The sequence below is a fragment of the Mugil cephalus genome, chromosome 2, assembly GCF_022458985.1.
Source record: "Mugil cephalus isolate CIBA_MC_2020 chromosome 2, CIBA_Mcephalus_1.1, whole genome shotgun sequence".
In the NCBI taxonomy this organism is placed as follows: domain Eukaryota; kingdom Metazoa; phylum Chordata; class Actinopteri; order Mugiliformes; family Mugilidae; genus Mugil; species Mugil cephalus.
In genome coordinates this window covers 24,711,920-24,998,175 of record NC_061771.1, presented here as the reverse complement: position 1 = coordinate 24,998,175, position 286,256 = coordinate 24,711,920, and the positions used below count along the sequence as shown (strand labels likewise).

Below are 286,256 nucleotides of genomic sequence, written 5' to 3'. Positions count from 1 at the left end.
GGTGAAGATGATGAAGAGGGAGATGGGAGGGGAGGGGGCACTTACGTGAAGGCGAAGGCCACCAGAGCACCACTAACCACTATAAAGTCCAGAATGTTCCACAAGTCGCGGAAGTAGGAGCCCTGGTGGAGAAACAAGCCCAGCACCACCATCTGGAAGACACGGAGTCCACTCAGTACAACATGTATTTACACATTTACATACAGTACATATGTATTATAACACAGACAACTGAGACACATCAGAGCACTTACAAGAGCACACATACACTAATGCTGTCCTAAGCACACTGAAAGGAACTGAAATACACATCACACAACTTCACAAAAAAACCGAAAGCAAAGAAAATAAAGTCAGTATATTCATTCACACGCATCCACGCGGTGATACTTTGTTACCTTGATCAACATTTCAAATGTGAAGACGCCTGTGAAAACGTAGTCAAAATAACGCAGCACCTGCAGATCAACACAACGCACAAGAGGAATGATTATCGTCATAGAGAGAAGGAGGAGCATAAAGACAAGCTGAGGGATGAATCAGAGTAAAGACGAGAGAAAAAGCAATCACACAAACAAACAACACTGTAATCCGGCTTTTAATCTTTATCCTATTTTTAAATGTTTTAACAATGCCTAATATTACTTATTCACCGTATGTTTGCCTTTTGATTTGTTTTCTGCTTTACCATTAATGCATTAAATCAAATGTTTAAGGTACTTAAATCTGTCCTGTGAAAAAGACAAAAGATTCCTAAAACACTTCTTTTAGAAGTCAAGACAGTTGATTTTTGAACTATCATGCAGCATGAAGCACAAGAAACCCAAAATGAGTCCAGTCGTGAAGCTATATATATATATCAAAACAAACAAACAAACAAAAAAACTACTGGTTATTTGGGGTTCCACAGGGTACCCATTGAGGTTCTCTGAAGATGCAGAAAATCCATTAATAACTGTACTACCATTGGTTTATATTTCATCTAAGTCGAATTTACGACAAGGCCAAAGTCTAATCCTAACTATTTGAATGTGTTAAACTTAAAATAGCCACGCTTTGGATGATTTTCCACATCTTAAATATCCCTGTTAGAGGTTTGATTTATACACGAGTGACGATGCTCAGACACGGTAATGTCTCACATTATTTTGTGGTGAGTCAGGCCAGACAGGATCCTCAGCAGCAAGGGCGATGCTGCTCATAGCGATGACAGACAGGATGCTGAACTCAAAATACTTCAGAGTCAGGATGTAGTGACAGCACTTCCGAAACCTGGCCCAAACACACAAACACATGCATTAAAGCTCTCTTTGCCCGGGAAGAAAAAAAACTTTCCTACTGTGTAACTTTTTATCAGTAAGGACATTGTATAATGTTTTGAGTTTGACCCAGATTTTAAAGAAACATGCATATATATATATACATATATATGTACTGACGGGTTGGTGGTAGACATGATAAAGCAGGAACTATAGGGAGGCATGGGCTTGGGGCCATCTTCATCTCCGCCCTCGTCCTCCTCCTCCTTCTTCTCCTCGCTCTTTTTCTGGTCGGTGTTGGCGTTCTTGTTCACTGAGGAAAGCAATAAAAGAAAAAAAAAGAGACGAAAATGAATCAACAGACAGACAGAAAGAGGTCATCTTCACCAGAGAACACACAAAACATGTCTGCCAGCATGGTTTCAAGGAACAGAACTGGCTGGATTCATACCAGTGCTAGCCAGTAAACCACTATGATGAAAGACACCAGCCACCAATTGTAGTATCCAGTTTTTGGAGCTTGACCCATAAAAGGCCACAACCTCCGTCACTTTTACTTTTAGGATCTGCCTATTGAGATGCCCCCCAAGTTTATGGTCTCTATGGAAAGTCTTTGGCACAGTTAAAGTTATATTTAGAATACTGTTGGCATTAAGTAGTTTCAAGGGTACTAAGTTTTTTAATATTTTGGAGAAATGTTTGATTAATATGTGCAGGTTTTTCCAAAAAACAGCATATATGAAGATTCAACACCACTCCTTTATGCCACTGACGGCTGAAACCAGTCAAGCTTATAGTGAATTGTAGTTGAAAGAAAAACCATGCTACTATAGTTATACCAACTGGTAACTAAATTTCACTTTCACTGTTGCCTACACTGGTCAGGCGTAACGTTATAGCCACCCTCCTGATATTGTGTAAACAGCTGTGACTCATTAGAGATGGACATGGGCCTACTGATTGTTCTGTTGTGTTGCTAGTGGGCACATTTGGGAAGGGTGGGGTACCGTGGATCATCCCACAGATACTTGACCAGTTTGGGATCTACTGAATTTGTCAGGTAAGGTTTTTAAGTAAATCTGTTTTGTGTGTGCCTATGACAGACTGCATCCTGGAGTTCCATCAAGGAGTGTCATTGCTATGGGGTGGAGGTGCCTGATCTGGTCTAAGTGGGTGGTACATGCCCGAGTAACATCTACACCAATGCGAGGTCCGAAAGTTTCCCAGCAGAACATTGCATTGTCACAAGACGGTCAATGATTTTTACTTATCCTAAATCCTCACCTTGCAAGATGGCGTTGGTCGAGGGGTAGGGGTAGACCGGAGGCATGTCTATGGTTGTGTAATCGGGTTTCGCCATGCTAGTGAGGATCAGGCTGTCCATGCTGTGCAGGAGGGTGTGGGTATCAGCGTCTCTGCAGTTCAGCAGGTTGTTGACGTGGTCGGGGTGATCTGGCGGGAGGGCGTAAGGGTGCTCCTGAGCGCTCGCCAGCTTGCTGTTGTTGCGGAAGTTGTCCAGGTCCTCGTTATACTGCTGTATGGGCCGGGTGGTGGAGAGACTGGGGCCGGCACTGTGGTGCTCTCTGATGAGATGAAGGAGGACGAAGGAAGGAAAGAGAGGAAGAATCATGAGCAGAAGAGAAGAAAAAGAAATGAGGCAAGGCAGATCGAAAACACCATATGTAGTGCCATATGTCACCATAAGTATTTCAAGTACCATTAGTACGAACACATGCACAGGAATATACTTTTTTTTTGGCTCCGACTAAATTATAAATAAGTTTTGCACCTTTCACATCTCAATTAACACCCTGTTTTGATCTCCATCTGACTGATGCAGGGTGAAATGATCCATGTGCATGATGTGAGTTTTGCTAAACCAGGCCCTGACAAGAAACGATAAGAAGCCCGCCAGAATTTTCCAGTTGTCTCTCGACTTTGTCAACCTCAGCGTTACGTGCCTTCACACACTGAATGCAACGACCTTTGACATTTCTCATCAGTACGGTCTGCCCTTTGCAGGTCATGCAAGCTTCAAGCCACAAAACGGCAGGGTACAATGATTTGCTTGACACAATTTTTGCCCTCACATACTGTTGCTTTACTAGTTTGCAGTGAGCTATCAAGAAGCAACACAGTGGTCATTATCTAAAAAAAGTTACTGGCCAGTGTGTCACGTCGGCTTCCTGAAGACAAAAACAAATTATACTGACTATTAATGTTTGTCAGGTTGTAATTGTGAGACTCAAGCGGCGAGAAAATAAACCCTTTCTTCACTCACTTCCTTGTGCGATGCCCTCTGCTCCTTTCCTGGTTGCCATGGCGATGCCGTCTCGTCTTCCGTCCTTCCCCTTCTTCCCCTTTCTCCCCCTCTCCCTCTGTCCCCCTAGATCGGTGTCTCCTGCCCTCCTCGCCCTCCCTGGCCGCCCTCCGGTGCTGCCGCGACCTCCTGTGCTCGTTGCTCCCCTCTCCCCTCTCGCCGTGGTGGGGGGAAGCGCTGCGAGCCTCCCTGCCTTCCCTGTTCCGGTGCCGATGGCCCCGGTGGCTCCGGTGGCTGTGCCTCTCCTCCGCCTGCCGGCCCTCCACGTTGCCCAAAGACGTGCAGCTCAAGCCGTGCTCCATGCGGGTCTCTGCCAGCTGTACGGTTTCTCCGGCCTCAGGCCCGACAGCTTTCTGATGCTGATTGTGACGGTAGCAATAGTAGTGGGCGGCACGACGGCAGTGATCTATGTCTTGGCGCCGGTACTCCTGATCCAGAGGCAGCTCACCAGGTTGGGTCTTGTTGGTGTTGTTGTTGCGGTTGTCCTGCGGGTTCACCACAAGTGGCCGGTCCAAGTGGGTCTTCATATCACCACGTGCTTTCTGTGGGTACGACACCTGAGTCAAGGTAGCAAATGTGATGAGCGGATGGTGTTGAAACCTCAGATACATGTCAAAGGGTCTCTGCTTACCCCTAGAAGTACCAAGCCAATGAATGACAATTTCATCTGAGCAAGTTTTGCAATAGATTTACGCGTGCCACATCACAACTACATTCACAAATGCGGCAACAAAAACAAGTTATTTTGGAGAATCCAGAAATTCAGTCATGACTTCCACTGGACTACGGCATGAGGACAAACCCTTGATTGATCATCTCAGCCATCGCAAATTTAATATGACTGTTGGTTATAGGAGTAAACTGAGCCAGATCATAGTTACAACGATTATGATGCCTTTAAACTTTGATGTGATATATTTCTTGGATGTTGAACCATGTCGTAGTATGACACAATCTAAGATTAGATCGGAAACAAAGTCTGTCTTACCTTTTTCTTCAGTATCGGTTCTGTATAAGTAAATCCTTTTCATACTGACCATGTCACGTATGACGTGAATAATTCAAGAAATAGACACACATATTAGCTGTTCTATTGGAAATATCGTTTCCTTGTTGACGCACAATGCTTGTCTAAACTTTCGAGATTACAGTTTCCAGTAGGGGTCAAGATAACGATAATAGCGGCATCTCTCTAGGGATAAAGACTGGGAAGAGGACACTGTAGTTTTCAAGATCCTCAGCTAAACACAGCAGTAAAAGCAGTAACAACCTGATTCAAAGCTGGCACAGCGAATGTCATCCAGGTAAATTTTAAGGAAAATTCACCCTTAAAATAACCCATTCACTTAGAATAAATCCAGAATTGACTCTACTCAGTATTTGCTCAAGCCCCAGCCCCCCAGTTCCCTCCCCTGAGCCACAGATATACACAGTTCGGCAAACAGTCCACCACTTCTGGCTGCTCATGAACAATTTGAAATTGTCATGAATTTTCTGAGCCACAACGCCAAAACTGCTGTGGGGTACAGTTTGCCGAGCCATATCCAGTCGACTCCTGATCAACATCTTCTTCTTTTTTTTCTTTTTTTTTTGAAGTATGTTGCACTTCACCCCGCTCCAGTTTTGAGTCCACTGCCTTCTTTAGGGTGCAGCTCTGGATTTCTCTGCATGCCCTACTTAAATAATGCATTGCTCCCAAGCACGCAGCAGCAGCAGCAGCTTGAAGCCGGCCCATATAGCAGAGGATAGTGCAATAATAAAACTCTTTCAAAGACTTAAAGGGATATTACACTCTGGAATTAAAACATCTGCAGAGTACAGCATGACCCAGAATAAAGAAGGGCTTTAAAATAATAAAAAAGAAAACAGGTCAAGAAGTGTTTCCACTGCTTGTCACCACACACAGATTGGCCCAAGAAGGTATTGCACCACTTGCTCTTACCAGCGCTGGTTTTCACAGAATTATGCATGGAGCTGTTGGGAGTGGCTAAAAGTTTTCTCTGCACCTGTAACCACGTCCAGCAAAGAAGTGGTAACATGGCCAACAACCAGTTTTTAATATATATAACTTCATTATGTAAAAAGCTTAAGTGCATTTCCTAAGTGCGACATTTTGGGAACATGGATTCAATTTTGCAACTGAGCAAAACGTTCTGCAACAACTTTAACTCTTGGAGAACAATGGGCAAATACCTTCTGGTCATTTTTTTATTTTAATAATTGCATCAATTTAATGATAAAATAGAAAGTCAGGTGGAATGAGCTTTCGAGTGATAACATCCCTTTAAGTGGTTAAAATAACCAATCACATCACAACAAATATTCACCATATATATCAGGAGTAGACTGCATATATATGTGTATATGTGTGTCTTTTGTTTCGGAGGGGGGACTCCTCACCTCCTCTCCCTCCCCTCCCACCTTCCAGTCCTCCTGCTCCAGCTCGTTGTAGAGCGCCTCTCGACTCGTCATCAGGTTCTGTTTGCGGATCTCGCTCGTTCTCTGCTCCCACACGGACTTGTTGCCCTTGATGTGGTTCTTCTGCTGCTCTTTCCTGTTGGCAGAGGTGGTGTTTGTTGGAGGAGAAGAGGAATGTTTGTAGGGGGAAGGTGGGCAGAGAAAATAAAAACAGGAGGGAACGGGAAGGTAGATAAAGGAAAATAGGGGTGTAGGGGAAGACATTGAGGGAAAATCACAAATTGAGGAAAAGGGGGATGTTTTAATGCATAAGATGTAGAGGGAAGAGTGGGTGAGGAATGAGGGGGGGAAAAAATAAATAAGGGATTAAAGATTTTTAGGACAACATCACAAGAATCCTGAGGGAAATTAGGAGCAACATTAACAGCAGATAGGTGCAACAGTGCAAATGTGAAAGAAAGAAAGAAAGAAAGAAAGAAAGAAAGAAAGAAAGAAAGAAAGAAAGAAAGAAAGAAAGAAAGAAAGAACAAATAAGAATTAAAGTAATGTGCTAAGAGAACTATTCACAATCACCAAATTAAATGTGAGAACCTTGTAACAGTGTATGTGTGAATGGCGGTCGTGTGAAAAACATTTGACAGTTTTATAAGTTGTGCAGAAAATTATACTTTTATATATTAGACCCCTATAGACGCCTTCACCGTGATGTCACAGCGTTAGCTGGAGACAAAACAGAGGGAAGCCATAGGCGAACACTGTCACTTTCAAACATGAAAATATCACCTTGCTGTATTTTCTGGTGCCAAAAACGATATATCAAAAACACTAACTTGAAGTTTTATCACATACCAGCCACTGACAGTTGTAGACAACTCTGTGTTTGCAGCGCACGTTTGATATCAGGTAAGATTAATATCTAATCATCAAATCATCATCATTTTCTGCCTGGATAACGTTATGGATTAGACTAAATGGCGACTGAAATTACATTTATTTGGGAGATTCTTGTTACATGCTAATGCTAATGCTAACCGCTGGGCTAGTGCGTTGTATGTTTCAGGGGTGTGTCCAAGCAGAAGTTACATTTACTACATTACTCTCCACAGTGGTTTCACTTACTTCTTGTAATATCTTTATTGGAGAGGCCTCACTTGATAAAGATAAAGACAGACCAGACTTCGTCCCCTCTATTTCCTCCTTTTGTTAAATTATCCATCCAGTGAGTGAGAGTGTGAGGGTTGGTGAATATAATCCCATCAGTCAGAGTCAAGTGTTTAAAATAACACTCGTGGTCTCGGAGTGAGTGTATGAGTATATTCTGTAAAATATGCGTTTTCCTCATCCATTATTTGCAAAACAGTCCGTTGAAATATGCTAACTGGCCATAGTGTTTGAGATGTTTTGCTTCCGGCTAAGCCCTGCCCCTCAAAAACAGTCACATCGTGAAGAAGTCTATACTGAGTGTTACTGTTTGAGGAAGTGTTGCATTTTGTGTTGTTTGCATTTTGTCACCTTGCAGCTGGCTATGGTGTACAGCTCATTTTCTTTCTTTCTTTCTTTCTTTCTTTCTTTCTTTCTTTCTTTCTTTCTTTCTTTCTTTCTTTCTTTCTTTCTTTCTTTTTTGGCCATTAATTTCACTTTCTATAATTCACTATACACTATTCAAATAAAACAAAAAAACAAAATCATTTGCTACAACATCCAAGTTCTCCTTTCCTTATAATCTTTAATCATCTTACATTTCAGGGCTTTTTTGAAAAAAACATTGAAATAGAACAACATAACTTCAGTTCATGACATAATCCACTGCTTATTTGCGTATATGAACTGAGTTTAAAAACAACTCATTTGAAAACTGCGCTGATGGAGACACAGCTGGAAATACTGAAGCGGAAACATGCTACTACGATGCGGACCGATGTAACCCAAAGTTATATTTCTGGGGTGTTGTTACAGTATTAGGGTCTGAGTCAAATTCACACGGAAACATAAACAGGGTATTAACCGTCTCTGTTCATGTCTCAAACCTTATCCTCCCCATCCTTCTCTTATGTTTTACTTCCATCTTTCATTACAGGAACCAGGTGGGGACCAGTAGTCAAAGCTTCCTGAGACGTGCCACCGCCCTGTGTCTCGCTCCCTGGGTTCCTCTCCCATAGTCTTGCTGCTCTGTTCCCTTCTCTCAGACCTCTCTTATCCCTCTCAACCCTTTATCTATTCACATAAACGACCTTGCATCAATTAAGGCTTGGTCTTTGTTAGTTAAAGCATGTCACTGGTCCAAAAAACCCACTGGTTCCAAGCACTAGAAAGCTTGTACATACAGTATATTATACACAGTATATAGTGCATTATATCACCATGTTGAGAGAATCCCTTGACTTTGAATTACCTAGTTAACACGCCACCGTAGCCGTCGCTGCTATTTATTCAAAAACGCTGTTGTGAAACCAAAATGTGAACTCACTGCACTCCAAAGTGATTTAATTCTATTTGATTTCCTACTAAATTATCTTCACCCATTTTTATATTAAACGACTGAGACATCAGTGTGTAATCGACAAGCATCACTGCGGTACAAACCCACCACTTTCTGCTGTTATCTGCCGGTCAAAAAGCGCTCGCTCGCCACAGCAAATCAAGAGCCTGGTGACTTCTAAAGGAGCAGTGGGTTTATTTGAGCATCGTTTTTTTTTATGTGTCCCATTGTCGGCGTTTCTGCTGAAAGGAGCAGATTCTACAGAGCGTCCGCCTCTCGCTCCTCGTCATTTCACAAAGCCCCGAATCTGTTCCTTTCACTCTCAGAACAATCGCTTAATCATGTTTTAGAGGACGGGAACAGGCAGAGCGCCACGGTGTGTGTATGTCTGTGTGTGTGTGTGTGTGTGTACAAGAATGCCTGCCAATCATAAATGTTAGGAAAGACAGCTTTGAGAGAAAAACAAGAGTGAATAGGATATGTGTACGCGGCTTTACTGAAAGGGTGATTAAGGTATGTGTGTGAAGATGTGAGGAAGCAATTTTGCGCGAGTGTGCATGTCAGTGTTTGTACTCACGCAGCAATGGACAGGTTTGCAGCAGACAGCGGGCTGACCTCTGCGACCTCCTTAGCCTTCTGCATCGCTGTCTTCTGATTGGCTGCCTCCTCCTGTTCCTCCTCGTCCTGTTGGAGAATAAAACTCTTAGATTAAATGTTTAACATCTGGCTTAGGATGCGGTTTCTCTGTGGGAAACTTTTATACCTTACACTAGAGGTCTTTAATGTTTTTCAGATCAAGGACCCCCAAACTGATTTGAGAGATTAAGTAGGGACCCCCTACCTATTATATGTGTTCTGTATTAAACTAGTGCTATTTATAAATATACATTATTATTATTATCATTTTGCATTCAATGGTTAACTATCAAAATACACAGGTTCAAGTACTTATATTTATTTTTTATTTTTTTAATCTGAATCTAAGCCCCCTGTACACAGAAGCCTCGTCTTTATCGCCCCTACATATTCTTGACAGTTTTAGCTTTAACCATAGCTAAATATTAATATACTAAAGTATGTTAGATTCTTGTTAATGTGTATTTCAAGAAATTTAAATTTGTGGGGGGAAATTTATTTAAAAAAATGTATAAAAAATGTCCAATCAACCAAAGAATTTGCACTACCTGCAGCAAATTCTTTGGTTGATTGGACATTTTTTTTATATATATATATATATATTTATAACGTATATCCTCTAGGGGTCACTAGGGCATAGGTCTTCAACAGGGACATTTTTCAGATAATTTTTTTTAAATTTTCCCTGAGAACCTATTCAGTCCCCGAGTGAAATCCTAATGCACACTGCAGAGAAGCTAAGAGTGCAGCTCGGTCTCATCAACCAACTGAGGCCAAAATGTTTTGATCCCTACTACATTTAGCTATGTTTAAAGATAAAGGTATGTATGTTTATGGCAGTTGCACAGCCACCCTACTGTTGCACATGTTTGAAATTTGCACATGTATTATTTGAACAGCTTAATATTGAATGCAAAATGATAATAATATAATGTATATTTATAAATAACACTCGGCTGAGTTTGATATAGAGCTCTCCATCAGCGTGGAGGTCCAAAAACACGATGAAGATCCCCGGCTTACACAAAGCCATTTGACGCTTAATATCAATTCAATTTTATTTATAATTTAAAAAATAATTGGTGCAGCTTCACAACAACAAATGCAACCGTCTTCTTGTGGAGTAATCCTGTACCTTGGTAAGCTCCTGGGCGTTGGCCAGATTGTCGACAGCGATGGCCAAGAAGACGTTCAGCAGAGTGTCTGTGGTCGCAGGAATTAGGGAGAAATATTGATGCAGAGAAAGCCAGAGAAAAAGCTTATGGTTTGTCGGGAAAGAATAGAGTGGAGAGGATAACAAAGAAAGAGATGTGCTGCAGACAAGACATCCTTGCACATGAGAAAAGGAGTCGAATCGGTACGTTTACATACATGCACGTGTTATATTTTGAGCATATGTAAAAGTGAAAGCAGGATACAGTTGCCGAAGAGTGTGAGTACAATGAAGAAGATGGAGAAGACCATCCCCTTGTCGTTCACTCCTCCCTGGGACGCAATGCCATCGTACATCACCATGTTCCAGTCTTCTCCCGTCAGGATCTACAGAGAGAAAGGGAGGCTCAGTTTTAACCCGTATGGAACATTTATGCATCATTTAAAATAATAACAACAATAATAAAAAAACAAAAGGGGGAACAAAACCATCTCGAACGGTTCCAGGTATGATTCACTGTTTGAGACGACGCATATTCCTAAGATGGCTTAACATCAAATTGAAAATGAGTTCAATCATTTATTTTATTTTTTGCTCATCACTCTGCCCGTTGCAAGTGGAGCCGTTTTAGTTAAGACTCACTCAGAGACAACAGAGCAGCACAAAAGCTGCTGTCTTTCCAACTCAAAAAACACACAAGTACAGAGAACATAGAAACAGAGACTGCTGTCAGCATAGAAGAGTCATCTCACCAAAAACAAAAAACAAACAAACAAAAAAAACATGATGACATGAGAACAATGGGCTTCATTAAATTTCACTCTTGTAAAGTGCTTCAGTTGTGGTGAGTACGTATGAGTGTTGTTACAGCTATGTTATGTTTCTACACTGTAAAAATGCATTCAGTTGAATATATTCTATCTATATTATGGCAGAGGGGTACTTCTGCCTTCTGCATGTAGGAAGATAATTACATTGTCTTTGTCCAGGTATTTGTTTTGCTCCATGTACTCAGCAAAGAACCTCAAACATTGTAACAGTTGGACGACGTAACTTTTAATGTCTGATGTTTATCTAAAGGTAACAATGGAAATTCTCTTTTTGCACAGTACCATTCATATAACTTTTATTTCAAATCTCTTCTCCCTACCTGAAAGACTGTCATGATAGCTGCTGCAAAAGTGTCAAAGTTAGTTGGTGGAGTTCCTGTTTCAAAGTTGAATCTGAAGGGGCAGAAAAGAAAATGGAAATATATTATTACGGGCTTTTACACAATTTCAACAAGATAGTGTACGAATAAGGATTAGGGCCACTGAAAAACAAAATGTAGTTAGAGCAAATTGTTATTATTATTTTTTTGAGTTCTGACTTTTTTCTTAGAATCTGAGAAAAAAAAAGACAGAATTCTGAGATTAAAGTCAGACTAAAAAGCAAAAAAACACAAAAAAAACACTTTTTTTTTTTCCATTGGACCTAATCCTTTTCCATTAGATAGACATAAGAAGTAACTAAAAATTTGTTAAGTTGGAGTTGATACTGACTGTCCTCCAAATAGCTGCATCCCCAACAAGGCAAAGACGACGATGAAGAGGAAGAGGAGGAACAGCAAACTGACAATAGACTTCATGGAGTTTAACAGAGAAACCACCAAGTTTCGAAGAGGTGCCCAGTACCTGAGGAGTGAGAGGAGAGCATGTGTAGTAACTAGCAGACAGCTGATATAGTCATAGTATAAACCTACTTAACACAAGTTAGTCCAAACCATACGCTGCATAAAGATGGACCCTATTACTACTCATCAAAAGTGACACTAAGGCAAGTAGAGCTCCCCCTAGTGTCTGGCTGCAGTACAGGTCATAAGCTCCACCCCCTGTATGTTAGTGGATGCAAATTTAAAAACTAAAATACATGTAAAATAAATGTTTTTTCAAAGATGGTTTCTGTTATTTCAGGTAGTTAATATAGTACTGATGCATGGTCAAGTGTCCAAGTGTTTTAGTTAATTGACGCTATAGAAAGGGGATGTGACCTTGAGAGTTAATAAATAAGTAAGCACAGTGTATAATACGACATTTCTTTGTAACTGGTGGAGGTAGAACAGATTAAACGAAAATGCTAGTGACTCTGCCGAAAGTGTGGACGGAGTCATCGATATTGTGGCTCCACATGACTCCACTCTTGGACTGTTCTGCACAGACTCTGACGCCAAAGTCGCAAGATGGTGCCGCCAGTATCCTCAGGAAAATAGTGTCAGTTTGCAAGAAAGTGGGGACGCATTGTTCATATTTATATACAGTCTGTGGTCCAAACACGTAAGCTAGTATACTGTATCTCGATTAATATACGACTGACCCAAGATGCAGTTGCTACACTTTAATCAAACAGAACTCAAACTGAGAACAAGAGGCTATATATTTATTCACACAAAACAAATGAAAGGTTTTAAGTGTGAGAAAACTGCTGCAGCCACAATAGGTGCCTCGAGCCAGAATACAATGCATTCAATGGAGAGAATAACAAACACGCGGAAAAATCTAATTGGATGTTTTACAAGGATATTTGGAAACCATTTAATGTTTTTTTAGATAAAGGAATAAAAACAAAATCTTTGCTGAAAAAAGAAGGTGTGCAGTTTGGACAACTATTACTTACATTTATTTTTTGGACAGAACCTTCCTCTAACATATTTTTAAGATAAAGTGGACTAACAGTGATGCTAATACATTGCCCTGTTACAACTATGTAGGGAATTGACCTTTAAACTTTTTTTTATTTTTATCCCTTTATTATAAAACTACATTACCGGAGGGCTCTGCAGAGAATTTAAATACCTTCTTAAATAACATCTGTACAAATAAACAAAAAAAAAATTAAAACCTCCTGTGAAGAGAGCGTCAAACAAATGGAAAAGCATTAAAACTGTTTAGATGTAACACCAGTGAAAAGAATGTTCAGTTTAAAACACACTCAAATCTATTTTCATATCAGCCTCAGTCTCTCATCACGGCCCTCGTTCTCAGCACCGTCTCCTCTCACGAAGAGGAAGTGTGTGCATAATAAACATAAGAAGGCATGTGTGTGTGTTTGTGTGAAAGACAGTCTTACTTTGTGACTTTGAAGATGCGGAGCAGTCGTAGAGCTCGTAACACACTGATCCCGAAGGATGTTCCTGGTTTTATGGTGGCCCACACCACCTCAAAGATACTGCCCACAATTACCTGAATGAACGCAACACAACACGGTCAACCCTTATGAAAACTTAAAGCAGTCATCAGATTCATTTTAATAGGTATTTACTAGGACAAAATAATAATAATAAAATAAAAATAAAAAAATGATGATCCTTGGTAAAATGTTGGACTATTTGATGAATCAGTATTATATATTTTTTAAGAAAGACCCCCTCACAGTTTGTAAAAAGTGTGATGTTTTTTGAGGGGTGGGGCTTAGCTGGAGGCAAAAGATCTCAAACACTGTAGCTTGTAAACGGCAGTTGCTATATTTCAACGGACTGTTTTGGCAAGAATGGACAAGGAAAATGCATGTTTTAGAGAATATACTAATACACACATTTCCTGGGACCGTGAGCGTTATATTAAAAAAGATATTACAAGAAGTAAGTGGAAACACTGCGGAGGGTAACGTAGCAAATGCAACGTCTGCTTGGACACCCCTGAAATTTACAACTAACCTTGGTTAACTAGCCGTTAGCATTAGCATTAATCTGTTACAGGAATCCCTGAAATAATTATAAACTTAATGTAATTTCAGTTACAATTTATTCTAATCCATAACATTATCCTGACTGAAACTGATGATGCATCACATATCTTACACCTAACATACATATCTTATCTGATAAGAAGGGTGCGCTTTATTGATTGTCTCACTCCAAACTTTTCTTTAAATCGCCAAAGCCAAACCAAAGTTGTATATGACCGTCAGTGGCTGGTATGTGATAAAACATCAACTTAATGCTTTAGATTTTTCAGTTTTGGCACCAAAAATCCAGAAAGACGACATTTTCCCTCTGTTTTGCCCCCAGCTAAGGCCGTGATGTCACAGTGACATGAAGGGGTCTATAGTGCTGAAGAACAAAGAGTCTCTGCTCCACCTGTAACCAGCCATCCATGATGTCCGGATGCCCTGCTACACTCTGCAATACATACTCGCTTTTTCTATTAATTTGGTGATGAGCAGCCATTAATTTAAAACTAAATAAGCTCATCACTAAGGTAATGTAAAAAATCTATGTTTTTCAGTATAGCATGGTGTTACTTTTTCATGTACTGTATGAAGGAGCAGGCCTGTAAGTCCAAGTAACACTTCCAGCGTGATAAATTAAAGCGTTGGTAGAAAGTGCTTTTGTGACAAAATCACTACTGAATCTGTTCTGTGTCATTGTTCTGCTGTAATAGGACGACATGGGGAAAATCTATTTCTCAAATCTGTTGATTAAATGGACTGTTGAGTTTGTCAAATAAACCCGATGTGTATGTGCGTGTGTGTGTGTGCACTCACCACACAGTCGAAGCAGTTGAATGAGGAGTGGAAGTAGGGCTGGATGCCCAGACCATACATCTTGATCAGCATCTCGGACATGAACAAACCGAGGAAGATAAACTCTGCATAGACTGGAGGCAGAAAAGAAGGGAGGAGGGAGGGAAGGTCAAGATATAGGAGGAAAAACGGCAAAAGATAAGGGGGATGACGGGAGAGAGAAGAGTCAGAGAAGAGGAGGTGGGAGCATAGAGGGACGAAAATATGTGGACACGGGAAAATGAAACGACATGAGGTCACAGGGAGAAAAAGACAGTGAGAAATGGAAGCAAGAGGAAAAACAAAAGCGGAGGACGGGGTGAAAGAGCAAGAGAAAGTAAGATGAGTGGAAGTCAATAGCGGTGCGAGCCCAGCGGTGTATGACAGTGTGGTGATGAATGGACTCCATCAGGAACTACAGCTTCATATGCTAATGACACTGGACACCAGCCAGCGGATTTTACCAAGGGCTTTGTGTATGCTGTGTGTGTGTGTGTGTGTGTGTGTGTGTGTGCGTGTGTGTAATGTAGCTGAACTAAACAAGAATGTGTATTTTATCACTGAAACTACAACTCTTTGCAAATCAGACCTGAAACAAGTTAACTTTGGATTACCGTAGTGATGCTAAAAGCCGAGACGTTGTGCTTTACTGCCAGTGTGGCATTGTTTCGCTAATTTTACTTGCGCTTTTCTCCCGGAGGGTTATCACGCTCTGATTCATTATAACCAACATGGAAAAAAGTCAGTCTAAAAGTATGTAATTTTAACATAAATCCCCCCAACCAACCAGCTCCACACAACAAGAAATGCGAGAAAGTGGGAGACTTGACTTTAAAGTTAACGTTTGTGATATAGCAAATTAGTGCAGTTTTTCAGGTTTCATGTTGTTGTAGAAATGAATAAGTAAAATAACTGGAGACTCTTGATGTAATTTGGAATTAACAATAGCAAGTGGCTTCAAAAGACCTGTTATGTGACACCAATGTTAGGAATTTGTTTGGACCTCTACATAACGTTAGCTTACAGAGCTAACACTGGTTAGCCATTAGCTAACACCGTTGGCAAGGGGTTTTATCTGTAAGTCGGCCATGCACTGATAAAAATACGGTGCTCCATCTACTTAAGAAAAGTCAGGCAACTCTTGGCACTATATCCTGTAGATCAAACAAAAAGTAGTCTTTGTTGGTACAACATTAATTCTGTAAGTAAAGTCAATTTGCAGATGGTGTCAGCAGATGCAGATGGTGTCAGCTTACTTTAACTTAGAGTACTTTTTTTAAGTACAGACTACTTTTGTTTAATCTACAGAATAAAATTATGCAAAAAGTTGCCTTACTTTTTTTTTTAAGCAGACGGAGGACCATATTTTTATCAGTGAACAGACATATTCCTCAGTCCACCTGCACTCCTTTACTTTACTGCTTTAAAATGCTGCTGTATTAGACCAGTTTACTGTTCTATACCACTTTTATTCACCACTCTGTCATTTGTGCCCTACTCTGTGCTTTTACTTGTATGCATATTTTTTACCAGATCATGACAATAAAACTAGTTATTCTTATTATCTAAATAATTGCCAGATATTGAAACTACTGGGTATTTAAGGAAAAACAAGGATCTAAAAGCACATACTAATAGGACATTTTCTGACATTTGTCTGGTAAAAATTAGTTAAAAAAAATCACTTGGACATGTTGAAGCTTAGGTGTTAATGGGTTAATAGTTGTAATATAGTTAATCAGCGAAAAGGACCTATAGGCCTGATGATGATTAAACCTCTACTACTACTATTTGTACTAATCCTTGTAATCAGAATAGTGTACACTGTGTGTATAACTTGAATCTAACGTGTGCGTTCCAAACTATTACGATGGAAACGACACGGTTCTGTTAAAAAGAGAAAGATCCCCATGTTGCATGTGTAGGAGGAAGCAGTAGATTTGAAGTGAGAAAAGATGATACAGGTTGCGGTGAAGTGAGAGTAGGCAGCGGATTAACATGATTAAAATGAGAATACCAAAAAAAAAAAAGGGAGCTACGTGGACAAAATGTCGTGAGGAACCTCTGCAAGTCCAGTTGATTTTCTTCAGCATTTTTGGATGCACCATGACCTGGATGACTAAGAACCTTCACACAATAAAATGAGAAGTGTTCTATTACACTGGTAAAATAGGTATCCAGTAGGGAAAGTCTTATTTGCCTTCAGTCCCACAAAACTACCTGCATAAACACCTGTTTTTTGCGACTTGTCGGGATCTGGTTATGATTGTCGGCAAATTTAAATTCCTACCCACGGTCCGAATATTGATGGCAGAGTCCTTCTCTGCAGTCATCTTGCTGTTAAGGATTGTGTTTGACCCATCAGAAACTGTTTGGGGGCCCGGAACTACAACTCAAACTAAATAAATGGAAGCGAGGCCCCTGTGGTCGTAAATTGCTCCCGGATCAGCTGATGGTATATTGGAGCGTGGTTGGGGTACTTGTGTGTATTCGGTGTGTTTACTCACAGAGGAAGTCGGAGAGCAGCTCAGGCTGGTTGTAATGCACCGCGGCCACGCAGATGGTGTTGAGGCCCACCAGGCACAGCACGGTCCAGTAGAAAGCCTGCGTCTTCACGATCTTGCGGATAAAGAACCGAAGCCGTCGCTCTGTCTTATTGTAATTGCCATCCTTGCCGTTCTTTATGCTGGAGCGTGCAAAACCTGAAGGGAAAGAGGGAGATAATTCAGAAAATGTGAAGGGAATGTAACTTTTTTTTCCGGATGAGCTGCGAGTCAATATGAGGATCTGTGTCAACGTTTTATTTTTTCTTATAACTGGGCCAGTGTTGTATCCTGGACGTCAGCCTGACTTCGACAACTCACAAAATATCTGTGGGGGAAAGGTCGTTCTGGGGTAACTCTGTCGGGGCCTGATTACGCTACTGCAAAAAATTGTCTCGGCCAATCAAATCCATTGGGCGAGACTTCAGGCACTGATGGATAGAAGAGTAACAGCGACCTAGTCACACAAGTCATCTGGGCTCTGTGGAGCTGAGCTTGTTTACGACACATTGGCTGTGATTTTTTGTAGGACTATCCACCGGCATGCAGAGGTCATTTGAAATCCAGACTCATATTCTGATAAGATTTACAATTAAACTACAACGGCTTTTTGGACATAAAAGACCATGCATCTTTGGCGCAGATTTCTGGAAAATAAACTTCTTAATGTTTGTCTTTAAGACTCATTGAAAGTACTGCAGCGTAACCTACGCGTCACCTATGCAAGTGTGAGACATTTGTACTTGCACACTCCGTTAAAACGCCACCCAAACCCTTGGTCGCAGCTGTCTTTTCTGCCAGCCGGGTTAATTTTCGTATCTACCTCCTGCAACAATGGCGACTGAAACTTTCACCGAAATTTTGCCGTAGACAAGTCATACATTTGTATCTCTGAACTTCCTCAGTTGACCTTCCCTGATCTAAAACAATCAACTGGAAAATTGCGTAAATGGAGAAGCAGCTGTAAACACTAAAGTGGAAACCCGCTAGCAAGCAGACCAATCATAGCTATTGCTGCAAAAGGTAGTTATAGAAGGTGCATGTAAGGCTACGACTTTAAGGTAGGGCTGGACAGTATACCAGTTCATACCGAATATGGGTGTTTTTTTTTCTCCATTATGATATAAGTTTTTGATATATGTTTGGAATTCTTCGCCGCGAGACACTGTTTCACTGTTTCAGATCATTTTCAGTGTAGAGCTTCAAAATACGCATGGTGCAACTGCGTCATCTGCGAGACGTGGTGAAGATGAAAAGGTACGGAAAATGAAGCTGCAGAAGACAAGACTTGTGCCGTGTCCGTTGTTTGGGTTTTTTAGGGTGATCAGACATCCTCGATTTCTGGGGACAGTCCATGTTTTGGATGACCTGTCCCCTGAGCAAAGCTGTCCCGAAAATGTCCCCAGTGTTGAATGAGAAAAAAATGTTGCGCGCAGACTACAGTTATTACAGTAGCCATCTATTGACATTACAGACATAGCAGTTTAAATATGTTTAAATATGAACAAATAAATGAAACCATGATTGTCCCAGTTCCTATATTTCATCTTGGTAACAGTTAATTGTTCTTCTTTTTTTTAAATCTCTGCTCTTCTCTGTAAATATCACCAGATTTCCACATCAGCAGGCAAACCTGTTTTACCACTAGTGTGGGATTATTCTCTCAACCAGTAGAAAAATGTTGTGAACACGTGATAATGCATTAAAAAAAAAAAAAATACCATCATTTACATTTCTGGTCATACCGCCCAAACCTACTTTAAGGTCTGCATAGGGTTTGCACTGTCACCATAGCAACGTCGACAAATTGAGACCCTTTTGTTTTTCTTACCTACTGCATCACCCATGTTGTCCTCTCCCTCCTCAGGATTCAGCAGCTCCGTCTTGTTGTTTTTGGTTTTGATGGTCGGCCTTCGCCTCGTACCTAGAGAGGGAAGAAGGGATTATGTCTTCATCTGCCAAATGTCGTTGTGTCACCCACTGAGTCTGACACTAGTGAGTGTACTGCTCTAAGAACCCACGTTTACACATTTAAAAGAGCAATTCAGAAATCGGGAAGGATACTTGAAAAATCTAATTCACTGCCACTGTAAAAACACTGTTATTCTTTAGCTCTCTTCTGTATAAGTGTCACCATATATGCAATAAAGAAATACACAAAGTGGTTCAGTTACCATCAAATTTCCCAGTGACGTCGTCCTCCGCCAGAATCACCTCTTCTGTGACAATGATAAGAAGACGTTAGCCTCCTTTGTCAGGATTTAGTCACATTTTCCACATGTCTATACAGGAAGTGGAGCAGCTTGTGTCAGAGTGGGTTTGTCGGTGTGCACTGACCTGCTTTGCAGATCCACTCCAGGTATCCGTTGAGCTCTCTCTCAATCTGCTGCTGTCGCCTCAGCTTGAGGAACTCACTCCTGTTCTCCACTCGCTCTCTCTCTTTGGCAAATTCACTGCGGGTGGGTGGGGGATATTTTTTTCATTTGTCTTTCCACTCGGCTTATTTTGATCACATCAAACGGGCGAGTGTATGGGAAGAGGAAGGGAAATGGAGAAGAAGAAGAAGAACATACCCTGAGAGTACACCCAGCACCAGGTTGAGCATGAAGAAAGAGCCGATGATGATGAGAGGGATGTAGTACATCCAGTTCCAGGCGCTGCCTTCCACATCATTACTCTGCAAGAGAACAACAGAGACAGAGAGATATGTTATAGCTACTCATGCAATATATAAAAAAGACTGATGGACTAATGGAGGTAAACAGCCACTTGGGACGTTTGCTTGACAGCAGAAAGAGTGACTTCTGTGACTTGTGGCTGTGGTTAAACATTTGTGGATTTGGCCCTCGCTGGTTTCTGCACTCAGTCTTCTCCACCATCTGTTTAAGATTTCTTCTTCTTTAACAGTTTGCCTTGAACTGTCCCTCAAGGAACAAATGCAGTATTTTTACATTGAAACTGATGACGTATCAAGTCAAGACTCCATACTACTAATATTTTACGCTCCTTTCTCCTTCTAATCCAGCCTCACTGACCTTTTTCTCAAAATAATTCCCTTGACCTCTGGTATCTTGAACTTCACTTACCCTGTGAAGGTTCATGTTACAGCTCGAGTCTTGTTTACTCACTAAAACACACCCTCGGGGTCTGACCAACGACTCTTGTAGTTGCAGAGTCCTTCTTCATGAGTTTCATTGCCAATTGAATGATAAAACCTAAATATTCATAACGATTTATACAATAGACGAGGTGAGAACCTGCTAATTTAAACATTTAAGAGTGAAACGGTCCTCGAAATGAAAGTTGAATATTACTCATTTTAGGTAGCCGGAGTTTTAGGTGTTGCATTTTGTGCACTATGATTTGGATATGCAATATTAATTCCATGTCCTCATATGGGGACATTAAGTTTTAGGCGTGTGACAGCTTATCCTGCTTCATTTAAACTTTTATCTTCATAACTAGACACTAGTTGGTGTAAAAACATGACAGCAACCATTTCAGCGGATTCAATCTGTAGCCGATCACATAGCAAAAGCGCAAAAAATGTGCAAAAGCTCATCAAATTTTACAGGTTAGAGTTCTTTTTATTTTTTTTTTTGATATTACAGGCAAAGCCAACAGTAACATTCTATAACGTCACTAATTAGCAGGTATTCAATTTAGGACATTGGGACATCATTATTTGCAATTCTGCTTTTGCACAGCCATGTTCAGACATGAACATATTTTGTTACTTATTGGTGACTTTTTTTTCCAAAAACTACCTTGCGTTCAAAGACAATGCTTAGTTTTTAAAGTTCTTAGGTCCTACTAATCTAAAATAAAGTGAAATGGAGAAATTAAAAATGCATACCAAACGAAAGCTCAGGTCTCAGGAGGTTAATTGAACCACTTTGTTTGTTAGTCAAACGAACAGCATGTTTACACCGATCAGGCATAACATTAGGACTAACTTCCTAATATTGTGAGCGTCCAGAACAGTTGTGACTAATCAAGAGACTGGACATGGGCCTTCTGAAGGTGTCTTGTGGTGTCAGGAAACGGGATGTTGATAGTGGGGGGGCCTTTTGATACCATGGGTTGAGGGGATGGGTCTTAGTGGATCATCTGGTCTGGTTGAGGTGTGCGGTCTAAGTGGGTCTAAGTAACACACAAATGAATGCCAGGTCCAAACGTTTCCCAGCAGAACACTGAATTTTTCCCAAGATTGTCGATGTTCTTCACTAAATCTGTCAGCGGTTTTAAGGTTCTGGCAGATCGATGTATCATGCAGGTTTAGATGCGACACACTTCCTCAACTTAAAGCCTGACCTGGATGCTAAAACTGCGCGCTCGCACTCAGAAACATGAAGACACGAAGACACGAGTCACGTGTGGTGTTACGTTACAGCCACTCCTGCTTTGGCAGACATCGATTGCACTGAGGTGTCTGGCTAGGAGGCAACAAAATAGTCTGACACTTTGTCATTTCCCTTTTCTATAAACAAACTCAGCTGACAATCAGCAGAATCAGGTTACCGGACAATATGATGCTTCCATGACCCGCTTTAACAAAACTCCCTGCTGATGATTACTGCTGCTGGAATGCTGTGGGCTTATATTCAGGTTTCGTACTGTGTGGTACAATGCAAGCTGCCCATTCTCTATTAAACTTTCATTGGTTTCCTCCTGACTGTCTGCGCGAGTGTGGAAGTCAGCCTTCATCCATCAGAAAAGGTGTTAAATATAGAGCAGGACGGACCAGAATAGAGAGCAGAAGAGAAGGAGGCGGAGAGGGAAGAGAAGCGACTCTGAAAGGACAGATGAGAAGAAGGATAAAAGGAAGTAGCACAGATAATGATGAAGAGGATGGAAAACGGCGTTTGGACGAATTAATGATTTTTCTGAATTAAATCTTTAATCTCTTTATGCGTCATCGAGATAAATGAAGCCAAACTCCAACCTCCACTCCCACCCGACCAAGCCTGTGATAGGAACCATGCAATAAACGACCGATATTAACAGATCCCGCCACAACATTACGACCACCGACAGGAGACGTAAATAACACGGACCATCTTGTGACAGTTCAATTTTCTGCTGGGAAACTTGTGGACCCAGAATTCGTGTTGATGTCACTTACACATGTAGCACCCGCCTAAACCAGACGAGGCACCCTTACCCCATAACAATGACACTCATTGGTGGCAGCAGCCATCCCCAGCAGGATGATGTATCTGTGGGACGATACATAGGACCCAAAGGTCCTAACAACATAATGTTGCCAAACACGACAGGACACCCCCAGAAAACCCATGTCAATTCACAACTGTTTTGGAGGCACAATATTAGGAAGGTGGTCATAATGTTATGCCTGGTCACACTAATGCACTGCAGTCTGCACTATTTAGTTGCATCCAAATTTTATTGATTTATTGGGCTTCCTTAAAACAAATCTGGGCTCTCTGAATTGACAGACACACATCACTGGTAAGAGTTCATAATATATGTTAATTTCTGTGTGAAACTAATGATTTCTACTATTAATATAAGACAGTGAAGACACAGGAGGAACAGGTCAGGTTACTTGATATTGTCGTAAAAGCGAGAAAAAAAACCTACATAGTACAGCATGTCCGTCCATCCCTCCATGGTGATGCACTGGAACACGGTGAGCACGGCGAACAGGATGTTGTCAAACTGGGTGATGCCGTAGTTGGGTCCAATCCAACCGCCTTTACACACCGTGCCATTGGGACACAACCGGGACGGCAGCTCTGTGCCACACGGCAGTTCGTCCACAATTTCCTCTGATGAGACCAAGACAGAAAAAAAGACTGAAACAACACAAACAAAAACTCCAAGATCGACACCTTGACTATGTGGATTTTAATAATGGCTGCATTCCATTGTGACATACTAGCAGCTAAAAGAAATTCAGCCATTACTAATCTTTTCACAGTATTTGTGCTTTTGCCACTTTTCCTCGTTTTCACTCTTACGTGTGACTTCATCATAGCAGGTGGTGTGGAACTTTCCCATGTAGAACTCCAGGCCGATGATGGCAAACATGAGGATGGCCACGAACAGCAGCAGGCCAATCTGCAGCAGGGGGATCATAGCCTTCATAATGGACTTGAGCACCACCTGCAGGCCTGGAGGACACAGTGCAAAACACACACTCAGAGGAGGAATGTTTTTCTTTAAGTGGAAACACACCATGCAGACTGGCGTCTAAATGTACACCAGTGAGGCTGCTGACTGCAAATGGTCCGTGTACTGTTTGGTTTTTCAAGTTTAGTATTGGACTTGGAAAAATCATTAAAAAACATTACTGTTTCTTCATGTTTGGCAAGTGGCAATGTCGACAAAATGACATTCCTTTAAGTTTTGGTTGCAGCTGAATGTAGAACAAATTTAAAAGCCTAGTGATACGTGACAAAATGTTCATCACATCACAAAAAAACATGACTTACTCGGAATTCCAGACACAAGTTTTAGCGGTCGCAGCACTCTGACGGCTCGTAGCGTCCTCAGATCGAGCTGAGACCCCACTGACGACAAAATACTGCAGAAATAGAGAAACACAGAATGGCATCAGTTTGACAGGGTTATGTCTAACTTCCTTCAAATAGTCTGGTTAATACGGTCGCCTTTGAAGCCTTTAGTTATTGCTCTGCTTCAATCTCACAGATTAGATTTTACACCTGGAAAATAAAATGTACCGATAGACAAAGAAATAACAAAGATGATAAGGGGGAAAAAAAGAAAAGAAAGAATTAACATAAAATAAGAACTTAATTTGTGAATCACTAATGCAATATGCTTTATAACACGTTGGCCACATTCGACTCAGGTTCAGCGTTGTGTGTGTCTCTCATGTGCAGATCTTCTGTGCATGTGTGCACATTTGTGTGTGTGTGTGTGTGTGCAATGCTCTGGATCGAAGACAGCCAGAGACAGGTTGGAAAATTCCACGCTCTGTCTTGTGCGGAGGCGGAAGGCAGGGTCTGTCCAACGGGAGGGAGGGAGGGAGGGAGGAGTGTGGGGGCGTAGAAAGGAGAGAGGGGATGCTCTGAGGAGGCGGAGAGATGCCAGAGCGGAGGGGAGGAGCATGGAGCTATCAGGTATCTGATGATGAGGATATATAACAGTTTCGGGTATTTCATCATCTTTGAAATGGAAGTAGTTTTTGAAAAAAAAATAAAAATATGTGGATTTACAATTTAAGTCACCAGTGTGTGATTCAGAATTGGAAATGAAAATGAAATCCCAATGTCCTCAAATGAGTACTTGTGAATTTGTTCTTATGTCACATCAAATTTTTATCTTATCTTCTTATTCTTCTCAATTCTTATGTCACATCAAACTAGAAAAGTTAATAAGCTTAAAAAACCAAGTGCATTCACCCTTAGCTACCAGTGCATGGAAGACAAAAGTGTCTCATTGTGAGGACAACAGGTCTAAATGGAGCAGAAAAAGATGCAACAAACCTAAAACATAATGTCCACATATGAGGACACCGGGTCTCAGGAGGTTACAGAGGTTCAAAAAGTTACTCCCTTTTTCCTCAGTCGGCCCCCCCACCCCCTCCCCCTCCTCCTCCTCCTCCTCCTCACATCTCACTCTCTGTCACTGTCTTTCTGTCTCTCCAGGTTGTGTTGCTAATTCCAGTAAGAGGTCATTTATTAACAGATATGGTACCAGCAGCCAAACCCCTCATTCCCTCAATGGCTTTTTAACTGCCACGGCAAAAAGGGCCGTGCTGCGGATCTAAAGAAGGCCGGACCTCAGCAGAAAAACAAAGCAAGCTGCCTCGGGTCTGACCTGGTCTCAGTGTAAATGAGAACACACAACGGGGATGGAACTAAAACTGCAAGACTGATATTTTACATATATATTAAGAGACACGGGCACATTTTACACTTCAAAGCCGTATTACATTTTAAACGTGTATCTTTTTTTTTTCTTTTTACAGCTACTTGCACTTTCTGTACTTTTATCATGAACTTTGTTCTTTTTCATGATTTAACACGTCTAATGTGGTTCTATTTTTAGTCCATTTTTTATCTTTCTTGCACCAACTGCTGCTGCTTCCCTACAATTTAAGCCTCAGGTAGATTTTCTGTTTCAGAGTGCAGGGTTTTATGCACGAATGAGTAAATGAAGGGTCTGTTCCAATATCTTGAATCTGAACTCCTGACTTTTCCACCCCTGTCATTTATTCTCCGCCTGTTTGTTTTTGTTCCACGTCATTGCATCTGCTCCGAGGCCGGAACTTGGGGAGCTTCGACGTTGGTCTGTGCGAAGAGGGCAGCCGCCAGCCTCTGTGAAGACAAACCCAAACCACCGGGTTTGCAGTCACCCCTGGCAACGGCTGAACCGGCCCACGGTGCACCGAGGTACGTGGCCAGTAGAGGGAGTAGCGACCGTGATGAGGGGGTGGTGATCAGGGAAGGAGGAGGAGGAGGAGGAGGAGGAGGAGTGGGGTGGAGGGGCATGGAGGATTGTTAGAAAAGTCGGGAACTGCCCAAGAATGTGGGCTAAACTTAAGGTGTCTACAGTCTACACCGATCAGACATAACATTATGACCACCTTCCTAATATTATACTTGTGCCTCCTCATCAGAGAGGGACATGGGCCTTCTGATGGTGTCACATGGTGTCTGGTAACAGAATGTTGTTAGTGGAGGCTTTTGGGTCCCATCGGTTGAGGTGACACATCAGAGAATGGACATGGGCCTTCTTAGAGAGTCCTGTGCCAGGTCCAACAATTTGATGCTATTTACCTCTCCTGTCAGTGGTTTTAATGTTGTGGCTGATCCGTGTAGCTTCAATGCCAGTAGCCCGCACCATTTTATTTTTTATTTTTTGTCATTCAGGCCTTGACTCGACACGTCTATGGTCCAAAATTCATTTGAACGATGGTAATTATAGAACAAACAGAAGAAATCATGGGGGACATCTGTCCTCATTAGACAACACCGGAGAGTCCCTGATGGAATACAGACTGGGAAGGGAGAGACCCGGCGTCCCTTAAGAGACGCCGAGTGAGAGAACGAGCGAGCAGATTGAAAAAGAGTGATAGTCCTGTGTGTCAAAAGTGTGAGATTGAACCTGAGAGAAAGAGAGAGTCGAGCCCAGAAGAGCGAGAGAAGCAGAATAAGACAAAGAGCGATAGAGGCTCCAGAGAGAAGGAGAGGGGGAGTTTTATCTGCAGAGGGAGAAGGTGTTTGGACAGTGATGACAGAGGCGCTCGCTGCTGGGAAACACCTTCTGCAACGATCGGCCGGTAAAGCTGCACACACGAGGTTTAAGCCGATGTGTGCTAACGGTATGTCAACCTTTCCTGTGTTGCACCTATACCACACCTCTAACACATGGACGAATGCACGGCAGGGCGCCACAACACATTCAAAGTAAAGGAGGGGTGAAGGATGCTTCTGCGTCGGGACATTCAGACGTCCCATACACAGGACACAAAAAATAAAAAGAAGCCACCATCATGTCTTCTCAGGTTTCCAAGAAGCTGTGTTACATATGAACGTGATAGAAAATATCCATCCACGACATGTGACTTCCTGTTTCTGCCATCGCTGCCTCTGCTGGAGAACAACAGTATGACGACCACGATGAGGATGATGATGATGATGATTGACGGCCCTGAGGAAGATCTCAGAGGGTCAGCCGCTACCTTTACATTTTTGCCTGGTCTCTCCCTCTCTGTGGCATTGCCATGGCAACCGGTGATTCTCCCTCTCTCTCTCTCTCTCTCCTCTCCGAGTCTCCACGGTTACCGACCCGCTCTCATTCATAAGCGTTGCCAGGGAAACGCAGCCCCGGCTCATTGATGGAATCTCGGCGCTGCCGCAGCAACGGGGATGGGAAGTGGGTCTCCTAGCGATTGATTTTTCAACCCCCTCCAAACCCAAACCCCCGCATCTCCAGCCCACACACACACACACACACACACACGCTATCCTTACCTACCCTCAATATCATACCCTGCTCTAACAGCAGCAGCTGCAGCAGCAGCAAGCGTACACGAACGCACCTTCCATTGCATGCACACAAAAACCAGCCAGTGCATTTTTTTCTTTTTGTTTTTTTTACCGCATACAGACAGACATATACACATGTCGAATGCATATGTGTGTGCATGTGGCACGTGGCGTGCATGACAGGGACGAATGCAGTGCAGCCCAGGTAGTTTAGTAGATGAACCCCATCTTCTCTGTTGCGGGTGAGACCGTGTTTTACATGTATGCAGTCCAATCCGATCGGGACCACTAGTGAGATCCATTTTATTATCCTTTTAAAAGCAGCCCATTAAACTGACAATCAGGAGACACAGTATTTGCAATTTTTGGCATTTTCATTCAGCTAGTACGGAGAGACCGTTCAAACTCACACCTACGGCCAATTTAGAATCACCAGTTAACCTGATGAGCAAGTCTTTGGAAACTCCACACAGAAAGGCCCCGTAGGTTCGAGCCCAGAAGCTTCTTGCTGTGAGGCGTCAGTGCTAACCACCACACCACTCTGCCGCCCCATTTGTGGCATTTTACACTGCAGTGTTAAAACCACAGATCGCCGTCTGTGATCATTGTGCAGAGAAATAAGCAAAAACTGCAACAAAAAATTTAGACATTTTTATGAAGTCGGCGCTGAAATTTCAGCCAAAGAATGATCCGCCCCGTCACACACTACTGTATGAACCTAGACCTCAAGTCTAATCATGACCAAGCTGTGTGTCCCATCACTTTAAATGTGTGTCATTAACTCATATAGACACACACCACGTGTCTGTGCAGAGACGGTGTTTAGTGTGTAACGGTAACACTGTGTGGTGGATTTGTCAAAAAATAGTACAAACACACGCTGACAACATGCAAGAGACCGGGACACGTTCCAGGCGGTGACAAGCGCATGAGCTGTTATCTGCTGCATGTGTGTGTGTGTGTGTGTGTGTGTGTGTGCGTGCGTGCGTGTGAATGCATGTGCTCACGGTTTATGTGTGTATCATGTGGAAATAAGAGTGGGAGTGCCATGTGTCGTCACAGTGTGAGCTCCTGTCCCCTTAGTGGATCCCACTGAGCCCTCAAACTCCCCCCGCTTGCGCACACGTGACGGACATCACACACACACACAGTTAAGGATTTGAACAATGTGTCCGGACATGGAGTCGCTGTGGTCCTTTTGCTTTCTGAACTGTGTGAACGCCCTTAGGCTGCAAAAACTAAAGTGGAGGTGTTCAAAAACAGCACCGTTCAGCTATTCTTCACTTTATGACAACTCTAGTAAACAGAAGAAAATACGTTCATATTAAGTATCAGATTAACATTTGTTGGGACCGCACACAGTCTGGTGTTTTCAGACGTACTTCAGAACTTTCTAAGCTTGTGTGCAGCTTTGTCTCTGCATCTCCTGTGTCTTCATGTAACCCCAGACTGACTCCAGACACTACTTTATATTAAATAAGGAAGAAAGAGGAGGAAGAACAAACCTTGGAGCAGGTCATGTGATCTGGATTCAACACACTTCCTTTAGAGGTGTCATATACGTGTTTGAAATGTGTAACTTAGCTGAAAGTGATTTCTCGGATACAATTAGTTATTTTCCATATAAAATTTGATATATTGCCAAAAAAGAAATATATTGTCCTGATTATCTCAGCTTAACAAAAAGAACATATCAAAATAAATGATGAATAATCTGGTTTTAGTGGTGCTAATTAGAAGGTGGTTATTTAGTTGACATTTTAGTGATATCTAGTCATTTTTTTTAATTAATAAATGATTGTTTCCATAATAAACAATTATGGATTGTAAAGACATGATCATAATGAACATAAAAAACATGCACCACACCACACGATGCACATGATGGAAGGACCGACGTATATTTTTACGTCGGTGCTCTCGCCCCGGCCCCCCTCATGCTAAGGTGCCGAGTCCCTCCTACTTGTAGTAGAGGGGAGGTCAGCGGGAGGGGCTGAGGGGACCACTGGGGGTGAAAGGACACACTGTAATTTCTCCATCACCCCTGGGGGGGTGGGGGACGGAGGGGTAGACCGTTCACCTCCCTCCCACTTCAGCAAAAACAAAGCTCTCCTTCTCTCTTTCCATTTCATCCCCCCAGCTCCTTTGTTTTTTCTTTTTTTTTTCTCTTCCCGTCTCCCGGTTGCTTTCAGTGGCACAAGCAGAACCACTCTCCTTCTGACCACACTCTCCATCCCCACCCCCCCACCTCCTACTCCCCCTCCCTTCTCCTCCTCTCCCTCTGTTCATTTGCTCGCTCTTGCATTATTGCTTATGTCAGCAGAGTGCTAACACTCAGCTGATGGACTCCCTCTCCCTACGCTCCCATTCCCACCGTCTTTCCTCTTTTCCCTTCATCTCTTTCTTAGTGCCCCCCCCCCCCCCCTTTTTTTTTTTAGCTTCTCTGATCTGCGTCCGTCCTCCATCCACGTCCTTTAATCACACATATGTTTTTGTTAACCTTTATTTATCTGAGGTGGGCTTGCTGAGAGCGCGCTCCTGGATTTTGTATCTTGGGTTTTATTCATTATTTATTATTTATTTATTTCCACAGGAACACTTGGTAATTTTCTGTATAATCGGTGGGAAGTTTCTCATGGGGAACATTTGTCTGAAATCACACTCTCTCGCATTGTACGAAAGTTGCCTCCTATTCAGAGATCGGCCTCCTTCTTCCTATAGACGTGACCTGCTGCGCGCGAGTCATGAATCAAACGTTTGTCGGCTTCGCTCTGACCTTCGATCCACTTCTGCGTCCTCTAATTATACTGACATGTGTTTCCTGTCTCCTTTCTCGCCAGCGTCACTCTTTCCCGTGTCCCATCATCTTCCCTCAGTTTTTTCCATCCAACTCTCTCTCTCTCTCTCTCTCTCTCTCTCTCTCTCTCTCTCTCTCTCACTCTGTCTCTGTCGGACCGGCTGATTGGTCCACCTGTCCCCCCGTCTCCTGCCAGCTTGACTCCTGGACGTCACGAGGACGCGGTGTCTGGACTTCTTTGTCCTTGCTGGTGTCCATCTTATCCCTTGGTGTGCTGAAGGGCGTTGCATGTGCGCCAGCAACATGTAGCTGAATGTGAGGTGTCCACAGTCTGCACGGATCAGGATCAATTGTAATGTTAAGCTGCAAACCAGCTATTTCACATTTTGCCATGAGACTGGGTTGTCTGCTGCCTGATGTCTGTGCTTGAGTGGAAAAGCAAGACGTTGCGGTAGCAGGTCACTCGTAGCAACTATCTGCAAGGGATATTAGTTGAGGTTTGTATAAAAAAGTCTACTAGAAAAAAAAACACAAACATGTGGGAACACGTGAAACGCTATGCATTCAAAAGCTGATGTGCTTCCTAGCTCTATGCTGCAGTTTTTCTCCATATGATCTAGGAGTGTCATTGCTATGGGGTGGGGGTGCCTGGTCTGGTCTCAGTGGGTGCTACATGTCCAGGTGACATCCATCCATGAGAGGTTCAAAAGTATCTCAGCAGAACGCTGAACTATCACAAGATGTTCAATGTCGTTGACTTCTCATGACAACGGTCATAATGTTGTGGCTGACTGGCGTAGTTGTCAGGGTGCCTGCAGTTGTTTTACGCTCTCCGTAACCTTCAACATCTGCACGTGCGACAGTCACTGAAAACTGACTGGCAACTACCCACAGCTAAGCTAAGCTAATCAATACATTAAAGCCACAGTGATCAATACGTTTTCATTCATACGACTAAACGCAATGTGAGGGGCATCACCAGAGACACGTCACCAGAGACGATTCAGAAAGGAGACGGCGCGCTTAACAGTCATTGACTGTGTCTGTGTCACACTGGTTTTGCCACAGTTTGTCCATTCCATCATCAGGAAACAAGAAGGAGGTCATGAGTCTTTTTTTTCTCTCTCTCAAAATGTAACTTTTCGGAGAAATCAGGACAAAATGAACTTTGGTGGAGACCTGATTGTGTTCCAGCAACACATTCTCACAAAATCGTGAGGAAGACTGATGTCGCTTCTGGAAGTAGCAGCAAAACTATGCGCAAAAATGTAAATAATAATGATAATACTAAAAAAAAAGAAATAGGCCATCAGTGTGTTGACATTAAATAAAGGTCCAAGCTTTGTGCAGGCTTTTCTTTTTGCAGAGGATGCAAGCACGTAATAAATGAGCTATTAATTTTAGCCACTGTTCCATTTCACTCCAGCTGCGTAGGCCTGAGCCTTGTTTGTTTTTTGGAACGTCCCCCTGTATCGCTGGATATTTCCTTTGAGGATTGTTCTAGCAAAAAAGGTGCAATGCAAGCGGACGCACTGCCAGTGCCCACTTAGGTGGCAGGACGTTCGCAGCTTTTCAAACCATTAGCACAGGAGCATCTTTGTGTTTGAACATCTTTGATTTCACCCAACCCTTCTTTTTAGCGCCTTTCAGCCTCATTGTCTCAGTTGCACGGCTTTGTCTCATACACACTAATCCACTATTTTAGACTGAAGTGATTCTGATAACCTCATTACTTGCAACATCCCATAACAGCTGGAAGAGAAAGTTAGCAACTATCTAGTGAAGATGGAAGTGGAATATCTAGCAGATAAATAGAGAAAAAACAAGAACATTTTAACAGCAGCACAACTATTCAACGTGAGCTTTAGTTCACGTGCAGCAAATTGATCAGATGCATCAGCTTTGCAATTATTACCACCTGAGTCGGAAAGGGTGAAGAAACTAGTGATTAGAGTAGAAAATAACTAGCTGTGAGGTCACGGACGCCACATGAAAGGTAAAAGGTATTTATCCAGTGAAAGAGACGACCCCTTCATGATATAACGAGAGGTCAGAGGTCAGAGACGGTCTCTTGTAAAAGGACACTTCACAACAGGGCAGATGCTTGGTAGGTAACGCCGTGGGCGTGATAAATACCTTCATCACCCAGCTCCCCGCACATCATGTGTCCGTGGGAGTGGGTTTCTGTCTGTGACTCTATTTCTGTTCACAAGGGTGTGTGGGTGAGCGCAAAGCACCACACGCCGAAGCAGGCTTTTACCAACAACAACAACAAAAAAAAAGATGTAAAGTGCCATGTCAACTACAGTTCAGATGGAAATCGCCCGGTACCACTATAGTGTTCATCTTGCATTAATCAAACGGTAAAACGAACTCACCTAAGTTGGTTTGGTAATTCCACCAGATACATGAGGTGGATATCAGAGAGGCGATACGAGAACACGCAGCCTGCGACGCTTTACGCGAACGCTCGCATGCAGCAGATAACCTGCAGGGCTCAGAGTTGGAGGGTATAGGAGGAGTATACTGTATAGGAGAGTGATGAGCCTGTAAATGTCTGCGGAGCAATAATGATAATGGAAGTGATGGCAAAAGGACAACTTTCATTCAAGTGCTCTCCCTCCCTCTACCTCTCTCGATGGCCTCATTTTTCTCTCCTTGCCAGACTTGATTTTCTTTCTCCGGTGCAATACAGCACTTTTTTCACTGGAGGCACTGCACTCACGGGGCATGCAGAGCCGTACATTAGAGAGGGAACTGAGCTGGCCACGTGTTTCATGGGCGCCATGTTTGCTACATCTAACCAATATTCACCCATACAGAAGTGGCACTAACAGAGAATAAACTTAAATTAACAGTTAAAATATGCCACAGTGCTCAGTCTACAGTTCCAGCATAGGATCAGGAAAACACAACAAAAATGGACAAATTATGGGAGGAGAAGATTAAAAGGAAGAACTGGATGTCAACTGATTTCTCCCTATTGTGTGTGGTAAAATGGCAATGCCTCTCTTTGGCGTTTGTTAAGTTTTTATAAATTAAAAAATGTAGTATTATCCGTCTGGTTGTTGTTTAAAATGCCGGTCTGCCGCATGAACGACTCTAGTTCATTATATCACCTAATCGGTCAACCCGGAAATCGGGCCGTATTAACGTGGTATTATCCCGCTGAAAAGACACATATCGCCACCTAGTGTGGAGGAGGACAAACAGCTATTCCATTTTCTTGCGCTGCATGTAAACTGGGACAAGGACTGTAGAGAGAAAGTCGAATTTTGCTTGATTAAGCTCTGCATGTAAACGCACTGACTGATGACCCGGTTACACGTCCACCAGATTCACTTGAGTTTTCGTTTAAGTCACATCCTGTTTCTATAGCATCAAATAACGTTTACATTAACTACCTAGAATGACAGAAACATTTTTGAAAAAAAAGCAAAACACATTTGACGTGTAATTTAGTGTTTCAGTTTGGCCCGAGTCCCATCCACTAACATGGAGGAGGCGGAGCTTATTACATACACTGCATCCAGCCACCAGGGGGAGCTCTACTTGCTTTGGCTTCACCTCTGAGTAGCAGCTCCACCATCCGTCTTTATAGAGTCTATGGTGTTAACTGATGCATGGCTGAATTTAGATTTGGATGGGGACTGACCTGATTCACACCAAAGTTAACAGATGTCCCTTTCATAGTCAGGAGCCTTCAAGTCTAAATGTGTTTTTTTTTTCTTAAGTTATTTATCAACCCAGATGTCACAAGTCAGGGGGTGTCAAACACATTTTAGTTTAGGGGCCCACATTCAGCCCAACTTCATCTCAAGCGGCCCAGACCAGTAACATATAAATAACAACAAGTCCAGATTTTTTTCACTTTGTTTTAGTGCAAAGAAGTACAAGTAAATCAAGAGGATTTTTACATTTAATGAACACAAATCCTTTTAAAAAACATGTGTATGTATATATGTAAGCGCTTAATGTTTAGTTTTGGGTCTCAGTGTTGTATTAGGGATAGGAATACTTGTTATTTTTATTGAAATATTAGTCTTCTATGAAATTTTTGCACTTTGCAAATTCATGCAAGAGGCCAGATTAGACCGGTTTTGGGCCATGTGTTTGACATCCATGTCCCAAATGGATGAAGCTGAAAAATATCTTTATGGGGATCAGTTGTTTTTTTTCTAGTGTGCTCAGTATCTGACGCAAAACTCAGCTGTGAGTTGTCCCTGCAGTGAGTCAGAGGTTCCTGTTTCCCCCTTGTCTTGGGTCCTGATGTCATTTGCTCTCTGTGCCAGATACACCAGTGACTCAGTGTGCCATCATTATGTTTTGCCCTAAGAGGGGAGAAATGCTTTTCTGAACCTCCTGGCGTTTTTGTCTCTTGTTCCTTCTCTGCGTTAAGAGAGAAAAAAAAAGTATAAAAGTACAGATGTAACAACATAATATTGTGTAGGTCTCCCTTGTGCCACCAAAACAGCTGTGACTCATCAGTGAATGGACATGGGTCTTCTGAGGGTGTCCTGTGGTGTCTAGAAACAGGATGTTGTTAGTGGGGGGTCTCTGGGTCCTAAGGGTTGAGGGGAGGGGCCTCTGAGGATCATCCCACAGACACTTGACCAGTTTGGGATCTAGTGAATTTGTAGTGTGGGTCGACACCTTGTGCTGCTTTTAATGCTTTGTTTGTTGTCACTGGTTTTAATGTTGTGGCTAATGATGGTGTATTCGATAAAATGTCTAATTCATACTGTAGAATGAGAGAGGTCTATTTTTGAACGCTGTCTCTGTGAAAATCCATTAAGAGAGTTATAGAGACGTCTATGGTGTCCTCTCATTGACTGACTGGCCCAGACTCTACTGTAAAGAATTAGATTACTGTGTGACGTCACAGCGTGGCACTGGAAATCAATGGACTGTCATCCCTGAATACTAAATACACTAGTCACTGTGTGTGTGTGTGTGTCCCCTCTCATCTTTTCCCTCCTCTCATTAATTCTCCTCCTCATCAAGTGTCTCTCTGTCGCCAGTGTATTTGCAAAGAGTGAAGTCAGGACACGTGCACGCAAAGACGCAGAATAAAAAATAAATAAATAAATAAAACTTACACACTTCACAGCCACGGTAGCAGAAGACTTCCTAGTCACGACGCTCGCGGCGCGAGCACGCGCTCTAACCCAGAAACCAGCAGATGAGATAAAAAAAAAAAAAAAGTGAGGAAAAGAGACGCTGACACTATTAGAAGTAAAAGTCCAAACTAAACCAAAAGTCTGCAACCTTGGTTTCCCAGGTGCTGCACTGTTTCTCACACGTCCCGCGGAAGTCTTGCATCTAAAACTATATTTTGCCCTGAAGGAGGTCGTCCATTCGGGAGCCTGAGTTTACCGAATGAACAATCTACCCTTAAGATTAGACGTTTTCTGGCGTGGGTGGTAGTGAAGAACGTCCTCTGGGTGCCATAAGAGACAAGAAATATCCCTGTAGAGAGCAGTGGTGCACATGGATGAATGACATAGGTGAGGTGACATAATGTGAAGTCTATCCCAAAATGCAAATGAAAGGCAACTGGACTGGGAAAGCAAGACGCTGTGGTGGCAGCGCAGCCGCAGCATCTATCTACAGTCTACTAGATTCATTTTTTAATTAAAAAAGACCCAACAACACTGGAATGGGTTTTGAAACGCAACATCGAGCTATAGAGGGTACGCACGTGATGTCACAGCAAGCGCACGTCTCAGTGGTTACGGCCACCGAGAGGCAAACAGTGACAGTTGAGCACGGAGGTTAGCAGCATTAGTTTGAGTCATAGGCTGTAATAGCGTCTAAACTGTAAAATTAATTTAAAAACACGTGAAGAGCTGTTGTGTGATTGACTGAACCAACAGATTTGAGAAGCACTCAGATATATTTTTACAGATATCTGCCAAAGAAAAGAAAAGTAAATGGATCGCTGCATTTGGAAGAAACAACTGGAAACCAGGCACAGAAACCTGGTGTTGTGCTTCACATTTAGTGTCAGGTAATATTAAATTATGCTGTATTTTTCTGATTAAGTCATACCTGAAGTTATTTCTTAAGTTACGTTCTGGAGGGCTGTCAGACAAGTTTGTGGATGTTGTTGTTATGTCTGACAGTAACTATTTCTGTTCCAACAATAAACAACAATAAAACAGTAAACGGAATATTTGCGATCACTCCTCGTCACCCTTTTAACGTCCAGTCAGATGCTACAGTATCGTACAGCTAACGTTACTTCTCAGTAAAGCTCTTAGAGTTAGCATCTTTTATTTAGCCACATTTATCATAACTAAAACTTAAACCAACTGAAGTGGAAGCTAATCCACTTTTCCAAATTCACACTAGTGTGTTGTCCTTAATTTGATCCGATAATCCACATTTTTTCCCAGTCTCGCTGTATTTACTGCTACATTTCACCATGTTTTTGCCACTCAAAGGGGGCGTGGCCTTGGTACGCTTCCCAGCTCTGTGCTGCAGTTTTGCTCCAAACAAGGCAATCGTGAGATCCGTTAAAGCGGTTTTCCAAGACTGCAAAAGAGGCAGGACCTCGAACTGAGGCTTAACGCTCAAAAATGTCTGAGTTGTCCAGGTTTTAAGTTATTATTATTACTATGACGACATATGATTATATATCGATACAAAGATCATGTTAAACGAAGAAAGCGCCTCTGTCTCTCACAGAAACACGCCCAGCAGGAAAACATGTTAAACATACGCTACGTGCTCAAACCAAGTCCTTGCCTTCAATTTAAAATGTTCTGTGTGAATATACATGGAGGCATGAAATACGATTGTAATTGGTAATATAGGCCACGGGCAGTGATTGTGTGCACACAATGACGGCGTCTAAATCCAGAAGTGGCGCGCGTGTGTTCGTATGCAGCATGCGGTAGCAGCAGAGTGTGTGTTATATAGGCTGTGCAGAGTGATTGATCACAGGGAGCAGGGAAAAGCAGGTTACTGCAGCGCTTACACATGCACATTCATTCCCTCTCTGAGCGCGCTCCTCTTGGCATTTCTCATTTCCCTCCCTCCCTCCCTCTTCCTCTCCCTCGCTCCCCTCCCCCCTTGTTTCATCTCCATCTTTGCCTTTTCGCCTCCTCCCACCCCTCCTCCGAACCTCTCTCTCTCATTCTCGATACATCACTCTCACCTCCCCCGTCCCCGCGGCCATCACTCTCCCCTCATTCCTGTGGTCTCCCTCCTTTAGCTCTCAGCTCCTCTCCGCTCTCCGTCCTCCTCTGGCCGCCTCCTTTAACGGCCCAACCCCTCCTTCCTCCCATCTCTCTCTTTTTCTTTCTGTCCTGTTATCCGGAGCCCAGGGGAATGGAGAGACACTGTCACGTGTCTTCTTCTTCTTCTTCTTCTTCTTCCACCTACTCCTCATTTTTTCCCCCTCCCACTGTTATCTAGCTGCAGTAGTACTATACTGCTACTCTGGCAAGGGGCTCCATCTCTCTCCGAGGGCTTCCTCTGCCTCTCTAGCTCATATCATCCATCCATCTACTCTATTCAACCGTCCGTCCATCCGTCTAGAAATGCTGCATGGAAAGGGGTTTCAGTGACACCCTTTTAAAGCTGTATTTGCAGTTGTGCGTCGGGGGGGTTACAGCGTACTGTTGATAGACTGTTAATCGTGAAGACAACCCCCCAAGGAAGCGGAAGAAAGACTCTTCCTTTTTCTTTTTTTTCTTGTTTTTTCTTCTGTTTGCCATGATCGCTTCTCTGTGACGGCGAATAAAAGAGTGTAAACCCGGCGGCTGCAGAGCTGATTCAGTGATGAGGTGAAGAGACACAGATGGTACCTGGATGTAAAAGCAATGATCCAGCAGGCAAAGGAAAGCAGGAACTCTTGAGAGCATAGCCGCTGATATCTGTAGTTGACGCTGCACTGTTGGTATCTGAGAAGGGAGTTCTATAATCCCTTCATGTGAAACATACACCGATCAGGCAAAACATTATGACCTGATGTCCTGATATCCCGTCGGTCTCCCTTGTCCCTCCAAAACAGTTGCGACTCTTCAGTGAATGGACGTGGGCCTTCTGAGGTGAACATAGATGAACTCTGTTCAAGTGCGTCCTACAGATATGTGACATCAGTTTGGGATGTGGTGAATTTGGAGGTCAGGTCAACACCTTGTGCTGTCTATTTTTGTCAGGCTGCATCCTGCTGAGGACGATGGCTGCTTCCATCAAAGAGTGTCATTGCTATGGGGTGGGGGGTGCCTGGTCTGGTCTGGTCTGCGTGTTTTTTTTTCTGACAATAACATGAATAGTGAGTTCTGCAGCAGGACGCGGCAGATGCGTTCTTCTTCTAAGCATAACGCGTGTGCAGCACAATTCCTCACGAGGTGCTTTTCCGGCTGGCGACGCTCAAGAGACACTTGAGGCACACAACAGAGGTGAAGAAACCGTCGCTACATATTAACACTCTCTCTGTCTCTGTGGGGACTGGCTGCATATTTTTCCCTCAACTCCTGGCGGTAGCAGTCGGTGTCTTGTGGTGATAAGCGACAAGAGGATGGGATTGAGTAGCGCAAGGGTGAGGCTGGCAAGAAGTTATAAGTCTCGGGAATTCAGGCGTTGCTGCGCATTTCTGGATCTGTAGCATAAAGCTGTGAAACAGCTGCTGTTGTGATCTGAGAGAGGATTTTTTTTTTTTAGTTTTGGTAGTCGTTTGATGTGTTGTTCTGATAATGCAGATTTAAATAGAACAAAATAAAAAAAAATAAAAAAACAAGAGGACGCGGGAGGAGAGGGGGTTGGAGGAAACTCTGCTACCCCTCTGTCAGCTATCGCCATAACGACGAACCCGCTTCCCCCCGTCTCTCCGAGAAGTGACATTTCCCTTTGCCCTGGTTGCTGCTCCCTGCAGGGATGCTCTGATCCAGCCTCTGTGTGTGTGTGTGTTTGTGTCCTCATTAAAGGAGGCTAGAGACTGAGGGGGAGTGGCCGTGATCACACACACACACCTTGTCAAACCAGACCTCCGCTGTGTCTGAGATCAGAGGAGTGACAAAGTCATGCTACTAGACACACACACACACACAGTGTGTAAATCTTATTTTTACACTTCTGTGTCAGTCTTATCAGTCAGTGTGTGTCTTCAGTTGTCCCCCTTTACAAAAACTATACCGTCTCTGACCACCCCCACTCCAGCCATATTTAGATCACACAGCTAATACACACTAGGGGATGCATGACTTCAGATTTTTTAAAGTCAGCAGATATGTAACCAAAGTCACCAGCTAGTCTCTGATGACGTCACTAATAGAAAGTAATACTTTGCAGCGATGAAATCTATGTTCTTGACCTGAATACATATGCTGAGAACGGACAGCTCATGCTGCACACTGCAGATATGTATAGCCTGTATAAAAACAGGCAGCAAGTCAGCACCATCAGTAGCATTTAATAGTACTCCACAGAGTGTCGTAGGATGGTATAGTGTAGCCAGGTATTGCTCTGAATCCTTCTCCTCGTACTGCACCTAAAGATCTAACGACTTCACCAAATTGTTGGTGAAGTTGTTAACCGACTGATGTCCAGATGGTTGGGACCGTTTGCTCTGCTAGCATTAGCGGATGTCTTTTGAGATGCATTACAGTAGTACTTTAGTTGTATTTCAGGACTGACATGTCACAATAGAATGGGCTTCATCTTTGGTGAAGTATTTTCACACATTTGACCAACTGCTGCTAGTTTGCTGCAATGTCCCACTGGGCTCCTCGCCTGTCTTCTTGGAGGCGTCCAACTTGTTACTAGCCGCGTTTCCGTTACAGTTTTTCACAAAGTATATTTATGACATTACGATAATTTCGCTTTGTATGTGTTTCCATTGAAAGGTATTTGGCATGTGTCCTCTGTTTGGTTTTTCTGTTGTTAGCTCGGCTATATAGTAAATGAGGCTGTTACCGCAATATACTTCAGAGTTTAAAATAAATAAATAAATTACTCTGATGTCTTGTATTCTATGATTTGAAATACACTACTTTGTTCTTTAGGTTTACCAGACACATTAGGGTGTATTTACATAAAGTATTGGTATGAGATCGGTATCACCGATACCAGCCTAAATTTTACTCAGCATCGGATCGGAAAGAAAATCTGTGGTATCGAACATCACTACTGTGAATGAGCTGTAATTCTCAGGATATCCCATAATTCTCTTAAATTCTCATCACACGAGACTTCGCTTTGAGGAAGATGGACTTCAAATGAACTGGTCACATAACCCAGTAGGTCATCTCCAGTGACACTGGTGACGGGTCAATGCCAATTTCCATTGCACTTTTGCGATACACTTTGAAAAACCACCTCATGATCAAAGCATAAAAAATGTTTCAACGACATTTGTAATGGAAACGCAGCAACCGTCACTTGCTCAAAGCTTCCCCTAAGACAAGCACAGTCACGACACCACTCTCACCACCTGCCTCCGCTTACAAACGGCTTAAAATGAAATGAAAATGAAGAACAAAGTGCATAAGCATATTAGCTGCAGTATCATTATTGCTTCCTTTCTCTCTGCTAAATACATCTTCTGTGTTATGAAGCCAGGGGTCATTATCAATCATGCAATACAGCAGACAAGGCCAGCTCTTAAGGAGAGAGAAGAAACTCTTCTAGTTCAGGAAAAATATCAATTTGAGCGCCTCAGAGTAATCCAAAAAGGGTTTTCCTTCGTCATGCTGTATTAACAACAATCTTTACTGTGAGTGCATTTAAATCATCTGTACACGGCTTGCCTTTGCCAGAAAACGTGACGTCAGAAATAGCCTCCACAAACTAGATATCTGGTGTCCACCATATTTGTTACACATATAAAGAACTAAAACAAACAAAAAAAAGCAACGGCTTTATGATGCCCCAAAATATCCTAAACTGTTCAGTCTAGAAACAGGAAATAATAATAAATAAATATATAAAAATAAAAAACTCAAGCTCACCCTGCACTAGAGTGGAACAGGTAGCCATGGAAACGCATCCTACACATTTTAGTGTCCAAAAGCAGGTACACATTGTACAATAAAACAAGTAAAAACACAAATGGAAATAAATCATTGGCCCACTATAAATGAAAAAAACAAAACAAATACTGTTTAATTAAACTGAATGGCAGTAAATGAATAAAAATCAGATAAATGAACCAGTGTGGAATACAATAACGTTACTGTGGACTCACCCGGTGAGCACGACCACAAAGTCCATGACGTTCCAGCCGTTCCTCAGGTAGGAGCCCTTGTGTAACGCAAAACCCAGAGCCAGGATCTTTATCCCCGACTCAAAACAGAAGATGGCTATGAAGTAGGGCTCCGTCTCCTCCTGCAGGGGAGGAAGCCGGGAGGCGAGAGGGGAGGGAGAGAATGGGGGCGCGTTAAAGGGCAGATGAGTTGAAAAGTTTTGAAGAGGAAAGGTGAGACAGTCAGGATCAGTTAATTGTTTAAAACTGATACAACCTTCAAAGCACAATCGTAACAATTAGAACTTCTTAAACTTTTGTGGTAATGTGTGTAGAGCCAAACATTGATAAGAGTTTATTTCTGTGAATGCATGTTGTTTAATGTACACTCACTCGCCAGTTCATTAGGTACACCTGTGACAGTCCTGCACTAAATCCTTCCAGTAAAAAAGGTGGTAAAATTTAACTGCATGTCAAAATAATAGGAACATGCGTCGGTGCAACGTAACACAAATTCAACACACAGTACTAGAAAACAGGGAGTTAGAGGGTTCGTTTCATTTAGAAGACTTAGTACAATTAGACTGTTTTCACCTAAAGAACTAGGAAGTGAGTGTTGCATACCATCCTGTCGCTACATGCATTGAATGTACGCGTGCATGTGTGCGTATGTGTGTGTGTTTAGTGAGTTTACCAGTCTTTCGGACAGAGGCGTCTTGTCTCCGTCTGGAAGATGCTGCTCCAGAGCCAGGACGATGCAGTTCGCAATGATGGTGGTGAGGATCATCCATTCAAACGGAGTACAGCTGGAGTTAAGGCCAACGTCGCCAACAGGCAGTAAATGCACATAATGTTCCGAACACTGGGATCACTCACAAGGTGAAGATCGGGCCACTGAAAGTGCCGTTTAAAATTGATCACATTGCATTTGCACTGAGAAGGAGACATTTCCCTGTCTTACTCTGTCTATTCATGTATTTTTTTTTCTAGTCAAACTTTGTAAATACATTTACCTTCCACTTGAACTTCCATCTGTGTCAATGTTGCCTACACCGATCAGACATAACATTATGACCACCTTCCTAATATTGTGTAGGTCTCCCTTGTGCCTCCAAAACAGTTGTGACTCAAGGAGTATCATTACTATGAGGTGGGTGGTGTCTGGTTTGGTCTAGGAAGGTGCTACATGTCTAAGTTACATCCACACAAACCAGGTCCAAAACTTTCCCAGAGAAACACTGTTTTGTCACAAGATGGTCAATGTGTTTCACTTCTCCTGCTAGGGGTCATAATGTTGTGGCTGATTGGTATGTGCAACTATTGGTTTGTTAAATTCACTCAGATAATCCCTTTTAGGACAAGCCGAGCTAGGAAGCAAAACCGATGATTACAGAAAAAAACAACACACCCAAATTATATAGTGTTTCACAAACCTCAGACAGAAAATGTGAACCAGTCTTGACCATTAACGATGCATCTAAAACTGAAAACGGTGAGTTTAGTTTGGCCAAGTGTGAGAATTAAATTCCCGAACACACGCAAACACACAGCGGCTGACTCACAGAGGTCGCCTGGTGGAGCGGCCGGCTTTTCACAGCGCTCCATCCAGTCAAGTGTGTTTGGATGTGTTGTGCTGTGCGCTACCCTTGTGTGTGTGTGTGTGTGTGTGTGTGTGTGTGTGTGTCCATGCCTGAGTAATGGCCGCTGGAGGGGCTACGATGACTGGATACATCCAGACAGATCAAGCCTGTGCCTAATTGGCCAGTCGTTATCCTGTTAGCCCCGTAATGTGTGTGTGTCCGTCTCTTTGCATGCGTGTGTGGTGGGAGTACGAGTCCATTGTCGTGTTTACCAGATGCAACGCTGACATTGACACTATGGCCGGAGGACGGCCTCTGTGTGTGTGTGTGTGTGTGTGTGTGTGTGGAGAGGGGGGGGGTAAGAGGCGGCTGGTTGACGTGAGAGGATCAGACAGGTCGGTCTGGGGAGTACACACTAACAAGACGACGCTGAACTACGTGGCTCATGCTGGCAGCTGGCAACACAAACTCTAAGTGGAAGACGCTGGAAGAAGCTGCAAATGAGAACCCCCCCCCCCACAAAAGGTATTGAGGTATTTAGCTTCTCTGTATTACTGGTAACACTGATGCAGTAGGTTCTTGAAGACACTCTAGACTTCTTTTACAGCCTTTAAAGTCAGAGAGAAGGTCTGGTAAGAGAGAGATCTAGCGTTCTGTCCAGGTCATCTATACGTTAATACTTGAGAAACTCAAGTCCTCATAGGCCCCTCCCCCTGCAGCATGCACCCACACACCGTATACTGACCTCTGCCCAGGAGAGATTAGCAAATATTAGCATCCGGGGGCTCACAGTGTGGATGCTAACATCTCCGCTTTTCCTCAACCTCAACTTCCTACCAGTCCCTTAGAACTGAAGAAGCTACTCAGATAAGTGTCAAAAAGCAACATCAAAACAAAAAAACTCTACAAGTCCAGTTGCCTTTCTTGAATGCTTATTGGGGATATTCAATTTTCCACATTAACCACGCCCACTTACAATTTCTGACAAACCACAGAATAGTTGTCGGACACGATGCAAGAAAAAAACGCCATTCAGTGTTATCTACCTACGCTGATACGGACATCGTAGAGTCCACTCAGGCAAAAGGCTGCACCGAAATAACAACAGCAAACAGTCAACGCTGCGTTTAAAAGAAGAGAAAAGTTTCCTGGAGGCAGCATCGAGGAGAACAATGTTCCAGAGAGGGTCTGGGAGTTTATGCCGTTGGATGACCAGAACATTACTGTATTATACAACACAGCCAAGGTAGGTCACAGCCAGGTCACAGTAATCCAAGAGGCGTTTAAGGAAGGCAACTGGACTTGCAGAATTTATTAACGTTTTAGTGAAGTTTGACGTTTTATCCGAGTAGCTCCTTCAGTTCTGAGACTGGTGGAAAGTTGATGTTTAAAAAGGAAACTCTGTGGGTAAAACCCACCAGAAACTTGCTGGACTTGTTTCTGTAATAACCAGAAGCTGGTGCCGCTACATGGAGCTGATACTGAATATTAAAAGATCAGTATTGGATCGGGGGGGGGGGAACATTTGATCAGGACTTCCCTAATGATAACGTAAGTGAACTCGGACATGTGACATTAATGTGAGCACTCATCGGTGGGGAGTTGTTAACTAATTTGGAAATACCTTCACTCGTCTTGCCTCCAAAAATCCCGCAATGTAGTAGTTAAGTCTCTTCTGTACTTCTTAATTCACTTCAACATCTTACTGTTCTGCACTAAAATGATCAGAAACAAATCTTCCTCTCATTCCTAAACAGGCATTTTGTCTGTAGTTTGTAAGATTTAAGAAAAAAAAGAAGAACAAAAAAATCCCGACATGACAGGACATGACAATCAGACTCATCTGCTAAATAATGAGCCATTTCTTACAGCTCTTTTTTTGTGAATGTTTTGTGGTTGTTTTCCTGCTGTATGTTGGACGGCATGTCAAATATTTCTTGTGTTTGATGTCACTTTCAAGTTGTTCTCAAATTGAACTCAGGTTAAGTTTTCTTTTTCATAATGTCATGCAGCGCACATATGCTGCGTTTGTGTGTGTGAAGGAGAGAGAGGAGATTATATGCCAGCTTGCCACAGCATCTATTATTCAGCAGACACACACTCTGCTGGCCTACCAACCTGCTGAAAGGAGGCGGTAACACTTTATGTGCCTCGCTGCCTCATTTCCTCTCATTCCTTTAGTCTCTATCTCTTGAGATGTTATCACTTTTCCACCACTTTTCTGTTTAAGTCTTGCTTCTGGTTCATTTTCTCCTACAAAGCTTCCTCAAGCTGACTGCAGAATCTTGTTTTCTTTCCGTCCGTCTATCACTCTCTCTGTCCGCCACATCGCCATCTTCCTCTTTTTTTTCTTTTTTTTTTTAGAGAGAGGAAAAAACACCGGGTGAATCGGAAGCAATTAGAGAGCAGAACATTTTGGCAACAGTATTATTGGTGAGCGCTGCAAAATTGCGTGTGTGTTCCTCTCTTGTTAATTAAAATGGCTTTCTGATGGCCACAAACAAGCCCCACTCTGCCAAATACACTGACCTCAAACACACACACACACACACACACACACACACACACACACACACACACACACACACACACACACACACTTCATTCCTTATCTCTTCCGCCCACTGCAGCCAGCTACTTGAAGTAAAACCCCACTGCTTGTATTTTTTATTTATTTTTTTGTTGTTGTTGTTTTGTTTTCTTTGCCCGAAGTCCGAATGATTCTTGTAAAAGTGTCCTTGGCATTTTGAAAAACTTACACAACCAATATTCAAAAATGTAGAATTGTTCACCTAACTCAGTGGGGCTGTAATGTTTTACAGCGTAGAAAGTAGCGTAGAAAGGCTTGTCAGTCAATCACGGGCCATCATTTACTCAAGTTCAAACTGCAGCTACACAAACAGAAAACGCAAGAGCAACAGACCCCTTCATGGGCTACGTCACTGTGACGTCACAACGTTAGCTGGAGACCAAACAGGGAGAAGCTTGAGGCGAACATTGTCACTGTCAACCGGGAAAATGTCATCTTGTTATATTTTTGGGGACCAAAGCTGAAAAAGCAAAAATGCTCACTAGAAGTTTTATCGCATACCAGCCACTGATAGTTGTACAAGACTTTGGCTGAACACGATTAAAAGAAAGGATTTGAGTGACACAATCATCAACAACTATCTCTTTGCAATGCACATATGATGTGAGGTAAGATTAATCATTATTTGGAGGATTCTTGATGCATGCTAATGCTAACCGTGAGCTAAAATTGCATTTGCTACATTACCCTCCACAGTGGTTCCACTTACTTCTTATAATATTTTTGTTGAGGCTTCATTTGATAAAGACAGACCGGACTACATCTCCTGTGTGTCCTCCTTTTGTCAAATTGTCCCTGCAGTGAGAGTGTAGGGGTAGGTGAATGTAGTCCCATCAGTGCTAACCGACATTTACAGGCTACAGTGTTTGAGATCTTCTGCCTCCAGTGAAGCCCCGCCCCTCAAAAAAGTGACACTCTTTACAACCTGTGAACTGTGAGCTATACTTCAGAGAATAAATATTAACTAACGATGGATCATGAATGCCTCCAGCACTGTACCCCCCTGGCTGCTTATTGGGACATTTGGATTTGTGGACACCTAGTTACTGTATTGTGATGCGGAGCATATATGATTTTAATTTCTGAGCAGACTCTTAGAGGCCTCAATGCTGCTTATTGAGCTTTCCCTGTCTTTAAATGTGACTTTACTGTTCTACCCCAACACTACATGAATAGAGGGTTCATCTTCAGAAAAATCGCTCCGCACCTTTACAAAATATCCCTCCCAGATCAGTGATCCACGTGTGCACCGGCCGTGACAAATAATTTTTATATCCGTGAAGATGATGAACTAGCTACCTGTTAAAAAATTCCTCCTCTGTCCACACACACCGTAGCCCCGAAACCTCCACAAAAACCACCCACACCACATTTAAATTCCTCCGTCTAAGTCATCCTATGAAAAATGTCCTCCTGTACCAGTTTGCTTGTCTGTGTGCGCGTGTGTGTGTGTGTGAGTGTGTTTGTGTGTGTATGTGTGTTCACTCAAGTGTGTTTGCGTGTGTGTTTTCAGCTGATGAGGCATTTTGGCGTGGCGCTGAGGCTGTGCTTTAGGGGAGCCGAGGCTGATGAGGGGGAGATTTTAAATCACACCAAATGAAGCTTTATCAAATAAATGAAACTGTGTAGCACTCGACTCAGCAAGAGTCTGTTCCTTTATGGGAGTGACGCAAGCTCTCTCTCTCTCTCTCTCTCTCTCTCTCCCTCTATCACTCGTTCTCCTTCACGAATATGCAGAGCTGAGAAATAACCAGAAAGAGGTTCACACAGTCAAACACTCTCCTCTATATTTTAACTCCAATTAGGGTTTAAAGGAGGCTAAAAGCATTCTGTGCACTCACTTTTAAAGTGTGTCGTGACTGAACACACATGAACGCACATACGCCGATCAGGCATAACATTATGACCAGCTTCCTAATATTGTGTAGGTCTCCTTTGTGCCTCCAAAACAGAGACTCATCAGAGAATGGACGTGGACCTTCTGAGTGTGTCCTGTGGTGTCTGGGAACTGGATGTTGTTAGTGGGGGGCATTTTGGTCCTATGGGCTCCTCAAACGTACAGTAGAATATAGATAAATTAAAACACAGAATTCTTTACCACTGTCAATGACTACACTGACAAAAAAAAAATTCAGAATAAAAAACAAAACAATGCCATGGAAGAACACATGTTTTTGTCGACATGTCTTTTCTTCTTTTTGCCTTAAGTTGGTGATCTTAGAATATTGTAAAGTTTATTTTAAGTTTTTGTAGTATTTGTTCATTATGTGTCTTTTTAATGCATCTGTTTTAACTGTCATGTGCTAATGGGGACCCCAGAAAGACTTGCAGTGCTCTAGGGCTTCCTTATGAAGCTAATCAGGCTACCTTATAAATAAATATATAAATAAATCCTGCAGATACTTGATCGGTTTGTGATCTAGTGAATTTGGTTGCAGGTCAAGACCTTGTGATATTTTTAAGTTTTTTTTTTTTTGAGTTCAGGCTGCATCCTGCAGTCATCAAGGAGTGTCATTGTCATGGGGTGGGGGTACCTGGTCTGGCCTAGGTAGGGGACTCTCCCATAGAGTAACGCTGGGCGCATTTGACCCAAGATGCTTCCTAAGTCCCAGAAAGGACGCCCCCGGGATGACAACGAGTCCACGATTTGTCATCAGCAAAGTTTCTGAGAGCTGATCTAATGGGAAATCTGAGAATCTGATTCAGATTCTTATGCTAACACTCCCCCAATATAGGATATCCTATCCCGTATAGAACATATAGGATCGTAAATACTAAATAAATCAACATATATTTACAGTCAGATCTTAGCTGCGGCTCTGAACCTGCTAGAGGTACGGTAACTTTCAATCACATTCTACCTGAGCTGATGCTGTGTTTCGTTTAGTTTCATTTCACTTTGCTGCTTTCATGCCGCACTCTGCAGCTTTGCTTCGAGTTTCATCTACACTTCGACCATTCAAATCTTCCCTCTATACTCCGTTTCTAGTTCAGCCATCTTGCCTTCCTCCTCTACCGCCACTTCCCGTCCCTCCCTCCCCATCTTGCTCCACTCTTCTCCTCCATGAACAGCTATATATAGACATGTGAAAGATAAAAGGATGCGTCTCTCTTCCTTTTTTTTCCCCCCCTGACCCCAACTCCTTTTTGATTTCTGGATGAAGCTTGTTTTTGTTGGCGGAATATCTGCTGTGCCACTTTCCAGGCTGCTAATGTGAAGCTGTACAGATTCTACACGGAGCTGCCCATCACTCTGTCTTTTTCCCCACTGGTTTTCTGCTGCAACGTTGCAACCACCATTTCCAAACCAAAACGGAAGCTGTGCACAGATTTAAAAAAAAAAAAAAAAAAAAGCCCTGCACATGTGAATACACACACACACGCAAACGCAACAAACAAACACAAGTACGCAATAGCACTTGCAGCAGCTCCCATGATGAAACTCAAGGAAAGAGTCTCAACTCTGGGGAGAAGCAGTTTGTATATATGCGCACACATACGAGGCGCTGTTAGAGACATTGTTCAGACCGTGCCCTCACATTCACATAAACTCACTCACATGCTACACTGAAAGTTCATATGAGAACTTTTCAATTCTTCATTGTGAAATTTGAGCATAATCCAGTGGAGTAAACAGTCATCTGGAATCGTTCCCTCCTCCTCTTAGTTTAGTTTTACTCAACCCTTTAGGCTGAGCCGGTACTTTTCAACTGTGCCCTCCTGGTAGCGGGAGTTTTCCCCTATCTGGGCGCACTGGGAAGCAGGTCACACCGTCCCCTGTCGATTCATAATGTCACTTGAACTGCAATACTCAGGGCCCACTAAAGCTTGGTTTATGCTCCTGGAACACGCGGCCTGCGGCAGAGAGGGAAGAACTTTCTGTCCTTGTCTGCCCGCTGAGTCACGTAAACAAGGAAAGGCATTCGGACCGCTCACTGCCGTTAACGGTCTTCGTCGCCGTAACACGAACTTCCATGTCTAGGGAGGTGCAGCTTTAGTGTCACTTGCCTGTTGCTGTACTTGCCGGCATCACACAGCACTGAATTCTGTTCTCTTGTAAACGTGATGTCACGTGGTGACTCATGCCGATTCAGAACAGATGAGTAAAGAGTACTCTTCCAAAGTGGTGTGCACACCGATCAGACATAACATTATGACCGTCTTCCTGATATTGTGTAGGTCTCCAAATCAGTTGTGACTCATCAGAGAATGGACATGGGTCTTCTAAGGGTGTCCTGTGGTGTCTGGTGACAGGATGTTGTTAGTGGGTCCTTTGGCCTGAACTGGTGCTTAAAGAATGGAATGTAAGGCATTTTGTGTATCATAATTCATAATTATCATGATAAAAAAAAAGTGGTGTGGGGTCTCGCAGCTATCAAAGACGATACATTGCTACGTCAGATGTTTAATCACATTTAAGGTGTTACCTCCTTTGCATTAGATCTCATTCTAGGACTTGTTGCAGGTTGCCAATACCGCATCTTTTGAGGTGAAGTCCGGCCAAACTTCTGACCATTTTAGCTTACCCTGGATTTGCACCGGGTGCGTCTGCTGTGTGTACTTCAGTTGAGTCTATGGAGGTTAAAAACCGACGTCACATGGAGTGTCGGCACAGCTCAGAGGGCAGTAATTAAAACTTCAGTGGCACTGAAATGAGTTGCTTTTTGGCACCGGTGCCGTTTTATGATACAGAGTATCAGTACCCATTGTTATTGAGGGGAGGGGTGCCTCTGGATCCTCTGAACAGATGCTTGATCAGTTTGGGATCTTCGTTTTTTTTTTTAATTTTTCTTTTTTAAAGTTGTCCCTAAACTGTTTTTTGCTGTGTATCTGTGTAAGGCTGCATCCTGCTGGGGAGGACTGCCGCCATCAAGGAGTGTCATTGCTATGAAGTTGGTGGCGCCTGGTCTGGTCTAGGTTGGTGCCTAAGTATCATTCACACAAATGCCAGGTCCTCAGAAGATGGTCAATGTTATTTACTTCTCCTGTCAGTGGTTCTAATGTTGTGGCTGATCGGTATATTGACTTTGAATGTGAACAAGGAAATTTATTTCCAACCAATCACATCTTCACACGCGTTTTCCGTCCTAAGATAAAATGCATTAAGCATCAAGACTTCAAAGATCTCCTAACTTCTTCCTTTCATTTTTTCTTTCGTCACATCTTAATCTTCCCTACTTCTCTGCCCTATCTGAGTTAAGGCCTCTTTCTCTTTCCTCTTAATCTGGATCACTAGCGCCGGAAGATGCTTTCCTATTTTCCGCCCTTTTCCATCCTCTTGTTTCCTCTTTCTTCCTCTCTGACTCCTGCCGCCAGGCAACCTTAACCGAGCCAGGCAGGCGGCTGCAGCATCAGCATCTCCTCACCAGGATGAAAAGAGTGGAATAGTGAAGAGAGTAAAAATATAAATATATAAAAGAAGAACATAAGTAGAAGTCAGGAAATAGGGGAATGGGGAAAGGAAAGATGGATGAAGAATTAAGTACAGAATGGAGGAAGGTCTGAATGATGAGGGAGTAGATGAAGTAAAGAGAGGGGATTAAGATGGAGGGGGAAAAAATGGGAGGATGAGAAGAGGTGCAGAGAGGAAAAGTGTAAATGTGAAGACGGAAGAGGAGCGGAGAGCGATGAGGTAGAGGAGGCGAGATGGAGGCAAAGATAGGCTGAGAGAAGGAGCAAGAGGAGGGAGAATTGCAGTATTTTTATCATTCTGAGTGAGTGGGCTCTATAAAAGTAGGTTACTGTCAGCAGACAAGGAGAAACACACACACACACACACACACACACACACACATACACACACACACTTGTACCATCTCCATTTTAGCTCTGCTGAAGCAGCTGCAGTATGTGTGCGTATATATGTGTGTGTGTGTGAGAGAGAGACAGAGAGATGAGCATGCTCAGTGAGCCACCAGCTCAACTCCTGGTTCCTGCATGCAAATACCAAGTTGACTGTCTAAATGGCAGTGGTGGATATTTCAGCAGAAATAAAAAAAAAAAAAAGGAAACCTAACGAGCAGAACACATCTGCCCTTAAGGCGTTCTAGTGATGATACACTGCTTAAACACAATGAATCAAAATGAGCACCGATGCTTATCCAACAGCAGGTGAGGAACTCTCCATATTACACAACCTAGTCCTGGATGGAACAATCCTCCTTTATAAACTTTCCACAGAAATTATTGTTCACGTTTTGCACAAGGCAATTTCGGCACCTAGTCTTAGGAGCATTTCACGCCCTGGTGTCTGGCTGAAGTATAGATGACAGTCGCAAATTAGGCCACGCCCCCATTTGGGTAAAAACCAACCACTAAATACAGCTCCCCCCGTAGTCTGTGCTTATTTTGTGTTGCTAGCATTCGTCGGCTGGAGAGCTGGCGAAACGGCTACCGTTACTCAGGCAGACACATATGTAATGTCGTTGCTGAGCGATGATCTACGACATTAAATGGAAAATTTAAAAAAGACCAACTGAGAAATGGGTGAATGTCGCCACTCGGTGGATGGAGGTGCCATACCAGAACATTTAATCTATGACCTCATTGAATCTCCGGGTAATATATGACATCAATTCATAATCATTCTATAATGTTAAATTAATGAATCACGACATAAATAAAGCATGAAGCTTGGCCAACGTTAACACTTTACGGTAACGTAACTCTGTAGCTCTGTAATTTGTCATTTCAGTTGAGGATCAACATTTACGACTTTCACTTTATAGCATTAATTTTGGATTTTTACCATTATAACTATCAACTGCGACGACTGACATTAGCTAATGTAGGCATCATAATTTAAAGTGCTTGAGCATTTGCCGCAAACATACACATATTGACTATCAGGGTCCTGCGGCTTTCCATCTTTGTCCACACGTTTTGTGGCCTGAAGCCATAAAGTTATTCGTTTTTGTGTCCATCTCTCTTGAGGGGAGAAGAGGAAATCTTCGTTTTATCTTTTAAATGGTTTGAAAAACTATGCACAACACAGGAACTTCTTCTTTGTTACAAATGAGGTCAGCAATTTGGTATTGTGTAATGTAGATGTTTGGCTAAGTTGGTTTTAAGAGGTCGTCATTCAATACTACCAACTTGATCCATGCGAAAAATGTTACACAGAGGATTGCAGCGTCAATCACACCTGATTTTTTGTGGTAGAGCACACAGATTTTCACTGTCTGTTGGAGCTTATAGAGTTAATATACGAGCTTCCCTCTTGACACTACTGTACATGTCAGCCACAGCTCTCCCAGAACTTTAAATTTCGTTTATCTACAATCGAACTGAAAGTCCGCCTGGATAATGTTCGATATTAAAAGGTCAGGATAGGATCTGGGGGCAAATAAAACTTGACTGGGACATCCCTTATGTCAACGTTTCTCAGCCACAACATTTTTCCTTGGTAATATGCTATCAGACAAGCTCCCAGTGACTTTTGTGAACGTGAAAGCAGAAAACACTGCTACCATGTTATGGACTGGGTTGCACCACGTATAGTTAGCAGCATTCAGATTTTTCAAACCATTGCACAGATGCAGCAGGTATTTATATGCGCCGCTTCTATGTTAAGTTGGCAAACATTTGTACCTAACATGGTGGTACATTATAGCTTTGCTCAGCCTTTGTGGCTGCAACTGCTGAGAGTGCATATCAGACGTTAAATGTAATTGATTTCCAGAAAAAAAAAAAATGTTGCTGCTGAGCACTACAGGAGGAAACTACAATGGTATAAAAAGTGCAATGAGACATGATGCTGACATTGCAATTGTGCGTTAATATATGGCATTTAAGTGTAGAGTATTCTGGCTTTATTGCACTCTGGCTTGGGGGGGCTACTGCAAGTAGAGACATTGTCCCTGGTCTCCTACACAGTTTATCCTTGAATGGCAATGAACAATCTTAACATGACGCCAACATTAAAATGGAAACTAGTGTTTTGGGGGGAGGGTGAAGCATAAACTTAAGGGGTTCACTTTCCTTTAGCTAGAGCTCCCTTGATGACCAAGGTAAGAATCAAAACATTATTAATTATATAATCAAGAATATAATCAAATGGTGCAGACACCCAAGACATACAGTACATAGGAACATGTTCAGGCCTACAGGCTGACCAGACAGGGTCAAAGTCAATGAGATCCAATGGGATGTCAATGGAGCTGCAGTTGGACGAATGAGGGACATAAAGTACTCATGAACACTCCCCCACACACACATGCACACGCACGGGTCTGATGTGTGAAGAGGTGGGCTAACTAACATCCCACAGCGTCCTGCTAGCTCAGCAGCCATAAAACTGTCAGGGCAGTCGATGACCGACGGGTCTGTTTTCACCTTTGCCACAAATCTTTAAGCAGCCCTCTTCCCCGCTGTCACTTGCTCATCGCAGGTGCACACTTCAGTAACTGCACAGTTCATGCTGTACATAACAACTACCACAGCTTCCACAATTGAATAACTACAACTACGACCATCACCTGTTCGAAGTTCAAACATTTTCTCTTAAGATAAAAGCATTGAAAACTTTATTATTTTAACGAATGATACTATTCATCACTAATGTTAACATTTACTTTGTGTGTGGTCCTAATTAGGAAAGGTATTGTTTACCAGATTCATTAAGTAGCATACTTCGCATTGAGCACGGTTTAATTCCCCTGGCTTGTACCGATAGCAAGTCGAAATGCATCTATACTATTTAGCTGCAAAAGGTACTGCTTACACACACTTACAGCGTAACACTAATGATGGTGTGTGTTTAGTTTTGTTGGTCTATATGTGCAAAAACAAACTGATGGAGAGATTAAGCAGGGACCCCCTACCTACTATTAAATTGGGCCTAGTGCTATTTATAAATATACATTAATATTATCGTTTTGCATTTACTATTAAGCTCTTCAAACAATACACAGGTTCAAATATTCATTTTTGTTCATTGAAACTTGTGCAACAGTGTTGCTCAGTGTAATTGACATATAAAGAAAATAAAACAGTGGGAGCGAGCTGCACTGTTAGCTTCTCTTCTGCTAATATTGCAGCGTGCGTCTGGGATTTCCCCTGGGGATTGTATAGGCTCTGGCCAATTGTGGGGAACCTGTGTAATACGTGGCCTTGTTGTTGGCTCAGCGGCGATAGGGGCGGGGCCTACTGTCTAAAGGAAGCTTAGATTGACAGGTCTCGGGTGGTGCGACACTGTGTGAAACGTTGAATGAGTGAAGTGTTGACTGATAGATAACGTCTTCTGCCTCCATTTATCCTTTTACTAAAATATATTGGATTCGTGCTAATATGTATTCAAAGAAATTTAAGTTTGTAGGGCTAAATTTGAAAAATATACAAAAAATGTCTAATCAACCAAAGATTTTGCGAAGATTTATTATTAAGTTGGTAGGAATTAGTTTCAGCTCTGCAGAGAATGCACGGCTTCCATGCTATAGGATCTGGTCTTTGCAGAATCATCCAATATCAACAGACTTTTTGAGGGGGATGGTTGTTAAAATGTCCCCATGAAGCAAATTAAACTGAAACGTCTGGTATATCACTTTAGACAGGAGTTGGCAGCAATGCAAATGGAATCTGTAATCAATAGGCCAACAAGATGTCAACATATAAAGCATTTCAGTCGAAAGTTTTTTTTGTTTTTTTTTTCAGTTCCCTCATGTCTGACGGGACAGCTCCCATTTAAATCTGTTCAAATGTCGAAGCAGCGGCTCACATTTCACTCTCCATATGTAAGCAGCATGTAAGCATGTTCACAGTTGCGTTTTACACTTCTCAAGTATATTTCCTTGCACTTCTATTACATGCAATACGGGAACCTCCAGCTCAATATCCAAAAAACGTTGAAGAAAAGAAACCGCAGTAGCTTTTTCAGTTTCAAGGGACTGGTGTGGAGCTGAGGTTTAAATAGGAACATTCCATCAGAAACTCGATTCACTAGTGTCTGCAAACAGAAAGATAATTACTGGTCGTACTTTTTTGAATGGGGGTGAAACATCTTGGGTACAAAAGAAGAGAGAAGTCCAGTTAACGTTTTTGGGTATACCACGACCTGGATGACTGTGAACCTGAACTCACAGAACCTACAACTCAGTACTGTGCATTTATTTGGGGCAATATAAATGAAATGATCCGAGTAAACCTGCTTTCAGAATTGGACTGAAAATTGAATGCTGTAAATAGTTGGGGATGGGATTCTTCTGAAGTGTTTTATCTCCAGAACAATCTTACCTAGAAGATTAGCCCTTTTTTTCTCCTGGTATTCAATAAAGCCTCATGTGTAAACTGCTTACTGAAGGACCCATGTGAGTCTGATACTCTGATCGATGTGATCCAGCCCTCTCAGGCGCAGGTACTTTATAAAACCCTGATGCATCTTGGCGGTACGACTACTACTGTTGCTAATTTCACACCTTCACAGTCACTTTCGTGCACGCTCCTCGCCTGAACCACACATCTGCCCCACTTCCTCCCCCTCGCCTTGCGTCTTTTTTACTCCCGTGCACTTTCCGACCTTAATTGCAGTTCCCCAAATAAATGCAGCACGTCACGTTGTATACATCGATAGCTTATATCCTGCAAATCGGAACCAGCCTGCAACGTCAAGCTGGATTATAGATAAAGATGAATGTCAAGGAAATGAGGAGCTCAGCAGTGAGGAGAAGCAAACATATGACATCAGCAGCTTCTACATTAGTCACCAAATTGCATCTGCAGAATGGAGCACTCTCCCATTATTTAGTACACACACAGACACACCGTATCTCTCAACTATATACACGAGCATGTGTGCAGTACACAGTCTAAAATTGCATGTACAGTTAAAAGCAAATGCAGGAAGTAATAGCCATAAGGTACTACATACTGTATGAGTGTGTGTGTCTGTGTGTGTGTGTGTGTGTGTGTTGGGGGTGGAGGGGTGGTGGTTGTACTGGAAGACGAGGCTGGTTGTGCTCGTGCTGCTGCGGTGACTCATCAACCCAATGAATCACAGAGATTTGATTTAGAAACAGACTGCATCCACCTGACTGCTGCTGCCACCGTTGAACACACACACACACACATGCACGCGTGCACACACACATATGCATGTTCGCGAGTACAGAGACACATTTGAGCACAATCACAGTCCAATGTGACACCCACAGGCACCGATACGAACGCAGATATTTGATCGCAGTTGCCAGACATGTTCACACCATTAGGATATGTTTCATGGCTCAGGAAACCAATCTGTGTTTTATTCTGGGACAATTCTTTTAAAGTCAGAAATAAGTAAAATGTGTAAAATGAAATGCAGACAACCAGAAAAGAACCCAAATCCAAAACAGATCATTAAATGATGTGTGTGGTATATTATTATATTTATATATAGATGTGGTACATTTAATGATTAATATCATAACACAATTGAATTTCTATGTCACATTAACAAGCTATACTTCTTCATACTGGCTTCTCAAAAGGTTCCTTGAAGCCAAAGGGCTTCTATTATTATTATCTTACATATACGATGCTGACATTTTTTAAATTTTTTTTTTTATCTTATAAAGCATAGCATTGAAGTGACTGGCTTGTTTTTAAGGTTGACCTTGTTTTAAGTTGCTCAAAGTTGCTTTGCTTCAATCCCTGTCCGCAACAGTTCATTAAAGCAGGCTTCTGTGCCATCACTCCCTCTGATTCTCTAAAGTGACCAACATATGTTAAAATATATACAGTGACTATGGATAAGAACCATGAAAAGAAACTAAACTATCGTTTTATATAGTAGACTTTAAGACCAAAAATGACACATGCTCACCTGTGATCCCGGTCAGGGTTTATCTAAAAACAAAGCATCTGGATTTTTTACCCTAACCCTAAATGTCCTAACCCTGGCCATAGGGTTAGGACATTTAGGATGTTAAGATACATCTTCACACATCCAAATGGGTTTTTCAATCCTGAAGAATGGTCCAGTAGGTCTTGTTTAAGTTTTGTTTTTGGTATTAATTGATTGGTGTCGATAATTCCATTTTTTCTTGTAAATATTTTGTATATACAGTACCATTTGGGCAGGTGTGAAAAAAAATGCTGTAAACTAAGAATGCTTTCAAAAACATGATAATGAATAAAGTGAGCGAACAAAAGAAAAATCTAAGTCACGTCAGTATTCGGCGCTACTACCCTTTGCCTTCAAACCAGCATCCATCCTTATAGATACACTTGCACAAAGTCAGGGATTTCGTAGGATCGTAGACGCTGTGGTCGGCCAAGGAAACTTGGCAGATGAAAAACACATCAAGCTTATTTCCCTTCAAAAATCGGAAGATGTCCAGCAAAGCCATCAGCTCAGAACTGGCAGAAACCATCTACTGTCTGGAGAAATCTGGCCAGAAGTGATCTTTATGGAAGAGTTTCAGCCAAAAATCCATCCCACTGACATGGAAACAAGGACAAAAGACTCAACTGTGCATGAAAACATAGGAACTTGGGGTGCAGAAAAATGGCATCAGGTGCTCTGGACTGATGAGTCAGAATGAATATTTGGCTGTATAAGGAAGTTAATTTGCTAAAGGGCTGGAGAGCGGTACAATAATGAGTGTCTGCAGTGCAGACAGCATGGTGGAGGCTCCTTGAAAGCTTGGGGCTGCATTTCTATAGATAGAGCTGGAGTTTTGGTCAGGATTAATGGTGTCCTCAATGCTGAGAGATACAGGCAGATACTTAGCCACCATGTAATACCATCAGGGAGGAGGATGATTGGCCCAAAATTTATTCTGCAGCAGGACAAAGACCCCAAACACACAGTCAAAGTCATTAAGAACCATCTTCAGCGTAAAGAAGAACAAGAAGTCCAGGAAGTGATGGCATGACCCCGACAGAGCCCTGACAGAAGAACTGATGCCGTCTGAAAGGCAAAGGGTGGTCTCTTTTGCTTTTGTCAATATCAGGTTGTAAACACCGTGGAAAAAAATACGGTGAACTGTTTATATGTCTGGGGGTTTTCATTGTATTCTATTATGTTTCATAATTTGTTAATAATGTAAATCCTTTCTGCAAAATGATTCTTAGTGTATCACCACGTTAAAAGCTGAGCTGAATTGTGACGCAGACGAAGCCGGAGAGACTTAAAAACCCTTAAATAAGGAGACGACAGCCGGGTTACTGTGCCTCCTTGTCCTCCTTTAACACTAAATCCGTATTACACTGTGGATAAAGTCTGCAGCAGAAAAAAAAAAAAAAGAAGTAGCCTAACTCCAGCCTGCTCGCCATCCCCCCGATGATTTTTAACTTCAGGTTTCAGGGGATTTCAGAGCACACCGATCTCCACGGCACAAAAAAGAAAAAAAATAAATAAATAAAAAATTCCAATTACCAGGTGACCTCAAAGTGGAGGAATACCTGTCTGCCTCCCTCTCTGGAAAGCATTCAGAGGAGGAGACGAGTGCAGGGGATGTGTGCTTCAGATAATTAGGCCAATACCAGAATCCCCTGTCGCCAAATAGTTAATTAAAAGCTCGCCCAGCGCGGGTATATGAATATGTGTGTGTCCAGAGGATTAAAGACTGTAATTATAATTATGTCCTCACCACTCAGTACTTTTCCTCATGTATATCATATATATATATATATTTACATACATTTCTACGTATGTGGCCAAAGTCACGCATGGTTTAAATCCAGTTCTTTGTGCCATTTCTCTATAATGACTGAACAACTCAAGAAGATTACACTAGAATCAATGGATGCATTCTAGACAAGCCTCAGCTGCATTTTGGTGCAATAAATTAAAGTACATGTACAAAGATGTGACCAAGTTTTAGTTCATCAGAATCCTTGAAATTACTTAAATATCAAATATTTTGCCCCATACTAAACTACTATACTAAATGATGAATGTTTTTTTAAATTATTATTATTATTTATTTATCCTCACTCACTGTTTATATATGCTTAAACTGCACTGATATGTAAATGTGTTGCGTAGAAGATCTAAAATAGCCGACTGTCCTCTAGGAATACCGTAACGTTGCCATGGTAACAACCCAAATCTTCCAGGTCCTGATTGCAAACCATCACTGTTACTGCTGAGGTCGAGTGATGAGGAGGAAGAAATGTGTTTGGCGCCATGAATGAGCCACCAGACAACAGATTAAAATACCAGCATCCGAAGCAAGAACATAAAAATTATAAATAAATAAATAAATAAATAAATAAAAATGTGTCATATGCTGCAGCATTCAGATTATTCAGGAACATTTTCCCTTGGCATGTTACTACTTTTGAAGGACTGCATCACGGTAGCGTGATAGAAGTTTTCAGAGCATATATACTGATCAGGCATAACATTATGACCAGAAATGGGGTGAGGGGAGGGGCCTCTGCGGATTTGATCAGTTTAGGATCTAGTGAATTGTGCTGTTCTTCATGTTTTTTGGAGTAGCATCCACACAAATGAATACAAGGTCTGCTCTTTACTTCTCCTGTCTGTGGTCATAATATTATATTATGTCTATATAACTACTCTGAGTTGAGTGAAATAAGATGTCGAAAACCCAGAGTATCCTGTAGTAAACAGAAATATACAGAAATACCCCCAGGGGGTCTTTGAATGCGTCGTCCTCCCCGAGCCTCTCTGCAGCGCCGTGTATGAATGAGGGGCTCTCCCCGGGAGACTTAATGACATTGACGTCTTGTCCACTGATTCAAACGGGCGACCTCTGACCCCTGGATCTGAGGCTGGTATTGATGCCGAGACCTCTGCTAACGTAGCAGACCTGCTGATATACTGAGATAAGTGACTGTGTGCAGACGCTGACAATCCAGTTCAATTAGAGCAACTATATTTCTTTACAGGAGACACAGTGGCAGAAGGTTTCTCTTCTACTGTGTGTGGGGGGGTATTTATGTTATCAACCTGTAAAACTCTGAGTGGATACATTTAAAGAAGAAAGGAAGGAAAGACAAAGTCAACCAGGCGTCTCTTTGACCTCTCCATCCCCACCGGGGCGACCTCGGAGGTTATTAGTCTAAATCGGGGGGGAGTGGCGAACAGGCAGCTGTTGATGTTGGACACACCTCCTTGTCCACTCCTCAGCTTTCTCCTCCCTTTCGTTTAAGGTTCCCACCCATCTTCGATCAGACAGATCTGCACAATAAAAGGGGACACGAGGTGCCTGGTGTTGATAAAAGTCGCAGATAGCCGCTATCTTGGACGGCAGTCGACTGGTCGGTGTTTTGGAAAATTCAATCATTGAGCATTTGTGTTTATTACTGAGTGGGAAACCTTGTGGACTCCATTGCAGTGAAAAGTCCAGAGAACTGCTTTACATCTTTCTTTCTTTCTTTTTTTTCTTTACAGACTACATCTTGCTCATTTTATAAAAATAATAACATATTAATTGTAGATAAGGTCTTTTTATTTGAGTGGTAAAAATAATTCTTTTGACGGACGGAAACATGAATAAATCGTTTCCCATTCCAAGTCCATAAATGACAGATGAATATTTTTTTTGCAACAATGTTGGGCAATAAAAAATGTGAAAATGCATTTAAAATAATTTGTTTCTTTTCTTTTTTTTTTTTGAAGGTCAGCATTTTGTGAAAAGAGATTAATCTATTCAAAATGAGTAAAATAAAGCCTCCCTTAGTTGTAAAAATCTATTTTTCAGATTCCTAACTTCCAACCTAAAGAATTAAAAACAAGAAATAAATATTCTGAGAGAAATGTCTTTTTGAAGCTTTTTTTGTTTGTTTGTTTTTTAAGTTTTATTTTAGCTCAATGTCTGATCGTATTGATATATTGAGGTTTTTTTTTTCCAAAAGATTCGGTCGGTGCTCATCAGCAAATGGACTTTGTTCAGACGTCATGAAGCACTCACCAACACTCTGGTTAATCAACTGATTGTTTCAGCTCCCAAATGCACAGCAGCACAGTGACGATGTGAATAATTACGTCTATAAAAAAAAAAAAAAAAAATGTATGATTCAACTTTTACTGATGCGGTCACTTGCGGAGAGAACACACCGGCTAAAAGCCAAAATCACCTCACCCTCCCCCGAATACTGCATGGGCACGTTGTTATGTTGGTCTGACCCGTTCACGCGCCATAAAATCCACCCTGAAAGCCCTTGCTACCCTTTACCTAATTAAAGTGTCACGTCACTCATCCATCCGGCCCGTCTCCCCTGTCACCGTGAGACTCTCCTCCACTCTGTTATCCACTCATCCTCCTCAGCATCTCTGCCTCGGGGCCCGTAGATTGACAGCCTTGCTGACCCCAGGGCCCACCCCCTCCGAATGACAGAACCAATCCCCTGGCTTGGCCAAGTGACACACTAACGTGGCAGACCGGCTGTCGGGCTGATTGGCAAGCTGCTGATGCTGCAGCGTCCCACTCTGGCCCCGTATTCTGTTCAGTTTGCACAACGCTGCCCAAAACCCTGCTCAGACCTAAAGAGGAAAAACTACGGCTGACGGAGGTTTTTTCCCCTCACTTCTGCTGCAGCGAGATAGCTTAGTGTTACCTCCAAAAACTGCAAGGAGGTTAAACATGAACCTCGTCTTTCTTTGAAAGATCTCAGCAAATGAGTTTCCCCCAGATTTGTTGAGCTACACCGAGCTCAGTGATCACTTGATGGATTCTGAGTCTTCATCATTAAGAGAAATTTTATTTTTTTAAATGAATAAACTTATGATAAGTGACAGTGAAATATATATTAACGGACACTAATTACAGTGCTTTTATGCTTTTAATAAATAATAATGAAGAGTTAAACAATAATAAAAAACTATGGCGTCTCCATTTTCACGTCTTATGTCTTGGCTCAATGTGAGGGTTCGAGATGAAACAATGATTATTGTATTATTTGGTTCAAGTTTAGGCTGCAAATTCGTTCTAAATAAAGAGAAAAGACGTCTGTGTGCCCTTTCAATTTTGCTGTTTTTCTAGTTTCCTTCCTCTGTTTCACTCATAGACTGCAAAAAATAAAAAAAGTGGACGCCATGAAGACAGCTTTAACAGGAACGCCAAAGTAGAGCTCCCCCTGGTGACTGGATGCAGTGTAGGTCATAAGCTCCACCCCCTCCATGTTAGTGGATGGGCCAAACTAAAACACTAGAGTACAAGTTGAATACATTATATTTTTACTTTTCCAGGACGGTTGCTGTAATTTCAGGTAGTTCATATAATACTGACAAATTTTATAGTTATAGTCAAGTTTAGTCAATTGTCGCTATAAAAACAATATGTGACATCATGATGATCAACAGTTGCCATTATCTGCCGCTCCATCAAGTGGTCCCATAGGATTGTGAAAGTAAATAAAACAGGTGCAGTGCATAATATGGGTGGGCCATTGATGACACGGACCCACTCTTGGCCAGTGCCGCTCAGAGTCTGGCTCCAAACTCGCCTGTAACCTTGGGGTACTCGCTTCGCTTTGGCCAATTGGAGGACGTAGAGTCCATTTTTTCTACAGTCCATGCTTATGCTAATGCTGCACATGCTCTCTCAGCTACATAGCCAATCAGAGATCGCTCTCACTGACCGTCGCTCTGCAGCTGATTGGATGCTATCCAGATAAAAATGAATCCTACATGTTCAGTGATTGGATACCCAGTAGGAGAGACTTTTTTTTTTCTTTCTCTCCAGTCGACAGGATTTATTGCATACGCTAAATTACGCATAGCACATGAGCGCAACATGTGTGGTGTAGGTTGAACTAGCAACACTGCAGAGTGTTGAGATAGATAGATAGATAGATAGATAGATAGATAGATAGATAGATAGATAGATAGATAGATAGATAGATAGATAGATAGATAGATAGATAGATAGATAGATAGATAGATAGATAGATAGATAGATAGATAGATAGATAGATAGATGGCAAAACCAAGCTTCAAATTAGCTTTTGATGTACATTGCACCCGCCAAGCACAAACAGGAATGCATACGTTACACTCAGAGAAAAAACCACACACACAAAATGCCAACAACAAACAAGCACAACCATCACACCTACACACATTTGCCCACACTACCCTGTAGTGTAGTTTCACACACATCTACACATACAGATGCCTGCACTTGGCCCTGTTTCTGGGCAGAGACGCCCCGGGGCTGCAGGGAGGAGGAGGAGGAGGAGGAGGAGGAAACCAGCTCGGATCAAACACACACACCAACGCTGTCACCACTCCTTCATTGCCCCCTCGCTTTCTCTCTTCATATCCCCTTTCCCTCCACTCTCCTCTTTGTCTCTCGCCGCTCCGATCTGCTCTCCACACTGCAGTCGACAGCAGCCAGAGAGTAAAATGGAAGGGGGCGGGGGGGTTGAGATAGAGGAGTAAAACAGAGGAGAGTAAGAGGAGGACGAGAAAAGAGAAGGATGAACAGGGTCAGGAGGGGCTGGAGAGCAGAGGAGAGGAAGAGGGAGGAAGAGGAGCTGCTGAGAGTCCTTTAAATTTGTAATGTTCTCGCCCGCTACTTCTGTCCCGCTGTCCTCACTCACCCCCTTACATACCCCCTCACATCTCAAGCAGACCAGACACACACACACACACACCAATGTTCCCTTTATCCACGAGAAACCTCGATTAATGCTCTATCGCAGCTCAATTACAATAATTACGATCATTAAGGTGATCATTTCCCGACACCACCATTCATTACTTTGGCAAAATAACTATTAGCAGAAGACTGGAAGGGGATGGAGTTAAGGATGGCCCCTCATTTTACTCCCTGAAACTGAAATCCATCGCCCCTCACCAATTCTATACATCCCATTAGCATAATAAGCACATGAGTGTTGACTGAGATCTATGGGATTTTCATTATAGACCTCCCATTTCCCACGAATTCACTGCTGGTTGTACAAAATTGCAGATTACAGACAAAACAAACAAAAAAAAAACATCGCTGTTTACTAAAACAAAAGGTTATGTCATTACATAACTTCAACATATATAAACTAGTAGTAGTTTATACACATATCAGCCTAGTGTCTCGCCAAACTTTGGGACATGACCTGATCACCCCATAGCAATGACACTCCTTTATGGCAGCAGAGCCAAACTCTGGTACCTGAATGAGAGAGTTGATTTAATTCATCTTAATGATAAGAATTACAAACTGGATTGATCCCACGTTCCTGCACACACGGAGCTACCTGAGCTGCAAACTGGGGGTTAGGTGCTCGCTCAAAGAATGACAAACAAAGACACGAGTGATGCCTCGTTCTTAAGCTGCTTCTCACCATAACTCCTCACATTTGGAGAACTCAGGGGTCAGCACAACTTACAGTGCAACAGCCGAGCTTCAGCCTTCTGGACGGTCTTACCTCCCCAGCCAGGTTACGCTAATACCGACTATAGTTTTTTCACACCTAATTGAGGCAGAAGGTGACATGGTAGCCACTGAACCAGGTCTGTATATGGTTTGGCCTTTACATCCAACAACAGGTGACTTTCTTTCAGAGCTCCACTAGTTTCAGATGGATGGAGGACTGGTAGAGGGGGAGGAGAAGGGTCTTTAGAGATATGAAACCATAATAGATTGTTGAGAACCATTATCTGAATCATGGAGAGTTGCTAGAATCATCCACTGACTGTCAGTAAATCTACAGCTCTGTGCGCCCCTTTGAATAAATGTTTCTAACCTCTCTTTATTTTCTGGAAACGTGTCACATACAGTACTATCTAAAATATCTCCAGTCATCTCTTTTTTTTCCCGCTCTTCATTCTCCGATATATTGCCAGCGTCATACTACTACTTCCTTTCTGTCTTTTGTGCTTCTTTCGAGACCCGGAGATTGATTTCTGTCAGGGTCGTGCATGGAGCAGATAAATAAACACTTAAGGACATGGCGTACTTTTTACTTAATGCCACAACCCCCCCCCCCCACACACACTTTTTTTTCTCCCCCCTTCCTCGTCCTTGTCTCTCCCCATAAAAGAACACGGACGATATAAATTTAACTCATATTTTCTGGGTCCCATGGTCTGCCAAGGTGACCCAATCTGTGACACGCTAATATTTTTACTACCTAATATAGTTTTGAGCACAAATGAATGAGTAAAATTTTCAGAAGATGAATACTATATATATATGTATATTTTTATTTATTTATTTTACACCTGAGACTAGAGAGCAGAAAAAGAGACAGTCTACAAATATAGAAAAGCCTCCCACATACAGAAACAATGCCTCCTGATAACATTTATTTCCTGGTGTGGAGTTCAGGCTGCACTGTGCAGGTGCACCGAGAGAAACCGCTGAAACCGAAACAATGCGTGAAATATTTTGGAAAAAGGTGCACCAGAAACGAGGAGACACACGGTTCAACGTTGGGGGGGGGGGTGATGTGACGATACGAGACGAAACCCTCGTTATTAGAGACGTGCACGTTCGCATTGGTGTGAGTATTTAAGTGCGTGGTTTAGGGCGTTGGGAGCGGAAAAATGTAAATGTGGCCGGATGAATAAAATATATGGATGTGTGTGTGTACGTGTGTGTGTGTGGCATATACAGTACACGGATGTGTGTGTGTGTGTATGCATCAATATGTCCTTATTTCCCACATTCTACCTGGCCCTTCCTCCGTCAACAGAATAAAAAAGAAGAAGAAAAGAAAACGCCACCACTGTGCTTTTCAGCAAAAGAATCTCAAACACACACACACACACACACACACACAAACACACACACACGCAGAGGCTGGCTAAAGGCCAATCAATAATTCACATAGTGCAGATTGAATGTAGATCAGTGACTCAACATGGGGGGAAAACACTATATCTCTCCACCTCTATCGCTTCCTAATTCTCCTCCTTTCTCCACATTTAAGCCTCGTCTGTTTTTTTTATCTTTCTCCTTTCGACGCTCTCGTGCGTTCGCTCACCTCTCATCCAACTTTTTTTCCCACTCCTTTATTTTCCCCTCAACCTCCTTTCTTTCTACATCTGCTTCACTTCAACCCGTCTTTTAGTTCATTTAGATTTTCTGATTCATTTTCTGCACGGTTTTCGTTTATAGTACAATAAAACCAACTCTGAGCCTTTTCTGGTGAAACAATCGTAACGATTCATTTTGCAAATTTCAGTGTCTGAAACCTCACATTATCCCTTTTTATCGGGAATACACCTCCACCTATATCTCACCGTTTCCCATTCCTCTCCATCCATCCTTCCCTTTTACTCTCCTCTCTTCTTTGACTTTGCCTGTCTACACCATCAACGCTACTTTTTATTCCCCTGTCTTCATTTGTCCCAACCCGTCTTCACTCCTTTCTTTCTGTCTCTTCACCCTCCTTATTTCACCCTCCCTCTCTCCATTGCCTCCTCTGTACCTTTATACACTTTTAGTTTCTTCTCTGATCGTTTTCCTTGTTTCGACCTCTTCAAACAGACACTTGCCCAGAATATGCAAACAGCTCACACACACACACTGTGGTGGTGGTGGCAGTCTACACTCAGAGTTGAGGAGAGGACAGCGGGGGCATCACATTTCACCACCAGACAGACACACACACACAGATAAACGCTGAGGGAATTGACTTGTGAGGATCACATATCTGGACTAAAGCTCTGTCAAAACAGTAACAACAACAACCGTTGCTATGGCGCCCGCCTGTCAATCAGAAAGAGACACCGTGTCCGACCAACATCTGCATCGGTGCGTGGACGGATTTAAAGTGGTTTGCATGCGTGCGCGTCCTTCAAGGTGGACGTAAGATGGACAAATTAAGAAATAAATGTATAGTTCTTGTTATAAATTAGGTTTTTTTTACTAATTCATTACGGACACAGAGAGTTTTATGGCATTTTTTTTTTACATTAAGTGGGTTTATTCTGACTTTGGCTGTGCAATCCATTGGTGTCAGCACTATCACATGTGCCATTATGTCACCAGGTTGTATTGTAGCAAATGAGAGCGAGATGGAGAGAGATTGTACACTGGACCGTGAACGTCCCAAATGGTGCCTTTTTTTCTGCCAGCCACTGGGCTGCATGTGTCTGAGAGCAAAGTGTGTGTGTGTGTGTGTGTGTGTGTGTGCTGGGATGCAGCAAAGCCCCCTGAGGTAAGTGATCCTGCTGAACAGGTGTTACAGTATCACCGGCCCCCATCCACCCACCCACCCAAGAGAAGCACACACTCAACATGAACACACACACACACACACACACACACACACACACACACACACACACACACACACAGACATCAGAGTCTTTGTCAGCCGGGAGTGATCTGAACAGATCTGCTCGCTTCACGCCAGACGGCTGAAGCCAAGACACCAGCTGATCTGGTGTGTGTGTGTGTGCGTGTGTGTGTGTGTGTGTCCTTTCATCATGCGTGTGTTTATTTAGACATGCATTTTCTCTACACATTACCAACTTCCAGCATGAGTGTATGTAACAGTCTCTTAGCTGAAACTGGCATGTTTCCTTTTTCAAGTCCAAACCATAGACTGTATAAAGATGGACGACAGAACAGCTTTTTAAAAGTGAAGCCAAAGCAAGTAGAGCTCCCCCTGGTGACTGACTGCAGTACAGGTCATAAGCTCCTCCCCTTCCATGTTAGCTGACGGGGCTTGGGCCAAACTAAAATACTAAAACAGGGGTCTTGTACGTTTTTCAGGCCAACCCCCCTACCTACTCTATGTGTTGTATATTAAACTCGGCCTAGTGCTATTTATAAATATACATTATTATTATTATCATCTTGTATTCAATATTAAGCAGTTCAAATAATACACAGGTCCAAATATTAATTTTCTTATGTGCAACACTAGGGTGGCCATGCTGGAAAATTGTGGGAGAAATTTAAAAAAAAAAAAAGTATGAAAATGTCCAATCAACTAAAGATTTTGCAACCCCTCTGCAGTACCTCCACTCCACTGTCAGCTTGTCCAATGCAAGGAAATGACGACAGCTTGTCCATATTTATACACAGTCTATGGTAGTAACACACAAAACCTCTCACACAAAATGTCCAATTTTCCCGAATAAACAAGTAAACCTGCCAACATGTCATCCAGAGATTAATATAACTAATGGTGCCATCTTCCATATTCCTTTTTTCTTTTTTTTTTTTTTGCAGGCAGATGACAGCTCAAACTCTCCCATCACTACAAGTGCTCAAGTCTCTCACGCATTTCATTAAGTTAACACGCTCTCACGCCACATGTGACATTTCTCACATCAAAAAATGATAAAACTCAACACACATAGACTTCAAAAGAGATTAATAATCTATGAATAGATGAAAATATCAGCGACCAATCAGTCACCAATCATGTTTTACAGTTGTTGTTTACTAAAGTGTAGGAACTATGCAGGGTATGTGCTTATGAATCATGGTAGGTTATCTAAAAAAAAAATCTCACTCCAAGCTAAATTCAAATCTTGAGAGCCCTGCTACTAGCAGTTTAGTCTCGATTTAAAGCATGAAAATGGTTCCAAACGACCACATAAGACACTTAATGCACCTGCGTAAATCGTAAACGTATTATTAAGAGGACGCCCAAAGGCGTCACTGCTCCTATTTCATATAAACTATTATAAACAGATTAAGTCACAATTAAAACGTTGATAGTATTCTGGAGGTGGAGTCTTTAATTTCCTTCCTCTCTGCCACATGCCGTCCACCTCTTTCCACTCGTCTTTCCCTCACATGATACCAGGCAGAGCGGCCAGAACCCAGCTGGGAGAGTGTGAAACCCACACAGACAATGAACGCCCAGGACAGATGGTCAGAAAGAGTGAGGCATGATTACATACAGACTGTCACGTTGCTCTATAGTGTGGGGCTTTGACATCGTTTATAGACTTTCTTTTTCTTTTCTTTGCAACAACCGTTTAGGCTGCCTGTACTGCGAAGTACATTGAGTCAAAGGGAGACTAGAAATAGATTTTAAAAATATGAAAGTGAAAACTCATGCAGTTTAGATTGGAACAGCTCTGTTAGGAAGTAATTATACTCCAACGCAATCAAGTAGTCTGGTCAAAGGGTAGCAGCGATATGGCCACACGTGTCATCTGAGAACCGTGGAGTTGGATTTCTTTACGAGAAAATATCTCTGATTATCCGATTGCGTGCAGAGATTGTTTGGCTGAAACATATGAAATCCATAACGAGATTTACACCAGGATAAGAGTTGTCTCAAACCAATTAACATCAAATAGTGAGATCAAAATTGACAGACAGACAAATTAAGTCGGCACATTTTCGAAACTACGTTGTAGGATTTACACCAATACTCCACGGCTCAAGTGGAAGTTCATGCATGTGTCTGCGAGACGTGGAAGAATGGGAGGTGATGACAGAAGCATGGAAGCTGCTCTGGAGATGTGTGCTGGCTCGATCTCACTCCAACTGTCTTTCTCCAAATCTATTTTTATGCACATGTTAAATTCAGGGTTTGTGCATTTAAAGAACTCAATGACGAGCAATGGACGCAGACTTGAGTGAGTAACGGGGAGTTACAGCGCTTATCGTGAAACCTGAAAATAGTGGCAGATTTGGTTCTAAACCAGAAACTAGACACTATTAAACTAGATAATCTTGCCCCGTAGTGACTTGACAACACTGTATTTATGATGATACGAGTCTGGTAACATGACATTTGGATTTCATTATGGGTGAAGTGCACAACTTCACTTCTGGAGCACAATCAGTTCAGAGTGACTCCAGTGGTCAGAAAAAAATTGCACTGACTTTGAGGTTAATGACGAAAAACACTAATCTTGATGTGCTCATTTACTGAGTCTGTAAATAATTTTAATTTCCTTTTGCAGGCTTTGCAAAATTTCTATCAATTTTTTTCCTGTTACATTCGCCATACTTTACATTAGGGCTGGGTGGTATGACTAAAAATGCATATCACGGTATTTTTTTGCATGATCACATTTTCACATGTTCAGTTTACTGTGATGATGAGTAAATATTGTAGAATAATCCCACGCTAGTAGGAAAACAGGTTTGCATGGCTGCGTGTTAGCGCTGCTGCTGTAGAAATCCAGGGGACATTGACAGTAATTGAAAGTCTGTAATGTCAATAGCAGCGCGACTGGCTACCGTAATAATTGTAGTTCGTGCGCAACATTTTTTTTTTCTCATTCATAAAAAGGTAAAATTGGGGACACTTTTGGGGACAGCTTTAGCCCGTGGACAGGATATCTAAAATGACACGGCACCTTCTTGTTCTGCCGTTTCATTTTACGGACCTTTCCATCTTCACCTCACCTCGCAGCGACACATTCACACCATGTGTGTTTAGTAGCGCTACACTGAAAATGGTTCGGTCTGAAACGGTGTGATCAAATACATATACGGTATGTTGGTATATTAAGAATTCATCATTACCGAAAAAAATACCAATATTCGGTATGAACCGGTATACCGCCCAGCCCTACCTTACACAGTTTGCATTTTTTTTGTTTAGTTTTGCACACTGGGGCAACACCGCCACTACAGTGAACGGAGCTAAATTCACAGTGACAGTTGTGCAAATATAACCCGGGAAAGAAAACAGAGCGAGAAAGAGAGAAGATGGAGGACCAGAAGACTTAAAACAGGATTGGAAGGGTGTGGGTGCAGTGGAAAAGAGGAGATGAAAGGAGCGAAGAGTGAGAGAGAGGGGTGAGGGGGAATGGGGAAGCGCAGGCAAGAGGGAGGGGAGGGAGGTATAATGAAGTCCTCTGGGTCTCTGGTGGAAGGAGCCACAGCGCCTGCCAGCCAACACGGCCTGGCTGTGGGCAGATGGCGCCATGCTGGGGTAAGCTCGGTTCACTTTCAAATCCGGAAGTGGATGTTCTTCCCATTTGGAAATGTTTTGCAATAAAGAAAAAGAAACTCCTCTCATACTCAGCAAAAAAAAGCTGCACAGGCTCCATTTTCATCCTGATGTTAACACGTTAAGTGGGAAAGTGGCACCTGAAACAACTCTGAGAATTCAATGAGAACCCAAAGGCGGCGTTGAATAAAACTAGTTCCAGGCTAATCTGATCTAATTGTAGCCTGACTACTTAAATGCTCTATAAATGGTTCTAACGGCCAATGCCTTGTGGCTTCCGATGGAGCCGGCAGACATCCGGAAAACTGTTTTTCACAGTCTTACTAGCAACGTAAGACGTAGGAATGCAACTGGGGGTGAGAGACGACACATTTGAATGTAGAAAATTAACATTAAACTAAAATCAGATACTTAAAAACGCAGGCAGACATGCTTCAGTAGCTTAAACCGTAGACACTATAAATGCAGGAAGTGGAACAGCTCCTCTAAAGTGAAGCCAAAGCAAGTAGAGCTCCCCCTGGTGTCAAACTGTAGTATATGTCATAAGCTCCACCCCCTCAATGTTATATAATTTTAAGTAGTTAATATATATATATAGTTAGTTATTTTACGAAACAGGATGTGACAATAATGGTGACCACCAGTTGCCATGCCAACTGCTCCTTTCTACTGATATTTCATGTGACTTCCGTTTTTATACCTCAATAAAAAACCTAAATTAGGTGGGCGGGAATCTGAATGAAAGATGTTTAGTTTATGTATCTGATTGATTGGCCACATACAGTCCAGTCTGGTCTCAAATTAGCCAGGACCAGCAACACAACAGAATAATAAAAAGTCCGCAACTCTTACATTTCTACTCTTCCTCCTTTCCCATCCAACTTCCTCCTCGTTCTTTCTCATTTCCATCCATCATCCTCCTCCTCCTTTGCTTTCATCTTCCCTTCCTTCTTCTTCTACTCTTCCCTCTTCTCGTCCTGCCCCTCATCATCTTTCGCCTCCTTCTTCTTTTTCTCCCTTTCTTTCAAAATTCATCCCACGGGCCAGACTGGACCCCCTGGCGAGCTGTTTTTGGCCCACAAACCTCATGTATGACAACCCTGCTTTAAGCCAATCAGCTCAGACTTCTGTTTAGTTTACCAGTGTCTTGTTTCTTTATTAGGGTCACATTAGAAGTTAATTTTGTCATTTTATCATTGGATTTTCAGTTTCTTTCACGTACGTTTATATTTGTTTCTGACTTTTTCAATATTTTCTGACTTTGTATTTCTAATAAAATCTATAACAATACATACAGGACTAACAAGAATTTGCCTCGTGAGGATTAAAAGCCTAAATCACAGGAATAAAACTTTTTCACTTTGAAACCAGGATGCAATTTAAATGGGGGAGGGGGATAAATCACTGTAAGAGGAGAGAAAACTCAGCTATTTTTACCAGTTGATGAATTCCCTAAAATGATTTTAATTCTTGCAGAAAAGCCAAAACATTTTGGCAGAAAGATGAAAAACCTTTCTGGAGGCGCTCTGCCAAGACACAGCATGTCCTCTCCTCCAATAAAATATTTTATTTTTTTGCCCCCCCACCCATCCCAAAAAAAAAAAAAAAAAAACAAAAACAAACACCAGCACTGCTCTCCAGTTTTGTCTATATTTACACCTTATGTCCCATTTTATTTTAACCGACTGTTTCTTGTGATATTTGACACGTGTCTTTATTTCCACATTAATAATCTATATGTCGTCTTCACTCACGTAGATTAGTTCTGCTGTGTTTAAGTATCAGACTAATTATATGCAGATCTACTACAGGAAATTAAACTGGATGGGCATTCATTCATTCATTCATGCATAATAATTAGTGATTTGGCTAATTTCAGATTTAAATATCCTGATCATCCCGTAGCACTTGTGTAGCGTAATAACATCATTATCAAACTCACACACACAAGCATCAAACACAACACTCGTAGCGTACACCTAAAGTGTTGCATGGGTTACACCTACAGGTGAACAGAACCGCAACTAGTCTTTAAGTCTCAAACACTTTAAAAGAGTCGTCTGCATCAAATTCAACGTGTGAAATTAAACTCCAACAATAGTAACTACACGTGAAATACCACAGGGTGACTTATGTGCATTTTTTTCTACATTCAAAAACCTGTGCATGAATGGCTCAATGCAAAGGGGCTGAATAGGCTGGTTGGCCCGTATTGAAACAGGAGGCTGCATGAATAGTGTCGTTCTGTCAGATCACATTAACAGACCCACGGAGGGTGGGGTGGGGGGTGGGGGGGCAGCTCACCCTCTCTCAGTGTCCTAGCGTGCACAAACAGACCAGTGACACCAAACGTGTCGCCGTGCGCCGTGTTGCCATGTAAACTGTCTCTGCATCTGAGCCGGGGGCCGCAAAATGGCTACGTCCACAAAGAAACGTAACACAACGTGTTTCTTTTTTGTTAAAAGGTGTCGGCCCCAAACAAAACAGTTACTCTTCTTACTGCTTTTATATATGTATATATATATATATATATATATATAAACATATTTACTTTGTGAATTGTAACAACAAATCTACATCAATTCGTCACTTCTTCTTCAGACAGTGTTATCAAATGGCTCGCTTTGTACCAAACTCATGTATCAAAAGTCATAGACCAAAAATCTATTTCTAATACCTTATGTCAAACTCATTTTAGTTCAGGGGCCACATACGGCCCAATTTGATCTGAAACAAGCCAGACCAGTGACAAAACCGCACAATACCCTTTAAATAAGGACAACTTCATTTGTTTTAGAGCAAAGAAGAACAGGTAAATTAGGAGAATGTAAGATTGGACCATGTAGCGGGCTGCTTTTGGCTCGCTGGCCATATGTTTGAGGCAATTTCTCACAAGTGAGGAGCTGCAAGCTGGGAAAAAAAAAATCCCATTTTTTTCCTTGAGAAATTACACATTTACTCATTCCATTTGAATAGCTGCTCGGTCAATCCCCCAATCAATACAGCAGCTCTAATGATCACCTCACACAGACCTGATCAAATGGATAGGTCTCCTCTGGGAGGAGGTGATTTCCCATAATGTCTGGCTTCACATACGAAGTCGTTGCATGTGTTCTTACAATGTTTCACAAAACGACCGTCAGAGTCAAAGAGCTTTAAAATTAAAGACGAAACTGCAGGTTTAACAGAAAGTGAAGCTGATTCCGCTTGTCCCATCGTGACTGGACTATATACCGGCAGAGTGTCCAACAGTCTAAGACCCGTGCAGTCTCCACAGGTCTCCGTTAGCTGGGGGCTAATTATTTGACCGATTGCACATTTGTCTCAGACAATTCAATGTAAAAGCACAAAATAAAGATGTGACCTGCCACATTATGTAACTGCAAGGAACTCCTTCATGTTCACAAGCTTCTCATTAGATGAGTTAAATCACGTTACCACAAACTAATAAAGCTCCGCATCAGGTAGTTTCAACCATAGGGCCGCTGGAAATGTTTGGCCCATAACATGTGGTTCTGATGTTCTAATTTGATTTAAGATAATATATTTAAACAGATGTCATGTGTACTAAAGCTGCAACTGTGAGCCGATTAATAAATGTACCCTACAAGCTGCCCATTACCCAAGCTACCCCAAGCCCTCGTATTGAGAAGGAGAATCTGGATGTGCATTTATAAATTTTTCTCTGATCAAAACCTATTGCAGCAGCTCAAAAAAAAAAAAAAAAAGCCTTATCGCAATGTCACAGAGGCTATTGCCAGTAGTTATCTATTTGAATTTATTAAACCGCATCATATGAGGAGCCCTGGAGACAACAGCCAATTAGCTGAAACATCCCCGCTCGAGCCAGGCCTGAAACCTTTGCTGCATGCCTTTCGCTCATTTCCTGTCAGCTCACTCGCTGCTGCTCTGAAGAACAAACAGAAAATCTAACCCCAAAAAACTGTTAAGACACCAAACCGTTTGGTAAAATAAGGTTTTAAAATAGGTTCGACCGTTTCAGTTTTAAGTCTGCCCGGGATAACGGCGCCGCTAACAGCAGCAGACCAACCTGTCCGGACAATTACAGCTTTTTTCCGTTGCTGTCCGTTTGGATGAGCCATAGGCCACCCATATATGGTCAGTAGTAATTAGAGAGAAAGAGAGAGTGGACCAGAGTCATTTCCTCTCCCTTCTGGTTACATGGTGCTTAAGCCTTCATAATGCTGACATCAGCACTCAGCTCTGACTACAACAATCGAGCACACACACACACATAAAAACACACTAAGGTCGTTAACAGGTTTCGGGCAAAATGTTGTGTCCGCGGTGCATCTCAATCAGCAGCGTCAACACGACTGTGACTGCTGGTGTCATGACGACGACCATCATCTTTCATTCCATCACGGGAAGCGTTATCAGATGAGGCAGCAGGGTTCGGACACAGCAGAGAACACACACACAAACACACACACACATATATGTATACAGTATATAGGGGCCTGTCTGTCACATATCAATCAACATCAACATGCTGCAAGACACAAAAACACATCATCGTAACACGTAGGTGCACTTCATACAAGAAAAGACATCATATTAGAAAAACACACAACTACTACCACAACTTTCACCCTCCAGGACGTCGGCTCAGTCAACGCCGGGGCCACACCTTCACAACCGCTCACAGCACAACACACCACAACCTCGGTACCTTGGTAGCTCGGCCCCCACGGCATTTTCTTGTGAAAGGATATGGCCATTCGGTGATCTTTTTGGCATACTTCCTCACCACGTTGTCTTCGCTGAAGAGGAAGAGGGAGCGGTTGACCGTTAGGCAGCTCTGCCGGACGGGTATGGGGTTGTACAGGGCCATGGTCCGGGCTCTCTGGGCCATCGACTGCTTGTACATCCGCTGCGCTCCGGGGGGCCCCCCTTGCCTGCTCCCGCCACGGCCGGGCCCCCCTTGTCCGCCGGCACCCCCGCCACCACCGCCACCACCACCTCCTCCTCCTCCTCCTCCTCCTCCTCCTCCATACCTGTTGGGTAGCTCGTCTCCAAAGCGCGCCATTCTGCAGACACCAAACGCCAGAGGTTAGGAAGCAGCAGGGGGGGAACCTCAGTGTGACACCTCCACATGCCACCACCCCATCAGCCTCGGCTCCAAACACACATGCAGAATGGAGTTGGGTCTGGCTATGTCTCTGGCTGCTCGTCTCTCTCTCTCCTGTCTGTCTCTTTCTCCTTCTATTTATCTCTGCCTCCTTCCCAGATCTTCAGCTCCGAGAAGATACCTCCATTTGTGAGTGTGGAGAGGGAGGGAGGGAGGGAGGGAGGGAGGGAGGGATGGGAAGGAGGAGAGGGGAGGGGAGGGGGAGGGAGAAGAGAGGGAAAGCGCACGGTGTGCCTCAGACGGTGTGTTTGGAATATGAATGGAAAATAAAGCGATGTGTTTATGTAATTTCTGGCTAATCAGTCCTCTGACGGGGGAAAAAAACACGGTTGGTTTTAGTGGCGAGTCAAAAGGAAGGAAAAAAATCAGTATCTTCCCAAACCGCCAGTGTTTTTCTCTCCGTGGAAAAGCAAGGCATCCTCTTTCTATTTTATTTATTTATTTATTTGGCTGGAGGAAGGAAAAAAAAAACTCTCCAAGAGTGAGTCGCTTCTTGCATTTCAGCAGGCAAACAAATCGACCCCTCCTTTAAATAATGCGATAAGGATGCATAGCTGTGCATTTATATAAATATTGCAATCATCTCCACAAAGTAGGCTATGGTAGCTTGAGACTGCGTCTTTTTTTTTTACCCCCTCCTCTCAACAGCCTAGTGCATCTTGACAAGGATCTGCAGTTGTCTTGTTTCCCCCCTTCCCCAAGTCCCCCGTTTCAAGTGGGTTAAAAATAGCAATAGATGAGAGTTAAACCTTTAATAATTCATTTATTCTTGTGCCATATATCCGCAATGTTTGATGTGGCACGGCAGATTACACCTGCTGCCACCCCTCACTGCCACCACACCGCTCGGGTTACACGCAAACGCCAACCGAGGGGGGCTTCCCCAAAATCCGAGCCTGGTGACATTTGTTGATATTTGGTGATGGACGGTGCGGCATCCCCCCTCCTTTTCCTCCTCCTCCTTCTCCTCCTCCTCCTCCTCCTCACCAAGGCGTCGGTCACTGATTTTGGGCGTGATTGCGCGCACTTGGAGACGAAAAAAAAAAATGCACCGGTCCTCAATCTACCAATTTATGTCTTCTCCAGTTTTCCCTCGAAAAAAAAAAACGAAAAACAAAAAAAAAAAAGAGCTGATGAAATGAAAAGAAAAAATAATGTCCACAACAATCATCTATAATCCAGTGTTGGGGGAATGAGAATCCCGGACGAGTATGATCCGGAGGAGCAGAAAAAGACCACTGGGGGAGGCAGCATCATCACCATCATCAATTCTTGGTCGGAAAATACGACGGCGGCGGTGCGGGTGTGTTGTAGCGGCAGCTCGCATCTTCCCCTCCGCCACCGGGCAGAAACCGTGCACCATCCCCGCCCAGCAGCATCGCCCCTGAGGCTCCCCGAACCAGAGAGAGGTGGCAAGCCCCGCAGAGCCAAAGGGAGTCCAGTGTCTCTTCTCGTCTCTCTCTCTCTCTCTCTCTCTCTCTCTCTCTCTCTCTCTCCCTCTCTCTCTCTATAGCGCTCCCTCTACCTATCCCACCCTCTTTCTGTCTTTTTTTTCTCTCCCTTTTCTCCCTCGACCCCCAAGGGGGACGTGTGCCAACGCGCGGTCGGTCCGGCGGCTGTATTCCCGTGGCGATCAGCCTTGGAAACGAAGAAGCCCGACGAGCGGAGCGCTTCCGTGGCTCTCTTGCGTTCAATCAGTCGTCGGGTTCGAGCTAAGCACCGAGCATCTGATCCGTCTGACGGGAACCGAGCGCCGCGCGCACATCCGTGGCCAAGCCTTGCAGCGCACGACGCACGGCCCCTTCCCGGAGCCTCCCCCACTCCAACCCACTCCCCATAGCGCACGACGGCGATGCAGGGACATCACTTGGGTACGGCAAGGTACGGCGTCTTGCCTTACCTTGCCGTCTCAGTGGGATCAAAATCTGTTCTCACAACATACATGAGAATAGCGATTGAATTGTTTATCGAAGATTGATACCTGTAGGATCCTAATCTGGAGACCAATAGGTCATGACTGCTTCACTTCTTAAGAAAATACAGGACACCATTAACAGCAGATGCACTGGACTTTGAGGCCTGCTGAGGTGTAGTCGCTCACGGCTTCCACGCAAGTTTTTAAAGCACCAGCAGGGAAGTCCAATTCGCCGTCACCACTGTTTATAAGCAAAAGGCTTCGCCATGAACAGAGGGGGTGGAGGTGAGAGACAGGCGGGAAACAGACGATGACAGTCAGGTGTCTGTTGAAAAACTGAACTTTAAAATATGGATATGAATATTTTATACACAACTCCATTATCCATCATTCCGTCGTATAGGCAGCAGTTATGTAATAATGTATCAGCCCGATGGGATTCTTTACAGATAAGGCTTCATCTTTAACACGCGACTGAGCTCATTCTGAAAAACCCCTGATAAGGCTTCACCAGCCAGTGTGTTTTTAGTAGAAAAGATGCCGCCAACAAACTAAGTTGGTGCAACTTTTCATGTGCACGGCCAGGACGAGGGAGGGGATGGGAGTTTGGAGATCTGTGTTTGTTCTGCAGAGGACATCCTGTTACTCTGAGGACAATTTGAAAAGAGGGTTTTTATCTCCCTTCATCCCCTCCAAACCACTTCCTCCAAGCAGTCTGTCAGTCTGGCTCCTGCATCTGAGCCGTCTTTGATGCAGTTCAGCAAGCTGTTTGTTTGGGCTAAAACCGAGCGAGTTGTCACCTCTCCAGAACGGGAAGATGAAGTTGGTGTGGGTGGGCGGTGGAACCCATAAAGGCACAGTAAAGAATCTCTCTTAAGGTTTTATTATTTATAGTTACAGAGGAAAAATTCAACCACGTTTGGTGACTTCAGCACTTTGACGCTGTCCGTGGTCCTGAAACAGCTACTGACGCGTTTCCAAGGCCGTTTGGCGCTGTCCAGAGTGCTGAAATACGAGGCGAAGGCACCATACACCACCACCTGCAAGCCTCTTGGAAGAAATCACCTAGATTGTGCATCAGGGTGGGTTAGTGACTGCGCCCCCACCCACCTTCTCCCCACCATCTGTTAAATGCTGAGAACTGTTCGCAAGCTCTGCTTACTGTCTCTGTTTCCTCTACCAGCAGTACGTTGGCAGGTAGCGTTTGGAGGTCTGGTTCCTGTTCTAAAACAGTCACTGGGATGCTCAAAGAGGGCCATATGCTCGGTTTTGTGGACGAATCTGAAGGCAAACCGACAACGACTATAAAAAAAGCCAATAAAGTCTTCACAAACTTCACAAAGGGGAAAACCTGTGTTATGTGACATGCAAAGCAATGGTTCCTTTCTTCTTGTGTATATTTTTTGTTGTTGTTTTTGTTTGTTTGTTTCCAAGAACTTCCTTCTTGACAACTTCCAGTGTCCCCAAGTGCAGTCTATGTTAGTCAAAATGTATTCAAGTAATTTTGTGTAAATAGTCTGAAATAGACATAACATTAATAAAGCCAATATTGAACAAGCTTCTGTTTTGTAGTTTTAGTCAATGACAATCTAAAAATAGACAATAATATATAAAAAAGACAAAGTAGGTTATGGAGACGGAAATAAATGTTGACAATGAATAAAATGGTTTACATAAGTTCCCTCTGCGCCATAAGATTTGTTTCGGGCCTTTTTTAAACAGATGTATTTTGACTCTTGATGTCAGATTAATTTTTGTTTGTAGTCGTTTATTTCACCCTGAGGTCACCCGGTGAGTATAACCAACCCTCTACTATCCCCCCCTGTAGCCTTTGCTCGTATTTACAAGATGCATTTTCAGCGTCATAACATGTGAGCATCGCTGGATTCGTTCGTCATCGGATTCCCGCAGTCTAGTGGCTACTAACAGGCATGATAAAAGCCCGTTCCCGTTGACAGCAAGGGAGTGAGTGAGTGAAAGTGAGTGTCGGGAAGAGGTGGGTGGTGATGGTGGTGGAGAAATGGTGTGGGGTAGAGGGGGTGGGGGTGGTGGGGGGGGGGGGTGATGCCGATGCTGGTGGACAAGCCTGACTGTGATTTGCCTGATCATGGAAACCACGACGTGGTGGGATGACAGATGACAAGCTGCTCTGTCACTGATTGATAATGAGGACAGACGAAGCGGAAGGTGGCGGCTGGAGACGTTTCGCTCTCTCCCTCCTTCCCCTTCTTGAGTTTCTGCACACTGGTATACCCCTGTTATTCCTCCTACTCCTCCTCCTCCTGCTGCTGCTGCTGTTGCTGCTGCATGGCCTTGCAGCTTTCCCAGGCTCTCTCCCTGCGAGTGTGCGTGGGTGGGTGTGTATGTGCTGCTGAGGGAGTCGTGCTGAGGCCCTGATGCGCAGCATTGTCATTCAGGGAGCGTTCACACAGGCAACCCCCGCAGGAAGCCCTGGCACCACCCCCTTGAAATAACGCCACCCCCTTACACCCCCCCCCACCGCTCACCACCGATGCTCTCCTCTCCTCTCCTCCCCACCCCTCCCTCTCTGTTCTCTGATCTCACTCAGCAGGCCAAAGCTACAGAGCTGTCTACAGAGAGGTAGAATGAGATGAGAGAGTAATGGCCACGCAGCAGGATTAGAGCCAACTGTAAAAAAAAAAAAAAAAAAAAAAAAAAAAAATGAAAAAAGACATTGGGATTCACTTGCAATGTCAGCTCTAAAAGTTTCATTCCAAAATTAGATTTACCTTTGCAAAGATACGTTGCAGGCTTTTCTACATCAGGATATAATCGTGCTGTATGAACGACAACAACAAGCGTATTTTACTCAATTTGGATTAATACTGAAGCGTTAAGTTAAATGGAGCCTGAGATTTTTCTTGATGGGGACTCAGATAAAATTAGATCCACAAAAAACAAAAGACGTTCTCCCTCTTTAGCTGGAGTGAAGCTGAGTGCCGGGCCTCAAGTGCCAGCGGCTCATTCTCTTCATTAACTGCTGCAGCTGCAGATGGTTTGAGCGACAGTTTTATGTTTTCTATCAATCGGATGCGACTTGCAATAAGTACTGCGGAAATTCAAAAACTGAAACTGGAACTCCAGAGAGGATTCATGCTACAGTAAGGTATTTCGTTTAACAAGTGCAATGTTATATTGAACTGAGTAATATACGTTTTTACACTTGCTGGCTGAAAAATTGCGTGTTCAGTGGAAAGTCTTTGCAAAAATGACATAAAATACTAATAAACTATAATGCAGTTGCCGGAAATCTGAGATCTGACCTTTTCTGCAAACACACATTCAAATAGGCCTCATGTAGAATAAAAATAATAATAATAACAATAAACAGTGATTGGATAATAGCCAAATAACCTATTATTAATAGATATATATAATTGTGGTACAGATCAGCCTATGATTTTATAATGCCCACAGTTGTCCTGAATAGACATCCCACTCTCTTTAGACCCTCTATTGAGATGTCACTAAATGTACATCTTCATTATTACTCAGCTGGAGTTAATTGACACAATGTGGTAACTAATTGTAGTAGTCAATGGAAATAATGTAGAACAGCAGTCAAAAAATTAAATGGCAGCATTACTGGACACTGGTTTTGGTCTGTGCCTGAACACAAATATTTAAAGAGTTTTAAAAATATGGAAAAACCGGACGAACGCTGGATGGATCTATATGACTTCTGCCATGAAGTGAAGTGTAAGTTTAATTAATTTATCTAGCACTTTATTAGCAAAGACCATTTGCACCAAAGTGCTTCATATTCAACATGTCGTATAAAACATGTAGAATACAGATCAAATGAAAAGCGATTAACACACTGGGTGACCAGAAAAAAAAAAACGATCAAATTCTATTGAAAGCCAGTGAGTAAAGATGGGTCTTGAGGTGCTTCTTAAAACCTCCATCAGAGTCAGAGCTCCTAATAGCTTCTGACAGGATGTTCCAGAGCCGAGGGGCTGCAACAGAAAAGGCCTGGTCCCCCCCCGCCCCCTTTTTTTTTTTCCCCGAACATGGCACAGCCAACATACCACAGTCCAAGCACCTAAAGGCTCTGGTGGTGGTGTAAGGGGAGAGAAGCTCAAAGATATATATGAAGGAGCCCAACCATGGAGGGATTTGTAAACAATCGGAAGGATTTTGAAGTGTATCCTGAAATGAACGGGGAGCCGGTGTAATGATGCAAGAATGCGAGCGATGTTTCTCGCTTCTTTGACCTTTTTGCGTTTCGGACTAGTTGGAGAAGGGAGGTGGTGGTCTGGGTAATACCTGAGTAGAGGGAGTTGTCCAGGCTGGATGATACGAATGTGTGGATAACTGTTTCTAGGTCGGAGGGTGATAGGAAGCGCCTGTTTTTTGAATAGGTTCTGAGCTGAAGGAAACTGGACCTGACAACAGAATTTACATAAAGTCTTAAATTACATCTGGATATTGTTTCAGTCATGTCAGTGTTCTGCTTGGACCAAAAAAAAAGTTTCATCTATCACTGACTTCCGTAAAAAAGAAAAAGAAAAAAAAGGGGAGTTTTCTTCATCATTGTCTTCTTTTTCATGATCATAAACTTCTTGTTTAGTTCCTTATCTGTTCTTTATCGGCTTTTTTGGCTTAAGACTATAGAATAAACAAAAGGTTTCTTTTCTTTTTTCTTCATTTGGGGCTTATGCTAACCTAACACACCCACGCACATTAACAAGGCTTCACTCGAAATGCTGACTAGACGTGTTTTGCTGGATTTAATGTGTCAGAGGAGAACAAACAGCATTTCCGCAAAACTCGGACACACTTTCTTTGAAATAACGCTTCTCGGTGAGGGCGTGTCTGCTCGCAGTGCTTATGATCATTATGTTTAGCGACCGTGTAGAAAGAAAGGATGGTGTGTGTGTGTGTGTGTGTGTGTGTGTGTGTGTGTGTGTGGCGATGATGATGATGATGGTGGTGGTAGAGAGGAGGGGGGTTGCGCAGAAAAGCAGAGAGACGTAGCGAGCTGATGTAGCGTCCAAGCTAATTAAAGGATTGCTCTTTTTTTGGCTCGTTCTCACGCCGACTCAACCTGTATTAATTGATTGGCTGGTTAATGGAAGTGGAGAGGGGGAAGACAAGAGGGAGGAAGAAGAAGAAAAGGACGAGGAGGAAGAGGAGTAGGAGTGTGCTGGTCTCAGCTAATGGGCCCAGCGTTGGCTTGTGGAGTAAGCATTCTAGTCAAAGAATCAGCACTAGAAAGAAATAAAGAGGGGGAGGGAGACGAGGAGAAAGAGACAACAGCAGAAAGAGGAAGACTGAGATCAAACCAACTGAATGTGAGAGGATAAAATATTGTAACTTGACAATAAACTACATTACATTGACAACACATGGGGTGTTAAATGTTAAACATCCCAATGAGAGATTGTCATGATGAAAGTCGACACAGACTAGTCACTGATGACGTCACTAATAAAAACCTAGTAGAAAGCAATGAAACCTATATTCTTAAAAGACAGCTCACGTGCTACACACTGTGAGCTGCAGATATGTATAGCCTGTATAAAAACAGGCTGCAACTCAGCTTCGTAGCATTTTATAGTACTCCGCACCACGTTGGGATAATCTAGCCGAGTATTTCTCTTTTACAAATAGTTGATGTGAAGCGTTTTTCTCTCTGTTACTACAGGGTGTTTGGTAGGGATGGGCAATATGGGCTTTGTGAAGTATTAAATGTTATCAAGATGAAATGAAGAAACGGGATTAACTCTGGTTCATTAGTTTTAACATATTTATTCATATTTAAGCTGCTATGTCTGTAATGTCAACAGCAGCATGACTGGCTGCCGTAATAATTGTAGTTGCAGTCTCTCTCATTCATAAAAAGCTAAAATCAGGGACACTATCGGGACAGCTTTAGCCGTGGAGGACATCCAAAACGGGGATTGTCCCCAGAAATCGGTCATCTTTACCGAAGGATGTGGCTGCTTTCTTTCTCCTGACTCATTTGCCGGCTCTCGTCGTACTCCGCTTGTGGTTGCACTTCAGGTAGTGGAATAAAGTTGTTGTGTTTTTATCCTTAACCATTATCTTTTTTTTCTGCAAACCTTGCATGAGGGCTGTGAGTATGTTGTGTGCGTCATCAACTTGCATTTATCACATTTATCGTAAGATGGCAAAATCATGGGGATTGGTTTTGGTGACTTTTCTTCCAGTTCCTGGGCAAGGCATTTCTGGTAGCAACTGCCAATATATAATATTTTCTTTCCAATTACTTCACCAGGTATAAGTACAAGGCTTCTGTTGTATTCCAGGACTGACATGTCAAGGTAGTACGGAGGATTCATCTTCAGTGAAGTATTTCCATGCACTTGAATGAACAGCTGCTAGTTTGCTGCAGTGACCCTCTGTCATTGCGATCAGTGACTAGTCAGTGATGCTTAAAGCAACGTGGCACAGCAGAGTGAACACAGCCAAGGGACATTTTTAAAGATGATTAGATTTGAAGCGTTTACAGATGGAGGTATGTGCTCAAGAAATATGAAAATAGATTTTTTTTTGCAGTAAATTTCATGTGTGTAACTTTAAAAAACAAACTAAACTAAAACTAATGTCCAGTCACATGAAAACGCGGTCACATCCTGACATTTACGACACCATCAAACCTTAAAATTAGAATCACGGTCGTGGATTTCGTGTCAGTGATGAGACTCGTACTCGTAGACGTGCGGAAACTGTCTTATATTTAAACCGCTGACATCTAGAGTCTGCTGCACTCTTGGCTATTAAAGTGCGCGGTGTCATTGTGCCAAGATGTAAAGAGCTCTTTAAGTCCTTCTGAAAAAAAAAATAAAAAAAATATAATAATAAATGTCAGTGGATGCCTACGAGTCTGGCAAGGGATTTAAAAAGGCCGTCACATTATTTGAAATAAATCATTCCACTGAAAGGAAAACCATCCACAAGTGGTGCAGATTTCCAACAACTGCCAATATGCACCAATGCACCAGTAACAGGGTGAAGAACAGAGAAAACCAAAAACATTGAGAGTTAAAGGACAGGAAAGTCGACACAAGCAGGAAGACATCAGGTATAAACAGGGACAAAGGGAAACCACTGATCACTGGAGTAAAGGTAGAGAATCAAATGATGGGTGGAGAAGAGAAAAAGAACTGCATCACCTTGTAACATTAAAACCAGTGACAGGAGAAGGAAGTAACACTGACCATCTTGTGACAATTCAATGTTCTGCTGGGAAACTTTTGATCTTGATATTATTTATATGCAGATTGATACTGAAATATCGATACTCACGATACCAGTCCAAGTCCAAGTTTAACATAAATAAATAAATAAATTACCCTGATGTCTGCTATTGTTTATGAAGCTATTATTTGAAATACACAACTTTTTTATTTTTATTTATTTACACATTAGGGTGTATTTACACAAAGTATCGGTACCGGATCGGTATCGCTGGCACCAGCCTGAATTTTACTCAGTATCGGATCAGAAAGGAAATCAGTGGTATCGAGCATCACTACTTGTTATTCATTCATGTGGATGTTACTTAGACATCTAGGACCCACCTGACCAGGCATCCCCACCCTATAGCAGTGACACTCCTCGATGGTATCTGTCCCATAGGACCCAAAGACTTTTATACTTTTATATATTAATCTATTCTTGGACTTCTGCCTACATATTTGTGTCTTCACATGAGGAGAAATCTCAGCCAGTGTGGCCTGCGCCGTCAGGACATCGCACACACGCAAGTCCCGAGAGTCCGAACTGATCTGAGCAAAAAAAGGCTTTTAAAGTTTCTGCCCCGTCGACCTGGAGTGATGTGCAGAAGGACCTGTAATCGACACATCTTGCATCTCTGGGGGAATTTGAGACATTTATACAAGGCAGGGAAATACGTTCAGTTGGATCTTGTGTCCGCACCGTGTAATCACGTAATCCCACTCTTGTTTTTCTGTAGTGTGCGTCCATATTTTATGTGTGTTTTGCTGAAACCCTTCGGGTTTCTGTGCTGCTTTCGCGGCCAGGTCACTCTTGGAAAAGAGGCTTTGATCTCAATAAGTTTTTTACATGGTTAAATAAAGGATATAATAACAATAATAATAATAAAAACGGCACTGTGTGATACATCGATTACTATCAACCGACCTACTGAAAAAGTAAAGCAGTAGTAGATGGATGCATGCCATTTGAGAGAAATGTTTTAGATGTCAGTCTGTCATCTATACTCACTGTGACGTTTGGTTGACGTACCATAAAATGACAGATTGACAGTCGACCAGTCTGAGATCTCCCCACACACACTGTAAAACTCTAAGTAGTTAACATTAATGGCATGAAAATGATTGGGAGTGTTGAACCGAGTAAGAAGCCAAAAACTTATCACTTTCATGTGGAACGTGAGGAGGAATGTACTGTGTTGTATTGTGCCATAATATATGTGTTCAGCTACTTATTTGTAACACATAAGATGATGTTGATGAAATCCATCCTCAAATTCCTGCTGAGGGGAAATAAAATTTTATTGATTATAAAAATGTAATTACTTAAACAGTAATGTAGCATGAGCTGTATAACGAGCAGCTTTCACCAAAATATCACAGGCCCCTGTACACGTACGTAATAGCCAGTTCAAATAAAATAATGTATTCCATTAGCTACAATAATCCACCCTAATATGACAGATGTTTGCCTACAATTATGGAAAATATACAATAAAGAAAAGTCCTCAGAGGTAAATCTATGATCTTAAACCCAAAATGCCCGTTTCAGTGCAGCACAATGTGTGGCAACGCGCCAAAATCTGAGGGACGGTCAACGGAAAGGCAAGTCAAGCATGTTAAGCCCATATGTTGCAGGATGTCTAGTACAAAAGCCATCCAGCGCGATAAATGCTAAAACGTAGAGGAGAATCGACCAAAAATAAAAAATAAAAATGGACCTGTAATGGACCTGGAGCTGGAGTAAATACTGGAAGAAAATGAAAGAAATGATGGGAAACAACGAGTATGAGTGAGTTTCCAGAGAGCAGATGATTCCCGTCTAAGTTAATAGTTTGAAGCTCAGCACACGTGTCCCTGAGCAAGACACCGAACCTGCAGTTGTTTCCCGTGTGAATGTGTGAATTTTTGTAGATGTTAGACAAGTAGCACCCACCTAGACCAGACCAGGCACCCCCACCCCATAGCAATGACACCCCTTGATGGCAGCAGCCCTCCCCAGCACGATGCAGAAAACGCTAAACAAAAAAAAAACAAAACAAAACAAAAAAAAAAACTAGATCTGATCAATTTATCTATCTGTGGGATAATCCACAGAGCCCACCCCCCCCACCCCCCACTAACAATATCCTGTTACCATGCAGCACAGGACACCCCTCAGAAGGCCCACGTCTACTCCCAGATGAGTCACAACTGCTCTGGAGGCACAAGGGAGACCTGCACAATATCAGGAAAGTGGTCATAATGTTATGCCCGATTGGTGTAAATACAAGAACAGCAAAGAAACCACTATGCAACTGAATTTGTCATATTTAACTTAAACACTGTCAGACCTGCAGTTTGTCATCTGGCTTCCTAAAACCATTAGGATTACAATTAATACGTTTAGTTTGGATGTGGGCGGAGGGAACGTCCTGATTAGTCGCTGATATTTAATAACAGACAAGGAGGCGAGGAGACGGGGCAAGAGGAAGGAGCACGAAAGGAAGATGGATGGATGGAGTTAGATAACCAAAGTGGGTCAGCTTAGAGTCCAGTGTGAATTAAAGATCTTAACACAGATGGATGGGACATGATTCTGCAGCCGAGCTTACAGAGACATGGACTCTGAGGAGAATCTCCATTCATTCATATATGTATTCAGGTATCTCCATGCACCTCTGAAAAATGTGCAACGTCAAAACAGTTAAACAACTAACAGCACATCTGTGGTTACATGTGCAATATTAAAAAAGTCTACTTTGATTAATCTAGCTTCATGGAGAAGCTTCAGCGTTCATGATGCCAGCGCCAAATACTGTTAAAATGAAATAGTACAATAAAGTCAAGTTCCATGTGAGGGCGATATTCCAGAAACGGGAACATTAGTCAGACCCCAAGGCTAATGTAATTATCACTACAAGTGCTCATGTACAAAGTAGTTTGAGTGAGAGTTAAAAAAAAAAAAAAACAGAGGAGACTATAGAGTAGGGAAGCAAGGGTAGGAGAAGTCAAATAAGGATAGATTAAAGGACGAACACAGAAGCAGGACAATTAAGAACAGCAGTGACGTCAATGAACGGAGCTCAAAATGAGGTGAAAAGCAGCTGAGTGGAAGGTATAGAAAGAGTAGGGGGAAGGTGGCGAGATGCAGAGGAGGCAGGAAACAAAGTCAGATAGGGAGTGAGAGAGGAGAGATAGCGAAATGACAAAGAGGATATGAGGAGAGAAGAGGAGCAAGCGAGCGATAGAACGGCTACGATAAGGAGGTGGAGGAAGGTGAAAGGGAGGAGAACACGGGCGATAGCGAGAGGGCGAAGAGGAGGAGAGTAGATGTTAAGGAGGACGCGTGCCTCCTTAGTATGCTCTGCAGGTTTGTCCATGTGCTCGCTGGACTGGACTGCATTGTGCCTTAAATGTTTGTTCCTTAAAAAAATAAATAATAAAAAAAGTGAGTGTGTTGCAAAGTGCAACTCTGTGTAGAGCATCCTTTATACTTATATTGCGTGCGGCAGTATATTTGTTGTCTTCTGTTTCATCATTTCCTGTCAATACCCTTCAAAATAAAGTTTATTTTCTCCACCCTTAAGGCATTCTCAGTTTAACACGCTCCATCGAGGCAACAGCAAGAGAAAACCTGGTAAATTTAAACCAAACCTGAACAAGACGTTCAGTTTAAGCAGCATTGGCGTCGTTGGGCGTACTTTCTACTTTTCTTAAGCCCCCTTAAATAATTTAGTGTGGTTTCATTTATTTTTACTGACAAATTCAAAGTAAAGTGGCCAGAATATGAGTTTAAATAAATACAGTATATATATATATATATATATATATATATATATATATATATATATATATATATATATATATATATATGATCACTTAAATATGATCATGAATCTGCCCGTTTCCCTTAACCTCTATGTTGATCAGTTACTGTTAATTTAACCTGTGTTTGTTGTCGCAACATGAAACAATTGAAATAATTTTGTGCTACCTTCACTTACATCCTGTGCATCTCCTGGGGGCTAAGCGTCCCCTGTCCTTAAAACCTGGTGACGCCCCTGCCCTGCAGCTAAGGACATGCTAAAGGACATAATTACTCATCAAGTTTGTTTTTGAGCCTGTCCATCTTTTTCTGAGTCAGTGTAGCAAACTGAGCTCAGTGTCGAGTCTTATGATGGAGACACAGTCATGAAGAACTGGCTGTAGTGCGGCAACACAAACAACATGGAGCTCATAGCGATGGGGTGGGGGGGCGACCGGTCTGGTCTAGGTGGGTCGTACATGTCTAAGTGACATCCACACAAATGAATGCCTGGTCCAAAAGACGGTCAACGTTATTAACTTCCCCTGTCAGTGGTTTTAATGTTGTGGCTGATCAGTGTAGGACTATTAGTGTATTAATCTTGTGAATCAAGGTCCTCTAAACTCAAGTGCAGAAGTATGAGTGTGTGCTCTCAGTAAATGGACCAGGACAAGGAGGTAAACCAGGCAGTGATAAAGCGACGTGATAAATCTGCTCTCCTCATCTCTCGCGCTCATACTTTTCCTCTCTGCTTGCCCTTCTTTCAGCGGCATCTTTCTCTTCTCCTCTTTCTTAATTCTTCACTCTCAACCTCGACGAGCGGTGTCCCTTCACCTATGGCGTCCTCTCTTTCATGCCGTCTTGTATTTTCCTTTTCTCCTCACTTCTCACTTTGTACCGCACACAGTCATTTTATTTTATGCGGGAAGGAGGCGAGTGGGTTTTCTTTTTTCTTTTTCTTTTTTTTCCTTTTTACATGAGTGCAGCTTTTAATGTTTTTAAAAGCCATTGAAAGTTTGAAGTCATTTCACTGAGTCAATACATCACACGAGTATAAAGTGAATGTGTGAGCCATAAACGTCCCCGGGGTAAAGGTTTCATTGAGAAAAAGCTGAGGCATGAAGGGTAAGGCGGTGGCCCCTACTAAACTGGAGTGGCTGGCAGGCGGCCAGTTGTAAAAAGGGGGATGACAAGCCAGAAAGGGAGAGAGATAGAGAGAGGGAGGGGAGGGGAGGGGGGTCATCTAAATGATGTGGTCACCCTTGATCCAATCAGGATGGAGTACTCCCTTGTTCATTCATTACTTCCTCCACTCTCTTGTTTATTTGATAGGGAGAAGTAAACCTTAAAGGCCACTTTAAGGTTTATTAGTTCATTTCTGTAGCACGTAACAGCACAAAACTGTCTTAGAAACAAAGAAAAATTAAGAAACCGCGGACGTGCTGAAAACTGCAGATCCTCAAACGGCCACAAGAGGCAGCAGCTCCAAAAGTGAGTCAATTCCCACAGACCAACACTTTGAAGAGCAAAAATAAATACATTTGCAGCCGGTTTCAAAATAATTTTTGGTCTCTACATCTACTTCATTAAACCGTATGGGTCATGAATTTTGCTCTATCTTAAAGTTATGCCGAGACACGAGAATGATTTGCGTATTTTTTAGTATTTTAAGTTGAATTTTTGATTCTAAAATGAAAGAGGACATGATTTTTTCTTTCAAAGCCGAAGCAAAAAAAAATGCTGAACGAGTAAATTTATTTTACATTAATACATGAAAAAGGGAAACAGACAAACAACTTAATGAGAAAACGGGCGTTACACAATGGACTCATACAAAAGCATGAATTTTTGTTCGGGGAAGAAGAAACGACGATGAAGAAGAAATTGTTTACAGAAGTCAATGATCCATGTCTGTGAGGGCGATGTAAACTCCTGATGTGAGCTACTTCCTGGTTTATTAAAACTAAAACACGGCTGATTCTTTGGTTCTTGCTTTTGATTTGTTGCAAAATTACAGTAGTTGAAAGAAAATCAAGTCTAATATTAGCTTTCCCTTTTTCATCTTACTAGAGAATAAAAAGTTTTTTTTGGCATTTATCTATTTTTCAGGTTTAAAATTAAAAATCATGTAACATTTTTTTTGTTTGTTTCTCTCTTTTTTCCAGTTTTCATTCATGATTTTAAAATCAAAAATTTAAATATATATATATAAAAACAGCTCCATTACTTTTTTTCTAAGTTAGCTGGGACTTAGGCAGAGTCACGCTCTATCCAAGATGGCAGTGGCCTGAGACACTTACACTGAGCTTCAAAATCCCTTTTCATGTCAGTCAAAACAAGTGAATGCCATTCAAAGTGCTTTACATTCTGATTGACAAAAATATATATATATAAAAGTGTATATGTGTAAAAAAGTGGAACAAACAACAGCAACAACAACAAAAGCACATGGAGAGTAATGCACACTGTAATGCACACAATGAATGAATAAGAATAAATAATAAAACTGATAAAACAGCAGAAGAGTTGTATCCTGTCAACAAGCCAGCTTCCATGTTTTTCTTACAAGAAACGTCTTGCATGCCATGGCATCACAGCAGACGCACGAAACAGGAAGTGTTCGCTCGGATACCCAGTGTTAACACGTAAAGCCCTTAAACGCTATCAAACAACAGCAGATGTGTTCCCAAGCTGAACAAACTAAATGTTTTTTTCTTTTTTTTTTCTTTCTGCAATTGGATTAAGAGGAAGAAAATAAAAAGCACCACTATTATTATTGCAGTGCCGCCCAGCCCTGAACACACACCACCAATCAAAGCCTTCTCTCCAGGCAGAGGAATGGCTGTGTCATTACGGGAAGACAGCTGTGACTAAGACTATTAGCTAATTGATAGGCTGATTGTGTTGGCGACTGCAACGGCTGTCCATCTAGGCTGAACACACCCAGCTTCTGCAATAATCATTTTTAGAGAAATAAATAAATTAATATATATATATATAAAATTTGAGCTTCTGGGTGAGCCTACAAGTAAAAAAAAAATGAAAATGGATATATTTTTTATATATTACGCTATAATTGCTAGGGTACATCAAAACTCCTTAGTTCAAAAACCAAAAAAAAAAAAAATGCTGAAAATGCAAACCTGCCGTCACAGGCCAAAATGTGAATGGGCTCTAATGGAAATGGTGTAGATGGAGCAGCCAAATAATCCCTCCTCCCATCAGCCCCCGCTGGGCTACAACCCAAAGTCCTTCACATTTTGATTTACACCCTCTTCACGGTAATAGTTTATAAAGTGGAGGTAGGAATTTGCTTCTTCAGGTATAAATGTAAGAATGCTGCTCACTGATCTGAGTAACAAAAAAATAAATGAATAAGACCAATGCAGGATCCAACTTGTGTTGTCAGAGTGCTTCTGATTGTAATGTGGGCGATGGTTGTTGTCACATAGTGTGGGTGAGGCTTTCGATATTGCATGACAGTGTATATGTATGTGTGTGTGTGTGTGTGTGTATATATGCACATGTACATGTATTCCCCTCAGTGGGGCTTTGAAAAGAGGATATTTGTTTAAACTGCTGCCTTGTGCACAGTTCACTCCTCGGAGAGAGCGCACACGTTCCCGGTGGATTCCTCCTCATTAAAATAAAGGACGAATCAATGATTCCGTAAACCTCGTATTTTATTCAGGAAAAGGGAAATTGCTGAGCTTTCATGCTTTTACTGCAGATTTACAGACTCTGCAGCACATTTACACACCTTCCATCTGACACTTTATTCATCTGGAATATTCCCTCTGAAATGGCTGAGTATGATTAATGTTGGTTTATTGTGGAGAAATAGTGGAAAGTGTGCAAAAAAAAAAAAAATAATATAAAAAAAAAAGCTGCAAGCTTCTTTTGTGTTGCTGATAATTACCACGAAAAACAAAATGTGTTTTTTTTCAGCTTTAAAGGAGGCGATTTATCCACAGCTTCGCTCTAATGCGAGTTTGTGTTTGGACAAACTGAGGTTGACGCCGCTCTGCTGACACGTTGTGGTCACATCAGGTGCAGCATCTAAATGCAAACACTGCTCATTACGCCGATCAGCCACAACATTATGACCACCGACAGGAGAAGTACAAAATAGACCTGCACGATATTAGGAAAGTGGTCATAATGTTATGCCTGATTAGTATACAATGACACTGTACTGTGAAGTTCTCATAAAGGTAGGATTTATTGCAGGACTGTTAGATTAGATTAGGAGAATTTCTGACACTAGGTGTGAGTGTGAGTGTGAATGGTTGTCTGTCTCTCTGTGTTAGCCTTGTGACAGACTGACGACCTCTCCAGGGTGTCGCCCACCTCTCACACAGTGACAGCTACAACCCTCCAGAGCAGGGGTGTCAAACTCATTTTAGTTCAGGGGCCACATACAGTCCAGGCTGATCTCAAGGGGGCCGGACCTGTAACGCAACAAAGTCAAAACTGTTCCTTCTGTTTTAGCGCTAAGATGCACAACATGAAAATGTTTACATTTAACCTTCCATTTACAAAATATATTATGAACAATCTGAAATTTCTTTGCCATCTGCAGTTTAGTTCTAGGTCTCAGTGTTCACAAATTCACAACAGCAGTAACTTTTATTGAAAATTTACAGTTAAGTTGTCATTTCTGCACCAGACTGGAGCCTCTGACAGGTCGATTCTGGGCCACAGGCTGCATGTTTGACACCCCTGCTCTAGAGTATATGCAGTTATGCAGATAATGAATGGACAAACTCAGGTGCCTGTGTATCTAAAACACATACAAACGACTGGTATGAGTTTCCTTGAAGACATTTTAAAAATTCATCCACTCGACTTCTTCATTTGTGACTGGCAGACATGACTACGGTCTGTTAACCACCTAATACTCACCTGCAAGGAAGTTCAAAGACAGATGTTCTTTTCGGAATTAGTGGTTCTCGAACAACTCCCGACTCGAGGTGAGGCTGAAGGTGGAACATTTTGGAAAAAAGATGCTACTGTAAGACTACATTAGTAGCCAATAAAGACAACGTGTCCAACTTTGCGCCATCTCACCTACTCTGGTTAAAAAGTGTTTACTGGATCTGTGGTGAAATGTTTGGAGTCGTGACACCCACTTAAACAAGTTCATATGTCTTTGTTTTAACTTTGTTTTACTTTCACCATGCACCTGAATGACCCCAAAATCCTACAACAGCCGCATATATTTGTATCTGCTGACACCTAGTGGTCAGGTGGACAAACTACCGCAGTACCTCTATCCTCAAATCACTGCGGTCAGTTACATTTTCAGGTGGTAAATAAATAAATAAACAAATAAATAAATCATGCACTTCTCTGACTGCTGGTATATAATCATAATCAACACACACACACACACACACACACACATACAGTATATATATATTTCGATTTCCTCCCCCTCTTAGTTTATGACTTTATATTAGCAAAAAACTACAGCTCTGCCGTCACATAACAGTGATCTCAAAATGTAGGAGACTAAAGACCAACAAGTACATCTCCATGGCCAAGGTATAACTATGAAGGTGCAGGAGGAAGGTACACTGTAAAATCTAATAAACTGACTTGACTTAAAAAAAAATATGCAAACATATTGAGCTAAGAGCTTAGTTGTTTAGTTTAAGCACAACTTAAGTACTACAGTACTACTTGAATAAATAGCACAACTAACATTAAGTTAAGATTGTTTAACCCAATTTTATTAAATGCCCACTGCATTAAACTGCATTGCAACTTTTCAATCCCAAATCTCAAGTGTAGTCAACCACCTGACGAGAATTCAGGACCACAACATTTCTTCAACTGAATATCATGTTAGAATTAAAATGTGTAGGAAAAAATGTATAAAATAAGCAGGTTTCTAAAAAAAAATAAAAATAATAAAAAATAAAAATAAAAAAAAATCTTACTTTGCTCCAAAAACAAACAGGAAGGATAACAACTAGTTTGTGTTTCACACAAAAACAGTCACTTAATACCAGTAGTAATGAAGACGACCCTTTTCAAATAAGTGAGAATAATGACACGTTTTCTTTTTCTCTACTAATTTTATGTGAATATTCAAATCATCTAAGACACAGTCCTGAGAAAAAGCTCTTCAAACTGATTTTCTAATTCTTGATTTATGTCCAGTGGGTGTGTTTGAGTGTGAGTGTGTGGGCAAACAGCCCACCTGCGTCAGAGCGTGTGTCAGCATGACGCATTTAGTCCTATCACCTTGCTGTTATGAACACACACACACACAAACAGAAGCACACACACACACACACGAACACACGCACTCCACACGAGACAGGAGCTCTGATTTTATGTGCTCAACAAAATAAATCAAACTCACATCTGGATAATGAGATCACTTCCTCGCCATCAACACAAGGGGGCAGCACTATTCCAACTGAAAACACTAAGGTTTTAATCCTGGCCAGTCAAAGAGCCATCAGCCCTTTGATCAAGCTGACTTGCCAGTGTGTGCCTGAGTGTGATTGGAGGTACGCAGATCGAAGTGGACTAAAGGAAAGGAAATGGGGTGAGTCACTTGAAGATCAGTATATTGGGTAATGAAAAGCTGAAAGAGAGGACCGGATCGACAGAGGTAGAACTTCCGTGGGCGTGTTTCCACCGCAACACCTTTTCCCGGGGGAACAGGAGTCTGGTTTTCATGAACAGTTCTTGTAAAGGGCTGAAATTATACCCACATCAACAAAACACCTTGATTTGAGAGCACTTTTTTTTATTATCACAAAACAATCAGAATGGACTGACAGACTGGCAAGTTTGAGGGCTTTTCAGAAATGATAATTGCGTATCATTTGTTGCAACAACTGCAAATTCAACAATAGATATTCAGCTGTAGTTCACTAGAAATGTGTGCTTGCAGGTATCTGACTGCCAGCCAGCTGAATAAATAACGCTTCTGTTAGTTGGCAGCCTTCTGTGTGGATGGGTTAACAGGTTTCATTCAAATAAATGAGGAAGCTGGTACAGACACTAAACTGACGTTAACTAGCTTGTGTCCAGCCCACACACTGTAAAAAAGATGGAAGTGACATGACAGCTTCTTTAAAGTGAAGCCAAATCAGGTACAGCTCCCCCTGGTGTCTGGCTGCAGTATTGGTCATAAGCTTTTTTTCTTTCTTTTCTTATGGTGCAAATAAATAAAATAAAATAAAATAAAATAAAATAAAATAAAATAAAATAAAATAAAATAAAAAGTTTAAGTTTTTTAAGTTAGAAGTGGGAAAACCTGGCTAGTCTCCCTGAGCCTTTAAGTTCTGTCAGTTCTCACTCTGGTCCTGATATTCAAATAAATCAGTGTCCTGCCCGATATCTGCTGCCGAATCTCCTCTTCTACTTGGTTGCACAGCAGCTCACGGATCTCACGGTCTTGCCAGTGCGCTGCCATGATCTCTAAAAAAAGTCTAAAAAAGTTATACAGGCTGTATATAAACACACAACGCACATGCATTCCCCGATCGGTGCGATTTCCTGAACATGACATAGGGCTAATTCACCTATGTGCTTCCATTAACGATCGTGTAACAACACATTTGACTGAAAAAAATGGACAAAAATCCCTGCCCTTCAGAGATCAGTCTTGGGGGATCAACAGGAAGACTTATCTTATGGGAGTAGACCAAAACTATATATAAAACCGTTATAGTGATGCTCAAAAACAGAGCAGGTACATAAACGTCATGGTGTAACTTAGCAGGTCAATGTGGGATGCCTGTTCACACTGAAGTTGAGCTGAGCCGATAAAATCCCGGGTCGATTGCCGTGTCATTTGACCCGGGTTGAATTGCCGGGTCAAACCTTTCACAGTGCACGAAAAAACTGTGTTGACCGGCATATAAATGGGCTTAACATGCTCTCATTGACAGACATACTGCTACTCCCACTCAAACCTCAGTTTGTTCTTAAGGTTTAGTTGCCGTCTTAACCTGTGTCTCTCCATTTTTTGTCATGGCTTGTGAGCCAGGTCATGACAAAACAATGGTTTCTGTCATTTTAAGAAGTTAATATAATACTGATGTACAGTACGTTCAAGTTTTCATTTTTGTGATAAGTTTTGTTTTTAGTTGGGGGATGCAACATCATGATGACAAACAGTTGCCAATGACAACCGCTCTGTGAAACAGTCCCATGGGTAAGAAATTGTGAAAGTAAGAAAAAGATATATAAATGAATAAGTGACGTGTATAATCCAACATGTATTTATAACTGGTGGAGGTAGAGCCATCAGTTTGATCAGAAGAAGGAAGTAGAGACATGTCATCCATATTTTCTATAGTCTAAGGTCAAGACCAACAAGTTGCATGTGAACGCAGCCCCAAGACTACAGCCAGTGGTCAGCTGGTACATAGTCCACTGTGGTGGTAACCACATCATGGACTGGGATAAGACCAAAATCAACGCATCGGAAACCAATAAATTCAAACATTGGATAAAAGTGGCGAGTGGCAAATCTCTACCCAGGAGAAATTAGCGTTCACACTGCGAATATTAGCATATGGGAGCTCACAGAGTGGATGCTAACATTTCCACTTTTCCGCATTAACCACGCCCACTTCCAAGAGCTGCAAGACTTCATTTTGTTCTCACAGCTCTAGGAGCGATAACAAATTTCTATTCTATTATGTAACAAGCTTGATCTGAAACGTTAGGAAGCTAACAGAAGCTACAAACCAAGCTACAACTTGCAATGGTTCACTGAGCTACACGGCCAAACAAAGTAAACTTGCAGAATCGAATGAAAAGATGACAACATGCGTCAGGCTAGTGCCGATAACTTGTCCAAACTAGGGCCACAGAAAACCACAAATCACCCAACAGCTATAAATGAACTATCGGCCATGACCTTAAACTCTTAAAAAGGGGAGAAAAAAAACAAAAACATTGTTGCTCTAAGACCTCCTCTTAAACCTGATAAGAGTTGAAAAGCTTGTTTTAGAAGTCAGCTATTCAGTGGAGTAGCAAATTCCATTCTTTAGAAAGAAAGCTGCACCCAGAACATAACCAATACAAAGTACTTCATTAAACAGGGATTAAATGTCGATGAGCATTTGTACGCGCTTCATCGAATCACTTTTAATAAAACCAAACAATGGGATTATAAAATGCCATTGATTTATCACAAAACAACAACGGATATTTTCTGCTGACCAGACTAAAAGAAGAGAACGACTTAGAGAGCTAGAGAGAAGAGCAGACAAATGATGGAGAGTGATGTGTATGACCAGATGAGTTAGAGAGGAAAGGAAGGATGAAAAAGACGGAAAGTAAGAGTGACAAGGAATAAAAGAATCTTTGAGAGATGAAAGGAAAGAGTGGAGGATGAGAAGCTAAAAAAAAAGGACATGGTGGATGGGAAAGGACTGATGGATGAAGAGGTGGAAGGAGAGAGAAGGAAGAGGGAGAAAATATTAAAATGAATGATGTGCACTCTCCAGTCAGAAGTGCAGCTGGCAGCAGAGTGGTGTCGTCAAGCCAGCGTAACAAACTGAGTGATGCTGGCGCTGATACAACGCAACAGAAAGACAGCCACTGAGGGAGAGACGTGGACGGGGGAGGAACCATTAACTTCTTCTCCTTCTCCTTTATTAAAAGGAGGTGGAAACATTTTCATACCACACAAGAGCATGGGGAAGATCGGCTGGTGCGTATTGCTCGTGTACAAGCTGCAAGATAGAGTATAGAGGGGAAGAAGGTCACTGCAAGGTAACTGCTGCTTAGTGTAATACATCAAATTGGACACTGTTTGTCACATGAGGAAGTGCGGGTATCCGAACGCACACTAGTATATGAGTCTGGTCCTGAGTCACGACATCCAGGAATGTGTGATTTACCAATTGGAATGAACATTACAGGAAGCAGCTATGTGTCTTGATGCAATTACAAATCCAAAAACTAGTCCCCCCCTAAACCTCTGCAAGTGCTGAAACAGTGAATGTACAATAAGGATTTTCTGTCAAGCTTCATTCAAGAAAAAATTAATGCTGTAAAAACACGGTATGTTGTGGCATGTTGCCAAGACACTTTACATGAGCAAATAGACACCAGTCAGGCATAACTTTACAACCACTGATATTAGAAGTAAATAACATTGACCACTGTGACAACACAATATTCACCTGGGAAACTTTTGGACCAGGCGACCATGTGGTTGTTACTTAGACATATTCCACAAGAGCAGAGAAATTCGTTCGTTTTTTTGAGCTGGCAAGAACAAGAGCAAAATTTGTTCTGGGTAGGTCATTTCTACTTCACGAGAAACTGAAGCGTTCCCCTGTGCGCTCTGCGCACATCATTTGGGACAACATTTCCGCTATTCCCCACACAACAGATGTGGCGATAACAAGAGAGAATGACGGTTCTTGGTTTTTGGAGACTATGCAACCAGTTTCAGACTTGTACCGCACACCTAGACCAGACCAGGCACCCAAACCCCATAGCAATGACACTCCTTGATGGCAGCAGTCATCCGCAGCGTGTTCCTGCCTCTAGATCCCGAACTAATCAAGTAGCCGTGGGATAACCCTAACCCTAACCCTAAGTATATGTGGGATAACCCTAACACTAACCCTCCCATCATCCCATTGGACCCAACCCCTCCACACTGACAGTATTCTGTTTCCAGACACCACAGGACACCATCACAAAGTCCATGTCCATTCTCTAACAAGTCACAACTGTTTTTGGAGGGAGACCTACACAATATTAGGAAGGTGGTCATAATGTTATGCCTGCTCTGTGCTTATATTGAATGGCTTCTTCTTCTCTTAATGACAACAGTAAAAACTATTACTATGCATCTGAAAAGAAGTGTGTTCCACCTGATCACACACACACACATACATTTGTACAGCTATCTTTGTAAAGATATTCGTTGCCATTCCCTTGCCCTTTACCCTAACCTGGCAGGAAATGTCCTCAGTACAACATCTAAAGCTACACAAAACAGACAAGCACACACACACACTCGAGGTGGTTTGTGTGCATGTGGCGGTGGCGGCAGTGGCGCTGGGGTGACAGATTTTGGCAAGGCGTTGTAGTCCTGGCGTGAGGGCACTGCAAATGTCTGCCACCGAGGAAAACGAGACAGAGAGAAATGAAAAGAATCTCCAGGAGGAGAGACGAAGACAGAGTCAAAGACAGAGAGAATCTACAAGTTTAACACCATCGCCGGTGAAGCCTCTGAAGGAGTTTTGACTTGGGATATAAAACTAGATATGTGTGTGGAAAAGCACTATAATTAGCCTGAATTCTTGAGTTATATTCATGAACATGTTGTTTGAAGGCGTTAGGATGTTTGACCAATACACTTTAATCATTTAATGTTTGAGTTCAAGTGTCTCTTTGGAGAAATACCCTTGAACTGAACAAGAATGGGTCGTCTTATCACGAGATCACTTAAACGGCTCTGTCCTGTTTTCATTGCATGACTTTAAACCTCATGAAGTCACTTTAAATTTTCAAGGGATTCTTTAATCTACAGAGTATCTATTAGCATCCATCATGCAGAGGGTTGTGAGGTGTTTGTCTCTATTCTAGCACACTGTGGTACACTCTAGATGGGTCGCTAACAGGGCTAACACAAAGAGACAAACAACTACCTACATTCACACTTAGAACCAGTTTAAAATCATCCCACCATGAATTGTTGAAATGTCTCTGGAAGATGGGAGGGAGCCTGGAGAAGACCCTCGCAAAGGTAAAGGGAACAACATGTCCTCATCAGTGCACCACAGTGCCACAGTCTTTAAGATCATTCAAATTAAATGCTGGAAATTCAAATTTCACACAGAGCGCCACACAAATCAAGATTGTCTGTCGATTTAAGCGTCATGCACACGGTAGACTCCGCCCATATCGCTTGCTGAGCCAATCACAAGGCTGTAAATTACACACCTACTCTGTCAGATTCCCTGCAATTGGCCAAGAGAGCCTAACCAGTCCGCAGGTAAAGTTAAAACAGTCAATTGTTTTCTTTATCTGTTATTTATGTGTAGCAGTCAGGTAAGTTTATGTTTACAACAGTTGCACGGCCACCCTGCTGTTGCACATGTCTGAAATAAAAAAAGAATATGTGAATCTGTGTATTATTTGAATAGCTTATTATTGAATTCAAAATGATGATAATAATGTTTATTTCTAAATAGCACTAGGTCAAGTTTTATATTTTAATAAAGACCAAAACTGAAATTTCAAAGTATAAAGAAAAATATTCAATGCCTAATAAGGTGGAAATAAATAGAAGATCTAAATCACAATGTCTATGTCACTTTTATGTAAACATCACCAGTGCTCCGATACTCTTGTTTGTGGTTAACTCACTGAAGATTTAAAAAAAAAAAAAACCCTGTCATCTGTTGGTATATAGTGTGCAGTCCCCTCTTCCCTCTGACCCTGCATTTCTTATTTTTGCCTCGTGTTTTCCAAACCACAGGGTTTCTCAGCTTACTGCGACCTTAGGCAATGTCACGGGCTAAAAACACATCTACAGTAACTGAGAGGAGTTGAACCAGGACATCCATTTGTCTCAAGGCTGGCTAAAAAAATGTTTAATGCTATTAATAACTAAAATAGGGGGATAAACATATTGTATTTAAAGCATTAAACGTTGCCAATCAATTAATAACATGGCAAGAATGAAGGACTTTGGTGATTGTCTTGCATTGCCTCTAGACTAACCCTAAGCTGGAGAACATTTGTGATATTTCCAAAATATCTTAACCCTCCAGTTTCACAATTGCCTTTGCATTTGTTGGCAGCTCATCTGTGCTCTCATAAATTCTTTAATCCAATCAGCTTTCAGGACCAATGGTGTTCCCAGGGTTGTAGCTTCTGTCACGTCCTGTGGCATCATTGAGCTTGAAACCTCTCTGTGCCTGATACAGCCCCACCCCAATATGACTGTTCAGTCTTCTTCACCTTAAATAATTCAATAAAAAAGAGCAAATGCCGAACTGAAAGTAAATTAATAAATGTCCATTAAATGTCAACCTAAAAAATATGTGGTCTGAAGGTGGAAGAACCCGGGAGCTGAAGCTACGCAGCCATGAAGAGAACATGCAAACTCCACATAGAGTGAAAAATATACCACCTATGTAACGTTGCCCCCTAGTCTACAGTCTTCACACTTGACGAGGAAGGAAGCTTGTCATCCATAATGTTGTTGGATCAATCTTTTTCTGATATTAGATGTGTTGCATAGGACTGGATGTTAGTATCCCTTATTGCATACTTGAGACACCACTAAGACTTGGGGGTTTCACTGATGGGTCCATGACACCTCAAGAGGGTTCAGCAGTGAATCCCAGCGTCTCAGGTTCAGGTGGAGTCTTTTCTCTTCATCTACCGCCACTGACTCCCCATTTCCACAGCTCTGGAGAGGTCCTTGACTGCCTGCCGGTGGGCTTTCCCTCGCACTCCCATCTCCTGGAGTAGCCTAGATATAGAGGTGGCTACAAACCCACTGCAGCCTACTTCAACAGGTCGGACCCTCACCTTCCAGTCTTGTTGTTGTATGTCAGTGGAAAGCTCCATGTACCTCAGCTTCTCGCGCTCGTAGGCCTCTTCTACTGAGCTCTCCCGATCGAAGATGACCATAGCACAAGGTCTCAGCTGTGAAGCAGAGCTTTTGGTCCACCAGCAACTTCCAATCACATGAATAATTTAAATACTATTAAATTATCTGCCCCCTGCCCAGGTACCGTATCATGTTGCCTCTCATCTTAATGCACTCGCATGTTTGTATTCAATTAAGCTTTGTCATTCGATTGATTTTTATTTATTTATTTATTTATTTATTTTTATCATTTCTGGCAACATATGGAAGTCAGGATTCTGCCAATAATGAACTCAGTGAATTGAAGTGGCGCCAGAGACAGTGAGGCGACGGCAGCGACAGGTGAGAGTAGAGCAGGAGCCGTAAACATGCTCTCAATCACAATTAGAGGGAGACAGTGGCAGAGGACAGATGAGCTGCTGCAGCCGCTGGTCCCGCCGCTGCTTTTTTCCCATTTGGGTGCGATCAACCAGTGAACATGCACCGCATTAGACACTGGGAGGGCATCAAAAGAGTCGGAAGTGGCAGTCGCACACAAACGCACGTACATGACCAAAGGGTGTAATAAAAATCTATCTAGCCCATCGGCGGTCTTTCCGTCCATGGATCTGCAGCATGACAGGGTAAGTGGGGTTTTAACTTGTCTCCTCTAATAAAAATCAGCCTTGCCCCCTCAGGCCTTGCTGACACACCTGGTCTGATCTGCAACTGGTCAGCAGCTGTCTGCCTGCAACATACATCTGAGGGTGTGTCTGTCAAAAAGAAAAGGGGGCTAAAATAAACAAACAAAAAAACAAGGCAGTAAAACTTCTGTCGCCACCGGCTGCCTCCATACAAATCTCACGCTGTCGGAAAGGCTCAAGGACATGCGATGCAAAATAAATAAAATGTGGTGGGGGCTGCTAAAAGGGTCAGCTCAGGTAACGACTGGAGAAAGAATTCAGTACAGTTATCAGCCACGTGACCTCCCGAGGGAAAAGTCTACATGTCCACGCTCTCTTTCTTTTCACCGAGCGCTTCCTCTTCTCTGAAGGTGAGTTAGTCGAGTCAGCTGCTGTGGCGTTCGACTGCAAGAAAAACCCACAGACGCTCAGTCTCCTGTGATTCATGATTGACAGACTCTGCACAAACTGCAATATATGAGAAAGCCAAGGAATAACAGGATATATATATATACATATATATATACAGAGGCACTGGATGCTAGCGTCTGTGTAGGTGGCACATTTGGTTTCACCCACAATATAAATATGAACAACGCAACAGCTCCTTAAAAATGAAGCTAAAGCAAATACGGCTCCCCCTTGTGGCTGGCTGCAGTATAGGTCATGAGCTCCACCCCTTCCATGTTAGTGGATGGGACTTCAGCCAAGTACACGTCAATTAATTTGTTTCAAGGATATTTTTTCAGCGTTTTTTTAGGTAGTTGATAGAATACTGATGCATACACGTCTCAGTTTTTTGGATAAGTTTCATTTTAGCTATTTGATGCTAGAGAAACTGGATGTGACATCATGATCGCTACAAGTTCCCATGGGACGGTGAGAGTTGGAAAAAACAAATAAACAAGTAAGTGTATAATCCAACATTTCTTTGTAACTGGTGGAGGTAGAGTAGAGCGCGGCATTAAGACTGAGTCTGGAGGAAGTGTGCTCGGGCCATCGATACTCTCAGACCGTATACAGTCATGTATTAACCAGCTACACCTAGAACCTGACAATCATTTCAAGACTAGAATAAGCTAGAAAATCATTATTCACACAAAAATTTCCATTTAATGAGTCTACATAACAGAGCTGAGAAATGCGAGAGAAAATTCCAATTGGACTGAATTCTTAAATGTTTCAAGACTTTTTCACCCTTAAAGTTTCATATTTACACCTACAAACAAAACTCGTGTTGAAGAAAGAAAAACATTTCATTTTTAAAAACGGTAAAACCACCTTTTTTTTAAGAAGGCAAGTACTGTAAAGAGAGAAAAAAATACATCCTCTCTGTTTGTGCAGGGTCACGTGACTTGCGAAGACATACAACTATTGATTTTCCTGCTTGAATGAATCACTTTTGGACTTAAAGCTCCAACACTGCCTGGACATGATTTATTGATCTGGTAACGGCTCTTCCGTTTTGTTCTCGTGGTCCTAATTCTGATTTGATGCGCTCCCGAAAAGATTAACTCCTGTTCTCCGTCAACACGTACAGTACACAAAGATAAATTTAATTTAAGTGCTCCATTGTCCGGTTTGTTCTTCGATTTGTTTTTCCCACAACGCAGAAGACGGAAACAATTAGTCTCCTAATAATTTTACGCTCTTATTTCAACGGCCACTGACGATATTTAGAAACTGCAGTCGTATTTATCAACTACAGCCGTACGTATCATCCCTCAACATCCCACATTTGATATATTGTCTTGAGATGTTTTCCCTGAATACTGTATAATAAAAAAAGTTTGATGCAGTCCTAATATCTTTTGTTTTGTATTAATGCTCTGAGTTGCTGTAGGTCTGTTCACATCTGGTATTAGCATGCGTTCTGAGTGATGCGATCGCTCACATCCCATTTGGAGGTAGCTGTGACCACATTCCTCCTTCCATCCTGTCTACAATCATGGTCTGAGAATGCAAAAGCTCTGTAAGCAATGTTCAGAAGAAGAGATTCTTCATTATCCCTTGTCCTTGAAGTTGTTAACTAACTAAATAACAAATAAGTCCAAAACAAGTATTGGCAAATTAAAACTTACTGAGTATGAGAAGGATATGTGGAATTCAGACAAAGATTCAGCGCACTTCATTGACTCTTCAAGGAAATGGTTTTGGTTGCAGTTGCCCTCACAAAGTTCCAGTTCCAAGGAGAGAGTGTAAAATACACATAGAATAAAATAACAATATAAAAAATGTGTGTAAGAATTGAATGTAAGGTGCAATGCTACTGGTAAAGTGTTAAAGTTACTGCACAAGTAATAGTAGTGAGTATCGGATTGAAAGTGTGAAAAAACAAATGTTGCACAAGGAGATTACTGCACCTGGAGAATTTCCAGTCATTACTCTGTATAAGGATGCTACCAGAGTTTTGGAGACCGGTCTCAAAAATATGTAACATCGAGGTGCAGGGAAATAAACATCGAGGTGGAGGGAAATAAAAACTTAATGTGCATGCCTTCTGTGAGTGAGAGCGGCTTCATTGATCATTATGTTCCACTGTTTGGATGGTGATGCCTTGTTGGGACGTACACACACAACACACAACAAAACCCACTGTTTGAGCTTAGTGGTAAAACAGAACCTGTTGGCATGATGTTATACTGTGCCTTAAATTGTGTCTCGGTTTAGTTGCAAACAGAGCATAAAACTCCAGACACAGATACTTTTTTTAAGATGGCTTACTCTATTAAACCTCTCTTCCTGTTTATATGATTGTTTAATATTTTCCTTTTTAAATTTGCTTTTACTTTTTCTTGCATAGTTTGAGTTATTCTTGTGTTCTTTCTGCACTGAAAAGTGCCCAATGTATTATTATTATTTTTTTATTAGATCTCAAGTGGTGGCTTGTGGCACATATGGAGACACATTTAAATCTTACTTCGCCACCATAGGCTGCATAAAAATGGGACGACGTAAAAGCTCCTCAAAAGAAAAGCCAAAGCAAGTAGAGCTCCCCCTGGTGACTGGCTGCAGTATAAGTCATGAGCTCCACCTCCTTTATATTAGCGGATCGGACTTGGGTCAAACTAAAACAGTTAAATACAGGTCAAATTATTTCAAGGATGCTTCCTGTCATTTCAAGTAGTTAATATAATACTGGTCCATGTGCAAGCGTCAACATTTCTGATAAGTTTCACTTCCCTTCCTGGAAAGGTTTGTCTACATCCCAATCAATAATATTAACAGCATCGATGAACTGGAACCTTGTTAAAACTGCTAGATCTGAGATATGAATGCAGCAATTACTGTTAGACGAAAGTAATTAGTATTATGGGTGTTCCCTGTCTCTAGGTAACATGTCCAGAGTCCTACATTTGGAAGGTAAGAGATAAGCTGGAAGTAATTTGAACATATGAGATATGAAGTGTGCAGGATAATAAACAACGTCTCTACGGGAAACGAGATCGGGGGGGGGGGGGTGAGAGGCACTGATAGCGTGATGGGCAAACAGAAGCAGAGGTGAGGGGAAAGCACTCATTGACTGAAGCTGATTAACCACCAGCAATTAACATGTGATCGCTGTCAGCTCCAGATATGTTCGCAGACAATTTATCTAATCCATCACGTTTCACAAACAGTGTTTGTGTTAACTGGCTTCCAGTCTGAGCGGTTGGATGGGAAAAATTTTAATGACCCAATGCACTGATCGGCCATAACATTATGACCACCTTCCTAATATTGTGTAGGTCTCCTTTGTGCCTCCAAACCAGTTGTGGCTCATCAGAGAATAGACATGAGTCTGGCAACATGGTGTTATTAGTGGGTGGTCTTTGGTGTGGTTGGGGGGGGGGGGGGGGTGCTCTAGATTCTCTAGATCCCACAGACACTTGATCAGTTTGGGATCTAGTGAATGTGAAGGCCAGATATTTTTATTTTTTTAGTTGTTTTTTTAGTTTTTGGCTTTGATCTTAAACCGTTGCTGCCATCAAGGAGTGTCATTGCTATGGGGAGGGGGTACCTGATCTGGTCTAGGTGGGTGCTACTTGTCTAAGTGACATCTACACCAATGACCGGTCCAAAAGTTTCCCAACAACACACTGAATGAATGAATGAATGAATGAATTGTCACAAGATGGTAAATTAAATTTACTTCACCTGTCGGTGGTTTTAATGTTGTGGCTGATCAGCGCACACACAAAAATACAAATTATCTAGTTCCTAAATATAAGTATCTGAACATGTTTTTATTCTGTATTTTCAGAATAAGATGCAACAATCAGCAAGTAGGACCATAGTGAAAACTAAAATAAATTTGGACACATTTCACTCTCCAAGTCACCTTATCAAGTATCTCAGCTTATCAAAACAGCTCGAAGCAAAATAACTGGATGGACCTAAAGCCCAACTTCAGATGAAGCCTCTTTGGTTGTTTTCTAAATTGCCTCAATGGCTCTCCTCTGTACAATATCAACCCTGACTCATATTAGATAAACAGGAGGGAGGCCAGATGTATTCTGCTTCAGCAAATGAAATGAGTGTTCAGATTTATCTGTTTTCCAGGATAGTTTAAGCTGCAATATTAAGGATTTAAGTGACTAACAAAGAAGAGGTGAAATTATTTTTGGAGCCAGCAGCTCCTCCCACTAAACAACTCCAAAGTGAAAATGTACTCACTCCCATTGTTTCCTCCTGGCCTGCGGGGTGTTGTGCAGCTTGTGTGCTTGGTGGGCAAGGATGATATCTCGGTGATCCACCACTCCTCCCCTCCGGCGGATGAGTGGGACCGTGGGGTCATTGGTGCTGGTGACGAGGGACATGGAGCCCCGGCTGGAGCGGACCCCGTAGCCACCGTCTCCTCCAGTGAAGGGCACTTCTCTGTAGTGATCCACCCGGACATCGTACACTGCGTGGTAGTAGGTGGGGTTGGGGCCCACGCTGCTCCCGCTGATCGGTGGCGGGTGGCAGCGCAGCGGCCGCTGGAGGCCCTGAGAGGAAGAGGAACAGGACGAAGTCTGAGGCCACACCACCGAGCCGCCATGGTCCTGATAAAGGGGGGACAGCATGGAGCTGGAGGAGGACAAGAGGGGAAAGGGGAAGAAAATGAAGGGAAGGATGGAGGTGTATGAGGAGGAGAGGAAAGGGAAGGAGAAGACAAAGAAAATTCATTAAAAATCGTGAAGCGGAAACAATTTATAAATGATGAAGAGAAGTTTGACTGCTTTACACTTGTCAGATACTCCACCAGGAGCAAGAACAAATTTAATTCTGGTCAGGTCATGTATACTTCATGTGAAAGTGCCAAACTCTGGGTAACTCCTCATAGGGCCCTCCCATAGGGCATTGTGGGAGATTGTGGGAGGTGTCCGTCGGATCATGCCTTTCACCTGGCATGCACCCGCACACCATATAATCTCTACCCAGGAGAGATTAGCGGTCACACTGTGAATGTAAGCACCTGGGAGCTCACAGAGCAGCTGTTAGCATTTCTGCATTAACCACACCCACGTCCAGTTTCTGATCAATCACAGCATAGTTGCCGGACACTGCACGAGAAAAAAGTTCTGCCCTGTTGATGTGTCGAGAATAAGCTGCGAGAGCTCATGATTTTATTCTCACAGCCCTACCAGCCAGAACAAAATGATCGCTTCTTGCAGAATATGTAACAGTGTTTATTGATTAACTGGCTGTTAAAGCAAAAATATCAAATCTGTCTAATCCAGATTTGTTCCTTTTCTGTGTTTTAGACTTTATTAGATTAGATTAGATTCAACTTTATTGTTATTGCATATAGTGCAAGTACACACCAAGTGGTAACCTCCAGGTCTGAACGATGAAGCCCATGTGGAAGTGCAAAAAACTGCATTTCATCCAGTGGCCGCTTGAGGCTCCAAAATGCAGCAAATCCCCATAGACCCCCATGTTAAAAATTGACTTTACAGCAATATAAAACATGTTTACAGCCTGGTACAAAAAATGTTTTTGGTCTCAATGGTTTATTTCACTATTCATGACAACTGTACGGGGGGTTGAAAACTAATTTATTTTTTATTAAGGTTTAAATTTGTGCATATTTAAGGGGATTGAATCTTTGCTTTGAGTGACCGGCATAGCTGAGCTGGTGTGGGTAGTAAACGCCACCACCCCACACCAGAATATTTTAAACTCCGCCCACTTGCGGCTCATTTGCTCCGAATTCAGAATCCATTTGTGATCATTTTTCACATTCAGTCTGTCCATAGTATACACAGTTAACTGAAAAAACATTTCTTCTGTCGGGATAACAGACAGACAATATCTAACAATGAAGTAAACAATAACTAACAGTGCACAGTTAAAAAAATGCAATGCAATAGAATAGAATAGAATAGAGAGTTCACAGTGTAGTATATGTAGCAGCACATAGCAGCAGCAGGTTTTGTCTGTGTGAGGTAGGATTGTAAAGGTGCAAAAGACAGTCAAAATAGTAAAAATAGTAATAGCAGTTAAGAGTTTTTTTTAATAATATATATACACGTGCATGTTGTCAGAAATAAAAGGAAACAAGCTACGACTTCTGTATTAAGTAATTTACAGTAATAGTACATAAAAAATGTTATACTAATATAGAGATTTGTATGTCTACTATGGATGGTGAATATACCCACTCATGTATACATGTGAACATGCATACATGCTGAATGTGAATGTAATATTCATTGTAAACTTAAGATCTTTGGGTTTTCCTATTAAAACATGTTCACCTGGGACACGCAGACAGCCATAGACAAAACTATTATTCAACTGAGAAAACAGTCAGCAGATTAACTGGTCACGAAGACACAGTTGAGATTAACAGATAGCAGTCACAACCTGCATTAGTCAGAGCTTCATAATAAGAGTTTATATTAATGTTTGCTCAGCAGTGCACTGAAAATATTCAGTATTGATGATGGAGAGAGTGCAGATTCAATATTACAAGATTATTTTCTTTTAACAGTTTGGCAGTCAAGAGAAAAATTAGCAATTGCACAACTGTTCTTTTTGCAACTTCTGTTCATTTTTTATTTATTTTTTTTTTTTTTGACAAAACCAATCGACAAGCACAGGCACTTCATGCAGACGATGGCCAGCTGTGCGGAGGTGTGAAAGTAGGCACAATAATAGTTGCTATTGTCACTGTAACCTGCCATGTGCACAGGCGACTGCAACATCGTGAATGCGTTTAAGGAGAGATTGGCCAAAAATGTGAGCCGTTGTGCGAACTGCACAATTCACAATGTGAAGATAACAAAGACACACAAATGACAGACTGCTGTAATGACTACCTTCCTAAGCAATTAGTACGATAGCAGAGCGCAGACGTTGTGGGCCGACGGTGACGGGGTTTTTCTTACAACGCGCAATATATTATACGCCCAAGTTTGCTTCAGGTATAACAAGATGGATTTGAAAAATGGAAGGAGTGGGAGTTGTGTGTGGGGAGAAAAATATACCATAAAACAAGATTTAGCTTGACTGGGTATACAGTACATCAGCCCCTGTGGAGTAAACCAACAATCCCATATTTCTTTGCATCAGCTGCAGCCCTCAGTTGACTTAATTATTTGCTGGCTTTGTGCAAAAATAAAACTACATCAGTACTCTTTCTTTTAATCATATCCACTCAATACGCCGCTTCTGCTCTGGGGCAGCTTTGGCCAAATGTCAGAAAACTTTTTCAGCTGCTTTCTTGTGTGTGGGTCTGAGGCGTCAGAGAGAGTGTGGTTCTGAACACTGAAAAGGTGGAAAGAAGCAGTTCTGAGAGTACAAGTCTGACAAGAACATGGAAGGAGGGGTTTCGGAGGTTCCAGAGAAGGACAAGGAGGTTGGGAGGGGAGGGCCATGGAAGAAATGCTTCTAAGAAAAAAAAAAACATGTCAAGACACGTTGCATGTTATCAATACACATTTTATGGTTTTGGCATGCACCATCTTCATGAAGGATCACCTAAACCTGTCCTTAGCCCTGGCCCCTCAGCATCATTTAATGTATTCAAAGACATTTGAATACAGAGTTTTATGCATTAACTAAAAATGATGTTTTTTTCAGTAGTTTTGTCAAGGAAAAACTCCCCCAAGAGTTCCTACAGCCTTTTGCCTACTCATAAAACAGGTCTAATATTCAAGAGAAAATGCACAGGGTACTTCTTCAGTAAGGGGCTTACGAATATACTCTTATTCAAACAATATTAAAAGGTAAGCACTGGTGTTGGAGTAAACATGACAGATGTTGGTTTCTACAGTTTCAGAAAATGCATCTCCATCATAAGATTATGCCCTTGAATTCATGTAACAGAGGGTTCGGCTTGTGATCATCTGTTTATGAGGAAGTAACACGTGATTGAGTGGCTCACTGGAGGGAGCTGCTTACTGTTTGAAAAAGAAAGGAATTAAAGACCACAGTCAATGTCACTGAAATAAATCTTCTTTGTTTTTGGTGACAGGGTCATTCTGGTAACTGCAAACCGTGGGTCTTTTGGTTATATTGAAATTAAATGTCCACTTCAACTTTAAAATAGAAATGGAGATTGTTTTCATTGTGGGATTTTTGATTTAAACCACTTTTAACTCCATCAGTTCCTTGTACGATACGATACGATACGATACGATACAATACGATACGATACGGTGTGATACGATACGATACGATATACGAGTTTGCACAATAAGCTGTGTTCACTATTACAATATTTACACCTCTGCAGCATTACAGTTACAGATCCAGTTACATAAAAATGAGAGGGAAATGGACTCAGACAGTACTTGAAATGCAGTACGTTATTGTATATATTAATGTTCCAGACTATTAAAATTGAGGTTTGATTTGGTTGGTTGGTGCTTTGCTCTAATCTCCTAATCTTATAAATATTTTAAAAGTATAAAATAAGGATTGCACCCTCTATAAGAAAAAGGTGAAGAATATGAATTTGCACATAGAATGGGGGGCAGTGGACAAACAACAATGAGAGGCACAGAGAGAAAAGAAGGTCGACAGGGAAGACAAAGGAGAAATACTCTTAATGAAATGCCTTCAGAGACTAACGATTTAATTTTTTTACTAAATAAATTCTGAAATAAATTTAAAAAAAAGAAGAAAGAGACCTCCTGTTTGTGTGTGTATGTCTCTGTGTGTGTGTGTGTTCATGTTTGTCTAGAAGTGTGTGTGCAAACGTATTTGAAAAAGCGTTTTCCCTCACCACTTATCTGCTGAGGGTGCATTGCACATTATTTCTCCCTGACATGGTGTAAAGTGAAAACTAATTCACAGAGACAGCGGCACACACACAGATTTACGTTCAAACGCTGCAGGTACAATGATGAGACATACTGCTATGGTAAGGACTTTGGTGGGTGATTGAGGGTGTGTGTGTGTGTGTTTGTATGCCTAAGGGCTTGAATAACACGGGTCCAGCTGTATCGGTGGTAGTAGAGAACACACAGACTCAGGACCATGCAAGGGCAAAGTACAGGACTAACAAGGGCACAGAGGATCCACACAGAAGTGAGGCTAAAGGAGGACGACGAGTGGAGACAGAGAGGATGACGGACAGATAAAGTCGACGGAAGAGGGCAAGAGGGAGCACAGATGAGAAACCAGGGGAAAGGAAAGTGTAGTTTGGAAGGACAAAAAGTGGGGGGATGAGGGGAAACAGGCATCTACCCCCGAAGGCACTATAGGTGGAAGGAGAGCACTTTAATAAAATGTACAGAGGCAGCAAAAGCCAGAAGTGCGAGAGGAGGAAGAGTGGAAGAGATTAGCGGACATGACAGATGAGTGGAGGAATGACTAATTGCTGAGGGGGTAAGACAGGGCAGAGCCATGCGGATGAAGCAAAATCCCTTCTCCCCTTCACTCATCGCGTTCTTCTTTTTTCTCCCGCGGGGATTGACAACACAAGAGACAAGGTGTCAGTGTTTGTAGTGCAGCCGGGGGGTTACGACAACTCTACATAATGTAGATTTACTGCGCTCGATGCCAATGAACTGGGAAAAATCAATTGTTAGGAGGCAGTTTTCTACCTAGTCGAGCTACTTTTGATTCGACTGCATGGGTGAAATTGTGTTTAACATATTAAGATAATTAGGGCTTTGTAAGTTTTGAGCAGTTTTCCCAGATGAGAGTTTATGGTATGACCCGTGAGATCACTGGAGACTAGTGTCTGGGGCATGGGCTGCTTCTCCATTGGGGTGATTGGTGCTATTGCTTTGAATCACTTTTAATATGGCTGTTGTGAATGGATGGAGGAAGGTGCCAGGTGTGTTGTGTGATAAAAGAACAGCAGCGAAAATGAGAGGAAAGGTTTACAGGACAGCGGCGAGACCGGGGATGTTGTATGGGTTAGAGACAGTGGCTTTGAGAAGAAGGCGGAGGTGGCACAGTTGAGGATGTTGAGGTTTTTCTCTGGGGAGGATCAGGAATGAGTACATTCTTATGGGGTCAGCTCATGTGAGATGTTTCCAGAGATAAAGTTAGAGAGGTCAGGTTGAGACGGTGTTCAGAGGAGGGATAGTGAATATAGTGACAGGTAGGAAGTCCAGAGGAAGACCAAAGAGAAGGTTTATGGATGTAGTATAGGGGAACATGAAGGCATTTCTGTAAGAAAAGAAGATTCAGACGATAGGGTGAGTTGGAAGCAGCGACCTCTGAAAGGACCAGATGAAAGGAAAAGAAGAAGCCAATGTACCCAATCATTCGGATAGACTCCTGTGTTAAGGCAGTTTTTTTTTTTTTCTTTTTTGCAAAATACTGCCAGCACCATGTAATCTGAATGGGTTCCACGAGAGCTTGCCCTGTTTTCTCCTAGGGCAGCAAGTAGTGCTGTGCAAAGCATCCACTACTTGTATTTGTATTCGAATAAAATTCAAAATTGGTATACGAAAATCTACTTACAATTTTAGGATATGTATGTGTAAAATAAGTATTCATTAATTAGCCATTATAATAATTATGGATGTGCATTATATGCAATATTGGTTGATGTTTTGTATTAAATGCAGCTAATATAGATGATTTAGGCTGACTTGAGCCTCATCCTTGAGCAAGACACTGAACCTCCAGCTGCTCCCATTGCGTGGCACTGGTGCGTGAATGTGTGTGTGCTTGTGTGAACTGTGACTGTAAAGCGCTTTGAGTACCAAAAGGTAGAAAAGTGCTCTATAAAAGCAAGACCATTTACCATTCCCGAAAGAAAATAGTCTGAATTTCCGAGCTAACAGACGAATGCTAACCTGAGAACACCTGACTGCAGACGCCTCAGTACTAATGTAACATAACGGAATAATCTCCCGGTCAAACATCCATTTCCCAAAAGTTATCTGCCGCCTCTGCAACCCAGTTGAGGTAAAAACTAAAAAAACTAGTCATGCTGTTAAGTCGTGTTTGTCCAGTCAGAGCTTCCTCTATTACGGAGTCCAGACATTTCACCCCGACTCCTGAACATCACTCAGTCCAGGCAGATGCACAAATCTTCACTGCGGACACATGACGAAAGGCAGCTGTTTGATGTTTGTCTTGTTCTCAAATACAAGTAACTTTAAAACTGTTTGTTCGAAATACGCATTTGTTAAAAAAAAAAAAAAAAAAAAAACACACACACATTACTTGTGCCTTTCCGAATGGCATATTCTGGTTTGGCTCCTCCCTTAGTAGCAAGTGAACTAGTGATTAAGATAATCCTGCAAGATGCAATGGGTTTGGAATGTCTGAATGTAATGGCCATGCTTTCGACAGAGAACTATGAAAGAGAGATGAGTTAAGAGTCTGGGACTGCACATATTGTGGCCTATGGTGAGAGCAGTGGTTTAATTGTACTGTATTCCTGTACTGTAGTACTGCTATAGCTTAATGTATTTCACATTACTCACGTGAGATTAAATTTGATGGACTCCTAACCGTGGATTTTCAAGTTGCAAGGTAAACTCCCTGTTCAACTTTCAGACAGATGGCCTCACATTATTTTTTTAAGTACTCTCTAGTGTAATGCAAAATTCATAGTTGTATCAAAGGCCCTAACGCTAACATTTCCGCCGTCGTTCTTCACAGTTCGTATGAGGTTCGCCTCCCGAAAAGCTGTCTTTGATCAGCAGCAAACAACCGCATCTTTGATTAGTCTGTCCAGAGCGCATTGCTCCAAAAATGCCTCCAGGCCAAAATTGTGCCATGTCTTATCTGCACTTTGACAACAACGGTTAGCAGAGTTCTTGAGTTTTGTGTTCTTAAAGAATTCTTTTTTTATGCATCTTTTTTGCTCTTGGCCTGAATTTTCCCTGGAGAAACTGGCAATTGCTCCAAATCTAAACCCCTTGAGGATGATACCCTTGATTCTAATAGTATGGATTTAGATGTGAAAAATAAAATATAAGTTTATTTTCATGCTGTATTTATTTAAACTGTGGAAATGACTTGTGAGTATTAGGAAACATCCTGTGACTACTTTCAGAAGTGACAACTACAACAGTTAGATATGAATCATCCTGCATTGGTGTCTGTGGTGTTATTATTATTTTTTCTTAAAGTCATTCCAATGTGAAAAGTCTCACAGCAGCTGGAGAAAAGGAAGCATATGTTTGGTGCATTTAAAGAAAAAAAAACATAAGGGGAAGCAAGAACCAGCACCTCAAAGTCAGCGAAGCAAGATTTTGATTGGAAGGTCACTGAAGTGAATCTCTGGACCAGGGAAAGTAGATGAGTAAAACCTTTTTCCTACTCTTGAAGCAGTAGTGAGAAGCTATTTGGAGCTTAATTTCTCTAATACACCATCAGTATAGTAAGGAGTGGGCATTCAGTAGCTGACTGGCGAGGGAATCTTGCATTTGTAAGGTCTGGGGAGAGCATTTCACGAAGCAGTTACATTCAAGTGCATAAAAGTATACTGATAACATAGTAGTGCACAATAAGTTGTTTAGGTAAGCAGAGATTACTATCGCTCATCCCACATTATGACAAATAAATAATTGTTTTATAATTATTTTCTATTTAGGACAAGCTACAAACCGCCACACAATCCTGGCCGCCTCTACATCCTCCAATTTATTCATTCCAGATGATTATGATGAAAAATGAAGATTAAACCGGTTCTCTATAAGCTAAACAGCCAAGCAGAGCGACGTCTGTTAACAATTTTTTATGCATTGGATTCAACATGATACATTGACTGAAAAACTGGCAAGTGCCAATGGTAGGGGACACACCAGAAAACTCAAGACACAAACACTCACAGACAACCCGACACCGGAAAACGTCAGATTGTTGTAACGCAACTGGGTCAGATTCAATACGAAAAGTGCTAACTTGAAAGCAATTTCAACAAATTAATACCCGTCGCTCACTTATCCTTTTCCAATCATGGAGGACAGGTGCGGCCAAACTTCCACCAAGGGCCACATACGGAAAAAAATATACGAAGGGCTAGGCCACTCAGGTCAGGTAAATCGGTAAATAAATGCAGATAAATTATGATGCATGCTATGTACAAAACAGCTTTTGTATATATTTTTACAAAACAAGTTGGCAGTACATTCAGGTCATGCGGGTCAATTAAAAATAAAAATAGACCATGACGTGTTCATGAGCTGTTGTTTGGACACCCCTGGTGTAAGATAACCTGTATAATGATGAAAAATCCTCCCTGGAGCCAGTCAGGGCATTTGCATGCACAGCTTATCTGGGCTATGCTCGAAATTTGACTTTCTGAATGTGGGCTTTGTCCCAGTTTACATGCAACGGAGAAAATCTAAATAACTGAAGGGAGTATGTCCTCCTCCTCCACACTAGGTGGCGATATGAGTCTTTTCTGCAAGTTAATATGCCCCCCTTTCCAGTTGACCTATTACATCATATAATTAACAACCAGAGTCTAATGCAGCAGATTGCAAACAACAACTAGATGGATAATAGTGCAGGTTTTTTATATTGGTATGCAATACATAATAATCAGGGAGCACTACTTATGGTGGAGATAAGATGGCGCTATCCCTTAGGTCAGGGGTGTCAAACTCATTTCAGTTCAGGGGCCACACTCCACCAAGTTTGATCTCTAGAGGGCCAGACCAGTAACACAATAGCTTATTAACTTGTAAATAATGACAACTCCAAATGTTTCCCTTTACTTTAGTGTAAAGACGTACAAGTATGTGTAATGAACAACTGTAAATTTCTTATGAAGTGCAAGGTGCAAGTGCAATTTCTTATTTTATTGAATATTTTCAGCTGTTGTCTTGGCCGGTTCTGGCCCAAGGGCCTTATGTTTGACACCGCTGCCTTAGGTGGTTCTTCTACCGGCTCTGTTTACCTTTTTCTTCTTCTGCTTTCTTGGATGGTTTGTGCATGTGCATTGTCTTGAAACAAAGTCTGAAAGTCTAAAGGCGTATACATGGAGGAGAAAATCAATTTCCAGCCACATTATCTGAATTTATTTGGAGTAATGCAGCTGCATGTACTTAAATTGTCCAGTTAAAGCCGGATTGAGGCAATAATTAATTTTTTTGAGGGGGGGGGGTTTTCACATGCACATACCCAAACATACAGAATATTTGGTGATGGGGACTAATTTTTAGTTAATGACTTCAAAACGTCAACACACTAGTCGTTTAATATTACTAAGTATCCTGCCCACACACACTATAAACTTATGATGGAACTGTTATTCAGTATTGGCACAATTAAAAAGGCAGTAGTCAGCGAAACTCGTCATAAACAGATCCAAGAGACACTTGGTCCGACCGTCACTCATTCAGGTCAATGCGATGCGGGCTTCCATTTAGCAGACAAACACGCCTTCCAGCCTCACGGCGTCTCTCTTACCGTCTGACTGCTGCTGACCTCTTTCTGCCTGTCAACCCCCAAAAACACTCTGACCTCTCGGGTCACAGCTTCCTGACTGCTGCATCCATCAAGACGCAGGGGAATGCCAAAGAGTCCCTCTCCTCTCACGTCGGATGTGAATAAACAGCAGCAAGAGACTTTCTCTAACAAGTGACATTAATGTATGTAAAACACTTACTGCATTACTGTGTAAATCTGAAACGAGACATTCACGTTTTGCTCATTTAACAAAAATTGCTTGCATTAATTAATGGAATATAATTCCAAGGGGATGTCATCAGACGATACGTTTGTAGTAGTGAAAGCTCAGCAGAGGTTGTGTTATTACCTTGTGTGCAATAAATGCTCATCACACAGCTGTAGAAACAGCTTCGGTGGAAACACTGAGTAGCAAATGGACTGAGCTAAATGAAGTGTGAGTGATTCTCCTGGATCATTACACAGAAAAGGAATCAGTACACATCAATATAATGTGTGTATGTTATTATAAAACCTGCTTGCTGCGTGAGGTAGATGGTCGGCAGCACTCTTCAATTCCTTGGGTGCACAAATATTAACACCGCTAAAAGAAAGCGTTTCCAGTTAACAAATGTAGATCATGTGATTTGGCTACGGTAAAATTTCGTTATATCGTGAAGTAAATTGACTGTGAGTCACCACGTCGGCTCCGGACATGAATAAAATCAGCTGGCGTCAAGCTGAGATCCGTTATTCCGGAAGGAGAGGTGGGCAAAAATGTGGGAGCGTCAGAGGTGTTACTGCAGCCTGCGAATCTGAATTACAGATGGGCACACAGCGATGGCAGATACTGAGGTAAGGTGCTTCGTTTTCCCCGAAAAATACAGAAAAAAAAAAAAAAAAAACACAGGCTGCTGTCCGGATCAGTGCTCTCCTGAACCCCTGCAGTGGAAGTATTTACTTTGGGTTTCACCCGAGGGTGCAGCAACACACTGACTCACTCCTGCTTTCATTCCAGCTACTGCATAAAAACCCAGAACACAGGATGTTGTTTACTTGGCTGAACCCGATACACCCATGACAACCACATTTGATTTGCGTCACACTCTTAGTGGGACGACCTGCACGGATCAAAGAGAGGGGATGTAAACAAAGGAGAACTCACAGGGACAGTCACTGGGCAGTAAAAGAATAGAGATAAGACTATATTTAAATCAAATACAGCTGTGGACGTGTTCCAAGCTTCTATTTGAACACGAGTAGGAACAGCACGGGACATTACCTACATGTAAAAATGATACTGAGGTAAAAGGACAGCTGAAAAATATACGCTTGTGAATATAGTCAATCAGCGTCAAGCCATGTTCTGCAGAGGATTTGTTAGGGGCGCTGACCTTTGGGTGATTTTAATATGGCCGCAAATTGCTCAGTTGGTTCTGATGGACCTTATATTAACTTATTAAGTTTCATTTTCAAACTGCAGACATTACAATGCTATCGCAGTGTTAGCTTACCTGACCTTATGGGTTTGTTTTTGATTGATGCATCAAGGCATTGCTGTGAAGGAACGTCTGAATGCCTTAGTCAAGAACATGCCTGGTTTTAATGAGAAGATAATTAATCTTTTATCTGCTCTGAAAGGAAGATGGGCCCAAAGTCTCAAAATAAGAGAATAATAAGTCATTTAAACTGTGAGTTATAGCATTAAACGTCTCGCACAGTGAGTGCCACGGCAAATTCATCATCAAATGCATTGTTATTGTGGATTTCCTTCACCTAAAATGAAATGTGATTTACTAAATAAGATGTTAACTCTGATCCGGCATAACCACCTTTCCTATATTGTGTAGGTCTCCCTTGTGCCTCCAAAACTGTTGTGACTCAACAGAGAAAGGACTTTGAATGGGTCTTCTGAGGGTGTCCTGTGGTGTGTGGTAACACAGTGTTGTTAGTGGGGGCCGTTGGGTCCTATAAATTGAGAAGAGGGGCCTCTGTGGATCATCCCAATGATACTTGATCAGACTGGGATGAAGAGAATTTGGAGGCCAGGTCAACACCTTGTGCTGTTTTGTGTGTTTTTTTGAGTTGCTCCTAATGTGTTTTCGTGTGTGTGCCTGTGTGTCCGGGAGGGGAGGGGGCAAATTAAGTGAACTGAAAACTGGCAGAGGTTACTGGTAATATTAATATGAGTTAAACAGCACAAAAAAAAAACCTAATTGTTCCATAAAATGTTACAATGTCTATTTAGCATGCTGCTAAATGACCCATCCAACAGGTCCTTGTTGGACTGTCTCTAGACTATGCAATTAGCCAAGCCAACTGGCATCAGTGGATGTTATGCTCAACGCTGCCAATAGGAATAGTTTAACCTTGGTCTCGTCTGCTGTCTGGTCCGCAGAAGAGAAAACTTAACGAGGATTTTGTGTCTATTTGTGCTTCATGGTTCTACCTTAGGTCTGATGACAGGGGGGGTACAAGTAAAGTTTGACAACAGGTGTTTCCCTGAATTTCTTGATTACTGTATTTGGTGAGGTATTTACAGACAAACAAAATTGTAAAAACTACGTATTTCTTTGGAAAAACAGCCTTTCTACATGTTAGCATAAAGTAAGCTCATACACACAGTCCTCTCATATTCGATGCCCCTAGGGTATATAAGTGAGAGGCTGTGTGAGTGCGGTGAGCTGCTTCATAGGGAATGACTGGTGACTGTTATTAATGGGAAAAGGAAGCTTTTAGGGTTCACCACACATCGTGTTGGGGCCTCAACACATAGCCATCAACTGCCTATCCACACAACCTCAAAACAAATATCCCACATTACAAACAGACCCACTATCATCTTAGTGCGGAGCACACATGGACAGATTACAAGAAAGTGGACCTCAGAGCACAGGTGGGTTGAAGCAGTCCTATTAAATAGCAAGATAGTGTTTCTTTGTGATTGTCTTGTAACTTTTTCTTGTAGTCTCTATGCAGTAACTTCTGTTTGTGGTCATTTTACATCCCTTTGTGCTTGTTTTATCTCTCATCTGTTGTGGTTTCCTGTCATCTTGCATCATCCTGTCAACATTTTGTATATCTTTCAGTGATTTTGTGTGTCCCTTCAGAGCCATTTTGTTGTTTGGAATTTTTGTGTTGTGCACATTGCGCTCATTTAATTGACTTTTCAAAAGCGAATGTTAACAGTCATCTTCAAATAAAGGCTCTGGCCCAGGACCCACGCTTCTACTACCATCAGCGATGACAGCCCTCTTCAACTCAACCACTGCTGCAACCCACAAAACTGCGTCATTAACCCTCTGACCTTCATACTTCCCACTGCGGTTCAGACCAATTTCAACACATCTGTGGCTTCACGAACAAGAAAATGTATAAAGCTGCTTTAAGGGTCATCAGTCATGTGAAAGAGCAGTTTAGACATCAGGCCTATGATGGACATCCCAAATCAATAATCACACAGTGATGGGAAGAAAGACGTTCACCACCTGGGTTTTACTTAATGACTAATTGCGATTTCCGTCTTCTTCAACATGCAGTGTTTGAACTTTTACAACATTTAAATGTGATATACTGAAAGAAATGGCACATGCAACTGACATTTGAGTCATTTCCATAATTTAAATGAATTAAAAACGTATCAGTCACTTGGAGAAGGTAAGTGAGCTCATGCTAGCGCTCATGTATCGAGCCACATGTTGTCTCATCTTAGCCGCAATGATGCCTGATAGGGTCTTCCATGTCCATGCAGAGACAGGTTATTGGCCACTCTGGGTGGGTTCCTTCCCTCAGCAGCAGGTTCATCGGGGCTGCTAGGCGCTAATGGAGTGCAGTTAGCTTCTTCAGCCAGTATGTATGCCTTATACCGGAGCCTGGTACTGTCCAGTTCTTCATCTAAGCATTGGTGGTTCAGTGGTAGAATTGTCACCTGAGAATTTCCCCATTGTGGGATGAATAAAGGCATAACTTATCTTTAACACTCTTTATTGGATGTCTGGTGTTGACATGGTTACTGGTTCTTGTTTTAGTCATTAGTGTTGTGTGATGCCTCTCTTTTCCGTATGTCCTTCCAGTATTCGTCGACCTCAGCTCTTGGTGCGTCTGACCAGTTGTTATTGAATGTAACCTCTTTAAGGAGTGAAAAGAAGAACTGGTCTTCATTTAAATCTCTGATATCTAGACTCTGCTGTTGTCTTTGTTAGTCTGTGTGTATCGCGTCATACATATTTAAATGTAAAACCATCCTGGACTCTAGATAATTCACCCAGAGATAAGAGAGTCTGCAAACTTTTGTACAAAGCCTCAAACTTCATATCATGATGTACATATATCTTTTCCAACTTTTCGCATCAACGTGCTGCAAATACGGTCAGAAACAGATAGGAACCAAAAAAAAGTGCTAAAAAAAAAAAAAAACACTTTGTTGGCCAAAAAGAATATTTGAATAGAACTACTGCTACATTACTACAATTGTTAATGAAGATATGCCATAGACACCAAGCAATTTGAAATAATATGCTCTGGACAAGTTAAAGATAGAGTTGTTTGGCCAACTTTTCATGAGAAGAACCTTATTTCACATGGCTTGAAGTTCCTCAGGGAGTGGGTAACATGCAGTCATTTACTTAAATATGCGTCATATCAAAGACAGACAATGTGAGAGTACATATCCTAAAGTGGAACTGGAAGCTGAATATTATATATAATATCAAGATAAAGATCGTAAACACACCAAACAAATCCACCAATGAATGACAAAAAAAAAAGAAGAAGAAAGAAATTAAGGATATAAAATGCCCCAGCCATTCCAATGAAATGTAGTGGGTTAATGGAAACTGGGAGTGCATGCAAGACACCCCTCAAACATCTTTCAACCGATGGAAGAGTGGGCAAAAATATTTGCAAGCCAATGTTAGACTCTGGTTGATAATTATGCACAACGCCTACAAATGGTTATTTATGCTAAAGGGGGCGATAATAGCTCCAGATGCCAAGGTTTCACTTACTTTTTCCATAAGACATTCCATCTATTGATATTTTGGTTCAATTAATCTCTGTATACTGTAATCGAGCTATGTCAAAAGAGCCAACAGTATCAATGGGAACCTTTTTTTGACCAAACTGAAACAAAAGGCAACTAGATTGTTAGGGTTCCTTGGGGTTTCTCCACTCATCCAAGTAGCTTATCCAAAAATGTTAAAGGAAAGGCAACTGGACTTGTACAGTTTATTCCTCTACAAGTCCAGTTGCCTTTCTGTAATGTTTTTGGACAAGCTTTTTAGATATACCGTGACCTGGATGACTGAGAACCTTCATAGACATCCAAGTAGCTTCTTCATTTGGGTGTTGCCGACTAGATGTGCTTCACCCTCAAACGTTCCAAATAAAACCCCAACTCACCACCAGTCTTTTAAAATTGACAGATTACAGATAAAATGTTTTCAAGAAACCCCTATCGTCCATTTGGTCTGGTTTCATCTTTGCATACACTCTGACCTGAATGACAGAGAACCTTCACAGACCTGTTTACAGCTCTCGTTTTGTTTTTCTTAGCGTACCCAATGAACTGTACATTAGGCATGTGGTTTACTCCCATTCTGGGACATTGTTGACGTTTTATCTTTGGCAACTTCTGTTCATCGTTGCCTTAATTTGACAGCTGGACACTGACAGCACCACTGTTTTGTCCCATGACAACAAGGTAATAAGATTGCATTCGGTTGAGCAAAGCTGACAAATAGGGAGGAGATGGAAAACACTCAGATGGACTGATAGATAAAGAGATGGATGGTATATGGAGACGAGAGGGTCAGGAGAGACGACCCAGAAGCAACAAGGCATGAGTGCAGGTGTGACATTGCATTTGATAAACAAGAACAAAACCCCGCAGGTTCACACGTCTGTCGGAATGACTCCTAGCCTTTCTGCAACAATGGAGAAAACTTTAGTCCCGTGAGAAAAACCCTGCTTCCTGTAGAGGTTAAATAGAGATGATGATGTTACGTAGAAGGACGGTTTGTGCCAATATACGCCGAAATAGAAAAGGAACTGAGAGAGAATATTTTTGGCTAAGAGGTACAGTAGTACTGTCGAGTGATCCCTACATAGAGATTTTATATAACTCACTTATCTAATAGCAGATTTGACATTTCAGTGAATGTGTTCGATAATAGCCTGGGAAGAAAACTTCAGTCTCCACCATGAGGTTGAGGGATCTGAGAGTTGCTTTTTATTTCTTTAATAGGAATCTGTGAACTGGCTGTTCTGCGTATAGCTACAGGAAGCATTCGTTCGATCTGACACCACCGTGTGACAGGTTCACCTAAGAATAAAAATCAGGCATGACATTATGACCACGTTCCTAATATTGTGTAGGTCTCTCCTGCACATGGGCCTTCTGAGGGTGTCCTATGGATGTTGTAAGTGGGGGGCATTTGGGTCCTGTGGGCTGAGGTGAGGGGCCTCCACATGATTTCATCACACAGATACTTGATCAGTTTGGGATCTAGCGAGTGACAGGCTGCATCCTGTTGGGGATGGCTGCCGCCATCAAGGAGTGGCATTACTGTGGGGTGGAGGGGCCAGGTCTGGTCTGGGTGGTTCATGTTTCCCGGCAGAACGTTGTATTGTCACAAGATGGTCAATGTTACACTTACTGTGAGCAAACTACACGTAAAACCCATTAAGTTAGAATAAATGTGCAAAAGTGCAAAGGTCTCAGCTGCAGCGGATTACAGTAAATAAACTGCTTTTCCTTCCTCTGTGGGTCCTATATCAACAGTGACTGAGCAAAAGGAAAAACAGTTATTATTACATTGCCATGGAGATGCTCCGGGGCCTGTGTGGCTCACTGCTCACTGTCTCAGTCTGGTTTGAACTTGTCCGTCATCATCTGATGTGAAATCTCAGAAGTCAACCGATCAGATTTTTTTTTTTTACATTGTTCTGCTTTGTTTTTTGTTTTTTTTTGTTTTGTTTTGGGGTTTTTTCGTATCTGATGGGGACAACAAGTAAAGCCTCGGGCAGAACAATTGTCATGATTCGGGATTGACCTTCAATAACTTCAATTCTGCCTTCTCCTTAATATACTTAATTCATGAGGGGAAAAATATAAGAATATGCGCTTTGATTCTGAGCTGACAAGGCAGATTTATTTAAAACCAACACCACCAGCTTCACGTTCAGTCACGCACTGAACATGTGTGTCAAGATGCTCTCAAAATTGCTCAAAATATTATCATTTTACTTGTAACATCTAACTAATCTGGATCCGACGTGACGACCCATGTTCTGGAAATTATGCAAATTTGACCTAAAGTAAATGTTAAAACTTGTCAAAATGTTTAATGCAGTTTCAGATTTTAGGGTTCGGTGATCAGTATTCAGCCAATAAACAGTTGTTGTCAATTATCTACTTCATCCAGATTAGTTTGCATGGATTTAGTCAATTTAATATATTGGTCCAAAATCTATTGGACCAAATTTTCCACCAAATGTTGACTAAATTATAACCTGAAATTGGGCTAGTTAGCTAAAATGCTAATTTCTACAGATACCGGCTACATTTATTTTATGTCAGTTTATTTATTTTATTATTTTCCAGTAACAGGAACAACTCAAAATACATGTTTTTAGCAGGTATTTGTATGTCGTGCTTCTGCATGTTGAGCACAATGTCCAGTTCCATTTTTTTTTTTTTTTTTTTTTTTTTTTTTGGGCAATGATGCATGGTGTCAGATTAAATAACGTGACTATCTTTCACTAAAAATGTTCCATAGCGCGACAGATGCAGCTGCGCTACCCGGTACAGCCTTACCTGCCTGTCAGGTGCTCCGCTGTCCGGGGAGTTCTTCTAAACCTGCGGGCTCCGGGGACTCCACACCAGCCCACCGGGTCTCCGGCGGCCGCGACCTGCTCACCTGTCGGGCGGAGGCGGCTGGGAACCAGTCAGCGGCGCTGGGGGGGCTGGAGCGGCGGAGGAGGAGAAACGCTAAGGTATCCGCCACCGGAGGGGAGGAAAACTCCATGTTCACATCCAGAACATCCCGACAAAAGTGATGTCCGCCGGTCTGTGAACGCGAACGTGACGCCAGGTGCGGAGTAGATATCCGGCGATATCTGAGGACGCGCAAACTGTGCAGTCAAGTTCGCGACTGGGAGGCTGCGAGGGATTTTTCTTTTTTTTTTTCGTTCCTTCACTCCAGATCCAGTCGTGGTCTGCTGTTTTTAGAAGGACGTTTCGGTCAGTGCTGACTACTCCTCATCCACTACAATGGACTCCCTCCCTCCCCCTCTCCCTCTCTCTTTCTCTCTCTCTCCTCCTTTCACTCTTCCCTCCCCTTCTCCATCTTTACTCGGATCAGTTTATTTCGAAGATTATAGAGTTTTCTTATAGACTCACTCTATGTGAAATCATACCTAACTGCACGTAGCCCAGATCGTTAAAAACGTGACGTACGCCGATCAGGCATAACATTATGACCACTGACAAGAGAAGTAAAGAACATTTAAACCATCTTGTGACAATTGGGTTCTGCTGGGAAACTTTTGGACCTGGCATTCATTTGTGTGGATGTTACTTAGATGTGTACCACCCACCTAGGACCAGACCAGACACCCCCACCCCACAGCAATGACACAGGCACGCACACAAAATCTGTTTAGGAACCACTCAAAAAGCATGAGGAACAGCACAAGGTGTTGACTTGGCCTCCTGTCTCCTGTGGGACAATCCACAGAGGATCCTCTCCTACGTTCCCTGTAACCGCTTGTCCTCTGGAGGGTCGCCAGGTCTCTAGATATACAGGTCTCCAGTCTATCGCCATGCTAACCCAGAGAGATTAGAGTCAATTTAGAATCACCAATTAACCAAATCTCTCCGGGTGCTCCGCCCTCCTCCCACCGTCCTAAGGCCGTCCTAAGTGGAGAGGACTCCACACAGAAAAAGCCCAGTCGACCAATGGATTCAAATCCAGAAACGTACTGTTTGAGGCCTCATTGCCAACCACCACACCACCATGCGTCCATATACATAATGTGCCATGCTCTAATTTGCCAACTGCTATCAATCAATCTTTATTTATAGAGCACTTTTCATACATAAAAATGCAACACAAAGTGCTTTCCATTGAAAACAAACACCCCTAACCTCCCCATACCCCAGACCCGCGTTTAAGCACACACACATAGTGTACATATACTACACACATTCACACTCCCCGCTAAATATATTTTCTTCCCAAGTTTGAGCGTCTGACTTAGTATGGCCTACTGCGCAGGCTGCTAAACCCTCTAAGACATGTTTCTGATTCGAGGATAAAATAACAAACGATCAAATATCTATTCCGCCACTCCTCGGATCCACTGGCACGTGTGCGCCTTCAAGAAAGGAATAAATAAAACAGAACAGAAATACGAAGATCCTCCGGGGCGACTATAGGCTAACGCTGCAGGACCAATGTCGCAGAGATCTGACTTTGCTCCTTTTTTTTTTTTTTAATTCAAAGTCAAGCTGCGACGCAGATGGCGAACTCACCTCATAATGCCGGCGACACTGCGAGCACGGTGACATCTGAATGTGCCATGCGTGCGTTAGCATTTCCGCGCGGCTCTCGTGTCTTTGTGGAAAAGTGTGAGCGCGCCGCTATCTGACGAAGCGGGGCGCCCAAGTCAGCATCTTCCCGGGGCCGGCGGTGCCGGGTGTTCCCTGCCAACAATAACACCTTACTCCTAAGAAGTGAAAGCCTGTGGCCTCGCATTCTCTCCCTCGCACCGGCATTATGAAGGATTTAAATATTGCAGAGGCTGAAAGCAGTTTAACCTCATTTGGGGGTGCAGAAAAGCAGGCCCCGGGTGTCAGAGGCCCAGCGCGGGTCGGTGCACGAGTACAGATTCACAAAGGCAATACAGAAATGACACACAGTGCAGTGTTGAGGACTTAACACTGTCAAAATATCAGTTAATATATCAACATCCTGGAGAAAAATGAGCCCAGTACACACCAGACGTTAGTGTGTTACTGGGAACGTTTGCTATTTATTGGTTTCATGCAATTGAAAAAGGTCATTGATGTTTTGCTGGGGTGAAACATGAATTAATATTTTCTTTGAGATATTTTCCAAGTTTTAGTTGGTTTTTACACATCAGACAGTCAGAGCTGAATACTTATCTCAAAGAGATTTCCTCTGTTGTTTAAGTTTTTCCAATAAGAATTACAAGTTCCTCCTTGGCAAATCTGCATGCATCCTGTTCCCATGGCAGAAATAAATATTTTATATATTTTTTATATATGAAAAAATAAAGAAATACAAGCAAAATGACTCACTTTCATATTAAAATATTGGAAGTTTTAAAGCATGCTTGTGTTCTTAAGAGTTCACTGGGTAATCAGAGTTACTGGACATTAGCTTCTCTGCAGTACAGAGGTGATTGTTAGGTTTCCAGAGCGGCGTGTAACATTACCTCCGTCTCCTCCTGTGGTTGTCAAGGGACCGGCTGCTTAACCGAGCAGAAGAAAGCAAAACACGCCCGCTTTCCCAGTTTCAGTCCCCAGGAATACACGCTGTAAATAAGTAAAACGCCACATCATGTCGTACTCTGGAAGGTCATGAGCATAAACTGCGCCGGGGACAGCGCGGCGAACCTGTGAGAGGCGACGTGAGGCCAAACCAGGGAAGAGTTTAATATCAGGAAAGTCTGTAAACTTTTGGACCGGCTGTTGTAAATTGTTAAAGAAACATTTGTTGGGGGGTTTCAATAATGACACGGGATAAATCAGTGGAGAGGCACCACTCTAGTGGAGTGGTGATGTTGTGTTATTCCTTTCATTTATTCATAATGTCGTTGTGCCCTCTAGTGTTGGATGTAGATACGGGCCCGTTACCTGAGCAGCCTCCCCCTCACTCTGCTCCCAGTGGGTCTCAGATCTAACCGAGCAGAATATCGAGATTAGATTTAATTAAAATCGCCCCCAGCCCCGTCACCCACTGAACTTAAGATCTACATTCGGCAAACTGTGACCGTTTTTAATATCCAAATTACGCAGGCCGCCGATCAATGCTGGCGATAACTGCTGACTCAGTCGAATTCAATATTCCCCGGACTGATAGGAATCAAATGCACAGCTACAACTGAGGCAGGCAGATTGGGCAAACCGCAACAATGGGATGAAGGCTGTTGTTTAAGTGCTTGGAAGAAGGGAGGTGCGGGGTGGGGAGGGGGAGAGAAAGAAAAAAAAAGAGCCAGTTTGCAGTTTGAGTGAGGACACGATCAGGAGAAAATACAGTGGAGTTTGCTGAAAACGTGGAAGCAAGCCAAGCAGTTCTACGACGCTGCAGCGGAGCCAGGCCTGGAGGGGACATGAGTTATAAGCCACTAAATCAGTCCCACATCCAGCTGACTCCCCGGCTTCTCGACTGTCACCGACACACGCACGCACGGTGCACCGGAGGTGTCTGTGTGCGGTTTGTACGTGGTGCCCTTAGTGGATTAAAGACCGGAGAGGCACAGACCAAAGAGTGCGCAGCTAATTAATGGATGCGAAGAAAAGAAAAACTGTCTAACATTCAACGTCGGCTAAACTAAACAAATTAAAGGTGGTATAACTGCTTGTGACATTGGTTGGGCTTAACGTTAGGATGTTGCTAGTGGGGGTTGAGGGGGAGGATCCTCTGTGGATCATCCCACAGGTACTTGGTGAGTTTGGGATCTAGTGAATTTGAAGGCCAGGTCTTGTTTTTTTTTTTTTTTTTTTTGTTTTTTTGAGTTGTTCCTAAACCGTTTTTGCTGCTGCCATCAAGGAGTGTCATTGCCATGGGGTGGGGGCGTCCGGTCCGGTCTGGTCTGGTCTAGGTGGGTGCTACATATCTAAGTAACATCGACACGAGTACCAGGTCCAAAAGTTTCCCAAAACTGAATTGTCACAAGCTGATGAATGTTGTTTAATACTACTACTGTCAGTGGTTTTAATGTTGTGATAATAATCCTATTGATTATCAGGAAAGAGTTGTCCAGCACTGATTTTAATTTTGTATATTTTTTTTTACATTTGTTGTGTTGAAGATGGTATAAAATATGTTTTGTGTACATTTATAAGTGTAGAAAAGCTGAATTATGACAATAAAATAGTTATTTAACCCAATAAATACTGACTCGACCAGCTAATGTCTTCTTTTAGTGCATTTAATACTCTGTGGAAAGTATAAATGAAGATGAATGATGCCTTTTAAAAAGAATAGCTTTGCTTCTCAACTAATATGATTAAAAAAAAGGTTTGCATTGCAGATTATAGTACTTTTACAAGTTAAAGTCTTGCCAGCAACTTTGATGCAAATGAAACATTTTTCTTCCAAAAACAGAAACCAACAGCTCCTTTTTTAAAACCGTACAACTTTATTCACGACTTTAAACCACAGCTCATCCACACAGTAAAAGTTTTCATCAAAGAACAAAAGACTTAGAAAAGGTGAAAAAAAAACAACAGAAAAAATATGAAAACAAAGTCCATATTAGATCTTTCCATCTTGACGTCGTGTCTCACTTCCTGGTCATCTGTTTTCTCTCACGTCTTCTCTTTCCATCGCATTATCTGTCTCTGTTCTTCCTCATAGATGACCAGAGGGGGGAGGTTGGGTTAAAATCGGCCGACTCGTCACCCACAGTTCACTTCTGTGCTCGTCTGTGATTGGCCCTCGGTTACCATGGCGGAGACATCGGCTGTGGGTTCTGGAGGTAGGACATCACAACTGCTGAGATAGACAACCTGAAAACAGGACGAAGAGAAGAGAAGCGTCCTGCTGAGTGAGACATTTCAGTCACACTTTCAAATATTTGAGCATTTATCGAATCTTAAATGAACGAATTTCTTGCACTGAATTATATTTAAGTAGGAAATAAAAAAAATAAGCGTGAAACATTGATGCTACAGAGGAAAGTGAGTTACATACCCGTCATTTTTGTAGCTCAGTAATTATTTAAAAGAGTAATAGTGAATGTGTGGAGTAGGGATAGAAATTTAGCCAAAAGTAAAAATTAAAATACATTAAATATTATAATATAATTTTCTATTAGACAGACAAACACTATTTATCTTGTGGGAAATTTGGTGCCCAGTGGCTTCATTGCATAGAAAAAAACAAAGATATGATAGATTATTATAATATGAATAATTAAATTTAATGAATATTAAAAAATATATTGTAGTGGCAGCAATGACCAGGATCCAGTTAGTTCCTCACTGAGAAGTGTTGTAAAATAGAAAAGCTTCTGAGCTAAAACAGATGTCTCCAAATACAACTATGTCAGTCTACATTATGTGACAAATGTTATTATTTACACCACATTTAATGTTCTCAGTTGTCGCTGGAAACGCATAATCAGGGTTCTGCTTCTCCTGAACATCACCAGCATTCGCAGTGTTAACAGCTACAGCAACTCTCTGGCACACTTCCTGTGTGAATGTGTGAAAAGTCTAACTTAGAATTAGTATCAGCCACATATAGTTGGCTCATCATAACACTCGAAGTGTCAGAAGAGTAGTTTAGAAGTACTGGTGGCTCTGGTTGTGGACCTGACTCGGCCTGAAATCTGACAAATTCACAAAAATGGGCAAAAAGGTGGAGCATGAGTAACTTTGAGCACTGATATCTTTTAAAACAAAGAGTTTAAATTATCACGAATGGATGTAAATAGAGAAATTTTCCAAAAAATCTTTTAACGTGGAGGTTTTATGCGGATCGACTCACTTTTGGACGCAGCCTCAAGTGGCCATTTGAGGAACTGCATGTTTGGAGGTAGCTGCTCAGGTATCAACATGAGAGCCAAAGTTTGCAGAGTTAGGTAAGTTACTTTTTCTTAACTTAATCGGTCAGGAGAAGGGCTACACTTTCAATTATGGGACTTTTATGGATGATCAGAGATCACACTTCAGTCACCATCTCAGTGAACTTTAAGACCTGGAACTGCAGAATATGCACAACGCACCCGCTTCCCCTTTAAATTATTCAGTTACTAAAGGCAATTAATCCGTAAACAATTGATCATTAACCTTCCTCGGAGTCTAGACCTTACCTTACACCTAACTTGGAATATTCCTTCGTTGCATTAGCTGCCGTCCCGAAGGAGCTTTTGTTTGTGGAGCGTGACTTTCTAAAATTACTTTTTACCTATTGCCATTAGAGCAAAAAAAAAAAAAAAAAAGAAAAAAGAAACATGCTCCAGTTGGCTTTTAATTATTCAAAAACATATTTAGCTGACAAGCTGGCATATTATGAAACAACGCTGTTGAGCGCAGGTGTGATTAATAATTCATCCCTGAATCAAACAAAGCTGCTGTGAGGTCAAAATCAGTCAAACCTGCAAAGACACCCGATATAACCTTGATGGCATGTCTCCCCTCCACCACAGCTCGTTTATCCTGTACAGTCGCTCACCTTTGTTTAATAACACCGTGATACTTGCATCTTACGTTGGCTAGTGACCAAAGTCTTAAAGTTGGCCTTGAACCAGCTACACACACACGTAAAGGCCGGTGCATTAAGTTCATCGTCTGACATTATTTGCTGAGCCAAATTTTTTGCGTTATTAAACGATGAGTGCATCAAGTTTGTCTTTAATACAACTCCGAGTAGATAAAGGACAGGAAAGGTTTTTCCCCCCGTTTCAAATGCGCCTGTGAATCTTGGACGGGTTCCCTATCGCAGAGCCGTTTTATAAGAAAACGTTTCAGCCCAAGAGGACACACAGTTAAAAGCTTTGGGACATTAGACTTGGCTTGTCTTTAGGCTAATAGCGGGCGGGAGTAAGGTTTAACCGACGGTTTTAAAAATGCAGCGAATGCCAGCCGGTTCGTAACATGATTAGGAAATGGTAATGAGCAGAAACGGTGGCGGTCAAGTTGAGGTTGGCGTGGCTTTTCTTCTTGCAAATTGGTATTTGGATTGCTAAAAAAGGAAAATCTTAAGACCTTCGAGAAGATGTAGAAGACTTTGGAACGGTGGTGCGCGGCTCCACCGTGCAGCAAATTAACATCTTAAAAAGCCTGATGCCATAATGAACGAATGGAGAGACGTGCAGTGTTTCGTGAAAAGAACATCTCTCCGACTGTGGGTGGATTAGTCACATTTTAGAGTTGTGCAGGAACCAGAGGCGAAGGTAAATTTACTGTCTGACAGAGGGACAGAAGATTGGTTAAAATACTAGGAAATTCAGGAATGAAACATCACGGTTTCTGTATAAGAGCTTAAGATGAAAGAAGGATGGTTCTTTATAACAAGATTATAGTCTGAAAGACGGCTCTAAATGTTCCTCATTAGCTTTAAATTGAAGGTTTGGCCCTCACAGTCACCTAACCTACGTCATCAAATTAAAACAATCCTTGATGTAACCTTTCTAAAAACCTTTATCATTTGACTTGCTTAGCTATTAACTGTGACATAAATCTACACCAGAAGTGCCCCAACGTTGTACAGACCAACATGCATATATCGCTACAGAAAATGTGTGAAAATAGACACATGATGTAGACTTTGTTTAGATTACCCACACACACGGGGCGCTTTACTCACATGAAGCTGCTCATCATCTGTTTTGTGTCCTCTGAGCTTCTGGAGTTTGCAAAGCTGATGAAAGAGCAGTAGACTGCAATCCAGGCGCACCACTTCAGCTGAGACACAAGACACACAACAATCTTGTGAGGTGTGGTCAAGATGGAAAGTTTGTGGCACAACGAGAAGACCAGAAGAACTTCTGCCAAAAAAGGTGCCGTGTCAGTTCTGTGGGTTTTTTAGGGTTGACCCTGATTTCTGGGGACAGTCACCGTTCTGGACGACCTGTCCCCCGTCTAAAGCTGTCGCCGGTTTTAGCGTGTATGAATGAGAAAAAAAAAAAATGTTGCGCACAGACTACAGCAACAGTTATTACGGTAGCCGGTCGTGCTGCTTGACATTACAGAAGTTTAAATATGTTTAAGCAGGGCTCTCAAGTCTCTCACGGTGTGAGACACACACATTTCAATAAGTTCTGATCAAAGGAGAACTGTAAGTTGAAGTGCATGATTCATCACTTAAGTTATCATTATTATTATCATCACTATTATTATTTCAATAGTTGCTTATAAAAGTCTAGGAACTATGCAGGATATTTGATGTGAATCATGGTAGGGAACAGCCAAATTCAGTCTGAAAGCAAAGGATGGACCTATGTGATACCCTTTGTTTTTTTTTTTTGTTTTTTTTAAATCCTGCTTTAATGAAATCAAAATGTATAATCTAACGCTGTAACATGAACATCTCCGTGTCTGGAGATAAGAAAATCGTAATATATCTAGTTTCTATTTCATTTATTCCCAAGGTCAAAACACCACCAGGTAAAAACTGTTGACATAAAGTCAGTTAACCATGAGCACCAGTCTGCTACTGCCCCCGATCCTTGTATTGTTTGGTACGTCCTAAATGCAAAAAGCCAGCAGCTGCCCTTCATCCTTTCAACTAAAAAGGTGAGTTTGGCTTTAATCTTCTAAATGGAAGGATTGAGATGGACCGAGGTCTACACTTTGGGGGCGACATGGGCTTAATGTGGACACACATAAGCAGAGAAGAGGGGAGGTGTGTGTGTGTGTGTGTGTGTGTGTGTGTGTGTGTGTGAGGTCACCTTGAGCATCAGTCCACACATGCTGAAGATCATGCCGAGCAGGTTCATGTAGTCAGGAGTGGGGTCCTCCAACGTGGGGTTGGTCTCTGTGCTGGGGGGCTTGTACCTGTCACACCAAACCACCAGACAAGCGTTAGAAACATTATATATTTAAATTAGTTACATTTGTAACTCCTAACACACACACACACACACACACACACACACACACACACACACACACACACACGACGCCTCTGGTCCTACATTACTATTACAATAATATACTACAGAATCGGATTAGGATTAAACCATAAACAACAGCCTTCAGTCAAATATATAATATGACCAAATAATGATTCAGTAAACGATAAACTAATCAATGGCAACTACACTAAAAGATTGCTCAAAGATAAGCTAACGACACACACACACAAAATAACTTATTAGCTGAAATGTGTCTAGTTTGAGTAACAGAGCAGTTAACCCACCTACACTAGGCTTCCTATTAATAATTATACTTATAATACGAGCTGTGAATATTGAGCTCTGCGGCTAAATAACTAAGCTAACGCTAATCCCTTAAGGCTACACTCATGATGTGTTAGCTGTTAGCTGTTAAACTAAGCTAAGTCCGTGAAGTAACTGTGTGTTCCCGTTATAAAATACTCGCCTTAAAATCTTATTTTGCCTCCTCGGGTCTGCCATGTTGTTGGAGGACATAATACGCTACAAAGTCCTCCTGTAGTAAATTAATTTAAGGAATTTAAACCCCAGTGACCGACAGCTGATCGGAAGCTTCACGAAACCAGCAGAGAGGAAGTGGGGTGTCCTTAACGGTGTTTTTCAAGATAAAAGCTTAACGTTCCACACGGGCGAGAATGAAACAGGTGAAAATGTTTTCAAACCTTTACTTTGACGGGAGCGTTTTCATCCCAGTGTGCATTGCGTGTGCTTGCAAGGAAACATGGAGGCTGAATTGAAACGAAGGAGCTGTTGATGGCTACAAACTGTAGATTAATGCATGTTAATATTTTAATATTTTAAAACTAGCTCCACCATGGATTTCAACATGGCACTTCTTTGAAATCTGACAAACCCGTAAAAGTAAGTTCATAAAATTAGCAAAATACAGCTACCTAAAGGTGTCTGCTTTTTGGTCATACGTGCTAATGTGTTAGTTCTGCCTCAGTGATCCTAAATAAGGTTATTAATAGTTTGGAGAAGTGAACAAAATGCCGCTAATTAAATTTATTATGCGCTGTGAGAATAGTAAATAGTCAACTAAGTTTCAGTTTGTGTTGCTGGGTTGAATAAAAGCTGCGGCAGAACTGACAGTAATAGGAAGTTGTTGCTGTGACTTACAGGTTTGTGTTTTGTTTTTCCACGTAGGTTTTGTGATGTCGTTTCCTGAGCCCAGACCTGAGGCTCCTCAGCTTCCTCAGCATCTCCTCAGGACCATAGACTGCCGGCAAGGAGCCGTCAGAGCTGTTCGCTTCAATGGTAACAAAATAAAAACGAGTAAAAGAAAATAAAAACGAGTAAAAGAAAAGAAAAACATCATTTATTGTATTGGTTTAGTCCATTCACATCAACGAGGTCTGTACTGATTAGTGGTACAACTCATTTCAGCTTCATCTGGTACGGGTACAAACTGAAAACAAAACCAAAAACAAACCAAAAGCTTAACAAATAAATGTACAATGTAATGCAAAATTACAAGATCTCAGTTTTCTTTGTTTAGTTCATGCCCATGTTTTATCACTGACACCAGTACCCTGGGTGAGTTAGTGGCCTCATACCTGTCTCTGTCTCCTGTCTCCTGTCTCCCTGCATGTTCAGCTGATGGGAACTACCTGCTGTCTTGTGGCAGCGACAAATCTTTAAAGTTGTGGAGCGTGAGCCGAGGGACCTTGCTGAAGACGTACAGTGGCCATGGATACGAGGTTCTGGACGCTGACAGGTGAGAGACTTGACACGGCATCATAACGTAGACATGAAAACTGTGACTGACTGTTTGAACCTAACACAAACAAGTTTTTATGTATTCGGTCCATCACTACACTTGCACAATGCACATACTGAAGAATAAAACACCTCTCTCCCCCTGTGTGCAATATTTTTATTTTTTTTCCCTTTTTGCCTGATTTCACAGTTCCTATGACAACAGCCACATTTGCTCCTGTAGCTCTGACAAGACGGTGATTCTCTGGGACGTGGGCACAGGGCAGGTCACACGCAAACTCAGAGGTCACGCTGGGGTGAGTTCTTGAAAAGAATAGAATAGAATAGAATAGAATAAAGTGCCTTTTTATTGTCATTATACAGCGTACAACCAGACTGGAGAGATTCCGTTATCTGTAGCTTTTTTTATTTTAGGTTCTCTTGTTTTATTCGTTTGTTTTTCCCACTTTCTCTCAAATGATCTTGCTCAAATTTTGCCTTCACAGAAAGTCAACTGTGTGCAGTTCAATGAGGAGGCAACTGTCATTTTGTCTGGTGAGTTGTGCCTCTTGCACAGTGCCAACAGGGGACTTCATGTGATGAAATGTGAATTAAGTCTAAGTTAAAAGTTTCTAGCGGTGAGAACTTATTGTCATTCTGTCATATACTCTAAGAATGTGCACATTCATTCATCCTGGATGTGTGTTGCACGCGTTTTGTCGTCCTCCAGGGTCCTTAGATGGGACGGTGCGATGCTGGGACACCAGATCCAGAAGATACGAGGCCATCCAGGTCCTAGACGAGGCTCGCGACAGCGTCAGCAGCCTCAAGGTGGCACAGCATGAGCTGCTTACTGGGTCAGCACATCAAGCATAGCCACCACCAGTCACGTGTAAATGGGTTTTAAAAAAGAGATCGGGTCTGTAGATTCTGCTGTAGTTTTTAAAACAGACGTTTGTGTTTAGGTCGGTGGATGGCAGAGTGAGACGCTACGACCTGAGAATGGGACAGCTGCATGTTGACTTCATCAGCAGTGAGTGAAGTTTATCGTATTTGTTCTTGACTTCCACCAAGTGTAATAACTATTAATGTGTTTATTATTATAAGAAGAAGACGTTGCTGTAATATAAGTTGTATAAGTGGACTCTCATAACTTATCTAAGGGTTTGTGTGTTCTAGGTCCTATCACCTGTGTGTGCTTCAGTCAAGACGGTCAGTGCACCCTCAGCTCCAGCTTAGATTCAGCCGTCAGACTCCTGGACAAGAGCACCGGGGAAATGCTCGGAGAGTGGGTTCATGTTTGCTTATTTATAGCAGGGTTCCTCTTTATGAATTTTTAAATCATGTTGAAATTCTATTTTAAAGATACGTACTGTGCGGAATCAGAGAATGGCCATATATGCAAAAATTAAGTAATTATCTAGAGATCATCATGAGTTAGCTCATGATTCTCATTGGTTTTTACAAGAAAACAAAAACTTATTTCCCCCAATTACTTAAGCGAACTTCTCATCTTTGACTACTATAAAACAATATTTTTTGCTCTAATAACAAAGATAATAGGAGGTTTAGTGCGTGCTGTTGGTATGTCTGTGTGTACAGGTATACGGGACACAAGATGAAGGGCTACAAGCTGGACTGCTGTCTGTCCAGTAAAGACACCCACGTCCTGTGTTGCTCAGAGGACGGACACGTTTACTGCTGGGACCTGGTAGAAGTACGTACACACACACTTGAAGATGTTTCCAAAACATAGTTAATAAAAAAACAGTAACAGGTGAAGTACAAGAGTTACACAGAACCTCAGTAGATGGAAACAAAGAGAGAAGTGGGAGAGTTCAGTGATGAAGCGTTCACAGTCATTTGTGAATAGGTGAGTTTGTTAGCAGCTCCACTAATAGATTCATGCAGCATATTTATGATCAGAAAAAAGGTACTAATTACATTTAAATTGTCAGTCTCAAATGTCTCCGCTTCTGTTCTCTTTGCTGAACACTGTGGAAAGAAGTGTTAATTGCAGTTTTTCAGAAAAAAGGAAAACAAACACCTTTGAACAAACTGAAAACATTGATCCATCTCAGTTCAATCTTTTTCTGTCAGAAGTCTCTTTTGCAGATATTTAACCCATCATATATATATATTATATATATCCTGATTAATGCTTTGTGCTGGTCATACAGTAAATCTGTGTGAACAGTGAAGTTGGAATCAAACTGATTTAAATGTCTGTGACTCTGGGATTCTTCTTCATGTGATTTTGTTTGGAAATTACTGCACAGACACCCAGTTCCCAATACTTACGGAAAGTTCACTCTTTTTTTTCTGTTTTCTTTTCTTGCTTCTCTCCCTTCCAGGGCTCTTTGTCCCTGAAGCTCCCGGTGGGGAAAGCAGTCGTCCAGTCATTGTCCTTCCATCCCACAGAGACCTGCCTCCTCACGTCCATGGAGGGACGAGTCCAGGTGTGGGGGACGGAGCCAGAGGGAAAAGACGAAGAGGAAGCCATGGCCACGTAAAAGGAGAGGGTGGGGTGAAAGAAGTACATGCCTGTGCTAAGAGGCAAATGAACACGGGTTCCTATAAAAAACTGAAACTAAATCAGTAATAAGAGTTGAGTAAAGTCCAAACTGGAGTTTATACAAACTGTATAGATGTGGAGAATAATGTTTAATTTGGTTAAAAGTTATACAAATGAATGGCTAAATTCTTTCATTGGTCTCATCGGTGGTTAATTCTACACATTTTTAGTTCTCGTGAAGGGAAAAACCCCGTTTATGGTGGATAAAAACGATATTTCACAGCCAGTAGATGGGAATCTAATTTAGATTCATGGCTGAACCAGACACAGTTGACAAAATGACAGAGGATGTACATTTTTTTTGTTGTTGTTGTTGTACGTTTGTGAAACATTTATACATTTTTATACAAAAACCTTGAATAAACTTTGTGTAAATCAGACCCCGTGGTGCATATGGTCCTCTTAACACCAATGAAACTCACATAGAAACCGGTCTAGAACGTTTATTTTCATCTGTACACACAATTAACATGGCGAGCACATCGCAAAATAAGTTAATCAAGCATGATAAAATAACGGCATCAAATAAATAAATAACTTATTTTACATAAATACAATCTCTGCTTTTTTTTTTTTTTTTCTTAAACCGTGGCTGGACTGTTGACCCGAACGTCTTCGATCAGATCAGAATGTCTGTCGAAGAACAAGGTGAGCATAATAAATACACGTCAGCTTATTTACAAAAAAAAAAACAGTCAAGTGGTTGTTGAAGAATAATGCCTCGAATGTAACTCTTAATCTGCCCTTTCTTTAAAAAAAAAAAAAAATCTGTAAATCAAGATTTGCAATACCGCAAAACTGGGACAAACCCAATGCGTCCGCGGTCATAGCTCACTTCTTATTCCCCGTACATACTCCAGATTAAAACTCCGCTCTGGAAGTTAAGCACTTAAACCTTAAATGTTGAGTTTTCTCACCCAGAAGTGGCAAAGAGCGTAGCTTAATTGTGTGCTTCGACCTTTCAGCCATCAAACCTGTCTTCTCTCAGTCACCGACTCATCTCGCACCACATCCTGCCCTCTCCTCCTCTCACATCAACCCTCCCCCCGCCGCCGCCACCGCCACCGCCACTGCCGTCCACTGTCCTCAGCTCACGCAGCTGCAGCCGGCGGCCGACAGTTTCTCCACCTTGTGCCAGCGGTGCGAGTTATCCAGGAAGGCCATGTCCTCGTGGTGGGTGGGCCTGCAGCAGGGCGTGTTGTGCCACGGCTCCCCGGGCGCCGGCTGGGGGAGCACCCCGCTGAGCAGCAGGTTGGTGAGGGTGAGGTCGTGGTTGGAGCGGGCGTGGGGACACCTCCCGCTGCAGTACTTGAACAGGACGGTCTCGTCCGAGTCGTAGCCCAGCCCCAGGTCTCGGACCTGCAGCAGGATGGAGCGCAGGCCGCACTGGGACTCCAGGGTCGAGCGGCGCGACCGGGCGGCCGGGGCGACCCCGGGGGCTCGGTCGCCTTCCGCGGCCGCGCGTCCGCTTCTCTCGTCGCCGTCCCCCGACGCCGTTTCTCGATCCTGATCTGGAAAAAGATGACGAGTTAATGCCGCGCCCGATTTTTCAAACTCGACCGAAAGCGAAAAGTCGCGGGTCGTGACCTTTTACTTCAGCCTTCACTCACCAATCAGCGATCGGAGCCAGCGGCCCTCTCCCCTCTGGACGCAGAACAGTATCACGAAAAGCTTCAACAGGGACCTCATGGCCGGAGTCTGCTCTTGGTCTCGCTCGGAGTGAACCAGACACGTCTGTTTGTATATCTGCGAGTGTCTGCGGGTGCGAGTGATGCTTAAGATGCAGACAAGTCACAACCTTCCAATATATAGCCCTCGGAGATGAAGGGGGGTGAAGGGATGAGTCGAGGAGGTGTAGGGGAGAGACAGACACTAACCCGTTACTTGCCAACAGACTATCCCCCTCACCTGAGCCTGACAGGGAGCGTAGGAGGGCAGGCGGGCGCTTGACCCAGAATTTGTCCTGTTGGGATTATCTAATTGATGTAAATCACTGGTTTATTGTTGAGTTTCCCCCAGATGTTTTTCCAGAGGATGCTGGCCCATAGCAATATGGATTCCCAGAGGTCTGGGCTTTTCTTAAAAGCGGTGAAGGAGTGGACAGTGATGTCATGTTCTGATGATGCTGAGAAGTATGCGTGAGAAATGAATCAGCAGATACGTCGCGGGGTAGCAGATGATGCACGCAGGAAACGTAAAGGAGGAAGCGCGGCGCGAGGCCACAAAGGGCAGACCGAGTCACTGTGGAATGTCTTGCAACCCTGCATCTGTTTGACTCTGCCTTTCGTCCCTTTCCTCGTTATAAATAGTGGATCTCGGGAAAGGTCAACCACTAAAAAAAGAAAGGCAGGTTATAAGTAGAAGACAACAGGACTCGTCTTCAGCAGACATTCCTCAATGGGTGACTCGTGTTGAGCTGCTCCATAAATTGAGGGATTTAATCAGCAATGTGCGTCTGACACGCAGAACATGTAGAATATGCATTATGTAACGGTTATAGGGCCCGAGCCGGCAGGCAGGCAGTGGAATTTAGAGGGAAGTGCATATTTGGAGCCTCCCTGCTTCTACCATCCTGGCGCTTGGGCAAACACCTCAGTGCACCTTATTTAGCAAATGATGTGATTCAGGCTGAAGGTATGAAATGAACTTCATTTACAAGTTTACCAAACCTTCAAACTATTTTGGCTTTTTTTCGTGGAAGACGCTGGGACACTTGACTCAAACTGAGTCATCGGTGATATTTTACTAACTCTCGGTTACAAGCCAAAAATGTGGATTGTGTAAACAAATCCTCTTCATTCTGACCACTGAAAACTTTTCATTAAAAACATTTCATTAAAAGACCATGACACACTTATGCCGTGTTAATGTATTTCCAAATTAAATGATCTACATTTGACACAGATGACTGGAAGGCAGTTATTTTTGAATCATTTGATGGTATCAGGCGTAACATTATGACCACTTTCCTAATATTGTGTCGGTCTCCCTTGTGTCTCCAGTACAGGGGCTTTGGGTCCTGTGGGTTGAGGGGAGGGGCCTCTGTGGATCATCCTGCTGGGGATGACCGATGCCAACATGGAGTGTCATTGCTATGGGGTGGGGGTGCCTGGTCTGGTCTAGGTGGGCTCTACATGTCTAAGTAACATCCACATGAATGAATGTCAGGTGCAAGAGTTTTTCTACTGGTCATAATGTTATGCCTGATTGATGCATGTAGCCACTAGTTTTTTGAATTTACCCTCCAGACCCCTACCTGGTATGTTACTGCATGTCCCATCTGTGTTGTACCAACAACTGATTGTCAAAAATACCAATAATAACAAACAAAGACATCTCTACATGGGCAAATGAAATAATATAGTATAAATATATAATATAGTATAAAAACAACAACAACAACAACAAAAAAATGTACATCCTCTGTCATTTTGTCAACTGTGTATGGTTCACCCATGAATCTAAATTAGATTCCCATCTACTGGCTGTGAAATATCGTTTTCATCCACCATAACCGGGATTTTTCCCTAAAAAAAAACTAAAAAATGTGTAGAATTAACCACCGATGAGACCAATGAAAGAATTTAGCCATTATAATGGCTCCAGCGTTACATTTGCAAATAGAATATACATTTCAATGAGCGCAATAAATACAGGAACCACAACAATGATCATTACTTGTACTGGTTTTATTAATACCTCAAGTCTGGCTTTACTTAGTGATGTTTAGACAAGAGGAGTGTGTCCAATGAGATTTTAAAGTTTATTTATCACCGTTAAACATCCTCGTTCCTCATTTATTATGACTCTGCTGCTCATATGAATTACTGAAGAACTATCCTTAAATCTTGAGCTGAGAATGGCCCGGAAAAATTTACTGCCAGGAATTTCAGTAATTCTTTTAAGGATAAAGATTTTGGAGACAGCACTAGATTACTTGATTTGAATGACGGCTGAAAAAGTGGATGAAAAGTATTTTTAAAGAAGCTCTGTTTCGTGCTTCCAAAAGCTTATAAACTGTCTTTTCTCTTTCTCTAAATTTATCTCATTTATTTAAAGGAATCTCCAACAGAACACAGATACACCGGTTTAAATGAAATGCTTTTTCTTTTTTTTTTTAAATTATTATTATAACCTTTTGGTACTTAAACCACTTAACAGTCTGTCCTAGGACCCGGTGTCCACATATGTGAACACCATAATATTTAATTCTGTGCAAGTGGAACCTGTTGCACAAAAACATGGACACTTATGCTGGAATCTGGTGAGGCCAGAAAATGTCCACAAGGTAAAAAAAAAAAAAAAAAAAAACATCTAATAAAATTTCATCGTTAATTGTCGTATGTTGAATATGATATGGGAATTTAACAAAAGTCTGTCACAACAAAGATCTAATACGCTGAGGTCCACATGTGGACAGTGGGATTCCTTGGAAATGTAAACATTTTTAGCTCAATGTTTGCAAGAAATGTACAAATTTGTAAGAAAATATTAGTTTGCTTATAGTTTACAACCGTTTGAATTGACACTGCATGCATGGTAAATAACTTTGCATTGAGGTTTTTGGTTTTATTTTTCTCATGGTATAGTTTCCAGAGCGTATTCTGCTATGAAAAGGCCCTGGAATCAGTACTGGAGTCAATTGTTGGAGACAACTCAGACATGGACGAGTTGTCTGACTGTGATGTCGCTGTGGAGGATGCTGATAACCGTCCAGGAGAGTAGTGGGAATGAGGCTGACCTCAGTATACAACTACCTTTCACAGTGGAGAGCCCTGATTGGTTGTAGCGGACCAGGTAGGCCAAAAAAGAGAAGGAGCGAGTGGCCAATTCCAACATAACTGTCACCAAAGTCTGTTATACCGGAGCTTATTCCATTCACCAGGTGATGGGTTTGTGTTGCTTTTACTTTGGTATTAAGGTGTAGATAATTCCATTAAAAGACTGCTAACTACCCGAACAAATCCAGCGTCTCTTTATGATGTACGTGATGCCAGTAGAAGCTTGTAGAGGCTGGGGAGTCAGATGCAGCTTTGTCAATTTTTTTGTTTTTCCTGGTGACAGGTGCTTTTTTTTTTTTTTTTTTACTTGTTGACTGTTAATAGGAATAATTTCCTCCAGCTCTGCCTGAAGACTTAACAAGGACAACATTTGAGGAACATCATTCACAAAACATACCAAGTCATCGAGTATCTCCGCCTGATTATGACTACTTATCACCACGTGTGTCACACATTTAAGCGACACGATAATGATCACCTGCAGATTTAATTGTCTTTTCGTTCATTTGGACATTTGGCAGGTCAATACGGAGAGATCGTTTGGAAGTAAAGAGCAAAACTGTAAGTATCATGAACTTGTGAGAATAAATAAATAGTATTGGCAGTTGGTCTCCATTACGGGATAAAGGTTGGTGGTGGTGAAGATGGGGAGGAGGACGACTGCACTACAGATCTAAAAGACTGTGAGTGATAGAATAGCAACACATTTAATAACAGTGATGCAGGCAAACAGATAACTGGATGAGATGATGCTCAAATTGAGAATGACAGAAGAAGTGAAGGGAAATGGTGTTAGACCGTAGAGAAATGTATTTTTATCTATTTGCCTAAACAATACGTCTTCAACAGGGGTCTGTGGAGTTACTGCAGGGGGGCTTCAAAATCTTTTGTTGATTATATATATATATATGTTATGTCATTAGGGGAACCTGATAGAGTCAGCCTGTAATGTGCAGCATTGTGATTAACACAGTAGCAATAGGGGCAATGGATTGAAATAAAAAAAATACATAATAATATTTGAACTTGTTTATAATTTGATTTCACGGTAATGGAAGAGAGAGTTGTTAGAAGGAATTTGTTGGTAAAAACAAAGTTAGTTATACCCTTGAGATGTCACGGAGGTTTTCCAGACAAAAGCACAACTTCCCAGTGTTCAGCCACAATTTGTATTTTGTCAATTGAGCAAACCACTGTGTGTTACGGTATTTCAAAAACCAAGTGCTTCAAAGAGCTTTAAAGAGCTAAACTTCTTGTTGGTGCCGTTGATTGACGAAATGTCCAGCGGTACATCTCCCTAATCTCCACTCAGTTACTCTAACTTAGTGTCCGACAAGGCTGGGACTGGTCATGATTAGATTTGTTTGTAGCTGAAACTAGGTTATAAGCCCGAAACAGACATTTTCAACCATAGTTTCAAACATACTTGACATTCTTTAGATTTTATAGGGCATAGCATTCATTGAACTCTGTGCGTGGGACAGAATGAAGATATCCAACTCTTAAAATGCACACAGCAAGGTATACATCCTCTTCTTAACAATTAAGAATTTATTTTCGGCCGGTCAACTCAGGCAATCGAAATCCTTGTCACAGAAAGCATCTATTTCCCAGAACTCGCACGGAAAATAAGCACACGAAAGGGCAAAGGCCCTGACACATTCCTTCCATCTCTCAGAGAGACAGACGGATGAAGGCCAAGCAAGAGATAAAAAGACAGAGGGAAAGAAGAGGAGGCGGTGGGAGAAATACAGTGGAGATAGAGCAATCCCTTTGGATTACCGCCTGAAGAAACCAGTCTGGAATCCAGGAATGGAAAGAATGTGGCATCCGCTTCTGTAAAAGAAGAAGACACTAAATGTTGACAACATATTATACAGTGGTCATCAGGTGAGATCTGAGTAGACCTTCTCTAATACCATTACTGATGTCATAAAGATTAGGTAGGACATATGTAGATGCACGCTATTGCCTTATTTTCAACCAGGCATTTGTCTAATCTTGTGCACTGACGGACAAGATGACATGTTGCAGTCTGCCGTCCGTGTGATGTAGCCTACACAGAAGGATGAGATCGTATGTCTGGTCATCCACTGGTACCCCCCTCCAAATTGATTTAAGAGTGTTGTTATTTTCTTTATCCAGATAATGGTGACCATGCAGCCCCTCGAACATATTGGCTGCTGAGGAATCCATACATAAATGTCAGAAACCATCTTGTTTATAGCCTACTGTTACATTTTTAAGGCATTCCAGCAAATCATACTTAAAACTTATTTATTTATATAGCACCTTTCATACTAAAAAGCAACCCAAAGTGCTTTACATAAATAAAAACAAAAAACATTACAACAAGACCGAAGACCGAAGGCCGAAGGGATCCTAAGGGACGACGCTCCCATGGGCAGACAGATACAACCCCAAGAGTGGCAGATGTGGTAAGACATCAAAACAACTAGATAATAAATAAATAAATGAAATAAATAAATAGGAAGTTGAAACTATCTTTACCAATAAAAACTGGTCATAAAAGTAAGTAAATGAACCATGTAAAAGTAAGCCACATAAAACACAAATAAGATAACTAAAAATCCAATGTAATAAAATAGAGTTAATAGGAATTACAATCATGAAAAAGCTTGATTAAAAAGATGAGTCTTGAGCATCTTATTAAAAGTATCAACAGTCTCTGTGTCCTAGATCTAACTTGTGGTATTGTTAAAAGGCTGGTGCCGGAGGACCTCAGGGTTCGTTACGGTAAAAGTAAGTCAGACAGATGTGAAGGCCCAAGACTGTTAAGACATTTAAAAACTACTAAAAGAACATTAAAATCGACCCTGAAACGAACGGGGAGCCAATGCAGCGATTTTAAAACTGGTGTAATGTGCTTTCGCCCTCTGGTCGTCGCCAACACACGAGCGGCGGAATTTCGTAAAAGTTGTAAATTGTAAGTGCTCTTTTTAGGAAGACCAGAGAGCAGAGCATTACAATAACCCAGGCGACAGGAGATAAAAGCATGCATCAGCACCTCCGCGGAATCTAGCTATATTGTTGAGATGGTAAAAACCTCTCTTTGTTACATTTTGGATATGTGGATTAAAACTAAGCTCAGAGTCAAAAATCACGTATCTTAAAATCCTGTATTTTTGGTATAAGTTTCTCTCTCTGGCGTTCAGGGCCGATGACTAAAACGTCTGTTTTGTCCTGGTTGAGCTGTGGGAATTTCTCTGCCATCCATGACTTAATATCTGAAATACAGTTTAAAAGGGAATCAATAGGCCCTGCGTCATCAGGAGACACAGACATGTACAGCTGTGTATCGTCAGCATATTGCTGCCCTGCATTCCTGCACGTTCGGTACATTTATTTTGCTGTCTCATGAAGCTGATATATACATTAAAATTACATTTTCTTCATGATGCAGTGCTTTCTCTGGCTGTCCATTGGATACAGAGAACAAATTAAATCTCTGTGTTGATGAATTGTGTATGCTCAACAACGCAAAAGGAACATGTTGGGTGGTTGTATTATTTATTTTTAAAACTTTTGTCACGAAACTTGAGACCTGAGGGAAGTATTTCCTTTAACTTCATTCAGTTTTACCATAGACACAGAGATCTGTTGTGCTGATCATCCTACTGTAACCCAGTGATTCTCCACTGAGGCCAGCGGTGGGGTGCGAGAAAAAAAAAAATCCTATAAAAAAGATCATATGACTTCTATAGAAATAGCATTATTTTACTCAAATGTGACTGAAACCTTTATCTACCTAAACTACAGAGGGTAACAAGATTTTTTTCTGTTATTGTTTCATTTGCATCTGTTTCAAATTTTGAGGCCCCTACTGTTTCAGTGGGCTTACGCCGTTCATTTCTTAATAATGCTCTTATTGTGAAACATCTGCAGGAAGGTGTTGTGGGAAACTCATTAAAATGCATGTTCAGGTTACCGCTTGAAATTAAGCTGAGCTTATTTTTGATCTGCCTCAGGATGGGGGACCCAGAGCCCCGAAAAAGTTGAGAATCACTGCTGTAGCCTACACAGAAGGTCTCAAAAAGGCTTGAAATCGTAGTTCAGTAGTCAAGATAAATGTCAGATGTGTAGGTTGTACAGTAGTTTTGAATCCAGACACAGCACACTGCAGACACAGACGGGGATGAATCTGCAATGAGATAATGTAAATACAGATATGGTGAGGTAAACGCTGCAATATATACTGTAAAATACCCCGGTGATACTTAAAACTCAAGTCCAATCAATGAGACAAACCAAAGTTCATGAAATATAACTAAAAAGGGAAATGAATTTATTTATTATACTGTATCACTGGGTATTTAGATTGCAGTGTTTCTATAGCATCACTATCAAGACAAATTAGTTCCACATGATGGATTCATGTTTTTATCACCACAACAGTCATGTAGGAAGGTCTTAAAAAAAAAGGGAAATTAATCAAAGTTATATTATAATTATACATTAGGTCTGCCGTGCATTCCTGGGTGAGCTGGTCAGACAGTCAGTCCATATAGGGCTCGTCTGAGCCGAGCGGGGCAGGAATGTAGGGAGCAGACTTCCTGTAAGTGGAAATATTCAGAGAGGATTTATCCTTGGAATCTCAAACTTGCGCGGCGCCACTCCTGTTTATGCCGTAAATCTGTTGGTCAGACCGGAGATGCTCGACCGTATGTCATCGAGGCACAAGAATGTGCAGGTTTTCCTTCCAGCTTATCTGTGCAGCAGGTGATTTCACAAACACACAGACACGAGCAGACACACACCCCTCCTCTGGCTGAGGATGTGCAGGTCGGCTGCAGGCTTCTGGACCACGAGCACGTAGGGTGGGGGAGACAATACGTTAAATGAGCTTAAGTGTGTGCGCATTCTTTGAGCAACATTTCATCGATACGTAATCACCGAGCAGTTAATTCCTGAACACTGAGCAAATCTGTTGTCATGAAACCTGGCTGCAGTCATTCGATGTAATTCAGTTACTGGTGCCAAATGTGTTACAATGGGAGGGGACTTATGTTTTAACACACCAAACGGAAAAGCCTTCATTTAGGCCTGGATTTGAGCACAAATGTGATATTAAGAAATGGCAATTTGGCTGAACACCAGCAATGCAGTTTATACTGTTTTTAAAGGATCAAAATGTTTACAATTTAATTTTCTGTTAAGATATGTGGTTCAATATTTACCGTTATCCACAATACTGCCCAATGGAGCATCATTATCACAGCTTTTAAATAATAAAACAATTCAGCAAATTCAAAAATGGGCTCCCAGCCAAGACACAGTGAACCATATCAGGTTCATTCATTCATGTTCTTTCCCTCTGGAAGGGGCTGGAGCCTATCACACCGTTCACTAGACATGTCGTCAGTCTATCACAGGCAGACAGCCATTGATGCCAATTTTGAACCACCAATTAACCTAACGAGCAGCATGTCTTTGGGCGGTGGGAGGGAGCCAGAGAACATGGAGAGAACCTTCTTGCTCCGAGGCATAAGTGACAACCATACCATCTGGTTCACCTTATTAAAAAAATAAATAAACACACAAATACATTACACAGGTTTTATTTATTCAAATACTGTTTCGTAATATGAACAAAAACTTACATTCTCTTATCGATTTCCCAAAGTGGACAATATATGTTTTTCTTAAGTACAAATTACATAAATATAATGAATTCAATGGCTTTGAAAACACAAAGATATCCACAAAACATAACTTAAATACAAAGAAACACTTCATCAACGAAAGGCAGTTCAGTAGCCCCACTTCTTCCCTGTGTTTATGCCGACTCCTTCATTCTGAATTCAGTTACAGAAATTCTGTAAATAAACATAATCCACTCAGACGGTGGTCTTGGGTTTCTGCCTACCATGTCAACCTCAGCGTTCACAATTCTTGACTTTTATTTAGATGTCTTTAGACTTCACGCAAGCAATTTCTGACAACCACGTAACAAATGATCACACAGCCCAAATGCTCTGATCAAGCGCCTGCTGGTGTGAATCATGGATTCCTTCATTTGATGCTACACTGTTAAAGGTGTAGTCAGGGCATTAATGAGTTCACACGTGTCCGTAGAAGGTCTGCACAGCAGGGACGTGTCCTGCAGGAGGGACACCAACTCCACGGGACCCGGCTGCTCCGTCTTCTCCTGCTCGGACTGCGTGTTCGACTCTGGCTTTTCTCTGACCGCCCTCTTCGTTTGGGCGAAGCCACTTAATCTGGAGGCAAGAGATCGCTTGGTCGCGGGCCTCTTCAGCTTCTTCCTCTCTGGGTCGTGGACGACGCTGTGGCGCTGCAGGCTCTGCCTCATGGCGAAGGACTTGGTGCAGCCGGCGTGAGCGCAGGCGAAGGGCCGCTGCTCCTCGTGGAAGGAGCTGATGTGGCTCTGCAGGTTGAAAGGCGTGGTGAAGGACCTGCCACAGCCCTCCCTGGGGCACCTGAGGACCACTCGCACGTCCGAGTGGACGCGCTGATGCTGCTGCAGGAACCAGGAGTCCCTGAACACCTTGCTGCACTGATCGCACCTCAAGCTGAGCCTGTGCTCCTCCTTCCTGTGCTTCAGGTACTCCGTCCAAGTCTTCCCCGAGAAGCTGCAGTCCTCCTCCTTGCAGGGATACCCTCTGTGCACCTTCTCGTGTCGCTTCAGCTTGCTGGGGAAGGAGAATCGCATCTGGCAGCCCTCGTACGTGCACTGGTAAGTAGGCAGCTGTGTGTGCTGCTCACACATGTGCGACTTGAGCTGCTTGTTCTTCCTGAACTCGAGCCCGCAGCCGTCAAACTTGCAAGCGTACATCTTCTGCTCCTGGGTGTGAATGCGGCTCATGTGCCTGGTTCGGTTCGCGTTGGTGGTGAAGGCCTCCTCGCAGCCGTCCACGGTGCATCGGAAGGGCTTCGCTCCGCTGTGGCTGAGCTCGTGTCTCGCCAGGTGATACTGGCTACAGAAGGACTTGGCGCAGCCGTCGCGCTCGCATGAGAACGGTTTCACCCCCGTGTGTTTACACAAGTGAGCGTCCAGTTTCCACTGTTTGTTATACGCGGCCGAGCAGTCGGGAAACGAGCAGATGTACCGCTTGTATGGTTCGCGTTTAGTCTCCATTTCTGTGGCATTTAGAGGTGAAATCTTCACATCACGCGGAAACTCGAGCACGTTTTCCTCCCTTCCGACTAACGCCGGCGCTTCCCACAATTCAACGCGACGCCACTTCCGTCACCCAGAGATGACGTATTAATTGGCCGTCGGCCCTTAGGTGTGTAGTTGTCGTTTGTGCAGCTACAATATTTTGCGTAAGTGTCGTTTACGTCTTTTACTAACGCGCTAACGTGACAGTTGAGTAGTTTGGGAAGATAAAACGTCTCTTTTGGTCTTGTTTTTAGGTGTGACATAGTTTCAGTCCTGTCATAATGACGCGAAAAAAGACGCGAACGTTACTAAACCAGCTAGCTAATGCTAATGTTAGCCTGCAGTTTGGTTTCGTTACGTGAAATCAAGCTGCAATAAAAATCAGTGTTAACACTTTAATACTAAGTTAAATAGTGTAACACGTGTTTATCTTTGAAAAATAACAACAGCGCGCGTTAGCTGGTCGGTTGAGTTAATGTGCTGCTCTTCATTTTGTTGCCTACTGCCGACCAAAACAAAAGATTAACAGTGAGTTTAGCCCCATATCTCAGAGGTAATGGAGTGATTGTAGATGCTAGATGAATAGATACTTTATTTATCCTGAGGGACATTGTGTGACCTGTAGCTTCATCACACAGAAACATATAGATATACATATAGGCTACATAAACACAATAGTATCAGCGATGACCACAAACAAGTTGTCTCCTGTCAGGGAGATGTTGTAGAGTCCAGGGATGATCAGAAATTGAAATAATCGATGCCATTAGCGAGTCTTTGCAGCCCTACTACCTACATTTGTCTTTAAACTATACTTGCTACAGCATTGTGTAACATATATCGCTTCCTTTTTGTTTTGGTGAAACAGGTGAGTGCACTACCAGGGCAGACTTCGCGTCGCCACAATGGTAAGCAACAATGTGTATAATTTATCATAACTTCTAATCACAATGATACATGTGTAAATATTCAGGTTGTGCGCTTACGTCCGCTATTTTCTTGACAGGGTGAAAGAAAAGGAACAAACAAATACTACCCTCCAGATTTTGATCCAGCCAAAGTGTGTATAATCCCACAGACTGTCCATCTGTGAACCAGTTCAACGTTTGTCTATTGGTGCAGACTTACAACTCCTTTTATTCTTTGCTTTCAGCATGGATCTCTCAATGGCTACCACAAGACCCACGCTCTACGGGAGAGAGCCAGGAAACTGTCCCAGGGCATCCTCATTATCAGGTTGGTTCACACAGAAATGATGAGCGGATGCTGATACACTGACACTGACATTTTTTTAATATATTCAAATGAGCAGCACAGATGCTACAGTGCAATTACTGCTTAAGTTAATAAAATATATTTTACTACCACAAATGGGTGTGTTAAAATAGGATGAATTAAGAAGAAACTGTGCATGAAAGTTATCTCTAATAAAGAATTTAGGGTCAAAACTTGAATTGAGTGTTTTAAAACACGTAATGCGTCAAAATAAATGATGACAAAGGAGTTAATGATGACTTGGCCTCATTGTCAGTGTTGAGGATTTTCATCTAAACCTGACTGTTTTTGTCCATTAAGGTTTGAAATGCCCTACAACATCTGGTGTGATGGCTGCAAAAATCACATTGGGATGGGTGAGTTTGAAAAAACAAACAAAAATGATTATTTTGTTTGACTGAGTGTTGTTTGATTTTCTACAAGAGAGATGTTCTGTTTGTTCAGGGGTTCGTTACAACGCTGAGAAGAAGAAGGTGGGGAACTACTACACCACGCCAATCTACAGGTAAACAACCATCAGCTGTTGCCTGATCTGATGGCAGTGTCTCCTTTATTTTAAGATCTTTAACATCACAGTTTTGGCTCCTCGATCAGGTTTAGGATGAAGTGCCACCTCTGTGTCAACTACATCGAGATGCAGACGGATCCAGCGACTTGCGACTACGTTATCGTGAGCGGAGCAAGCAGGAAGGAGGAACGCTGGGACATGGCTGAAAATGAGCAGATCCTCACCACAGGTATCTGATTCACGATTACCGACTGACAAGTACATTTTGTGCTCAGGTCATCCTGAACGTGGAAAATTACTCGTGAAGTGATTTCAAGCGCTCGACCCATTTCAAACCTAAAGAAGAGACGCTCTGACCGGCTTTACCTGCGTGTCATTCAACAGAGCACCAAGAGAAGGAGAAGCTGGAGACCGATCCCATGTACAAGCTGGACCACGGTGGGAAAGACAAGGAAAAGCTCACAAAGGCTCTGCCTTCGCTGTCAGAGATCCAGGACTACCAGTCCAGCTGGAAGGATGACTTCCAGCTCAACAGCACCCTCCGGAGGAAGTTCAGAGTAAGGAACCAATCTCTTGTGTCTCTAATTCAACTGATTATCTTGGAGGATGTAGTTTGTAGTGCTTTGGTTTCCACTAGTGTGAACTAGCAAGTGAGTGATCAGGCATAACATTAGGACTAACTTCCTAATATTATGTAGGTCTTTCTTGAGCCTCCAAAACGGTTGTGACTAACCAGAGAATGGACATGGGCCTTCTGAGGGTGTCCTGCGGTGTCTGGTAACAGGATGTTGTTATTGGGGGTCTTTGGGTCCTATGAGTTGAGGGGAGGGGGCCTCTGTGGATCATCCCACAAGTACTTGACCAGTTTAGTAAATTTGGAGGGCAGGTCAACTCCTTGTGCTCGTTTTTTAGTTGTTCCTAAACTGTTTTTGTGTGTGTGCTTGTGTCTGCTGCCATCAAGGAGTTTCATTGCTATGGGGTGGGGGTGTCTGGTCTGGTCTAGGTGGGTGCTACATGTCTAAGTAACATCCACATGAATGCCAGGTTCAGAAGTTTCCCAGTAGATCACTGAATTGTCACAAGATGGTTGATGTTATTCGCTTCTCCTGTCAGTGGTCATAATGTTATGCCTGATTGAGGTACATTTTGTTGAATTTTCCCTCCAGATTTCATGACTTTAAACCATGAATTAAAAACTATCCTACCTGGTATCTTATCGCATGTTCGTCTTGTTTCCGTAACAACAAACACACTAAAGAAGAATAAAAAGGATCCAAAGAAGATGATTATTTAAACAGTTTTACGTAACTGACTGCTCCTTTTTAATTACAGACGGAGAAAAAAGTTTTGGCCGAGCAGGAGGAGAAAGACAACGCAGTGAGAATGAGGACCAACCTTTCTATCCCACTTCTGCCAGAGAAAGAAGAGGACAAAAAACTGGCATCACTTCTCACCTACCAGGCCCCCGACTGTAAGCAACAGAAATGTTATTTTGTTTTTTCATGTCAAGATTAACCCTTCATGAGGCAAAGAATCATATTTGGTAACTTCAGCACATTTTAAATTGCGTCCCTGTTCCTCTACGTGAGGTTTAGAAGCATGTGGTTTTCTCTCAGGCAGTCGGAGAAGATCAAGGAAACGTTTTCAGGTCAAATCAGAGTTAAATGTGGACTTCAAAGTCCAACCTCTGCATGAACACTGAGCATAACTGATGTATTAGGTACCATGAGGAAGTGACCTAATGTTGTCTAAATGCGGATTTACATTTGTTTTCCACTTAAGGGCGAGGAACCATACATGTTAAATTCATTAATCTTAACTTTCTCCATTAAAATTAAAAAATTTGAGGAAAAATTTCACATAAGTTAAACAGTTTTCTGACGTCCTACAGTGACACTCTAGATGAAATTTAGAACTTAAAGTTCGTATAGTCGTGATTCATTCATCGTCTCCAATTTCAACATGAAACCTGTCGAACATCTAGTTTAATTCAGAAACAAATCCTGTTGTTATCTCAGGCTACATTCTACAAAATCATCTGCAGCATTAAACCACTGTGATTTCCTGTATTAGGACTCATTTAAAATAATTTATTTTCTCCTCTCTGTCCCATTCAGCCTATGAGGACAAGCAGCACAACAAACGGAAAGAGATCTCCTCCCGTTCATGGTTCAACTCCAGCTCAACGCCACCAGGAGGCGCTGCAGTCAGTCTGCTGCATAAGATCAGCCTGCAGGGGAAAGAAGCAGCAGTGGCCAAAGCTCTGGGATCCTCGCAGAGCCCACTGATCCGCAGGCGCACGGTCGCGTCTGGGAGCAAAGGCGAACGCAGCGCCACCGTCGCCCGCAGGAAATCCTCCCCTGAAGTCGGCTCATGTGATGGCGAGACGTTAAAGGTCACGCGAAGAGAGGAAGCACCGTGTTCTGTAGCAACACGAGAGGGTCCGAAAGTAGCAGAGGTGAGTGGTCCGGGCTTCAAGGAGGAAAAAAGAACAGAAACAAACGCAAAAGACTTTGAGAAGGATCTGGGCAAATGTTCGGGAGGACTCACATCTCTGGTGGCAGACTACAGCGACTCGGATTCAGACCCTGGACAATGATGAGCTAAACGGGACAGTTTGTGTTTCCAGTGAAGGACTTTAAGTGTCTTAAACCGAAGAAGACGATCACAGACGCGTTACGATCAAATCAGCTGGGAGAGTAAAATTTATTTAGGTTCAAAATGATTTTACTTAACACTAATGCTGTCGTTGGTTCCAGAGATTTATGCTATTTATAAAATGTTTTACCTCTAGCTTCACGTCTTACATACGTCTTTGCTTTTGCGAGGCTCTTTTGTGACGTTATAATTTAAATCCAGTCAGTTTTCAGGTCAGACGGTTCTTTCAAGGGTGAAGCTCCTGTTCACGTTTTACTCCATCACATGTGGACGTAACTCATGGTACGGGAAATACCATATATTTAAATGAATACATCTGAAGGGTTTATAATTCGATGCCAGATGTTTCAAATGAGGATTGCAGATTGTATTTCAAATAATATCTGTATCTGACCCAGCTTAAAATATGTATTTTTGTTTTAGATTCACACGTGTGATCAAACTGCAGAGAAACGTGTAAACGTTAACTGGAAATAGTGTGTAAATAACTGCAAACTTTTAGTTTTTTGCTTTTTTTTTGTACAGCATACACGCAAAAACAAACAAACAAACAAACAAACAGTAAATGGATTTATCGAAGTCACGAGTAAATTTTTGTACAGTCAGACTCAATAAATGGAGTCTCAGATAAAAGGCAGGAGTCACAACACTGGAGGTCATGATTTATCAGGAGAAGGTGGAGCAGAGAGAAGGAAAGCTCCACTTCACACGAACTGTAGGGAAAAGTTAATGAAAAGAAGCTGATTGTCTCAGAGAACGTTAACAAACAGATGCTTAAATTGAGAATGAAGTGATGTTGACAACGTGGGAAGTGATAGAAAATAACGACGAAGCCGAAATGTACCAAATGGATACATAAAGCATAGAGACACAATGTGTAAACCAATTTTTTCTATTGAAATTTTGCCTAACATCACATCTATTGTCCCGGAAATCTTTTCATATATTATATTTCATATATTTCCATGTCAAGTCCAGAGAGACGAAGCACACAAAGCTCAAATGTGCTAATAGGAAGAATGAAGTTGCTCCAGTAGCAGAAAAGTTCAAGAACATGAAAGGACACAATCACACACAACAGCTAAAAGAAAAGACGTGGTGTAAATAAAAGATAGAATAAACCTTCAGTTCAGTTGTAGTTGCAGCATTGTCCGCTAGGTGGCACCGCTCTCACCATAAATTTCATCATGACTTTAGAAACGTAACACGCTTTTATAAGTCTGAAAACCAAGTGTGGATGAAGGCAGTGTGGCTCAAATCACCTTCTATTGTTTCCTTCATTTTAAACCAATATATCAGTCTTTACTGGACAATAGGGAAGTTCATTAACTTTAATAAGCATGTTTCCTTTGAGATTAAAGCAAAATCTAAGACAGACAACACAAAGATAAATAAATGTAGAGGTAATAAATAAAAGAGGCAGTAGTATAGTCGTGGCAGCATAATGTAAAAGATGTGAACATGAAAAAGTAGCAGGATGATAATTAAATAAGTAAATCTTAATACAGTCATATTTTCTGATGTTTTGTGTTTCATAACAACAACAAATTGAAATATTAATATAATATTACTATAAGGTAATAAATCCACTGTTTGTTTTTTTGGTTGATTGATTTTTTGGTTGTCTATTTTTGCCTCTCCTTGCACTGTTTCATTATCATTTGTTACATTTTATGTTTTTTTTTTTGTTTTTTTAAAAATGCAAAAATTAAAAAACTTACGTAATTAATAATTAAATAAGGCGCATATCAGAACTGAAGCACGATGAACCGATGGTCCTTGTTTGTGTGCTGTCAGTTTTTGAAAGATATAGATCGATAGACTTTACTAATTAGACTTTAGGTGCGTTTGAAAAGGGACAAACAAACACACACCTAAAAAATTACAGGACACAGTCATACCAGTGTTTCCACAGGCAAGGTGACAACAGCCCATCCTGACGGACCCCATCACTCACCCTGAATGGAGCAGAGACTACATGCGTTGATTAGCATCAGTAGACCAAAATCGTTAGGACACTGTCAGGCACGACCCTCTGGCTCAATTTTAAAAACAATTTATAATAGGGATGTCCGATAATATTGACCAACCAATAATATCGGCCGATATTAGCCTATTTTTGTAATATCTGTTCATATCGTTATCGGTTTTACCACCGATAATGAAAACAGATAACACAATGCCCGGGTTGTGCTGTTGTGTACTCCTGCTGCTGCTGTTTGTGGGGTCCTGAGACATGTACCAGCGCACAATTGATGACCTTATCAAACCGCACCCGGAGCCAAAACAACCACAGAGAGTAGCTAGTGTGGCTAACAGGTTTCTTGCTACCTAAAATTAGTCTGGGCGGGAAAAAAAACACCTGCATGTATCGGTATGTATCGGAAATTAAGTATTTGGACAATACCGGCTATCTACAAAAAGTCAATATCAGACATCCCTAATTTATGATGATTTATACTGTCAAATGCCTTGGATGCATCCATAAAACAGAAGAATTCTGTCTTCTATATCTATCCGCAATTTCCTTTAAAGCATAGACAAACTTAAAGTCAAACATGTTATCAGAGGTGCGCACAAAAGCAGACAATCTATCTAATAAAATACTCTCCAGAACGTTAGACAGCCCACTGGCTAAAGCGATTGGTCGATAGTTGTCCATGCTGCCCAACAGTAAAACAGATGGCAAGAAGAGTTGCTGCTTTTAGAATTGCATATTTAAAATGTTCTGCTGAAAACCACTCAAGTTGGACCACTTAAAGTGGCCTTGTTATCAGCCAACTTTGAAAAACCTTGTTATAAGTCTTTAGCTGTCATTTGCACATTATAGAAGATATCTGGAGATTTTTCCTATTAAAAAGCTTTGAATAGTGCTGCCTTCATAGTTCAGTTATATTACCGTTACCAGAAACCCCCCCTCTGAGTTGGTACAGGTGCTCCTTCAAACTGCAAATGCAAGATATATGTTTTCTATTGTAACATCTCGTCACTCATCAACTCTTTTTAGTTTTATTTAAATGTCACATTTGTCTCCTAATTTTGGATCTCTGGGTCACAATTTAAAAAAAAAAAACAACAAAAAAAACATGACATTTAAGTAAATACTTAAACATTTAATTAATAAAAAAGGTGTAATACATAAAAATTATATGTTTTATTGTCATTGTATAAAGGATGCATCAACATTGTGAGCAGTCAACTATTAAAAAATAAATACCAACACATAAATACAGACCTGTCAGATCCTAAATTTAAATTTAAACCATAACTAAATAAATAAAATATATTTTCTTCGAATCTTTTGCTTTGGAATTAAGATCTTCCCCCAAAATACAAGTGGAAGTACTGACCCAGTGCTAGTGTTTAAACTGAGCTTACTCATGTTTGTCGGATTAATGTGAATTTACTGAAGAAGCAGTGTCTCCATCTTTGCCACGTTGTTATTTGGCTTCACAACACAGACCTTCCCTGTTCTTAAAAGTGAAAGTCGAATGCCTCATGTTGCTGTGTTTGGCTGCAGGTTCACTCTGCTGGCTCCAGACCTGCTGAGGACCGACAGCCCAGAGAACATCTACTTTCTTTTAATACTCCCTCTTGCAGTCATCATTCCTATTAACTGAATGAATTCCCGAATTCCTAGTATTAGCTGGGAAACCGGAAATTTAGGAAGAGCAATAAATGAAAAACCTTGTTATACTTCTTTAGCTGTCATTTGCACATTATAGAAGATATCTGGAGATTTTTCCTATTAAAAAGCTTTGAATAGTGCTGCCTTCATAGTTCAGTTATATTACCGTTACCAGAAACCCCTTCTCTGAGTTGGTACAGTTGCTCCTTCAAACTGCAAATGCAAGATATATGTTTTCTATTGTAACATCTCGTCACTCATCAACTCTTTTTAGTTTTATTTAAATGTCACATTTGTCTCCTAATTTGGATCTCTGGGTCACAATTTAAAAAAAAAAAAACAAAAAAAAAAACATGACATTTAAGTAAATACTTAAACATTTAATTAATAAAAAATGTTTAATACATAAAAATTATATGTTTTATTGTCATTGTATAGACGATGCATCCACATTGTGAGCAGTCAACTATTAAAAAATAAATACCAACAGATAAAAACAGACCTGCCAGATCCTAAATTTAAATTTAAACTATAACTAAATAAATAAAATATATTTTCTTCGAATCCCAAATACAAGTGGAAGTATTGACCCAGTGCTAGTGTTTAAACTGAGCCTACTCATGTTTGTCGGATTAATATGAATTTACTGAAGAAGCAGTGTCTCCATCTTATTTGGCTTCAGAATACAGACCTTCCCTGTAATTCCCAAAAGTGAAAGTCAAATGCCTCACGCCAGTAGCATCATTAACAAGAATGGGCCCTTCACTCGGCCCCCCTGAATCCAAGTATACACATGTTTGCTCCACCCTGGGTTAATACCGTGTCTTCACTCTGAGCTGGTACAGTGCCTAGATATTTTATGATTTTTTCCTCTTTCCATGTTTGTTCCTTGCAATTGGCCATAAACTGTACCCTCCCCTTCTTATTGACTATGTATAGCCTGGTGAAATTTGGGGCTTTCCGACACAGTAGCTGACTGTCTTCCTGGCGGCCACAGTCCACCAAGACTCCAGGCAGTCAACATGGGTCGGTGGAAGCTGCACAACGTTTTGTTTCTCCTGCTTCTTCTCTGCAGATCAGATGGAAGGTAAGCTGTTCTACTTCCCTGGTGTCTGTTTTTCTGCATCTCCTGCGTTTTTAAAGTGCACTAATCTCAGCGTTGGGGAAGTTAAACAAAAAAAGTAATTAGTTACTTATTACTAGTTACTTCTGTAAATTGTAATGAGATTACTTTACTAGTTACTGCATTTGAACAGTAACTTCACTACTTAATACTTTATTTTCCCAGTTCTTAATTTACGGAGTAGATACATAGACAAACATCATAGCCATATCATCACTTAATGTTTATTGTATAAATGTATACAACATGGCTTATAAAACCATGTGAAAGAACAACATCCCGGTCTACACAAAGAATTATGCCTCACTGTAAAGTCCACCAACAACAGGACTTCAATTCCATGTCAAAATAACACTTGTCCAGGTAACTAGAAAATATTTTCCTGTCCAACATTGGCTTGAGAGTCGCAGGTATTTTATCTAGTATTTTTTGAAACCTGGGCGATTCAATAGTTGATAATGGAAGCATGTCCTCTAATGAACTGAGCAACCAGCCTGTTAATGTCTTTCTGTGTTAGCTGCTTCTACGCTGCACACTTGAAAAAAGCTTTGCCTGTTTAGGCGGAGTCGTCTGCTCATCGACTCCTTCAGATGACCGGCCAAGATCTTTTGTCACAAGTTTTTTTTTGCCATCCTGGGCTGACAAATGTTTGGACAGGTTGCTCATTGATTTCGCAGCAGCTGAAAGCAAGTTGTGCAAGAGTGCATTTCACTCAAATATTTTTGTCGTTTCGAGGTATAAACCAAAAGTAAAGAGAATATCGCCATGTTCCTATAGTCTAGTAAAGTAGTGTAATTACCGATATTTTCAGTGTAATGCCTTACTTTACTTCATTACCCAAAAAAGTACAGTACAGTTACAGTACAGTTACAGTTACAGTAATCCGTTACTTTGTAACTTGTTACCCCAAACACTGACTAATCCTAACTGTGTTCATTACGGTTATGGCGTTACAGGTACGTGTACATTCACACAGACAAAAAATAAAACCCAGAATAATCCTCAGACTTCTCACCAGTCCTTAAGAACTGAAAAAACTACACAGACGAGTGGAGAAATGTCTTCTCAAAACTCAACAAGTACAGTTGCTTTCGGATAAAACCCAAAGTACTATTTTCTTTCACATATTTGTGGGAGAAATCACTGTTTGACTGTTTTTTTTTTTTTTTTTTTCACAAGAGAACTTGAATAACCTCACATAACTCATGCTTCCTTTTACCTGTGTTGATATAACAATTTTAAATATGAAATATGTACATACTCCTTCCTACAGTCATTTATGGTCCCACACATTTCTGCCAATGAGAGAGTAGGTTGAGTTTATACAACAGAATGCAGTTTTTTCTCCACTGCTGGACTTTGCAAGGGGAAATTACTGCAATGGAAACAAACCACGAACTGATCAGTGACGAACAGACGGACAGATAGTCATACTTTTTTCACAAATATTGGTCTTCTATAAGTATTCTCCTCTCTTCCAAGTGCCTTCTTCAGTTCAGAAGATTTGCTTTTGACCTGTACTGAACCAATTTCTGTTTATTTTTTAGCTGTTTTTCTGAAATTAACACTTGTCCTCTTCATTTCCAGTGCAGCACAAAAGGACACAGTTAATCCTGCTCCAAGGTACAGTTGCTAAACAATTGCCTTATCTACCAGTCAGTTAAAAAAAACGTGTTAATGGTGGGTAGGTTTTTTTTTTTTACTTTGCTCCTTCAAGATATATATTTTCTATTGTAACATCTCATCACTCATCATCTCTTTTTATTTTTATTTAAATGTCACATTTGTCTGCTAATTTGGATCTCTGGGTCACAATTAAAAAAAAAAAACATGACATTTAAGTAAATACTTAAACATTTAATTAATAAAAAAGTGTAATACATAAAAATTATGTTTTATTGTGACTGTATAGAGGATGCATCAACATCAACAACTATTAAAAAATAAATACCAACACATAAATACAGACCTGACAGATCCTAAATTTAAACTATAACTAAATAAATGAAATATATTTTCTGTCTTTTGCTTTGGAATAAAGATCTTCCCCAAAACACAAGTGGAAGTACTGACCCAGTGCTAGTGTTTAAACTGAGCTTACTCATGTTTGTCAGATTAATGTGAATTTACTGAAGAAGCAGTGTCTCCATCTTTGCCACGTTGTTATTTGGCTTCACAACACAGACCTTCCCTGTAATTCCCAAAAGTGAAAGTCAAACGACTCATATTGCTGTGTTTGGCTGCAGGTTCCTTCTGCTGGCTCCAGACCTGCTGAGGACCGACAGCCCGGAGAACATCTACTTACAAGCTTATGATGTGTCCAAACCCATCACTGTCTCCATCTCCATCCAGCACTTCAGCAAGGCCACCATGCTCCTTCAGGACTCTGTCACTCTCAACCTGGAAAATGGATTTCAAGCTCTCAAGACCATACAGGTGACTCAGCAGAGCCACGATTTTACCTGTGACCTCCTTATAAGATGATATTAATAATTTATACAACCATTTGTGAAAGTAAATGTTTTTTTGTTTTTTTTTTTAAGAATGGTACATTGTGTTATGAGGACAGACAAACTGAGAGAAAACAAACAGAAAAGACAGACGTGCAGTCATCTCATATACATCTGAGCTTAGAAAAAATGTATTTCATTTAATATTCCTTCTTGCAGTCATCATTCCTATTAAATGAAAGAGCTAATATTAGCTAGGAAACTAGGAATTTAAGAAGAGCAACAAACGGAAAGTAATACTTTTGTCACAAATGTTCCTTTTCTAGTCCAGTCAGTGTGAAATTTTGAGTCGTTCTGGCGTAGATCCAAAATGCTGAAATGTTTGTTCAGTGAAAAAACTGCAGGGTGCACCAAAGAGAACAAACATACAAAAGCCACAGATGTTCACTGACTGCACGACACAAAGAAATGCTTGGTGCATCACTGCTCACATAGTAATAGAGGCGTGGCCCATTTGCCATCCCACAGCTGCAATTACCACTAATCACCACAGATGCCGCCAAAGAGAACAAAATCGGGATCTTCAAGATTAGATTTTTAAGATGATTATAAAACAATGAGTTACAACTTTTATTGTGAAATTGTGTACTTTTAAATACTGTAATAGTGCAATTATTTTCTTCTTGTATAGATGTAAACACTCATTTCAAAAGTTTAATTGAGTCAACATTTAATGGTAACCAACAGGATTGGTGGGCTGTGGTGTTCCTTGACACCTGGAGGTCCAGCAGCTGCCTGAAATGTTTCCACAGTTTTGTATTCATTTACCAAGCGATTATAGTTTATTTGCTGAAGATATTTTCATGGACAGCAAGTTTCATTTTTTACAGTTAATGTCTGCTTTGTCGATTTCAAACACACTGTAAACTAAAAAACAAGATACAGTCATTCTTTACATTACATTTGAAAAATTGGATTATTGTATGAAAGTAATCCTGTTATACACAGTAAGTGCATCCAAATGTTAAACAATTAAAAAAAAAAAAAAAAATGGAGAATTGATTGCAGTTATAGCATTATTCTTATGTCTTATTATCATTTTTGCTCCAGATTTCCTCTGATAATTTGGGTCGTAATGAAAAAAGGGAAAAGTTTGTGAACCTCAAAGTGAACTTCGGGGGTTTACACTCGGAGGAAAGAACACTGATGGTGACCTTTCACTCGGGATACATCTTCATCCAGACAGACAAACCCATTTACAACCCTGGAGATACCGGTAAGATTTTAGGATAACCACGAAAACTAAAAAGTTCATGAATTCTACCCACAAGCAAAATAATTTTTTTTTTTCGTTTGTTTGTTTTTTGGTTGAACCCATTATGAAACATGCTCCAGTCAGTTCATCAAGAAGTGACAGGATAATTAATTTCTAAGAAGTGTTTAGTAATACATTTTACTCACTTGTCCTGTTTCTTTCAGTTCGATTCAGAGCCTTTGTGTCCTCTCCGTCCTTTAAGGCCCTTGACAATTCCATCACAATAGACATCCAGGTAAACAAATGACAAGTCAATGGTTGGAAATTTTGTAAACCCAACATGAATGCTGAGAAATTAAATGGGTCTACCGAAGAATAATCGTAGCAAGGCAAAAGGAATGAACATAAAGTAAACAGAGTGTATAAGTGTACATATAATTTTTAAGACTGACTAGGTGTGGATTATCACAGTGTCTGACTATATTCTGAAAATATATATTTTTTAGATCAGTCAGCTATATTACCTGAAACAATCAGTTTGTTTGTGCATCGTAGAATCCAGATGGCTTGGTTGTCAAGCAGGTCTCCCGAACCAGAGCTTCCAATGGCCTCTTAGCAGAGAACTTTCCTCTTTCTGAACATGTCAAGTAAGTTCAGTCTGTTAATAAAACTGTACATGTAACCACAAGACAGTCTCCAAAAAACTGTAGATTCATGACTCTTGGCCATCTCAGCATAAAATGTTGAGTACTGTGAGAGAATATGTCTTTTTTTGAAAGTACCTAAAACTTGAACTGTTCCCATATTTAGCCTGCCACACACAGCTCACAAAGCATCAAGAGCATCTCTCATGTGAGGGCAATCAAACATTTCCACATGGCAGACAGTCATAGACAATTGTGACTTAACATCTTTATTGGACATCTGACTGAACTAAAATTGTTAAAGACATGTTGGGTAAGAAAAAAAAAAGAAAAAAGAAAAAGAATGCCATCTCCACTGTAAAGCATGGAAGTACCAGCATCATGTTCATGTTTTACATAACCAAATGTTAATACGTCTCTTCTTGTGTGGAATATTCACGAGAAACCAATTTATACTTTATAGGTGTCAGCCTATACTTTGGAAAGTAATGCTCAAAAACACATCATTTGCCTCTTACTGTCATAGGTAGAGCCAAATTATTGCGACTTAGCCTGTACTGTATTTAAATGTGTCTTAAATTTGCGTATTCCATTGTGTACATTTTAAATGTTTGGGAATTAAATAACCTGGATGTTTTACAGTGAAGGAACTTGGAATGTGACTGCCAAGTTTGACCACTGGCAGCAGAACACATTCACCTCCCAGTTTAAGGTGAAGAAATACGGTAGGTGACGTAAAATTGTGCTTACTAATGTTCAAAACATCAATATCTGTAGGTTTCTGGAGTGCCATGCTTGATTGTTTGTGGGGTGTTATTTCAGTGCTTCCTGCCTTCAATGTTACCTTGACTCCCAGGAAGTCTTTCTTCAGCCTGGATGACAGTGAACTAGTCGTAGATATTTCTGCCAGGTTGGTCTAATACAGTCATACACAAAATCACTTACTTGCATCGAATGTTGTAGATCTGTCCACCATATCCATTCTCTGACTTACTAAGGAAAACTTTTCTGTCTTTTCTTGTTTCTTGCTGGTATCCATCTATAAAACTTTATCAATCTAATGTAAAGTAAATGAGTTGGAATAGATGAAAACCAATAACTTTGACTGACCAGTATTGTGACTGTGGATCAGGTACCTGTACGGGGAGCCGGTTCAGGGCAAAGCCTACATTGTGTTTGGAGTGAATATCAACAAAGAGATGAAAAGGTTACCGTCCGTGAAGCAGGTGTCGAATGTAAGTTTACACACTGAAAACTCTGATATTCCTTTGGCTCGTTGCGCTGTTAAACCTAACATGCAGTGTTAGTGTCCTCTTGAATATAAGTGCAACTGTTCAATTTAGTTTTCTTTTGAGATCCACCAACTTAAAGACTAATGCTTATTTTAAGTGTGTGTGACGGTTTTCAGTCATCCAGGTGCACGGTAATCCAAAAATTGTTAAAAACAGGCAACTGCACTTTCTCAAAGACATTTTGCTACTTGTCCGAGAAGCTTCTTCAATTCTAGAGACTGGTGGGAAAGAAACTTGCTGGACTTGTTTTTGTAGAACCAGAAGCTGGCACCACTAATTGCCATTAACATTAACTGAAGAATCTACTCGGATGAGCAGAGAAATGTCTTCAAGAAAACTCTAAGAGTCCAGTTGCCTTATTTAAACACCCTTTGACTTGTTTTAAGTGTTTGGTCTTTCTTCATTCTTGTGAGACCTGTGCTGCAAAGTCGGTGAATATTGTCAGCCATCCAGGTCAGGGAATATCTAAAACAAAATTAAAAGTAAAACTATCCGGACTCTGCTCAACTGCTCATCTAAGTGGCTTCTGATATTCCAAAGTGAACCTTACTGGAAATTGATATATGTGATTTCATATGAATGAAAACCATGGTTGTTTTGCATAGACACAATGTCATCAGCCTGATTGACATCACTAAATTAATATAATAGAAGCAGATAACCAATATGGAGTCACATTTTCAAAGACGCTACCGACAGCCACTTGGGATTTGTTCATCTTCTAAACTCATTGTCAAGCAGTAATGCACATTAGACGAACCCTAGAAGAGGACCATATATTACAGTTTCATAGTAAATGTCGCCACTTCAATAACATGAAACACATGTACAAGTCATATGGACATTAGTAGCAATCAGTCATGATGGCATTATTTGAGGGACATTCATTTTACAGGGGCTCACCAGCAGAAACAAAAGTAGGTGCTAGGACATTACATGCTTTGAAATACCAGAGGAACCTGGGTGAAAGGAATACCTAACTATAGCTCTTCCTATGCTAGGCATACGCTAGAAAAAGATTGTTAGAATTATAATAGCTCAATTGCCATTGCTAGTGTTTGCCATAAAACAATCCATTTTTCTCCTGCAGCTGAACAGAGGACAGGCCAGACTGCGTATTGAGGAGATTAGAAGAGAATACCGCAACATTACATCCTTAGTGGGCCAATCTTTGTATGTCAAGGCCTCTGTGCTCACCAAGACAGGTAAGCAGATTGTTAACCCTTTACTCATCAGTACATTTGATATAATCTTTAAATCCCTACAAACGCAACACACAGTGACTATCGTTTTGTCGTGCTGGTGTAGACACTGCCTATAATCATATCAGTTGAATGCTCAAACAGTGAGACTAAACTCCCCAGTGTGTTGTAATCAGAGCACTGTTTGTTAGTATCAGTTGTGTCATCTGTGCAGATCTATAGTGTTATCTGAGGCTCTACCAGTATAATCAGAAAGTACTTTATTGCCAAGTATGTTTGCACATATGAGGAATTTCCTTGGTGTTTGTTGCAAAAAAATAAAATAGTAAATATATACACACCCAAATTACATATAATATACACTCGCCACTTAATTAGGTACACCTGTTCACTTCTTAATACAAATAACTAATCAGCCAATCATATTACTGCAATTCAATGCATTTAAGCATGTAGAGGTGATCAAGACAACTTGCTGAAGTTCAAACTGAGCATCAAACTGTTGATCTACTGGGATTTTCACACACAACCATCTCTGGGGTTTACAGAGAATGGTTCGAAAAAGAGAAAATATCCAGTGAGTGGCAGTTGTGTGGATGAAAATGCCTTGTTGATGTGAGAGGTCAGAGGAGAATGGGCAGACTGGTTGGAGATGATAGAAAGGCAACAGTAACTCAAATAACCACTGGTTAAAACCAAGGAATGTAGAATACCATCTCTGAATGCACAACACGTCCAACCTTGAAGAAGATGGGCTACAGCAGCAGAAGACCACACTGGGTGCCACTCCTGTTAGCTAAGAACAGGAAACTGAGACTACAGTTCACATAGGCAAAACTGGACAACAGAAGATTGGAAAAACGTTGCCTGGTCTGACGAGTCTCGATTTCAGCTGCGACATTCGGATGGCAGGGTCAGAATTTGGTGTAAACCACATGAAAGCATGGATCCATCCTGCCTTGTATCAACGGTTCAGGCTGGTGGTGGTGGTGTGATGGTGTGGGGGATATTTTCTTGGCACACTTTGTTCCCCTTAGTACAAACTGAGCATGGTTTAAATACCACAGCCTACCTGAGTATTGTTGCTGACCATGTCCATCCCTTTATAACCACAGTGTACCATCTTCTAACGGCTACTTCCAGCAGGATAATGCACCATGTCACAAAGCTCATAGCATCTCTGGTTTCTGGAACATGAAAATGAGTTCACTGTACTCCAGTGGCCTCCACAGTCACCAGATCTCAATCCAACAGAGCACCTTTTGGATGTGGTGGAACGGGAGATTCTCATCATAGATGTCGACAAATCTGTAGCAACTGTGTGATGCTATCATGCCAATATGGACCAAAATCTCTGAGGAATGTTTCAACCCCTTGTTGAAAGTACGCCATGAAGAATTAAGGCAGTTCTGATGGAAAAAGGGGGTTCAATCTTTTACAACAAATTATACCTAATAAAGTGGTCAGTGAGTGTATACCCTGTATATACAACTACAAACTAGAATATAAAGCAGACCAGATTTGTTGAAAATAAAATGTTTTTTTCCCCCAGTATTCAGTGACTTTTTAGTGCTGAAAATATGAAGTTTTTCACATTTACTCCCAAATGACTGTAGTTTTTCACCTTTACAGGGAGTGATCTGGTTGAGGCTGAAAAGACTGGGATTAAAATTGTGCAGTCTCCTTATGTAGTGTTCTTCAAAGACATGCCAAAGTATTTCAAGCCGGGCCTGCCCTTTGACTTCACAGTAAGGAAATCATCCTCTGTGTTTTCAGTTTGCTGCAGTTCTAATCGATTCATTCTGAATAAAAATGTCAGTGACATTAAAAAAATGTATTTCCAGATCCAGGTGAAACATCACGACGGTTCTCCGGCTCGTAATGTTCCAGTCAAAGTGAATTTGCTGGACAAACCGTTTCTCGTTGCCTCCGGCACCAAAAGAGCTACCGTCAGCATGCCCAACCGTCAACACCAACAAACCATCATAGTGAGTATGACTGCATGATGTTTCAACACTGTGCTGCTGAAACGAATAGTTTAGTAATGCCAGGCCAGGACACAAAACAGAACTCAGATGCAGAGTGAGACACAGCTGAAGTCAACTTTAAAAGAAAAATCACTCCAGACAGAGGAAAGGCAACAAGGCAAAAGGACAAACAAAAATACTCTGTAAAATATTCTACAAAGAAAAAACACTGCAACTGAGGGAAACCAAAAATGAGACAAAGTACAAAGAAAATAAACAGGTAAGATTACTTAGCATGATGCTGTGACAAAATGCTGGGGGTGACCACATGTCAGAACAGAACACAACAAAACACTCAGGACAAGGGAAGATGCAAACAATATATACATGCATGCAGGAAATGGGGAAGGGCAAGTGACCTGAAACGAGAGTTGTTACTTTACAAAATAAAACAGGAAATGGCAAAACAAAGACAGAACAAAACCAAAATATCACTGTGTTGTGACAAGGACCCCCAAGCGGCTGGAGAGATTAAATAGGGATCGCTATATTAAACTTGGCCTAGGGCTATTGGTAAATATATATTATTATAATTTTTCATTCAATATTATGCTATTCAAATACACAGATTCAAATATTATTTTGTTTTTAAACATGTGCAACAGTAAGGTGGCCGTGCAAACATAAACGTACCTGACATAAACATACATAACTAGTATGTGTGCGTGCATGTGTAATTGACAGATAAACAAACTGACAGATTCACTTCAAACATATCTGAGATATGTTTGCACACAACTTATCCTTGGATAATGGATGCTGATGGGAGCAAGCTGCACTGTTAAAGTCAGCGTCAATATGTGGCCTTGTGGTTGGCTCAGCAGCTGCAGGGGCAGGGCCTGGTGTGTACGGGAAGCTTAGATTGACATGTCTCAGCTAGTGCGGCTTTCAGTGCGTGGTTGAGACAGCTCCTGCATCGCTAAATGAGTGAAGTGCTGACTGAAAGATAACATCTTCTGGCTCCATATATCCCTTCACCAACATTCATTAATGTGTATTTAAAGAAATTTAATTTGGGGGGGAAATTTTAAAATATATCAAAAACATCTGACCAACCATACATTTTGCGACAACCCTGCAGTACCTCCACGGACCCCTTAGGGGTCACAAACTCCCTGTTGAAGACCTTTGCTTTATTGCATTGATTAGGTAGTATTGATTAGGAACAACTCTGACAACTTACTATTAAAAAACAAACAGTACTTTAATATTCTGTGTGCTGCTTTCTGGACTTTTATCTATGTTGTGTTGTCATGTGGATGTTTGTCAAGAGCACATACTACACACTCTTCAGTTCATAAAGACCATTGACTGTATGTACTATGGACAAACCCATCGTGACGTCACCCGTTGGATTCTGAATCTCGAAAATGTAGCCCGAAGTGGGCGGAGCCTGCCGTCGCCATGTTGGATGAGCTTTACTCCGCACACACTCAGATACTCCAAATATGGATATGGTTTTCGGGTTGGGGCGGAGCTAAAGTAGCCTGAACGTTGAAACCAATGGTTGAAACCCACCCACCCAACTCGGCGCTACCGGGTTAGCTCAGGCTACCAAGCTAGGCTAGTCGCTATCTGAGGTGCTAGCAGACGGCTAACACGGCGACCTCGCTCCCGGTTTGATGCCATTTGTCCCGACTAAAATATAATATATAATACATTAAATACAGTTATGATTTAGAGATGTATGTCTTTGATTAAAACATATTATCATTCTGTTACAAGTTATGAGTCACATTTGACATCTGGACTATAATAAAAATCGGCGATGGAGTGATGACTTTCAAAGTGTTCTCTGCCCAGATGAGAAGTCCCGATGGACACTCAAAAGTGTCCCAGTTTCATTGAAAAAAAAGAATTACATTGCTAGATGCCGGCGACTTCATCAAATCAATTGTATTTGTATAGCCCAAGGGTCGCAAAACACATTTTGCCTGATGACAAAGTCGCCTGTTAACTTAATAGCGAATCTGGCTACGTAGATAAGACACAGCACAGCAGAAAGTAGGATTAACTCTTGCTCATTTAACATTACTTGACTCGTGAGTGGTGGCACTGGAGCCCTAGCAGCAGCGTACCTCCTGTTCGGAAGATATTTTCATTCTTTTGCCCGAATAACAACTTAAAATTGTTGGTTGGACTTTCTTTTTCTCTCGTGTTGTCTTCGTATCACCATGAATATTTCATACATGGGGAGACACTGGAGGCGGGACGCACGCGCAGGTCTGAGCGGGAGGGATCGCAGACAAACGTCGCTATTTTTTACTGCTAAATTGAGAAAATCTACCACATTGTCGTGTTTATAATACTTAACATTCATTATCAATAATGCCAATACGCATATTACATAAGGGATAATGCCTGACGAGGTCAGAAATAACATTTCTTTTTTTCAGAAATAAATGGACAATGCAGAGGCTCCCAATTATAACGTCTTTTCAATAAAGTAACGTTACCCATTCTGTCATATAACATTTTTTCCGTATTTTACTGTAACATTGGTCGTATGGAAAAAATAACGTGAACGAAACAGTAATGTTTCGTACTTTACGTGGTGGATTACTATTTCTCAAATGACACACTTCACTTACAAGTACTATTATTTACGTTCTGACTTCGGTGGCGGTTTGATAGATAGCCTCCCGTTAGCCTGGCTAACAAACCGGAGCCTAACTGGAAGGCTAGCCTAAGGCTAATTCATTAGATAGTTAACTTCAGCTACCGGACTGGCTATATTGGGCACTGACACCGACCATACCGGATGGTCTTGTGAGAGGTATAGGAAAGCCGAAAATTATTATTTTTTATTTAGAATGATCCAAATGGACCAAAACCTCAAACTCAGCCGAACGCTTGTCATTCGCTCAGGTGAGGACTAGCAGAGAGGCCACGGCTAGCAGCTAGCCGCCTCTGGCAGCGCCTGTCACTCAAAGCGGGAACGCCCTTAATTATGCAGAATTTTAAACCTTATTGAAAAATAAACGAATGAGTTACAAAAAATTCACCCGCCGCACAGTTGTCACGAATAGTGAAATAAACCATTGAGACCAAAACCGTTTTTTGAACCAGGCTTTAAACATGTTTAATACTGCTGTAAATTTGGGCTTTTTAACATGGGGGTCTATGGGGATTTGCTCACTTTTACAACCAGCCTCAAGCGGCCACTCGATGAACTGCAGTTTTTTGCACTTCCTACATGGGCTTCGAGCTCAGCCCCGGAGGTTGCCACCTGATAAAGACTAAAGTCTTTAGTCCAGGTTGACAGCAAACAACAGTAACTTTGCAAATGGAAAGATGCATTGTCCCCAAGCAAAGACCAAGAGATACGGAAGCACTCTGACCCAAGTGATATTTATCCTAGTAGAAGATGAATCAATGAACACAACATGTGGGTAAGAGGAAGGAAAATACCTCCACATCAATTAATTCTATTTTTTTGTCTTTTTCTTAGGTTGAAACCACACAGACTGGACTGAGACCAGAGCAGCAGGCCAGGCAACAGATCATCGTTCAGCCTTATGTCCCCTTTAACCAGCGCAAACAAAACTACCTGTACATCTCCACAGGAAAAAACACGGTGTCTGTTAGAGAAAGGTTCGCCCTGAGCCTCAGCATCACCACCGCAGAGAAGAAGCATAGAGACTTTATCAAACATGTGACGTACTTGGTGAGACAACCAAAAACAAATAAAAAAAAATAACCAGACACAGATCACTAAATAAACTGTGAATTACCAACTTTCTATCCTAAATCTCTTGTCAGGTGCTCAATAAAGGCAAAATCATAACTGCTGAGCGTGTGGCTGTAACGGGTCAGCTGGTCACCACCGTGAGTTTGTTGATAACGCCAGAGATGCTGCCGTCTTTTCGCTTTGTGGCTTTCTACTCTATTCCCTGGACAGAAGGAGAGGAGGTGGTGTCTGACTCAGTCTGGATAGATGTGGTCGATTCCTGTGTTGGAGGGGTGAGTGCACCACTTGGTCTTAGAGGTGACAGGCAAAGCTGTGATTTTCTATTTTTGAAAAAATCCCAGTGCGTGTGTGACTATTTTATTTTATTCCTTTCTCTGTGTTAATAAATCCCACATAAGACCAAACAGAAAGTCCTTAGAGATGTGTTGATAATTAATAAATTATCATTTCTTAAAAAAAAAGTGCAATTTGGGCCCTTTGCTGTCTGGTGTCTGCCAGCACACCAGCATGTGGGCATTCCCTAAATATGGGTGAGATCATCACCAGGGTCCAGAGTCAGAGTCCAGAGTCAGGGCCCAGAGTCAGGGCCCAGAGTCAGGGCCCAGAGTCAGAGTCAGTCTCGCCTCCCGAGAACCACCACCCCAGTGCAGGAGCAACCGCAGGCATAGGCGCCCATGGCAGGTGACAGCAAGTACCTCCAAACTTGAAGTCTGGATCAGCGTAGGACGGCCTTGATAAAGTACACATTCATCACAAATGATGCAGGACAGGCTGAGCAACCCAACTAATACACACACACACACACACACACACACACACACACACACACACACACACACACACACACACACACACACACACACACACACACACACACACACACACACACACACACACACACACACCTCTTCATTTCATTGTCCTTTTGATGCATTTTTATTTTATTCATTCTCTCTCACAGCTCAAAGTTGGGCCAGTAGGTGGCACACCCAGAGACTACACACCTGGGAATAAGTTTCGTTTTCAGATCAGAGGTGACCCGGGTGCAAGGGTTGGGCTGGTGGCTGTGGACAACGCTGTGTATCTTCTCAACAAAGACAGACTTACTCAGACGAAGGTATGTGGGCAAGTTTTATAATGTTCATTAAAATAAAAATGTAAAAATGATCAAATGAGCTAAGAAAATTTTAACAGATTAATAGATCAACAATAATAACCTTTATATTATCTATCTATCTCTCTCTCTCTCTCTCTCTCTCTCTCTCTCTCTCTCTCTCTCTCTCTCTCTCTATATATATATATATATATATATATATATATATATATATATATATATGTGTATATATACTGTATATATATATATATATATATATATATATATATATATGTGTATATATACTGTAATATATATATATATCCCCTACATACATACTACACACACACACACACACACACACACGTATAACATACACACATTACCAAAGATAACACAAAATATTAAAAATTAAATAATGTGCTAATTTTTTTTCTGTTTCTTCAGGTAGTGGGCTTGTTTGGCGATCTCTGAATTAGTTTGGTTAAGTGCTCATTTTTGTTTCTTTGGCACCTTTCTCAGGTTAATGCTTCACAATAAATGTTCCACAATAAAATAAAATGGAAGTGCATTCAATAAAGTTCAAACAGAACAATAAAACCCAGATTGGAATAATAAACATATATATTTGCCACTGACCTGGTTCAGGTGCAGGTTCCTCTTTTGCACAGAAGCAACTGGAGAGAAAAAATAATAGATCAGTTACAATTAGAGCAACGCATGGAAGTATGTATGTTCATGTCATTTCTTTCAATTTTTCGTTTTTACCAGAAACGTAAAGGATAATTCTAAAGGAAACATTCAAAGCGGCTCTGCTAATCTAGACGTTGGTACCCTTTAGCTTTATGTTTCCTGCTGACAAACCTCACAATTACTGCTGGTTTGTCTCTGGCGTTTCTTCTGGGCAGAGTGTGATAAGCCTCAATGTCATCACAGTCCAGCTCTATGTTCCTGGACTGCAAAAAAGCGGCCACCTGCTGCTCTGTTGAGCTGACATCCAGTTCTCCAGGCTCTTCCCCGTTAATGGCGGTCACCGCATGAGCGTATGACTGGGGTTTTATTTCAATCCCAGTGATGATGATGTCACTCATCCTGGTGTACTGCTCCAGGTCGGCAACTCGATTTCTCCAGAAAAAGCGATCCTCTTTTCCTCAACCTGAGCGGCTGTGGCTCAGCAGGTAGGTAGGTGGGTGGGTTGTCCACAAACCGAAGGGCTAGCGGTTCGATCCCCAGAATGTGCCATGTGCCGAAGCGTCCTTCAGCAAGACACTGAATCCCCAGTTGCTCCCAGTGCAACTGCCACTGGTGAGCGAATGGTTGGATGTTTCTCTGACTGTAAAAGCGTGTTGAGTACCTTTGAGTGTGTAGAAAAGCGCTATATAAAAGCAGCATTTATCATTTTGGATGCGGAGACTTTCACCTCCTACACCTGTGCCAAAATGCCCTTCTGCTGCAGCCTGACAGCAGAGACGTCTTGTGAAAGGAAGTCGAACGACTTTTTAAACTCATCGACCTCCTCAGCTCTGGGAGCCTTCTTCAGACCCATATTCTGTCCGGTTGCTATGCCTCAAGTTATTCAAAGAAAAATGTAGACTTTGATTCATTTGTCAACAACATGTGTAATTATTTTAAAATGTAGCATCAAGTTGACATAATCATTTTCAATTGTCATAAAGAAACATATGTACGGAACTGCAAAACAAATTTGTGAATATTGGTATTTTTTTTAATTCAGATTTGGGACATGGTGGAGCATGGTGATATTGGCTGCACCCGTGGTGGAGGCCAGAACGCCATAGGAGTGTTCACAGATGCGGGACTGCTTTTTTCTTCCAGTGCCGGGGTCAAAACCACAATCAGACAAGGTATCTGGTTCACAAGAATACAAACATTCCTCTTCTTTTGCCTACATAAAAGAAATGGGGTTGAGGGTTTAAACGAAGTGTACGTAGCTACACTACAGCGTTTGTGTTTTTTTGTATATGTTTTATTGATTTTCTGAAAATTTTTTACCCCACAGGGATACAGCACATATACATGTCATTTCAATTTACAGTCATCTTCAAAACATAGGGTGCATTGTTCATCATTTACATTGACTTATTCTTATTTCATCCCATCCACCCACATATCCCATCTCACAATGGAAGGCCATTGTCATCCCTATTCCCATCCCCACCCACACATTCACTCACCCATAGGGCCACAGGTTACTGAACACAAAAAGAAAAAGAGGGAGAAAAAAAAGGAAAACCATAAAATAAAAGAAGTAAATACTTAAATTGTGAAACAGGTTAGGTTCCATTGGAGTCAAAGAGAAAAGAAAAAATAAATATGTAAATAAACATGTATGCATTCCAACCTAATCGTTATCAAGGGGTTCTTGCAAAGAATCGTAACAATCCAAGAGCGGTCTCCATACCTTGAGAAAGGATTGGGAGGATCCTTTAAGTGTGAACTTGATTTCTTCTAATTTTAAGAAGTACATAACATCTTTGATCCAGTGAGAAAAGGATGGAGGCGTGTGTTGCTTCCATTTGAAAAGGATCAGGTGTCTAGCGAGAAGTGTAGTGAAAGCTAAGATAACATGAGTTTTAGTTGGTAGGGCCGCTCGATATTGCTCAGGTGTTACACCAAAGAGGGCACAGATAGTATCAGGATCTAATCGGGTTCCAAACATCTCACTAAAAGCTTTAAAAATACTTGCCCAGAAGGTAGAGAGGTTCGGACATAACCAGAACATGTGTATTAGGTCTGCAGGTTGGCCTCTACAGTGGGGACATGATGGGTCAAGGTTCGGATAAATCTTTGCCAACCTAGCCTTGGTAAAGTGGACTCTGTGTACGACTTTCAGTTGGATTAGGCTGTGTTTAGCAGACGTAGATGAAGTATGTATCAGATCTAAAATGGAGTCCCATTGATCATCTCTGAGAACTGCTCCAAGGTCAGAGTCCCAGGCCTTTCTTAAGTTTTCAATGGAGTGTGGGTCAATTTTCTGAATAAGGTCATAGATCTGGGCAATCAGTCCTCTGCTGTCTGATTTTAATTCGAGGATACAGTCCATGTGTGATTTTGAGAGTTTATTTGGAAACGAATGGAATGTCTTTTGTACAAGAAGAAATGTTTTTTTAAGTAAATTGTAGGCTTGGGATAACTGAGGGAAAGACGCAAATGTGTCTCCTATATATAGGCTATGGGCTGATGTGATCCCTTTGTCAAACCATTGGGTAAATGTAGGGTCTGCACAAGAGGGGGTAAATTCATCTTTATAGGGGAGAGGGTAGAAGGACCTTGTAATGCTTTCTAAATTGAGCCCAGATTCTTTTTTTCTTTTTTTTTTTTGCATTTGTCTGCATAGTTGAACACCACAGGGTGTCAATATTATATGAGGTTGATGCAGTTATATTCTTGCAGCTGAAAGCTTTATTACTTCAGTGCGTGAGTGTGACCATCACCAGCCCTCCCTGGGAACTGTCCTATTGAACAAAGGACAGAAAAGATGCAGAAGGATGGACAGTGGAGGAGAGGCATGTGGTGCTAGTAGGAACTAGTGGAGTGTAGGGTTCTTTGCTTCCCAAGTCACCTCACTCAAGTATGACTGGGTACAGTCATCTCTGGAGAGATAAGAGAGTCCAGGGGGGTAAGGGTGTCCCAATGGAAGGAGAGAAGTCTGCCATAGGGCACGTAGTGATAGAGTGAAAACAATAATCCAGCCCTTAATAGCCGGGACTCATCAATTCTTCTTGATGTGATCCAGCACGGGCTGGCAGGTGACAACACACATGCATGTGGGCATTCCCTAAATATGAGTGAGAACATTACCAGGGCCCAGTCAGGTCAGAAGCCCCAGCGCCCGAGAACCTCCACCCCAGTGTGGGGCGCATGGGTGACAGGACCAGAGAACCACCGTAGCCACGGGGCAAGCCACACCCCAGCGCAGATGGCGAGCGATGACCAACACCCCCAGACCGACCAAGCGAGCACAAGCCGGTGCAGGCCAGAGCAGCCCCCCATACCCCCCACACCCCTCAGCCACCGCAGCCCGTCCACCCACCGCCGCCAACACCCCCCCCAAAGACCCCACCCCCTGCCCGCAGGGCAGCCATGGACATCTCTCCAGCCGAGAGGACTTCCCCAGTAACCCAGCAAAGCCCCCGCAGACGGGCACCGGCCCAGTGTCCAACCAGGGACGGGCCATCCGAGCAGGGGGGCCAAGGTGCCAGCCCCATGCCCCTGGCGCACCCAGGCCAGGGAGACCACAGGAAGAGGGAACCCCCACCCGCCAGGGAGAGACCCCAGCCCCCCATCGAAGGGAGAGGGGAAGCACCAAGCCACCACCCGAACCAGTCTATACCGGAACAACCGGGTACCCAAGGGAGCCGCCACAAACCCGTCGCCACGCAGCACCGGGAGACAAAGCCCGGCCAAGAGGACACCAGAGACCCTAGGTAGGGGCCACAGACCGCCAGCCCAAGATGCCCCTGCTAGCGGAGGACCAGGCCCCCCAAGCTGAGCCAAGGGATAATGAAAAGTGACAGTGTCCCTATAACTGTGCTTCCTCAGTCCCTGACGAAGAAGCATGCCCCTACACCGTGACCCTGTGACCCTGGATGTGGTGTGGTGCATTAAGACAGGGGGCAAACAGGAGGGTCAGGTGGGTCAGAGGACTGCAGCACACTACTGTCCTGCAGCCTGCCCTGACCCTGACTGATCCTGGGTGGACCCCTAAGGTGAGGTGTGTGGTGTACCTAGCCTTGGTTGTAATGAGCGACATAGTGTATGGTGGAGTGTGAGGTGAGTGCAATTTAGGAGGCAGGCAAGTGAGGGCCAAGTCCCCGGCAGCAGGGCGGAGGCGCAACAGCAGCCCATGGGACCCACAGATGGGGCGAGGGCCCCCAGGACTCAGGAAGTCCCCCGACCAGACCCCGCCCCCAGCCCAGCACAGCAACCAGGATGCGACAGACCCCCAGGAAACCCCGAAGAACCAACACCGACCAGCCGAGCAATGGCATCGCCTAACCCCCCATCCACCCCCCGGGGTAGCAGGGGTGCCCCCAAGGCAGACGGAAACCCCACCCCCCGCAGTTCCCCCAGCCCCAGCGCGACGGAGCGACCGGACACGCCCAGGGTGGTATTCAGGCAGCCCCCCACACCCTCAGGCTCCGACCCCAAGGCGCCAGGCATGGCCCCGACCGCCGGGGCCCCCCGGAGTCCAGGAAGGCCCCCCCGACCGGCGAGGGCCCAGCCACCAGCGGAAGGGAGGAGGGGCCGGAGGAGGAGCCGAGCGAAGGGAGGAGGGCACCGCAGAGGGGAGGGAGAGGAGGGGACAGGGAGCCCGCTAGCCCAGACCGCCAAGGCCCACCAGGAGATCCAGGGAGAGTTGGCCACCGATACACCACGACCCCAGGAAAGTGAGCAAGCACCGAAGCCACAGGGAACCCCAGGCAAGTCTCCAGTGCCACCCCACGTGGGGGAGAGGGAGGCCAGCCGGGTAAACCGCTCAGGGCCGGAAGTCAACCCAGGGGTGAGAAGGAGTAGGGCACCCCTAATGCATGCTCAAGGTGTTGTGGTCCGGGGATCCTCCTTAGTGAACCTGGATGAAGAGGGCAATAAAATCTTTTCCATAACGACAGTCATCACTGTGAGAGAAATATTATTATAGCATTACAGTAAGTGGAACAGATGTGGCAAAAGCGAGCAGGCAAAGTCAAGATGTAAATTAAGGTTGAGGGAGTCGCAGAATACAGACCATTTTTTGGCAAACAGAGTGAACTGATTTTTTCGGGTAGCAGATATTTTCTCCAATGATATATAATCGGAAAGAAGTTACAACCACTGGGAAATGTTTAGTGACTGTTTGTTCTTCCAGTTCATTAGGATTGTTTTCTTGGCGATGGTGAGAGCTACAAGGACAGATTGTGATAGATGGTGAGGAAGACTGATTGTTTCCAGGTCAGGGGTTAATGGGATTCTGCAGTCCAAAATTAAGGCGAGTTTCTGTGTTACAAGTGACCAGAAGTGCTGTACCGGAGAACAGAGCCAGAGAGCGTGGATATAAGAATCTGAATAGTTTTGGGTGCATTGCGTACATTTGTCGGATGGGAGAAGCCCATTCTATACATCTTGTATTGAGTTGTGTGTGATCTGTGGAGTATTTTAAACTGGATCAGCTGCAAATTCGAGTTTTTTGTCGTTTTAAATATATTTTGGCAGATCTGAGTCCAGAAATCAAAGTCTGTAGACAGGGAAAGATCAGCTTCCCATTTTGATATTGGTACATGTATTAAATGTGTGGTTGATAGCAGCTTATATATTAAAGAGAGGGTTTTCTTCTTTTTCGGTGTGAGTTTTTTAATGTTGGTGACGAATTGTGGTGGCTGTATGCAGTTCTGGAGCACTGGGATTTTCTTTCTGATTGTCTTGGTCACCTGTAGGTATTGGAGGAAGTTTCCATTTCTTATTTCAAATGTATCAAATAAATCTGTGTGATTCATAAGTAAGTTCCCCTGGAAGAGATGATGGAGGTGGGTTATTCCTTTATGCTTCCAAGTGCTGAGTTGAAGAGGTACTTTGTTATTCACAATGTCAGGATTGTGCCAAATTGGGGAGAACCCACAGGGTTCCAGCAGGGATCCTGTGGTCTCTAGGCTCTTCCACCAAGCCGACAGGGTGGCGGCAATAATGGGGTTTTGGAAGCAGTTATGACGCTTAAGGGTGATTGTAATGAAGGGCAGGTCCGCAATGCATATGTTGTGGCAGTCGGCCTGTTCTATTTCTAACCACAAATTGTAATCTGCCTCTGGGTTTATCCATTTGGTGATGTATTGTAGCTGATTTGCCAGGTAGTAGTTTGTAAAGTTCGGTGCATCAAGTCCTCCTTCTGATTTATTTTTTTGGAGGGTGGTGAGGCTAATTTTTGTCTGTTTGTTTTTTGAGTAAAATTTGGTGACTGCAGAATCTAAGTTCTGGAACCATTTTGCTGTGGGTTTGAATGGGATCATGGAAAATAAGTAATTAATTTGTGGCAAAATTTTCATTTTAACTGTTGCTATGCGTCCCATTAGAGAGATAGGAAGATTGGTCCAGCGCTTCAGGTCATCACGGATTTTATCCAGGAGTGGATCGAAGTTCAGTTGCACTAACTCTGACAATTTAGGTGAGATGTTTATGCCCAGGTATTTGATATTTCCTATGGAAAAGGGCAGTTGGGGTTTATGGTCTGCAGAATCCCATGCTTTGTCCGTTATTGGTAGTATTGTTGATTTGGACCAGTTGATTGAGTAGTCAGAGAGGGCTGAAAATTTTGAAATACAATTATAAGCTTCCTGTAATGATTTCTGAGGTTGTTGCAAGTAAAGTAAAACATCGTCAGCATATACATTGATCTTATGTTCAGAGACAGATGAGTGGATACCCTGGATACTGGAGTTCTGACGTATTCCCTTCCCCTCTGTAAGGTGAAGCTTTGTGATGTGATACCATTGGTGGTGACTGTGGCCTTAGGTGAATTATACAGTGCAGCAACCCAGTGGATAAATGACTCTCCAAAGCCGAAGTTTTGAAGGGTGGCAAAGAGGAAAGCCCAGTTAACTTTATCAAAGGCTTTCTCAGCGTCCAGTGACAAAACAATGGCTTCTGTATTTCTACGCTGGGACATGCTGATCAGGTTAAGGAGCAGTCTAACGTTATTTGTAGATTGTTGGCTTTTGATGAAACCTGTTTGGTCATTGAGAATTATTGATGAAATTACTTTCTCTAGTCTAGATGCTAGTGCTTTGGAAATAATTTTGATATCTGTATTAATCAATGACAGAGGGCGATAGCTGGAAGGGAGTGTTGGGTCTTTATCTGGTTTTAAAAGTAATGTAATTGCAGCAGTATTCATTTGGGATCTTATGCAACCTGTGTTTTTTGATTTCTGTAACAGTCCTTAGGAACAAGGAGCCCAGGAGCTTTGCCCGTAGGCATGTTTTCTAAAGCTGTTAATAGTTCTTCCATGGTCAGTGGCGAATCCAATATGTTTCTTTGTTCTGCCGTCAGTTGGGGTAGTTTGAGTTTTTTGTGGAAGGCCTGAATGTTGCCAGGATTCGGGTTGGTAGTTGTTGAATATAATTTTTCATAGAAGCTGTAAAAGATATGATTAATTTCCTGTGGTGATTGAGTGTGTTTGCCACTTGAGTCCTGAATTGCATTTATAAGAGATTTTTCTCTGTTGCGTTGGAGTTGATTCGCAAGAAATTTGCCTGATTTATTGCTATGCTCAAAATTTTGGTATCTAAGTACGAATTCTGTTTTTTTTTGTCAAGATATTTTCTAATTGTAGTTTCACATTTTGTAGTTGGGTCCATAATTGTTCATTTGGGTTTGCGATGTATTGTTCTGTTATTTCTTTAATCTTATCATTGATGTTTTTTTTCTGCTTGTTGGTCCTGTTTTTTCTTGTAAGAGGAGTAAGATATAATTTTGCCTCTGATTACGGCTTTCCCTGTTTCCCAAATCAGAGATGGGGATAAATTTTGAGAGTCATTTATTTCCAAAAAACCCTTCTATTCCTTCCTTATTATTGAGTCAAATTCAGGGTCTCTCAGTAATGAGGTGTTGAGGCGCCATGTGGGTGATGGTTTCAGGGAGGGTTCTATTTGAAGGTGGAGGGACACCGGTGCATGATCACTGATTATGATAGGGTGTATACTGGTGTTGATTCTTTGTACAATAGAATTTTTGTAAGAAAAAAGTCAATTCTAGAAAAGGAGTGGTCTACTGGGGAAAAGAATGTGTATTCCCTCTTTGTCGGGTTTTTGATTCTCCAACCATCGCCAAGTCCAAACTCATCCATGTATTCTTTGAGGACTTTGGCTGGTTGTGATTTTTTTATGTGTGTCGAGTTATGGGACCGATCTAGAGAGGGATTCAGGACTGTGTTAAAGTCCCCTCCAATAATTGTAATGGGTGTGACGGCTATGTCAGATAATTGCGAAAAGACTTTGTGAAAGAAGGCCGAATCATCGTTATTCGTGGCATAAATGTTTGCAATTGTGTATAATTTATTAAAGATTGATGCCTGAATGATGATGTATCGACCTTCTGTGTCTGTTATCAATTTGTTTAAGGTAAACACGAGTCTCTTATGGACCAAAATTGAGACTCCTCTTTGTCTACTATTGAAACAGGAAGAGAAAACTAAAATTTGGATCTATAAGAGATTTTTTTTCTGAATCTTGTAGGTGAGTTTCTTGAATGAGTAAGAAGTCGGCTTGTAATTTGAAGATATAATCTATAATTTAAATTTTTTTTGCCTGTGAGCGAATGCCATGCACATTCCAAGAGACGACAGTTAACTGCGACATTGAGATTGAAAGCATTCAGTCCTTCTTTGTATGTTGTGTTGGTAGAGGATTTTGTATGTATGTATGTTTACGGGGTCATCTGCTGCTGTCAGCATGAAAGGATGTACAGACAATGGAGCGAAATCAGGAGGTGAGTGTTGGAATACTTGATTATACCTGGTACAAACAATGTCATACAGACATATCAACAATAGCATCAGTTCCTGGAAAATGGATTGTTAACTTAATAACATTAGCACCACGAGAAAGGAAAATATTGTGTCGGAGATATGTGGAGGGGTGAAGGGGTGAGTGGAGGTAAGTGTGGAGGGCAGGGAGACATGGACAGAAGGAGGAGAAAGAAAGAAGAATAGCAGGGGGGGATGTATGAGGTGAGTGAGAAGGTAAGAGGAGTGACATACATTAACGTTTTGTGAGGTTTTTCTTTTGTTTTGTTTTTTTGTTTTTTTCCTATTCTAAGTATTTATATGTATATATACAAATGTACACCTTTATGATATACATACAAATAACAAATAAACATGGCTTATTTTTCTTAATACTTATCCGTCAGTAGTAGTAAAGTAAAGTTTGTCCACTGTAAGTGCGGCCCTCTTTCCTCTCTGACGATGATCCTTGAGGATCGGGTACAGCACTTTACGCCTCTCGTTGATTTCTTTCGGGAACTGGTCGTTAATTCCGAAAGTGGTGCCTTTGAGTGCGCGTCATTTGCTCTTCACAAGTACCTTCTGTTGAAAATGTTCAAATTTTGCAATGATGGGACGTGGACGGTTTCCTCCTCGGGCTCCGAGCCGGTGGACGCGGTGAAAGGAGATGTTATTCACCGTCTCCGTTGGCAGTTTGAGAGCGGTGGTCATGAATTTTTTAATCAGGGCCTCTGGATTGTCCGGGGAGCTCTCTGAGATCCCTGAGAAAATGAGGTTGTCCCGCATACTCCTTGATTGTATGTCCAGGGCAGTCTCTTTCAGTTGTTTATTTTCTTTTTTGAGCTGGTTTACCTCCACTGAAATGGAGGTGACGTCCGCTCGCAGCTCGGCGTTATCTCTTTGAAGATTAGCGATCTGATCGTACGAAAACTCTAAGCTTGACTTGAGATCCTTTATCTCCTGGTGCATAAGGCTTAGCAGATCTATTTTTTTATTAAGAGACTCAAGTACTGATACCTCCGCTGTTATTAGATCGCTTGTGTCCGTAGAGGAGTCAGCTTTCTTTCTTTTGGCCGGATTGTCAGAAAGCTCCATGACGCACCGCAGGTAGTACTCGTCGATAAAGTTTTCTAAGGCCTCTACTCTGGCGGTATTTCAATGATTTAATTTAGCCTCTTCGATTGCGAGTGGAGTCCGCGGATCTCTGTTGATGTTATCCTCTAAAGTCTTGATTTAATCGGTTTAATCGTGCAGCGTTATGCCGCCATGTAACAATTCAAAACCTCACCCGTCTCGTGAGATCACAGCATCTCGCGATCTCACAGCCTCTGAGTGTGTTCTCTCTCTGAGTGTGTTCTCTCTCCCAGATTGAGCCCAGATTCTAACAGACTGATTAATTATTGTATTGGGAGTCAAATTATTACAAACAATGAGCAAGGCTGCGCAAATCACTGAGCCTAAGTGATACCGGCATGATGATAGTTCCAGTTTCACCCGGTCCGTCCGTCCTGTGACAGGTTTATCTTCGAGCCAGTGGATTCATTTTTGAAAGTTGCATGCCCATTAATAAAAAAGAAAATTTGACACGGCCAGCCCTCCCACATGTTTTGGTCTTTGGAGGTGGGTCTTACTGATACGACTGGGTTTACTCCCCCATATGAAAGATGTAACGATTTTATCAAGTGTTTTAAAGTAAGATTTTTTAATCAAAATTGGGACAACCAGCTACTGTTAATGGCAAAGAGGCCCACCTATTCATGTCCTGTTTACGCTTGTTAAGGAGAGTAGTGAAATTCTTTGTAAAGGCAGTAGGCAGAGTGTGGGTGACCTCAATTCCCAAGTATTTAAAGCCATTTTGGACCCTTTTAAAGGGTGGAGGGTTAGAAAAAGTTGCATCTGTTTCAGAGTTTAAGGAGAACATTTCGCTCTTTTGCAGATTTAACTTGTATCCCGAAATTCTCCCAAATTGTTTCAGAATGTCTAGAATGGAGGGAAGTGATAAGGCAGGGTCAGAAACGTATAAAAGTAACTCATCTGCATATAAAGATACTTTAAACTCCATGCCATCCCTCTGTATACCTTTAAAATCATTGCAGAGCCTCAATTTTGCTGCAAGAGGTTCGATTGACATTGCAAATAGGAGGGGGGACAGAGGACACCCCTGTCTCGTCCCCCTTGCAAGAGGAAAATAAGCAGACTGGGTATTGTTAGAAATCACCTAAGCCAGGGGGGAGGAGTAAAGCAATTTGATCTAGGCAATGAATTTTTTTTAAAGCCAAATTTACGGAGAGTGAAAAATTAGTGGTTCCATTCGACCTGGTCAAAAGCTTTCTCAGCGTCGAGCGAAATTACAGCCTAAGGACATTTTGACCAGGTCAAGGGGATTACGTTAAATAGCTTTCTCAAATTTGAGTAAGAGTGATCAGGCGAGGCAATACTTTCCAAGCGCTTAGCTAAGACCTTGGATAATATTTTAAAGTCTACATTTAGCAAAGAGATAGGATCTTTATCTTTCTTTGCCAGTAGGGAGATTGAGGCTTGTCTCAGTGTCATAGGAAGAATCCCTAGAGAAAGTGCTTCCTTAAACATTGCTTGTAGAGTTGGTGCTAGTTGCAGGGCAAACATTTTATAAAATTCACATGTAAACCCATCAAGGCCAGGCGATTTGTTGTTTTGCATAGATTTTATAGCCGTGACAATTTCAGAAATTGAGATGTCTGCACTCAGTTTGATGTTTTGGTCCTCGGACACAGTGGGGAGAGTCAAATTCTCAAAGAAATTTCAGGGTCATTACTGCATTCCGACGTGTAAAGGTCAGAGTAGAATTGCACAAAAGTGTTATTTATGTCGTTATGATCTGTCAGCATCTCACCCATATGAGATTGGATCTTTGTAATTGAGCGAGTGGCAGCTGCTTGTCGAGCTTGTATAGCTAGTAGTCTGCTCGCTTTATCCCCAAACTCATAGGTGTTATGCCTAGCCTTCATAATGAGACGTGTTGCCTCATCAGTGGTTAAAAGGTCAAATTCGGTTTGTAGTCTTAAACGGTCTTTATACAAGTCTGGGGTGGGGCTTTGAGCATATCTTGAGCCAATGTCTAATATTTGTTGAGAGACATCTTGTAATCTTGATTTTTTTTTTTTTGCAAGTGTGGAGAAGTAGGCTATGATCTGTCCTTGAATATATACTTTAAGAGTCTCCCATAATGTAGCCTGTGAGATCTCTGGAGAAGTATTTGTCTCCAGGAAAAAAACAATTTGTGATGAAGTGAATACAGCAAATTTCTTGTCCGATAGTAGAAGAGGGATGAGCCTCCAAATCCTATTTGAGGGAGGGCGGTTTGGGAGGTCCAGGTCAAAAACAATAGCTCCATGGTCTGATATTACAATACTGGTATATGAACATGTTTTGACCTTGAGTAACAGTCCATTGTCAAGTAAAAAATAGTCTATGCGGGTGAAAATATGATGCACATTAGAAAAAAATGAATAAGCTCTGGCGAGCGGAAAATATCTGAGAGGCCACAACGATCCATAAAGTCTCTCACAACTCCTGTTGACCTTGTAAGTTTCTGGGGGTTGGTTGATGACCTGTCAAGGGCGACATCCAGTAGAAGGTTAGTCCCCTCCTAATATGAGATACCCACTATCAATCCTTGGTATTGTCAATATAGTAGTTAATAGTTTTTCAAAAAAGTTGCTATCGTCGCAGTTCGGAGCATATAAGTTCACTAAAATTACAGGGTTCTCAAAGAGTTGTCCGACAACAACCACTATAGTGTTTTTCAACATTTTTTGAGCCAAGGTAAAAAAATAATTAATTGAAAAAATTCAGAGGCACACCACCAACTAAAAATGTTGAAGTGAAGGAAAACACATTAAACAAACCCTCAAAACATGTGGATATCCCAACTGGGCCTTTGTCAAAGGCTCAAAAAGATATACCAGGAAGGACAGGGAAGAGGAGCACAGCAAAAGGAAGAACAGCACCATCCCCTACATAGCTGGTGTATCAGAAAAACTTATGAGAATTTTTGGTAAACACCGCATCCCAGTTTATTTCAAACCTGGAAACACACTAAGACAGAAACTGGCCCAGCCCAAAGACAAAACACCTAGACAAAAACAGAGTGATGTAGTGTATGATGTTCAGTGTAGTGAGGAATGTACAGACTTGTACATTGGGGAAACAAAACAACCCATCCACAAACGCACTGCCCAACACAGGAGAGCCAGCTCATCAGGAAACGACTCAGCAGTCTACCCCCACCTGAAGGACAAAGGACACTCCTTTGAGGATACCAATGTCAAAGTCCTGGCCAGAGAGGACAGGTGGTTTGAGAGAGGAGTTAAGGAAACCATCTATGTCAAAGTAGAAAAACCTTCTCTAAACAGAGGAGGTGGACTGAGATTTAATTTACCAACTATTTATAATTCAGTTTTGACTTCTGTCCCCAAGAAGTTTCAACAACATTTACACTTTGAGCCTCCAGGCTCCCATTGACAATAGCCTCGTTAGAGCTCTATTCATAGGATAAGTTAGCCTAGGCATACAGTCCCCCCCTCCCCCCATTCAAGGACAGGTTTCTGGTCAAGCAAGTTTCTGGTGGGTGTTACCCACAGAGTTTATTCCTATTTAAACATCAATTTCCCACTAGTTTATCAGAAGTGAAGAAGCTACTTGGATGAGTGGCGAAACGTCTTCAAGAAATTCTACAAGTCCAGCTGACCTTATTCAACGCTTTTTTGCATCATCTGTTATATTTCTTCTTTCAATCACCGTCTCTGCCTTCTTTTGTCCTCCACTCATACTAGGACCTTTATTCGGCCTTTATTATGGCAGTTTGGAGTTAGCATTTTTTCTTTTCAAAAACTATCACTGTCATCGCACTCTTGCTAGCCACAATGCTGTCACCACTACCTGTCGCATTCATGCATCACTAGTCCTCTTGTCTCAATGTACAATGCAGTTCGCTACCTGTTGCCATCTAGTTCCTCCCACCTCTAAAGCCATGCTCGTTAGACTAATTGGTGACTCTAAGTGATAATGGTTGTTTGTCTCTGTGTTAGCCCTGCGATAGGCTGGCGATCTGTCCAGGGTGTACCCTGCATCATTCATTTCAAAGAGCCATTCAAAAGACTGTCTCATTCGGCTCATTTTTATTTGTATTCACTTTTAAGAAGCCAGTCTGGGGTTAATTCATTTTATCCTGGAAATAATCACAGGAGGAATGATGGTCTGAGATTTAGGTCAGAATAATTTCGAAATCAGATTTCCCACCAATATTTGAGTTTGAATTATTCTGAAATATTGATTATAACTTCATTTGACATGTGTGGACAAGATTTTAAAGTCTGATATGGATTCATTGTAAATATTCCACTGCCATATCCCTCATGTTACTATTTACCCTTTGTATAAAAGCTTTTAGTGCAAAAAAGAACATTTTTAACAATACAGAAAAACTCAAAACAATGTTTTCAGTTTTTTATAAATCATATAAAATGTGCATACACTTTTCACTGAGGCATTCATGTGAAGGGAGCGTGCACAACTCATGCAATATTTGTGCTTATTTCATATGCAATGCATACTTGGTTCCCATCATTCATATTAATGAGCCGGTCAAAAGATTTGATTCGTCCGTGAACGTCACAACTCTAGAAGATGAGATGGGATGAGAACACTAAAACCCTGAAACCAAAAACACAAAAGTATAATACAAGATTCTCCATGACAACCATTAAATACTAACAAGTGACACTGTAACATAGGCAACTGATTAATTGTGTACATATTATATAACAACTTGTCATTTTTGGTTGGATATCAGAAACGTAAACAGTTTTCCCTTTCTCCTCTTTACTCAGCCCTGCGGTGTTCAGGCGGTGCCAGAAAGAGGCGCTCTGCTGAATTGTTGAAGCGTAAAGCGCAGCTAGGTGAGTATCCTTTAATCACAGAGGGTTTTCTTAGCAACCATTTCAGGTGGTTTGTACTAACTAAGGCTCAGTTCAGAGCTGGTATTAACATTCGTCTCCACACGAGTCTAAACTGTTCACTTGTAGTTGGTTCTCCCTTTTTTTCTCTGTGTGCATTTGTGAGAATATTTTACTGAAGGTCTCAAATCAATGGATCGCCATCACTGTCTGTTTCAGAACCATGAATACTGCTTATAATTCAGTGTGGGCTCAATGCTAACATCAGTGTGTTTCATATTGCAGGTTCTAATTTTTGATAGTTTCCTTTTGTCCACTCTTCTGCCTCTAGAGAGTCACTACAAGGAGAAGCTGAAGCGTCGGTGCTGTAAAGATGGCCTCAGGGAGATCCCAATGCCTTATTCTTGCACCCGACGCTCCCTCTACATCACGGAGGGCCGAGAGTGCATGCAAGCTTTCCGCTACTGCTGCTCCACGTACAGAGACCATAACAAAGAGATATCCACCACCCCACTGCCCATGACCACAACTTTGGCTCCTTCCAGGACCGACCTTCGTAATAGCACCTCAGCTTTATCCATCTTCTTTCCTGCAGAATATCATAGGGCTGTGTATGCAATACTTTTAAATTCAGTGGTATAATAGTTAGCTCGCAAAAGGTCTCAAGGACACATATACACTTTTAATTGTTTCTAAAAAACTCTACAGAACATCTGTAGTTTTGCTGCTGTTTTTGCTGTGTTTGCATATCAAATAGTATAAATGTATCCAAATAGATCGAACTCGCTTTGCAGACTCTGGCATGCCTGGAGCGTCTGGACCGCGTGGACCGTCTGGACCGCGTGGACCGTCTGGATCCAAAGGACCACAAGGACGTGAAGGAGGACAAGGACAACAAGGAGGTGAAGGAGGACAAGGACCACAAGGAGGTGAAGGAGGACAAGGACCAGAAGGACCACAAGGACCACAAGGAGGTGAAGGAGGACAAGGGCCACAAGGACCACAAGGACCACAAGGACCACAAGGAGGTGAAGGAAGACAAGGGCCACAAGGACCACAAGGACCACAAGGACCACAAGGACCTCTTGGCCGATGTGGAGAGCCTGCACCACCTAAACCTAAACTACATGAGGAAGAAGATTTTGAGGAAGAAGAGTGGGAGTACCTGGATGAGACGGAGGTGTATTTGCGTTCCAAGTTCTTCGAGTCTTGGCTGTGGATGGATGTTGAACTGCCCATTCAGGCCGATAGAGACGGGTGAGTGTGAGATTACAGCAGAGGTTACGGTCTGAAGCAGAGGAGTCTCGTAAGTTTGCACAAACTTTATCAACTTCATGAAACAGCTTTCGACACAGTGTACATTTAAGAGGTTATCGTAGGAACACAACTGGTGGAATCAGCCTGCAGAGAGTAGCAATAAAGACATTTTATGCTGGTACCTGCCATTCATATGAATTGTTACTTAGACATGTAGCACCCACCTAGACTAGACCAGGCAGCAACCATACACACAACCAAGTTAATGTTTCGCAATTTTTGTTTTGTGCTGCTTGACAAACTCATTTTAAAAGGTAAACTTTATTTGAGTCTCTAAATTAATATTTAGACTACTGTGCGCTATAGATTGTTATTTGGACGTAATAGATGTTAATCATAAAAATCTGAATTTTATCAACAGGCTGGCATTGAAGAACATTGATCAGACCTTACCTGACAGCATCACAGAGTGGGGCATCATGGCAGTCAGTGCATCACCTCATACAGGTAGGAGGAGGAGGACTGTGAAACTGCCAAATGATATTATTAATTAACAAACTTCATATGCCATAATTCCTGACACTGTTCAACTGGGACTGTCTACTTTTCTCCTTTCTATTTCCCATGGTGTTCCCCTTTCCTATTTTTATATTTTCCTAAAGAACAAAGGCTGACCAAAGTGTGTAACACAACCATGAAGACAGAATTCGTTTTTATATTTTAAACTTAGATAGATATAGAAATAGAAAAGTAGAATAATTAGGCCAATCTCTTACGGGCATTCATACATGTGTTTAAGACCAATCACTTTCCCCTGATTGCCTGCAGGTTTCTGTGTTGCGGAGCCTTACAACGTCAAAACCTGGAAGCATTTCTTTGTGGACCTGAAGCTGCCATACTCAGTGGCAAGGAACGAACAGGTCGAGATTAAAGCTGTGGTCCACAACTATGGAGACAAGAACCTGCGCGTAAGAGAATCACCCTCTTTTCATTGTCCTTTTCATTTCATTTCATCTTTTCATTGTCCTGTTCAGTAAATTCTGGGCTTCTCCAGTAGTTCCTTCTTCGCTGACTCCTCCTTGACTTGTTTCATCTCAGGTAAGGGTGGTGCTAATGAAGACAGTAGACATCTGCAGCGTTGCTTTCAAGAAAAGACACACACAGGAAGTGACACTGGCGGCTGGCTCTTCTGTGGTAGTGCCTTACACCATTGTGCCATTGGTGGTGGGTAAACTTCCTCTAGAGGTAATGGTGGTTGGCAGAGACTCGATGGGAGGAGACCGTGTCCAGAAATCTCTACGGGTGGTGGTGAGTCACTCTTGAAGACTCTTGATCTTCATGGATTGCAGTATATTCCACTTCCTCTTCCATGAAATACATATAATATAATAGCAATAACATTTTTATATATATTTCAGAAGATGTGTCATGAAGGTGAATGAATTGACTTACATCAATAAAGATGTACATTTTACAATCACTCTTTTCTTGTCCCAAACAGCTGGATGGAGTTCAAAAGACCAAAGTGTGGAGTGCAGTGTTAAACCCGTCTGCTGAGGGAGGTAAATGTGGTGCTTGGTTTCCTGTGATCCCCCATTAGACATTTCTTGTTTATGTTCCACCCCTCCTTACTCAAAAGTAGGAATATATTTACAAAACACACGCTCGTCTACTATCTTCTGTCAATAACATTCACACAATTGTTTCATTTTTTTTTTTCTTTTTTTTTTGATATACTACATTGATCCCTGAGGGGAAATTCTGTCCTGCTGTTTGACCCATCCATTTGTTCACACACAGTAATGTGTACAGTTGGATCAGTGGGCTGCAGCCCCTCTGGTGGGTGCGCCCAGGGAGCATATTGGGAGTTAGGTGCTTGCTCAGGGCACCACAGCCATGGACAGGGCGGGAGGCGAACCTGTGACCCCCAAGCTGTGCCTCTCACCACTGTGCCACAGCCCCCGTGGGACATGCATCTATTTGCATCATGCATCTATTTTTGACATTTTAATCCTTCTTCTTCTTCTCCTTGCAAAAACATCATCATACTCCTAGAAAAATATGCATTTTGTGGGTGTCACCGTTCCTTTTGGTTTGATTTCGATTTTGCTGACCAGCTTACCAGTACATTACTACCATCTACTGGACTGGAGTGTGGGAATTTTTTTGTGGTCAATTTTTTATTCAAAAACTTTTCTTAATCTTTCTTACTTTTCTGTTCATATTCACATGACATTATATGACATGATTTGCCACCTCCTTGTTTTCTGAGCCCAGCTTTTATTCATGTTATTGGCCCAATCGAAATCTCTATGTCTTTGAAACCAAGCAACAGACTGAATTAAACGCACTCAAACTTCAATTTGTCGTCACCATGTTTTATTAAAGGAACCCAGACTGTTCGTGTCGGCAAGACTGAACTGGAGTCAGTTGTGCCGAACTCTGTGCCAGAGACTTTCATCAATGTCAGAGGTCAGTGAAAAAGTGGTGATAAGGATTAAAAACATGGATTGTCGCATTCCTGAACAGCCATGTTCTCTACCCTCCAGGCAATGTGTTGGCAGACAGCATTGACAACTCCATCAGTGAGGACTCTCTGGCGTCTCTGATCCGGATGCCTGGCGGATGTGTGGAGCAGAACTTGGCCTCCATTACGCTGCCGCTCATTGCTACCCTCTACCTAGAGCGGAGCGGCAACTGGCAGAGTGTAGGGGTGCAGCGCAAGGCCGAGGCTATCCGATACATCCAGAGAGGTGAGACAGACAGAAGGAATGCCCAAATAAGTGGATGTGTTAGAAAAGAAAAGCAGGTATCTTCAACAGAATCCAATGGACGAATAAGAACAACTGAAGATGGGGTGCTGTTTAGCTCAGTGGGGCACCCACCCCACATGTAGAGGCTACAGTCCTCGCTGCAGGCGGCCTCGGTTCGAATCCCTTTCCTGTATGTCAATCCCCCCATCTCTGCATCCCCATTTCAGTCTCTCTTCACTGTCTTTTGAATTAAAGTCTAAAGGGTCCCTTCACTCCTGTCCTTCCTGACTCGCTGCATCATGAAACATCATTGGCCCCACCCAATCCCCTTATATCGCCCCCTACAACCTCTTCCATGCGCCAAACCATCCCTATAAGTAAAACAGTCAGACACTCCACAAACTACTCCACCTTGGCATCCTCGCAGACAGGATTGGTGCCGACCACCCGTGAGTGTAACCTAGAATCAATCCCATTTCACATACTGCTGGTTCTGTAATTGTTTATTGTATGATTGTGGGTTTTAAAGTCTCTGTCTGTGTTGTGTACCCACCTTGGGACTACACCTGGAAATTAGCATTTGTGCTAATCCGACGCATTTACACTTATGGTTAATGCATCAGTGTTGATTAATGTGCACTGTTTTGTAAACTGTAAAGTAATAATAATAAAATAATAATTGCTGAATTCTTGATAGATTACTGATGGATGAATGGGCAGATGATGCATGTTGATGGAATGCATGGGTGTACAGTTTGATGGATGGATGGGTGGGTGGGTGGATGGATGTGAATGATATGATGATGAACAGCTAACAAATAAATAGATGAACCGTCTCTAGAGACAATATTTAAATAGATAATAGTCTGATGTTGGATGAATGGATGTACAGGGATCTAAAATTAAATGAAATATAAGTAGTGGAAAGATGGGCAAATGGCAAGACAGGTTGAAGGATGGGTGCATGGTTGATGATGATACCTGGTGAACTGCAGATAGATGGATAATTTAGGAAATCTTTTATCATCACTCTCATTTAGATCCACCTTTAAATTATTCTGTTGTGTTATGTTTCCAGGTTACGAGAACCAGCTGGCATTCAGGAAGAAGGATGGTTCTTACCCACCCTACAGAGGCGAAGGTGCAAGTATATGGTACAATATAAACCCTACTTAATATACTCTATAACTAAATAAACTTTAATACTTATCAGCTGATTGCATAAAAATTGCAAATTTCCCTCTGCTGACATAAAATTTATTTTTATGATCTGTATTTTTTTTGTGTGTGTGTTTTTCGACTTCCATTAATCTGAGTGTAACTGAATGTCAGGATCACAGCGTACGTGGTGAAGGTGTTCTCCATGGCTCACTCCATCATCGGCATCAGCAAGCACCAAGTGTGTGACCCTCTGCGCTACCTGGTGAAGAACAAACACAGACGTTCTCAGGGAGGATTCATAGAGAGAAACCCAGTTTACACCACCACCATGACTGTGAGGCTCCCTTTTTGTAAATGAATGAAAATCAATTATTACCACAAATGCTGTTTGCATGGGCTGTTATAATGAATTTATTGCAATTTATTCAGTACCTTTTGCATGTAAGTGGCTCGGATATTTTATAAAGTGGCAAAATTATTAAACACGGTTTAATTTACTTAATACTTTGACGTGTTGCATCAAATATTTTGAGCAAAATTATCTAAAACACTGAATGAAGCCAATAGAGCAATTTTTCATTTCCTGTTAATAATTTAATAAATGAATGGATTTTAAATTTATGTTATTAGACAATGCACACAACATACTTATTACTATTTACCTCTGTAAATTGTAATGAGATTACTTTACTAGTTACTGCATTTGAAAAGTAACTTCACTACTTAATACTTTACTTTCTCATGTCTTAATTTACGGAGTAGATGCATGGACAAACATCATAGCCCTATCATCACTTAATGTTTATTGTATAAATGTATACAACATGGCTTATTAAACCATGTGAAAGAACAACATCCCGGTCTACACAAAAAATTATGCCTCACTGTCAAATCCACCAACAACAGGACTTCAATTCCATGTCAGAATAACAGTTGTCCAGGTAACGGGAAAATGTTTTCCTGTCCGACATTGGCTTGAGAGTCGCGGGTATATTATCTAGTATTTTTTGAAACCTGGGCAATTCAATAATCAACAATGGAAGCATGTCCTCTAATGAACTGAGCAACCAGCCTGTTAATGTCCTTCTGTGTTACCTGCTTCTACGCTCCAACACTTGAAAAAAGCTTTGCCTGTTTAGGCGGAGTCGGCTGCTCATCGACTCCTTCAGATGACCGGCAAGCAGGATCTTTCGCCACAAGTTTTTTATTGCCATGCTGGGCTGACAAATGCTTGGACAGGTTGCTCATTGACTTTGCAGCAGTTGAAAGCAAGTTGTCGCCTGGGCACAGAGTGCATTTCACTCGAATATTTTCGTTGTTTCGAGCTATAAACTGACTCAAATTGATCTCTATGGCAACAGGCCATAGGCAACTAGCACACACACCGGCAGCACGCACACATGCCTGCACCACAAAACACATCAGAACTCTACACAAGGCAAACGCGGCTTGGGTTACGTAGGAAAGTGCGTTCCTATAGCCTAGTAAAGTAGTGTAGTTACCAATATTTTTAGTGTAATGTGTTACTTTACTTTGTTACCCAAAAAAGTAATATTGTTACAGTAATCCGTTACTTTGTAACTCGTTACCCCCAACACTGCAAACAGACCAGATCTGATGTACTTATTTATTTCAGTTCAATTAAATTTATGAATTGTGTATTATTAAAAAAAAAAAAAGAAATTTGAGAACTTGGAGCTTGGTGCAATACAAAATAATTGAGAGGACAGGATCTTGGTTCAAGAGAGAAGAGAGTAGAGGACAGGTGCTCAGTGCATCATGCCTCAACAGTCTGCTTATAGCAGCATAACTATGGAGTGGTTCAGTCCAGCCCTAACCATAAGCTTTATCACAAAGAAAAGTATTGAGTCTTGAGAACTTTCAAAGTAGAGAGAGCCTCCTTAACCCAAACTGGGAGCTGGTTCCACGGGAGAGGAGACTAATAGCTGAAGGCTCTACCTCCCAATCTACTTTTTGAAACTCTAGGAATCACAAGTAAAGCTGCACTTTGAGATCAAAGTGATTCATCTGTTGATTAAACATGTCTTTTATAGTAACTGGGGTATTTTTTATGGGCATTTCACAAGCTCTGGCTCCTACTGCATGATCTGTCTGCCTAAAGACATGAGGGTGAATTGGGTACTCTGAGGGCGTAGTAACACCAGTAAAGTCTGATAGTTCACTTGCTTTGGTCCGGAAAAACTTGTTTCGTTTGTATTCACATTGTATTTTTTGACCATATATCGAGGAGGCAGTGCGTCTCTTGTGTGCCCTGAGTTGACCCATGGCTCATTCTTGGTATAAAATAGAAACGAATGAATGAATGAAACGATGACCGATCACAATATTTTTTGTAACTTTTTTATTCCTGGTATACCATTTAACATTGATTGCACTTTTTTTCTTGTTTTTGGGGATCAAACTGTCACTCATTTTTCCTTTGGACACCTGTGAATGGATTATATTAAGTTTGTTTAACTTCAGGCAGTGAAGTTAAACAAACTTAATATAATTTAAATATTAAACATTTAAGAGTGGGTTGAATGGGGCAAATATAATTTTTTTTTGTTAGATTTGGAATTATTCTAAATTTACATAATGTAAAAAATGACATTCTTTCTGTTAATTAAATGCGGGATTCTCTACACTTTTGTGTGTTGTATTGGCGGTTTCAAAGGCAGGGTCAATTTTACCGTAAGATATTTATTACATTAAAAGGTACTGTTGTCCTGAAAAGATCCCCCTTGTGTGTATAGTGAATTGTTACACACGGAAGCCCATTTAATCCATAAAGGCGCTCAGATTTTGCAGTTTGTTCAGAAAAGGTTCGGATTGCATTCACAGGACAAACGAAGCAGACCAGGGTTCGTTACGGACCAAACAAGTGAACCGAGTCCCAGCTGCAGAGTTGGTCTTGGTTCACTTTTTTGGTCGCTGATGTATTCACACCTACCCAAAAGATCTGCGCTAGAGAAAAGGTTCATTTCAAGTGGACTAAACAAGCCTGGTGTGAATACGCCCTAAATTGGCATCCGGAAACTGATGGTGACCGTTCTGTCTAATAGCCCTGTGATTGATAGACGACCTTCTCTCTAACCAGCTCATTAAGAGAAGGGATTACTAATTATCACTAATCACCGTTTTTTTTCTGCGTGTGTCTCCAGGGCGGTCTCCGCGGCAAGGATCCAGAAATAACACTGACAGCATTCGTCCTCATAGCACTTGCTGAGGCCAAGCAGGCGGGCATCCAATGCAGCACTCCAGATGTGAACATGGAGGTATTTTACACATAAAGAAAAGTGTCATGTTTTTAGTTGCCTTTTCTGTTGAATATGTCATGTGTGGCATGATCAGTGATCCAGTAATCCGATCTGTCTCCTGTAGTTTGCAATCCGTAACACGTCAGATTACCTGCAGAAGGCTCTGTTGGGGACTGGGAGGACACCCTACACGGTGGCTATCTCCTCCTATGCTCTGGCTCTGGTGGATCCTCAACGCTATAATTCAGCACAAGCATTACTGAGAGCAGCAGCTCAAGGTATACCCTGCTAATTTGTAAATTATGTTTTTTGATTTTTGATGTTGCATAAGCCCCTCCAGCCTTTAGCTAGGCTAATCTCCTCCTGGATCTTAATTGATTGCTCAATGCACAACCACTAGATCCTAGCTCCCAGTTTAAGTATTTTCTACACATACGAATGTCTCGTATGTGGTTTTTGGACACAGCCTCTTTTGTAGGCTTTGCTGTTATAGGCAGTGTTGTGTTGCTGTTTTGGTTGTATTTTAGTCTGATTAAAGATGTATCTATCTCAGTTGTTGGTCGGGCTTCCTGAAACAATTATCGAGAGCAAGCAGGTAAATTCTCCCAGTGGATATGGACATAAGAAAGATAAATTAGGGGTTACTGTTCCTACTGCACTGAAGGTGACTGACAAATCTTTCTCTGTGACAGGTTTTCTAGCTTATGAGATGCCCTTCTTAACAAGGTCCAGCTTTTCTTGAAATGTCCACATTGAAAATGGCTCTGACAGTAAATTCTCAACCAAATGCATTTCTTCTCCTCCTTCTCCTCCGGGAAAGCTATGAAAGGAAGCAAACAGAACATTTGGAATTACATAATAAGTGTTCATTGTATCATTACATTATTTAATTGTTCATGGAAAATATTATTAAGTATGTTATTCCTCAAATCATTACTGGTGTAATAACTTTCTTGCATCCTGTTATCTTGACGACCACTTCCAGATGGACGTGTTTTTTCGTTACTGTTGTAGTGATTTGAGGAGGTATTAAATGAGTGAGTGGTCTATTGACAAAGATAACAGTATTGCTAACTCTCTTATCTTTATCTTAATTTTTATCTTCATCCTCCAGGTGGCAGTCACTGGCCTAATAGGGAAAACCCCTTGTACACACTGGAGGCGACTGGCTACGCTCTTCTGGCTCTGGTCAAGTTGGGACGTATGGAGGACGCTGAAGCACCGTTCAAATGGCTGAACAGCCAGAGAAGAATAGGAGGAGGCTTCGGGTCCACTCAGGTACCAGCAGAGAAAACTTAAACACATTCTATCTCCACCTAATTACACCAAACACATTATCCAGTATGTGATTTCGTTTTCTGTCTTCCAGTCCACCATGGTGGTGCTTCAGGCTCTGTCAGAGTACCTAATCAACAAACCTCCTCCCGATGACGTCCATCTGGACGTGGACGTCAAGATAACAGGACGCAAGAAGATCCACTACCATTTTAATCCAGAGACTTCATACGCTGCTCACTCCTCTAGGGTGAGAGATGTTAAGGTTATTTTCAGACCTGAGATCAACACAGGTTGTGTCAACTCAGTGTACTTTTGCAGACATGATTAATTTACACTTCTTCCTCTTCTCTGGTGATTTTGTCCCGTAGTTACCTGCAAACATGGATGTGGAAGTGGTTGCTCGAGGCAATGGACAAGGAATACTGGAGGTACACAACACGTAATGCACACTCGGATATGGATTATCACATGAATGATGGTGATCCAAAAAAACGACAAGATCTGGTTTCTTAAATACTTATATTTGACTGATCTCATCTATTCTGTGTCCCTTTCTTTTCCTTTAAATTTCACTCAAGGTTGTGACCTATTACAACCAACTGCATGAGGTGGACGAGAAAGTTTCCTGCAAGAATTTTGACCTCAACGTTACTATTAAAGAATCCACCGGTAACTGGTGTTGTTTTATGAGATTAAAGGAGGGAGGAATACATTTTAGCAAAGATGAAAATATTTCGGCATAGAACAAAATATGATGAGTATATTGTTTGAGTCATACAGAATATTTGCCAAAAAAGAAGTGAGTGCATTTCTGAAAGCAATATCTTTACGAACTGCAGAGTGCAATAGAATACCTCCCAAAGCCTGAGAACTGATAATCTTGATTATGACAAGTAACTCAACCCACCCGCCCAAAGCTGCAGTACCTATAAATGACCAATTAAGCCTCCAAAAGCTAATCAAGCCCCTTGTAGACTATTGCTGTGCTGATCAGTACTGAAATATCAATAATTCTGATACCAGGTCTTTATGCCCTAAAATTGATTCTCAAAATCAAAATATCGAAACTTCAGTCATCTGAGATAATGTAGGAATGCAGTGGAAAGTAACTAAACTATTGAGTTGTGGCAACACAGCAAACCTTGTGAAACACCTCAGATTAAACCACAACACAGAATACGAGACATTTATGATGAGGAGGACACAAGAGGAGAGCACAGAGTCAGAATTAAGATACAAGTTTTAATTTTATAGTTAAACAATAATTTTGATGGTCTTATTATTTTCCTTATTTCTTGTTTTTCAGTGTTTGAAACAGCATTTTCACATATTTTGTATGATTGTGTCCTCTATATGTTTTTTCTTTTATGGTTTTAGCTCGGCCCAGGAAAGAGCCAAAATAATTTACTTTATAAGCTCTGTTTTTGTCCCATACCAGAAAAGCCTCCGGCAGATGTAGAAAAGTCCTATCACATCACCATCAAAGTGAGGTGAGTTACTGTTATACACTTACAACATTTTAAAGATGATGATGTAATTAATTTATTTTTTTCATGAATACTGGACAGATAAATGATTCTTTAAGAGAAAACATACCTCAGTTCTTCTGCAGGATTTCTACAAATAGATCTTCTGTGGCTCTCTGTGTCTGAATGATGGCGTATATATCTCTGGTTGTCTGATTCAATTTGATATGTTATGGTGTGGCATTGATTATCTTCGCTGTTTATTTGTCTTGTACAGGGCTTTAGGACCCCAAGCTGTCAGGATGGTGGTTCTCGATATCAGTCTGCCAACCGGCTTCACCCCAGAAAACTCCGACCTGGAAATGGTAATTGGATTCTAATACAAGCACATGAAACTATTTTAAACTTTAGAGCATGTTTAGAGCTGGCTGGCTAGAGCAAAACTTTTCTGCCCACAGTAGCTGCAGTATCTCTGCAACTTTGAGGAATGTTTTAAAATACTACATGTGTACTTGGTTTATAAAAAACTTACCTTCGTTTTGATAATAACCATCCTTATAGATGAGACTGGTCAAATATTTATGCCATCTATGTATTTATGTCATCTAATTTTGTATACGTTATGTGTGTGTCCAGTTGTCCAACTCAGTGGATCGTTACATCAATAACTTCCAGATTGTGGACAACCTGAGTGACAGAGGCTCCTTGATCATCCACCTGTTCAAGGTAACAACATCGTAGAGCAGATTTTAATCAAAAGAAGTTTGTCTTTTGGAGTTATTGGTTTAAAATACTTCATTATAAGTTAAAGTACCACATTTCATTTCATGTATGTACAGTATTATTAGCAAATCAATGTATTGAGGTAACTCTGTTTTCACAAGTACTTTTTAATTCTTTTAGATTTGTCTTTCACTGCTTCCAGGTTCGAGTTATAACCTAGTCTTTGTTTCAAACACACCTATACTGTAACACACTAATACTGTCATAACTTAATGTATGTGCTTTCAGTGAGACTTGAGTACTCATTATGTCCCACAATTTCCCACTGAAAAGTTTTGGACCGTTCCTCTGCTAACGTTAAAGGGATGCCTTTTTAGGTGATGGCAGTATGGGCTTCATCTTTAATGAAGTATTTCCAAACATTTGATGAACCGTTGCAATGACCCACTGGACTCCTCATCTGTCTTCTGTGAGATGTCCACGTTTTCATTGTCACGTGATCGTCAACTAGTTGACTTCCTGCTCAAAGTGTCACAGCACAGCCAAAAAATCGACTAGTTGGTACACCTCCTAGCAGACAGCATTTCGTTTTTGTGATGCAACAACTGTTTGAACAACGGCTACAAATGACATTGGTGTTTGGTTGCATACAAAGCATGAAACTAAGATGGTGGCTAAAACAACATATTAATACAAAATCTTAATCTTAATCTGATGAAAAAAGGAGAATGGAGTATTAAAATACTAAAATAGTTCCCTAGAACTATTCTTAAATACACATTTGTGTGTGCATTGTACGTAAATGTACACATTTATATATCTTCATTACATTGAAAACTGGTCAGTTTATGTCTGTTTATGCATTTATATCCAAGAAGCAGGTTAGTTAGTTAGTTTATCTTGAGTTAGTTTATCTTGATAACTTTGCAATTGAAGTCATTCTAAAATAGTTAATGACTTAAAAATGATGCAGGCTATTACACAGATTCCTAGGGCTCCCTCTTTCTGAATAAATATTTCATTGACAATTGTACTTCTATGCAGTGAATTCTTCCTTCCTGTCGTTAGGTTTCCCACAGTGAGCAGGTGATCCTGACCTTCAAGCTCCACCAGAGATTCAAAGTCGGCCTCCTCCAACCGTCCTCCGTGACTGTCTATGAATATTACAACCCAGGTAGACAAACACAACCAGACTTCAAGATACCAAGCTTCTTACTTTTTTCATGTTACTATCAAAAATAATATTCGCTGATAATAGTAGAAATATTCCACAAACACACGATTCAGTGTAATTGTGGATAACAAAACTGAACTGAAGTAGCAGCAAATTCATCTAATCTCATCTGATCTTCTACTACCACTTATCCCCTCTGTTGTCACGGGGGTTGCTGGAGCCTAGTTATTATCGGGCGAGAGCCAGGGTACACCCTGGACAAGCCGTCAATATATCACAGGGCCAAACACAAAGACAAACATTCACACTCACACCTAGGCTCAATTTAGGCTTCACCAATTGGGAGGAAACCAGAGTACCTGGAGAAAACCCATGCAAACACAGGGCGAACATGCAAACTCCACTCAGGAAAGACTGAGCTGGACTCGAACTATGCTCGAACTGAGCTATGCTGTTTGTTTTCTTTGCCTCAGACCAACGCTGTAGTCGTACCTACACTCCCCGGGAGGAGACCACCGAGATCTGCAGAGGCAACATCTGCCACTGCACTCAAGGTACACCACATTAGCGGATACGCCTGCATGTGTATTTACTCGTGAGTCATTCTCCGTTCACTTTGTGTGGGTTCTCACTCTCCAGGTGACTGCTCCGTCTTCAAACCTGACAGCAAAAGTTTCCCCAACAAAGAAAGAGAGAGATTTGCCTGCAAGAGTTTACACCACGGTACAATACCCTTGCTCAACTTTAACATGCATGCATGCACACAGCGGCAGTGATGACCACATTGGCGAGACCACATTTCCATTGCATAATTTCTATTCAAAAGATGTTAAAATATTTAAGAGTGAATGGTCACAAATGCCCCCATAAATGTACTATATACATTGTGTTACAAGGGGAAGCGAACCTCAAATAAATTGCATAAGGCATCAACACTGTATTTCTTGATATTATTCTATGTGATGGAAAAAGTGCTGTAGAGGAGTTTCAGTATGTGATTGTTTACAGTAGCATAAATGAGATGGATTATTTTGAAATCTTGCTGTACAAAACCAAACTAAATCCACACAGAATTCTTCTTATTTATAAAATAATGCTATGCTCGCCGTCCAAATGCAACAGTGCCAGCTAGTGTCCATATTGCCAGTGGAAAAATTAGTAATTAATAACTAAATCCACCATCATAAATGGTAGCTTATAACGGAAGCCTTGTGCATCCATGCGTTCACATAGTATGCCATGTTAATTAAGTCTGGGACTGAATGGCTATCAGCAAGGGGACATCCATCCCATACTAGGGACATGGCTGCAGGCCGTCTCCAAATCCACAGAACACATGTCGAGTGGTTAGGCATTTGTCCTCCAGCACTCTAGGGAGGGTAAAGGGCTGGTCCATGGTTCTATGGCCAGGGCAGATCTCATCCTCTCCTGGAGTTCCGTCGCCAGAGAGTTGTTTTGCTACCTCTCTGACTTCTGCCCAGCCCCAGGGCCTCCGGCTCTGTTTCCACAATGGAATACGTGTTGGTGGGATTGAGGAGCTCCTCAAAGTATTCCTTCCACCACCAGACAGTCTCCTCAGGTGATTTCAGCAGCAGCAGATGATTACCTATCGCCCCAGAGACACCGAACTGTTTGCCAGAACCCTTTCAGGGCCGACCAAAAGTCTTCTTCCATAGCCTCACCAAATTCCTCCCACACCCGAAATTTTGCCTCAGCAACTGCCCTGGCCGCGATACACTTAGCCATCCGGTAGCGGTCAGTAGCTTCTGGAGAACCACAGACCAACCACGCTCTGTGATGTCCACCAGCGTGTTGGGGGATTACCACTACGACCATCACCAGTGATCATGTAGCTGCAGCCCACACCGATGAGCAACCTTATGTTCAAACATGGTGTTACTTATGGACAAACTGCGACTCGCAAAGAAGTTCAATAACTGAACACCGCTCGGGTTCAGATCAGGCCAGAGCCACACCAGCAAAGAAAAGAGTATAACCCTTCTCCGAGCCCTACCGACTACATCTAGTCGATAGGGCTCGACCTCTTCCACAGCTCTTGCTGGAGTTGACATTCCAAGAGCCAACTTCCATAACCGAGGATCAGATTGCCAAGGCCCGCGCCTTGGTCACCTGTCTGATCCACCCAACACTGGACCTTTCGTGCCCCCAGGGTGGTGGGCTTACAGGAACCAGCCCGGTGGTTCGATTCCACCCTGTCCCTAGTTTGTCCATTGTGTCCTTGAGTTAGACACTTAACCCACCTTTATGTCTGTGAAGGTTCTCAGTCATCCAGGTCATGGTAATCCAAAAAAGCGTTGAATAAGGTCAGCTGGACTTGTAGAAGTCCGGCTCGGAGAAGGGTTCTACAAGTCCAGCTGACCTTATTCAACGCTTTTTTGGATTAACCCACCTTTCCCCCAGGTGTACGCTCCCTGGTGTGTGATTGCGAGTGAGTGATGTTGGTGGTGGTCGGAAAGGCCGTAGGCGCAAAGTGGCAGCCACGTTTCCATCAGTCAGCCCCAGGGGCAGCTGTGACTGCTAAGGTAGTTTACCACCACCAGGGTGTGACTGTGTGAGTGAATGAATATTGTAAGCGCTTTGAGGATCTAAAAACGGAAAAGTGCAATATAAAGCCAATGCATTATTATTATTATAACTCCAACTAATAAGGATCACAGGCAGGATGACAGACAGGCATGGGTACCAACCTGATAACTAGCTCATACGTACCACTTTGCACCAATATAAAAGTTGAGAAAGTTTAACACCAGATAACCAGCAAGGAACATAACAAAGATCAACAGTAATCTTCAGTATTTCACAGAAATGGCGAAAGATTAATTATTGCAATATGTGCTGCCAACTGATACAGTGACATTCACAACACATTTTATGGCAGTTCGCTTAATGTTGATTGCTACCGTGCTTCAGTTTTCAAGGTAAAGATGTTGAGCGTGACCCACAGCTACTACGACAAATACGAGGTGGAGATTAAACAAGTTATCAAACTGGGTGAGTATCAATGAGTATCAACAATGTATCTGGCGCTAAGATCATACACGCCACAATATTTGTATAACATTATCGTGCTAACACTTTTGAGAGGCCTGCAAGATATAACATTCACCTGTAACCCTGTTTACTTTGCACTAAACAGCAAGCCATACACTCTGGCTATAATATTTAGAAGCAGTATATAAACTATTGTTCCCTCGTTTGTTCCACTGTGCAGGCGTTGAGGGTGGAGTTAAAGTGGGCCAGAAAAGGATCTTCATGTCTCACGGAGGCTGCAGAGATGGACTCAGCCTGAAGAAGGGCTCTGAGTATCTCATCATCGGTCCTAAAAGGGACCCGTGGACCATTGATCCTGTCACCGGCAGGTGGGGAAATCAAAAAAAATTTTACTACAACAAACTGGCTATCAGTCAAGACTTTGAGTTTGAGTAACCCCACTGTTAATTTGCATGATGAAGCAGCAATGCATAAAAAATGCTAAAGATGGGATAGAGGCAGCCTGTAGTTAAGATCAAATAATTAAGAGATCACAACTAACTTTTAACAGCGTTCACCCACAGAGCTCTGCTCTGATACAAACCAAACTCCTCTCTTTCTTTTGTTTTTAATTTGTTCCCCCAGATTCATCTACATGTTTGGGAAGGACACCTGGGTGGAGCGCTGGCCTTCGGCTGCAGAGTGCTCCAGCAATCAAAGCCTTCGGGCGAAATGCAGAAGCCTAGATGATGCTGCACGTAAACTGTCTGTCAGTGGCTGCAGGCAGTAGATGCTTAGGGTCAGCTGTCGCCCACCGTTTTCATGTGCTAGCTCTGTGAAAATGGGAACTGAAAGTGGAGCCAGTTATTGTAACGAACTTACACCCTTTCATCTACTATGAAGATATATTAACTCTTTATGACCTGCCATAGAACAAGTCCGCCAGAGCATATCTCTACATGTTAACATACTGTAGTGCCATTTTTTTTGGAGTATATTAGTTTGCTATACATCAATATAACCCTTACATCCCAAACATTAATAATATGTATGTACTTGCTCATTTGTTCATACAAATGAAATAAATTGCTAAAAAGTTCAATAAGCTTCAGTCTTTTTTTTTATTACAAAGACTGAAGAAAAAAATATGGTTTATATCTCTGTTGTGCTTCTCGGAAATATATATATCACTGGCCACTCCATTAGGTACACTAAAGAAACATCCATTTTAACAGTCCTCCGGTAAAGGTTAGGGGATCAGCGTGTGTTTAAAATGAATTACAGAGCTATTGAATCAACTGCTGCAGTTTGTTGTGCTATTGAACAGTATTGTCTTAGACCAGCATATATTTCTATCATTTTGTCAACCGCATTGTATTCAGTTTAGTCCTTTCTGATTAAATCAATCCACTTTAGCAGCACAACAAAATAAATCATCCAACATGATCATTATATGGTTGAATTATCACCTTTCTGTTGCTGTTTCAACATCCACCATCCTCCATCTATTAGGACAGTCATGATGGGGGATTTAGTGCAGGACTGCTCTATTCGAATGCACGTGTTTTCTCTAGTGTACCTAATTAAGAGGCCGGCCAGTGTTTCAATAAAATAAAGTAGTTATTTCATGACATTTGCTTTGTTTTGAAGAGGTTCTTCTTGATTGTGTTGTAGCTGTTGAATCCATAAGAGACTTAAATGGAGTACATAATGGGAAACAAATTAATTATTAAATGAATTAAATGAATTAAATTATGGAAAATAGAACATTATATATCTTAAGCAGCAGCTGGGCGTTAAATGATTTCATAGTTTTTAAACTCAACTAATATGTTGAGATTTCAGTCGACGTTGACCAGTTGCTGTCATAAAAACCCAGTAGAAAGTAAAGCTTTGAAATCTATAGGCTTGACCTTAACACATTTTGGCAAACTATCAGCTCTACCGAAACTTCCGCATGGTGTATTAACTGACATCAAAGACAAGAAAAATTACCATCTACAATAACAGCAACAATTTCTGTTGAGTTGAGCTGAAGGCCGCCCCCTCTGGCTGGGTGCATCAGGGTCCGGTGTGTCTCCCAGCCAGGAGGCAGCTGATTAAGTGCACCAGGTGGAGACAATGTGGAAATCAGGATGGTTTGGAGGCACTCACTCACAGGGCATTGAGGAGCGAGGAGTGTGCGAAGGAACTGGTGCTTGGGAAAAGGAGACTGCAGGATTAAAACTTGCAAAGATAGAAGAAAGAGGCGGTGAGCATTTGATTATTTTGCATCTTTGCAGCCTCGTCTTGGGGTTGAGTGGTGGAGAAATCATATGACCAAATATAAGTCAAAATGTTCTCTGGTGAATTATGTGTTTAAAATGCAAGATAAAATGGTATATATTTAATATGATGTGGATTTAAAAAGTATTCAAGCTAAAAGTAATTAATAAATAAGATAAACATGATTTGTGTGTATTTACAAGAGTTAAAAGCTGCTAAAGTTTGTAAGGTTAAAATCATCATTAAATAGTGCTTTAAAATGTATTTAATTCATTTTTGGGTACTTTAAATATGAGTGTTTTCTACTTATTGCTGTATTTGATTTTTTGATCTACTTTAATCTTTATTTTGATGTTGATTGACTATGGTTTCTTGGGTACATTTTTGATCATTTATTTGTTTGTATTTTAAGGTTTTTCACCTGAATTTGCTTTGGAGTTACCTTTTCAAGTGGGGGAGCTGCAGTGTAAACTTTACATAAGTGAAAGCCACTTGACAATGTCAACTAATAAAACTGAACAGAACTGCCTATTATTATGTGTACACTAAATATATATAGGCTATAGCCCTTATAGATGGGCATAGCTGAAAGCTAGAATAGTTTTTAATAGTTGGGATGAAACAAAAAAGCAGTATTTCTCTGAAGCCTTCATTTTTAGTGAAGTATTTACTCACAGAAACTGAGACTACAGTTCACATAGGCTCACCATAACTGGACAATAGAAGATTGGAAAGACGTTGCCTGGTCTGACGAGTCTGCGACATTCAGCTGTCAGGGTCAGAATTTGGTGTAAACAGCATGAAAGCATGGATCCATCCTGCCTTGTATCAATGGTTCAGGCTGCTGGTGGTGTAATGGTTCTTGGCACACTTTGTTCCCCTTAGTACAAACTGAGCATGGTTTAAATACCACAGCCTACCTGAGTATTGTTGCTGACCGTGTCCATCGCTGTATGACCACAGTGTACCCATCTTCTGACAGCTACTTCCAGCACAATAATGCACCATGTCACAAAGCTCATATCATCTCAAACTGGTTTCTTGAACATGCCAATGAGTTCACTGTACTCCAATGGCCTCCACTGTCACCAGATCTCACTCCAATAGAGGAACCTTTGGGATGTGGTGGAACGGGAGATTCTCATCATAGATGTGCAGCCGGCAAATCTGCAGCAACTGTGTGATGCCATCATGTCAATATGGACCAAAATCTCTGAGGAACGTTTCCAACACCTTGTTGAAAGTACACCACAAAAAAAGGCAGTTCTGAAGGCAAAAGCAGGTCTGACCTTTTACTAGCAAGGTGTACCTAATAAAGTGTCTGGTGAGTGCATGTGTGAAAACCAAGCGTAGATGAAGGCATGTGGCTAAAATGGAATTTTATTGTTTCCTCCATTTTGCACCAATTTGTCACTTATAACTGTAAGTAATACTTTACTGGACAATGGTGAAGTTTAACTCTTTGAGGGACGATAACAAGTAAATATTATTCTTATTCATATTTTCAGATTTTTTATAACAACATAAAATTGAAATATTATTAAAATATTATGAAACATTATTATAAGGGGAGGCTTCAAATAAACCCACATTTTTGTTTGTTTGCAAAAAACCCTGAAACTTGAAGTAATTAATAATTAAATAAGGAGCACATCAGAACAGAAGCATGATCGACAAAAGCACTAAAGTGCTGTGCGGTCCTTGTTTGTGTGCCGTTTGTTTATATTGTAACACTGACCTTGTTCCTGTCATGTTTGTTCCCTGCTATTGATCAGAAACTGTACCCTCCCCTTCCTGTTGACTGTATATAATATGATGAAATTCGGGGCTTTTCTGACACAGTAGCTGACTGTCTTCCTGGTGGCCACAGTCCACTGAGACTCAAGGCAGTCAACATGGTTCGGTGGAAGCTGCACAATGTTTTGTTTCTCCTGCTTCTTCTCTGCAGATCAGATGGACAGTCTGACCGTAGACGGGGACGGTAAGCTGTTCTACTTCCCTGGTGTCTGTTCTTCTGTGTCTCCTGCTTTCATTAAAGTGTTGCTCACTAATTTTAACCATGTTCATTACAGCCCATCACGACCCTGGCGTGACAGGTATGTGTACGTTCACACAGACAGTTGCAATGTTTAACCTCTGATCTGTATTCAGTTTGTATTTCTCAATCTGATCCCCAGATTTACGCCAATTGATCGATACTGGGACCTCCATGAGTAAGTCACCAAATCTAAACAGAAACCCTTTCGTGAACATGCAGTTAGTACAGCATATACACTTTTACAGGTTTAATGGTTAAGATTTTTGAATGTTTTCAAATAAAACCCAGAATAATCCTCAAACTTCTCACCAGAACCGAAGAAGCTACTTGGACAAGTGGAGAAATGTCTTCTCTAAACTCAACAAGTCCAGTTGCTTTTTTTTAAAAAACAAAAAACAAAAAAAAAAACATTTTTCGACGAAACCCAAAATAATTTCTTTTTATAACTGGATCCACTGTGTTTGACTTTATTTCTTTCTTTCTTTTTTTTTTAGAGAACTTATATAACGTAACATGACTCATGCTAGTTTTTACATGTGTTGATGTACCAATAATAAATGTTTTCTACCCTTGGAAGGGCTTTCTTTGCTGCCAACCACAACCAATTGCTATTTGTTTTTCAGCTGTTTTTCTGAAATTAACACTTGTCCTCTTCATTTGCAGCATAGCGCAAAAGGACACAGTTAATCCTGCTCCGAGGTACAGTTGCTAAACAAATGCTTCATCTGCCAGTGGGTTAAAAAAAACTGTACTTGTTAATGGTGGATAGGTTATTTATACTTTGTTCCTTCAAACTGCAAATGCAAGATATATATTTTCTATTGTAACTCTTTTTTTTTTTGTATTTAATGTCAGTTTTCTTTGCTAATTTGGATCTCTGGATCACAAAAAAAAATATATAAAATAAAAATAAATTAACTAAAAAGGTTAATACATGAATATTTTGTCTTTTATTGTCACTGTATACAGGAGGCATTAAAATTGTAAGCAGTCATCTATTAAAAAATAAATACCAACACACAGATCCTAATAAATTTAAAATATTTAACATTATTCCAAAGCAAAAGATTCACAGAAAATATATTCTATCTTTCTAAAGATCTTCCCCCAAAATACAAGTGGAAGTACTGACCCAGTGCTAGTTTTTAAACTGAGCTTACTCATGTTTGTCGGATTAATATGAATTTACTGAAGAAGCAGTGTCTCCATCTTTGTTACGTTGTTATTTGGCTTCACAACACAGACCTTCCCTGTAATTCCCAAAAGTGAAAGTCAAACGCCTCATATTGCTGTGTTTGGCTGCAGGTTCCTTCTGCTGGCTCCAGACCTGCTGAGGACCGACAGCCCAGAGAACATCTACTTACAAGCTTACGACGTGACCAACCCCATCACTGTCTCCATCTCCATCCAGCACTTCAGCAAGGCCACCATGCTCCTTCAGGACTCTGTCACTCTCAACCTGGAAAATGGATTTCAAGCTCTCAAGACCATACAGGTGACTCAGCAGAGCCATGATTTTACCTGTGACCTCCTTATAAGATGATATTAATAATTTATACAAGCATTTGTGAAAGTAAAATTTATTTTTAAAGGATGGTACATTGTCTTACGGGGACATACAAACTGAGAGAAAACAAACAGAAAAGACAGACGTGTAGTCATCCCACTTTGGTATCATTTATAGAATTTACCTGATTGGGCAAAATGTATTTCTTGTAATACTCCCTCCTGCAGTCATCTATGATCCCACATATTTCTGCCAGAGAGAGTAGGTTGAGCTAAAACAACTGATTGCACCCAGTTTTTTTCCCCACTGCTAGACTCTGTAAGTGAAAATTACTGTGATGGAAATAAACCAAGAACAGACCAGGGACGGACCAAACCAACATTTTAATTAAGTACCTTCACACATGTCCACTTCATACCAGCAGGGGGCAGTAGTATGCATTCGTACTAACTGAAAGAGCTAATATTTGCCAGGAGACTAGGAACTTAGAGCAACAAACCTACAGTCATGTTCGTCTTCTCGTCCAATCAGTGTGATATTTCGAGTTGTTTGGGCGTAGATCCAAAATGCTGAATTGTCCAGCTAGCGCCAAAGCTGCAGGGTGCAACAAAGAAAACAAACAAGCAAACAAAGCCACAGATCCAGAGCCACAGATGGTCACTGACCGCACACACAAGGAAACAGCCAACCATTGGCTCGGTGCATCACTGGTCATAATAATAATGGAGGTGTGGCTCATTTGCCATTCCGCAGCTGCAATTACCTTAAGTTTCATTGATTCAATGCTTAATGGTAACCAACAGGATTGGTGGGCTGTGATGTTCTTCAACAGCTGGAGGTCCTGAGGCTGCCAGCTTTCTTGAAATGGTTTCACAGTTTTGTATCCATTTACCAAGCCATTATATTTTATTTGCTGAAGATATTTTCTATGTATTTTTTTTTACACTTTATATCTGCTTTGTCAATTTTAAGCACACTGAAAATAAATAAAACATCTACAGGTTGAACATTCTTTACATTATATTTGAGAAATTGGATTATTGCAGAAAGTAATTCTGTTATACACAGTGAGTGTGTTCAAATATCATATGAGCTAAACAATAGAAAAAACAGAGGGTTGATTCAATTTATAGCATTATTCCTATGTCTAAATGTCATTTTTGCTCCAGCTTTCCTCAGATAATTTGGATCGTGATGAAAAAAAGGACAAGTTTGTGACCCTCAAAGTGAACTTTGGGGATTTACACATGGAGGAAAGAATGCTGATGGTGACTTTTCACTCGGGATACATCTTCATCCAGACAGACAAACCCATTTACAACCCCGGAGACACCGGTGAGATAACAAGGACAACCAAAAATTTAATGAATTTAAATAAGTATTTGTTTTGTTTTGTTTTGTTTTAGTAGAAACTAGGGCTGCACGATTAATCATTAAAAAATCGCAATCTCAATTCACACATACACGTGATATCGTGATCCCAATTCTAAGCAAAAAAAATAAATAAATAAAATCGTGATTCACATTTTTTGCAGAATCGTGCAGCCCTAGTTGAAACCATTTTGAAACGTGCTCCAGTCATTTCATCAAGAAGTGATGTGATGATGCAAGCCTGGATAAATTTTTGATTAATTACTAAGTGTACATTTTACTCACTTGTCCTGTTTCTTTCAGTTCGATTCAGAGCCTTTGTGTCCTCTCCGTCTTTTAAGGCCCTTGACAATTCCATCACAATAGACATCCAGGTAAACAAATGACAAATCAGTAGTTGTAAATTTTGTAAACCCACTATGAATGCAGAGAAATGAAATGTCCTTGCCGAAGAATAATCGTGGCAAGGCAAAAGGAATGAACATAATGTAAACAGAGTGTATAAGTGTATACAAACACTGGCTGGATGTGGATCCAGACTGAATGAGTCTGAATATATTCACTATGAACTGAATCGTTTGTTTGTGCATCATAGAATCCAGATGGCGTGGTTGTCAAGCAGGTCTCCAAGTCCAGAGCTACCAATGGCCTCTTAGCAGAGGTCTTTCCTCTTTCTGAATTTGTCAAGTAAGATCAATTTGTTAATAAAACTATACATGTAAACACAAGGAAGCCTTCAAGATATTGTAGATTTGTGACTTCTCAGCATAAAATGTTGAGGACTGAGAGGAGTTTAATAAAACAGAGTCAGGATATTTTTTTCTGAAAGTACCTTAAACTTGAAATGTACCTGCATTTAGACTGCCTCTTGTCCCAGTGTAAATTGTACGTGTTATGTGTTATAAGGACGCTGAATGGCAAAATTCTTCACGCTGGAATACCAAAAAGCTTTGCAAGACACATGCTTTCTCTAATGAAAAACACAACTAAAATTGTAAAATACATGTTTGTCAAAAACAGAGAAGAAAAAAGAATATCATTGTCACCATAAAGCATGGCAGTACCAGCATCATGTTCATGTTTTACATTGTGGCAGCTCACCAAATGTTAATGCTTTTTTGTGTGGGATATTCACTATCAGAGGCGATATTGTTCAAAAACACATATTTTGCCTCGTACTGTCATAGGTAGAGCCAAATTTTTAAGCCTGTACTGTATTTAAATGTGTCTTAAATGGCGTATTTTGCTATAATCAAGTAGAACCTTTCTTCCATTGCGTACATTTTAAATGTTTGGGAATTAAATAAACTGGATGTTTTACAGTGAAGGAACTTGGATTGTGACTGCCAAATTTGACCACTGGCAGCAGAACACATTCACGTCCCAGTTTGAGGTGAAGAAATACGGTAGGTGATGTAAAATTGTGCTTACTAATGTTCAAAACATCAGTATCTGTAGGTTTCTGGAGTGCCATGCTTGATTGTTTATGGTGTGTTATTTCAGTGCTTCCTGCCTTCAATGTTACCTTGACTCCCAGACAGTCCTACTTCAGCCTGGATGACAGTGAACTAGTTGTAGATATTTCTGCCAGGTTGGTCTAATACAGTCATACATGAATGCACTTACTTGCATCAAATGTTATAGATCTCTGCGCCATATCCATTCACTGACTTACTGAAGAAATCTTTTCTGTCTTTTCTTGTTTCTTGTTGGTATCCATGTATAAAAACTTTAATAATCTAATTTAACCCAATAACTGTGACTGACCAGTATTGTGACTGTGGATCAGGTACCTGTACGGGGAGCCGGTTCAGGGCACGGCCTACATTGTGTTTGGAGTGAATATCAACAAAGAGATGATAAGGTTACCATCCGTGCAGCAGGTGTCGGATGTAAGTTCACACACCAAAATTCACTGGAATTCACCATTCAGGGAATATCTGAAACAAAACTATCCGGACTCACTTGAGAAAGTTCACTGCTCCCCTAAGTGGCATCCTGGAAATGGATGTCTGTGATTTCAAATAAATGGAATAAACATGCTGGTTGACATCACTGAATTAATATAATAGAAGAAGATGACCAAGATGGAGTCACATTTTCAAAGAAGCTACCCACATTCACTTGGGTTTTGTTCATCTTTTCAAACAAAACTGATTGTGAGGTTTTTGACCAAGTCAAAAGACAAAAGACCAATCACTGGTCATCAGTAATACCTGGAATTTTCAATATTTAGCAGTAATATACAATTTGATGCATTCTATTTGAGTGTAACAACCTTTAATGACACATTTTTGGCTGTAAAGTGTAAAGTGTCAGTTTTCAAGAAATCATTGGAATTTTTCAGATGGCGAAGACCATGAAGTAATTGAGGTAATCCATAGTATGCTTGTGCAAAAGTGCCGCTTGAAGCACATTAGGTTTTAAAGGGTTAAAGGTTTTCTCCCCCTCCCTCTATCTGACTGAAATTTTCTTCCAGTCAGGATGGATTCAATTGAAATGGTTACTTAAGACATGTTAGACTAGCATTAGCAGAATACAAGCGTCCATGTCGGGTGGAAACTTTTGGTGGGTTCCACAGCGTCATTTGGTTAAAGAATAATTTTTAAAACTTAAAGCATTTTTTTGGGTTAAAACTACAGCAATTTGTTTTGGATGAGGGATTTGTCACCTCAAATTGTATGAAGGCATTTGCCAATTTATTGAAAAATCTCTGTACAAAAATCATCCATATAGACTTTGCAAAGGGCATGGTCACTAACCTTTAAACTGAAACTATTCAGTGTTGTCCAGAGTGCTTGAGTTTGCAAGTATTTATGGGGCCTTTTTGGCTGAGTCTTGTATTGCAGGGAGATTTTGACAAGTAGCTAATTAAGTCAGCATTCAACAGGTACACCTTCATGCTCAGATTTGTACGTGCACCCCTTGAATAAGGTTGTGGATAGCCAGGGTGTGGATTACCCTGACAGATTGGTTGGGATTTCTTTCTAGTGTCTGGGTTGTTTCATATTACAAGAGTACCAGCAGAAACAACAAAATGAGGTGCTAAGATGTTACAAAGCTTTGAAATACCACAGGAAACTGGGTGAAAGGAATACCTAGTTATAGCTCTTCGGATTTATTTATCTTCGGATAAACTAAAAAAAAAAAAAAAAAAAAAGCTTTTTTTGTAGTCAGAATTACAATAACACAATCACCATTGTTGCTGTTTGTAATGAAACAATCCATTTTTCTCCTGCAGCTGGACGCAGGACAGGCCACACTGAGTATCGAGGAGATCAGAAGAGCATACCCTGACATTAGATCCTTAGTGGGCCAATCTTTGTATGTCAAGGCCTCTGTGCTCACCAAGACAGGTAAGCAGATTGTTATCCCTTAACTGATCACTACGTTTAATATAATCTTTGAATAACAAATCTACAAACGCAACACAAATACAGTGACTATCTTTTTGTCGTGCTGGTGTGGACGCTGCCTATAATCGTATCAGTTGAATGCTCAAACAGTGAGACTAAACTCCCCAGTGTGTTGTAATCAGAGCACTGTTTGTCAGTAACAGTTGTGCTATCTGTGCGGATCCATAGTGTTATCTGAGGCTGCTTTATGACCTTCAGTCCTCTTGATGAACCAACACCAGACAGTGCTGACTCTTGAGGGAAATGTGGAGCATGCAGCTGCAGTTGGAGTTTAATCAATCTTAACTCATTTTCTACATTAGAGCTGTCAGCCTCTACCAATACTAGAATCAGAATCAGAATCAGAAAAGACTTCATTGTCAAGCATGTTTGTACGTACGAGGTATTTGCCTTGGTTGCATTAAATTAAATTAAATTAAATTGTAAACATATAAACTCTAAATATACATAAATATATACACCGTATATACAACAACTACAAACTAGAATATAAAGCAGACCAGATTTGTTGAAAATGAAACTGTTTTTTTTTTCCAGTATTCAGTTACTTTCTAGTACTGAAAATATGAAGTTCTTCACATTTACTCCCAATTGACTCTAGTTTTTTCACCTTTACAGGGAGTGATCTGGTTGAGGCTGAAAAGACTGGGATTAAAATTGTGCAGTCTCCTTATGTAGTGTTCTTCAAAGACATGCCAAAGTATTTCAAGCCGGGCCTGCCCTTTGACTTCACAGTAAGGAAATCATCCTCTGTGTTTTCAGTTTGCTGCAGTTCTAATCGATTCATTCTGAATAAAAATGTCGGTGACATAAAAAAATGTATTTCCAGATCCAAGTGTACCAACACGACGGTTCTCCAGCTCGTAATGTCCAAGTCAAAGTGAATTTGCTGGACAAACCGTTGCTTGTCGCCTCCGGCACCACCAGAGCCACTGTCAACATGCCCAACCGTCAACACCGACAAACCATCATGGTGAGTATGACTGCATGACACATTCACTTTTCAGTTCATTACAAACTAGCGTTTAACAAGTCTTTAGTCTGATTAACTTGGACTCAAGACGTCTCAGGATCCTCACAAGTCTGAAGCAGAAAACAGCCAATAACAGTAACTTTGCAAATGTAAAGGCGCCTCATCCCTGCAGCAAAGACCTGTTCTCAGTACATTCTTTCCACTGTAGATTGTCTCCAGCACCAAGAGATAAGGAAGCACTCTGACCCAAGTGATCTTTATCCAACTAGAAGATGAATCAATGAACACAACATGTGGGTAAGAGGGAGGAAAATACCTCCACATCAATTCATTTCAGTCTTTTGTCTTTTTCTTAGGTTGAAACCACACAGACTGGACTGAGACCAGAGCAGCAGGCCAGACAACAGATCATCGTTCAGCCTTATGTCCCCTTTAACCAGCGCAAACAAAACTACCTGTACATCTCCACAGGAAAAAACACAGTGTCTGTTGGAGAAATGTTCGTCCTGAGTCTTAGCATCACCACCGCAGAGCAGAAGCATAGAGACTTTATCAAACACGTGACGTACTTGGTGAGACAACCAAAAACAAATAAAAAAAATAGCCAGACACAGATCACTAAATAAACTGTGAATTACCAACTTTCTATCCTAAATCTCTTGCCAGGTGCTCAATAAAGGCAAAATCATAACTGCTGAGCGTGTGGCTGTAACGGGTCAGCTGGTCACCACCGTGAATTTATTGATAACGCCAGAGATGATGCCGTCTTTTCGCTTTGTGGCTTTCTACTCTATCCCCTGGACAGAACGAGAGGAGGTGGTGTCTGACTCAATCTGGATAGATGTGGTCGATTCCTGTGTTGGAGGGGTGAGTGCACCACTCGGTCTTAGAGGTAACAGGCAAAGCTGTGATTTTCTATATTTGAAAAAAGGTCCAGTGCGTGTGTGACTATTTCATTTCTTCCTCGCTGTTAATAAATCCCATGAAAAAGGCCAAAATCAACAGTGACATTCACGTACAACACGTTGCATGTAAGCTTTATCCAGAATCATGTATGAATTTATCCATTTGCTCCCTTCTCTTTTGTCCCACTTCCTTTGTTTTCTGTCTTTGCACCCAGTTCGCTTCATTCAGACGCGTCCCCCAATATCAGCCGGGTTCTTTTCAAGGTTCCTCTCAATGTTTCTCTCTCGCCTCCAGCGCCTTAGTCCTTGTTCTGGGTTCATTAAAGTGTTTTGAGGAAACTGATAAATGAATGTCACTGATTAATTGAAAACATGTGTACAGTATGTATACATATATGTCTGTGTATATATAAAAAAAATATTGGTAGTTTCTTCAGTTCATTGGCCTTTTGATGCATTTTCTTTTATCTTCTTTTTTATTTTATTCATTCTCTCTCATAGCTCAAAGTTGGGCCAGAGGATGGTATACACAGAATCTACGCGCCAGGAAAGAGCTTTCGTTTTCAGATCAGAGGTGACCCGGGTGCAAGGGTCGGGCTGGTGGCTGTGGACAACGCTGTGTATCTTCTCAACAGGGACAGGCTTACTCAGAGGAAGGTATGTGGGCTAGTTTTATAATATCCATTGTAATAAAAGCGGAAAAAATATCAAATGAGGTCAGGAAAGGAATATAATATATTCATTAAATGTTTGTACTGCATATATGTAACTAGAAAGTGGAATTTACAGCAGCTACGCATCAAGTTTTTCAAAGCAAAGTGATGTAGACGTTGATCAATTTGTCACAATCTGTAGCAAGGGAGAGAAGACACCAAGTGCAGGAGGTGCCATCCAGAAAAGCAGTGTGAGCAACTGAAAGCAAATTTAATGATCACTTGCAAAATAAGTCATAAAAGACACTGTGGAGGTTAAAAGTTGGTTAAATATAAAAACACAAGAACAACAAAAAGTGAAATCCATTCTAAAGAGAAAGCAAAAAGTCAAAAATGAGTTGACCAGGGTCATGGGATAGATGTGGTTATACTTTATATTTATACACACAAGGGAAACTGCAAAGAGAGGAAGTGAAACCAGCTTAATTGCAAAGAGTAAGATAATTATAAAATGACGAATCAAGCTGAATAACAAAAGGGAACCAAAATATGATATCATGACATAATTATCACATAAAAGTAATGGTTGTATTATTATTATTTTTTTTTGTGCAACGGTTTTAAAAGTTAGCGTCACGCTGACATAAGTGTTATACTGAAACATACCTGCAGAACTGCAAAACAAATTTGTGAATACTTATTTTCATATTGGAACTCTTTTGTTCAGATTTGGGACACAGTGGAGCATGGAGACATTGGCTGCACCCGAGGTGGAGGCCAGAACGCCATAGGAGTGTTCACAGATGCAGGACTGCTTTTTTCCTCCAGTGCCGGGGTCAAAACCACAATCAGACAAGGTATCTGGTACTCACTTACTCTGCATAACAGGCAAAGGCCATGTTTGCATTGTGTGTTTGTTGAAAGTGAAGCAATCCTGTTGTACCTCTCTTGACCTCTCAATAATCGGTTAACCTACTTTTGAATGCTGTTACTGAGCATGTAGCATATGTATGTATGTCTTGATCGCAGGCAGGAGACACTGAAAACACTAAAACCCTGATTTTGCATGCCAACCATTAAATCCTCACTAGTGACACTGTAACATAGGCTACTGATTAACTGTCTACATATTGTATAACAACTTGTCATTTTTGGTTGGATATCTGAAACAAAGTTTTCCCTTTCTCCTCTTTACTCAGCCCTGCGGTGTTCAGGCAGTGCCAGAAGGAGGCGCTCTGCTGAACTGTTGAAGCGTAAAGCGCAGCTAGGTGAGTATTCTTTAATCCAGGGGTGTATTCACGTTTTTCATGCCAGGGACCCCCTACCTGCTGTATGTATTCTATATTAAATTAGACCTAGTGCAAATTATAAATGTATATTATTATCATTTTGCATTCAGTATTAAGCTATTCAAATAATACACAGATGAAAATATATATATATATGTTTTTTTTTAATTTCAAACATGTGCAACAGTAGGGTGATGGAAACATACCTGACTGATAGGGGCACGTCCTACTTTGCACAGAAGGCTTTTAGAATGACAGGTCTGGGCTAGTGTGAAACAGTGTGCTGCTGAGACAACTCCTGTATCGTATGCAAATGAGTGAAGTTCTGACTGTGAAGGTTCTCATTAATCCAGGTCATGGTGATCCAAAATGCGTCTGAATAAGGGCAACTGGACTTGTAGAATTTCTTGAAGACGTTTCGCCACTGATCCGAGTAGCTTCTTCAGTTCAACTGAAGTTGCTGACTGAAAGATTCTGCCTCAATTTATCCCTTTACTAAAATATGTTGGATTCATGTTAAAGTGTATTTGAAGAAATTTAAACTTGTGGGGGAAAATTGAAAAATATATATAAAAATGTGTAATGAACCAAAGATTTTCCAACCCCCTTGCAGTACTTCTGCAGACCCCTGGTTGTAGACCTATACTCTAATCTCACAGGGTATGTTTAGCTATGATTTCTGGTGGTTTGCACGAACTAAGGCTCTGTGTGCATTTAAAGTAGATGGGATGCAACAGAATTTTGAGAGAACATTTCACTGTAGGTCTCAACACAACGGATCGTCATCACTGTCTGTTTCAGAACCATGAATACTGCTTATAATTCAGTGTGGGCTCAATGCTAATATCAGTGTGTTTCATATTGCAGGTTCTAATTTTTGATAGTTTCCTTTTGTCCACTCTTCTGCCTCCAGAGAGTCACTACAAGGAGAAGCTGGAGCGTCGCTGCTGTAAAGATGGCCTCAGGGAGATCCCAATGCCTTACTCTTGCACCCGACGCTCCCTCTACATCACGGAGGGCTGGGAGTGCATGCGAGCTTTCCGCTACTGCTGCTCCACATACAGGGACCAGGAGTTCAACACAGAGATACCCACCACCCCACCGCCCATGACCACAGCTCGTCCCACAACTTTGGCTCCGATCATGCCCACGGCATATGAGAGAGTGGTGTTTGAGTCACGACCCAGAATTGCATATTCTCGACCCAACTTTGGTGGTAGTACCTCAGCTTTATCCATCTTCTTTCCTGCAGAATATCACAGGGCTGTGTATGCATTACTTTTAAATTCAGTGGTATAATAGTTAGCTCGCAAAAAAGTTTCAAGGGCACATATACACTTTTAATTTTTTCTAAGAAACTCTACAGAACATCTGTAGTTTTGCAGAAAGGTGTTTTTGCTGTGTTTGCATTATCAAACAGTATAATTGTATTCAAATAGAGTGGAGTTCATGTCGAACCCTGTGGGGTTTGGCCCACCTGGACAGCCTGGCCTACCTGGCCCACCTGGCCCACCTGGACAGCCTGGCCCACCTGGACAGCCTGGACATCCTGGACAGCTTGGAAGGCCCGGACCACCTGAACCTAAAGTATTCTTGAGGACCCAAGAGCGGGGGGTCATCAAAATGGAGGCAGGTGTTGAGGAAGAAGATTTTGAGGAAGAAGAGTGGGAGTACCTGGATGAGACAGAGGTGTATTTGCGTTCCAAGTTCTTCGAGTCTTGGCTGTGGATGGATGTTGAACTGCCCAGTCAGGCCGACAGAGATGGGTGAGTGTGCGATTACAACTTACAGCAGAGGTTACGGTCTGAGACAGAGGAGTCTCGTAAGTCTGCACAAACTTCATCAACTTCATGAAACAACTTCCCGCCGTAGAATTCCTGTTCACATTTTATTGATTGGTGTACGAATAAGAGGTTAGGAACACAACTGGTGGAATCAGCCTGCAGATACAGCCATGTAGGAGCAATTTTCAAGCAGTAGCAATGCCAAAAGACATTTTCCACGGCAGACATTTAGACTTGAGGGAGTAGAGAAAGCACTGGTGAAATAAATGATCAGTCAAACATCCCAGCGGCTGCCCTACAAGCAAGTCAATGAGTTATTCACAACCATGTAAGTGTAGGGTTGGAGTTTATGAACTCTGAATCTCTGAACCCATCGCCTATTGTCTGGTGATGATCTAAAATAATGCATTCATAATGATCAGCCACAACCTTAAAACCACTGACAGGAAAAATAAATAACATTGATCCTCTTGTGACAATATTCTGCTGGTACCTGGCATTCATTGGAATTGTTATTTGTGACATGTAGCACCCACCTAGACTAGACCAGGCAGCAGTCATCCCCGGCAGGGTGCAGCCTGAGACACACACAAACACACACCGATGGTTGAGGAGCAACTCGAAAAAAAACGAAGAACAGCGCAAGGTGTCGACCTGGCCTCCAAAGTCACTAGATCCCAAACTGATCAAGTATCTGTGGGATTCACTGGAGCATGTCTGATCCACAGATAATGTTGGATTGTGAAACATAAATAATCCTACTAAGAAAGAGATCTGAGAATAATGAGATAATCTGGACGAAAAAGTCACACAGAGAAATATTGTCAAACATTATTATGAATCCTATTCATTTTTTTTTAACCTTTACACAGTAAAAGGAAACAACATCTCCTGTAGCTGAGCTATATTTACGTTTGCCCCGTATCTGGGTATTTATAAAATTCCTTCAGTCCACATTTATATGTGATCCCTGTCTTTATCATCCTCCTGTATGTTTGTGCGTATGCATTCGTGCTATGTAGCAGTAGTTCTGTTTGCATCTCTGAAAAGCTTGTGTGGACTGCAACGTTCTCATTTTATGGTTTACAACCAAGTTAATCTTTTACAATTAGTTTTTTTGTTCTTGCTGTTTGCTTGACAAACTCATTTTATAGGTTAGTGGACCAAAGTTTATTTGAGTCTCTAAATTAATATTTAGACTACTGTGCAGTATAGATTCTTATTTGGGCGTAATAGATGTTAATCATAAAAATCTGAATTTTATCAACAGGCTGGCATTGAAGAACATCGATCAGGCCTTACCTGACAGCATCACAGAGTGGGGCATCATGGCAGTCAGTGCATCACCTCATACAGGTAGGAGGAGGAGGACTGGGAAACTGCGAAATTATATTAGTAATTAACAAACTTCAAATGCCAGAATAATTAAACCAATCGCTTCATTCATACATGCATTTAAGACCAATCACTTTTCCCTGATTGTCTGCAGGTTTCTGTGTTGCGGAGCCTTACAACGTCAAAACCTGGAAGCATTTCTTTGTGGACCTGAAGCTGCCATACTCAGTGGCAAGGAACGAACAGGTCGAGATCAAAGCTGTGGTCCACAACTATGGAGACGAGGACCTGCACGTAAGAGAATCACCCTCTTTTCATTGTCCTTTTTATTTAATTTCATCTTTTCATTGTCCTGTTCAGTAAATTCTGGGTTTCTCCAGTAGTTCCATCTTTGGTGACTCCTCCTTGACTTGTTTCATCTCAGGTAAGGGTGGTGCTAATGAAGACAGAAGACATCTGCAGCGTTGCTTTCAAGGAAAGTCACACACAGGAAGTGACACTGGCGGCTGGCTCTTCTGTGGTAGTGCCTTACACCATTGTGCCATTGGTGGTGGGTAAACTTCCTCTGGAGGTAATGGTGGTTGGCAGAGACTTGATGGGAGGAGACCGTGTCCAGAAATCTCTACGGGTGGTGGTGAGTCACTCTTGATGAAAATGTCATTACTGTATATTCTTCACTATAAATATGTGCATCCACTTCCTTGATATATGCAATAACCGGTAGTTTTTATATGTATTTATGGCAGTGTATTATGGTGGTAAATGGACGGACATTTTACAATCACTCTTTTCTTGTCCCAAACAGCTGGATGGAGTTCAAAAGACTGAAGTGTGGAGTGCAGTGTTGAACCCGTCTGCTGAGGGAGGTAAATGTGGTGCTTGGTTTCCTGTGATCCACCGTAAATCACATGCTAATCATGAACAATTTAAGGCATTTCTCATTTATGTTCCACCCTCCTCATTCAAAAGTAGGGATATATCTGTAATGTTTGGCCCAGATTACCTGGTAATGTCTTCTCCTTCAACATCATCATACTCCTAAAAATATCACTTCCAGTTCTCTGAAGATTTCGTTGTTATCCATATTCTCCTGAGACCCCACGTCCTTATTTGGGGACATTAAGTTTTAGATTTTATTGCAGCTTATTCTGCATCATTTAAACCAGTTGTCCTCGTTAGTGCACACTTTAGTCTGCAAAGGGTCCACAAAAGTGGACGAGGAACAAAACCCCATCAAATTCTATGGTAAAACTTTCTTAATTTTTCTTTATTAACGTTTCTATTTTGATATGTCCCCCAAATTTAACAAATTTTACGAATTGCAACGAGCTACAGCGTCGCTAATTAACAAGTACTCGTTTGAGGACGTTGGGGCTTACATTTTGCCCCAGTGTCCATATATGAGGACATTGTTTTTTTCAAAAACTGCTACTTCCTGTCGAAAGACGATGCTTAGTTTTAATACTGTTTAGGTCCTACTGATCCAAAATACCTTGGAGAAATTAAAAATGCAGAAATTACTCAGATCTCAGGAGGATATTGCTATAGCCATCTCTTTTGCTTACCCTCACTACAAAGTATTACAAAGGCTGTTTTTCAAAATGCGCCCAGACTGTACTTGTGTTCTCGTGGACTTCATCAACCACTGACATTTCTGTTACTGTACTGTTACAAAATTAACATTTAATCAAGCTTAATCCAAATTCTCATGTTCTCTGTTCATGACCTGTGCGATTTATCAAGGATGCATCGGGAGGTAATTTGTGTGGGTTTGAGGCACTCGGGTGCAAAAGGCATTTTGTGGACGTCATCGTTCCCCTTGCCTTGATGCCTTTATAGTCTTAGGCTGGGTTTTGTTTGTAGTGCGGGGAGCTGTTGCTCAGTAGTATCCCTTTACATCTCCCCTGTGAGATCACACAAGATAACCCATGTTTTCATGCAACAGACTGAACTAAACGCACTCAAACTTCAATTTGTCCTAACCATGTTTTATTAAAGGAACGCAGACTGTTCGTGTCGGCAAGACTGAACTGGAGTCAGTTGTGCCGAACTCTGTGCCAGAGACTTTCATCAATGTCAGAGGTCAGTGAAAAAGTGGTGATAAGGATTAAAAACATGGATTGTCTCATTCCTGAACAGCCATGTTCTCTACCCTCCAGGCAATGTGTTGGCAGACAGCATAGACAATTCCATCAGCGAGGACTCTCTGGCGTCTCTGATCCGGATGCCTGGCGGATGTGTGGAGCAGAACTTGGCCTCCATCACGCTGCCGCTCATTGCTACCCTCTACCTAGAGCGGACCGACAACTGGCAGAGTGTAGGGGTGCAGCGCAAGGCCGAGGCTATCCGATACATCCGGAGAGGTGAGACAGACAGAAGGAATGCCCAAATAAGTGGACGTGTCAGAAAAGAAAAGCAGGGTATCTCCAATGAATCCAATGGACAAATAAGAATAGCTGAAGATGGATGGATGGATGGATGGATGAACAGCTAACAAATAGATGGATTAACTTTCTCTAGAGACAATACTTGAATATATAATAGTATATTGGATGAATGGATGGATGCTCAGAAATGTAAATATCTGTTTATAGTATAGTTTCAATGAATCTGTATAGAAATAAAATGAATGGATGAATGTGAAGATGGACAAATAGCAAAGACACATTGAAAGATGGGTGCATGGTTGATGGTGTTAACTGGTGTGCTGGTCATTTGGATCCATCTTTAAATTATTCTGTTGCGTTATGTTTCCAGGTTACGAGAACCAGCTGGTATACAGAAAGAGTGATGGTTCTTACCCACCCTACAGAGGCGAAGGTGCAAGTACATGGTACAATATAGACCCTACCTAATATACTCTATAACTAAATAAACTTTAATACTTATGAGCTGATTATTTATATGATTACTTTTATTCATCTAAGACCTGCGTTTTTTGTGAGTTTTTCCAATTTTCTCAAAACAAACTGAGAAAAAAAGCTGATATCTGAGTCTAACTGAATGTCAGGATCACAGCGTACGTGGTGAAGGTGTTCTCCATGGCTCACTCCATCGTCGGCATTGACGAGCAGCAAGTGTGTGACCCTCTGCTCTACCTGGTGAAGAACAAACACCGACGTACGGAGGGAAGATTCGTAGAGAGCAACCCAGTTTACACCACCACCATGACTGTGAGGCCATATCACGCTCTCCCTTTTTGTAAATTGATGAAAACAATTACTACCACAAAAGCTGTGTGCATGGGCTGTATTAATGAAATGTATTGCAATTTATTCAGTACCTTTTGCGTTTAAATGGCTAGGATATTTCATTAAGTGGCAAAATTATAAAAAGACAGTTTAATTTACTTAATACCTTTACGTGTCGCATCAAATATTTTGAACAAAATTATCTAAAACACAGAATAAAGCCAGTACAGCAATTTTTCATTTCCCATTAATAAGTTAATAAATTAATGTTTTTTTAACAACTACTAAAAAAATCTGTAAATCTTTAAATTCAATGTGTGATGTAAATTTAGCTTATTATTGCTGGAGTTGGCAGTACAAGAATGACTCCATCATTAACTTTCATTCAACCATTCATTGACTAAGATAGTAATATGACTGTTTGGCAAAATAGCAAAAAACAAGTGTAATACATTGTGTTGCCATGCATGTTACAGCTTGGTTTTATTTACCAAAATGCAGTAGTTAGGTTACTTTATTAATACGCCGACCAATGTTATGGAATACTTCAGTTCTTGATAAGGATCCTACTTATGAAAACTGAAGTAAACACATAATGACATATCCAAAAAGTTCTCCTTCAAACTGTTGGCCTTACCACACATTTCTCGCAGACAGCTCTTAAATATAATTTCATGTTCATGTAGGAAGCTGCTCATGCACTTTAAACAAAATAAAACTCAATTCCTATAAAATTCAAAGTTCAAAAATTATTAAAAACAAGACAAAACATGCAAACAAACCAGATCTGATATACTTATTTATTTCAGTTCAATTTAATTGTATTTCAGCAGTGTCAGTAACAATACCTACAGCCTCAACAAGCTTTACAAAACCCATCCTGAAGGAGGGAAGGAGGACAGAGGGACACATTCGACAGTCTAGGCCTATAGAAGCATAACTAAAGGATAAAGGTTCAATCCAGCCCTAACTATAAACTTTGTCAAAAAGGAAAGTTTTAAGCTTGACCTTAAAAGTAGAGAGAGCTGGTTCCACAGGCTGGTTCCACAGCCTAAGAAGCTATCTGAAAGGATAAAGGATCAATCAGCCCTACTTAATATAATTTGTCAAATAAAGTTTTTAAGCTTGACCTTAAAAGTAGAGAGAGCTGGTTCCACAGGAGATGGACCTGATAGCTGAATGTTCTACCTCCTGTTCTACTTTCTGAAACGCTAGGAACCACAAGTAGACCTGTTTTTTTTTTCTACTTTGTAAGTAGTTGTTTTTTTTTTATGATTTGATTCATAATTAAATTGATGTCCCTCAACTAGCATCCTCTTCTGTAAGTATTCTGGTGCTAGACAAAAATAAAAGGAATTCTTTAGAAACTTCACACAGTGATCAGTGTTTAAAAGCTTCAGAAATGTATTTGTTTTTATTAATACAACCCTTTTTTCCCCTGTGTGTGTCTCCAGGGCGGTCTCCGTGGCAAGGATCCAGAAATAACACTGACAGCATTCGTCCTCATAGCACTTGCTGAGGCCAAGCAGGCAGGCATCCAATGCAGCACTCCAGATGTGAACATGGAGGTATTTTACACATAAAGAAAAGTGTCATGTTTTTGGTTGCCTTTTCTGTTGAATATGTCATGTGTGGCATGATCAGTGACCCAGTAATCCCACCTGTCTCCTTTAGTTTGCAATCCGTAACACGGCAGATTACCTGCAGAAGGCTCTGTTGGTGAATGGGAGGAGACCCTACACGGTGGCCATCTCCGCCTATGCTCTGGCTCTGGTGGATCCTAAACGCTACAATTCATTAGAAGCATTACTGAGAGCCGCAGTTCGAGGTATACCCTGCTAATTTGACGCTCATACATTTTTGATGTTTTTGATGTGTCCCTCCGGCCTTTATGCAAAGCTAGGTTAATCACTTCCTGGATCTTGTTAAATGCTCAATATACAACCATGAGAGAAGTGTGGAAGTCCTGGCAGGAAAGTGAACTTGGGTGTTTTCTAATAATACTTCTGTAAATTACTTCGTGCCCTCACCCTCATAGTTTTTAATATGTATTTGCTCTTGTGCAGTTGTTTTAGTTCACTGTATTAAAATGTTAGACATGGTAGCCCAGACTATGGAAATAATTCAATAATACTGGTGTTTGAGTATATGTTCTACACATAATGTAGAATGTTTCGTATGTGGATTTTGGACACGGCCTCTTTTGTGGACTTTGCTGTTATAGATGGTGTTGTGTTGTTTTTTCGGTTGTGTTTTAGTCAGATTAGAGATGTATCTATCTATAGGGCAGTGAAACTATTTCCTGTGAGCCTGTCAGCCAAGAGTACTGCTTCTAGTTAGTGGACTGAAAGTAGCTGACAAATTCTTCTCTGTGACAGGTTTTGTAGCTTCTGAGCTGCCTCATCTCTCTCAATGATGCTCAGCTTTTCTTGAAAAGTCCATGGCTTTGACAATAAACCCTCTACCAAATCCATTTCTTTCCCCTCCTTCAGTCATTTTGGGGTGAAATACAGCTGTTAAGTGAACACAACTATATTTTTGCTTGTCCATCTCACAACAGATGCAGTTTGCTAGCTCTGGCTAGCTCGCTCTCTGAATTTCAAATCAGAGGGTGTGAATATGGAGCGTATTCACACCAGTAAAGTCCAATAGTTCACTTGCTTTGGTCCGGACCTTTTAAAAAAAAAAAAATTGTTTCGGTTTGTATTCATATTGCATTTTTTGACAAGCAGACCAACATTGTAAACAAACCCACGTGTGTCCCGTAGCCGCTTAATCACTGGATAAAAAATGATTGGCGGGAGACCACAGAACTCATTCTGAAGGCCTCTAGGCGGATTTCTTTGACCCTAGCAACAGATCATGGCTGAAGTGTGATTGGATAAGAGCTTTTATATGAAAAGACATGTTTGGAAGCAGCACGACCAGGGGAAGAGATATGGAATTATTTAAAAGTATTCATGGAAAATATAGTTAAGTCTGTTATTCAGATTATTTGTAGGCTAGCAGAGGCTAGCAGAGATGAACCACTGCTGGTGTAGTGATTTGAGGAGGTGTTAAATATGAGTGGTCTTTATTGCAATACAGTGTGGCTAACTCTCTTATCATTATCTTAATTTTTATCTTCATCCTCCAGGTGGCAGTCACTGGCCTGATAGGGAAAACACCTTGTTCACACTGGAGGCGACCGGCTACGCTCTTCTAGCTTTGGTCAAGTTGGGACGTTTGGAGGACGCTGCAGCACCATTCAAATGGCTGAACAGCCAGAGAAGAATAGGAGGAGGCTTCGGATCCACTCAGGTACCAGCAGAGGAAACTTAAACACATTCTGTCTTCATCTAATTACGCCAAACACATTTTCCGGTATGTTATTTCGTTTTCTGTCCTCCAGTCCACCATGGTGGTGCTTCAGGCTCTGTCAGAGTACCTAATCAACAAACCTCCTCCTGATGACGTCCATCTGAATGTGGACGTCAAGTTAACAGGACGCAAGGAAATCCGCTACCATTTTAATCATCAGACTGCATACGCTGCTCGCTCTTCTAGGGTGAGAGATGTTAAGGGTATTTTCACAACTGAGAGTCGCCTCAATGTATTTTTTTTTGGCAGACGTGATTCACTTACACTTCTTCCTGTTCTCTGGTGATTTTGTCCCGTAGTTACCTGCAAACCTGGATTTGGAAGTTGTTGCTCAAGGAAATGGACAAGGAATACTGGAGGTACACAACACGTAAAAGCACATTTGGATATGGATAATGATGGTGATCCAAAATGTAATACAGAAAACGACAAGATCTGATTTCTTAATTGCTTATATTGACTGACCTCGTCTATTCTGTGTCCCTTTCTTTCACCTGAAATTTCTCTCAAGGTTGTGACCTATTACAACCAACTGCATGAGGTGGACGAGAAAATTCCCTGCAAGGATTTTGAGCTCAACGTTACTATTGACGAATCTACCGGTAACTGAGGTTATTGTTTGGGATTAAAGGGGGAAGGCATACATTTTAGCAAAGATGAAAATATTTCAGCATAGAACAAAATATGATGATTATATAGTTTGTGTCGTACTGGAGGTTTGCCAAAAAACAGTGAGTGAAGTATCTTTATGAACTGCAGAGTGCAATGGAATACCTCCCACAGCCTGTGAACTGATAAAAATCTAGTTTTATTCTACACCTAAAAATGTATAAAAATTGCTCTTGATTATGAAAACTGACTCAACCCACCCTGGATGTGCCAAAAACTGCTGTTTTTTTTTTTTTAAGTAGCATATTTAAGTGAAAATGGTGGCTGACTTCCCAGGCATCAACCATGTCATCAATTTGTGGAAATTATTACAATTATTAACTTGAAAATAACATATTATAGCATAATCACAAGTCCAGTGGGTACACTATCAAACTACTGTACAATAAACTGAGTGTAGCGTTAATTTAGGCTTGGCTCACTATCCAGCCTCAAGTCAATCAATCAATGTCTTTGATACTTGCTGTATTCTGCACCTGGACAGTCTCCCTGTCTTGGGCTTTTACATGTAGACACGTGGAAACACGGGGGGGGGGGTCCCAGGGTCCCAGGGTCCCAGGGTCCCAGGGTCCCAGGAAAGAGACAAAATAATTTACTTTATAAGCTCTGTTTTTGTCCCATACCAGAAAAGCCTCCGGCAGATGTAGAAAAATCCTATCAGATCACCATCAAAGTGAGGTGAGTTACTGTTACAACACTTGCAAAGATGATGCCATGATTAGTTTATCAGCTAATCTCATACAACTATTATACAACACCGCAGTTCTTCTGCAGGATTTCTTGTTCTGGTGCAGATAGATATTCTCTCACTCTGTGTCTGAATGATGGCGTATATATCTCTGGTTGTCTGATTCAATTTGAAATGTTATGGTGTGGCATTGATTATCTTTACTGTTTATTTGTCTTGTACAGGGCTTTAGGACCCCGAGATGTCAGGATGGTGGTTCTCGATATCAGTCTGCCAACCGGCTTCACCCCAGAAAACTCCGACCTGGAAATGGTAATTGGATTCCAATACTTGAAACTGTTTTAAACTTGGATAAAGATTAAAGTTTAGCTTTCCTGTATTCTATACATCTTTACTTATTTTCTATATTTGGAAAGTTGGCTAGAGCAAAACTTTTCTGCCCACAGTAGCTGCAGTATCTCTGCATCTTTAAGGAATGTTTTAAAATACTACACGTGTACTTCTGGTTTATAAAAAAAGACTGGTCAAATATTTATGCCATCTATGTATTTATGTCATCTAATTTTGTATACGTTATGTGTGTGTCCAGTTGTCCAACTCAGTGGATCGTTACATCAATAACTTCCAGATTGTGGACAACCTGAGTGACAGAGGCTCCTTGATCATCCACCTGTTCAAGGTAACAACATCGTAGAGCAAATTTTAATCAAAAGAAGTTTGTCTTTTGGAGTTATTGGTTTACAAATACTTCATTATAAGTTAAAGTACCACATTTCATTTCATGTATGTACAGTATTATTAGCAAATCAGTGTATTCAGGTAACTCTGTTTCCACAAGTATTTTTTACCTGGTCCTACCTAGTCTTTGTTTCTAACACACCTACACTGTAACACACTAATACTGTCATAACTTAATGTATGTGCTTTCAGTGAGACTTGAGCACTCATTATGTCCCACAATTTCTATGATGTCGCCACTTCAGGGTGCACTCATGACAATGGTAACAGATGTTCCTAACTATAATAACTTAAAAAGTCACTGAAATATCTTCGTGAAAGCACCAATAAGGCTTGGCTTTGTTTGAAGGTATCTGTTTATAGTAGACAGTAGGGAATTGGACAACTTTGGATTTTTTAAAGTCGACTAACATGTGGTGAACTCAACATCGACTAGTCGATGACGTCACATAAAAAAACCCAGGAGAAAATAGTACTTTGCAACATAGGGATGTATATTCTGGACCTGACTAGGCATTGTAGAGTTTCTCACAAAATATGCTACAGAGGCTTTACTGCAAACACCATCCGCATCAATTTGCACAGTGGCTACAAATAACATTTTGCACTTTGGGCTGGTTTTTGGTATGAAAAGTGCTATATAAATAAAATTTTGATTGATTGATTGGTGTTTGGTTGCATACAAAGCATGAAACTGAGATGGCTGCTACAACAACATATGAAAACAATCCAACGATAAATGTAATGGAATAAAAAGGAAAATGTTATCCTTTGAAATAAAGTAAAACCAGAGGAGAAAATAGAGTATTAAATACTGCCATAGTTCCCTGGAACTGTTCTTAAATACAGCACTTTCCATAGTCTCATTACATCAAAAGTTTATATCGGTTTATGCATTTACATCCAAGATGCAGGTTTACTGAGCTAGTTTATCTTGGCAATTTTGCGAATTAAAGTTTCGGAAAAAATATTTTATAGGTAATTCTGCTTGTCTGCCTTGTTGCTTTAAATTCTTCCTTCCTGTCGTTAGGTTTCCCACAAAGAGCAGGAGATCCTGACCTTCAAGCTCCAGCAGAGATTCAAAGTCGGCCTCCTCCAGCCGTCCTCCGTGACTGTCTATGAATATTACAACCCAGGTAGACAAACACAACCAGACATAAGGATATCTGTAGGTTAGGTTAGCTGTAAAAATAGCTAAAATATCCTGTGATAATGGTAGAAATATTCCACAAACGCATCATGATTCAGTGCACTTGTGCTTAACAAAACTAAACTCAAGTAGTATCTCAGATATCAGTAAATTCACATTTTACTTCACGTAAAATATGTGGTTTTTAAACATGCTTTTTTAATTTTTTTCTTTGCCTCAGACCACCGCTGCAGTCGCACCTACACTCCCAGGGAGGACCAGGAGGAGATCACCAAGATCTGCAGAGACAACGTCTGCCGCTGCACGCAAGGTACACCACATTAGCGGATACGCCTGTGTGTGTGTGTTCACTTGTGTGTCATTTTCCGTTCACTTTCTGTCGTTTCTGACTCTCCAGGTGACTGCTGCATCTTCAAAGCTGACAGCGAAAATTTCCCCAACAAAGCAAGGGAGACATTTGCCTGCAAGAGCTTACACCACGGTACGATGCCCTCACTCAGCTTTAACACGCATGCATGCACACGGCCGCACTGATTCTGAGCCAGAAGCTAGTAAGAATGCCACATAATTGCCAAATATGCCCCTATAAATTTACTATATACATTTACGTTGTGTTACAAGGGGCAATGGGCATCAAATAAATTGTATAAGGCATCAACATTGTATTTCATTGCAGAGAAGACAGAGGAAATAAACTCGTTATCACGGGAAAGCAGAGGAAATAATATGTATGAATGCATGGCTGCCAGGGGCTTCCATAGATCATAAAGAGGTAGGAGGTATGCAACGTTAATTCAGCCTGGGCTTCAGTTCACAACCAAAGAACAGAGCGTAAAGTTACGACCAACTGCTCACATTAAATTACCATCCAGTGTTGTGAAAACCAAATTTGCTGTCAGTGCTCGAGTACAGCGTCTACTCAAAGGACACATCTGACTAAATAAGGCAAAATACGTGGATCAGTTTTTGCTCACCGTTTTATTGCAGATGACTAGTGTGGACTTGGCTCTTCCAATTTCAGCAAAACCGTCAAGATACCAAGCAGGCAAGTCTAAAGTTTGCCTGCTTGGTATTGACAAATGCCCTTAGTGCAGATATGGGTGCAGCTTCATTGGAGCATGGTAGTGGCCAATCAGTAGCAGTGGCAGTTATGCTGAGTAACCCAGACAGAGGTCCAAAGTCATCAAGGACCTTAACAAAGATCAGCAGTAATCTTCAGTTAATCAGAGATTAATTATTGCAATATGTGCTGTAGCCAACAGATACAGTGACATTCACAACACATTTTATGGCAGTTCGCTCAATGTTCATTGCTGCTGTGCTTCAGTTTTCCAGGTGAAGATGTTGAGCGTGACCCACAGCTACTACGACAAATACGAGATGGAGATTAAACAAGTTATCAAACTGGGTGAGTATCGACAGTGTATCTGGCGCTAAGATCATACACACCACAATATTTGAATAACATTACCGTGCTAACACTTTTGAGAGGCCTGCAAGATATAACATTCACCTGTAACCCTGTTTACTTCACAGCAAACCATACACTCTGGATATAATATTTAGAAGCAGTATATAAACTATTGTTCCCTCGTTTGTTCCACCGTGCAGGCGTGGAGGGTGGAGTTGAAGTGGGCCAGAAAAGGTTCTTCATGTCTCACGGAGGCTGCAGAGATGGACTCAGCCTGAAGGAGGGCTCTGAGTATCTCATCATCGGTCCCAAAGATGACCAGTGGACCATCGATCCTGACACCGGCAGGTGGGGAGACCAAAAAAACATTCACACTACAAAATATTGTGATGATAGAAGTGAGAAGAAACTGTGGTATGAGCAAAACCAGCAACAAACTGGCAACTCACAAACTTAATAAAAACTAAAATAATTAAAAATAATTAAAACTGCCATAATCTAAACTAATAAATAAGTTGTATAAATACATTTGTACTCCTTCTGTTTGGGTGAATGGTTCTGAGGTCGATCAAGATTTGGAATTTGAGTAAGCCTCCCACACGCAGTTTGAGTACCACCACCGCTAATTTGCATGATGAAGCAGCAGTGCATAAAAAAATGTGAAGAGAAAATTATTATTAAATGAACTGCTACCTACATGTACATTAACTACTATTTTTGGTGCATTTAATGGAATATAAAACTCAAGATATCACAACCAACTTTTGACAGCGTTCACCGACAGAGTTCTGCTCTGATACAAACTAAACTCCTCTCTTTCTTTTGTTTTTAATTCGCTCCTCCAGGTTCATCTACATGTTGGGGAAGGACACTTGGGTGGAGCGCTGGCCTTCGGCTGCAGAGTGCTCCAGCAATCAAAGCCTTCGGGCGAAATGCAGCGGCCTAGATGATGCTGCACGTGAACTGTCTGTCAATGGCTGCAGGCAGTAGAGGCTCAGGGTCAGCTGTAGCCCACCGTTTCCGTGTGCTAGCTCTGTGAAAATGGGAACTGAAAGTGGAGCCAGTTATCAGAACGAACTTGCAAAATTTCATCTACTGGGAAAATATATTAAGAATGAGGAAGGACTAAAGGCTGAAGACAGAAAAAGTATGATTTATATCACTGTTGAGTAGATAATAATACCAAATGTGGCTGTTTTAAAACTTTTAAGTGAAGTTGGCTTGAGTCTGACTGCTTGCAGATACTGGAAGTAAGTTCTCTGAGTGACCTTCAGGAACAGGAATTGTCGACTGAAAAAAACAAGAAAAAAAAGGAGCCATGTGTGCGAGTCCTGGCTGTAGCAGGAACAGAAAGATTAGCTGAACAACGTGACATAAAGATTACTGCTTAAAACAAACCCGATGCGTAAACCATAAATATTAAGCGGAACTTGCACTTATGTTGTTTGTGTTAAGTCTGTGTGGTTTCCTGATTCTTTTACTGGACTGCTTCTCGGAAATATATATATCACTGGCCACAACATTAGTTACACTAAAGAAACATCCATTTTAACAGTCCTCCGGTAAAGGTTAGGGGATCAGCATGTATTTAAATTGAATTACAGAGCTGTTGATTCAGCTGCTGCAGTTTGTTGTGTTGTTGAAAGTCTTAGACCAACATATGTTTCTGTTGTTTTATTTAGTGGATTCTGATTAATTTAATCAACTTTAACAGCACCGCAAACTAAATCATCCAACATATGATCATCATATGGTTGAATTACCACCTTTCTGTTGCTGTTTCAACATCCACCATCCTCCATCTATTAGGACAGTCATGATGGGGGATTTAGTGCAGGATTGCTCTATTAGAATGCATGTGTTTTCACCAGTGCACCTAATGGAAGTGGCCGGCGAGTGTATGTAATTGCTTCTTAGCTGTTTCAATAAAATAAAGTAGTTATTCCGCGACATTCGCTTTGTTTTGAATAGGTTCTTCTTGGTTGTGTTGTAGCCGTTGAATCCATAAGAAACTTAAATGAAGCACAGAAAGGGAAATTAATTAGTAATTTATGGAAAATAGAACATTGTATATCTTAAGCTGCAACTGGGAGTTGAATGATTTCTTAGTTTTTAAACTAAGTCATAAAAACCCAATAGAAAGTAATGCTTTGAAATCTGTACGCTTGACCTGAGCACGTTTTGTCACACCTTCAACAAAGGAAGCTTGAACACCCACGCAACACTGTTAACACCATCCGCCTGATACTTCTAAAATTAGGCTCTTGCTCGGCAAATTATCAGCTCTACCGGAGTTTCCGTCTCTCGCATGGTGCATTAACTGACATCAAAGATGAAAAAATCACAATCTACAACCACAGCAACATTGTCAACTAATAAAACTGAACAGAACTGGTTAGTTGCAGTAGATGTGCAGTAAGATGTGCAACCGCCTCCGCTCTGTTACCGCAGGACGTTTAGTGAAGTTGTTAACTGTCTGCTGTCCAGAGGATATGGACTGTTCGTCTGCTATTGTCACTAGATGTCTTTTCGCATGCATTGCAGTAGTACATTTGTTGTAGGACTTACATGTCGTGGTGTTGTGGGTTTCATCTCTAGTAAAGTATTTACCCACAGCTGACGAACCGCTGCTAGTTTTCTACAATGACTCACTGGCCTCCTAACGTTTTCTCCGAGACGTCCATGTTTTTACAGTCACATACATCACATACACAGGACAGCAACAACAACAAAAAAAACAAAACAAAAACAAACAAACAAACAAACAAAAAATGAAAAAGGGAGTGCTTCTTTTTTTGGATAAATTAAAAAAAACTTCAAGGTGCTATTTGGTGAAGAGGTGATCATTGGAGCATGCTAAGAAGAAGATGACGAGACAGTCTTGCGGTCCAAGGTTTAAAAAGCTTGCACAGTTTTCACCCTGGTGTGCTGCAATGCGTAGCTGCATTTTAACTTTTACAATGTATTAGCCACTTTTAGTGAAGGCTTTTTAAACGTTGGACCTCAACAGTGCACTGGTCACCTTCTAAGTAGACTACTAGTTATAGCTTAGTACTGTTAATAAAACAGGCAGAACTATGTTATACAGAGTGTCATTTTGACAGCATTTTGTATTTTCAGTGTTCAAAGTCTTTCCAGTGTCTCTTTGACGTGTCTCTTGCAGTATTTTCTCACACAGTCACTGAGAAACATACATTTATAAATGTACACAACGCTTATCAGTCACGCCAAATGCACTTGCAAAACAGGGAGTTATCTTGCTACCTTCCTGTTTCAGACAGGGTAAGCAGAAAAACCAAAACCATATTGTTAAATGCACCGTGCTTCCTTCCTGTTTAAATGAACAATGTGCGCTGTGAACCAGGTTTCAGTAATAAGGGCCAAGGCAACAACATCTTTTTACATGTTATTTCACAAGGTTTTTGCAAACACCTCCACGTTGAGGTTGCTTGCGAAATGGAAATTTTTTTTTTAACGTCTTTACACTTGATGAGACATGGGAACTGAAGCAGCAGACAGACACTGCTGTGGTTACAGTCATGCACCCGATGTTGCAACTATTTGTTTGCAGTATGATCTTACTGTGTATTGTGTTGTTACTGTGTTGGTTGGCAAAGACTTTAATAATTATTGCCTCACCACCTACACTTCACCAGATGTAACTACATGAGTCAGATGGGAGCAACAAAAATATTTATTAACTCTTGGCTTCAATACGTCCTTTTTAAAACTCAAAATAATTCAGCAAAGTTGAAATAGAATAAAAACATATTAAATATATGCACAACAAAAATACAAAAAAGAAAGAAACATACTGTTTTATTAACAATAAATAATGTAAATTATATATATCATCTACTATGAAAGGACCTGATGGTGGCAAGAATGAATAGTGGACATAAAAGTCTCTAACAAAATTTAAGTTTATTCCTGGAGCACGTGGATGATCAAGGTCTGGAGTAGTCATCCTCTGAGGACAATAAATGTCTGTACACGTCAATCAGAGTTCATCGTATTTTGTTGACTGTACTGTACAGTGCAGTTTTATCCTCCTCATTTTCCTGAGTTCTGGTGCTGAAAGGGGAAATCCTAATCCATAAATGTAAACAACACAGTCAAAATGAAAAAAGCAATTAAAGTCTAAAAAAGTTGCCTACCTTGGGGCTGAATTGCCGCTGTTAAATTTGACAGCAGCGTACACCACACTCTCATCCTCTTCCTTTTTGTGTCTGCGAGGTCCAACTTGTTCGATGTTGGCGTAAATGGCATCTGCATCGGTTTTCAAGAAGCGAACGCTGGCATAGTGAAGCTCTTCCTGCTCGTCTGATTGACTGCCGAGATGCTGCAAAGACAAGGAAACCTTTAAATCTCTTAAACATTAAATCTGCACTACAGTGTTGAAAATTGCAAGTTCAGCAATGAATCCCTAATGAGGTTTTGACGAGAACGAAATAATCTGCAATTACTAAGTAACGGGAGTTACCATCAGATTCATTTCAAAGCTGAGAAGCTCAGACTTTGAGTTGTAGCAGTAATAAAAGCTTAATTGGTTAATAGAATAGAATTAATAGAGATTCAGTGTTATATTTATTGACAGCCCTGATAAATAAATGTTGTACAGGTTTCAGTGAAGGAGACTGGCGAAAGAGCTGCATTGTTGTGTGGGCTATGTCTGCACATCATTTAACGATATGTTCATTCCCAGACGTGCTGACAATTACCAAAAGTTGCATATCAATATGACAATCACATGTTTCTTTACTGCTTCATATATTTAACCCCTTTTTTACAGTGACTCCCGAATGCTGGAGCCAAGACAAGCAAGAAAATCTGATTTATTGAACTGAATCACAGATAGACTTTGATTTTACTAGATTTCACACTGAATTCCTGAATGCCATGGCTCACCTGTTTAATGATGTTTGGGCTTTCTCCAGGCTCTGACGGTTCCTCTGAGGCCGAGGCCTTCTTTTTTCTGCTTAAGATACTTACATGTTAAATTATGAAACTTACTGATTACATGTGTCTTTCAGGTATCTAATGTGCATAAGATGTACCCACCTTTTCAAAAGGAGGACAAAGACTAGTATGATAGCCAGGAGTACAAATGAGCTGATACCAATGACTGCAAATTTCAATTCCTTCGGGAAAACTGCAATAAAAAAAAGAGTAATTTCAGATATTTTTCCCCCAATGACCATGTAAAGCAGTAGAAAAATATTTCTGTTCACATAACAGCTTATTAGGTGTACCTATCACCAGTAATGCAAATTATAGTGAGAAGTGAACAAGGAAGTGTGTGTTCAACTTCAGGAAGTATGGTCATTGAAATCTGTGAATACAGCACAGGTACCTTTGGTTTGGGCTTCTAAAGAAGTTTGGTTCACCTGGAGGTTTATGGTGTTTATTTATGATTGTTTTGCTGCCGTGACCATGTACTGAGGTGAGGAATCTATTTTAATTGTGTTTTCTTTGCCGAAGGAAGGGATGGTACTCCATCGACCCACTGTTTATGAGAGACTCCAGTCTCAAGGTGTGAATGGTGGGTGAAACTTTTCGTGTTCTGACTGTGTTGGAAATATATCTCAGTCCACCTTCAGACTTGTTTTTCAGTACAAGGGCACCCAGACTTATAGAGCAGAACCTAAAACTATACCTGGCACAATAGTCAGACGAGAGGTGGAGTTATGACGTCCTCTGATGTTTTGGGCTTCACAGTAATAATTCCCACTGTGTTCAGGTCTGCTGTCAGCGATGGTGAAGGTCTGGCCTGAAGCTTTTGGTGAGTCTTCGTTCTCCTTGTACCAGGTGTAGGTAGCTGCTGGGTTAGCATCACTGCTACAGGTCAAAGTCACTGAACCGCCCTCTACAATTTCACCAGAGGAACTCACTGACACAGAGGGACGCCGTGGAGGATCTAGAGCACATAATGGAGAAACGTTTTGTTAATATTAACATGTGCGGTATACACTAACATATATGCTCGGAGGAAAATAAAACGTACACTGGACATCCACAAAATGAAATGAAGAGTTGATCTGGCCATGGCGATTCTCAGACTTGCAGAAGTATTTCCCGCTGTCCGCAGGGCTGATGGAGATAAATTCATAACTCTTTGATGGTCGACGAAGCTTCTGGTTGTCCTTGTACCACGTGTAGTTAGCTGCTGGTTTAGCATCAGTGTTACACGTCAGAGTCACTGAAGTGTTCTCCATTATCTCACCAGGGGGGGTCACTGAAACCGAGGAACTCTTTGGAGGATCTGTAACAGATGTGCAACAGATGAAGCAATATGTACAGGTTGATATTATCCCTGTGCATTATTTGGAAGGTTGTGTGTATTATAATAAAATGTGACCTACATTTAACATCTATGAGTAGACGCGAAGAGTTGATCTGACCATACTTATTCTCAGACTTGCAGTAGTAGTTCCCTCCATTTTTATATGTAATGGGGGTGAAAATATGAATACCCTGAAGTCCACTGGATAGTTGTTGGTTGTCCCTGTACCAAGTATATGTTGCTGCTGGGTTAGCATCACTGCTACAGTTCAGAGTCACTGAACTGCCCTCCACAATCTCACCAGATGGACTCACTGATACAGAGTGATGCCTTGGAGGATCTATATATATAGAACAGATGATTAAAGACACAGACACTGGGAAACATGACCTCTGCTTCTTAATATGATTCAAATCTACCACATAATGCAATCTAATAGCAACAGCAACACGTGTCTCAAAAGTATTCCATTCTCAAAGTGAATTAGGCCTCCTGCTAACGTTTTTGTCAGCATAAAGAACCTAAGATGACTCACATTTAACATCCACCCAAATGGTTTTAGATGTATTTCCCAGATCATTCTCAGCTGTGCAGCGATACTCTCCAGAGTCAGAGGACTTGATGGATCCAATGACAAGGTCAGATACTTCCTGTGTATTGCCATTCACCTTGTACCAGGTGTATTTAGCTGCTGGGTTAGCATCACTGCTGCAGTTAAAAGTCACTGAACTACCCTCCAATATCTCACCAGAGGGACTCACAGAGGGAAGCCTTGGAGCATCTGAAGGAGATAAAAACAAACATTAACGTTTAGATGAGATCCGCTAATTAATTGATTGTGTCATTTTCCAGGAACCTGAAAGAGGGAACAAATTGTTCATGAAGAGGTATTGAAACTGCCACAACTGGAGGAGAACGGACATCCTCCCATGCCTCTGCACAACAATGATATCTGTCTGCAGGATGAAATGCCAGCAAGAATTTAAATCAGGTGGGTGACAATGGCTCTGACATGTCAGCTCTGTCTATTTTTTTTTTTTTTTTAAATAGATGCTGTTTCTGGTGTGCTCTAGATGGGTGGTACATGTCTAAAGTAACATTTACATGAACACCAGGTCCAAAAAAGTCCCAGCAGTACATTGAATTCTCACAAGATGGTCAATGTTATTTATTTCTCTTGCCAGTGGTCATAATGCTGTGCTTGATTGGTGTACAATACAGAGCAATGACAGTACTTACTGTCAGTTCATAACAGACTGTTTTTGTTCATATTTGTAATGTAACAGTACAAATGTATGTTTCGTCTCGTCTCGTCTCGTTTTCGTCTGCTTATCCGGATCCGGGGGGGAGCAGCTTTAGGAAGGCGGTCCAGACGGCCTTCTCCCCAGCCACTTCCACCAGCTCCTCCGGAGGAATCCCCAGGCGCACCCAGGCCAGACGGGAGATATGATCCCTCCATCGTGTCCTGGGGCGACCCCGAGGCCTCCTACCAGTGGGACATGCCCGGAACACCTCTAAAGGGAGGCGTCCGGGGGGCATCCTCACCAGATGCCCGAACCACCTCAACTGGCTCCTCTCAACGTGGAGGAGCAGCGGTTCTACTCTGAGCTCCTCCCGAGTGTCCAAGCTCCTTGCCCTATCTCTAAGGCTGAGCCCGGGCACCCTACGGAGGAAACTCATTTCGGATACAAATGTATGTGTTTTTAGTAAAACTAGTTTAGAGATGCCTGTGGGTTATTTGAGGCTTGATATATTTGCTTGATTTTTTGGCGAGTAAATTTTCTTGTTCTATCAGCATATCATTTGGTTATTTTAGGTAATATGGTCCTTGTTTTAAAACATTAATGCATTCTCTTAAGTGAAGTAACTTTGGGTTTAGAACCATGCTCAAGGACACTTTGGAAACTGCTAGTTTTGCATTAGAGGACAACACACTCTACCCCCTATCCATAATTCCTCAGGAGTAGGGAAAATAGTCATGCACAACCCTAACTACATCAGCTATATACTCAAGCTAAACTGGTACAAGTAAAAACAAATAAAATCATGGTACAGCATATTTTCATGATTGCATCAGATTGTTTTTCATTATAGAAGGTTGAGAAGTAAACTTACACACTGAAGAAGAGTTGGTATTCTCGTGTCCTTTTAAAGCACAGGAATAGTTTTCTGTAGATACATTTTGATGTTCATAATAAGAAGATGTTTTTCCATCAATGCTTTTACCATCACTGTACCAGATGTAGGATAGTGGACCAGGAAGAGTACAACTGGTGTGACACGTCAGTTGTACTGAGTTAAAATTATTTTTGTTCACCTTGACCTGAAGATCTGTGTTGGCCAACAAAGAGGAGAGGTGTTCAAGTCAAAGTGTCAACATATACACAAACAAATACACTCAATTTAAACCAGACACGTTTTGGAAAATATTGAAAAAGGACTTCTGGTTTGTGTAAAATATTTTCTGAGCAAAGAATATGGGTCAAGAACTAAGAACTCACTGAGCAGACAGAGATTAAATTGATGAATCAACAAATAAAGAGCTTACCTGTTACTGTCAGAGTGACTCCAGGTACACCACTATATTTCCCTCTTGTTATGTTTGTTTCGAATCTAAACTTGTAGGTAGCTGAGTCGCTGATACTCACGTTTGAGATTTTCAGACTACAGACGTTACTTGTACAGTTATAGTGGACACGACCTGAATAACCTGGGTCTGTCTTCAGATCCACATAACCAAGGTCACTCTCTTCTATGAACCATAATATTTTCTCAACTTTGCTATATGAAGTAGAGGGGTATGTGTAGGTGCTCTGTATTGTCACAGTTGATCCTTTTAGAGCACAGATCTGAGTCGCAGTGTACTTTACTGACCAGCCGTTCTGACTCTGTACTACTGTAAGACAGAAAAATCCAGAAAGTATAAGATTAATACATGACAGAAACAGAAATATTTTGTAATTATTGTACAACTCCAGTATATTGTGACAACTGCTGTGATGCTTATCAAACCAGGTGTCACAAAAAAAAACTATCAACCAGCAGGTTTTCATTTCAGCTAAAAAAAAAAAAAAAGAAAAAGAAAAAAGATTGGATGAAAATGAGAATGAAACCTCATGGTTCTGCATAAGATATCCATATAATGTGCTGGATAAGCCTTAAACTCTTCTCAACATGATTTGGATTTACAGTGACACTCTAAGTCGATTTAGCTATTTCCAAAAACATAATAAATGTACAGTTATACACTCAATATGAGCTGGAGATTAAAGGCCTTGTTTTTATGTAGCATCTTTCTATCGACTAAAAGTGCTTGACGGTCACAGATACATCTACCCTTTCGCTCACACATTCACACACTGATGGGAGCAACAGGGGGTACGGCGTCTTGCTCAAGGACTTTTCAGACACTAACCCTCTAGTTTGTGGACAACCCGCTCAAATCCCCTCTGGGGCAAACAGAATCTACCCCAAAAAAGTCAGCATGTGCCGAAAACACAGGTAGGAAAAACAATGCTAAACAACTCAGTTGGCTCAAGACATGACGCATACAGCACAGGCATGTGCGGCTTTAATTGGCAGAGGGTCACTAGCGTTTAGCTGGATGAAATCGGAAATACACTATACATTTAGAATCAAACTCAAATGATCAAGTCAGATGCATCATCTGAATGCGGTCGCTTGCTGAAGACAAAAGATAAAACAAAAGGCAGAAAGGCAAACAAACAAATGAAGACGACTGCAATAATACCCTAGCAAAGTCTGAGAAAAGAGGAGACATATTCTTTAGTGATGTCCATTTGTGCCAGACAACATGCATTGATTGCCTACAAAAAGCTCGACAAAGTCTTTAAACTGAATGTCTATGATTAGTATAATTTGTCCAGTTACATTTGTGATTCCAAAAATGTGGTTACCTGAGAATAAATCAGATAAATGATAAATAAATGATACTCATTAAATGTTTACTTTGATTAAAACAACCAAACAACATAAAAAATAGATATACAATACCTGGTACAGCGAGAAGAAGGACAAAAAATGTACATGTTGCCGTAATTAAACCCATAGTTCCTCCAGTCAACTCTGTCTTAATCAGTAAAACATGTCTGCAGATAAATACAGTTAATTTGTAGAAACTGTTTCACTGCAACACTCATCTGGAATGCATAAGGAAGTCGTCTTGGGTTAAATGAGCTCTGTATGCAAACAAAACCAAACTGTGGGCCAACTTCCTTCCTCTTCACTTCATTTGTTTGCAGCATGGTCAGCCAGATGCTAGTAGATGCAGTTCACACTAATCAGTAACTCTATCCAAAAAATTTAAAGAAAGACAATTGGACGTTTTACGACTTGATATGATCAGATACTTGCAAGACTGATCGTTAACAGACAAGTAAGGTTCTATTGGGCTACAACCACAGATGTTCCTATCAGTCCCTTAGAACTGGCGAAGCAGCTGTACTGAACTTTACGCATGTTCAGTTCGTGTAGAGGTAAGACAATACAGATGAGTGAGCAAAATATACACAATGATTGATTGAGGTACTATCAGCATATTACACAGTTTGTGCATTAAAAGGTGATGTTATTGGAAATTCAAAAAATAAATTGTTAATTTTGATGGAAATTGTGAAAAACTAAATGATTGATCATTTAACTTCTGCAATCAGTAGATTTTTAGATGGTTTTATGTACAGTACTTTCAAAACGCACTTAGTGGTTTAACCATTTTGAATTAGGGGCGCGGTCCCTTTAAGAGCGTCATCGTTGTCATGGTTCCTGAAGACGTTTAGTCCCGCCTCCTGTCCTCTTTCACGTCCTCGGTTACACTATAAAATCAGCTGTGAGTCCAGCAGAGAGATTATTGGGCAGAAATCATCTGAACAGCAAACATGAGTGGAAGAGGAAAGGGCGGCAAAGGTCTCGGTAAGGGAGGCGCCAAGCGTCACCGCAAAGTTCTCCGTGATAACATCCAGGGTATCACTAAACCCGCTATCCGCCGCCTGGCTCGCCGTGGTGGAGTCAAGCGTATCTCCGGTCTGATCTACGAGGAGACCCGCGGTGTGTTGAAGGTTTTCCTGGAGAACGTCATCCGTGATGCCGTCACCTACACCGAGCACGCCAAGAGGAAGACCGTGACTGCCATGGATGTGGTCTATGCTCTCAAGAGGCAGGGACGTACTCTCTACGGTTTCGGAGGTTAAATTACGAACCCCTTCGCCGTCTAACAAAACAACGGTCCTTTTAAGGGCCACCCATCTCTACATAAAGACATGCTTTCCTTATTTTTATTGTGTAAACTTGCCAACACCAATCAAACACATCTTCCAATCTGGAAAGGGCTTCATGAAGAGCCATGAAGCTCCGTTGTCGTGGCCTCCGAAGAGTTGACGCTGTCAGCATAGACAGCCAAACCTGTGATTGTTGAGTTGATGAGCTCTGTTTTTATGTGAGGCCGAATTGTTCCATTTTCACAAAATAAAGACATTAAATCTCAAATTTAGCACACAACATTAATGGTGTTTGATTCTATCCAAGGGGATAAGGTTAAATTTTAAATACTGTTTCTAAAACCTTACCTATCCCCCTTGTCTTACCAAAACAATCATTCACCATTATCATTAAATGTGTCCAAAATTTAAATGCCTCAAAAGTCTTCAACGACTAGTTGTTTATGAAATGGGAAAGGAGTGAAAATTAAAAATAAAACATGTCTTTCTAAAATTATTGTCAGTGAATACATTGTCTAGTTGTTGGTGATTATTACTGTTGATAGAAACAGCACTTATTGTGCACTGTAGCAAAACAAAGAAGGGTAAATGTTAAATTCACATCCATACAAACACAATTATTCAGTCATTTTGGGTAAAACATTCGTTAAAGGTTTCTTGTGAACATAAACTTTGCTATTTTCTGACTGGAAATTGATTAAGGAAAACTGATTAATATAACCCAGGTTTTTATTAATTACTAAATTAAAGGGACATTTGCGGATAAGTCTTATTTTAATGGGTATATATATACGTTATATTTTTACTGTGGTGAAGTTTCACATTTCAAATCTATCCGGTCAGGGCGGCAACAAGTTATATTGCGCATGTTCAGGCTCACTGTGAAACTAACCAATCGTTTGTGAGCAACAGCACAGTTATATTTGCATAAAGCGGATATAAAATGGCTGCTCTGTGTGCTGAACTATATTCGTTTGAGAAACTTAAACGTTTAATCATGCCTGATCCAGTGAAAGCGCCCAAGAAGGGCTCTAAGAAAGCCGTCTCTAAGAGCGTATCTAAGACCGGCAAGAAGAAGAGAAAGACCAGGAAGGAGAGCTACGCCATCTATGTGTACAAGGTGTTGAAGCAGGTCCACCCTGACACCGGTATCTCCTCCAAGGCCATGAGCATCATGAACTCGTTCGTCAGCGACATCTTTGAGCGTATCGCCGGTGAGTCCTCTCGTCTTGCTCACTACAACAAGCGCTCCACCATCACCTCCAGGGAGATCCAGACCGCCGTCCGACTCCTGCTGCCCGGTGAGCTGGCCAAGCACGCCGTGTCTGAGGGAACCAAGGCCGTCACTAAGTACACCAGCTCCAAGTAAACTATCAACTGTTTACTGGAAACACAAAGGTCCTTTTCAGGGCCACACACTTGCAACTAAGAGCTGTACTCCTCAAATGTCAAACGTTTCTATTTTGATAATTTAATTCACAAAGTTTATATTCTTTAATGTTTTGTATGTAACAGGTCTGGACAATACTAGGAATTTTGTAATCTATCCGATACCAAGTAAAGTACAGGCGTAGTATCGCTGGTACTTTTTCTTGAAATGTCGTGATCAATGGGAAAAACTAATTTTCCATTTAGTTAGACATACAAGTATTTAGGCACATCTTTTAATTATAAAAGTGAAATAATTCATCCAAGGTTTTAGGGGAAAACCGTAATTAGTGCAAAAATAAGAAATGAGGGCAACGTAACAAAACTACAATGTATACAACCCAACGACAATGGGAGATAAAGTAACAAATTAATAATAGCGCGGGGATGGGGAACCTCCTAACCCACGCTGACTTGGAGAGCAGCTGCGCTCGCCTGAATTCTGATGAGTAATTTGCTCGACAAAAGTATCGAGGCCATCGCGCTATTATCGATCAGATACTGGCCATGGTATCGATATTTACATCGACATGCCCAGCATTTAACCCTCTGAATCCCAAGCCATTTTTTGGCCGATTTTGGTATCTGACACATTTTTACTGACTGTGATCTCATTTTTCTGTGCACAGTGAAGTCCTACACCTCTATAGATTCAGGACACACAGAGCTATAGGCTGATGTAACTCAATTATGTCTAGATGCAGTGTAAAAATGTTTTAAAACCTGTAAATAATTAGAATAAAAGAAAAACGGAAATTGAATTGATCAGATTTTTTTCTTGTAAAATAAAAAAAAAATTATGAATTATTGTATGCAACACATTTTCAGGTGTCCTGAAGCATAAGGAACATAGGGAAAATATTGGTGGTTTCACTACATTCAGAGAATTTAAAAATTCTGAGACTTCTTTTGCTATTTGTCATTTTCAGCCGTTTTTTAATCTGTTACATTTTGACTTACTGTGGTCTCATTTTTTATTGTAATATAAAGTCCGGCGCATCTATAGGTCAGGACAAGCCCGGCTACACGCTGATATAACTCAATAATGTCTCCGAAGAAGTATAAAATAATCAGAATGTAAGAAAATATTGTAAAAAGAACAGGATTGTTTACTTTCCGCCCCTCCCCCCGCCGGCCACATACACACAGACGCTCCTTCGCACATACACACAGGCGCTCACACCTCCTCCCCTCCTTTCTTTCACACTCCAGGGGGTTGTTTATTCCCTTTAACTTGCCATATAAGGCACTGAGAGCAGGCACACGGAGCCTGATCATTGGTTCTGAGCGGTTCTGACTCGGATGTCGCGTCTGGAAGGCACTACCCAGGGAAGAAAAGTTCAGCCAATTGTTGAAGAGCGATCACAGGCTGTATGCAAATCATTCAGGGCTCGCTGGAAGCAGGGAAGACCGTAGAGTTTATGCCTTTTTACAGAATTAATCTAGAGCAAAGGGTTAATTTTCTGCGGAAGATGCGTTATACCGAAGCGATGTTGATGAAATTTCGTAAAATTGGTCCGTTTTCTCCGTAAAGTTTCGATATGTTAATGACGTCGCCTCTGAGGCAAACTTCAGAATCTCGCGATTGCGACAGTCTTTACAGCTTTCAGATCAGACAAAGGGTTTGTAAATACGAGTAATTTAAAAAAAACGAGTAATTTGAGCCCGCGGCTGGGACGACTTCCTTATGCATTCTAGATGAGTGTTGCAGCGAAACAGTTTCTACAAATGAACTGTATTTACCTGCAGACATGTTTTACTGATTAAGACAGAGTTGACTGGAGGAACTATGGGTTTAATTACGGCAACATGTACATTTTTTGTCCTTCTTCTCGCTGTACCAGGTATTGTATATCTATTTTTTATGTTGGGGGTTAGGTTGTTTTAATCAAAGTAAACATTGAGTGAGTATCGTTTATTTATCATTTATCTGATTTATTCTCAGGTAACCACATTTTTGGAATCACAAATGTAACTGGAAAAAATTATACTAATCAGAGAGATTCAGTTTTAAGACTTTGTCAAGCTTTTTGTAGGCAATCAATGTATGTTGTCTGGCACAAATGGACATCACTAAAGAATATGTCTCCTCTTTTTTCAGACTTTGCTAGGGTATTATTGCAGTCGTCTTCATTTGTTTGTTTGCCTTTCTGCCTTTTGTTTTATCTTTTGTCTTCAGCAAGCGACCGCATTCAGATGATGCATCTGACTTGATCATTTGAGTTTGATTCTAAATGTATAGTGTATTTCCGATTTCATCCAGCTAAACGCTAGTGACCCTCTGCCAATAAAAGCCGCACATGCCTGTGCTGTATGCGTCATGTCTTGAGCCAACTGAGTTGTTTAGCATTGTTTTTCCTACCTGTGTTTTTGGCACATGCTGGCTTTTTTGGGGTAGATTCTGTTTGCCCCAGAGTGGATTTGAGCGGGTTGTCCACAAACTAGAGGGTTAGTGTCTGAAAAGTCCTTGAGCAAGACACCGTACCCCCTGTTGCTCCCATCTGTGTGTGAATGTGTGAGCAAAAGAGAAGATGTATCTGTAACCGTCAAGCATTTTTAGTCGATAGAAAGATGCTACATAAAAACAAGGCCTTTTATCTCCAGCTCATATTGAGTGTATAACTGTACATTTATTATGTTTTTGGAAATAGCTAAATCGACTTAGAGTGTCACTGTAAATCCAAATCATGTTGAGAAGAGTTTAAGGCTTATCCAGCATATTATATGGATATCTTATGCAGAGCCATGAGGTTTTCATTCTCATTTTCATCCAATCTTTTTTTTTTTTTTTTTTTTTTTTTTTTAAGCTGAAATGAAAACCTGCTGGTTGATAGTTTTTTTTTGTGACACCTGGTTTGATAAGCATCACAGCAGTTGTCACAATATACTGGAGTTGTACAATAATTACAAAATATTTCTGTTTCTGTCATGTATTAATCTTATACTTTCTGGATTTTTCTGTCTTACAGTAGTACAGAGTCAGAATGGCTGGTCAGTAGAGTACACTGCGACTCAGATCTGTGCTCTAAAAGGATCAACTGTGACAATACAGAGCACCTACACATACCCCTCTACTTCACATAGCAAAGTTGAGAAAACATTATGGTTCATAGAAGAGAGTAACCCTGGTTATGTGGATCTGAAGACAGACCCACGTTATTCAGGTCGTGTCCACTATGACTGTACAAGTAACGTCTGTAGTCTGAAAATCTCAAACGTGAGTATCAGTGACTCAGCTACGTACAACTTTAGATTCGAAACAAACATAACAGGAAGGAAATATAGTGGTGAACCTGGAGTCACTCTGACAGTAACAGGTAAGATCTTTATTTGTCTATTCATCAATTTAATCTCTGTCTGCTCAGTGAGTTCTTAGTTCTTGACCCATATTCTTTGCTCGGAAAATATTTTACACCAACCAGAAGTCCTTTTTTAATATTTTCCAAACCGTGTCTGGTTTAAATTGAGTGTATTTGTTTGTGTATGTGTTGACACTTTGACTTGAACACCTCTCCTCTTTGTTTGCCAACACAGATCTTCAGGTCGAGGTGAACAAAAAATTTTTTAACTCAGTACAACTGACGTGTCACACCAGTTGTACTCTTCCTGGTCCACTATCCTACATCTGGTACAGTGATGGTAAAAGCATTGATGGAAAAACATCTTCTTATTATGAACATCGAGGTGAATCTACAGAAAAGTACTCTTGTGCTTTAAAAGGACACAAGAATACCATCTCTCCTTCAGTGTGTAAGTTTACTTCTCAACCTTCTGTAATGAAAAACAATCTGATGCAATCATGAAAATATGCTGTACCATGATTTTATTTGTTTTTACTTGTGCCAGTTTACCTTGAGTATATAGCTGGTGTAGGTAGGGTTGTGCATGACTTGTTTCCCTACTCCTGAGGAATTATGGATAGGGGGTAGAGTGTGTTCTCCCCTGATGCAAAACTAGCAGTTTCCAAAGTGTCCTTGAGCATGGTTCTAAACCCAAAGTTACTTCACTTAAGAGAATGCATTAATGTTTTAAAACAAGGACCATATTACCTAAGATAACCAAATGATATGCTGATAGAACAAGAAAATTTCACTTGCCAAAAATCAAATAAATATATCAAGCCTCAAATAACCCACAGGCATCTCTAAACTAGTTTTACTAAAAACACATACATTTGTATCCGAAATGAGTTTCCTCCATAGGGTGGCCGGGCTCAGCCTTAGAGATAGGGCAAGGAGCTCGGACACTCGGGAGGAGCTCAGAGTAGAACCGCTGCTCCTCCACGTTGAGAGGAGCCAGTTGAGGTGGTTCGGGCATCTGGTGAGGATGCCCCCCGGACGCCTCCCTTTAGAGGTGTTCCGGGCATGTCCCACGGGTAGGAGGCCTCGGGGTTGCCCCAGGACACGATGGAGGGATTATATCTCCCGTCTGGCCTGGGTGCGCCTGGGGATTCCTCCGGAGGAGATGGTGGAAGTGGCTGGGGAGAAGGCCGTCTGGACCTCCCTCCTAAAGCTGCCCCCCCCCCCCCGGATCCGGATAAGCGGACAAAAACGAGACGAGACAAGACGAAACATACATTTGTACTGTTACATTACAAATATGAACAAAAACAGTCTGTTATGAACTGACAGTAAGTAGTGTCATTGCTCTGTATTGTACACCAATCAAGCACAGCATTATGACCACTGACAAGAGAAATAAATAACATTGACCATCTTGTGAGAATTCAATGTACTGCTGGGACGTTTTTGGACCGGGTGTTCATGTAAATGTTACTTTAGACATGTACCACCCATCTAGAGCACACCAGAAACAGCATCTATTTAAAAAAAAAAAAAAAAATAGACAGAGCTGACATGTCAGAGCCATTGTCACCCACCTGATTTAAATTCTTGCTGGCATTTCATCCTGCAGACAGATATCATTGTTGTGCAGAGGCATGGGAGGATGTCCGTTCTCCTCCAGTTGTGGCAGTTTCAATACCTCTTCATGAACAATTTGTTCCCTCTTTCAGGTTCCTGGAAAATGACACAATCAATTAATTAGCGGATCTCATCTAAACGTTAATGTTTGTTTTTATCTCCTTCAGATGCTCCAAGGCTTCCCTCTGTGAGTCCCTCTGGTGAGATATTGGAGGGTAGTTCAGTGACTTTTAACTGTAGCAGTGATGCTAACCCAGCAGCTAAATACACCTGGTACAAGGTGAATGGCAATACACAGGAAGTATCTGACCTTGTCATTGGATCCATCAAGTCCTCTGACTCTGGAGAGTATCGCTGCACAGCTGAGAATGATCTGGGAAATACATCTAAAACCATTTGGGTGGATGTTAAATGTGAGTCATCTTAGGTTCTTTATACTGACAAAAACGTTAGCAGGAGGCCTAATTCACTTTGAGAATGGAATACTTTTGAGACACATGTTGCTGTTGCTATTAGATTGCATTATGTGGTAGATTTGAATCATATTAAGAAGCAGAGGTCATGTTTCCCAGTGTCTGTGTCTTTAATCATCTGTTCTATATATATAGATCCTCCAAGGCATCACTCTGTATCAGTGAGTCCATCTGGTGAGATTGTGGAGGGCAGTTCAGTGACTCTGAACTGTAGCAGTGATGCTAACCCAGCAGCAACATATACTTGGTACAGGGACAACCAACAACTATCCAGTGGACTTCAGGGTATTCATATTTTCACCCCCATTACATATAAAAATGGAGGGAACTACTACTGCAAGTCTGAGAATAAGTATGGTCAGATCAACTCTTCACGTCTACTCATAGATGTTAAATGTAGGTCACATTTTATTATAATACACACAACCTTCCAAATAATGCACAGGGATAATATCAACCTGTACATATTGCTTCATCTGTTGCACATCTGTTACAGATCCTCCAAAGAGTTCCTCGGTTTCAGTAACCCCCCCTGGTGAGATAATGGAGAACACTTCAGTGACTCTGACGTGTAACACTGATGCTAACCCAGCAGCTACCTACACGTGGTACAAGGACAACCAGATGCTTCGTCAAGGACCATCAAAGGGTTATGAATTCATCTCCATCAGCCCTGCGGACAGCGGGAAATACTTCTGCAAGTCTGAGAATCACCATGGCCAGATCAACTCTTCATTTCATTTTGTGGATGTCCAGTGTACGTTTTATTTTCCTCCGAGCATATATGTTAGTGTATACCGCACATGTTAATATTAACAAAACGTTTCTCCATTATGTGCTCTAGATCCTCCACGGCATCCCTCTGTGTCAGTGATTTCCTCTGGTGAGATAGTAGAGGGCGGTTCAGTGACTCTGACCTGTAGCAGTGATGCTAACCCAGCAGCTACCTACACCTGGTACAAGGAGAACGAAGACTCACCAAAAGCTTCAGGCCAGACCTTCACCATCACTGACAGCAGACCTGAACACAGTGGGAATTATTACTGTGAAGCCGAGAACATCAGAGGACGTCATAACTCCACCTCTCGTCTGACTATTGTGCCAGGTATAGTTTTAGGTTCTGCTCTATAAGTCTGGGTGCCCTTGCACTGAAAAACAAGTCTGAAGGTGGACTGAGATATATTTCCAACACAGTCAGAACACGAAAAGTTTCACCGACCATTCACACCTTGAGACTGGAGTCTCTCAAAAACAATGGATCGATGGAATACCATCCCTTCCTTCGGCAAAGAAAACAAAATTAAAATAGATTCCTCATCTCAGTACATGGTCACGGCAGCAAAACAATCATAAATAAACACCATAAACCTCCAGGTGAACCAAACTTCTTTAGAAGCCCAAACCAAAGGTACCTGTGCTGTATTTACAGATTTCAATGACCATACTTCCTGAAGTTGAACACACACACTTCCTTGTTCACTTCTCACTATAATTTGCATTACTGGTGATAGGTACACCTAATAAGCTGGTATGTGAACAGAAATATTTTTCTACTACTTTACATGGTCATTGGGGGAAAAATATCTGAAATTACTCTTTTTTTTTATTGCAGTTTTCCCGAAGGAATTGAAATTTGCAGTCATTGGTATCAGCTCATTTGTACTCCTGGCTATCATACTAGTCTTTGTCCTCCTTTTGAAAAGGTGGGTACATCTTATGCACATTAGATACCTGAAAGACACATGTAATCGGTAAGTTTCATAATTTAACATGTAAGTATCTTAAGCAGAAAAAAGAAGGCCTCGGCCTCAGAGGAACCGTCGGAGCCTGGAGAAAGCCCAAACATCATTAAACAGGTGAGCCATGGCATTCAGGAATTCAGTGTGAAATCTAGTAAAACCAAAGTCTATCCGTGATTCAGTTCAATAAATCAGATTTTCTTGCTTTTCTTGCTACAGTCTTGGCTCCAGCATTCGGGAGTCACTGCAAAAAAGGGGTTAAATATATGAAGCAGTAAAGAAACATGTGATTGTCATAATGATATACAACTTTTGGTCATTGTCAGCACGTCTGGGAATGAACATATCATTAAATGATGTGCAGACATAGCCCACACAACAATGCAGCTCTTTCGCCAGTCTCCTTCACTGAAACCTTTACAACATTTATTTATCAGGGCGGTCAATAAATATAACACTGAATCTCTATTAATTCTATTCTATTAACCAATTAAGCTTTTATTACTGCTACAACTCAAAGTCTGAGCTTCTCAGCTTTGAAATTAATCTGATGGTAACTCCCGTTACTTACTCAGTAATTGCAGATCATTTCGTTCTCGTCAAAACCTCATTAGGGATTCATTGCTGAACTTGCAGTTTTCAACACTGTAGTGCAGATTTAATGTTTAAGAGATTTAAAGGTTTCCTTGTCTTTGCAGCATCTCTGCAGTCAATCAGACGAGCAGGAAGAGCTTCACTACGCCAGCGTCGGCTTCTTGAAAACCGATGCAGATGCCATCTACGCCAACATCGAACAAGTTGGACCTCGCAGACACAACAAGAAAGAGGATGAGAGTGTGGTGTACGCTGCGACGGGATTGACGTACGATTCAGACGTATGCTAACCACCTTAAAGGTTCCTTATATGGAAAGAACACACTTGGAACACTTGTGTTATACAAGCTGAGTACTAAGAGAATAAGAAAAGAGGAAATATACACCCCACGATAACTAAAATCTTAAAACATTGAATGACAAGGTGTGTCCAAATGTTTGACTTGTAGTGCAAGTGTAGAGCATATCTCAAGGTACTTGTACTGCAAACTATATCAGAGAAAATATCTTTGATAAAAAACATCAAGTCAGATCATAGATCATAATTGAGATTGATTGAGATCATAACATCCTTCTGTTTCTCTGATCACATTGTTTTATCACTTCCTCGTTAGTATAGTGGACAGTATCTCTGCCTGTCACGCGGAAGACCGGGATTCGATTCCCCGGTGGGGAGAAGTTTTTTAAAAAAGGAACTGGTAGGGCTGTGAAAGTTAACGCGTTAACTCGGATTAATCCATTGTCACGATAAATCAGATTAAAAACTTAAAAAAATTAATTTATCTGCAGCACAGAATGATTCTGACAGTCTTATTTCAGGTAGTTTGTCTAAGTAAAGTTACCGTGAAGCATGTGCAAATGTGCAGTTGATCCGAGAGTGACAGGCAGCAGAACCAACCAACAAGATAGAAGAGGCTAACAGCACCCTCGTCCTCTACCTGGGACATATTATGCACGCTCTACAGGACAGAGTTTTCTTTTCACCAAAGCACTTCCATCTTAAAATAGCACATTAACACCTTGCATATGTTAGTCAGGGATTCTGCTAACACTTTGCTAATGCATCGCCCAGCTTCACAGAGACAAACCAAAACAAACCCAGACAAAGACAAGCTGGCAATGCTGGCTTGCAAATGTGTCCACTCCTGCAACCACTGGTCACTGGGAGAGACTGTTCTCAGTTGAAGCAACATTAGAAATAAGAAGCGGTCAGCTCTCTTGTTGTTGGACAATGTCAAGTTAGTTTGTCTTAGTAGCAACACGGACCCATTAATCAATGTTAAGTGCAGATATATCCCCTTCTTTCTTGAGTCTGTTTGCTTGTGTAAAATGAAACATGATTAATATAGATTAAGAATTAATGATATTTAATTGTGATTAATCAAAATTAATCCACAGCAACCCTGTGATTAACCTGATTCAAATTTTTAATCGTTTAACAGCACTAGTAACTGGACTTTAGATTAGAGATGACGTTTTGCCACTCATCCAAGTAGCTCCATCTGTTCTAACGGGCTCGTGGGAAGTTGAGCTTTAAACAGGGAACTCTGTGGATATAACCCATCAGGAACTTGGCTGACCAGAGACTGGTGCAACCAAAGATGAAATAACATTGACCATCTTGTGGCAAAGCAATGTTCTGTGTTCTATACAAAGAAGGTGGTCCGGTTAAAATTTTTTTATTTAAATAATAATTTTAAGTCTTTTCATTAGACCGAAATCTTGTCCATGTCTGGTGTGTGAGTGTTGCTTTCTTCAGTATGACTGCCAAAAAGGATCCATTTATCAATATTAAACTATGCCAGACTGTTGTGTTTGTGTTAACTACTATGCTGTACAGCGCAACCAAATTCCCCGCATTTTCCTGACTTCACGATGAGTGTCCTCATCTTCTACATCTTCTCGCCTGATGTTGCAGTACAGAACATCTGTCTGGCTCTAAGAGAAGTAGATGGTACTGTAGTGAACATCATCCTGTTGTTCTGTTGGTTGTATTGGTGCTGCAGAGGTCGGGGTGCCATACACTGGACCCATGTCAAAAGAAAACTTGAGAATAACTCATTTATTTTGACATACTGTAAAAAAAGGACCATTTTCTGTGCACCGTTCCTTAAGAGGAAGTTAACCTTTTGATGCACAACATATGCACCCCCCTTCCAATGTACAACATGGGTCAAAAATGACCCACATTCATTCCCTTGCATATTTGATGCTGTCTGAGTTTTTCTTTCTTCTTAGTTTTGAAAACAATTTATTTTATCACTGAATACTCCAAGTAGTATTTAAATATCTACAGATAACTACAGATCATTGTTTACATTTTTCCTCTCATACTTTATGAACAAAAATACTTGAGCAGTGAATGGGACCAAATATTTTTGTGTTTAATACTTGTAAAATGTCTATTTGTCATTTTGTCACACAAACAGAAAGAAATGTGGCTATTGAGCTGAACTGTATCAGTGGTTTAACAACTGTACACTGGTGAAATATGACCAAACAAGATGAGAATCAACTGATCATGACAGAAGTTTGTTTATCTTGTTTCTTTTCTCTCCATCTTCTCTGTTTTTACCCGGCTGGCCTCAGACAGATGAGTACCTCCATATGAGCTGGTTCTGCTCAAGGTTTCTTCCTTTTAAAGGGAACGTTTCCTTCATGCTGCTCAGGAAGATTCAGGCTGTTTTTTTTGTTAACCCAAACCCCTCTTTAATTATTTTTATTTGGTAGCTTTTGTTATCACTGTTAGTTCCTTAAATGCATTTATGGCAGTTTGTTCATTCTTGGCAGCTGTGCTGCTGGTGGTATCATATCGCCTTTTAACAAACACTGACTGTTGAAAACAGAGAAAGAAAGAAATCCTATTGTAGTTTAGTGCTGTCACTAAAATTAAACGTGCATATGCTGCAGATTACTCTGTATTTGTGGAGGCATTGTTTCTGTGTAAAGAGGAGAATTGTTACATTTAGAGACAATTATCAATTCCTCCGTTCATGAGAAATATTTAAATTCAAATGGATTCAGAGTATAAAACAGACAAAAACAAGAAACCACGTTAGAAATCTTGATAAGAGAGGAAACACCGACAGAGAACAGCTCTGACCGAAGTCGGCTGCTCCATCAGCCTCCACATCAATATTGTGTTTGCTGTCGACACAACATCCCCACTTTATTCTACATTGATGACCGACACACGATTGTTTTGACTTTTAATCTCTGAACAAACATGTGTCACAGCTGGAAAACGTCTTTGGACGGAGCTCTGATGAATGTGGAACACTTTTAAGAGACAAAAGAGTGGAAAAAGTCGACGAGCAGCGCCAAGCTCCGCGGTGAGTCGGTGAGGTTTGGAGGCTCCACGAAAAAAATAAAAACACCACCAGAGCTCAGCATGAGCTGAACATAAAGGAAAACTATTCCGCTATGTGCCCCTTCAGTTTCAGCCCTCATATCTGCTCCAAAAGTCGTTTATTCCTCTTGAATGTGTCCAGAGAAAACACAAGCAGCAACATTCTGCCCGTACACAGGAGAGAGCCGGGCTGGGCTGAGTCTCTTCGGTTCTCATGGTGTGTTTAAGTGCCGCCTCCTCCTCCAAGTTTTTCATCACTGCAGTCTGACTCTGGTTGACTAGCGACAAACGACACAAGGAAAATGACAGAAGTAGCTCCACCCCCGGCTAAAGCCGTGAAGAAGAAGGCGTCCAAGCCGAAAAAAGTGGGACCCACCGTCAGCGAGCTGATCGTTAAATCTGTGGCCGCTTCCAAGGAGCGAAGCGGCGTCTCTGCAGCCGCCCTCAAGAAGGCTCTGGCTGCCGGCGGCTACGACGTGGACAAGAACAAGGCCCGCGTCAAGACCGCTATCAAGAGCCTGGTGACCAAGGGGACTTTGGTTCAGACCAAGGGAACCGGGGCCTCCGGATCCTTCAAGATCAACAAGAAGGCTGAAAGCAAGGCCAAGAAGCCCGTCAAGAAAGTTGCCACTAAAGCCAAGAAGCCCGCAGCGGCCGCTAAAAAGTCTCCCAAGAAAGCCAAGAAGCCCGCAGCAGCTGCTAAGAAATCTCCCAAGAAAGTCAAGAAACCAGCAGCGGTAAAGAAAGCAGCCAAGAGCCCCAAGAAGGCCACAAAGAGTCCTAAGAAGGCTGCCAAGAGCCCCAAGAAGGTGGTCAAGAAGGCCCCTGCAGCCAAGAAGGCCCCCGCTAAGAAGGTAGCCAAGCCTAAAGTCAAGAAGGCAGCACCCAAGAAGAAGTGAGCTCCTGAAACATCACGACTCCTCAAAGGCTGTTTTCAGAGCCACCCATAACAACCCATAAGAAATCATTCCTCTCATCAGCTAAAGGAAAAACAACTAAAACTGGCTACAACTAGTCTCATTAAACAAAAGATACAAATCATTCCTCAATCATGATTATCGACATCATGATTCATTAAACATAAATTATAAACATAAATTATTATTTACCATCCAGGGATGTCAGTGCTAAAAGTAAAAAAAATAAAAGCCTAATAAGGACAATGTATTTATATAATAAAATAGACAATACTATTTGAAGTGTAGGGGTGTTGAATTGTGGAGTATTTCTCATGGGTCCACTATCTGTGTGTTCACTGAGGCCTTTGTGGGTGAACAGCAGAATTTTATAATTTTGGAGTGGGAAAGGGAATCAGTGCATTGAGTAAAGGATAGGCGTTATGTGCTCATATTTACTTACAATGTGTAAACAATTTATTTACAGGATGTGTTTTATCAATATCCTAATTTACTACATCTGAAATGTAGTGAAACCATTGATTTGGAGTGACAACCCTTGTTAGGGTCTGATCTATGAGGAGACCCGCGGTGTGTTGAAGGTTTTCCTGGAGAACGTCATTCGTGATGCCGTCACCTACACCGAGCACGCCAAGAGAAAGACCGTGACTGCCATGGATGTGGTCTATGCCCTCAAGAGGCAGGGGCGTACTCTCTACGGTTTCGGAGGTTAACTTACGAACCCTTTCGCCGTCTAACAAAACAAAGGTCCTTTTAAGGGCCACCCATCTCTACATAAAGACATGCTTTCCTCATTTTTATTGTGTAAACTTGCCAACACCCATCAAACACATATGTTAATTTATGATGGTTCTGTTATACATCATTAGAAAATCACATAGCATTATGGTTATGAGAAGTCGGACAAACATCTGGTGATCTTCCAAACTGGGAAGGGCTTCATGAAGAGCCATAAAGCTCCTTTGTTGTGGCCTCCAAAGAAGAGTTGACGCTGTCAGCAGAGACACAGCCAAACCCGTGATTGTTGAGTTGATGAGCTCTGTTTTTATGAGAGGCCGAATTGTTCCATTTTCACAAAATAAAGACATTAAATCTCAAATTTAGCACACAACATTAATGGTGTTTGATTCTATCCAAGGGGATAAGGTTCAGTTTTAAATACTGCTTCTAAAACCTTACCTATCCCCCTTGTCTTACCAAAACAATCATTCACCATTATCATTAAATTTGTCTAAAATTTAAATGATGCCTCAAAAGCATTAACGACTAGTTGTTTATGAAATGGGAAAGGAGTGAAAATTAAAAATAAAACATGTCTTTCTAAAATTATTGTCAGTGAATACATTGTCTAGTTGTTGGTGATTATTACTGTTGATAGAGACAGCACTTATTGTGCACTGTAGCAAAACAAAGAAGGGTAAATGTTAAATTCACATCCATACAAACACAATTATTCAGTCATTTTGGGTAAAACATTCGTTAAAGGTTTCTTGTGAACATAAACTTTGCTATTTTCTGACTGGAAATTGATTAAGGAAAACTGATTAATATAACCCAGGTTTTTATTAATTACTAAATTAAAGTGACATTTGCGGATAAGTCTTATTTTAATGGGTATATATATACGTTATATTTTTACTGTGGTGAAGTTTCACATTTCAAATCTATCCGGTCAGGGCGGCAACAAGTTATATTGCGCATGTTCAGGCTCACTGTGAAACTAACCAATCGTTTGTGAGCAACAGCACAGTTATATTTGCATAAAGCGGATATAAAATGGCTGCTCTGTGCGCTGAACTTTATTCGTTTGAGAAACTTAAACGTTTAATCATGCCTGATCCAGTGAAAGCGCCCAAGAAGGGCTCTAAGAAAGCCGTCTCTAAGAGCGTGTCTAAGACCGGCAAGAAGAAGAGAAAGACCAGGAAGGAGAGCTACGCCATCTACGTGTACAAGGTGTTGAAGCAGGTCCACCCTGACACCGGTATCTCCTCCAAGGCCATGAGCATCATGAACTCGTTCGTCAGCGACATCTTTGAGCGGATCGCCGGTGAGTCCTCTCGTCTTGCTCACTACAACAAGCGCTCCACTATCACCTCCAGGGAGATCCAGACCGCCGTCCGACTCCTGCTGCCCGGTGAGCTGGCCAAGCACGCCGTGTCTGAGGGAACCAAGGCCGTCACCAAGTACACCAGCTCCAAGTAAACTATCAACTGTTTACTGGAAACACAAAGGTCCTTTTCAGGGCCACACACTTGCAACTAAGAGCTGTATTCCTTAAATGTCAAACGTTTCTATTTTGATAATTTAATTCACAAAGTTTATATTCTTTAATGTTTTGTATGTAACAGGTCTGGACAATACTAGGAGTTTTGTAATCTATCCGATACCAAATAAAGTACAGGCGTAGTATCGCTGGTACTTTTTCTTGAAATGTCGTGATCAATGGGGAAAAACTAATTTTCCATTTAGTTAGACATGCAAGTATTTAGGCACATCTTTTAAAATTATAAAAGTGAAATAATTCAAAGGTTTTAGGGGAAAACCGTAATTGGTGCAAAAATAAGAAAGTAACATTAAATGAGCGGGGATGGGGAAGCTCCTAACCAACACTGACTTGGAGGGCAGCTGAGTTCTGATGAGTAATTTGCTCGACAAAAGTATCGAGGCCATCGCGCTATTATCGATCCGATACTGGCCATGGTATCGATACTATCGATATTTACATCGAAATTCCCACCATTTAATGATATTTGGTGAAAATGTTTTGATTTGTGATCATGTTTGTTGGGAATATATAAAATAATGACAACGCTCCTGACAGAAATAACAAACCCTAACAAGGGTTGTCACTCCAAATCAATGGTTTCACTACATTTCAGATGTAGTAAATTAGGATATTGATAAAACACATCCTGTAAATAAATAGTTTACACATTGTAAGTAAATATGACCGCATAACCCCCATCCTTTACTCAATGCACTGATTCCCTTTCCCACTCAAATTATAAAATTCGTCTATTCACCCACACACGTACTCCACAATTTGACACCCCTACACTTCAAATAGCATCGTCTATTTTATTATATAAATACATATTCCGTATTAGGCTTTTATTTTTTTTTTTTTACTTAATGGCCTAAATTTATGTTTAATGAATCATGATGGCGATAATCATGATTGAGGAATGATTTATGAGACAAGCTGTAGTCAGTTTGTTTGTTGTAGTTGTTTGTTTTTCCTTTTGCTGACGAGAGAAATGAGTTCCAACGGAAACTTTTCCTTTCAGTTTTAGCGGTTATTTTTGACATTAAAATAATATCCTTACAGGATACAATGAATTGCAATAAGGTCGATTAGAAACAAAGTTGATTCTACACTTTCCTTTAAATAAATATAGAAGTGATATTGTTGATGTGAGGAATGATTTCTCTTAAGATTGTTGTGGGTGGCTCTGAAAAGAGCCTTTGAGGAGTCGTGATGTTTCAGGAGCTCACTTCTTCTTGGGTGCTGCCTTCTTGACTTTAGGCTTGGCTACCTTCTTAGCGGGGGCCTTCTTGGCTGCAGGGGCCTTCTTGACCACCTTCTTGGGGCTCTTGGCAGCCTTCTTAGGACTCTTTGTGGCCTTCTTGGGGCTCTTGGCTGCTTTCTTTACCGCTGCTGGTTTCTTGACTTTCTTGGGAGATTTCTTAGCAGCTGCTGCGGGCTTCTTGGCTTTCTTGGGAGACTTTTTAGCGGCCGCTGCGGGCTTCTTGGCTTTAGTGGCAGCTTTCTTGACGGGCTTCTTGGCCTTGCTTTCAGCCTTCTTGTTGATCTTGAAGGATCCGGAGGCCCCGGTTCCCTTGGTCTGAACCAAAGTCCCCTTGGTCACCAGGCTCTTGATGGCGGTCTTGACGCGGGCCTTGTTCTTATCCACGTCGTAGCCGCCGGCAGCCAGAGCCTTCTTGAGGGCGGCTGCAGAGACGCCGCTCCGCTCCTTGGAAGCGGCCACAGATTTAACGATCAGCTCGCTGACGGTGGGGCCCACCTTTTTCGGTTTGGACGCCTTCTTCTTGACGGCTTTAGCCGGAGCTGGAGCGGGAGCCGGAGCTGGAGCTACTTCTGCCATTTTCCTTCCTGTCGTTTGTCGCTAGTCAACCAGAGTCAGACTGCAGTGATGAAAAACTCGGAGCAGGAGGCGGCACTTAAACACACCATGAGAACCGTAGAGACTCAGCCCAGCCCGGCTCTCTCCTGTGTACGGGCAGAATGTCGCTGCTTGTGTTTTCTCTGGACACATTCAAGTGGAATAAACGACTTTTGGAGCAGATATGAGGGCTGAAACTGAAGGGGCACATAGCGGAATGGCTTTCCTTTATGTTCAGCTCAGGCTGAGCTCTGGTGGTGCTTTTATTTTTATCGTGGGGCCTCCAAACCTCACCGACTCACCGCGGAGCTCGGCGCTGCTCGTCGACTTTTTCCACTCTTTTGTCTCTTAAAAGTGTTCCACATTCATCAGAGCTCCGTCCAAAGACGTTTTCCAGCTGTGACACGTATTTGTTCAGAGATTAAAAGTTAAAACAACCGTGTGTCGGTCATCAATGTAGAATAAAGTGGGGATGTTGTGTCGACAGCAAACACAATATTGATGTGGAGGCTGATGGAGCAGCCGACTTCGGTCAGATTTGTTCTCTGTCGGTGTTTCCTCTCTTATCAAGATTTCTAACGTGGTTTCTTGTTTTTGTCTGTTTTATACTCTGAATCCATTTGAATTTAAATATTTCTCATGAACGGAGAAATTGAGAATTGTCTCTAAATGTAACAAATCTCCTCTTTACACGGAAACAATGCCTCCACAAATACAGAGTAATCTGCAGCATATGCACGTTTAATTTTAGTGACAGCACTAAACTACAATAGGATTTCTTTCTTTCTCTGTTTTCAACTGTCAGTGTTTGTTAAAAGACGATATGCTACCACAAGCAGCACAGCTACCAAGAATGAACAAACTGCCATAAATGCTTTTGAGGAACTAACAGTGATAATAAAAGCTACCAAATAAAAATAATTAAAGAGGGGTTTAGGTTAACAAAAAACAGCCTGAATCCTCCTGAGCAGCATGAAGGAAACATTCCCTATAAAAGGAAGAAACATTGAGCAGAACCAGCTCATATGGAGGTACTCATCTGTCTAAGGCCAGCCGGGTAAAAACAGAGAAGATAGAGATAAAAGAAACAAGATAAACAAACTTCTGTCATGATCAGTTGATTCTCATCTTGGTCATATTTCACCAGTGTACAGTTGTTAAACCACTGATACAGTTCAGCGTAATAGCCACATTTCTTTCTGTTTGTGTGACAAAATGACAAATAGACATTTTACAAGTATTAAACACAAAAATATTTGGTCCCATTCACTGCTCAAGTATTTTTGTTCATAAAGTATGAGAGGAAAAATGTAAACAATGATCTGTAGTTATCTGTAGATATTTAAATACTACTTGGAGTATTCAGTGATAAAATAAATTGTTTTCAAAAGTAAGAAGAAAGAAAAACTCAGACAGCATCAAATATGCAAGGGAATGAATGTGGGTCATTTTTGACCCATGTTGTAAATTAGAAGGTGTGTGCATATGTTGTGCATCAAAAGGTTAACTTCCTCCTACGGAACGGTGCACAGAAAATGGTCTTTTTTTTTTTTTTTTACAGAATGTCAAAATAAATGAGTTATTTTCAAGTTTTCTTTTGGGTCTTCAGCTAGACATGGGTCCAGTGTATGGCACCCCGACCTCTGCAGCAACAGTACAACCAACAACCAACCATCAACAGGATGACGTTCACTACAGTACCATCTACTTCTCTTAGAGCCAGACAGATGTTTTGTACTGCAACATCAGGCGAGAAGAAGTAGAAGATGAAGACACAGAAGTATTCTCCCAGGATGAGAGGCTTTTTTTTTCTTCTTTTGAAATGATCATTAAACAATAAATGTGTGCTTAGAAGCAGATATTTATTTTCTCTTCACAGAATATGACGTCAGGAAAACGCGGTGAATTTGGTTGCGCTGTACAGCATAGTAGTTAACACGAACACAACAGTCTGACACAGTTTAATATTGATTAATGGATCCTTTTTGGCAGTCATTCTGAAGAAAGCAACGCTCACACACCACACATGGACAAGATTACGGTCTAATGAAAAGACTTAAAATTATTATTTAAATGCCATTTAGCATCCCTCCCCTCTGTTAATGGTAGCAAAACACCACAGGGTGGCAGCAGAACACCGAGTCTAATTTAACAGGTCACTAAGTGATAGTACACGGACTTGCAATTAAGACGTTAACTCTGTGTTTTCCACAAAATTTGAGGAGTGTGTTGACATGTGTGTGAATTGAAGGTGTACTAGTATACTAAGAAGAATAATCTCTTGAGTAGAGTGAGGTGGCTCTTAAAAGAGCCGTTGTGGTTTGTGGATTAGCAGATAGTTTAAGCTCTCTCTCCACGGATGCGACGGGCCAGCTGAATGTCTTTGGGCATGATGGTGACCCTCTTGGCGTGGATGGCGCACAGGTTGGTGTCCTCGAAGAGACCGACCAGGTAAGCCTCGCTGGCCTCCTGCAGAGCCATGACGGCGGAGCTCTGGAAGCGCAGGTCGGTCTTGAAGTCCTGAGCGATTTCACGGACCAGGCGCTGGAAGGGCAGCTTGCGGATGAGCAGCTCGGTGGATTTCTGGTAGCGACGGATCTCTCTGAGAGCCACGGTACCGGGCCTGTAACGATGAGGCTTCTTGACGCCGCCGGTGGCCGGGGCGCTCTTACGGGCAGCCTTGGTGGCCAGCTGCTTCCTGGGGGCTTTGCCTCCGGTGGACTTACGAGCGGTCTGCTTGGTTCTTGCCATAGCTTCTTCTTTCTCTTTGAACGGGAGAAAAGTGTAATAATTAGGGCAGCGTCGCTCTTCTTAAACTGTGGACCGGCTTCGAAACAGTGACGCTGCTTCGGGCGTCCGGCTCCTGATTGGTGAGCGGCTCTTCCCGGAGCTCAGCACCGCCTACAGGCGAGCAACCCCGCCACAATGTGCGCTGTTGATTGGAGAAAAGTCGGTTCAAAAAGTCCGCTAAAACTGAGGGAGGGCCGCCCTCTGCTGCTCTGCTGGAAGCTTTTCTGGTTGGTCTGCCAGGAAACGTCACCACTGAGGGTGGACATATAAAGGAGAGCCTCTGCTGCTTGAGACACATTTTCTTTGAGTCTCGATTCAAGGAAAGCAATCAGCAAAAATGAGTGGCCGCGGAAAAACCGGAGGAAAAGCCAGAGCTAAGGCAAAGACCCGCTCTTCTCGTGCAGGGCTCCAGTTCCCAGTGGGCCGTGTTCACAGGCTGCTGCGTAAAGGCAACTATGCGGAGCGTGTTGGTGCCGGCGCCCCCGTCTATCTGGCGGCTGTGCTGGAGTACCTGACCGCTGAGATCTTGGAGTTGGCTGGAAACGCTGCCCGCGACAACAAGAAGACCCGTATCATCCCCCGTCACCTGCAGCTGGCCGTCCGCAACGACGAGGAGCTCAACAAGCTGCTCGGCGGAGTCACCATTGCTCAGGGTGGTGTGCTGCCCAACATCCAGGCTGTTCTTCTGCCCAAGAAGACCGAGAAGCCCGCCAAGAAGTAAACCACTACGGCTTCATTAACATCAAACCCAACGGCTCTTTTAAGAGCCAAACACTACTTCAAGAAAGAGCAAATATTTCTCTTTCCGTGGAAAGCTGCTGAAACAAAACTATAGTGGTTACATCATTTTATTTATTTGCCTGATTTTTGTCCCATGTGCAGCTGTATTCCTTGTGACATTATGATATTAATTTTACATTAAACTAACCCATTTTACTCATTTCGCAATCCCTTCAACTTCTACTGAATCATTTCGCTTCCTGCCCGATCCGGTATGGGCGATACTAATTCAATATCGTGCAAATACGCCTAATATGTCCGGTAAATCATGAGGGTTTTGCGTCCCATGTCAAAGGGTCGGACTTGATATAAAGAGGAATGCTGCGTGACAACATTTTAGTTCAATAAATCAAGAGAAGCTGATTTTTATTTTTTCTTTGATTTTGGTCTTCGCTTGTCATTAAGGAATCATGGTGGGTCGTGAGGCCAGACCGGATGAGAAGAACCACTGAAGTAGAGTACTAAAAAAAGTATAGTATACCTGTAACTGATGTAAGGTCCTATAACAAAAATTACAAAATCTACTTTAGATACTACATTTACTTCGTATTTATCCTTAGTGGAAAACCAATTTGAGGCCTCGTCCTGTCCAACAGCAGCAGAAGAATCAATGTTAATCTTTCGGGACACAATATAAACCTGTTTAATGTAATAGTATAAAATATCAACATTAGAGAAAAACTCTGCCCGGACTACCTGTTTTTCTATAGAACACAGAACATTGCATTGCCACAAGATGGTCAATGTTATTTCATCTTTCCTGCATCTCGGGCACCAGTTTTGAGTTATGTCCACAGAGTTCCCTTTTTAAAGCTCAACTTCCCACGAGCCTCTTAGAACTGATGGAGCTACTCGGATGAGTGGCAAAACGTCATCTCTAAACTAAAGTCCAGTTACTAGTGCTGTCAAACGATTAAAAATTTTAATCAGGTTATTCACAGGGTTGCTGTGGATTAATTTTGATTAATCACAATTAAATATCATTAATTCTTAATCTATATTAATCATGTTTCATTTTACACAAGCAAACAGACTCAAGAAAGAAGGGGATATATCTGCACCTAACATTGATTAATGTGTCCGTGTTGCTACTAAGACAAACTAACTTGACATTGTCCAACAACAAGAGAGCTGACCGCTTCTTATTTCTAATGTTGCTTCAACTGAGAACAGTCTCTCCCAGTGACCGGTGGTTGCAGGAGTGGACACATATTTGCCAGCCAGCATTGCCAGCTTGTCTTTGTCTGGGTTTGTTTTGGTTTGTCTCTGTGAAGCTGGGCGATGCATTAGCCAAAGTGTTAGCAGAATCCCTGACTAACATATGCAAGGTGTTAATGTGCTATTTTAAGATGGAAGTGCTTTGGTGAAAAGAAAACTCCGTCCCGTAGAGTGTGCATAATATGTCCCAGGTAGAGGACGAGGGTGCTGTTAGCCTCTTCTATCTTGTTGGTTGGTTCTTCTGCCTGTCACTCTCGGATCAACTGCACATTTGCAAATGCTTCATGGTAACTCTACTTAGGCAAACTGCCTGAAATGAGACGGTCAGAATCATTCTGTGCGGCAGATTAATTAATTGTTTAAAGTTTGTAATCTGATTTATCGTGACAATGGATTAATACGAGTTAACGCGATAATTTTCACAGCCCTACCAGTTCCTTTTTAAAAAACTTCTCCCCGTCGGGGAATCGAACCCCGGTCTTCCGCGTGACAGGCGGAGATACTGTCCACTATACTAACGAGGAAGTGATAAAACACAATGTTCAGAGACACACAGACCGGTGGATTAATAATTCTGTCTCACAATGATGATCTATGATCTGACTTGATGTATTTTATCAAAGATACTTTCTCTGATATAGTTTGCAGTACAAGTACCTGGAGATGTGCTCTACCCTTGCACTACAAGTCAAACATTTGGACACACCTTGTCATTCAATGTTTTAAGATTTTAGTTATCGTGGGGTGTATATTTCCTCTTCTCTTATTCTCTAAGTACTCAGCTTGTATAACATAGGTGTTCCGAGTGTGCTCCTTCCATATAAGGAACCTATAAGGTGGTTAGCATACGTCTGAATCGCCGCCGCCATTTTGGACGTGGCAAAGTGAAGCGATAGGGGGAAAAACAAACGATAGACATGTATACATTGAGATATATGTGTTTATAATGTTCATCAATGTGCCCCCTCCCTAGCCTCCATATATATATATATGTATATATTTATGTACAGTATGTTTATCAATGTGAATATAAAAATAATTAATCATAATCCGTTAAATGTAAACATTAGTGCCCTTTATTCAGAAAACTCTCATGTCACATCTACATTTCAGGATCTGGTTGTTATATAATAATGGTTGTACAGTATATCTATCAAATGATAATCATATTTTTACAATTATTTCACCCTGTGTATGCTGTACGATCAATAATTCCAAAAATTCCATTATATGCAGTAATTTGACCCCTTCAGTACATATCCTATGTGATATGTAAGCTTTTGGTATAACAATTTGTGATGGTACCGCTGTGGTGTAGAACTAATATTAGCCTAGCGGTTAACCTTAGCCAGACCTGATTCCATAAATACAGAGGGAGACCATGAAAACAAACAGGAAAAAAATGTTAAATAAATAATTAAACTAAATAATAAAATGGTATGTAATCTCACACAATTTATATTCCTAATTTTTCATATTGGTAACAACAATTTTGATTAAAAAAAACTGCACCTGTCTTAGACATCTGACCTCCAAAAATGTGACCTAGTCTGACGTTCAAATTTTGAACGGTATATTGACGTCTAAATCGTGTCATAGTAAGACGTCCAAATGGTGAACCTAGTTTGTACGTCGTGCGGAGATAAAGAATTGGTCTTGAACCAACAGACGCAAAATAGCCATGACCTGCATGTCCATCAGACGTCTAAGGGGATAAAAAAAGATTAGATGTTAAATATAAATATTTCAATATTCATCATCATAGTAACAGTGTTACACACATTAGTAGCTGTAAACACTCATAAAAACATTACAAAAAAATACATAAATTGGTTTGGTGCTCATCCTGAACACAAGGAGTAGCCTAAAAGCCTAATCATCACTTTAAAAGTTACATATGTTCTTTTCATTGAAACAACTCAACGCTGCTTTAAAATAGTGTTGAACAATTTACAAATAAATGCTTGAATTTAAAATTATTTATTGTGCTGTGTTCAACTCAAGTTAGTGTTTTTTGATTTAAGGACGTGGTCCCTTTAAGAGCATTGTCATGGTTCCTGAAGACGTTTAGTCCCGCCTCCTGTCCTCTTTCACGTCCTCGGTTACACTGTAAAAGCAGCTGTGAGTTTAGCAGAGACATTATTGGACAGATTTTATCTGAACAGTAAAGATGAGTGGAAGAGGAAAAGGCGGCAAAGGTCTCGGTAAGGGAGGCGCCAAGCGTCATCGCAAAGTTCTCCGTGATAACATCCAGGGTATCACTAAACCCGCCATCCGCCGTCTGGCTCGCCGTGGTGGAGTCAAGCGTATCTCCGGCCTGATCTACGAGGAGACCCGCGGTGTGTTGAAGGTTTTCCTGGAGAACGTCATCCGTGATGCCGTCACCTACACCGAGCACGCCAAGAGAAAGACCGTGACTGCCATGGATGTGGTCTATGCTCTCAAGAGGCAGGGACGCACTCTCTACGGCTTCGGAGGTTAAACTACAAACTACTTCATCCAGCAAACAATACAAAGGTCCTTTTAAGGGCCACCCATCTCCATATAAAGACATGCATTCCTAATTTTTTTTTATTTATATATATATATCCCTTGTTACATAAAATGTATAAGTGCATCTCAAACACACAATGGGTTGTACATCTCAAGGGCAAAATGTTTTAGCCCATCACAATGCATGTGGTGTATGAGTTAACTCTCATTTTCAAATATATTTATATATGGCCTGATGGTATTGAGGTTAACTACATATACTGTAATAGAAAGTTTGGTTCTATGTCCTTTTATTTAAATATGGATACAAAAACTAAAAGCTGTATTCTTAAAATGTAGTTATTCAGGTAAAGGATTATCATCCTTTGTTTCAAATTAAATGATCAGTTTTATTGGCCAAGTATACAGTATGTGCATATAAGGAACTTTATTCCTGTCACTCTGTTAATGGTGCAAGTCAAAGCTTAAAAAAAATGTACAACATAAATTAGACTTGTTAGAATAAAAGACAAGAGAAAGAATTAAAGGGCAGAAGCAGATATATACAATGAACTTGAACGCTAAGTATATCCACTTAATGAAGCGTTACTTAGTCACATGCTCTGTGACGGTTCAGAGTTCATCAGAGCGACAGCCCGGGGGAAGAAACTGTGCGGGATAGTTTTGGCGTACAGTGCTCTGTAACGCCGGCCTGAGGGGAGGAGTCTGAACAGATTGTGTGAGGGTTCTGTGGAAATTTTACTGGCCCGCTTCCTGTCTTGCAGTAAACCATGGTTTATTGTTGTTGAATATGCAGAAGGTTCTCATGTCCTGGACATGTCCTCACGAAAGCTGATGTAAGATGCAACATGACATTATCATTAGATCTGTCAAAGACAATGTTGTGACCTGAATAATGAGTCAAAATGACTTCAACTTACACAATTAGTCCTTTATGAAAAAACATGTTGTCTTTGTGGGGCGGCACAGCGGTTAGCGCTGATGGCTCGCAGCGAGAAGTTACGCTCGAGTCCAGTTCGGCCCTTTCCGTGCGGAGTTTGTATGTTCTCACTGTGTTCTCGCATGGGTTCTCTCCAATTCAATTCAATTTTATTTATAAAGCGCATTTCATGCACAAGGCAGACTCAATGTGCTTTTCAAGAGGTATACATAGTTACAATACAAACAGTTACATAAAAATCAGTTTGTAATCTCCAGGTACTCCAGCTTCCTCCCACCTCCAAAGACATGCTTGTTAGGCTAATTGGTGACTCTAAATTGACCGTAAGTGTGAGTGTGAGTGCGAATGGTTGTCTGTCTATGTGTTAGGTTGCAATAGGCTGGCGACCTGTCCAGGGTGTACCCCGCCTTCACCCAATGCTGGCTAGGATAGGCTAGTGCAGGATTAAGTGGTATGGAAGATGAGATGTTGTCTTTGCAAATAATATTGTTGATTAATACACTAGTTTCTCTAGTTCTCATGATTGTTACTGTTGTTAGAAATTGATACTCATTGTACAGGTAGAAAACAACATAGGGCATATATATATATATTGAAATGAGAATACAATTATTTTGTCTTTTTGGGTAAAACATTTAGTTTACAGACAAAAACAGACTTATTTGAAGTTTTTTTTTGTGAAGATAAAATCTGCTTTTTTATTACATTTGTGGATAAGTCTTATTTTAATGAGTATATTCATTATAATTTTACTGTGGTTGAGTTTCACATTTCAAAACTGGTCAGGGCGGCAACAACCGTTATACTGCGCATGCTCAGTCTCACTGTGAAACTAACCAATCGTTTGTGAGCAACAGCACAGCTATATTTGTATAAAGCGGATATAAATGGCTGTTCTATACGCTGGACTTTATTCGTTTGAGAAACTTAAACGTTTAATCATGCCTGATCCAGTGAAAGCGCCCAAGAAGGGCTCCAAGAAAGCCGTCTCCAAGAGCGTGTCTAAGACCGGCAAGAAGAAGAGAAAGACCAGGAAGGAGAGCTACGCCATCTATGTGTACAAGGTGTTGAAGCAGGTCCACCCTGACACCGGTATCTCCTCCAAGGCCATGAGCATCATGAACTCGTTCGTCAGCGACATCTTTGAGCGTATCGCCGGTGAGTCCTCTCGTCTTGCGCACTACAACAAGCGCTCCACCATCACCTCCAGGGAGATCCAGACCGCCGTCCGACTCCTGCTGCCCGGTGAGCTGGCCAAGCACGCCGTGTCTGAGGGAACCAAGGCCGTCACTAAGTACACCAGCTCCAAGTAAACTATATACTGTTTACTGGAAACACAAAGGTCCTTTTCAGGGCCACACACTTGCAACTAAGAGCTGTACTCCTCAAATGTCAAACGTTTCTGTTCTGACAACTCAAAGTTTCTGTTTCTTTAGTTTCTTTTCTATGCGATACCAAGTAAAGTAGAGGCGTAGTACTTTTTCTTGAAATGTCGTGATCATTGACTTTAATCCCTTCGGTTGATCATAATAAAATAAAAGACAAATATTTACTAAGAATTGTATTCCTTATGTAAGGCATGTGATCTTTTGGTTAAGCGTTATGGCTCTTTGACTAAAAGAAACTGAAAATACGTTCCATTGCACGCAGATACTGCAGCTCCTTTCACAGCAAGTAAGTGGGTAATTTGTGCTTTTATCAGTGCGATGCTGATTTGTGCCCAGCTCCGCTCGCACCCCACTTTTTTTGGCCTTTTAATGGAGTGATGGGAAATGGGGAGGCAGAGAGGTGATAACGGAACGGCCGCTCGGTGCAGGTACGAACCGGGGCCGCCTGGACTCTGAGCACTGACCCCGCCCCAACATAACATCACATAAGTATCACGCTAATAGCGATCTGTTTCATGATCACTTGAGTTTTATGTACTGACCGAGTTATATAAATAAAGCGTATCTGTTGTTTAATGATGAAACTAGTTTTAGTAGCTTGTTACACATATCTATATTATCAGGCAGTTAAATAGTTAAAGGTATAATGTTAGGGTTTTAACGTAAACTTTTTTTTTGCTGATGAGAGGAATGATTTCTCTTAAGATTGTTGTGGGTGGCTCTGAAAAGAGCCTTTGAGGAGTCGTGATGTTTCAGGAGCTCACTTCTTCTTGGGTGCTGCCTTCTTGACTTTAGGCTTGGCTACCTTCTTGGCGGGGGCCTTCTTGGCTGCAGGGGCCTTCTTGACCACCTTCTTGGGGCTCTTGGCAGCCTTCTTAGGACTCTTTGTAGCTTTCTTGGGGCTCTTGGCTGCTTTCTTTACCGCTGCTGGTTTCTTGACTTTCTTGGGAGATTTCTTAGCAGCTGCTGCGGGCTTCTTGGCTTTCTTGGGAGACTTTTTAGCGGCCGCTGCGGGCTTCTTGGCTTTAGTAGCAACTTTCTTGACGGGCTTCTTGGCCTTGCTTTCAGCCTTCTTGTTGATCTTGAAGGATCCGGAGGCCCCGGTTCCCTTGGTCTGAACCAAAGTCCCCTTGGTCACCAGGCTCTTGATGGCGGTCTTGACGCGGGCCTTGTTCTTGTCCACGTCGTAGCCGCCGGCAGCCAGAGCCTTCTTGAGGGCGGCTGCAGAGACGCCGCTCCGCTCCTTGGAAGCGGCCACAGATTTAACGATCAGCTCGCTGACGGTGGGACCCACCTTTTTCGGTTTGGACGCCTTCTTCTTGACGGCTTTAGCCGGAGCTGGAGCGGGAGCCGGAGCTGGAGCTGGAGCTACTTCTGCCATTTTCCTTCCTGTCGTTTGTCGCTAGTCAACCAGAGTCAGACTGCAGTGATGAAAAACTCGGAGCAGGAGGCGGCACTTAAACACACCATGAGAACCGTAGAGACTCAGCCCAGCCCGGCTCTCTCCTGTGTACGGGCAGAATGTCGCTGCTTGTGTTTTCTCTGGACACATTCAAGAGGAATAAACGTCTTTTGGAGCAGATATGAGGGTTGAAACTGAAGGGGCACATAGCGGACTGGCTTTCCTTTATGTTCAGCTCATGCTGAGCTCTGGTGGTGTTTTTATTTTTTTCATGGAGCCTCCAAACCTCACCGACTCACCGCGGAGCTCGGCGCTGCTCGTCGACTTTTTCCACTCTTTTGTCTCTTAAAAGTGTTCCACATTCATCAGAGCTCCGTCCAAAGACGTTTTCCAGCTGTGACACATGTTTGTTCAAAGATTAAAAGTCAAAATAATTGTGTGTTGGTCATCAGTTTAGAATAAAGTGAGGATGTTGTGTCGGCAGCAAACACAACGTTTATGGTGGAGGCTGATGGAGCAGCCGCCTTCGATCAGAGCTGTTCTCTGTCAACCTTTCTTTCATTTCAAGTTTTCTTAATCTTGCTTGATGCTGTTATGTGTTTCTATACGTCCACATTCTGCTCTGAATCCACTTTGAATTCAAGTGTTTCACATAAATCTTGATTTGGGTGGCTCTCCAAGTAACAGACACATAACACGTAACATAGACACAATGCCTCCTACAAAGTAGAAACTTCGTGTTCTACAAACCCCACAGGAGAATCCACAAATAAAGAGTAATCTGCAGCACAAGTTTAATTTACTGACTGCACTGAATTAGTTTCTCTTCTATCCACAATTGATGTGTGTGTTGTCCAGCCTCAAAGAGGATGACATGCTACCACCAGTATCACAGCTACGGAGAATGAAAGTAATAAAGGTATCTGAAGAAGTAACTGAGATTATAAAAGCAATGAATAAATAGAATAAATTAAAATTATATTTTAGGTGGAAACCAACTGAGAGTTTGCTATCTAATTTTATTATATCTGATTTTATTATAGTTGTTTATGCTATTAACAGGTACAGTCATGTTTCCTTCACAGAATCATAAATAGGGCATTTATAAAGGCTTGAGGGTTCACCATCTCTAAATATATGAATGATGAAGACCCCAAAAAACCCCAAACACTAATAAAAAGGAACAATGATAAAATGTTAACTGGAAATGTCTTTGATACAGTGTTGTCTACTTCTGTGAACAGATGTTGGGCTGTAGTTCAGTGGATATGTTATGTTTCAAATAAAGTGGCTGATTATAAGGTTTTGGTATTAAACCAAAGAAATAAGAGGCAAAATAAACAGTGTGAGATAAAATGTCCATCTAAACCATAAATCGGTCATGCATGAACTATTTTGAAGAAAAAATTAAGGACTCATTTGTGATGATGAGTACCATTAAGTTACACATCTTTGTCTTTGTCTTTACTCAAAGAAAACAGTCCTGATCGGTTGTCACTTTTAAACATCTGGACTTAAGTTTTCTTTGCATTGAATCATTTTTATTCATCATTTTTATTTATTACTTTTGACGTGGTTGTTTTATTTTGTTGATATCATGTTATTTTGTTGACCTAGTCCACTCTGTCTGATGCCTGCTGCAAAAAGAAATGTAATTCCTTCATTTCTTTTAGGATATCAAGGAATACGTGAGTAATATGTTTTATTCATAGGTATGTAAAAAAAATAGCACACATGCTACTATACACCACACATTTACATCCTTCATATGGTCTTCGGGTCATTTTGACCCACATACACAGAGACACACAGAAACATGCCCACACACACACACAGCAATTTTTAGAGCCACAATGTCTCTGAAGAGCTTCCATGTATTCTCAAGAATCATCAGATTTGACAACCGGGAATCAAGACCTGTTAGACAGCGGGGCGGCAAGTTGGCAACAATCTGCACTGTGTGGTACCAGTGGGTGGACCGACTTCCCTGTCTTTATAACCCTGGGCCTAATGTAACTGTGGATGAACAGCTTGTGGAGCTTAGAGGCCGCTGCCCTTTCAGGTAGTATATGCCCTCAAAACCAGCCAGGTATTGCATCACAATCTGGGCTGCCTGTGATGCGGTTTCATCTTATGCATGGAACATGCAAATTTATTCAGGGAATGCGGAAGGAGGAGATACTGAAAGAAACCAGGGGACACGAGTGGTGCTAGATATGTCACAAGGCCTCAGTGGCTACAACATCGTACAGCCTGGGACAAGAGCTTCTCAAAAGAAAGCTGACAATGGTTGGAACAGTCCAGAAAAATAGGACGGAGCTTCCACCTGAGGTTCAAACTGTGAAGAAGAAGCCAGTCCATTCCTCCAACTTCATGTTCACAGCCAACACTGCCCTGGTATCTTACATACCTAAAAAAAGTAAAAAAAAAAATGTGGTTCTTATGAGCAGTCTACACAGGGACGGAAGCAATAAGTAGTAGGGTGGACCGTAAGCCAGAGGTCATACTTGACTCCAATGCTAACCTTATGACAAAAAGAGTAGTCACGCTTCCATTGTTAATTGTGTTCTAGTAGAGACTGATTGCAATCATTAAACTTGTATGTTATCTCAATTATTTGTAATTGAGATAAAGACAATATATGTTAATGGTTTATGAAGTAAAATTTTATATTAGAATTGTTTTTAACACCCCAAATATGTCCCGGGTCAATTTGACCCGAGGGATACCAGAGGGTCCTTAAAGTGAAGACTATACAAGGGTTAATTGAGAAAACAAACATACATTATAATAAAAGATTTTTAAATTACTATTTTACAGCACAACACACTTTGAGCCTTTACATATTTAACATATCAAAGATCATTAATATTTCCCAACAATTTATCGACTCAAATAACAATAATCTTTCAGATTACGGAAGTTAACAATTCAATTTAATAAAGGTTGAAACAATATTCTTATGTAGAGATGCCTGCATTTTATCCAAACTCCTGTTGTGCATTTGGCTGAGTTATAAATGGGATATTTCTCTGTATACACGTGTATTAATTTGATGAACATCTTTTTTATTATTAGTTGATTAAAACAAAATAAAAGTCTCGTGTGTCACCACAGAATGGCAGTAAATTGTGACCGTCAGTACAGAGATACTTCTAAAGAACATTATAATAGATTGGCTTTGAGACATGTTATTAAGCAAAGGTGTACTAGTATACTGAGAGGAATTATCTCTTGAGTAGAGTGAGGTGGCTCTTAGAGCCGTTGTGGTTTGTGGATGAGCAGATAGCTTAAGCTCTCTCTCCACGGATGCGACGGGCCAGCTGAATGTCTTTGGGCATGATGGTGACCCTCTTGGCGTGGATGGCGCACAGGTTGGTGTCCTCGAAGAGACCGACCAGGTAAGCCTCGCTGGCCTCCTGCAGAGCCATGACGGCGGAGCTCTGGAAGCGCAGGTCGGTCTTGAAGTCCTGAGCGATTTCACGGACCAGGCGCTGGAAGGGCAGCTTGCGGATGAGCAGCTCGGTGGATTTCTGGTAGCGACGGATCTCTCTGAGAGCCACGGTACCGGGCCTGTAACGATGAGGCTTCTTGACGCCGCCGGTGGCCGGAGCGCTCTTACGGGCAGCCTTGGTGGCCAGCTGCTTCCTGGGGGCTTTGCCTCCGGTGGACTTACGAGCGGTCTGCTTGGTTCTTGCCATAGTTTCTTCTTTCTCTTTAGACGGGAGAAAAGTGTAATAATCAGGGCAGCGTCGCTCTTCTTAAACTGTGGACCGGCTTCGAAACAGTGACGCTGCTTCGGGCGTCCGGCTCCTGATTGGTGAGCGGCCCTTCCTGGAGCTCAGCACCGCCTACAGGCGAGCAACCCCGCCACAATGTGCGCTGTTGATTGGAGAAAAGTCGGTTCAAAAAGTCCGCTAAAACTGAGAGAGGGCCGCCCTCTGCTGCTCTGCTGCAAGCTTTTCTGGTTGGTCTGCCAGGAAACGTCACCACTGAGGGTGGACATATAAAGGAGAGCCTCTGCTGCTTGAGACACATTTTCTTTGAGTCTCGATTCAAGAAAAGCAATCAGCAAAAATGAGTGGCCGCGGAAAAACCGGAGGAAAAGCCAGAGCAAAGGCAAAGACCCGCTCTTCTCGTGCAGGGCTCCAGTTCCCAGTGGGCCGTGTTCACAGGCTGCTGCGCAAAGGCAACTATGCGGAGCGTGTTGGTGCCGGCGCCCCCGTCTACCTGGCGGCTGTGCTGGAGTACCTGACCGCTGAGATCTTGGAGTTGGCTGGAAACGCTGCCCGCGACAACAAGAAGACCCGTATCATCCCCCGTCACCTGCAGCTGGCTGTCCGCAACGACGAGGAGCTCAACAAGCTCCTCGGCGGAGTCACCATTGCTCAGGGCGGTGTGCTGCCCAACATCCAGGCTGTTCTTCTGCCCAAGAAGACCGAGAAGCCCGCCAAGAAGTAAACCACTACGGCTTCATTAACATCAAACCCAACGGCTCTTTTAAGAGCCAAACACTATTTCTTTAAGAGCTTTTATTTCTCATTCAGTGATAAGTTGCGTATGATTTATTTTTATTTACAAAATAATAATCATTTTCAGCACGTGCTTATTGTACTTTTTTTTTTTTTTTTTAAATTAAGAAACTAGGTGACTTAAGTGGAATTCATGGTAGCATTGCATAGAGCCACTTAAAGAGCTATATGCAAGTACTTATTCTCCATAAGTACAATCATACTTGATCCCAGTGTGTCATTCTGTGCTTAATGTTTTTACATTCAAATTATTCTATTTAGTCTTTTTCGCAAGCTGAATGCTTTTGGTAGGGATGTGTGATAGTATTTATTTTTTTTCCTCCTTTCAATCTCTGAAAGCTCTGTATATATATATTAAACACGTGGCCAAATATCGGACTTCTCTGTAATCAGAGCAATTATAGAGGCGCTGTGCAAATCAACAAGTCAAATTAAAGTTGAGCAGATAACATTTAATAATAAATAAAATCTTAAGCAAAAATGAAAACAAACATTTTTCCTGACTGCGATATCATCCTTTTTGGACTAGAGGAAGTGGTCTTCATGTAAGAACTTGAGAGAACTGTGATAACAAAGGTCACATTCCACATTATCATTTTCCATTCATATGAAATGACTTGTGATGGCGTTGCGATGCATTTTTAACATATATCTGATTATTGCCTGAATTTAATGGCTTCCATCATTGAATTATGTATCACGAGGCATTGCCCTGCACTACCTCTCTCTCACAATTTTTACTGTTTTAGAACTGATTATAGATTCATAAAAGCCAACTTGGTATCAATATTTTGATGTGAAGATCGATTTACACGATAAAAAACACACTAGCTCGGAAGTATCAATATTTCTGGATTTATACACACACCCCCTCCTCCAGGATACTGTCTGGATCAATGATTAAAGTAATTTGACACAAAATATATCGATGCGTATACAAACCGTATCTCTGTATTGGAATGCAATAATATGGATATGAAGCTGTGGAGAGCTTAAGGGCATTTTTGGACTGCACTGACAGTTGCCACCTTGAAAGTATCCCAAAAGGTTTGGATGAAGCAGTGATGTTATACATCAGTTTCTGTCAGGAGTGCTGCATTCAAACATGCACTGGGTGAGTTGTAATACTGACAAACCCTGGTTCAAAGCAGTGAGAGAAGCTTAACAACACTACTGCAAGCTGCAAGTCCTGCAAGCTGCAGAGCCCATTTACAGTTTATGACTCGAGCTCTGTCTGCAAAGTCTTCAGGAGCATCACAAACTACAAGCCCAAACCCCCCACTCTGTGAACTACTCACCCCTGGCCGACAACTTGAATGAATACACTTGCCGCTATGAAAGACAATGGGGCAGTGTGACGACCACGCCACCCATGTTGACACCTCTTCTACCAGCACTGGTGTCTGTGTTAAACCTTACAGGACCTCACACCAGTGTCCTCTCCCACTTTGATAACAACAATGGCCAAGACTTCCTCACAGCTGCTGGACCCAGAGCCTCCCTCCTCCTCCATGTAACCTCTCACCAATCTGGAAAAAAAAAAAAAAAATGTAATGAGAAAAACCCCAACAAGGCTGCTGGACCAGACGTTGTGTCTCCATCCATCCTGAAGCACTGTGATAATCAGCTGTCTTCTGTGTTTATGGATATCTTCAACATGTCACTGAAGTCATGAATAGTGCGAATGTACTTCAAGGCCTCCACCATCATGCCAGTTCCCTAAAAGCCAAGGACCAATGCACTCCATGACTACGGCCAGTTGTAATCTGTTTTAAGTCTTGAGCTCTCACACCTGAAAGATTTAACAGACCCACTCCTGGATCCCCTGCAGTCCTCCTCTGTTCACATAAAGGTCAGAACCAGAATCAGATATAAGTCATTAATGCTACATGTGGTAGCTTGATATCAATTACATACAGGTCAACCCGATCTGTGGATGACGCCGTCATCCTGTCCCTCCACCTCATCCTCCAACACCTGGGCTCCCCAGAACATATGCTAGGATCCTGTTTGTGGATTTTAACTCAGCCTTCAGCACAGTCATTCTCTCACTGCTACAGGACAAACTCTCCCAGCTGACCGACTGAGTCCACCTACAGGTAGATCACAGATTGTGTCTGACAGTAGGCAGCATGTGAGACATCAGCACAGGTTCCCTTCAAGCCTATGTCTTTTCACCTCTGCTCTTCTCCCTCTACACAAACAGCTGCTCCTCCAGTCATGAGTCTGTCAAGCTCCTAAAGTTTGTGGACGACATCGCCCTCATCGGGCTCATTGACTGCCTGGTGACTTGGTGTAGCCGTCACAACCTGGAGTTGAACTCTTCCAAGACAGTGGAGATGATCGTGGACTAACATCTTATTTATATTTTTATGCAACAAACACCAAGGTGAAATGTAATAGAATACAAGGACGGAATAAAACACAAAACGAATGGTAAAGCTCATCCGACATGGCGACCGCAGGTCCCGCCCGCTTCGGGCTTCATTTCTGAGTTTCAAGAATCCAGTTGGTGACATCACGATGGGTTGGTCCATAATTTATACAGTCAGTGGTTAATTCATGTGAGCTATATCTGCTAGCCAGAAATAATTCCTGTAGTCAGACACACTGCAGATTTAAACTGCAGTCAAGTGCACACAGGAAAGGAAGATGGGTTGATGTCACTGCTGAGTTTTGTCACACTTCAGCCTTGGGGAGTATTTATCTGTAAGTAATATAACACCCAGTGAAAGCGGCTGGAATAATTTTGGTACATTTTCTGAAGAAGTGTAATTTTGTGGGTTTTCTGTTTAAGCAAACGTGCGCTTCTAGCGGTGTCTATGCTAAAATGTTTGAATTGTATTGTTATCTGTGTCATGTCCTTTTCAACCTGTCCACAGTTTTACATTAAAAACAACTATTTATCCTTAATGCAAGACGGATTTGGGGCACCATCCTCTTCTGCAGGAGCAAAATAAATCTTATTCTTTGGGAACACAGTACAATTTGATAAAATAAGATTATAAATGCCTTTATTCATCCCACAATGGGGGAAATTCTCATTGTTAACAGTAGCAGAGGCATTCACACTCAATGTTAGTTCCCTAGGTGTACACAGGGAGGTAGGAGAGAGCATTTCTAGCATTAATCTGGAGGCAGTTCTGCTAGCACCAGGCCACAAAGTTCTTGTGCAGTTCTCTGTACTCCCTTTTGTCTCCATTGGCAATGAGACCACTGGCTGAGTCATCTGAGGACTTTAGTAGGTGACAGTTTGTTGTATGCAGTGGGTGAAGTACATTTTGCAGTACCAGGATCGAAACAGAGCATTTCTGAATTATCACATTTATCACCTGGGGACCTTCTCTACACTTACATAAGCAGTCAAATGTTTGTCTACTTTTTAAGAATGGTCTTGCAACTGTAACAGGCTATTGTGAAGAAATCTGAATCAGATATAAGTCATGATATCAATTATATTATTATTAGTACACCAGAAAATTAGTTAAGGGGTGTTGACATCAACATACTCTATACTATATGTCCTGGCTGATTGTTGAAATAAAAGATCCCTGCTTAAATACGGTGATTTAAAATAAACGCTTGTATTGTGTTTTTAGCTGATTTATTGTACAATGTGTGTTCAACGCTTTAATCTTTAGTGAACGAATTTGGGACGTGGTCCCTTTAAGAGCGTTGTCATGGTTCCTGAAGACGTTTAGTCCCGCCCTCTGTCTTCTTTCACGTCCTCAGCTCCACAGTAAAAGCAGCTGTGAGTCCAGCAGAGAGATCATTGGGCAGAAATTATCTGAACAGCAAACATGAGTGGAAGAGGAAAAGGCGGCAAAGGTCTCGGTAAGGGAGGCGCCAAGCGTCATCGCAAAGTTCTCCGTGATAACATCCAGGGAATCACCAAGCCCGCTATCCGCCGTCTGGCTCGCCGTGGTGGAGTCAAGCGTATCTCCGGTCTGATCTACGAGGAGACCCGCGGTGTGTTGAAGGTTTTCCTGGAGAACGTCATCCGTGATGCCGTCACCTACACCGAGCACGCCAAGAGGAAGACCGTGACTGCCATGGATGTGGTCTATGCTCTCAAGAGGCAGGGACGTACTCTCTACGGTTTCGGAGGTTAAGCCGCTAAATCTTTTAACAAAGAAACTAAACAACGGTCCTTTTAAGGGCCACACATCTCTATATAAAGACATACGTTCCTTGTATTTACTTCCTTGTCTCACTATCACCTATCAAATGCACAAGTTAATTACGAATGCTCGGTTATCCATCACGAGAGATGGCGAAAGCTTAAGTAAAAGACCTTATTGATATGTTAATGGTGTCTATAAGCTATGTAGGGCTGGGCGAATCTTGGTATCGATTCGATACCGAGTAAATACTGCTCTAGTATGGCCGATACTTTTCTCGAAGTCATGATCATTGAATAAATTTTGCCATTAGTTGTTCATGACAAAACAAAATGTCTAGGCAAATAAGCGTTTTTCTTAACTAATTACAGTATAAGCCTTTTTAATAGTACAAAATATAAATAATTCCCCTTTTACTACATACAATTGTTTTAGCCGTCAGCTGAGAGAGTGTGTGCAGGCCAGCACGAAAGGCAAAATGGAGGACAGGCTGATATTGTATGTGTCTGAATAACCTGAATTTACCATTGTTCATGAGTGCTGTAGCACGCCGGAAAATGTAATAAAGCTCAATAAAGTAATAAAATAACCTAATAACATTTTTACCAATAATGTAATACCTTATTACATTATTGGGAATTTATTACATTTCTTTTTATTACATTTCTTTTTCCAAAACTGATAATGTAATATTTGACAGACAGTGTTATATATGTTCATTTTTAGTCCAGAGTTCTACATTTTGTGTTTTGAGAATCTAAGAATGAATGTTATGTAGATTGGATTTGAAACAACAGAATGACTATTAGGTTAAATTGTTGACCTTGAGTACCCTACAGCCATATGCATGTGCGCAAATAGTCTACTCAGGGACATGCAACTGCATCCTGGTATTATCAAGTGGGTGATGGACTAGACCAGAATTCCAGCTCAGATAAGCTTCTGAGCAGCATCGGAACTGTTGCCCTAAACTAACCTTTTCACTCCGTAGATTTCCAACAAGTCACTACGTACCGCTTACCTTTATTTACCTTATTGCACAGGAATCATCTCAACAGTGAAAATGAGTGGAAGAGGAAAGGGTGGTATTCCCTGTTTCTGATTACTCACTTACTCTCAAATTCTTTATTCAGACGCCTGTCATGCCCCCGTAGAATCTAATAACATAACACATAGCTGATGATCTAATGTGACAGTTTGTGAGTATAAGAGGATTCATGGGCAGGTTGGTGAATTGTTCATCTAGGTAGAAGTGGACAACTGCAAGCCATGAAGACTGGGGCTGATGTAGTTTATGGAGCTCCACAGGTCTGATACACAGCACTTCAGTCCATGAAGACTGGACTGGTTGATGAGGCCACGACAGCAGATGTAGCTTGGAATTAACTACAAATGAAAATCAGAACAACACAACCGATTTCTCTAGGCATTATCTTTCCCAACACTTCTATCCCCCCTCCATATATTGAAATGTGGTATCTCCCAGCCCCACCTGACGAGACGACGGACGGAGGTCAGAGCTCGGTCATTTTTGTTATTAGCGTGATTTGTTGAGTTAATTAACTAAAATGAAAAGGAAGCAGAGAACGTTGGAATCATTTTTCATAAAAATAATAATAATAATAAAAAAAGCAGGTGATGCGTCCAATGTTGCCCCAGCGGCGGAGGGAGGAGGACCAGTAGTGAAGGCGGGATTCCACTCAAGCACCTGCGCCGGGGTCGTTAATGCTAACAGGCGTGGAGGCTGCGAACTCGTCCGCACCAACTTCTCCAATTGAATCCGAGATTTCTGAGTCCGCACCGATTTCTCAGATTGAAAGAGCTGGATCAGACTTGGACGATATGGAAGTTCAAGGCCCGGGTGAGGGTCGACTGGAGCAGAGAAGAAGGATGGGGAGAGTGGGGTAAGTAGTGACAATTTTTACTTGAAGTGCCTTTAAAGCAAGGAGATAACAGTAATGTCTCCAACTAATATATCTACATATAGTTTAGGATGTTGTCCATCCATGGGAACAATTACATTGGATCTTAAACAAAATGTTTGAGAAATATAGCTTTAGAAAAAGAAGTGGTTTTGTGGCACAACTTGCCCCCAGTACAGGGTAAGTTGTGCCATTAGACAGAATACACTGGGGTAAATTGTGCCATTGATAATTGAAGTTAAACAGATCATTTTAATCTCACAAATGATAATGCTATAAAAGCAAGACAAATTCAATACAAAATGTTTATTTAATGTTTATTTCAAGTTTTAATAACATCGAAGGACACTTATAAACAAGGCCTATACCGTCACATGAACACCTGATAGACTCTTACTCTTCACAGATCCAGCCTACTAGGCCTACAACTTAACATCCTGCAGCAGGAAAATATGAACTTCTGCTCCTTTCTGGCTGTACCACCAAGTTGTTTTTTTTTTTTTTTTTTTTTTTTTTTTTTTTAAAGCATTGAACCAATCAGGTCCTAGAGAAGGTTAAACGTTTACATTCAGATTTAGGCTAAGTTGAAACTATCTGCTCCAAATAACTGTCCAATAACCTACACTTCATCTAACCTGCTTTTTTGTCTCTGGTCCAGCTGGGAGGCATGTCAGTGTTATTACTTTGTGCAAACTGAGAAGCCAGTTCATGGCATTTCATGGCACCTATGACATGAAACATTGCTGCTAGTGTCTTAATATGGTCAGCCAGCTCTTTCTCCATGGTCTCATTGAAGACATGTTTGGCAGTTGCTGTTCGCTCATAGCCTGACTTTGTTACTTCTCCTATTTTTTTCATATCCTTATATCTTTTTATGGTCATCCTGCAGATCTTCATCTCCTTTCCAACCTGACGTATGGCCTTCCCCTGTCGCACCTCTTTCACTGCTCTTTCGAACTCCTCAAGTGGAGTTGTAACCCCGTCTGTCTTCTGCTTATATTTGCATGGCATGATGGTCTAAAATTAAGAATATCACATAGTTTTAGTTATCAAATGTAAGATGTAA

At 41.5% G+C, this 286,256-nt stretch overlaps 20 protein-coding genes and 1 non-coding gene across 37 annotated transcripts in view; 13 read left to right on the top strand and 8 right to left on the bottom strand.

Moving 5' to 3' along the window:
• Positions 1–78,899, bottom strand: part of cacna1ab (calcium channel, voltage-dependent, P/Q type, alpha 1A subunit, b) — a 135,307-nt gene extending 56,408 nt beyond the window's left edge. For 6 of the 15 annotated variants that reach the window (XM_047577315.1, XM_047577318.1, XM_047577320.1 and 3 more), the window contains exons 1-25: positions 76,004–78,897; positions 42,013–42,118; positions 41,322–41,461; positions 23,806–23,897; positions 23,332–23,484; positions 22,952–23,139; positions 19,921–20,024; positions 19,685–19,800; positions 19,522–19,566; positions 19,179–19,271; positions 17,312–17,506; positions 14,787–14,899; positions 13,371–13,483; positions 11,807–11,938; positions 11,416–11,488; positions 10,531–10,651; positions 10,248–10,315; positions 9,054–9,160; positions 5,980–6,133; positions 3,541–4,136; positions 2,544–2,842; positions 1,440–1,572; positions 1,143–1,272; positions 399–458; positions 46–152 (exon numbers count right to left, since the gene is read on the bottom strand). In XM_047577315.1, the coding sequence (XP_047433271.1) occupies positions 46–152; positions 399–458; positions 1,143–1,272; positions 1,440–1,572; positions 2,544–2,842; positions 3,541–4,136; positions 5,980–6,133; positions 9,054–9,160; positions 10,248–10,315; positions 10,531–10,651; positions 11,416–11,488; positions 11,807–11,938; positions 13,371–13,483; positions 14,787–14,899; positions 17,312–17,506; positions 19,179–19,271; positions 19,522–19,566; positions 19,685–19,800; positions 19,921–20,024; positions 22,952–23,139; positions 23,332–23,484; positions 23,806–23,897; positions 41,322–41,461; positions 42,013–42,118; positions 76,004–76,317 (3,752 nt within the window). In that variant the 5' untranslated portion in view covers positions 76,318–78,897. Of the gene's footprint in view, positions 1–45; positions 153–398; positions 459–1,142; positions 1,273–1,439; positions 1,573–2,543; positions 2,843–3,540; positions 4,137–5,979; positions 6,134–9,053; positions 9,161–10,247; positions 10,316–10,530; positions 10,652–11,415; positions 11,489–11,806; positions 11,939–13,370; positions 13,484–14,786; positions 14,900–17,311; positions 17,507–19,178; positions 19,272–19,521; positions 19,567–19,684; positions 19,801–19,920; positions 20,025–22,951; positions 23,140–23,331; positions 23,485–23,805; positions 23,898–41,321; positions 41,462–42,012; positions 42,119–76,003 lie in introns of all 15 variants that reach the window. The other 9 variants (XM_047577317.1, XM_047577321.1, XM_047577330.1 and 6 more) reach the window with 6 other exon arrangements.
• A 51,861-nt stretch (positions 78,900–130,760) lies between these two features.
• Positions 130,761–135,856, bottom strand: wdr83os (WD repeat domain 83 opposite strand). The gene is made up of 4 exons (XM_047579451.1): positions 135,693–135,856; positions 135,041–135,146; positions 133,957–134,054; positions 130,761–131,153 (listed from the first exon to the last, which is right to left on the bottom strand). Exons 1-4 carry the CDS (start codon positions 135,740–135,742, stop codon positions 131,087–131,089), a joined length of 321 nt encoding a protein of 106 aa, XP_047435407.1. The 5' UTR covers positions 135,743–135,856; the 3' UTR covers positions 130,761–131,086.
• A 94-nt stretch (positions 135,857–135,950) lies between these two features.
• Positions 135,951–139,916, top strand: wdr83 (WD repeat domain containing 83). Its single transcript, XM_047579450.1, has 10 exons — positions 135,951–136,126; positions 136,412–136,522; positions 136,862–136,982; positions 137,175–137,280; positions 137,470–137,518; positions 137,694–137,820; positions 137,929–137,996; positions 138,143–138,251; positions 138,566–138,680; positions 139,318–139,916. The coding sequence occupies exons 2-10, from the start codon at positions 136,420–136,422 to the stop codon at positions 139,474–139,476; spliced, it is 957 nt and encodes a 318-aa protein (XP_047435406.1). The 5' UTR covers positions 135,951–136,126; positions 136,412–136,419; the 3' UTR covers positions 139,477–139,916.
• Positions 139,917–140,597: 681 nt separating this feature from the next.
• LOC125003457 (persephin) lies at positions 140,598–141,227 on the bottom strand. Its single transcript, XM_047577413.1, has 2 exons — positions 141,204–141,227; positions 140,598–141,092 (listed from the first exon to the last, which is right to left on the bottom strand). The coding sequence occupies exons 1-2, from the start codon at positions 141,225–141,227 to the stop codon at positions 140,625–140,627; spliced, it is 492 nt and encodes a 163-aa protein (XP_047433369.1). The 3' UTR covers positions 140,598–140,624.
• An 8,655-nt stretch (positions 141,228–149,882) lies between these two features.
• Positions 149,883–151,543, bottom strand: LOC125004277 (transcription factor IIIA-like). The gene has a single exon (XM_047578774.1). It carries the CDS (start codon positions 151,434–151,436, stop codon positions 150,363–150,365), a length of 1,074 nt encoding a protein of 357 aa, XP_047434730.1. The 5' UTR covers positions 151,437–151,543; the 3' UTR covers positions 149,883–150,362.
• yju2b (YJU2 splicing factor homolog B) lies at positions 151,541–157,517 on the top strand. The gene is made up of 10 exons (XM_047578773.1): positions 151,541–151,624; positions 152,329–152,368; positions 152,467–152,520; positions 152,614–152,696; positions 153,036–153,091; positions 153,180–153,240; positions 153,330–153,472; positions 153,628–153,800; positions 154,576–154,714; positions 155,361–157,517. Exons 2-10 carry the CDS (start codon positions 152,366–152,368, stop codon positions 155,840–155,842), a joined length of 1,194 nt encoding a protein of 397 aa, XP_047434729.1. The 5' UTR covers positions 151,541–151,624; positions 152,329–152,365; the 3' UTR covers positions 155,843–157,517.
• A 3,034-nt stretch (positions 157,518–160,551) lies between these two features.
• Positions 160,552–206,588, top strand: LOC125003456 (complement C3-like). The gene is made up of 42 exons (XM_047577412.1): positions 160,552–160,616; positions 162,240–162,275; positions 162,899–163,088; positions 164,213–164,378; positions 164,582–164,652; positions 164,913–165,004; positions 165,644–165,726; positions 165,824–165,911; positions 166,134–166,236; positions 167,384–167,498; positions 169,128–169,243; positions 169,340–169,483; positions 172,974–173,189; positions 173,285–173,485; positions 174,175–174,330; positions 176,042–176,171; positions 189,670–189,738; positions 190,067–190,291; positions 190,770–190,992; positions 191,414–191,499; positions 191,821–191,960; positions 192,091–192,300; positions 192,494–192,554; positions 193,381–193,464; positions 193,542–193,745; positions 194,824–194,899; positions 195,078–195,240; positions 198,071–198,184; positions 198,291–198,444; positions 199,281–199,444; positions 199,536–199,691; positions 199,813–199,872; positions 200,023–200,113; positions 200,883–200,934; positions 201,188–201,275; positions 201,547–201,636; positions 202,702–202,807; positions 203,281–203,361; positions 203,447–203,530; positions 205,739–205,819; positions 206,040–206,187; positions 206,444–206,588. Exons 1-42 carry the CDS (start codon positions 160,552–160,554, stop codon positions 206,586–206,588), a joined length of 5,127 nt encoding a protein of 1,708 aa, XP_047433368.1.
• A 1,316-nt stretch (positions 206,589–207,904) lies between these two features.
• Positions 207,905–236,493, top strand: LOC125003633 (complement C3-like). Its single transcript, XM_047577633.1, has 45 exons — positions 207,905–208,049; positions 209,906–210,044; positions 210,136–210,159; positions 210,241–210,276; positions 210,765–210,800; positions 211,407–211,596; positions 212,778–212,943; positions 213,283–213,353; positions 213,575–213,666; positions 214,303–214,385; positions 214,483–214,570; positions 214,769–214,871; positions 216,221–216,335; positions 217,014–217,129; positions 217,225–217,368; positions 217,725–217,940; positions 218,035–218,235; positions 218,775–218,930; positions 219,654–219,783; positions 220,126–220,194; positions 221,129–221,431; positions 221,657–221,981; positions 223,270–223,355; positions 223,489–223,628; positions 223,759–223,968; positions 224,140–224,200; positions 225,333–225,416; positions 225,494–225,697; positions 226,092–226,167; positions 226,345–226,507; positions 227,980–228,093; positions 228,200–228,353; positions 229,662–229,825; positions 229,917–230,072; positions 230,185–230,244; positions 230,397–230,487; positions 231,181–231,232; positions 231,467–231,554; positions 231,832–231,921; positions 233,011–233,116; positions 233,351–233,440; positions 233,528–233,611; positions 234,458–234,538; positions 234,742–234,889; positions 235,387–236,493. Exons 1-45 carry the CDS (start codon positions 207,920–207,922, stop codon positions 235,529–235,531), a joined length of 5,580 nt encoding a protein of 1,859 aa, XP_047433589.1. The 5' UTR covers positions 207,905–207,919; the 3' UTR covers positions 235,532–236,493.
• Positions 236,494–236,526: 33 nt separating this feature from the next.
• On the bottom strand, positions 236,527–245,127 carry LOC125003619 (Fc receptor-like protein 5). Of its 3 annotated transcripts, XM_047577619.1 has the most exons (11): positions 244,839–245,127; positions 243,373–243,720; positions 242,940–243,155; positions 241,360–241,605; positions 240,904–241,164; positions 240,546–240,803; positions 240,198–240,458; positions 239,603–239,693; positions 239,450–239,516; positions 238,699–238,883; positions 236,527–238,630 (listed from the first exon to the last, which is right to left on the bottom strand). In XM_047577619.1, the coding sequence occupies exons 1-11, from the start codon at positions 244,891–244,893 to the stop codon at positions 238,549–238,551; spliced, it is 2,070 nt and encodes a 689-aa protein (XP_047433575.1). In that variant the 5' UTR covers positions 244,894–245,127; the 3' UTR covers positions 236,527–238,548. The 3 variants fall into 3 exon arrangements, with proteins under 3 accessions (XP_047433575.1, XP_047433573.1, XP_047433574.1); XM_047577617.1 differs by lacking the exon at positions 244,839–245,127 and having other exon boundaries at positions 243,373–244,030; XM_047577618.1 differs by lacking the exon at positions 244,839–245,127 and having other exon boundaries at positions 236,527–238,615; positions 243,373–243,892.
• Positions 245,128–245,713: 586 nt separating this feature from the next.
• LOC125003632 (histone H4) lies at positions 245,714–246,532 on the top strand. The gene has a single exon (XM_047577631.1). It carries the CDS (start codon positions 245,720–245,722, stop codon positions 246,029–246,031), a length of 312 nt encoding a protein of 103 aa, XP_047433587.1. The 5' UTR covers positions 245,714–245,719; the 3' UTR covers positions 246,032–246,532.
• Positions 246,533–247,042: 510 nt separating this feature from the next.
• Positions 247,043–247,735, top strand: LOC125003628 (histone H2B 1/2-like). The gene has a single exon (XM_047577628.1). The coding sequence runs from the start codon at positions 247,056–247,058 to the stop codon at positions 247,425–247,427; it is 372 nt and encodes a 123-aa protein (XP_047433584.1). The 5' UTR covers positions 247,043–247,055; the 3' UTR covers positions 247,428–247,735.
• A 687-nt stretch (positions 247,736–248,422) lies between these two features.
• Positions 248,423–258,128, top strand: LOC125003620 (Fc receptor-like protein 2). Its single transcript, XM_047577620.1, has 10 exons — positions 248,423–249,330; positions 250,456–250,803; positions 251,021–251,236; positions 252,576–252,821; positions 253,017–253,277; positions 253,378–253,638; positions 253,726–253,986; positions 254,494–254,584; positions 254,671–254,737; positions 255,319–258,128. The coding sequence occupies exons 1-10, from the start codon at positions 249,276–249,278 to the stop codon at positions 255,502–255,504; spliced, it is 1,992 nt and encodes a 663-aa protein (XP_047433576.1). The 5' UTR covers positions 248,423–249,275; the 3' UTR covers positions 255,505–258,128.
• Positions 258,129–258,865: 737 nt separating this feature from the next.
• LOC125003624 (histone H1-like) lies at positions 258,866–259,656 on the top strand. Its single transcript, XM_047577624.1, has one exon. The coding sequence runs from the start codon at positions 258,866–258,868 to the stop codon at positions 259,460–259,462; it is 597 nt and encodes a 198-aa protein (XP_047433580.1). The 3' UTR covers positions 259,463–259,656.
• A 1,508-nt stretch (positions 259,657–261,164) lies between these two features.
• On the top strand, positions 261,165–262,489 carry LOC125003625 (histone H2B 1/2-like). Its single transcript, XM_047577625.1, has one exon. It carries the CDS (start codon positions 261,257–261,259, stop codon positions 261,680–261,682), a length of 426 nt encoding a protein of 141 aa, XP_047433581.1. The 5' UTR covers positions 261,165–261,256; the 3' UTR covers positions 261,683–262,489.
• Positions 262,490–262,650: 161 nt separating this feature from the next.
• Positions 262,651–264,270, bottom strand: LOC125003623 (histone H1-like). Its single transcript, XM_047577623.1, has one exon. The coding sequence runs from the start codon at positions 263,584–263,586 to the stop codon at positions 262,972–262,974; it is 615 nt and encodes a 204-aa protein (XP_047433579.1). The 5' UTR covers positions 263,587–264,270; the 3' UTR covers positions 262,651–262,971.
• A 2,172-nt stretch (positions 264,271–266,442) lies between these two features.
• LOC125003627 (histone H2A-like) lies at positions 266,443–267,447 on the top strand. The gene has a single exon (XM_047577627.1). The coding sequence runs from the start codon at positions 266,732–266,734 to the stop codon at positions 267,113–267,115; it is 384 nt and encodes a 127-aa protein (XP_047433583.1). The 5' UTR covers positions 266,443–266,731; the 3' UTR covers positions 267,116–267,447.
• Positions 267,448–268,844: 1,397 nt separating this feature from the next.
• On the bottom strand, positions 268,845–268,916 carry trnad-guc. Its single transcript has one exon. It is a non-coding gene; the product is annotated as a tRNA-Asp (tRNA).
• Positions 268,917–270,392: 1,476 nt separating this feature from the next.
• LOC125003631 (histone H4) lies at positions 270,393–271,279 on the top strand. The gene has a single exon (XM_047577630.1). It carries the CDS (start codon positions 270,563–270,565, stop codon positions 270,872–270,874), a length of 312 nt encoding a protein of 103 aa, XP_047433586.1. The 5' UTR covers positions 270,393–270,562; the 3' UTR covers positions 270,875–271,279.
• An 892-nt stretch (positions 271,280–272,171) lies between these two features.
• LOC125003622 (histone H1-like) lies at positions 272,172–274,979 on the bottom strand. Its single transcript, XM_047577622.1, has 2 exons — positions 273,978–274,979; positions 272,172–273,094 (listed from the first exon to the last, which is right to left on the bottom strand). The coding sequence occupies exons 1-2, from the start codon at positions 274,592–274,594 to the stop codon at positions 272,761–272,763; spliced, it is 951 nt and encodes a 316-aa protein (XP_047433578.1). The 5' UTR covers positions 274,595–274,979; the 3' UTR covers positions 272,172–272,760.
• Positions 274,980–278,613: 3,634 nt separating this feature from the next.
• LOC125003626 (histone H2A-like) lies at positions 278,614–279,219 on the top strand. Its single transcript, XM_047577626.1, has one exon. The coding sequence runs from the start codon at positions 278,693–278,695 to the stop codon at positions 279,074–279,076; it is 384 nt and encodes a 127-aa protein (XP_047433582.1). The 5' UTR covers positions 278,614–278,692; the 3' UTR covers positions 279,077–279,219.
• Positions 279,220–282,910: 3,691 nt separating this feature from the next.
• LOC125003630 (histone H4) lies at positions 282,911–283,796 on the top strand. The gene has a single exon (XM_047577629.1). It carries the CDS (start codon positions 282,948–282,950, stop codon positions 283,257–283,259), a length of 312 nt encoding a protein of 103 aa, XP_047433585.1. The 5' UTR covers positions 282,911–282,947; the 3' UTR covers positions 283,260–283,796.
• The last annotated feature ends 2,460 nt before the right edge of the window (positions 283,797–286,256 follow it).

Coding starts and splice junctions, on each gene's coding strand:
- LOC125003625 (XM_047577625.1), top strand. CDS start 261,257: ATGGCTGCTCTGTGCGCTGAACTTTATTCGTTTGAGAAACTTAAACGT.
- LOC125003626 (XM_047577626.1), top strand. CDS start 278,693: ATGAGTGGCCGCGGAAAAACCGGAGGAAAAGCCAGAGCAAAGGCAAAG.
- LOC125003627 (XM_047577627.1), top strand. CDS start 266,732: ATGAGTGGCCGCGGAAAAACCGGAGGAAAAGCCAGAGCTAAGGCAAAG.
- LOC125003619 (XM_047577617.1), bottom strand. CDS start 243,952: ATGCAGAACCATGAGGTTTCATTCTCATTTTCATCCAATCTTTTTTCT. Junction 240,459..240,545: donor TCATTTTGTGGATGTCCAGT/GTACGTTTTATT, acceptor TATGTGCTCTAG/ATCCTCCACGGCGTCCCTCT. Junction 238,884..239,449: donor GCCCAAACATCATTAAACAG/GTGAGCCATGGC, acceptor TTGTCTTTGCAG/CATCTCGGCAGTCAATCAGA.
- LOC125003620 (XM_047577620.1), top strand. CDS start 249,276: ATGGGTTTAATTACGGCAACATGTACATTTTTTGTCCTTCTTCTCGCT. Junction 249,331..250,455: donor CCTTCTTCTCGCTGTACCAG/GTATTGTATATC, acceptor TCTGTCTTACAG/TAGTACAGAGTCAGAATGGC. Junction 252,822..253,016: donor CATTTGGGTGGATGTTAAAT/GTGAGTCATCTT, acceptor CTATATATATAG/ATCCTCCAAGGCATCACTCT.
- LOC125003628 (XM_047577628.1), top strand. CDS start 247,056: ATGCCTGATCCAGTGAAAGCGCCCAAGAAGGGCTCTAAGAAAGCCGTC.
- LOC125003623 (XM_047577623.1), bottom strand. CDS start 263,586: ATGGCAGAAGTAGCTCCAGCTCCGGCTCCCGCTCCAGCTCCGGCTAAA.
- LOC125003622 (XM_047577622.1), bottom strand. CDS start 274,594: ATGGCAGAAGTAGCTCCAGCTCCAGCTCCGGCTCCCGCTCCAGCTCCG. Junction 273,095..273,977: donor AAGGCAGCACCCAAGAAGAA/GTGAGCTCCTGA, acceptor TGGTTCCCTCAG/ACACGGCGTGCTTGGCCAGC.
- LOC125003632 (XM_047577631.1), top strand. CDS start 245,720: ATGAGTGGAAGAGGAAAGGGCGGCAAAGGTCTCGGTAAGGGAGGCGCC.
- LOC125003624 (XM_047577624.1), top strand. CDS start 258,866: ATGACAGAAGTAGCTCCACCCCCGGCTAAAGCCGTGAAGAAGAAGGCG.
- wdr83os (XM_047579451.1), bottom strand. CDS start 135,742: ATGTCCTCCAACAACATGGCAGACCCGAGGAGGCAAAATAAGATTTTA. Junction 134,055..135,040: donor TGTGTGGACTGATGCTCAAG/GTGACCTCACAC, acceptor CTTGTGTCTCAG/CTGAAGTGGTGCGCCTGGAT. Junction 131,154..133,956: donor CAGATGATGAGCAGCTTCAT/GTGAGTAAAGCG, acceptor TCCTGTTTTCAG/GTTGTCTATCTCAGCAGTTG.
- LOC125003633 (XM_047577633.1), top strand. CDS start 207,920: ATGTGGAAATCAGGATGGTTTGGAGGCACTCACTCACAGGGCATTGAG. Junction 220,195..221,128: donor GAAGCGTAAAGCGCAGCTAG/GTGAGTATTCTT, acceptor TTCTGCCTCCAG/AGAGTCACTACAAGGAGAAG. Junction 233,441..233,527: donor CGTCTGCCGCTGCACGCAAG/GTACACCACATT, acceptor CTGACTCTCCAG/GTGACTGCTGCATCTTCAAA.
- LOC125003630 (XM_047577629.1), top strand. CDS start 282,948: ATGAGTGGAAGAGGAAAAGGCGGCAAAGGTCTCGGTAAGGGAGGCGCC.
- yju2b (XM_047578773.1), top strand. Junction 153,092..153,179: donor CAAAAATCACATTGGGATGG/GTGAGTTTGAAA, acceptor CTGTTTGTTCAG/GGGTTCGTTACAACGCTGAG. Junction 154,715..155,360: donor CACCTACCAGGCCCCCGACT/GTAAGCAACAGA, acceptor TGTCCCATTCAG/CCTATGAGGACAAGCAGCAC.
- wdr83 (XM_047579450.1), top strand. CDS start 136,420: ATGTCGTTTCCTGAGCCCAGACCTGAGGCTCCTCAGCTTCCTCAGCAT. Junction 136,523..136,861: donor CAGAGCTGTTCGCTTCAATG/GTAACAAAATAA, acceptor CTGCATGTTCAG/CTGATGGGAACTACCTGCTG. Junction 138,252..138,565: donor ACCGGGGAAATGCTCGGAGA/GTGGGTTCATGT, acceptor CTGTGTGTACAG/GTATACGGGACACAAGATGA.
- LOC125004277 (XM_047578774.1), bottom strand. CDS start 151,436: ATGGAGACTAAACGCGAACCATACAAGCGGTACATCTGCTCGTTTCCC.
- LOC125003457 (XM_047577413.1), bottom strand. CDS start 141,227: ATGAGGTCCCTGTTGAAGCTTTTC. Junction 141,093..141,203: donor GGTCCCTGTTGAAGCTTTTC/GTGATACTGTTC, acceptor CTTTCGGTCGAG/TTTGAAAAATCGGGCGCGGC.
- LOC125003631 (XM_047577630.1), top strand. CDS start 270,563: ATGAGTGGAAGAGGAAAAGGCGGCAAAGGTCTCGGTAAGGGAGGCGCC.
- LOC125003456 (XM_047577412.1), top strand. CDS start 160,552: ATGGGTCGGTGGAAGCTGCACAACGTTTTGTTTCTCCTGCTTCTTCTC. Junction 162,276..162,898: donor ACAGTTAATCCTGCTCCAAG/GTACAGTTGCTA, acceptor GTTTGGCTGCAG/GTTCCTTCTGCTGGCTCCAG. Junction 203,362..203,446: donor CATCTGCCACTGCACTCAAG/GTACACCACATT, acceptor CTCACTCTCCAG/GTGACTGCTCCGTCTTCAAA.